This window comes from Malaclemys terrapin, chromosome 13, assembly GCF_027887155.1.
Source record: "Malaclemys terrapin pileata isolate rMalTer1 chromosome 13, rMalTer1.hap1, whole genome shotgun sequence".
Lineage (NCBI taxonomy): Eukaryota > Metazoa > Chordata > Testudines > Emydidae > Malaclemys > Malaclemys terrapin.
In genome coordinates, this window is record NC_071517.1 from 13,429,719 (window position 1) to 13,700,990 (window position 271,272).

A 271,272-nucleotide genomic window follows, 5' to 3' on the forward strand; every position below is an offset into this window, starting at 1 on the left:
GTTCATATGCAACAGCCTGTCTGGCATTACTGCCCCTTTCTGATTCAGTCACTCAGGCTCGCTCAGACTGAGAGGCTGCTCCTGCCTTCACTTTCCTCTAGCAAACTCCGTGAGCTGCTGGCACAGATCCCTTGAACTGTAGACCTGAGTTCCACTTTATGTAATTGGAGATGCTGGAAGCAGAGACATGGCAAACCATAAATACACCCTTTGATAAGGTAGGACAGAGCTATGTGAGGGCAAGTGGCAGAGACGCTGTCTATACCAGCCTGCCTACATTTCTGATAGCCTCAGCACACTTAGCAATAGTAGTGAACATGTAGCACTTATATAAATATTTCATCCTGGTGCCAGTGCTAGGAACTGAACATTTTACATCTTTAAAGTACCGTACAAACAGTAACTAAATAATGTTACCAGTGGGCACTGGACTGTGACTCAGGAGACCTGGGTTCTATTTCTGGCTCAATCACTGATCTCAGGCAAGTCATTTCACCTCACTGTGCTTCCGTTTCCTGCCCACCCTTTGTCCATCTTGTGCAGGCAGAATGCAAGCTCTTCAGGAGGGGGACTGTGTCTTATGATGCGTCTGTACAGCGCCTAGCACAATGGGGCCCCGATCTCAGCCTTGAGGCGAGCCGACCACCAGCTACCTCCTCCTTCCTTGCAGCACAGTGTGAGTAAAGGCTGGAAAATTAAAATGCAGAAACCAGATTTTACAACAGCGGCTGATGATTTTGGGTGCTCAACTAGCGGCAGCTTAACCAGGCCTGATTTTCAGAGGGTGAGTGCCCAGCACTTTCTGATATTCAGGCTCTTTGAGAGTGTCTCAAGTTGGGCATCCAAGAATGGAAGCACCCTAAGGCACAGTGGTCTGATTCTATTCTCACACTCATGGAATGCCACCGACATCAGGGTAGTTACTCCTGATTTACACCATTGTAAAAGAGCAGAGAATTCGGCCCATAGTGTAGTTTCATGTAGCAAATCCTGCCTCCACTCTCCTCACTGATATTCCTTCCATCCGCCTGCTCTTAGACTGTAGTCCTGCCCTGCTTGTCTCTCTTGTTTTGGTGCCAATCCAGCAAACACTAACTCATGTGTTACTTCACTCATGTGAGTTAAAATCAATACATAAAGACAGAAGTAAATTTATTTATGTGCATAAGTGTTTGTGGGATCGGAGCCTTTGACTGTAAAGTCACCTTGATTGATTGGTCCTTCAGCTTTCGTATAGATTGCACTGATCACAACACGTCTTCCATTCTTCTCGTGTCTTGGCCTTCCTTCTCCATGTGCGGCCATGTCTTTTCACGATAAAAACTTCCCATCTCTTTGGAAGGCAGCCGAGTGGCCATTTCAGTTCCCGTGGGTACCACTCGGCGACAGCTGCAGTCCATCGATTGTCAGTGAGCCTCGCTATATTTACTGTAAGGTATTCAGGGCAAAAATAATGCATTTTTATCTGAGTTGATAACGCACCACGGCAATTGTCAGTGCTATATATGGCAGCATCCCAAACGCACCATGTGCTTGTGCTTTACAACCACAGAGGAAAACACAGGCTCTGACCCCAAGAGCTTACAATAAGTGTAGTAAGATAATTAATAATAACAAATTTGGTGTCAGTCTAACCTCCCCACATTCAGATCATCAGCCTACAGGGGTGAATCCCAGTTACATATTAATCCAGGTAATATGCAGAAATCTTTGTGACTGACCCCTCTGGTGAAATGAGGGCACACGGTCAAGGCTGTCAAAACAGCGACAGTATGAATGAGTGAAATCTTGCCTAGGGTTGAGTAAGATTTTAACTGTCTCCAACTAACTGTTCATTCCAAACAGGGCAACTTGGCAGATCTGCTGTGCAGCTGTGACCTGTGCTCTCGTTTCCTGCTGATAAGAGCCAAGCGCTCCTGGCCTGGTTTAAACCCAGAACCCAAAGTCCATGGACACTTCCCTGGATGCCAAAGATTATTGGCAATCTGCAGCAAAGCAAATGTGACAAGCCCTGTCCTTACAGATACAGAACCTGCTCCTGATCTCACTAAAGTCAAGGAGAGGTCTGTCACCGGAAGCAGGATTGGACCCACAATATGGCCCATGGCGAGGTCAAACTCACAGATTCCATACTGTACTGTGCACTGCAGGTTTGGTTCTGAGTCATCCTAGGCCCAGGGCAATGCTACCGCCAGAGATGCAGGATCCTTGGAACTTGCAGCTGCTTCTAAAGTATTATGGGAGATTAGATACAGTTTTATTTCCCTTTAGGAGATTTATGCTAAATCACTTTGTTAACCGGCCCAGGCTAAATCTATCCTACATGCTGGAGTTTGGGCAGGGAGGTCAAGCGATTCTGTCCTTTGTTTTGCCCTGAGGGCCACAGGGAATCATTGGCTTCATCAGGGGATAAATGGTTGGGTAATCTGAACAGCTGTTTATCCACCATCCTGCCTGATTACCTCCTCTGGTCCTCTCCTGCCCCCAGTACCCTATTGTGTAGGGACATGGAGAATCCCTGAAAAATTGGACCTCACTGTTCCCAAGGAGCTCATAAGGACGGCTATACTGGGTCAGACCAAAGGTCCATCTAGCCCAGTATCCTGTCCTCCGACAGTGGCCAACGCCAGGTGCCCCTGAGGGAATGAACAGAACAGGTAATCATCCAGTGATCCATCCCCTGTTGCTCATTCCCAGCTTCTGGGAGAAGCATACCCCCTATATGGGCTCTAATTCTGGCCCACGCTTGTGAGGCAGAATTAAATTGTAAAAAAAAAAAAAAAAAAGGAGGGGGGGAACCAATTTGTTATTTGAGCGGATTAATGTCCCTTGCGTTGCTCTTAAATCGCCCCCTCCCCCACAACTCACCTGTACCCAGGTTCTATTTCTACTAGTATATTTTGAAGCAGTCAAGCCATATAGAAATCCCTATTTCCTTTTTAGTGATTTTGACTAAATCATTTATAGTTCAATCATTTAAATTAGATTGTTACTTTGCCTGCAATGGCCAGCACAAATTGATCACTGACAGACACATTCACTGGGAAAGGCCCATTTTCTTCAGAATGAATGACTGTAAAGGCTCCTCAGGAAAAAAAGCAGATAGTAGCACTAGCTGTCATCATCTGACCCCCCCTTTGTATAATTTGTTTTATTGCTAAGGTTTTCACCAGGTGTGACCGCCCAGAATAATACTGCCCTAACCAGGTTTATTATTAAACCAAGCATTCTCTTCTTTAACACGTAACATTCTTTTTAACTGTTCCACAACCCCCAGCTGTCGAATTCCCTTCAAATTTTGCAGTGTTTATTTGTGCAAAAGCTTCTAACGTCTTACTTTTATTTAAAAAAATCACATACTTTTTTCCCAAAGTGATATTTTTAGACAAATTGTTTTGGCAGCTTTAAGCTTTTTAAAAATTTATTTATTTTTACACTTATTTAACTTAGTACACTTGGCCTGCAAAGCTGTACTCACTAAATACAGTCCTTGAAGGACAGCTCCTTTTTATTTTAGACTTATGCAAATAGGTAACAGACACTGTTTTCTCCCTGACCTTTTAGGATTTTATTTCCACTTAGTTTTTCTTCTTTTCAACTTTCCTTTGCTCTTTATGCTTTTTACATTCATTCCTTAAGGTGGCATAGTTTGTTTGTGAAGTTTTAGCCACCAGAAACAATTCTTGTGAAACTGCTGCCTTCATCTGGATTTTCTTTGCCTTGGGGAAATAAACTAGATACTATTTTTCCACGGCTGGCAATGGGTCCTATTTTTTTATTAATTGTAGTGGCATTTAACGGACCTTTACTGTGCTTAGCCAATACTTTATTTATGGCATTCAATGGACCTCTACTATCTTCTGCCAAACATTCTTTTTTCCCTCCGAGACCACTCTCTGGAATTCCTTTTTACCCAATCCCAGTCTACCCCAATACTTCCCATAGGGTCCTCCTTTAGGCCTGGTCCCCACTAAGTCCCCACTTCGGACTAAGGTACGCAAATTCAGCTACGTTAATAACGTAGCTGAATTCGAAGTACCTTAGTCCGAACTTACCGCAGGTCCAGACGCGGCACGGAGGCTCCCCCGTCGATGCCGCGTACTCCTCTCGCCGAGCTGGAGTACCGGCGTCGATGGCGAGCACTTCCGGGATCGATCCCAGAACATCGATTGCGTGCCGCCGGACCCTCCGGTAAGTGAAGACGTACCCTTAGATTTAACCTATCTCTTCAGCTAACTTTGTTATATTTCCAGGTTTCAGAGTAGCAGCCGTGTAAGTCTGTATCCGCAAAAAGAACAGGAGTACTTGTGGCACCTTAGAGACTAACAAATTTATTAGAGCATAAGCTTTCGTGGACTACAGCCCACTTCTTCGGATGCATCTGAAGAAGTGGGCTGTAGTCCACGAAAGCTTATGCTCTAATAAATTTGTTAGTCTCTAAGGTGCCACAAGTACTCCTGTTCTTTTTGTTATATTTAAACCCTTAAATCCTTCCAGTGCCATTTCCCTTAATGCTTGGTTGTGACCCTCACCTAAGGGGTTTCTACGTTATCTGCTCTAGATCCAAGTCACAGTACTGATATGTTGGGGTAGCCTCTGAGACCGTATCCGCTTAGGAGTATGTTGGGGTAGCTTTTGAGACCTTATCCACTTGGTTCCCAAGAACTCAACTCACCTTTGAACTCATTACTTTGTTGGCATACTGTCAAACTACACTTGAGTTGATCAGGCTTAAGCATATGGGGTGGGTACAGGGCATACCACCCATCAAAATTACACTGCAAACCTCTTCCTTTATGTACACTGCATTACGCATTGTGGAATTTGCTTAGGCACTTCATAGGAACCAATCCCAGTACAGCATGTGCCGTCCACACGCTCTCCATGTATGACTTTCTCTTTCTCTTACCTTTACATTCCTGACTTATCTTATCCATTGTTATCTTGTCCACTGTAAGTGGCTCCTTGAGCATTCCCCCTTATCGGAGCAAGCACAGACATTCTGTTTACAGCCTGCCAATCCATTTACCTCCTTAATCTGTCACCCAAGAAGTGAGGCTTCACCTTACTCATGTCAAGCCAGGCCTACAACAATCAGGGTCCTGGCAGTCCCAGGGGAGAACAGCAGGTTTAAACCCTGCAAAATAAGCAGTTAACCCAACTGATTGCACACTGTGTTATTTTACTGTAAGAGAACGTCAAGTAAGATCATTTATGAAAGCTTGTAATGCACGGAACGGAATAGCCAAGGTCAGATGTATACAGGTTATGAAGGTGTGTGTGTCTGTACATATAGAAAATTGTAAGTGTGTTGTGACTTCAGCCTCAACTCACCAGGCAGGGAAGGGCTACCTCACCAGCCAGATGAGACCGGCTTCAAGCACCTAGGCTTGTCCATCCCAGGAAAAAATGATGAGGAACATCAATGCAAGTGGGAACAGCTTGAAACTGAAAACTGAACTGGTGTTCAGAAACCAAGAAAGGAAGGGGTTTCCCCCACTTTTAATATCTAGAGAGACTAAAGAAAACCCCCACAAACCCTTTTAAAGTGGAAGGGCTTTGAACTGGAGACCATCCAGAACTTGGGGGATAACCTTGAGGCAGGAGGCTGTCTGTGAACACTGTAGCTAAGGGGTACACTGGGAAATTGTTTTAAGATGGTAGGTAATTTCTTAAAAAGGGATTTGATGTAATATGAGAGTGTAAAGCCTGAGGTTGCATCTTTATGTACCATTTCATCTCTGAATCTCTGCTTTTTCTATTAAATAAACATTGTTTATTTTTATACCAAGCCGGTCTCTGGGGTGCAACCTGTGTGGCGTGTGTATGCCAAGGTGAGCTAGTACCTGGGGGGCTGGTTTCACACCTTCGGGGGTTGACGTACTAGAGGGGAACAGTCCGAATGTCTGGTCACTAAGAACTTGGGGAGACCTGTGACTGGAAGGGCTATTGGTGTCGCCCTCCAAAGAGTAACTAGGTTGGTGAAAGCCAGGGTGAGACCTTATGCCTGTGGTGCTTGAGAACTTAGTCATAATCCAGTGAATTATACTTGTTCCAAATGGACTAGCAAATGAATACGGTATGATTTGTTGATTTAAGGATATGACCTTTGCATAGTTTGACATGTGATGTTGACAGTTTGTGTTAATGGTTTATAAAGTATTACGTTTTTGAATCTCAATGTCTACTGTCATTAAATAATTGTCTGACCCCTCCCCCATCATTTCCTGCTATTGTGAACATTTAAAATCACTAAAAATCTAAAAAATGGCTTAAAAATAAACATGGCTATCAGCCATCAAAATTATTTAAAAAAAATATCAAATTCTGCCAAGTCTAAGAATAAGCAATGAAATGACTGGGTGTACGTCTACGAAGGACTGTCAACATGTGAATGGAGCAACCTTGGAAATACAATGTAAGACCAAAGACTGGACCATTAACTTGGCAGGACATGTTAAAACAGCATGATTGGAACTGGAGACAAAGGTGCTGGGGGACTGCAATGAGATCCTCCTCTGTGTGGGTTGGGGGGGCAATCCAGGACATTTAGATAAGGCAGAGAGGTGGTGCTACCAGCATGCAGTCTAGTTCCCAGGCCGGGGCAAAGCAGGGACCACCTAATTGAATACACAGAAGCTGACAAATTAGGGGAGAAACATGTGTTGGGTTTGCTCTTCTCTTCTAAGTAGTCTTCCAGTTGACTAATAAATGATGTCATTTTGAAAAGGCTGTCCTGTGTCTCTGGAAACATCCGTTGGTTGCAGGGCTCCTAGGAGGGTAAGTCTCCAACAGAGATGCAAGCTCATTTGGACCTGCTAAAGGAGCCATGCTGAGAAACAGAGGTGCTGAAGCCAGAGACACAGTCTTGGAATAGCAGAGCTCCGGGGCTTGCCCTTGTAAAAGGTAGAGGCCCAGAGCCTAGCACTAAGAAGGACACACTCCCAGAGAGACTGTACCAAGGTCAGAGGTATAGCATGCCCCGTTGATACGTGACAACTGGGGTTAGCAGTAGAATACTAACTGCAACAGTAGTGCTTTCCAAAAAGCACCTAAAAAGAGCTGTTAGAGGAACAGCAGGGGGAAAGTAGTTTACATTCTTTGGGGTAGAGAGAAGGAAAGGACAGACAAGGAAGACGAGATATTATCAGCTCCCTAAGAAACAGATTATACAGCTGTGCAGAGAAAGAGTTAAACTTTAAGAAGTTAACCAAAGCACAAGTGGTTGACCTGCTACATAAAGACAATCAGGCAAAGAACCTCGATCCTAGGGTGACCAGGTGTCCAGTTTTTGACCGGAACACCCAGTTGAAAAGGGACCCTGGCGGCTCCGGTCAGCACTATCGACCGGACCATTAAAAGTCCAGTCGGTGGTGATGCGGAGCTAAGGCAGGCTAGTCCCTACCTGTCCTGGCTCCGCGCTGTGCCCCAGAAGCGGCCAGCAGGTCTGGCTCCTAGCCGGGGGGCACATGGGTCTCCACACACTGCCCCTGCCCCAAGCCCTGGCTCCGCACTCCCATTGGCCAGGAACCACGGCCAATGGGACCTGTGAGGGCAGTGCCTGTGTAACCCACAGGCCTCCTGGGTATGGTGCTCTGTCCCATCTAATGGCATTGAGATCACGTAGAGATTAATGGGTCTGCTCTACAGCCTTAGCTAAGAGCCACATGGCTTTTAGCTCATGCAGCAGAGGCTCATGCATTTAGCTCCGAAGTTCCCAGGTTCAATCCTGCCCACTGACAATCAGGGTCTGTCGGTGTTACACCTGTGGGTGAGAGCAGCGTGCAGCGCCACCTGCCGTGCCTCTGACTGGGAGCCAGACCTGCTGGCTGCTTCCGGGGTGCAGTGCGGTGCCAGGACAGGCAGGCAGCCTGCCTCAGCCCCCCGCTGACTGGGAGCTGCCAGAGGGAAGCCTGTGCCCCAAACCCGGAGCCCCCTCCTACACTCCAAACCCCTCATTCCTGGCCCCACCCCAGAGCCTGCACCCCTAGGTAGAGCCCGCACCCCAACCCCCTGCCCCAGCCTGGAGCCCCCTCCTGCACCATGACCCCCCCATTTCTGGTCCCACTCTGGAGCCTGCACCCCCAGTTAGAGCCCTCACCCCTTCCCGCACCCCAACCCCCTGCCCCAGCCCAGTGAAAGTGAGTGAGTGTGAAGGAGAGCAAGCCACTGAGGGAGGGGGAATGTAGTGAACGAGGGACAGGGCCTCAGGGAAGGGAAGGGGCGGGAAAGGGGGTGGGGCCTCAGGGAAGGGCAGTGCCGGCTCTAGGATTTTTGCCGCCCAAAGCAAAAACAATTTTGGCCGCCCCCTCCCATTCTTTAATTACTCCACCCCCGGCCCCGCCTCAACTCCGCCCCTTCCCCAAATCCCCAGCCCTGCCTCCTCCCCCCAGGCTCACAAGCCTAGGAGGGAGGGAGGGAGGGGGAGAAGTGGCGCCCACGCCGCGGCTGCTCAGGATCTCCCCCTCCCTCCCAGGTTTGAGAGCCTGGGCGGGAGGGGGAGACTCCGAGTGGCCGCAGCGCGGGCGCCGCTTCTCCCCCTCCCTCCCAGGCTCTCAAGTCTGGGAGGGAGGGGGAGCAGCGGCGCACGAAACAGCTGTTTCGCGCGCCGCGGCCGCTCGGGATCTCCCCCTCCCTCCCAGGTTTGAGAGCCTGGGAGGGAGGGTGAGTAGCGGCGCGCGAATCAGCTGTTTCACGCACCGTGGCAGCAGCAGCGGAGGTGAGCTAGGGCGGCCGGGGCACATTTTTAGGGGCGGCATTCTGGCGCCGGCCATGCCGCCCCTAAAAATGTGCCGCCCCAAGCACCAGCTTGTTTTGCTGGTGCCTAGAGCCGGCCCTGGGGAAGGGGCAGGGCTAGGGTGTTTGGTTTTGTGTGATTAGAAAGTTGGCAACCCTACTTGATCCAGATCCTGACAAGGTTGTGAGATGACTGCCCAGTTCACCAACATCTGTTGGGGGAGACGGAGGCCTGCATGTCCCAGAGGTGCCAGGAGAATCCGAGGGGGACAACTGCAATGAAGGGGTCTCTCACTACAGGTGGCAACTCCTTGTGGCTGCTGTGGGGAATCAGCTCTTGTCCAGTCTAGCACTCTCTTCAGTCAGTTACTCAAGCTGTGACCCCTCGCTCTCATGTCACGACTGAGGGTGTTCTCTCTTCGTGACTCAGCCCTCTAGCCAGGTGACTATAGTCTCCTCCCCCGCCAGGGTAATAAAGTATCTCTGGACCAGCTGTCCGATGGGCATCGCCAACACTCCTGTGTCACTTCCCAGTGGCTGGTTGGGGAACCCAGGCCCACCCTCTACACTGGGTTCCAGCCCAGGGATCCTATAACAAGCAGCCAAGATCCACACAGTCCTACCCCTTGCTACGGTTTCCCTAGGCTTCTTCCTTCCTAGCTTTCTCAAGCTTCCTTTCGCCACAACTCCTCTGGGGTTGACCCTTCTTCCAGGGCTAGGACCCCAGGACTTATTCTCCCACTTTGGTTTTCTCCTCCCCTCCTCCATGCTCCTCCCAGACAGCAACTGCAGATTCTGTCCCTGCAGCCTCTTTCTGCTGCAAACTTCCTGTCTTTATACTCCTGGCCAACTGGGCTTCTTATTCAGTTAGCCATGACTCTTCCTCCAGATGCAGCCAGGTAACCTAACTGGCCCCTCAAACCCACATTAACCCCTTCACAGCCTGTGGGGTACACACCACATTATAGAGATCAGGAAACTGAGGCACAAGCAGCCCCGTGGCAAGATAAGCAGGGAGAGACCACAGAATACCAATTCCACAGGGAGCATAGATGCTAAATAATTGCCCCAGTTTAAGGAGACATAGCACTCCCTTGGATCCATGATACCTCAGTTACATCAGGGCCAAGGCTAGCCCCTGGGTTTATTTTAGCACCCAAGCTTGTCATGTAAACAGAGATCAACACATGTGTGCAGAGGGATTTAGCATCCAGTATTTCGTGGGCTCTCTGATTCACATGGGGAGCTCCCCAGAATAACGAGGCTTGACGTAGCCTGAAGAAAATGGATCTAATAAATTTAGTAGCTGGAGGATGAAGTTGTTGCTTTGGGGGAAGGACCAATTTCAGGGGGAATAAACACCTGGATTTGAGTGAGCATCTGAGGAAGATTAAAAGTGTCTCAAAAGTGACGTGTGGCAGAGATCACAATGGTGGCAACTGGAAAACTCTTAAAACTCTCTGTATGGGAGAAATCCCAAAGACTGAAACAGAAACTTGAGCAGAGTGTCAGATACGTTAAAGCACTGTAGCTCTGGCACAGGTTTAATAACGGGGCTTCCGAGCCCCTATCAGACACAGCTACTAAGGGGAAACAGTGTCACCCTCAACTGTGTTAAACAAAGCAGTGCTAGCAAGGGCCTTCTCCTCCTTGCCCCCTGCTCCCACCTTCACCCCTCCCGCCTGCCACCTCTTCCCCCTGCTCCCACCTTCATCCCTCCCCTCTCCACTTCTCCCCGCTCGCCCCCGGCTCCCACCTTCACCCCTCCCCCTTCTCCCCCTGCCACCTCTGCCCCCACTCTCACCTTAACTCCTCCCACTTCCCCTCACTCCCACCTTCACCTCTCCCCACTTGCCACCTGCTCCCACCTTCACCCCTCCCCTCTCCCTGCCACCTCTTCCCCCTGCTCCTGCCTTCACCCCTCCCCTCTCCACCTCTCCCCACTCGCCCCCTGCTCCCACCTTCACCCCCACCTCTTCCCCCTGCTCCCACCATTAGGGTGACCAGACAGCAAGTGTGAAAAATCGGGACAGAGGGTGGGGGGTAGTAGGAGCCTATATAAGAAAAAGCCCCAAATATCAGGACTGGGCCTATAAAATCGGGACATCTGGTCACCCTATCCCACCTTCACCCCTCCCGCTTCTCCCCCTGCCACCTACTCCCACCTTCACCCCTCCCCACCTCGCCCGCTGTTCCCACTTTCAGCCACTCCCCCACCCTCGCTCGCTCACTCGCTCAGCTGAGAGCCGCTGGCCCTGCAGAGGGCGCCGCTCTGCCCCTCCTCCTCCGGCCTGAGCGTGGGGCCCTCTTGGCCAGCGGGCCGGCTCGTTGGCGCTGGTGGGCTGAGACGGGGACGTGGATGCGGAAGTGGCTGGCAGCGGAGGAGTGGGGCGGTGCGGTGAGTGCGGGGCCCGAGGGGAGGGGTCGCTCCGCCGCCTCTGGTTGGCGCCCCTGTGCGGGGGGCCGGGGAGCCTTGGGGGGGCCCCTGTGCGGGGGCGGCCGGGGGTATTGGGATGGGGGGGATCCATGTGGGGGGGGCGGCCGGGGGTATTGGGGAGGGGGGGTCCCTGTGCGGGGGCGGCCGGGGGTATTGGGATGGGGGGGATCCATGTGGGGGGGGCGGCCGGGGGTATTGGGGAGGGGGGGTCCCTGTGCGGGGGCGGCCGGGGGTATTGGGATGGGGGGGATCCATGTGCGGGGGCGGCCGGGGGTATTGGGGAGGGGGGATCCCTGTGCGGGGGCGGCCGGGGGTATTGGGATGGGGGGGATCCATGTGGGGGGGGCGGCCGGGGGTATTGGGGAGGGGGGGTCCCTGTGCGGGGGCGGCCGGGGGTATTGGGGAGGGGGGGATCCATGTGGGGGGGCGGCCGGGGGTATTGGGGAGGGGGGGTCCCTGTGCGGGGGCGGCCGGGGGTATTGGGATGGGGGGGATCCATGTGGGGGGGGCGGCCGGGGGTATTGGGGAGGGGGGGGTCCCTGTGCGGGGGCGGCCGGGGGTATTGGGGAGGGGGGGTCCCTGTGCAGGGGGCGGCCGGGGGTATTGGGATGGGGGGATCCATGTGGGGGGGCGGTCGAGGGTATTGGGATGGGGGGGGTCCCTGTGCGGGGGTGGCAGGGGAGCACTGTGGAGGCCTTTTAGTCTGAGGTTCCCTCTTGGCCCCTTGGGGGGAAGCCCTGGCTGGGCTGGGGCACCCCCACAGGGGATGGGGTTGATGGGAACTGGGGTCATCGTCTCTCTATGCAGTGTCTGTAAAGCCCCCCGCCTTGAGGCGCCTGGGGATGCGCCTTGCTCCTGCCTTTGTGCTCCCCGCCCCCTTTATCAGAAGCAAGGGAATAAAAGCAGCAAAGTGGCAGCAGGATGTGCTGGGAAGGAGGGTCAGTGAGCCAGGCCAATGCACTGTTCAGTATTGCCTCCTCCCCCTCTAGCCAGTCACCCCCTCCACTCGGGATCATGTTACCCCTCTTGTACGGCTCCCCTTCAAACAGAGAGCTCTCTTCACAAACACCCACTCCCATCCCCCCAAAACCTCAACCCTCGGACAGTGGGACAAACAGAAACTTCACAATGTTCTCACTGTGCCTAGAGGCCCTGCTGCCATGAACACCTCCCTAGGCTGGCATTGGAGGAGGCTGGATTATTTCTGAGAAAATAAAATTCTTGCTCAGTCAGAAAAGCCTTGAAAGTGCACGCTGTGACCTACACTAAGGATCTCTATCAGGCGTCTCACGTTGAGGTTGCCAGTCCATATCCAGCTTGAACTGGTAAAGAGGAAGGACCAATAGTTTTCCCATGTGGTGGGCTGTTCAGTAGCCTGTGCTAAATGAGTTGGTGGGCTGTCAGTCCAGTTCCCAGTAGGCAGGTTGCAAAAGCCACATCCTCAGTTAGCCTGAACCGGTAAACACTGGCACCTGGACCAGCAAGATCTGAATGGCCCAGGGGGACCAAAATATCCCTGGCCTCTAAAGGAGGTCCTTAAAGGTTACAGTTGAGGCATACATGCAGGGCATGACAGCTGTCATTACTCCTGCTGTACTTGTTAGGTAGATACAGAGTAAAAGAAAATCTGGAGGCTTGTTAAAATGTATTGGTGCCCCCCCATCTCCATTCCTTGTCTTTTTCCCGTTCCAAGAATGAGCCACTTGAGACTCTGAATTTCTCTCTCAATAGGATCATGGCAAAAGCTGGAGGAAAAGGAGTAAACCTGAAAGACAAACTTGATGGCAATGAATTGGACTTGAGCCTGAGTGACCTGAATGAGGTACCAGTCAAAGAACTGGTCAGTATCAGTCTTTCCTGGGGGATGTAAGGTATTGCAGGGGAGCCTCTGAGATTACCCCTGGTCTTTGTGAATGTACTAATCCTGGGGGTGGGGAGGCGGGGTGATTCCTGGGAATGTCTTGGGCCCTGTGTAAATTTTGTGGTTTTTATCAGCTTGAGGTGTTGCCCGTTGTGTGTTTGGAAGGCACACACACTGTTTCTCCTGGTCTGAAGAGAAGGATACACAACCTTGAACTCTTCCTGTCGTCCTGACTTTTGGTGGTTGAAGTGACCTGAAGAAGAGAAGGTTCCCGACTGATTTAACAAATCTGGTGGATTGTGGGTTAAACTGATGCTTTGGGTGAAGAACCTGTTTCAGGGGGACCAGTGTTCATAAGCCCCTGAATTTGAGTGAGATGTAAGAGTCTCAAAGGTAACTCGAATGGTAGCAACTGGGGAGTTCTTAACTCCATGTATGGGAGAAATCCCAAAGACTGAAACAGAAACGTAAACAGCAGGGTATCAACTGCATTAAAGTACTGTAGCTTTGATATAGGTTTAATTTGATTCCTTGGCTCTTTTTCAGGCTGCCCTTCCAAAGGCTACCATATTGGATTTGTCCTGTAACAACCTCACTTCTCTACCGGTAAGATGAGAGAGAAGCTTTGTGGAGGAGGGAGGGGTCTGTTTGGAAATACCTTTGGAAAGGTACAATCCTCCTGCATGGGAGGACCAGGCGGGAGTGTGGTAACTAGCAGTTCTCTTAGCTTCTTGGGAGGATGAGTGACACTGCCACCATTACAGAGGGGTCAGTGTAGGTGATTGACTTTTACTGAGGTTGGCTGGCATAGAATATTAGCTGTGCTTTCTTGTAGAAAATGAGTGTGTACTCAGTGAAGATTATAGCAGTTTCCATTCCAAAGTGCTCTACCAGCTGGATACCAAAAGCACCACTGTATGTCTTATTTTCATTGTAATTATATTGCTATGAGTAGCCCTGTTTAGGAGAGTATTCACTGTTCCCTACTTCACCGTTCGAGAGTAGAGGGGGAAGAGAGTAACTTTCCTTCATCACACAAGCAGCTTTGTAATGAATCCAAGTCCATGTAGATCTTCCTCAGCTCCCTGCAGTGTGCAGCATACGCTAGCTGATATATCTGTTATTCCTTAGTAAAGATGATTGACAAGCTTGTAAACTTCTTCACTCCTGTTTGGGTTCCAGTCGGACTTCTGCAGTTTGACCCACCTGGTGAAACTTGATCTGAGTAAAAATCAGCTTCAGCAACTCCCCTCAGACTTTGGTCGCCTGGTTAACTTGCAGCACCTGGATCTCCTGAACAACCGATTAGCCATGCTACCAGTCAGTTTTGCACAGCTCAAGGTAAAACCCCTCTGCTAGGCAGTTTACGTAAGGCCTTGGAGTGTAGCCCAGAGCCTCATGATTCTTCTGAAGTTGATTTCTCTAGTAAAATGTCAGTCTCTCTGCCAGCAGACCACTATGAGCTCCAAAATGTAACTGAGATCTGCAGCACTGCCCTTGACAAAACTGCCACAGTTTTGTTGCAATTAAACTCCTGCCTGAAATCTGCACTTGTCTCCCATATCTCTTTCATTCACGTGACAACTAAATAGCTCTTTGTTTCTGCTTTGAACTCTCTAGAATAAAACACAGCCTTGTTTGTGCTCTTTCTTTAACATTGTACTGATGTGTGCCTACTCTAGCCTCGTCTCATTTGTGTTTCCTTCCTGCAGAATCTGAAGTGGTTGGATCTGAAGGACAACCCCTTGGATCCTAGCCTGGCCAAGGTGGCAGGCGACTGCCTGGATGAGAAGCAATGTAAACAGGCTGCTATCAGAGTAAGGAAACTGCTCTGTATTTTATTCTTGTTTTCCTACATGGCTTCCATGGCCGTTCTTTCTCCTCCTCTTGCTTGGAGGCTCTCAACATGGCAATTTTTAAGGTATCGGTCAGGAGGGAGAGGCTAATCCCATTCAAAGCCAATCCTGCAGTGATTTCACTAGTGCCCTGACCGTGGATCTAGGAAGTGAGCTAAGCTGGGTGCTCAGCTCGAGGTGGCATTAAGAGTGAACATTTAAATGTTGATCACTAGGAAAAAGATGGTACTGAGAAAAATAATCCATACCCAGCTTTGAGCTTCTGAAAAAGTGCCGGCAATCTGTAGGCTTGTGTGAAGAGTTACTGCTGGGAGCCACGGAGCAGGGCTAGAGCAGGTTGGAGCCTATGCTGCTGCAATTCTCTGCTACTCCTGAGGCAGGGATCACATCCCCTTTATCAGCCTTAGAAAAACCATGTGATCATGGAGCAGTGGATACACCTAGTACCAGCGCACAGGCTACAAGGAGGATTTCTTTATTTAATGGAGAGATTTTGCCTGAAGCAGCAGCTTTGGGACCAACGCTGAGACAGCGCTCCAAACACACAGCAAAGTCATGGAAGTCTCAGTGGAGCTGCACCAAATTGCACCAGCTGAAGATCTAGCCCAATGCAGATTTTATTAGACATTCCTTTGTCAGACGTGTATGTAGCCTGGTAGATGACATCAGCGGGGTGGGGTTCATCTCTTGTGTAGAAAAGTCAAATCAGTGTCTATTGTCACAGCTTTCTTCATCATTAATGTGTCTGTTACCTCACTTTCACGGTCAAAGCCCTGTGCACTGTGAGGCAAGTTGGACCTAAGCAAGGGCTCCTGGAGTCTGTGGCAGCCTCACTTAAATTAAGTGGTGGTTTGTATTATTCATTTTCATGTTTAAGTCATATAATCAGTATGGTGTCTCCTCTTGTTAAAATAAACTAAAATATTAGCTTGTCCCAGCACTGAATGACAGGGTTTTGGGGTTTTTTTGGTACTGACGGTGCACACCTTCAATGTGGAGGTTGTGGGGTAAACCTGGAGGTTTTGGCATCGCTGTAAGAGCCACTTGGGACTCACTTGTATTCTGCTACATAGAATTAGAAGTCAATCCCAGAGGAATGCATTCCTTCTCCCACTTATGGCTGCATTCTAATGCTGTTTCCGTGTTAAGAGGATAATGCAATGAATCTGCTGCATAGATCTCATGCTGTTGTCTTGGATCTTGAAGGTGCTGCAGCATATGAAAGCTATCCAGTCTGAGCAGGATCGAGAGAGGCAACGAAGGCTACAAGCAGAGCGAGGTAGGCACATGACACCTCTCACCCACATACCGCTCTAGGCTCTTTTCTGGGTCCATTGATTACATATCCAAACCAGCTGATTCTGCCCTTCCAGGGCAGCTAACACAGACTGTTCCAAATATCTTGGCAGCGAGGGCCTACAAAATATTTGTTTTGAATTGGAGGTGGAGGAAGAGATCCCTCGATAGCCAACTGCTTAACCCTGTGAAAGGGGAGAGGGGTCTGGTCCACTCTAGAGGAGAGGCATGGGCCTCTGGAGGATCAGATGGGTAACCACAAAAAGGCCTGATGGGTTGTGGGTTCCTGATATGTCTTGGGAGGCCACTAAAACCTAGAGACTGATTTTACTTCAGTATATCTTGGAAAATGATTTCCATGCTGATGCACTGTACTGGAGAATTGCCTCTCTTCTTAAAGGGGATCATTTTCCATAAGCACCTTCTTTTTCTTCCCCTCTTGAAAAGGTAGTGTGGCTTGGGTGCTGGAGCAAGAGAACGGGAGTCTTACTGTTATTCACTGTGAACGTGTCACATAGGTCTTGTCTACACTGACAAAGTTCAGAGCTTTAATTCACCACAAGTAGAAGTGCTAGGGTAGCGAATGTTCAGTTGTTTTACCTCAACAGTGCTAAAAAGGCATGAGGCCTTTCCACAAAGTGCTTGCACGAATGCTGTTACCATTGATGAATTATGGGTCCAAACTCTGAATGTAAATGAACCCTTAAAGGAACATTAACAAACTGAAAAATCACATTTGTTTGAAAACTCTAATACGGAAGATTACTATATTTCAAAAGTTAGTGACAAACATTTATTTCAATGTACTTTGTGCATTTGACAATACTCAGTGCAGGGTCAGTTTCTCGTTTGTGAAACAGACCCTTATATGAATGGGGGCAGAAGAACCCTTAGTTTTTTAATTCTTTTTAAAAAATTACTACTACTCAGGGAATACTATATAAAGAGCCCTCTATCAAACTAGAATTTCTTTAAAATGAATCACATTAATAAAATTTAAGTTGACAGTGTCCCTTTAACCTTTGTGCTTCCATTTTATGCATCTGTAACATGGGGACAATGCCTCGTGTGGTATTGTGGGGCTCAGTTAATGCTTGTAAAGTGCTGAGATCTCTGGATGAGAGATGCTATTGACCAAGTGTAAGGAATGAGGAGTGTGTAGATTTGTTTACTGACTCACATAAGACTGCTTCCAGAGAGAATAGATCTGAAGGAGGAAGACGGGGAGTGCATCCAACACTTCTGGACAATAAAATGGGGCAGTTATTTCATTGCTTTACCTTCCCAGTGGGGAAGAGCAGTCATGCAGCAAGGGGGAAGGTGGAGTGCTGTTATTACAGAAGAAAAAAATGTTTGTGTTGGTCCTCAGAAATGGAGAAGAAGCGTGAAGCAGAGCAGCGAGCAAGGGAGGCTCAGGAGAGGGAACTGCGGAGGCGAGAGAAGGCAGAAGAGAAGGAACGCAGGAGACGGGAGTACGATGCACTAAGAGCGGCAAGGCAAGAGATGGAAACACAAACAAAAAAAGAAAGCAGTGAGATCCCAAGTAAGTCAATTGTAGATTCAATTGAGAAATATCCACCAAGGAGCAGGTGTATTCTATAGAGTAGTGTAACTGTTCTCATCTATATTTTGGCACAGCATAGGAGAAATAGGTGGAAGAGAATGAGCAAGAACCTTACCATTGAAGTGTATCTACCTCCAGATCCACCATGCTTTTAATAGTGCCAGATTATGTAGCAAGATGTTAGGAAGTAGTCCCTCGTGTTGAATATGGTCAAGGGGTGGGGGAATCAGACCCCAGTGGTAGAGCTAGTTCAGAATCTTGCAACATATGAATAACTCTGGAAGAACAAGCAGAACTTCAACATATTTGCAATTGATGGAGCTCTTGATTACTTATCTCCATGATTCAAAGTTCTGCAATTGCTGCTAAGGAATATTTCCTCTGCCTCATAAAATTGAATGTATCTTAAAAATACCTGCAAAAAAGGCTTAACATGAGGTTAATGCATGTCGTCATCTTCATAGCTGTTTGCTCATCTGGGATGTGGGCATTATGGTTGTTTTTTGAGAGATCAAAAACATCTGCTTCTTGAAAAGAAATATGTATTGTTTCATCCTTTGTGGATGGGGCCTGTGCATATATTTAGAACAGAGGAAAGCTAGGGAAATCTGAAATGGTGTAGTAATTGTTTTCTTGTTATGAGAGAGCTAAACATGTGGCATAGCATTTTACCATAAGAGATTCAGATCTGCATGTTATAGGGATACAGATTTCTCTTGATAAGTGACTTGGTCTTCCCATTCTTTTTCCCCAATTTATATCATTACAGAGCTTTCATCAGTTTCTCATCCATCTCAGCTGCCCCGGCACAGGCGCTCCTGGTTCCAGGCATTGTTGAAGCTGCTGCTCTTGATATTTCTGTGTGCCCTTAGTACTGTGGCTGTTTGTCGGGTGACGGAGCTGCAGCGCCAGTCTCTGTGCATCAGCGTGAACGCTCTCTATGAGGATGTGGTAACTGCTCTGAAAAGCCACAAAATTGTGCAAAATGTATTACATCAGAACTCGCAGCAATGATGCTGCTACCTGGACATGTGCATTGTCAGCATCTCTTGCCACCATCGACACAGCCAGAATTCCTATGGAATTGTGTTCTGGTGAAACTGCCTTTAATCAGTCAGCACTGGATTTGCTGGTCCATTCAGAACAGAGCAGAACTACTGCTTAGGTCATTTTTGTTGTGCTTGTGTCTCAGCTGGTCTGCAACTCCTGTTGTTTGCTAACATTAAATTAGAACATGTTAAGACTCTCTCCCTCACTCATGGAGCAGGAGGTTGCCAGTCAACAGAGGAGTGAGGAAAGCCATAACCCACATGGGTAACTATGGCCCTGTAAGGAGGTGGAGTATATCCATCTTCTTGCTGACACTTGCAGGAAGGTTCATGCAAACCTTTGGTAAAATCAGTGGTGGTGTGGCTGTATGGTATAGAAATATACATAAGCCCATTCCAGGACCCATTAGAAGTATGTAGGATGGCTGTGTATTGATACATCAGGGTGGCGGAGTGATGAAATGCTGTTGAAATAAGAATTGTCAGCTTTGTCAATATAACAGTTTTCGCAGCAGTTTGGTGTCTGATTCTGAGCTGGATATTTACATTGTTTACACACATTTGTACAGTGCCTCGGTTTGGATTAGGAGCTTGTATGCTAACATATTTTACTATTACACCATAGTGCGATCACTAACCTGAGCAAGCTAGTGTCAAAACAGCTATTCTGAGGAAAGACTTGGCAGCCATGCAGACTGTTTTCCCTGAGAGCTGGAGCAGGCTCCAGAAGGACTGTTGAAAGATGACAGTGGTGCTACAGCTAGCCATCAAAATAGAATCTTTCACCTCCAATCTATGTTAGGGACAGTATTAGTTAGTGGGTGACACTAGGATACAGTATCATTAAGACACCTGGGCAGAACCCATCATATCGTAGAGGGCATTCTCCATAAAGTGTCTCAAACTGGCCAGTTTCACATTACCATCCTCTTGTTTCCGTAGGTCACCTTGTCTGCTAGGGCCTTGGCAGTATAAGATCTTGTACTGCCTTTGTGTTTAAAGTGTAACAGCCTACAAATTCTGGTGTTCTGTGCCCCTGTGATTCAGCACAGCTGTTCTGTTGCTGTACAGTAGTGTGCAGGATTATTGTACTCACACATTCCCAACAGTTCAGCACAGAAAGGAAGATAAGCCTTCACCTATGCTGTTTAATCAAACTGGACACAAGGTACTGGTACTGCTCCCTGGCTCCATTGTAACAGAGTGGTGAGGGGGTTTCAGCTAAAAGGAAGATACGCTGCAGGGTGTTCCAGTGGCACGCTACTTAACCCACCGAGGCAAGTTGAGACATGGAGTACCTGACAGTTGTACCGTACACTACCACCATAATGCTGACCCAAGTGCTTGCTTTTTATCTGAATAGTATGTTATTCTGAGGTGCTGCAACTACTGTTTATGAACCATCAGTACCCCCCTTATAGGCACAGGTTGTTGCTAGTAGAGGAGTGTGTTCTACCTGACAACTGTTCTAGTGAAGTTTGCCTCATGGGAGAAAGACCTGTAGCAGTCAGCAGATGCACTGGAAATAATATTAAAATTTATCACAGCCTAACAGTAGGACTATCCCAAAGGCCTTAACAGCAATGCAAAAAATCACTTACTAGCTGTAGTGATGATCTCAGCATGGATGTATTAGAGAAAAATGGATATTTTCCCCTCTCTAGTGCAATAAGTTATATACATTGCATAGCATTTGACTTTACTTAGTACTCATTTCAATAATTGCTTTGTTACATGAATCCTTAAAGACCTCAGCTGCCCTCACATATGCATTTGAGTACTGATGGCTTTAGGGGAAGTAAAGTGCACATATCGAAAGGCAGATGCTCCATAGCTTAAAGAACCTCTTGCTGCAAATAAAGCCCATTAGAGCTTCACTAATCCATAAATCACACTTCACGCCCCCATAGATCAAGCTGCACCTGGAGCCTTTGAGTCAGTGCAGTTCTAAACTTTGTACCTGAGTGGGGTACAAAACATCTTTCGGGGGGGGGGGGATTTTTTCTTTCTATACCAAAGATAAAATTCTCCCATTCTAATAGCACAACCTTGTAGTCTGTTTCCAAGCAAGTGTTATTAGACAGCTATGACTGAGCCAATGTCTCTGCAGTACTAGTGGTCGGTTTTGTTTTTTAAAACTCACTGGTGGGGGAAAGGACAAATCGTAGCAGCTGATTTCCTTAAAGGGTGATACTGGAAATAGCTTGGCTCATGTAGAGGAGAGCTGGCCCTATACAGCAGTCCTAATAGGTCCTAGAGCAAACCACCTACTTGGAAGAGTAGAGAAGATTTATTCCCAGGACAGAAAATGCGATTTATCACAGGCAGAAAGACACTCTCACAGCACCTTGGCCAAGGAAAACATTTCAGTGCTTTCTGAAAACAGCGCCTGTAGAGCATTTCAGGCATCCTCCATTGCAGGCTTCAGAAACAGGAGATGTTAAGTCTTTACAAGCAAGACCCAATACACTTTTCCTCCTAGAAGGGAGATGAATACGTTTAACCAGGCAACCAGTAAAATTCATGTTCTCTTGGGCTAGCCAGTGACATCCAGAGAGAGATCAGGATGGCGAGAGGTCATCTGCAGGTAAATCCGTTTGGAGAGTTCTGGTCCAATCCGCCGTGATGTGGCTGTTACACCATTGCCACGGCGCACAGGTATGTCAGCGAGCATGTTCTGTTGCTCCCACTCTGAAAGGCATCTACGATAGGCCTAAAAACAGGACAATGGAATGGTGATTTCATCCATTGTCACATTCCTTTGTGAACAAAGGACAGAGGGAAGCGTTCCTTCACTGCTCCAGCCTTTCATGTTTTACACTCCTTTTATCAGTTCTCCCACCAGACCTCACGTGGTAGCCAAGAGGCAGCACCCACTGTCAGCAGGAATTCAATACGGACAGACTATGTGCACTGTTAGGACTGTGCCCGGAACACAACTGCAACACAAAGAAATGTGCAACCTGGATACATCTAGAATAGCCAGTGCTGCTTTACTTATGCAGGACTGGAGATTCATTTTCCCTCTCTGCACGGGGAACACTTATTCAAGCAAGGGAGGGGATGAACTTTAAGACCGAGATCTCCTCTCAATAGCTTCATTCTGCTCTGAACGCCAGTCTGTGACTTTCTGCCAGAGTCAGTGGATGCAGAGAAGTCATGGCTTCCATCACTTGCATTTAAAGCCTTCGACTCAAACTGTATCAGTCACCACTGTTGAGGAGTTTCAACAAATCCTGTGAGCGGCCTGTCTACACTGGGAGTTAATCCAGAATAGTTACTCTTGATTAACTCAAGTGAAGTTAGTTTAAATTAGTTTTATCCACTTTAGAAGTGGATTAAGCCAAACTAAGTCTTGAATCAAAGCATCCACACATTCAATTCATCAGGAATAATCAGTCTGCTTTAAATTCACACCCTGCTTTATTCCAGATTAATTTTCGGATGCAGACGTGCCTCACATCTGAAAGATTCAGGCTCAAGGTACCTCCTGTCAGAAGCACAAGGGAAGGTTCCTTATGAACTACCACTAATTATTTCAAATATTTGTGGGGGGTGGAAGTGAACAGGAAAAGAGCCTAGCAGGCAGTCCCAGTTTTTCCATAGATTACTCTGGTGTCCTATAAAACCAGCTCTCCTTGTTAACATCTCCCTCACATGCAATCTAATGCTTAAAGCAGAGGAATTAGGAGACTGGAGTTTTATTCCTGGCTCTGTCACTAACTCATTGGAGTGCTGGGGCTGGGTTACAATCTGTGCCTCACTTTTCTCTTCTGTAAAGTGCGGATAAGGGCCACCTTTGGAAGTGTTTTGAGAGCCACCAATGAAAGGTGCTATGGAAGTACGAAGTGTTTGCCACAATTACCCTATGCACTGCTATGGGGGGACTGGATGTTTCAAACAAAGTATTCTAAGCTGACAAGGGATCAATATCTCAGACTTAATCTCTATGAAGTTATTTAACACAAGTAACATTCTTCCCCTCATTGCATTAGTAGCTGTGTGTGCACAATTGTATCAATAAACATCGGGCACCCTTACCTGATCCAGAAGCAGAGGAGAAGGGTATGCAGCCACAATGGCGCTGGCCATCTCCAGACTGACCCGGTTGAACTGTTGGATCTGCCTCTTCCAAACCTGCGAGAGTCCCTTCCCTGAGCGGTCCACCTTCACCCCCCTACACCATTCACTCTCCAGGTAGAAGGAGAAGCCGGTCTTCTCTCGCTCTTTCCTGCAGAGGGCACAGAAGGGAAGGAGAACAAGACAATCACACAACTTATCTTTTGTTTCTCTCTCCAGTTACCATCTGTTGAGAGATGCAATGGCTACAGAGCAGGGAAGCCTCACATCCAGCACAGAATTAGAGAGATCAATAATATCAAGACAGATGTGCAAAATCTGACTTACCTTCCCTACAAGTGTTAGCAAGATCCTTTTATAGGGGTGGAAAATAACCAGAGCGTGGCACATCAGAAGCAGGGCTGGCTATAACAAAAGGCACAGAGGCAGCTATGCTGGCTTTGTGCTCCCAAGGGATTCCTCTTAGCAAGAGCAGCCTCAGGCCCCCTTTTGGCCGCACAAAAGGAACTGGGTATAGGGCAGAAACTGGCCCAAATAATCTCCGCTATTTATTTTTGATACCAACGGCCCAGCACTATGAGCAACCCTGCAACAAACCAATGCACGTGCCATCTGGGGAAACAGAATTCAAGCTGTCAAACAGACATCATAAGCAGCATATAAAAGCATTTTAAAGGTTTGTGTGTTTTCATGGATGTTATTGTGAGACAGAGAGTGAAGCTGCTGTGATGGGTGTGCTAGTATGGGGTTCAACTTTACACTGCTGGGGAATGACCTGTGAGAACAATTACAACAGTGTCTTATTATGATCATCTGCTAAATGGGGATTCTGCCTCAGTGACATCTCTCAAATCACAAATATTTTCAGGGTGAAACATAAAAGCTGGTGCTGTAGCGATTGAATCCAGCTAGAGGGCAGAGCCCTCCTTATTTACATCTCCTTTCCCCTCCAAACACAGATTGAAAAGAAGATCTTTGCTTGACACCCTCTCTCAAGTCAGACTCCAGCACTGACTAGGAGAAACAAGCTGTAGGGGTTGTAGCCCAATGCACCACCTGTTTCAATGCAAGAGGCACTAACACTGTCTGCTCTAAGGCACCCCATCAATGGCTGCTCAGCACTGCCTGGTCTTTGAGGACGTGTCCTCACTGTGAAAAAAGTGTATTCTTAACTCAGGTTAAAGTAGCAATGAAGACACTGCAACTCAGCTTTCAACTCTGGTTCAACCCCAGGCTGCCCTATAAGCTTTAACTCATGCTGCTTACCCAAGTTAAAGCAGAGTCATTGTGTCTTCACTGCTATTTTAACCTGAGTTAGCTAACTTGAGTTAAGAACACACCCTCTCTTTTGCAGTGAAGAACGTACTACACTGTGTAGCACTGAAGTAAGGCTGTATGATTACTGTTCCCCTCCAAAACTCATGAAAATGAGGCCTCTCGTGAGGATATCTCCAAAAGCAAGCTGGCTTATAAAATAAACCCCATACGCTCACTCACTTGAATGGTGCTTCAGCTACAGCTTTGGTGAACATACTGGCAAAGTCTCCAAGTTCCTTCCAACTCTCGAGGAGTCTAACCTGGACTCCTGTGTGAAGCTGCAGATCCACCAATGCCTGTAGACATGATAGGGCCCAAGAGTGAGTGAGGTGACTCATCCCCCAGCACACACCAGCCTCAAGTCCAATCCCTCCCCTTTTTGCTTAGGTCAGACATTTAGGGGATGTTTTGGGAGGGGACACGAACCCAAGAAGCCTCCGAAAACAGCCACACTCGATCAAGAAACCAAACAACACATACAAGATTGTGGAGTGACAGGGGCCTTCATAGGACTTAGCATCAGAGGTGGCAAGGTGTTTTTGGGACGCTGCCCCAGTCCCTTATTGCAGCCTGCTGTAGAACAAGAAGGCTGCCTCAAGTCAGCTGGCTCCCCCACATTGGAATGGCTAGTTTGAAGCATTAAAAGATACAGTTTGGGATGTTCTAGCCATTGCCTCTTGAGTTGCTCTATAGAAAAATGTGCTGCATGCCAATTTAATGCAATTTCAGTTGTAGCAGATTAACATCTCCATAAAGAGGCCCGTTTTGCACCATTTACCCCATCCAGTGTTCATTGCCACCTACTGCACACACTCTGGTTAGGGTTATCCACTGGGCTGTGAAGAATGATGGGTGTTACATCAGAGATCTACATAAAGGGAATGACATCTGGAATTGACATGGAGGAGACACCCTGGTCTCCAGGGAGGTGGGATACATGTGCAGCATTAGAGTCCTCTAGCAGCTAATCACAGATGAAAATCTCCATCTCATTCAGGCTGCCTCCCTAGCAGCAAGGAGAGTGCGAGAGAATGCGCTTGGACACACAACACGGCAAAAAGAGAGAGACAAAACCAAGTACCTGATTCTCACTAACATCAGAATCCTTGGGCCTGTCCTGTTTCTATTAGATATGTTCAGGTCAGTTCCTCTTTGCCTATGGTAGAGAGCTGAGGCTGAAAGGCTCTCCCCTCAAACTCAGGTATTAAAGAGGGTTGAATTCCCCTCACCACAGAGTGGGTCTTCTCAGGTAAAATGCTAAATCATCGAGAAAGCCAGGAAAGGAGAATAATGCTCCAAGTTTACCCACTTCTTCCACTTCCACCCTGGACAGCTCTGGGCCAGAATCCCCCTTTCCCTTCCGTTTTTTCCGTTTCCCTTGTCCTTCTACTTGGCTTCCATTCAGCACTGCCTGCCGCAGCTTCTTCCGGGACTGAACTTTGTGAGATCTGAGAAGAGAAAGAATAGCCCAGGAGTCCACATCTGCTCCAGTGCGAGCAGAAGGCACTGTAGGAATGGTGCAGGCTTCTCGGGAGCTCACAGTTACCAGCTGTCCCCAGTAGGAGACGCTATATGAAACAGTGAAGGAACTCTGCTGCTGTTTTTCATGTTTCAGCCTTCGCCAGTAGGAAATACAAGTAATGATGCAGAACACTTATGGCATTCTAGCTGTGGCCACTGCCAGCACTTATTCTGCAAGAAACAGCATAGAAATCTCTGAAGGGAGAATTCTAACCTGAAATATTTCTCTAGTTCGACTACAGCCAGTGCTAGAGTTTTCCCAGGAGCTCTCTCCATGACACAAGCTACGAAGCTCCGTAAAGTCTCTTTCGGTCCTTCTGTGCCACCCTGGACTTCCTGCAAAAAGAGCCAGAAAATAGCATTTAAACCCCCTTTGAACCATATAGTTCAGGACAACACTAGCAAAGAGCAACCTCAGGCCCCAATCCTGCAGCTGAAACTGTGCAGATGTAAGGGTTTCCACAGGCAGATCCACTTGCAGAACTGGAGTCTCAGGTTTCAGTGCTGCAGTTAAGTCAAACCCCTCAGCATGCAGAGAAATTTCTGCACTCCCAAGGCCTCCTTCCAATACAGGAGCAATGGGGCGGGGAGGGCGAGTGGGAGGTTCCATCTCGCCAGTTCAGAAGGCTTGACAACATTGGGACATTCATATTGTTTTAAAACAGGAAAATTGTTATTCGCCCTAAGCCTCCAAAACAAACCTCCGTAAAAAGAGAAACGGGTAACCCAACTGTTTGAGCAAGGCACGTTCGGACAGCACATAGAAGCCACCAGCAACCTCACCTGCCTGTAGCTGTAGATCATGGATACAAAATCCTCCAGGCGAAGCAGAACCAGGATATTGGGTTCTTCTATCCAGCTGCCTTCTTCAACCTGCCCAGAGTTGAACACGTACTGAATTCAAGATATTTGTGAAAGCGATCCTATTCTGATCCTAGCTTCATGTATACCCAGGGTTTTAGCCACAGATGAAACATTTCAGTCAGAGCTTGTTAATGACCCATCTCCCTTACGTTGATGCTCCTGCTCATTGCTCACCAAAAGGAGGCAGAAGGGCAGAGTTACTCAGACTGCTGATGAGTTTTATAGTGCACATGTGGCATCAGTTTATTAGTAATCGGAGAGCGAGAGTGTGCAAAAGGCTGGGAACAGCAAAAGACCAGTGAAACGTGACACCAAAGTGAAGAACATTAAGAGAGCTCAGCAGAAAGAAGGGTCTGAGGACATGGATGATTCATTGTGTTTATATAGCATTAATAGATAGTATCAATCTGCTTTACAGAGAGTCACTAGTAGAAAAGATTCAACAAGGGGAAGTGGCACAGTGGCCTGGAGTGAGGGGAGCAAGTTCCAGATCAAAGTGAACAACAGCTACCCTTCTGAGCAGGGATGAGAACAAGAGAGAGGAGTGAGTGATTGGGGCAGTAGATGGGCACAAGGTCAGAAGTACTGTGGAGAGAAGATCTATTGATAAGTCTGAATACCAGCAAAGGAATTTGAAATTGGATTCAAAGATGGCTAAGAAGTCAGCAAAGGTAGCATGGAGGATGGGGATGTAACGGTTCCACTTCTGGGAGGAAAAGCAGTCTGGCCAGAACATAGCTAAGATTTAAGAAGACCATAAAAGGGGGATTTAGAATAGTCCAGAATGGGAATAAAGGTGCAGTTAAGCATTTCAGAGGAGTAAGGCCAAGACCAGGACTGGCACTATCTCAAGGGAGAGGCAAAACAGAAAGAGTTCAGATCAAGGAGAACATTCTAAGATTTCTGCCCTGGTAACCAAGGCTTATGGTCCAGGTTTATTCCATGTCTCTGAAATCACTAAAGGAGTTTTAACTCAGGAGAGAGACTAATTTCTGAAGCATTCAGCAGCAGGGTCAAGCAGGAGCTGACAGAGCCATTGCAAGCAGTTAGTGTCAAATTAGGTGTAGAAAAGGGTGTTATCTCACTAGAAATAATGCCAAAGGTTAAACAGGGGAGGGGGCATCACAGAAATAAGAAACAAAGACAGGTACATCTGGGAGCAGAATTCTGTGGCACTCCAAACAGAGAAAACAAAGGGGAAATCTAAATCTTCCTTCAGAAATGATAAAGGTGGCTCACAGGAAGCTTGAGAAGAAAGTAGCCAGAGTTACGGGGACTGGAAAAGAGATGAGATGGGAAAGGTAAGTCTTGGGAGTTTTTAGTTACATAGTATGGAGAAGAGCTGGTGAGAACAAGTGGGAAATGAAGTTTTGCATGCCAGGGAAAGACCAAAAAGAAGTCAGTCTCATTTTAAGATTCTCTGGGTAGCTCATAGACAGACACAAGGCTACCACCAGTAACTGCAGATCACCAGGCAACACAACCCCAGGTGCTAAGCACAGAGGAAGAAAAAGGTGTAAGCTTCAGACATTGTGGTCCCCTACCTGAGATGACCCAGCCCTCCTCCTCCTCCAGGTGATGCTACAGGGAACAGCCTGACTCTCAATCACACAGCCACAGTTCATGGACTGCAAAGCACTGAGGACTTGCCCACCTCCTTCTACCTGCAAGAGAACTGAGATGGGTGCAAAGGTCAGGGGTTCACAATGAGGGCTGTCACTTAATTCAAGGCTGAAAAAAAAAAGATCAGGAATGGTACCTGGATCCAGCACCACTGTTATGTGCTTCAGGCACTCTTCTGGTCGCTGGGCCTTCAGCATGTTGGCAAGTGCCTTTTTCCTCTCTCGGTCCTGCTCCCGCTGCCCCTTCTGCACTTCCCGCTCTCTCCTCCTCTGCAACGCAGCCTGGCGAGCCCTCTCTCTCTCCTCCTGGCTGTGTTTTGACTTCTTCTGAGGCGGGGACATTTCAGAACTTGCCTCTGCCACCAGAGACCTGCTACTCTGGGCTGGAGAGACTGACCGACAAACTGGAGGCTGGTGCAAAGGTACCCTCTTGGAATCCTCTGTGGCATCATCTTGGTCACTAGCTGAAATTTCCCAGGATGAGACAGGGGTTCTTGTCTGCGTGTCAGAAGCCTTTGGCAGCAACTGTTCTCTGCAGTCAGTAACCACTTGTTCATAGTTCTGACGGAGCACAGTACCCCTAGCTTTACACACTGCATCACAGCTACTCAGTTGCTGGTCCTCAGAAAGCAAAATACTAATTTTAGAGGACTTGCTGTTCACCAATTTCCCCCTTAGTCTTTCAGACAAGGGTATTATCTCCTCTTCCTCCTCACTCTCACTGCTCAGCCTTGCAATCGCATCCTTACAAGCGCTGACTCGGTCAGAATCCTGGTTACCAGGGAACTTTTCCAACCCTGGGGAAGGAGGAGAGGATTCCTCAGAGTCAGAGCTGCAGATCACCACAACCCTCTCCTTTGAAGGAGGCTGTTGTTTTAGAAAAGTGAACTTTGGCAGGTGCTCAACATCGCTCTCATCCGACTCCAGGGACATCGTGGTCAGTCAGTCCCTTCCAACGCGCAGCATCTAGGAACGGGAAGCAGAGCAATGAGGAGCCGGCTCCAGACAGTCCCCACGCTGGGGTGGGGATCCTGAAGGGGCTGGGTAACTTAATGACCTGTAACAACCTAAGTCTGCAGCGAGCGCCCCAGAGAGGTGACTAGATCTCGTGCTTCAAGACCCAGAGAAATAAGCCGATTTGCAGCCTCAGGGGCCTCCCCCTCCGCGAGCACGAGCCGCCAGGGCGGGTTCCCCGCGAGCGCAGGATACCCCCGAGGCGGCCGCGCGCGGGGGCTGGGGGCGCGCACAGCCTTGTCCGCGGAGAGGCGATGGCCGAGGCCGCCGTGGGGCGGAGGGGGCCTGGGGAGGGTCTGGGAGGGTCCGTGCCGCCCCCCCCAGGCCACGGAGAGAACCCAGGCGTCCGAGTCTGGCCCTTGCTCTGACCCCGCCCTCCTACCGCCCCCACATTGAAACCTGCCGCCGCCTCCTCTCAGTCCTGACCGGAAATCCTACGCCGGAGCCGGAAGTGGCCCCCACCGGAAGCGGAAGTGCAGGAAGATGGCGGCGCTGGGGCGACTGGCGGGTTTGGGGGCGAACAGGCTGCGTGAGTGTGCGGGGGGGGGGGTGTCTGGGGGCGATTAGCGGTTGGGGCCGGGCTCCGCCCTGGGAAGCGGAGAGTCCGTCAAGGGGAGGCAGGGGGACGCTGTCAGGGAAGAGCAGTGGTGGGACCCGGGGGCCGAGTGGGCCTCGCCCACCCTGAACTAAGTGCAGCCCGGGCGGGGGTAGGAAATCGCCCTTCCCGCAGTGCGGCCTCCCGGTGACTAGCCTATGGGCTGTTAGTACCGGTAGGGGCAGGGGGGCTGTTGTGGCGCCATCTGGTTGTGTCTCAGCTGTGTAGTGGTTACAGCCTAATGGGGGGGGGGGAGCTGCCTAGGCTTCCGAGGTGATGTTGGAGCCAATGGAAAGTCTAGAACATGCCAGGAAGGGTGGCACAAAGAGGTAGTTGTGGACTGGTTACCTGCTGTGATCTAGCTACAAGGTTGTATGTGTGTCCATAGGTGCCAGATACCTTTTAAACGCACTTTGAGCTCAATGGATAAAAAGCACTTTAGAAGCGCTAAGTATTATTAACCGCCAATGTCCCCCTTCTTCCCTCCCGCCTTAGCTACCCCTTTTTGCCCATTGGTCACCCTGTCTAGAGTTCTGTATCATGCCTGATCCATAGCGGAGTATCTGAAGTTCGAGTAGTTTGATGTGCTAATAGGACCAATAGAAATATATAGTTCTGCCAGGTCTGGGACATTAAAATCTATATGCCATGCACATCTGCCCATGCCAGTTCTTATAGGTTGGGCCAGTTCTGCTGTCAGTGACACCATTGTAACTATTAAAGTCACTGAAGTTACTCTGGTTCTTATATCTGTCCACCTGAGAGTGGAGCTGGCCCAACGTATATAAGATCTGACATGAGAGTAGGCAGGCATATATTACATATGCCTGGTTGTATATTGACTTAGTGGAGTTATTCTGGTTTTACACTTCTTGGCCTGTTCAACAGTATGTAGTAGGGAATCCTTCTGCACCAGGTCAGGTTTATCTTTTTACTCTTAACTGATTAATTGGAATGAGTTCAGGTGGGCCCTTTAACATAGCAGCCTTTGTGCCCAAAAAGGAAAATCCGAGTTCTCGTTTAAAAAAAAAAACAAAAAAAGTCTGTTGTTCCTTTCCCTTCCTGTCATCCAGCAGATGCCCACTTCCTAATCTCCATTTCTCTTTGAAACTGGTGGTGGGCTGGGAGGTCAGATGGGTGCTCAAACTTAAAGTCCTCTCCTAATAAAAAGCAGAGCTGCGGACAGGGCATTCTCCAGGAGAGGCTCAGAACTTCTGAATTCTGTCACCAGTTCATAGTGCGACTTTGAGTAAATCCCTTGAGCTTTGTGCCTTAGTTTACCCATCTATAAAATGTAAATACTTTCCTACTACATTTTATGTTATATAGTTTTAACTGACATTTGTAAAGTGCTTTGATGTCCTTACATGAGATATATACCAGTGCACAGTATGATATAAAATAATTACATTGAAGATCAAACAAAGGTAGTTAGTTTCTTAGATAAGGATTAAATTTAATCCCAAGGCAGAGCTCTATAAATCCCATTACTTCCTGTCCCCACTCCGCTGCTATTTCTCTTAAGTCACGGCCCCTGTCTTTTACTTAATGTATTCTAAACATATATAATAAATTGTTCTTTTTAAAGACATCCACCCCCCCCCCCCAATCTTTGTGACTTGCAAAGTATCTGTTATAATTTAATTAAGATAAAATTCATCTACTGCTTTTCTTTAAATAAGGAAATGAGACACTTGTGGTAACCACTGTTTAGTAAAACGCTACTTAGACCTCTGAATAGAAGGATTTAGAGTAAAGTGAAACTAGCTGCTGAGTGCATGAAAAAGAACTAATTATATGGAAGACACTTCTTATGAAGTGGAATTCACAAAAGGGTCAGACTTCCTTGATTTTAAACATTTGAATGTATTTACTGACAATGGATTTTGTGTATTTGGTTTTTAATGGAAGAACTTTGCGATGTGAAAAGGCGACATGTTCCAAGAAGGAGAAAGACGAATCACTTACTGTAACTTATTTTTTAAACCCAGGCCTTGGCTACTAGGGCATGTGCTTAAATTCATTCCTATTCAGGACAGCAATTAAATATGTGCTTCTATATTGTCCTGTATCGGGGCCTTGATAATGAAACTTTGTATTTTTATAGACACTTTTCTGGGGTTGTTAAAGCTTTTTACAGACACTAAACCTCACAATTTGAGATTAAGTATTAATACCCATTTCACAGATGGGGAAACTGAGACATACAATATTTGTGACTTGACTCAATTTCACTGAGTGAGTTAGTGGAAGATAAACTCCAAGTGTCCTGAATTCCAGCTGTGCTCGTATCATTTGGCTACACTGACTGTTTTCTGTAACTGTTTCTGTAGCTCAGGATTTAAAGTTCATGGCCACAACTAATAGCAGAATGTTTGCATTTAGATGCACTGCTTAGAGTTCTGCTACTCCATTTAGGTAGCAGGATGCTTTCTGAAGTGCGACTTGGTTGTGTGCAGGAGAGACGCAATGGGTTAAACATGAATTCTCTTTATAATACATTTATTCTAAGGGCTTTTTTCTGCCTTTGGCTTTAACATTTGTTTTGAAATGACACTACTGAGCTTTGAATCCCTTTTGGCCCTGATTTAAAAGACAATGTAAATATTTGCCCATTTTGAATTAATTGCTGTAGATAATATTTTTTTAAACTTTTTTTATTGTTCCTCCTTTGAATACAGTTTTGGCAGCTCCGCAGGTGACTGCGGTTGCGGTGCGATGCGCATCCAAGAAGAGTGGAGGCAGCTCAAAAAATCTCGGTGGCCACAGCCCCGGGAAACGCTATGGCTATAAGAAAACAGAGGGTAGGTCGGTCAGTCTGTCCTGCTGCTTTATATACTCTGGATTGTGCCCTCCCCAAGTTGCCTGGTTCTCAGGGACTGTTACATGTGAAACTGCTATGTGTTTCAGAGCTCAGATGAGAGGGGCTGTTTGTGACTCTTTGCACCTGAAGGTTTAACCATTGGCTACAACCACACTGCATACAGAACCACCATTGTGAGAGTAGCCAGCAGAAGGCTTGAGTGACACAAGCTCCCTTCCAGATCTGCCTACGTGCAGCAAACTGAAGTTACCAATAAGAACCTGTATTGGTTCTAACTTAACTTGTCTCTGGGGAATCTGGGAGGAGGAACACCCCAGGGGGCACCTGATAAGTTAAATGCCCTTTCCCCTCACACTGTGCTCAGAAGCTGGGCATTTCAAGTATTGATAAAGAGGAGAATTATGCGGCTTAGTAGAAGCCAAAGTACAGATGCCTGTCACTGAGTGCCTAACAATTAGGGTGAGTTTGCTGATGGAAAAAACTGATGTAAAAGGCAATTAAAAAAAAAATGCCTGCAGCAAACAGAAAATGCCTTGTGCCCTCAAACTAATCTTTTCAAAGGCTAAAACTGCTTTTTGTCATTGCATATCAACTGCCCTGTATTCCCTGGTAGGAGCATTCTTACTTTAAATGTTTTTAGAGTTTGGGATAATTCCTCTTTAGGAAACATCCCAACCAATGCTGGCTTTGTGAGCCCTTGAGCAGTTCTCATTCTGCCAGCACTCAGACTATAGAGATGCTTATTCTTTTGTAATCTGAATCCATCTCTCTCTGTTGCAGGCGCCTTTGTTCATGCAGGCAACACATTAGCCACCCAACGGATAATACGCTGGCATCCAGGGGCTCATGTGAGTTACTTTTTCATCTATTATAGCTCTCCACAGCAAAGTCCAGAATCCAGCCTTAGCTCTATCAAGGCTCTTCTCTGTTTCCTCAATTGCATTCCATAAAATCCTGAACTCCTTGTTTCACTACCAAACACTTTTTACAGTTCATTCAAAACCAGGTCAGTGCATGAGCCAGATTTAGTAAACAACTGGAGAATTTTGACTATTACTATTGAAAGTTTTGCACGTGAAGTTAAGGGAATTGGTTCTCATGCTTCAGGATTAGAATAATCTCTCCTCCCCACCTCCACAGCGTACAGAATTGTCTGCAGTTCCCTGAGTGCGTTGTGTGTATTGCCTTCCTTTGACACATCAGGTACTGGCCATGGCTGAAGCCAGGACATCAGACTAGTGGCTTGGTCCACTTTGTTAAATGATACATAGTGACCTAAACACCTCCTTCCCTTTCTAACAATATACTGTTCATCTCTTCCAGGTGGGGATGGGTTGTAACAAGACTCTCTTTGCTCTGGAGGATGGGATTGTGCGATTCACCAAGGAGGTCTATGTGCCACCACCCCGCAGCCCAGAGAGCAGGGAAGTGATCTGTCGTCTACCAAAAGGGGTGGTGCTTTACAAAACCTTCATCAACGTTATCCCCACCAAAGAAGTGGGGAGCTTCAAGCTAGTCACCATGCTCTGAGGCTCTGCTGCCCTGCGCAGTAATGACTGGTGGGGTGGGACTGATCACCGTGACAAACCTGGCACTCAATCAAAAAGATGCCTGGAGGACTCCTCTAGATCTGAAATGACTTGTTGGCAACTCCAGTTTCCTGCTCCTAGAACTCATTGGGTGTAAATTTGAGAGTTACAAGGTAATCCGGACCGCCCTGAAGTTTTTTTGGAGAAATACATATCAAATAGATGTTCTGGGGTTCTCTAACAGCGTGAGGATGTTTGTGGAATAAATGTAAAACAAAAAGGGCTCAGTAAAGCTGCCTTTCCCTTCTGGACAGCTGTGCTCCAATCCAGCTAGATATACTGCAATTTCTGCACAGGAATTCTCCAGTTCTAGGTACAGCCATTTTGATTCTCAGCATTCCTTGGAACGGCTCCTGTCCTAACTGCACCTGATGTACACTGGGAATTCTGAAATGGGGGAGGGGGGAAGAGGGAGTGTCAGTCCAAGAGTGGGAACCTGAGTTCTGATCCCAACTTTGGCACCAACTCCCTCTGTAGCATTGGGCCTCAACTTCTGCCTCAGTTTCCGCATTGGTAAAACCGGGATAATGATAATCACATCTTCAAACATGAACTCTCATAACCTGTGTGTGAAGTAGGAAAGCAGCTATTCTCATGGGGAAACCGAGGCACAAGATTGCTGAAGGCTGCAGCATCAGGATCGTTACTCAGGAGTTACTGAGTCAGCACACACCAAGAGGCATCAGCATTAGACTAACTATAATCATTGTTTCTAATAGGCGGGAGCTAACTGGGGTGGGGATCAGAGGCTGTATTGAATCCCTGTTGTCACTCCCCCTCCTCTTAATGAAAGAGTTTGCAGCATATTGGTAACAGTTATAAACCTTCATGCAGGGAGTTACTGCAGTTTATTGGCATGAACAAGTACCAGAAGGAGCTGTCTCCACTGTTTGTGCTTATCCGCTGAGGGGAAAGTCCAGGGAGACATAACCAATCAGCTCTGCTCACATGGTGAGCTCTGGTTGTACTGTGGAGCCTGCATCTTTGCCAGAAGTTTTGTTGTAAAACTCCTCTCTGCTTAGGTAGAAGAGGGAACTCCAGGATCTCTCTGTCCAAAAGACAGCTTCAGAGAATGAGAAGAAAATGTTCTTCTGAATTAATCCTGCAATAGCTTTAGAATGATGTCCAGTCCTGCCATGATGAGCATATTCAAAAATAAAACCCTACAGTCAATAGAAATATTTTCATGACTTTCTAAAGTTTCATTCCAGGGCAATTTGTCTGGATTTTGAGTCCCTCTGGTGTTTGTAACGCTCATATTACAGTATTGTGCAGGGCAGAGGAGCCAGTGAAAAAATAAGGCCAGATGACTTCTACAATGTTTGGTTTTAATAGTAAAAGGTGTTAAACTTCTGTTCCTCTAATTTCTAGAGTAGTGTGCCTTTAAAAACCCGCCTCCTGCCTCTCTTGATTAGTAAACTTCAAATCATTTTTTTTAGGGAGTCAGTTTCACTTTCTGGTTCTCAGTCACTGATGCTATACTGCTGTGTTTAGGTTCCACATACTGCAGAAGAGAATTTTCCCTTCCCCTCTTGTAAAAACACACACACACTCTCTCTCTCACACACACGATATTAAGAAATGAAAGCCTGATTAGGTTTTGTCTTTTTCAAACGCCAACAGAATAATGCCATGTCCCCTTGACTTAGAGGAGGTGATGTGCTCATGCTTTCAAAGCTAATTTGACTAAGTTTGGAACTCCCAGTTGGGCAAAGAAGTCAGAGCATCATATTCATCAGCTGAAGCGTGAAAGAGGCATAATCCAAACAACAAAACTTCAGTCTTGTCAGACTGCAGTCGTCACACAGCAGACATCTTGTGATCTGACTGGCCCTGTTTTATCTATAACATTGTAAACATTTTAAAAGTTCGTCCTGAAATACAAAAAAGTAGTTGAAAATCTGAGTTGCAGTTACATCAGCACTGGGGAAATTAGATTATCTGATCTCCAGAATTCAAATAGCCATTTGTTTATGAAGGGGAACTGAGTGTCTTAGGGTGTTATCAGCATGGTTCTACCCTTGCACCTTTCAGGGTGAAGTCCCCTGAAGTTACATTAGCTTTCCCAGTTGCACGGTTTGGCACACAGCTCATGCTGTTCTGAAATGTGGCTGTTCTCTGCCTTTGTTTACAGCATTGTGGAGCAACTTGCTGTACAATCCCAAGAGTCCTAGCCCTTGCTGAACCTTTATCTTGTCGGAACTTACAAGCCTTCCTCCACGTAGCATTTTTAAATCCCCGAGGAATGTGGAGCACGGAGCTCTGATTTGATGATAGCAGCTCTAGAACAAATACATTCATTGTCACTTGCGGGTCAGGATTCCCACTGGTACCTGATAAGGTAAATGTTTTTACAACATAAGAAGTAGATAAGATAAAGCATTTGAGGACGAGATTCCTAGCTTCCGAGGTTTAATACTTGGAGTGTGGGGCAGTAGCTGCTGCAGCCTCACAGAGGCTTACGTTACAGTGAAACAGCCCCATGCCTTTGCTCCAGAGTCCTTGGCTGAGTGGACCATCACCTTTGCTCTGCCCCCTCACGTACAACAGAAATGGCTGAGGATTATTCCATGGTCTTTGGTTAAGATAAGGTTACTGGAGTGAAAATAGTGGAGCAGAAATCCTCTCAGGTTTATTCCACTGTTTCTGGGAGAGAGATGGCTGTTAAATCGATCCTGGTCTTCACTCCACCTTCGTTCTTGGAGGGGAGTGAGTTGATGGAAATCAACACTGCTTTGCCTGTGATTGGCACAAGGGGTTCTCAGCTGTTTGTGTGACTGGCCGAAGGCATGAAGTTCCATTCCGCCCTGCCGGCAGGGAGAGACCTCACAGGCCCTGCTGTCCTTGCCACAGAAGGAAGGAGAGGTGTTCCAGGGTTGATTCCCATTCTACACAGCTGTGTTCCTTTGAGTTTGGTAGCTGACTGAGGCCTGGAATGCGTCCAGCAATCCGTGCCCATCTGGTAACTCTGACCCTGCTCCAGTCCCTGAGACAGCTGGAGGATGCCTTAGGGCTTGCTCATAGGGAGGTGGCATCTATCAGAGAGGAGAGAGGAATCCATTATACTGAGCAGAAACACAGTGGTGAAGATTAACCCATGTTATAGAACAGCTTTATGTGAGTCCTTTCACACCATTGCCACAGCTCTAAAATTAAATACCCTGGGCCATCCATTAAACGCTTCTTAGAACAGCAGCACTTTCCACATTGCCAACTAGATAAGTGTGCAGGAGGAGATTATAGGCCCACTGCAGTTTCTAAAGAGCGGCGGTGGAAATCCAATGCAGCTATTACAGCCCATCCCACCCACTCCTATGGCCCGTCTCCTCATCCCCAGCTATGGCGTTTGCTGGTAAGTTCAGGGATCTGTCAGCGTTTCCATTAAAAACCTTTTCTCAGGAAATCTTCCCTGTGAAATGATTAATTTCCTGTTAGAATAAGATTAGCCATTACATGTTCCCCTCCCCCACCTATAAATCTCCACTTCTGCACAGAAATCAGTCTGTGGCGAGGTGTGTGGTACAGAGCTAGGAGCCAGAACTCCCGCGTTCTAAACCTGGCTCTACCACCAGCGCCCTCTGAGGCAAGGCCCTTACCTTCTCGTACCGCACAAGATGCTAAGGGTTTAGTAAGTGCATGTAATGCACTCTGTGCATGCAAACTGCCCTTGGAAGGCAGGGCTAAGTGTTGTTATCGTGTCAACTGCCCGGATTCTATTTTGGAGACAGGCTTAACGGCTCAACCTTTAAAGGAAGGAAGTCAGTAGAGGAATCCCACTGCATTGAAAGAGTCACAGGATTTCCATTCTGCCCCAAGCAACCCTGGGTGTGGCAAGACCGAGAGGCTGCCATTTGGTACAGCAGACTTTTCCCGCCCCAGGACTGACCTCACCTGGATGTGGACGCTTCAGACAGAACACTGCTTTTCACTAGTCTACTGAGCGGGAGGCTTAAGGGTTGGATGGTGAGCACCAGGCAAAGCCTCACAATCCACTAACTTATGAACAAGCCCAGGCAGGGGAAAAAGACATTCAACTGTAGCAGCAGCGAGGAGGGCTGCCAGCATAAGGAGTGGGGGGAAAGAAGGACTTGGAATCCTGAAGTTCCATTCCAATCTTCAAACCGATGGGTCAGACCGGCAGCCCTGTCCCCTCTCCTCGCGCTCTGCAGATGCCCTGGGGAGGGATCAAGCATTAACGTGCAGAAATGTAACCACAGGGAATTTCCTGGAACCCGGGTGTGCCTTTCCCAGAGAGAAATGCTATCAGAGAAAGACAACTGCAGAGACAGAGTTCTCTGTTACTGCACTGCGGAGTGCTGGGGGATGGCCTAGAGGCAAACAGGATGGGACCCACTGCTGTGCTTCTAGACAGGTTTTTGGCAGCTGAAGCAGCCTTCCACTCACCTCCTGGGAGGGGTCCACCCACAGTCCAAACCTCTCGGCAATCAGCTGATGGATCTCCCGCTGCCGATCCTTCTTCCGCACGCTCTCGTAGCTTGGCAAGCGCAGCTGCTCCCAGGGAGGGAGCTGATAGCTGCTGGGGGGTCCAACGCAGAATAGTTCATCTCCCTAGAAATACCCAAGCCGCCCAGCATGGAAAAACGTCATACGACTGTCAGCGGCAGTCAGCGCACCTAGTCTGCTGGGAACTCCATGGCCCAACACTCCTCAGCCCAGGAATTCTGTTCAGGATGCCAACTCTCAGAGTACCCCCCCCGCCCCCCCAGAGACAGGTGTCTGTAGAGCCCTGTGTCTAATGCACCTACACCAGCACCCCATGATGATGGTGCCCTAGAGTTCTCACTGCAACCCCAGGCTTGCAGCACCCACACCAAGGAGATTCTGTCCAGAGCTTCATGCCCAAATCATTTCTGCTATAGGACCATTCTCTCTGGCATCCTGCACCCACATCTAAGGGGATTTGATTCACTACACCCAGGAATTGCCCCACACCCAAATACCCTCCCCAGGATTCCCCTGGTCTCCATACCCAAAGCATCTCCCACTACGTGACATGATCTCTTTGCAGCCCTGTTGTAATTACTGGGCCTATGAATTTACCTTAATTGTAAATTCAAGTGTAAGAAGTTAGTAAAGTGCATAAAATGCCACAATAACCCATAAGAGTTGCTGGGAAAAGGTGCAAAAGGGAAACAGGTTGAATTAGTACAAACAAAAAGGCCTACAAGGACTGTGTTAAGATCACGTCTGGCACACAAGAAGAGTGTGGGACTGGAAATCAATGAGCCAAAATTAGTGTGTTGGAAATTAGGCCTAATTGCTGAACCAAATAATGAGAGGATGGACTATTCTGCCCATCACTCCCTTTTGGGGTCCTTAAAAAGACAAAGACTTTGGGAGGGAAATCAGAAGCTGTTGGCTGGAAGATGGGTGGACAGGAAGAGAGCTTTATTATCACGCTGCAACCTCCACCTTCTCCTGGGACCGTTGGGCCTGCCTTGTCCTGACCCTGAGAACCATCCTGACGTGAGAGGGACCCAGATGACTGCCTTTTCTAGCTTTGTTGGGTTTCTCCTCCTCTCTCTGGTGTGTGTTTATCTTGTTTTGTCTTTCAGGAAAATGGGATCAGACTTTAATAGCTCCAGTTATGATCATCTTTCATACCACCTCAAAGGTTGTCATAAATAGGAGGGGGTCCTTCCAAAACCTGTCTGTGGCTAGTGGGAAAGGGAACAAGGGGCATTGTTAAAATGGAAGCCTCACTTAGTTCTTTACACTGCAAATGTTGTCACTGTTTTTCCTTTTCTGTATTTCAATAAAGGGTTAAAAAGATTTGTAATGGTGTGTTTGCTGTGGTACTAAGCAGATGGAGGTCTCTGTATACCAAACCCTGAACGCTGTTTAAAACTTTAATGTTGGGCAGCGACAGGGTCGCTTGACTTGGGCAGCGACAGGGTCGCAGGACGTTAAGACCCTTGACTCGCTGGGCCCATTTATTCCATCAAAATTAATACAACAGCCCTCTCCCCAAAGCACTCTTACCCACCCCATCAGGGAAGAAGCCGTACCCTCAGTACCCTCACCTGCACCCCAGGATTCTCGGCAGGGCTTTCCAATTGCTGTGCTCCCAATTGGGGTCCCACCAGCCGCTGGTTACTGCTGAAGTATGGAGGAGGACAATCCTATATGGCATGAGGGGAAGGGAAAGGAAGAGAAATGAATACAAGGTAAGAGCCCATCTCTGGCATTTGGTGTGCGTGCCGGGAGTTAGGGAGGCACACGGTGTGCTGAACGCAGTCAGCAGATTGCCAACAGGCAATAACATGTCCATCTCTACTATAATACCGAGACTTATGGCGTGTGGCTTAGGAGAGTGTTGAAGTTGCCATCAGTAGCAGTTGGAAACAGCCCTGCCTGGCCGCATTCCACGCTCCCAGCAAGAAATAATGCAGCTTTGTAAACAGTCCTGAGCTCTCCCCTCTGGGTCTTCCATTCTGTTTGGCTTTCCTCCCCAGTTACCCTTCACCCCATCCCTAGCTCCGTGCATGCTGTTGCTCCCTGTGTCCACCGTTCACAAGTGCGTTCTCTTTGGCAGCATTCGCACATCTAGTCAGGCCAGCAGAATTAAGGCTGACAACAGGCTTGTCCTTTCCTATGGACAACTAGATTCCTATTTCTTTTAAGCCTGATGATGTCTACACCATTAAGCCATCATCTCCTGGGTGGAAATATCTGGCCTCCCTGGAACCTCTGGTTCACACCTCAGCAAGGTGGACTCAACCTATTGTCCTTACAAGGGAGAGAGGTTGAGTTCCCTGTGTGAGCCTTTCAGATATGACTTGGAAAGCCTGGAGTCTGTTCTCTATGAATGTTAGAGACCTCATAGATTCTAGGACTGGAAGGGACCTCGAGAGGTCATCGAGTCCAGTCCCCTGCCCGCATGGCAGGACCAAATACTGCCTAGACCATCCCTAATAGACATTTATCTAACCTACTCTTAAATATCTTAAATACCTCAAGGCACTTAACAAAAAAATAGCAGTTTGCCCTGGGACCCTTGGCCAAAATTTTTCTGCCCATCAATGCTGCACAATATAATGGGCACTGCTACCCTTGGCTATAACGTAACCTACTAAAATGAAGTGAAAGGTGTTAATCTGTGGTCTTGTCTACATGGGGGAGAAGGGAATGACGGATGGGGGGGGAAATGAAAAGCTTTTTGCAGTGTGTCTGATAAAGTGTTGTATGCAAGCTGTGCCAGTAGTGTGCACATGAAACACTTGTTGGGTTTTTCAGTTTGCATCGCATATACCCACAGCAGCAGCTTGTTGTGAACTGAGGGTGTTGCATTCAAGATGCAATGGGCTTAAATTGCAGCAAGGAAGGTTTAGGTTGGACATTAGGAAAAGCTTCCTAAACCATCAGGGTAGTTAAGCACCGGAACTAATTGCCTAGGGAGGTTGTTGGATCTCCATCATTGGAGGATTTTAAGAACACCTGCCAGGAATGGTCTAGTTATTACTCAGTCCTGCCTTGAGTGCAGGGGACTAGATTAGATGAACTCTCAAGGTCCCTTCCCGTTTAACACTTCTATGATTCTTGAAGGGAATCCTGTGGTCTTCTGCTTTACTGCACAGCAGTGTGCATCCTGGGATTGTTTTCATGGTGAATTGTGGGATGCCAGGTGGCTTCAAACTTTTGAAAACTCCCATGTCTTCACCCCCTGTTTCCTTTGCAGGTAGGCTAGCACCATTTTCAGATTCCTGTTGGCTAGCATGGACCCAGCAATGCTCCGCTCACTGTGGTGACAGCCCCAAGTACATAGAGGCTGCTTGGGCTGTATTTCAGACCTCAAAGCCGGACACATTTGGCTGTGGAGACCGCTCACCGCCGAGTGCATGATGTGGCATCAGCAGCTCCTCCAGCAACAACAGGAGATTTGGCGGCCGTGTAAGTGGGCCAAAGGTGAGGAAGAAGAGGACACTGAGCAATTGGTACCAGAGGAGCAGTTCCTGGATCAGCCACACATTGGGCAGTGCCGTTTCCGGGCTTGGATCAGAGGAAGAGGGTCACTCTGCAGACCTGGGATGACCAGCAAGAGAATTTCAGGAGGGGAAGGGCTCCCTTTTTTGAGAGATGTGCTGAAATACATGGAGCTACAGCGTACCAACTTGCTGGGTCCCATACCTTGGGTTTTCATTATTTGACTCTGCTGTGGGCGGGGATGGTGTAGAGGCTATGGCTGAACAATGCTGCCAGCCGCCATTTTGAGATGAGGAACAGGTGTTTCGGGGAGAGTGGGGCAGGAATTTCCCAGGCCGGACAGCAGAGGGAAGCGGAAAGGAAAACAGGCAGATGGCTATGTGCCCTCCGCAGCACAGACCTGTGGACAGCAGATGGTCAGGGCTTTAGCACATAACAGAGGCCAAGTGCTTGCATGGAGCAGCCGCCATCTTGGGAATATAGAGGGGGGCTAGGGTGGGGGGAGCGGAGAGCAGGAGCAGAAAGGAGAAGAGGGGCAGGGGCTGGAGACTTGGAATGGTTCCTAACTCACATCCGTGTAACACGGCTGCAGCCATGGGGCCCCCGGAACAGACGCTAGCTCAGTTAACACAGTAACACCACCACTTTGGACAGGCAGGAACTTACACCCCAAAGTTTCCTCCACTCCAGAGGCTCTTCCCACTTTGGTCCCGGCCTGAGTTCCCGGCTGGGACTCAGCCGGAGCCCTGCCCTGCTGCAATGCGGCCTGGCTTTCAGTCACAATCCTGAGTCCCAACCAGATGCGTCATCCGGCTCATTCTCCAATGAGCCCTGCTGCTTGGCCTTAGGGCAGGGGGTGAGAGAGCTGCGAGCAGGAGCCACAAACTGTCTGTCTGGGTTGGGGGTTGTATAAAATTGGGTAAAATCCTGTCTAGATCTTCACAAAATGGACAGATCACATGGCCCCTGCCCAGTGTTTTCCTTGCATCCCTCGTTTTAATGTAGACCCTTCTGAGCTGCTTGCTCTTGCCCCAGCGCTGGCTGGCATCTTGGTCATGACCCCTCGTGGACATCTGCTTGGCAACCTCCACAAACAGCTTGTCATGATGGTGACCGGCCCCGAGAGCTTCCTGGCCTGAGGCGTCTTCCCAGGGGGCAATGAGATCCAGGGTCTTAGCAGGCCTCCAAGCAGCAACATGGACATGTGGTGGGGTTCGTGGAGTAGAATCGCTGTAGTCACAAGAGCGCTGATGCACTCGAATCTAGAAGCAAATGGGCACAATCTAGCCCTGTGCCAACTTTTAAACAAGGGAGGGGTCATCCTGGGAACTTGACACCAGGGCAGGGGAGGGCACACAGGGGTAAACAGACAGGTCAGTAATGGTTGACGGCAAAGCAGCCCAGGACAGCTTGAAGAACGCCAACAGCGATGCGCAGCTGTTGTGTGCACACGACCCACAGACCGAACTAATTCAATTTGCAGCAAACTTTGTCCATTTGCAAGAGGACTCCAGAGTTTCTGGTAAGTGTGGAGTTAATGCGCTGTGCTGCATTGCAGTGTGCGTATGCTAGTGTTTTAGAAGCAGATTAACTCAACTTGAACCGGTACAAGCCCTGTGTCTAGTACGTTAGTGTGAAATGGAGTTTTCAATCAAGTTAAGCTAGTTTGACTGAGCTACCCGGGGTGGGGAGAGGAGGGGAAGCACCTTTCTCCTAGCATAGATAAAACCAGTACGAGAAGTAAGTCATTTGCTTGTCCGCACAGGAAAAGTTATTTCAAAATAAGATACAGTGTGAATTTAAAGTGCAATTCTTACTCTGGAATAGTTCCAGGTGTAGACACACTTACTCCAGAACAAGAGTTCCTTTTCCTTAATCCACTTTGGAAATGGATTAAACAAAACATGAATGAGGCACTCTTATTCTGGCATAAGTGTCCACACATGTGGTACTATTCCATAATAGCAACTGCACTTTAAATTCACACCCTACCTTACTCTGACATAACTTTCAAGTGTAGACAAACCCTTACTGTGGACTAAGAACATTGGCATAGGAAGCCATTCTGCAATAGCTACTCTGGTCAATTTCCCCAATAAGACGTTGGTGTCAGGGCCAGAATTAGAGTTCTGGGCAGTTGACTGTTCCCAGATATGTGCTCCAACTATACCCATCTCTTCCAGCAAAGAATAACTTCTCCACACAATGTCCAGGTGAAGCGAGGAGGCAGACTATAATTGCCCTCACTGGAATTTGGCCAAGGCCAATCACTCACACTCTTGTGAAAAGTGTCATGTGATCTTTACCAATTACAAGTGGTTGGGGTTTTATGTTTCATCCACTCTTTGTTTCTCTTCCTGTTGGAATCAGCATATTTATGGCTCTTTCTCCAACGTAAGCCACTGCGCGGATCCCATTGTCTCTTAATGACTTCGGAGAAAATCTGATCGTTTACTAGTCAACATGTTTGTTTCTCCTAATTGCCAGCCCTGCAAGATCAGCCCTGGATCTGCAAAGCAAACCAAAGATTTACTTTTGCTCTTTATTGCTTATAAAGACTATCTCACCTGGTCTACACATACTTTTTGCACACTTTAACTATGTTGGTACAGGGTACAATTTTTTAAAAACTGAAATAGTTAAAGTGGTACAACCCCTAGTTGGTTGCACTTATAAAGGTGCATTATGCCCATATAGCTTATTCTCCTTTCCCATAAGGCAATAAGCTATATTGATATGAAAGTAACTGTGTCCACACTAGGGGAAGGGGGATGGACGGTATTGCTCACTAGGGGAAGGGGGATGGACGGTATTGCTCACTAGGGGAAGGGGGATGGACGGAGTGGTAGAGTTAAAGTGGTACCACTTGTGTGTGTGGACAAGGCCCCAGCCATTTCCCTGCTTGTGTGTTTACATGCAAATATCAGCGCCTCACTTCTGCTGTCTCTGCAGGAGGACCCTGACAAAACGCAAGGAGAGCTGAAGAGATACAAGCCTTGTCTTCACTACAAAAAAAGAGTGTGTGTGTGTGGGGGGGTGTCATTAACCGGATGTAGACTCCTAATGCACAGAAAGCAGCCTGCAGTTTTCACATGAGTTAGAAGAGCAAGATAAACCCTAATCACCAACTTGACCTGGTAACTGAAGTGCAGCCTTAGGTTTTTACCCTGAGATAAGGACACACCTTTCTTGTAGTGAAGATAAGGCCATATACAGACTAAAGGAATCCACGTCCCCTCTTAGTAGATGGGTAAGAAGAGGTGCAGCCTCGTATCTGGGGGTCCTCCAAATGTCCTCTTGCAAAAGATGTGACATTTCAAATGTAAACCACAAACAGCCCCACCCTTTCATCCTTAACTACCACAAAGGAGCCAGACGCAGGAGGGCCTTTTGCCTTTGTGGTTCACGTCCGGCTCTTTCTGGTTTGCATATCACCACTCTGCAGTCCCAACAGAAGAGGGAAGTAGAATTTAATTCTCTAGATTACGCACAAGCCAGAATAGTCTCCAGCTCACTCTCCCAAAGCCAAACTACAGGTCACCGGATCCCTATCCCCGCAGACACAGGGCTGTTCCTGCAATACACAATTCCCAAGCAGAGGGTTTCTCACCACTTCCCTTGGGAAACTATTACCCAGCCTAATCCATCGCAATGGTCACAAACCCAAGCAGCCAGGACTCTGAATCGCCACAAAGAGCAGATCTGTGGGGCGAGCTGGTGCCACGGTCACTTTTCTCACCACAACTGCACTGGCATCTGCTTGTCGTGCATGAGGGCAGCTGCTCACTACCTGTGGGGAGGAACCCATTCTGCTGGGGTCTCCCCTGCAGGGGAACGTGGAGACTCCACAAAGAACAGCTGTGACAGGTGTGTGTGCTGAAGCCTGCTGCCTATTCACATCTCACTGACAACAGGAGGCCAACCTCCAGGAGCAGGAGGAAAGACATTTGCTGGGAGCTTCCGGCTGTTCCCCTAAATATGTGAACATGGAGCGCGCCCCCTCGGAACAACAGAGAGGAAAGGGGTGAAGTAATCCAGCTGGGGTCTCCTGGCCTCATCTCATTGTGCCGGGAAAGTCGGCAAAGCAGCCCTTGTTTCCAGTATGATCTTCTAGTGGGAGTTCAGCCCGTGATGGCACTTACTTCAGTCAGATTCTGACATTTGCCTTTCATTGTCTGAAGAAGTTTCTCTCTCTCAGTCTAGTCTTCCCCTCCCCCCCCGCCCCCGAGCTGATATCCCTTTGGAGCTAGGACAGGGGAAAATTCCAATTACTTCTTGGCACATGGTACCCAGGTATGTATCTGCATCCTACCCTGTATGTATCGGCCTCGTACCCTTCCAAACTGCCCCTCCTCTGGAGTCCCAAGCCCTGCCAAGTCCTTCACAGGCAGGAATCAATCCCGCAGAGGCAGGGAGATGGGTTGGATGATCTAACTTCCATGACCTAAAGCTGTCCCCGGAAGCCAGGGATACGGTAGACATGAGCAATGGGGTTCCGGCTCCGGCTGGCTCCCTCAGCGCATAGAGCAAGTTGCTGACATACCCGTGGCAGAGAGTGGCCCTGTCTTCCAGATCCACCGTGCTTCACAGTAGCGTGTCCTGCTGTGGCCCTTTCCCTGTGAAGAGGAGTGCAGCAAAACCTGGCTCTGAACACGAAAGACGTAGGGGAGGGAACTCTCTGTTACTCTGTGAAATTCAACCACTGCAGATGTCAATTACTCAGAGCGTCCTCTGATACTCATCTCCTACCTCCATGATGTGGCCCCGATTGGCTGCTTTTGATCACTAACTGTACAGTCAGGCAGGTTTGGGTGCAAAGGCCTCTAGTTGGGCTTTGTTTGGAGAGAGAATGAACGATCAGCAGAGAGGCTGGGAGTCCTACGCTATCATTCAGCAAGAGAGGACTATGAACTGGGCCAAGCCACTGTCCGGCATTGCAGTGCAAAAAACGAGGCCGTTCCATGCTGGCTGGAAGACCAAGCCACACCAGGGTACTCTAGCCAGGTTTCCAAATTGCAGCTTGACTCCAAACCAGCACATCAAGGAGATTAGAGCGATCTGCCCATATTCAAGCAAGGATTAGGGCCCAGAGTATTAGATGGACAGCCAGACAGGTGGGCAGGATACTTACATATTGGCTGGGACTCTGAAAGAAACGGCAGGAGCAGAGGAACTGGCAGCACAGGGGGTCCCGGTGGTACAAGAGCAGTAGCAGCACCAAGATCGCCACTACGAACACAGATGAAGAAACTGCTGCCAAGATAAAAGAGAACAAGCAAGTTCACCACCCAGCCTGGAACGCCCAGCAGGTCACAACCAACCTGGATGCTCCTTAAACCTCCCCCTTTCTTTCTCTATCTGGCGCTCCAGGGAGGGAACCAGGTGGCCGACATATAACCATCTGCCAGCCAGTTTCCCAAGAGCAGCTGCCTCACTCCTTTCCAAGGACATTTAAAACTCTACTGGGCAGTGGTATCTCTGTCTGCAAACATCCCTTCTGTGCAGTTGGGGCGTAGAGCAGTTAGTTCTGTACTGAAACTGACTCCGTGCCCACTTACCCTTCATTTGGGCAGAATGGAACCAGCCCTAATACGGATCAGAACAAGCCAGTAAACCATTGCCTTTCAGCTGAGGCTCTCACACCACTTCAGCTACTGATGAAAAGCACGGAATAAGAGCTAGGTATTATCATCATTAACTCTCATTCATTCTCCCAGCTCTTGAGAGGTGGGTCTTATTTATAGTCTGTGGAACGGGGATGAGCAAGTTACTCAAAGTCAAGAAGTGCATCAGCAGAAGAGAGCCAGGATTAGAAGCCGGGAGCATGGACCCACAGTCCCCTGCTCTATCAGAACACATTCCTGTTCTAGCTTTCACACAAGTGCTCTCTTGCTCTCCCCTACTTCCAGGCCTGCAACCTGGAGAGGGCTGGAAGGTGAAATCTCGTGTTAATTACACAGGGGCAAAGGGGTTGAGGTCACAAGGCAGGCTGACTAGCACAGCACATTAGTAGAGAACTGACACACTGGCCAGGTTCAGCGCTCAGGGTTCTGCGTCTCCCTGGCTAGATCACTGACACGTAAAGCGCAGCACAAGAAGGAGCATTTCCTACAGTCCTCAAGAAAGGTAAACACCTAGAGCAGGACTCCTGGAGTTCTATTCCCAGCCCTGACACTGACAGGCTGCGTGGCCTCAAGTGAGTCACTTAGTCCCCTCCCCTATGCCAGCCTCACATTTCCTCTTCTGTGGATGCAGAGGGTAATATTTCCCTATGTCGGAAGGGTGCTGTGAAATTTACCATAATACAGTTGTGTTTGTATAGCCCTTGTGAGATCATCTGGCGAAAGGTGCCCTAGAAGCGCTTAGTATTGCTATTAAGTATTGCTATTAAGCAGTGTTTGCCAATGTAGTAGCAAAAACATGGGATTCAGGACTCGGGTCTTGGCAGGTACGTTAAAGAGGGATTTATTTCCACATACGATGTTTAGAAAGTGTAGCATCGCATCCAGTCTGTCTAGGGGATCTGCAACAGATTTCATTTGTGAAACATTTCAGGTGAGACCCCCCCTGACTCAGAGATCACACTCCCCCGTGGACAAAAGGATCCAATCTTCCTCCCTGATGGAGTCTTTATGGAACATGCCAGCTGGCAGGAGGGAATTATTTCCCGCTCCACCATATGGAGTCAATACAGGTTGACAGAACGGGCTGCCTGCCTTTTTTTTATGGGCTGGAATAGTGTGTCTCCATTTAATGGGTCACCTGGAAACCAGGCTCTTCAATGCTAGTTGTTCTGAACAGTATGTGATGGACACATGATAAAACCCAGGTAAGCAGATGGTCATTTCAAGGCAGACCAATTAATGCAAGATCAGCTGCCCCAAACTGGCACAGGGAAAGGCAAGTTCTCTCCCCCTAACTGGGGCCTCTCAAAAAGTCTATCAGGGAAAGGGGGAAAAAAATCCGAATGTTCCCAATAGAAAAGCACCTGGTGGAGCTCGCCCCTCACACACTCGCTCCATGCACATGACCGGATTTTCAGAGGTGCTGTGCACTTGTAGTTCTAATGAAGTCAATGGGAGTGAGGGGTGCTGGTCCCTCTGAAAATCCGGCTATGTACGGAGTGTGTGGGGGGGTGCTCTCCCTCTTCCCCCTCCCCCCAGCCCAAGTACCTTTCACAGCAACTCAAGAAAGTAGCATTCCTAACCCTGATTGCACAGACATGGCACAACAAGGTAAATGCAGCACTTGGGAGAAATGAGCCCTCCCCCCCTCCCAGTGCTGAAGAGATGACAATGGAGCCTGGAAAGCCCCGGAAGAGGGAAACAAAAGGGACTTTTACTCGGGGGAAGGGGGCACGTTTGAGAGTTTTGCTGTCCTCCGCAAGGGCCTGCAGTAAAAACAGCTTCTCACTTCCCACCCCAGTGAAGGGAACACAAAGAGACAGACCGGGTACTCACTTGCAGCTATGATGATGGCCACTACATTGCCGTCCATGGAAGTGCTGGCAGTGGGAGGAGGTGTTAGCACATCGCTGGGCTGGGTCATCTCTGGCATTGCCCGATGTGATCTCTCCTTCTGCTTCCTGGCTCCTCACACAAACCAGACGTGGTTACGTGTAGAAGCCCCAACCAGGCTTTGGAACAACAAACCCCTCTGGCCTTGGCTCAGCCACTTCCTAATTAGCCTCACTCACGTGGCTGAATCCAGTCTCTCAAAGCAAGCTGGTCTGGCCTTATTTTCTCCACAACAATCAACCCTGTCAACTGTTGCTGTCTTCCTCCATTCAGTCCATTCTGTTCTCATCTGTCCACTTGAGTCCTGTTTTCCTCTTCCTCTGATAGGCAGACCTAGGTCTGTGGTGGGCCCAAATTACATGTCTCCTTGATAAGGTGACTGGGTTCTGCTCTCTCCTTTCCTAGACCCCTGAACGTGGTTCGGCTGAGTTCTGGTGCCTTCTTCCCCTGTACGCTTGACCCGTCTCTGGTGGATTCCAGTTGCTTTTCCCTTCTGTATTTTGACCTGTTTCTAATGGCTCCTGGAGTCTCCTCCTCTTGGTGCACTGGTTCTGATCTCTCCTTCCCTGGATGCACTGGCCGAGGTCTGCTGGGTTCTGGTCTCCCCTTTCCCTTGAGAAAGTTATTTGCTGTCAGCAGGGTTTGAACTGGGCCTCATCTCCTTTCTCCAAATAATGTTATACGGCCCGGTTCGGCTCGGAACCGGGAGTCCGTCCTTGGGGAAGCCCTTCAAAGGTTCAATAACTTCTGGGCCGGGCCGATTTGTTCCGGCACCTCAGCTTGGACCGTGCAGCGCATCTCTCTCCCACAGGACCGAACTTCAGGCGTTGGGTCAGTCTCGGGATAGTCCGACTCACCGGCAGTTGATATCTCACGGACTGGACCCGACCGAACCAGCCTCCTGGGCTCCGGGCCAGGCTCGACCAGGTACCGCCAGGCTCACGCGTAGATCTTTGCACCTTCCACCTCCTACCCCCCCATCTCTCTTCTCATTGGCTGCTGAATCATCCCTCTGGGCTTTCATTGGTTCAAAGTGAAAATTGCTACAATCTCCCAATGGAACGTTGTGTCGGCGGTTGCCATGGAGACGCAGCACGTGGGGAGGAAGAGAGAAGCTGTTCCACGCCTCCAGCTCCCCATTATCAATGGATTTTATTGTGCATCTTGGTGCAGCGATCAGCCTGTAGGTTACAGCTGCACTGATCTCCCCTTAGGTGTATTGCAGCCGCAGCTAGCAGAACCTCTTCAGCCCATGCAGGGCTTCGAGAGGAAGATTCTGCTGCAACTATATTGGAAACCTCTAAATATATTATCCCCCTTGCCTCATATACTTTGGCTCCCCTTTCTATAATGGACTTCCCCAGTGCAAGCTCTGTTTAAATAACGGAGGGGAAAATACAACAAAACCATGTCTCACTGAAACCCACGACAAAACCCTCCCACATCGAGAGATGGTTTAAAAATACCCGTCTCTCTCGCTCCAGCTGAATAAGACCCGTCAGATGAGCCCTTAATTTATACCCGTATTAGAAAGGGAAGGAGGAAGTCTCCCCACGACTCTTAAGAGCTGTTTTTCGATATGTTAATCCACCCCACCCGCCCCCAGAAATCCTCATTGCCCTTGGAACGGAGGCTGCGCCTTTAAAGTGATTTTAGGGTTTGCAATGATGCAAGGCGCTCCCTCTGCTGGAGCTACGCCGTACGGGTAACAGAACAGACACAGAAATGGTCACTGGTTAATGTTGGAGCACAAGTGCCGTACAAACGTTAAGTAACGCGATCAGACCACGTGTACAGGTCATTGTTTCTGCAAATGGTCTTACATGCAGGATAAGACTGTCTACTATGTATATTATTATCAACCTCAAGCATTTAAAAATTGTGAGTCAAGCCCCACAAATCGTGAGGGTTGTTTTCTGTGTTTGTTTTTTAAATAGTGTGGCTTCTGCTTCAGGATTCGTATTCTCCAGCTTTTCTCCACCAACCCCGGGCTAGAAAACTTAGCTCTCTTTTTTTAAAAGTGAGAGGTTCACGAAATTGCATGACTTAAAAAAAGCCACCAGCTGCTACAAGTTGCCACCACTGTAAACTCAGCCCCTTCATTGTACATAAGAACCAGATTCTTTCCAAATGTCTGCAAGAGAGTTTGAGTTTCCCTCTTGCCCCTAGCAAGGGACCCCTCTCGCTTAGTCGGTGATGCTGGGAAAATGTCATAAGGATGGTGCCTGAGCTGTATCTACTCTATACCAGCACATTTCACAAAAACTAAATACCCTTATTATTTTCCTTGAGCTCACAGCAGCGTCTTGATGGTTGTAAGATGCTCCTGGGGAAGAGGAAAGAAAGGGAAGTAACAATGTTCTATTCCCCGTTCTCAGTATTATTTCATATTTCTATTGCAGTAGCACATAGAGACCCCAGCATGGAAAGAGGCTCTATTGTACTAGGTCCTTTACAAACACGTACAAAACCCAGATCCCCACACTGAAGCTCTTCCAGCCTAAAGCCAACAAGCAAAACACAAAGCGTGGGAGAAAGAAAGATACAATCAAAGTGATGCATTTGCAGTACAAAAACAAATTAAATGCCCATGTCCCCATCTGCCCCTATCACTAGCTGGCTGGTTTCTTAAAGATATCATGACAGCGCTGAGTGTGGAGGGCTTTAGAGAGGTAGGACCTGGCAGATCAGTTCAGGAAGAGCCTTCCACACAAGTGGCAGCATGGAAGAAGACTTTGAGTCCAGCACACAGGGAACAGGAGTAGGCCTCAGGAGACCTGGGATCTATTCCTGGCTTGCCACTGACCTGCTGTGTGACCTTGGGCAAGTCACTTCACCTCCCTGTGCTTCTGCTTCTCCTCTCACCCTGTGTCTGCCTAGTTAGACTGTAAGATCTTCAGGGCAGGGTCTGCTTATACAAACCCACACTAAAGCACTTGGCACACTGGGGCTCTGATCTCAGTTAAGGCCACTTGGTGCTGCTGTAACACAAATAATAAAAATGAAGTCACAGCACTGGCAGAGAAAATCCACCCCAGCCGGCTTTTAAATCCACCCAAGAAACTTCCTTCACATCTTAGCCAGAGTGAACGTGGGCAGCACATTTAAAGGACCACACTCTTGAACTAGTTCCCATTCAAAACCAGGAAGGAACACAAGGATATGCTGGGGCAAAGTAGGTTTGGCTGTAGCTACGCACCGAAGATCAAACAAATACGTGGGAAAAACACAGAAGCAGCTTTTGTTTAATGCATCTGGTGTTATTTACCCATTAAATGGGAATGGTCTCTGTGGTGCTGTTATACAGTCTGGTTCCTGAATGCTTTGAAACCATGGAGCATTTCCTCTATCAGCTCTCCTCAGACTCATTAAAAGACGGTTCTGGCACAGTTCAGGCAGGCAGGCAGCCAGCTCTATGCACCCTCGGGTGTAGCAACGCACAGGGTGGCTAAAAGGGGCTATGAATGTATTAATAGGAGTTAGCACTTCCCTTGGACAAGTTCCACCTGCTGACAAACATTCAGGAATCAAGCCTCACTCCACACTTGCAAGTGAAATATTGTCAGGAGCATTCTTGCCACTCTACGTTAGGGGAAACTGAGTCACAAACGTGTGAAATGACCTGTACAATGTCCCAAGGAGTCCGTGTATGGCGCAGAATAGAACCCAACGCTACCAAGATCCTGCCAAAGATCCTCAACTTTATGAATCTGTAGCTCCTGTCACCACCGCATCTTATTATTAGGGAGCAAATGGCGGTGGGGAAACACTGCATGGCATAAAATCTCCACTTCTGCCCCCAGAGGCATTCTGGGCCAGCAATTCTTATCCCACCGCTTCCAAAGCTCCCCACCCCACATGCAGCTTGCCTCTTGGGTTCAAGTCGGGCCTCAAGCAAGAGCCGGACGCAGAAGCAGCAGTTGCCCAGGGAACAAAACCATAATAAAAAAAAACCCCAAAAAAACAGAGAGGCAAACAGCACCAGGTGGGTAGCAGGGAGAGCTACAGAACGAGGCTTCCTGAAATGGGTGACTGATGGATGCTGAAACTCCCTAAATAACACTCAGTGAGTTTCCAGTCTTTGAGGAAGGCGTTAACAGAAGCTGCTGTGCAAAGCTGTTCCAGACTTTCATTTTCTTCTGTGGCCCCCTACAGCCCCCGTCAAGCAGATGTTTAAAGAAAGGGACTGAAACAGAGGAAGTGAGCGTCAGTCCCTCAAGGGCTTCCCCAGGACAGGCAGGATGGATGGGGCCAGCTGATCTGGCTCTGGACTGCATCTCCATAGGAACCCCGGCGGCATTTCCAGGCTGCGCGGGAAGAACTGACGCACAGTGCCATAGAGATACAGCTATATTTGTGGTGGTGTTGCATATTTAAGACAACTTTACATAATGCTTCTGACACAAAGCTTTCGGCGTTACCTCTTTGGAACAGGGGCCAAGCCCTGCATAGTTTCTCCCACTTATTTCCAACCACCAGGTTTACTTGTGAACACAGAACACGTTCCAGGCCAAGTCCCTTCCCAGCCCTAGTGCTACTGCCTCACGTGCCCAGCTAAAAGTGAGGGGACGGAGGCGGTGGGGCATAGGCACACGTGTCATCTGTCCTCACTGGGATCATCTGCCAGAGAGGTATGGAGGTCTCTAACCGCTGTGGGTCTGGCGAGGCCCATTGGGCTAGAGAAGGAACTTATCTTACAACATTTCCCTTCAGCACCTTCCCCCTACTTAAACCAGAGACGGGGAGATGATCAAGTTAAAACCAGAGATGAACCCAGATCAGCCCCTCTGATCCAGAACCGCCTGTGAGCTCTTGCCCTAGAATGGGTCACATTGACACTCCCCAGCAGAACATTCCTGAATGCTGGGTAAGTTCGTATCTGGGTCAGAACTTCGAAAAACGGGCTCATTCCCACTGAACAGCGTCCAGCTCCTTTGCAGGAGTCCTGACTCAAGAGTCAGTCTGTGCATTCCCTCTGCAGTATAATATGGCACACAGAGGCTCACCCCTAGGGCAGAGAATTCATCTTACCCCAGCTCCCGTCACCACCATTCAACGGGGCGAATTCAAGCGGGGGCTCAGCGTTTGGGACCCACCCGCTGAAATCAGCCCAGGGTTAGGAACCGAACAAAAGGGGGTCTTGAAAGTGGTGTGAACGTTGTGGGGGGGGGAGGATCCTACGAGCCCCACCCCCTAGGCCTTGGAGGATGTTGTCACGTAGGTAGCTTATGAGGCCCCCATCCCCATAGTGTCTGGGCAGCTTCTGAAGACTGGGCTCTAGACTCCATGGAAGAGGGGGAAGTAGCGCTCTGCTTTAGTCAGGCTCGAACGGGAGGGAGGGGGTTGGGCAAAGCTGGCCTAAGCCTTGGCTCTTCGCGGTGGAAGCCACGGCAGGTATGGGGAGAGGCTGTGAGGTTTCTGCCAACCCAGGGGAGGGAAATTCACACTGAGCCCAGTGAGTGGGCTAACTGGATACAGCACTGAACACCCGTCTGGGGCAGGGCAGACACTTTATAGGGGTGGGAGGGTTAATTCATCCACCCAAGCAGCCCCTGCTGGGCCTCCCTCTAAGACAGTGGAGTCAATGGGGACCTCTCAGACTTCAGTCACTAGAGGAGTGACCTGGGTGAGCCCGGGGGCTTCGCTTCCCCCTTCCCAAGCTCCAGCCATCCCACGAGAAACACCAGCAGGTGTGAACATTTGGCACAGTTGGCAGCCCCGCTCCAGGAAACCTTGGCACTCGGCTGCTACAGAGAACCCGCCTGACGAAGCGCCCCCTGGCGAGCAGGAGGGGAATCAACCTCACCCAGGGACAGCAAGGTTTGATTCCCAGCAGCCACCACAAGGAAATGAAATACTCAACCCCCCCCCCCCCACCACCACCACCACTACCCCCGAGCCACCAAGAGAACAAAGTACATTACAGCGAAGGGGAGAGGAGTCACAGATTCCCTGGCCAACGAGGGCCTGTGTCTCTATTGCACTTTGCTTCATATATATTTATCTATATATTTATAAAAATACAAACTAAGAGGATAGGGTGGAGGGGGATGAGATGCAGGCATCAAGCCAGCAGCAGCTTCTCCAAGGACACGGGCAGGACAGCCCCTGCCCCTGGTGCTCCCCATAGACCCTTGTCCCCAGAGTCCTCTGCCAGCAATCGCTCAGGAACGTGGAAGATCAGCAGCGTGAGTCCTGATCCCACAGAGAGTCAGCCACGGACGGGGAGGGGCAGGGCAGGGGGTATGCCGGGGTAACCCAGAACTGGCAGATCAGCCGGGTTCCCCCCCCCAACACCTGAGTCACACCTGCACGGATTCAATAAATACGCCGCTCCTCCATCTGCCAGCGCCCTCCTTGTGCCCTGGTGACGGGCGCTTCCGCATGCTCTCTCCAGCCACTCAGTGCCCATTCCTGGGAGAGGTGGGTGGGACTCCTGTTCCAGCACCTCCCCCCAAAATGAAACAGGAAAGTTTTTCCGCCGCCTGAAGGTTCCTCTCTCTCTTCCCCGAGTGAATAAGGTGCCATTTCACGGGATGACAGACAAGAGAATCCCCCCTGGGGGCACGTGCGCTTCCCCCCCTCACGTTCGCCGTGGGGGACGCTCCCTTGTTCCGTTTTCTCTGCCCCAGGTTGCCCCTGCTACCTCAGTCGCCCGTCAGGTTTGATGGCCCCCAGTTCTGCTTTGGGGTCTGGGGAAAGCGAACTCCAGGAGGTTTTGCTGCACGTGTCCAGGGAGGAGCAGCTGGAGGGGCTGCTCACGCAGAGATCCGCCACCGACCAGAAGCTGCCGATGCTGCTGTCCGTCCAGTCCTCCAGGGCCTTGCCCATCAGCTGCGCGTTCCGCAGGGCCTCCTTCTCCACCTCATCCGAGCGCGGCAGGTTCAAAATCCCACCCAGTCCCTGGAAGCTTTGTTCCATATACTCATTGCGGGGGGGACCCCCATGTAACCAGCTGCTGTCATCTGGGCAAAACACAGAGGGAGAGGTGATTGAGAGACAGGCGGACACAGTCCCCAAACCTCCCACCATGCCCCTTGAATACGGTGGAGAGGCGCTCACCAGACGATCCCTTAACATGCCACACCCAACTGGAGGAGAGACCACCCCCGCTGGACACACAAGGAGAGATCATGGGGGGTGGGGGAAGAATAGGGAGATAGGATAGGCCAGGATGCTCAGAACAAGATGGAGCATGGCATGCTGGGACCTGTAGTCTCCATGGGCTGATGCCCCACATTAACAGTGACAGGAAGCCACAGGTCACATGGCAGAGTTCTCTGGCCCTCATTTGCAGCTGGACATTTCCTCAACAACTGGCTGGGCCGTGGTTGTGTGGAGAGCTGGTCAGGACGGGGGAAGCAGGGGGAGGTTTGCCCCCCACGTAAACCAAAAGTTTCCCAGGTAAGAACATTTCACAAAAACGACATTTTCGGTTGGGATGGACAATTTCCAGGGCAGCCCTAGCTGCACATCTAAAGCTAGCTCATGCCAACGTGGATTCTCAGGGCCAAACCTGGCCTAAATGGATGCAGCTCTACTGACGTCAGGGAGGTCTCTCCCATTTGCAGCAGCCGAGAGTATGGCTCGAGATTTCCCCAGTGACAGGTGGCGAAGGCTCTGTCAGAAGGTCATGGGCTCAGATCATGTCTATACAGCGAGTTACTGCGCGGCAAGCCAGGGTGTGACTCTACACCATGCCAGTTTGCCGCGCAGTAACATCCCAGGTGGGCAGTGCAGTGACAGGTCCGGAGTACCCTGTAGCACCCTGACCCGCCCTCCGGGGCTTTCACTGCACTGTAGCAGCGTCCACATGGGACGTTCGTGTGTGGCGAGCTGGCGTGCTGAAGATTCACACCGTGGCTTGCCGTGCAGTGACTCGCCGTGTAGACCAAGCCCTAAGATCAGCCCACCAATGGCTGCTTGGTGGCCTGTGTGGAACAGGTTTGGTGGTTTTCAGTGGTCAAGGAAAAGCCACTTGGTACAACTGATCCTATTTTGTTGCTAGTCTCAGCAGAGTCCAAGGGTCCCACAGGCCACGGAGACTGAGTCTCCCTCCCTGCTGAAGGCGGAGCAGCCTGAGGAAATCTGGGCTAGGTTGGACTGACTAGGCGTAGGTGGAGTCCAGCAGGAGGCAGCCACTCCCCTTACCTTTCCCAACAGGTTGGTTGTGGTTGAAGGTCTGTGGCACCACCAGGAACTGGTTCTCTCCGAGGGGCTCCCAGAACTGGAGGAGGCGGACGGTCCAGACCCCGGGGCGCAGGGGCCGGTTGAGAGGGGGCTTGTACTGCGTGAACTCCGCTTCCGCGTCCACGGTGATGTCGTAGGACGTGGCGATGACGTAGGTGGGGTCGATCCAAACCACGGTGGCGGTGAGGTTAGGCCCCCGGGACCATCTCTGCATGGCCACTGGCTCGTCGAAAGGCCCAATCAGGCCCCCGAAATTCCGGAAGATCCTCTCCTTGGGATCCCACTCCGTGCCCACCTGCAAGGGGAGAAATTGAGAGTGAAGTCAGGATGGGGCGGCACCAGGCCACAGTCAGCCAATGCGTGAGGAGGCACCAGCCACCTCTGTTCTTACATCACACTCCAGAGGACATGTTCCATCGGCCTAGCAGGAGAAGGCAACACAGTCTCTCCCCCGCCAGCCTGGGCTGGGCCAGATGCTGGAAGGAGCTCGAATATTCAGAGAAAGAAGCCAAACTCCTAGCAGTTGCAGCTTATTAAATAGGGTGTTTTGCCTCAGCCACCCCACCCCAGGGCATTTCCCTTGCTGGAGAGCATGACCATGGGACAGCACTGCCAATGGGTTTCAGGTGCCACGTCCCATTCTCCTGCGCCCTCCCTTCTGCTCTGGTAGAGCCCCCAACAGGAAACCCACACCTACCCCTGCACCGTGCTGTCCCATCCACGCTCCCTGCCTGCCTTAGAGAAGCTGTGGCCATAGACAGAGAGGGGAGCGCATAACTGTCCTACCTCCAGGTTCTGTAGTCGGTTAGTTTGTCCTCCGTGACCTGCCAGCTTCAGGGCCCCTCGCGGCATCATCCACATCTCCAGAGACTCCACCTGCCCCGTCCCAGAGTTCTGCACCTCCTGCATCACCAAGTAACCCTGGAAACGGTCGTCGTAGAAATACAGATGCACACTGGATGGGAAGCCATGGGGCTCAAATCTACAGAGAAGAGACCATTGGCATGCTCACAGTCCCACAGTGCTGAGGCGGCCCTACTGCTCAGAACCCAGACCCGGGATCTCAGGGTCTCCTACCTGCAGAATTTCTCTGCCTTCTGCATCTGGGATGAGGTCACTTTCTGCAGCCCTAGCCTGGAGAAGGATGTGTACACAGTCAGGATGAGATCACTGAGCCCGCTCAGCCCATCCACACGGTCATAGACGTTCTCCCAATAGGCCTTGAGGGCTGGCGTGTTGGGCGGGTAGTTACCGTAGAGGTGAGAATCCAAGATCTCCAGAACTTCCTGGTTCACCGTCGACTCAAACTTCCTGGCAAAGAACGTGGGTCTGGAGAGTTGCTGAAAAGAGACAGGCGTTCCCGACACCATTGGCAATGACTAGAGCGGCAGAGAAATTGACTAGAGCAGCAAACGCAGCCAGTCTATTTCTACTGCGCAAGCCAAGAGAAAGGCAAAGGGCCAACGGCCTCAATCATGAATTAGATTGATTACAGTGGGAAGAATTGTCATCAGTGAAAATGCTGCTCATAAGGCAGATCAGTTTGTTTTCCAGAAATATTGCAACTTGAGGGTATCTCCCGGAGAAGCCTGTCACTGACAGGCCTCATTTCCATCACTTAGGAGTCCACAGGTGAACTCCCCTCGGAGCCCTAATGGGGCTCTGCCTGGGGGCACAATTCTGCGTGCATGGCTCAGATGGCCGGATCAGGACCTTCAATAGCACAGAGCCAATTAGCAGAGATTAACTGCATTTGGGACGACTGTGTGCATGGCCTCAGAAGATCTCTGACTTGCCTTGGTCAGCCTCACGTTTGCAAAGGAGACAGATCAGCACCACACTGAATACAATTTCTCCTAAGAGCAATTAAGGTTTTAAAAGAGGTTTTTTTTTGCTCAACCAAAGCCTGGGGGGGAAGGAAAGATGAGCTGCTGTCTGAGCATGAGATCTGTTGGAGAGCAGAGGGGAGGAAAGGGAAGGAGATCTGGGACTGGGAAGGGAACTGCTTGTAGGACTAAAGAAAGAGGGTGTGTTGGGGAGAGAAAGGAGAGAAGCAGACGGGAGGGACAGTGTCATTTTCACCTGTAGCCGCAGGAAGTCCTGGGGTTTGAAGTCATTTGGGGAGCACCCACACCAGTCGACTATGTGTTTATATTGGCACTTACAGCCCAGCTTGCGGTTCCAGTTTGTCACCCGGAGGTTGTTGTCGACGAGAGTCTCGCAGGCGTGGCTGTTCTCCAGGATGGTGTGGAAAAAGGACTGTGCACAGACAGAGAAAAGGGCAAAAACCACCAGAGATGCAGCAAGCCCGGATGATGGAGATCACTGCTAGTTTCCCCCCGACATGCACCTCCAGCCCACCCCATTGTGCCTCCTCCCAGCAGGAGGAGACTTCAGGCATCCGCTGTTTACACAGAGCTTTGCGGGTTTAAAAGCCCCTAATATTTCCTGTCTGCAAACCCCTGGGATTCCTAGCTGGCTCCCTCCCATAACGGATCCGGGGGGCGGGCGGTTCCACACTCACTCTACATACATTCCCAGCACGCTCCCCGGAACCAGACCATCACGCCCCTCCAGCGGCTCGTATCCGGGGGTCTCGTATCACGCAAGGTGGCTAGAGTTTAAAAAAGGGACTGGAAAAAACAAAGGCACTTTCTTATTCAGCACATCTGCTTGCTGTGGGTCCGACTCTCCCCTGCCCCACATGCCGTGCAGCCACGGGTAGCCGTGCAAAGGGGAGGGAAGTGCTACCAAGGCAGAAGGGCAGCACTTCACATGCTCTTTGCACAGGTCTTGACGGCTGCACAGGTGCGGGACCTGGGGAATCGGACCCAGTATGGTGCTTCACTGACGCACACAAGCCTTGGCTCCCACTCGCCCTGCGGAGCCAGCGACGCTCCAGAAGAACCAGCGGAGCTGAATTCCTGAAACCTCAAGAATTTAGTCCTGGAGCTTGTGGAACAGGGAAAGGCAGAGCTGGGGCCCAGGCTCTGCGCGTGGTGCAGGCAGGCAGGAAAACCAAAACACAAAGCAGCTGCGGCTCTGGGGGTAGCTTGTTGCTTCTGAGATGACGTTAGGAGAGAGAAACGTGAAACCTCCCAAAGGCAGCTACACGGTCTCTGGTCTGGCCGGGGCGGCTCCACATTCAAGCTTCTGTGCGAAAAGGCACTGAGCTCCTCAGCGCCAGGAGAGCCGCTGAGCAGGGGCTGGAGGCACCTAACACAGGTAACCGAGATGGGTCGGCTGTGGAGTCTGCCCTGCCTGCCGCCAGTAAGAGCCAGAGGGCTGGGGACCTATGTCACGTCTGCCAGGGCCCAGCGCACCGGGGGGGGCAGCTTAGCGACGGGGGAATGCAGGAGATTTCCAGCTGTACTTGGCTGGGTCTCTTCAACTTCCACCCCCCGTGCTCACCACACCCCCTGCTCCACGCCCCTCTTACAGACACAAACAGACAGAGTTTTGTCCACACTCGAATGATCTTCCAATGGCAGGATGTTAATGGGAAGCAATTAAAGGGCTTTATCCTGCTGCCATCAAAGCCGCTGGGAGCTTCGACGTCAATGAGAACAGGATCAGGCCCCAAGGCAGGATAAGGTCCCCAAGAGGAGGAACATGATTCAAAACGGGAGAGACTCCTGTGAAGCCAGCTCTGAGCCCCCCGCCCCAGGGAACCTCCCCGCCCACCCACCTCGGCTGGCAGAAGCGTGTAGGTGTAGAACTGCTGCAGCTGGGACACCAGCTGGTCCTCCGTGTAGACCACGTACTCCACAAAGCTCCGCGTCAGCGCGAACCAGTCTGAGCCGCCGTCCACCACGATGCCCTCCGGGATCTGCCGCTCGCCCAGCCGCCACATGTGGGAGTCGCACTCGTGGAAGAGGCGGTCCAGGCCCTGCTTCTTAATGAACCTGCGTAGGGACGGGGCGGGGTCAACAGCGTGTGGTCTCTAGAGGAACACACATTCCCGACTGCGGAGAGGTCACCTCGCTAACAGGAGCGGGGGCACTTCCCAGTGTGCGGTGACAAGGTCAAGGGCAGATCCTCGGCTGGCCTGACTCAGGGGAGCTCCATTACAGCCAACGCGGATTGACACGGTGGCTGACCCGGCACATTGTTTGTGTCGCTGTTACAGGGACGTATGGAGGCAGGACTTGTTCTTTCGGCTGCTTGGTATAATTGCCCTAGTGCCCGCTTCTTCTCAGAGTTCACCCCCCTGCTGATCTCTATCCCGACCCCGGTGCCAAGCGCCACTCTGCCCCCACACCCGGGTTACCTGGCGTTATCTCGGCCGTGAGACTTCAGGAAGTTCTTATCTCGGTATTTGGTCAGGAACATCACCAGTTCCTCATTGGTTCTGTAGGGAGCAGGGATACGAACAAGAGTGCGTTAGCAGCGCTGGAGCGGGAGCCGTAGCTGCCAGGGCTAAAGGCTTACACGGTGAGGCTGTAATTTGCATAGCCACAAAGCTGGCTGACGGGCACAGATGCAAAACCTTATCGCAGGGCTGGTGAGGTGCAAATCTGCCTGCTCCACTGCCTGGCGCCTAATGAGAGCGAGCAGGGGTGGGGTGGGGGTGTTTCACTCACAGGGCGAGGGACAGAGCAGGATAAACTGATTCACACTCCAGACTCCCAGCAAAGGTATCGCCCTCCCAGCCGGACCCTCTGCTCTCCTGCAGAGATGGGACCAGGCCTGGGGCTGGAGCAAAGCTGAACTGCCCCATTCCCCCGTCGCACGCTGCCCCCCTCCGACACCCCACACGGCTTCTCATTCATCAGCTGGCGGGGTCCGTGCAGACAGGGCTCCCCAATCCCCTTCTCGGGCACGTGGGTTCCATTTCCACCCCTCGTTGCCCCTTAGCTCTCTCCTCCTTTCCCCCTTCACCCCCATGCAGTGGGGATCTCCAGTGTCTTCCGGGGGGGGGGGGGGGGAAAGACCAGAGAGGGTGCTGAGATCCCAGCTCCTGCTCCATGGTGCTACGTCCGCAAGCGGCTCCTTCCCTCCTGGCTCTCTCCCCCCGAGCCCAGGAACCCTCCCTTCCCCCTGATGACCTGGTCGGGTAGTCAGTGGCGCTCAGGTTGATGAAATAGTCCCAGGGCCAGTCCGTGATCTCCAGCAGGTCCTTCATGCTGCGCAGGTACATCTTCAGCAAGCTGGCGCCGCCCCAGATGGTGACCATGCGCCAGGGCGTGACCCGGATGTTGGGGTAGTGCTGGGCCAGCTCCAGGGCCTCGCGGTGCAGGTAGTTGGAGCGCTGCAAGGGCAGAGGTTGCAGCTCAGGAACTGGGCTTTCTAGAGCACTGGCACCCAGCAACGGGAAACCAGTAACGCTGGGACACTGCACTGTACCGCTTAGCGATGCGGGGCCTGATTCGCGGAGGTGCTGAGCGCCTAAAGCTCCCGCTGACTTCCCCCAGAGCTGCTCAGAGCGTCTGAGAATCCGAGCGCCTCACCAAAACGGGTATTGCCATTGTACAGATGGGGAAACCGAGGCACACCGAGGCTAAGTGACTTGCCCGAGGTCTCACAGCAAACCAGCAGCAGAGGCAGGAATAGAACTCAGGAATCCTGACTCCTGCTCTAACCATTAGACCAATTTTGTCTGCTTGGTACTTCAGTCTCTTCTGGCTGGTACCATGGGCCCCCCAGCCTGCCTTCATGACGAGTCTCTGTGCTGGACCCTGCTGGGCCACTGAGCCCTGCCTCCTACTCCCCTGGGCACGGTCTAATCGGCAGCTCCAAACCTCAGCCCCACAATCAGAAGCAGGACCAGGGCTTGGAGAAGTCTCGTGGTGGAGCTTGGACTTAGGGCACAGACAACTGACTGGGAGGCTAGGACAGGTCTGACAGCCCGCTGGGGTCGCCCAGAAAGGATGGGAACAATGGGCAAGTCAGCCCCTCCATGCTCTCTGGGCGGGGGGGCAGCAATAACCCCCCCTGCAGCCCCAGGAGTTCTTGCCTCCCATCTCAGTGCTAAGAGCTGAGCCGCTCGGCTCATTTGTGGTTTATGAGGGATGGGAGGGTGGGGGAGGTGTTTCACCTCTGGCCCAGTGTTTTGCATGTTGATTGGACTTTGCCAGGGCTGGGGAGAGGAACCAGAGGGAGAAAATGCTCATTTCCTTTCCCGGATGGGGTGGGGGAGAGTCCCTCAGTCAGCTCCTTCTCCATGGAGCTCCATGAGCAGCGTGGGACTGGGGGATGGGGCAGTTCAGCTTTGCTCCAGCCCCAGGCCTGGTCCCATCTCTGCAGGAGAGCAGAGAGATATGGGGAGGGGAGCCTGTCGCAGGCTCACTGGGGAGGGCGGGGTGGAATGTTCCCTGTAGGAGCAGAAACCTCCAAGCTGATAGGGGAGTTTGGTGAGGACAGGTAGCCAGATCTGTGGGAGGGGAGCAGAGCATGGAGGGTCAGCTGTGAGAGAGGCAGGGAACAGATCACTGCCTTCCCAAGGCAGGTAGGAGGGACAGGGAAATGGATCCCAGCACCCCAGGGCAGATGGGGGGAAAACACAGGGGGATGGGGGAGAAATGGATCCAGCCCCCTGGCACAGATGGGGGGGGGGAAACACAGGGGGAGGAATGGATCCAGCCCCCAGTGCAAATGGGGGGAGAGGAATAGATTCCAGTGTCCGGGGCAGACGGGATAGGACAGATCAAGGAACATTTCCCATGAATTCATTTCCCAGGGGAGCTATCGTAGTCCCATGGGGTGTTAGGAGCGGAGGCGGGGCCTGCGTGGCACTCTCTCTGTTCAGACCTGCTCTGTGCTAGGAGTCTGAGAGCCCCCGTCCCAGGTGACACACTTCATTCCGATCTTCATTCGCGTCACGGGTTGTTCTTACGCTGCTGTTTTGCTGAGCTGGTTCCTCCAGCCAGCCAGGGGCCTGCCATGGATCTGCCCACGAGAGTCTGCTTTACAAGTGATCAGGAGCAAGAGAACGTGGCCAGGCCTCCCTCTCCTGTAAGGTCCAGGGCACCGTGCCCTGCAGACAAGGCTCTCGGGCCCCTTCCTTCCTCCCGTCCCCACTCAGCACAAATGCCTTCTGTGCCCACCCCAGGGCCCCGTCCTCCCCACCTCCTCCTGCCCCAATGTTCCCCTACAGCTATGGTTCTTTGCCCGGCCACCCATGTGCTACCCTCACTCACCCCTGCCGTGGTGCCCGCTCACCCACGGATGCCTCCGCAGCACGAGTGCTCCTGGGGGCGCCTTGTGTGACCCCTGCTAATTCAATGGGGCTCTTTGTCTATTGGCTAGACTATATACAGAGGCTTAGCCAAGTCTGTTCTGCCCCCTAGCTAGTGGGCCTGATCCTTAACTCCAGCAGTAGAGGCGGATGCTTTCAGAGCCCAAGGTTCAGTCCCTGCAGACAATCCAAGCAGGGGTGTCGTTACAATTGCCTCCTACCAACCTCTGGCACATCCTCCACCACCTGCACAGCTACTACACCCGAGCGCCTCCACCCCACACTGCAGTGTGACCTTCTGCGAACCACCTCTCCTCCCCCCCCCCCCACCTCCTACCTTGTCGACGTGGATGTAGAAGAAGTGCTGCTGGTGGTACACAGCCTTGATGAGCCGTTTCAGCTGGCGGATGGCCCTCCCATGAACAACCAGCATGTACGCAATCCGCACCGGCTTGCTCACGGAGGCCTGGTGCGTCTTGCTCTCGTCCCACTGGATCACGGGGCTGACTTTCCCTGGGGGGACAGAGAGCAGATGCTCACTGAGCCAACAGCTGGGCTCAGCTCACCCGCTCGCTCGGGGAGGGAAGCAGCCATCGCTCAAGACCCCTCTGCCAGCTGTTCTCTTACAGCAGAATACACAGTCCCCGTACTGCCCAGCCCCGCTGTTAGCGTCTTCCCAACCTAGGGCTGCACGTTCACCTTGCCACGGGCCCCAGGGACACACCTGATCTGCCAGGAGAGCAGACTGCAATCACCCCCATCTCCACTGGGCTGCAAGCACTCTCAGTGCTAACATCCAATGTGGCCAGGATGCTGAGTAAGTACAACACAGCCTGCTGGGATGTGTAATCTCCACGGGACAATCTTCTCCATTAACAGGGGGGTGGAGGGGTACAAGGCAGAAACACGGTGGGCTGCATTTGTGATTTTCCTTTGTAGGGAGTGAACCCACCCAGACAAAGTAGCCTCGTTTAGGAGGGAGATTCTTAGGCGACTAGGCTGGCGTGGCTTTGATTGGATTACCTGTGCAGGTATTAGTCCCAGTCAGGGGGTGCGGAGACAGGGTAATGGGGCAGGACATTTGCCCCACCCCAGATTAGGGTTGGACGACAGGCTGCAGCCCACTAACAGGGCATCTTTCCGATGCCAAGGGATTACCTTTGCCATTGAGCATCAGCAGAGCCCCCAATCTTGAAGAGACTCACCTGACAGCTGGCAGTGCCGGGGCACAGAGCGGGGCATCAGATTCCCTGCCTGGTGCAGACACACCACGTTGGCGATCTCCTGCTGGCACTGCTTGGTGCTGGCTCTCGCGAGCGCCGAGAGGGCGTCTTTGCCCGTGATCTCACACTTGGGGGTGAAGCTGTTCTCGGTGGGCTGGGGAGCCCCCTCCACGCTGCCTGTGTCGCCGTGCTGGAAGACGGCCAGCTGGGCATCCCCACGCAGCTCTGTCCGGTTCCTCCTGCTCGAGTCGTCCCGGGCTGCGGGGAGCCTTCGCCCAGGTTTGTGTTTTGCGGTAACAGCTCTCACTACCTTGGCCACCAGCACTCCAGGGCTTTCCGGGCGGCCCTTCCACCGCCCATGCTTCCGGCTCGCGCTCCCCCGGCGACCAGCTGAGCTGTCCGAATCTTTGGAGCCTTCACTGTTTTCGGGCAGCCTGGCCTTTTTTTGCCGTCCCTATTCCAAGTTTGATCGGACACAAAACAGAGGGAAAATGTTAACTTGGGTATCACCACATCTCTTGCAACAGCTTCCTTATTGTTAGCAGCAGCTCATCCAGCTACAGAACCTTCCACCCCAGCATATGCTGCAGATACATGCTTATCTCACCCCCCTGCAAGGGGGGACTAACACACAGGGAAACTGAGGCACTGCTACACTGACTTCTGCCATCAGCCCCACACAGCTGAGGGAAGTTTGTGTTGTTGGGGGGGGGAAGGGGGGGGGAGAGAGAGAGAGAGACAATCTTGACCTTGAGATAAAGGTCTAGTACAGCCAAGTCCAAAAAGGATAAGCGACTGGCCTGAGGTCACAAAGCAAGTCAGTGCAGAGCAGGGAACAGAACTCCAGGGCCCCAACACCCAATCTCCTGCTCTCGTTGTTATAATTATGAGGGAACACGAGGGTATGTCTACACTGAGTCTACTCAGATTCACATTTGAACCTGAATCCCCCTACTGTCCACATACAAATCAGTTTGACTCAGATCAGCAAGTCCTCAGGATCTGGTCCTAGGACTCACCCAGGGGAGTGGCACTGAGACCTGGGTCCAAGCCCTGTCATTTTGCAGCATGGACGCAGCTCCAACTGCACGCCCGAGTCAGAACGTCTGTGTAGTGCTGCGTGGACGCTTTAGCAAGGCTGTAAGGCCCGGGGTCCCACAACTGGAAGCCCAGGTGTACAACACCGTGTGGATGCTCAAGCGTGGGGTTGGAAGCACCAGCGTAACAGGGGCGGGTCCCATAGAGCTGGTTTACAGTGCTGTGTAGACATACCCCCTAGAGGACCCCATCGTGCAAGGTGCTGCACACACTCTCAGGGCAGGCCCACACCACAAATGTGCATTGGCACCGCTGCAGCACTTCTGGTGGAGACGCTCTAAGCTGACGAGAGATTGCTCTCCTGTCAGCTTAGTAACTCCACCACAGCTGTGTCGTCGGGAGAAGCTCTCCTGCTGACATGGGCGGTTAAGGTCGGTATAACTACGTCGCTCAGGGGTGTGGATTTTTCACACCCCCGAGCAATGCAGTTATACCGAAGTAAGTGTGTCGTGTAGACCTGGCCCCAGCAAGAGATGGTCCCGGCCCTCAAGAGCTTACAATCCAGCTAGCCAAAGAAAGTATTATCCTCCCCACTGCACAGGCAGGGAATGGAGGCTCGGCCAAATCACACAGGGAGCGTGTGGCAGAATCGGGAACACAACCCAGATCTCAGGTCCCAGTCGAGTGCAAAACCACAAGCCCACCCTTCCCCTCTGAGCACTACCACCACCACAGCTTTGCATATAAATAGCAATTGCATTTTCCGTGTGCTGTACAGACATTAACCATCCCCCACAATCCCGTCAGAAGGCAGACGGGACTAGGGAAGGCAGGCATTCAGGAACTGCTGTGGTGGACACACTATAAATACATTGTGGTCTCAGAGCTGGCGTGCAGAGCTCAGAGCCAGCAGGCATGGATTTTGTTCCTCACTAACACTGCCATGACTTCCAGGGGAGCCTCAGACAAGTCAACACTTACTGTGCCTCAGTTTCCTCATCTCTTACATGAAATTAGATGAAGGTTTCTAACCATCAGAAGAGAAGTTCTGGAACAGCCTGCCCAGCGGAGTAGAAGGGCAAAAAGCCGACCTTGTTTCAAGACTGAGATGGATACGTTTATGGAGGGGATGATATCACAAGACTGTTTACAATGGCACATGGCCCATCTGTGACTGCTAGCTCCAGCAGCCGGAGATGGGACACTGGATGGGGAGGGCTCTGAGCTACTATAGAGAATTCTTTCCCAGGTGTCCGAATGGTGGCTTTCGCCTACATGCTCAGAGTTTAACTGATCGCCATGGAAATCTTCCCCCAGGGCGGAAATCTCTCAGGGTCTCTGCCATTCTCTGCAGCATGGGGCATGGTCACTTGCTGGTTTGAACTGGAGTAAATGGTGGATTCTCTGTAACTTGAAGTCTTTAAATTATGATTTGGGGACTTTAGTAACTTCGCAAGAGGTTAGGGGTCTATTACAGAAGTGGGTGGGTGAGGTTCTGTGGCTTGTGATGTGCAGGTCACACTAGATGATCATGATGGTCCCTTCTGACCTTAAAGTCCGAGTCTCCATGTGGATAATACTAATGTGCAGCGTGGCCTTGGAGATGTCCAGGTACAAAGCCCTGTCAAAGGGTTATTTTACCAGTGGGCTAGAGGGCCAATTACTTGATCTCTGTGTCTAAGGTCACACAGCGTGTCCATGCTGGATTAGAACCCATGTGCTTTAACCTCAGTTCCTCGGTTGTAAGCTGGGATCTCCAGCTGCTTTGAAAATCCCCAGAGCAAACTCTCCCAAGGAGCCAAGCGGATGAGTGAAGGGCGATGTTAATTACGCAGAGTTATTTCTGCCACGCTGGCTGATTAGCAGACACGATTTAGCCTCGGGGAGAGGAGGGTCTCGCTCCTGGAGGCAGTGAAGTTTGATGGGAAGACCAGGGGATGAGGCGTCAGGGCTGGGAAGCCAGAACCACTGCAGCCTCTCTGCTTTACAGGATTAGCCACTGCCAGAGACAGGCCACCAGAGTAGACAGCCCACTGGGCTGATCTTCAGGGCCATTCCCAGGTAAATGCTAAAGCAGCAGGATCCTGCAGGAGCCGTCAGGTCTCAAGAGGCCGTACAGCATTTGAAGGCTGGGGGCCAGGCGTGGGGCAAGGTAAAGGGATGTCGGTGCAGGATGCGGACGGGGAAACGCGTCTGTTAGCAACACTTCCTGTGCCAGGGACATGATGCACTGCCGGTGTCACGGCGGGAGAGAGAGCAAGTGAAGCAGTGACCTCCTAAGGCTCCACCATCGAGCTCTGCTGTGACAGGGGAGTCACAACTGGACACACTTTCCTGGGCTCCCGTAGGCCAGTGAGCTTTGCTGAAGCCTTTTGGCTGGAACACGCTGAATCTGCAGTGCCTGGACAATGCTTCAGCTCCACCCACAACAGCAGCTGCCTCAGCATTTGACAAGTATTGATTACAACTCGGAGTAAGGTCATGCGCTCAGGCCTGGCCGATAAGGGCATGGACAGGCAGCCTGAAGTGCTGCAGCTACCCCAGTTCCGCCGGTCCCGGTGTGACCCCACAAGGCCCTGCTTTGTATTTGAAAATTACCCCAATGCTGCATCTCCCACCCACAGAACTAGGTGCTACAGGACAGGTGCTTCAGGAAACCCAGAATGCAGTGGGGCAGCTACAGTCATAGGGCGTGTTGCACACGGATATGCAGGAAGAGCATTGCCAAGCCAATGCATTGGTTCATCACCAGGGTTAGAGATCGAACAAATTACTTCATGCAAGCAGTGTCCTTCAACAGCTTCCTTACTCTGCATAGTCCGCTAGGAAGGGCCAGCCCAAGGCAGATCAGGGGGCACAAAGATGGGGACTTGGAAACCCAAGCAGCTTCCAAGACCTGGCTGTGCAAACGTCAGTTCCTATGTCAGCAGAAGTAAAGCCCCACGGTCTCACTTGTATCAACAAACCACTTTGTTTCACTAACCAGCTCTGTGAGCGAGACTGCTCCCCAGCCAGGCAGGGATCACACGGCTAGTGAAAGATCAGAGGCGCTGACCAACTGGTCAGTTCTAACATGCATCTGTCAGCAGTGCTCTTTCAGCAAGATGAGCGCGACAAGGTTTAAAACTTCCCCATCTCCCACTCCAAGCATGCATGGTGGAGAGCCCAGAACGGGCAGAGATAACAGTTCATTAGTCACCACGCAGGACCATCTGTTCGGAGAGTTAAAAACCTGTTTTCTCTGCACAAGAGTCACAGGAGCGGAGAGTCCGGGAGGTGACTGACAAGTGAAGAGCAAATGTGGTCCCCATTCTAGAGCTGGCGCTCAGGCAGGATTGCTTCGCAGAGGCCAGAGAAAGCGTTGGCACCCAGCAAGCAGGGAAGGAGACGCACCTGGAACCGGCTGGGATGAGGGTAAGGCAGAGGAATGTGTGCAAGGCAGGTTTCAGAACTTCTTGCCCAGACTGGCTCGAATTTTCCTTTTCCCCTTCAAGGCATCAGGAGCAAAGTCATTCTGTTTACTCTGAGATCTGAACTCCCAGCAGCATCTGTGGAAACATCTCTGTTCCCAGGCACACTCCCTTCACTCTCCCACACCCGGGCCCTGAGTATCACCTTCCGACTGATTATGTCCTTCAGGACGGAGCTGTTTTTCATACCATGCACACCGGAGCTCCAGTGACACAGCCGGGAGGGGAGATGTTGCTGAGGCCTTGGCTACACTGGTGCTGTACAGCGCTGCAACTTGCTGCGCTCAGGGGTGTGAAAACACCCCCCCCCCGAGCGCAGCGAGTACAGCGCTGTAACACGCCAGTGTAGTCAGCGCTGCACGCTCGCTCGCAGCACTGCAAGATATTCCCCTCAGAGAGGTGGAGCTCTCGCAGTGCTGACCGCGTGACTACACTCGTGCTTCACGGCAGCGCTGTGAATTCTTAAGTGTAGCCAAGGCCTGAGCCTATTTCTTCCTCTCCTCCACCTGTGCTGTCAGCACAGAGCTCATGAAATGCCACCACGTAGTTACAGTCGGATTCATCCCTCCCAGGCCCACGGCTGACAGTGTGTGTCCCGCTCTCCTTCCCAATAGCAGGAATAAGAAGAAATGCCCCTCTCCTTCCTTGAGGGGCCAGTTAATGAACCCAACAGTCCCTAAATACCACACCATACTGAAACGATCCTTCCACGCCAGCCAGGAAGTGAAAAGGAGATTACTCCAGTCATGTCACTCAACTGTATTTAAAACTTCTGCAGAACTTTTGCACAGTTCCCAGAATGAGCTCCTTGTCTATGGACCCCCTCCCCCCATCTCCACCAGGCACACAATTCCTGTACCCTGCCAGGAGGTCATTTCCCTATGATCTCCCCCATCTTCTGGATCTAGACTGTCTTCTCATCAACACACCCGCGAGCGCTTGGTGCTGTAGTACATCATGACACGCCAGACCAGCATGACGAAAGGCTGACAAAGGGACAGTCTCTCAGGCATGGTTCTAGCACATCCCTTGCCAAGGTATCTACATAACACCTACAAAATCCAGAGCGGCATGGAAACTGCCCACAAGGGACTCCCCTCCCCTCCTCCAGAGCGACAAAAAGATACTGCAGTGGCGAAATGACTAAGGAAATAAATATCTTGTTTCAACTAGGTACTTCAAAGGATTGATTTTTCCTTGTCCCATTCTCTTCTGATCATCCTCTGTTCCTGGGGGAACAGGAAAAGGGATAATCACTCTGTTCCCCTGTGTCTGTCTAGCCTATTTGCATTATAAGATCTTTGGGGCTGGGATTGTCTCTTACTGTGTGTGTACGTACAGCACCTGGCACAACGGGGCCCTGATCTCAGTTGAGGCCTCTAGACACTACTGGAATATAACAAGATCATTACAGCTCTTCAGAAGTCCTTATATCAGTAGCACAACTGACTTCTGCCCTCCTGCTTCTGAACCTGCCTGCTTTGAAATACGTTCCCCCCCCCCGGAGCCAAGCTAATATTGGATGAGGATTGGAGATCCATCACAGAAGACATTTACTAGCTGGGCACACCTGCTCTGATAACGCCCCAGATTCCAGAACCTGCACAAGACCCACGTTCCTCATCTATTCCACAGCTTGGGGGTTCTGGAAGCTGAACAATTTGCATATGGTCAGAGCAGGGGAGCAATTCAATTCTGCTCCGCATTTCTTCAGGTCATTCACAAATATGTCATGAGAACGGATGACAGCTGCTGACGCAGAAATATTCCTAGAAAAGGTTTTTTGCATTCTGAGACTGAGAGGAAAATGGTCAGCTTGGAAAACCATTTGTAAACACATCTCCTCCCCTGGATTACGAACATCACTATGGTTTAAAGCAACGTCTGCTTTCAAATTTAATTTACTTTTCACCACTGATGCCAACTGTTTGTTTTTATTTTATTTGGTGCGTTCCCTTCAGTTTGGGCAACGAAAACAGGACGGGTCCATTTTGCTTTCTAAGCCTCCTGTGATGTTGTTGCATTTGGGTTGCAGCCACTACGGGGAAAGAATTAAACACAAAGGCAGGAGGGAGAGTTTTTTTTCACTACAGAACTAAAATCCTACACTGACATTTTTCAAAGCTATCAAGGGCATCTGAAAATCCAATTCCCATTAATGTATGCAGCTCTGAACCCCTAAATCTTATGCCTAAAACGGGCTCAGCTGTGTCTCTTTAAAAGCAAGTTCTTTGGAGAAGATCGGTGCGATTGTTGTAGGTGCACTGACAGAGAAGGACATTTTAGAGGGAGTTTTTTCCTGATCTCACCGTGCTGGGTGTGAGACAAACACCTTGTTTAGTCAGAGCCTAGATCCGTTTGGATTGAGGATTATCAAGCCAAGAGGGAAGATTAAATAAATGAATCAGACATAATGGACCTTTCCCAAATCACATTTCCTCCTCCGCATTTACAAGGATAGTCTGTGGCTTACCCAAGCCTTCCACACATTCAAGCCTGAACTCTCCTAAAGGGGCCACGCTGCCGTCGACCTGTATGCACACAGTCCCATTAACTGTACGGGAAATGTGTATGTGCGTCCAAGGGCAGACTGTGACTTTAAGAGTGATACTTCAGCTGCCTCTGCACTGCAATTTGGAGGAATCCCAAGTAAATATAATAATCCAGAGAACTGCGTGATGCCCATAGAAGGATACATACTTGAGTGGGTTAGATACTCAGTGGAGCTTTCCAGGGAATGGGAACAGAGTACAGGGCTTTTCATCTCTAAACCTCTTGTTTGTAAGTAGCCCAGGCTGTTCAGTGGCCCATGTGAAAGGAGTTGGTCTTGGCCTAGTTCCTAGCAGACAGATACCCACATCACGACAGTCATCTCTGCAATCCCTTGTGGCTAGGCCCTGCATAGAAGCCAAGGACTGCATGTGCTATCTTTTCAATGTACAGTTGTTCCTACCCCGGGTTGAGAAATGCAGGCAAGGGGGCCTGGAGGAGGCTGTCACTGCTGCTTTCAGTGCTGTACAGTACCTGCTCTGTGCATAGAGCCCCTCAGTGCCCACAGCTGTCAACCCAGCACCTTCCATGAGCGCTGCAATTTCAGGGTGGGCAACAATGACAAAACCTTACTCTGGGTCTGATTGGAAAAGGTGAGCGAGACAGTAAATGCAGCTGTCATCTAGCCAGAGTGGGAATAAAGCCCTGGGAAGGGGGCTGCTGGCTCCCTGGGTGACGTGGGGCCTTCATACTAGGGGGCTGTGCTTTATCAGTTGCTTTGGACGTAGACAGGAACTGAACACGGAGTGATTATGCTGTAGCTCTTGGCTGACAGTGCATCCCTGGGATCAGCAACAAGAGCGGCCGCCCTCTTGTTCTCCCCAGCAGAAGCTAGCGGACAGCCACGGCCTTGGCTCATTTGGGCAAGTGACTTTGAGGTTAGGGCTATTTCTCTCCCTGGGCAAACGCTTTATGGGAATGCCTTGGCCGGGCTGCTCACCTTCCCTTTTCCCTACACAGCCACCCACACCTGCACCCGTCAGCGAGCCGTAAAGACGGCCGTACTGGAAAGCCAGCGATCTTGTTTGCGTATTGAGTCTCTGGCTGAGGCCTCCCCCATGTTCTGTATTTAGAGTCTCCTTGTTATCTGTGTGACACCTTCTCTGAAAAACAGAACAAAAAGCGCTGGGAAGAAAGGAGAGAGGAAACAGACATCAAGGGAAGCTTCCTGCCAGAACCACCACAGCTATAAGCAACTGCTTTGAGAGCAGCTAGATGGCACAGTGGGTAAACTCGGACTCATTTTGGGAGACATTGGTTCACATTCGGGCTTAGGCTGCAAACAGTCCGAGACTTGCGGCTGCAATAAACAGCAGCAGAACAGTCCTTGCCGCCTTCTGCAGAAGTCCCAGCTGAATGCAATGACCCCTGAGGGAAAGGACAAGGCTGACTTGAGTGACTAAAAGCTCCAGATGCTCCATGGCATTTTAAGGACTAGTGTCTGCCTTCGAGTCTCCAAAGCAAACTACAACTGGCAGATGTGGGTAGGGCCAGCAAAACTGGGACAGAACATGCATTAGTGACTGGGAGAATGAACAGGTTCTAATTGATTAAACAACTAGAAGGACCCATACTCTTCAAGCCCTTCAGGTCTGCAAAATTGGCTGGTAATCTGAGGAGCACGGGATCTCCTGGAAGATTTCTGTTGCTTCCAGCTTTGCCAGAAATACCCTGGTATCCTGGCTCCTCCAGCGCCAGCCACGGTCAGGAAGTGCAGAGGTGTGTGAAAACAAAAAGCTATTTTGTAAGAAAAGTGAACTGAACTTCCCTGGAACCTGCTTCAGGTTTTGAGCAAAGGTTCAGGATGGCTTCTGCTTCCTCTGAACTAGATCACCTGTCCCCTAATGTCCATAACACCAGACCAATGAGCCAACCACACCTCACATTTCCAGACAAGATGACCTGGAGCATCAGCAAAACCTGCCAATTTCCCAGTCTGAATTTTGGAAAGAATGTCCAGGAATCCGGCTTCTGGAAGGAATGGAGACTAAACAGTTCTTTCTGGAGGAAGGCACAGGATAGACAGACACTTGCTGTATTAACACTAGGGAGTTCTCAGAGTGCTTTACAAACATCAGCTAGTTGAGGAGAGAGAAAGGGGCAGAGCCAAATCTGCAGCTCAGGAATTCCTGGCTCCCAATTCTGTGCCAATCTCTCCACCGCCCCGCCTCGCAAGGCTCCCAGTGTCTTAGTATCATGGGAGATTCTTCTTTCACTAACATTTATTCCATAGCTTCAATTAAATCTTTCTGGGCCATAAGGCTCCAGAAGCCACTTGGTTTTCTGGCACATGGAGACAATAATGCATGGTAGGTGCAGCACATGAAGGGGTCTCACTTCCTGTCCACTCACCCATCAAATCAACCGGCATCACTCACAACAGGGCACACATGGCTGGAAGTTAGACTGCTGGGAGTGTGACAATTGTAAGCCCTGCCTACCGTCCAAAAACACTTTGCTCCATGCATCTCCCATGTACCATTCCAGATCCGGCAACTATTTCTGCATCTCTGCCCAGTGCCCAAGGACAGCTGACCACGTCTTTGCTAGTCCCATGAAAAACTGTGGAATCCCGGAATACGTCCCCTCCACAAAGCACCAGAAAAGGCACAAAATCCATTCCCTAAAGAAAAGGTGGAATCCTAGTGCCCCCCCAGATAACTCAACTTTTTAATTTCTGCTAACCCCGGAATGCTGTTTGCTGTAATACAACAGCAGTATACATCCATGTTCCCCAGCTCACACCCTTCATCCTTGGGGCAACTATACAGTTCTTCAGCCTGTTCTCCCTCAAATCTCCCCCATCCCAGATTTTACCACTAAATCACAGCAGATGGGTCCTCCCCACAGTGAATTTAGTATTTGTAAAAGGTGTTGGATGGACAGACAACTTCTAATCAGCTGTAAAATAGGAACACAACAGACAGCAAGTACAAGTACAAGCACTTTCTCACGTTGACCCAGATATGCTTCAGCCTTAGATCTAAAGGGGGAAGAGGCTGGTGACCCATACAGTTCTAGGCCTCTCAAATGAGACGGACCTTGAGGGGCTCAGTTGTCAGGCAGACACTTGTCTGTGAGAAACTACACTGTCTGTGAGACCATCAACTCAATCACAGGTGTCTGACAGAAATGGGATTTAGTCACAACTGGCCTGATCTGCGTTTGACCAGATATAACAGGCAGAGATACACTCCATACGCTTGTAATAAATAGACCCATCTGAATGAGTGACCCAGAGGTCAAAACCTTCATGTGAAGGATGAGACAATCTGGTCCAGAGAACTGGCTTCTATTCCCCGCCAGCTCAGCACGTGACCTTGGGCAAACCACTTCACCTGTCCTTGCCTCAGTGTCCCCATATGTAAAAAGGGGAGGAGGAAGCTTACTTGGCTTCATAAAGCACTTTGAACGTCTCAGATGAAAGGCAACATATAACTGCAAGGTATTATGATGCCATCATGATGCATACTAATATTCCTCCCCAGATGAGCCTCTCAGAACAAGATTCATGGTGAACGTCCCCATTGCTTGGAAAATGTAAGATTCCAACTAATGGTATATTAACAACCCTGGTCTTACATCAGAACTCTGAGTTCTGACAGTCGCACTACATCTGATCCTCTATATCATAATATATGGTAATATTTCTCTGGATCAGACCTGAGTCTTAACTTACTGTAATGTCCCCCAGATCCTATTGCACCCTAACACCCCCCCACACACACACGCCCGACTCCCAGTACTACCCACCCCAAGCCAGGTCCCCACCCACGTATCCTAATTCACTAGACAACCCCTCCCCCCATATCACACCATCAGATCCTAATACACAACAGCAGCACCCCATCTACCCCCCCCCCAGACCTAATGCACTAAAGCAAGTTTCCATATTAGTCACCCCAGATCCTAATGCATGGTCACCCCCCCCTCATCAGAGCTCCCAGACCCAGATGCACTGGGCTACAAAGTATTAGGATACGGGGGGTACTAGCCATTTCCAGCTCAGACACCCCCATATTCTAATGCACTGGAACGGCTAACCCACCTAGACCATCGGCACTGTAACACCCAACCTCCCGCAGCCTGATACAATCACCTCATGCCAGACAGCCCTAGATCCTAATGAACTGCAGCCCCCCACTCACCCACCCAGACCCTAGCGGACTCTCTTCCCCCAGCAGATAACGTAGGTCCCAATGCACCATCTCCCCCACATCAGCCACCCCTGTGCCCAATGCACGGTCACCCCCCACCCCCTGGCCCTGATGCACAGCAACACCCGCCCCCCAGCCCCGAATACACCCCCCACCCCATATCTGCCCCGATCCCCGCTCCTCCAGGCTTCGCCCCCTTCCCCTGCCCGAGCCGAGCCCCCCCGTTACCTCGCCGTGGTCGTCCTCCTCCAGGCTGCTGAAGCTCCACACCACCAGGCCCTGGATGAGCAGGATGGCCAGCGCGGTGGCGATCGCCAGCTTGTAGCGGCGGGCCAGCTTCTGCACCCGGGCGCTCGCCACCATCTTCCCTCCGAGCGGCGGGGGACGGGAGCGAGCCAGCCCGCGAGCCAGCCCGCCCTGCAGACGGCGGGCGCGAGCACGCAGCGCGGCGGCGGGCGCGAGCACGCTGGGGGACTTGGGGAAAGGGATGCGGGGGGGGATGCGTGGGATTCCGCCCCCAAGTCCCAAGGCCTCAAAGGGGCTGGCGAGTCCTGCCCGCGGTCAGGCACTGCCGGGGGGGAGGAGCAGCAGCGGAGTCACTCGCTGGCCTAGGAGACAGGGCGAGTCAGGGGCTAGCCCCGCGGGACTCTCCCGGCCCGCCCCGGGAGGGCCCCCGCAGCCTAGCTGGAGCCCTGGAGTAACACTCCCCCGGGGGGGCGGCAGCCACGTGGCGGTGCCATGGTTCAGTCACAGGGGGAAACAACCCCCAGAGCCCTGCAGCCCGGCCGTCACCCCGCCTGCCCCTTGCTGGGCTTCGGCGCTGCCGTGTGTCTTAGCCCCAGCGGGGCTGGGGGTGGTTTCCATCATATCCAGGGTCTGCAGTTTGGGTCGATGGGTCTCAGCACCCGCCCTATATACACTGTTCCTGCGCCCCTGCTTAGCCCTCCTTTGAGACACCTTTATTGCTTATTGGCTAGAGGTGCATTTCATTGCACCCGCAAAATAGGATCGCAAAAAGAACAGGAGTACTTGGCCCAAGTACTCCTGTTCTTTTTGCGGATACAGAATAACACGGCTTCTACTCTGAAAATAGGATCGGTGTGTGATGCTTTCTGTGTTTGCTCTTCCACCCTGGCCTGCTTTTAGTAGCGTCTGCGGGCTATGGCTTGTGTGGAAAGGTCACCGACCTGCATCCCCTCTACCTCCCTCCACTGGTTCGAGTGGCATCTACAGAATAGGGTTTACAGCCAAAGGTCTGTAGGATGTAAATTCAGCTCCCTTATGCCCCCTCTATGTGGCTTGTATTAGCGGTGTACACATGTGATTACAGACTGCTGCATGTGATTGTAGGGACTAACTCACCAGCATGGCACATGCTACACACGGTAACAAACTCTGGCTGCTGTTTCCACAGTCCCTGCAGTGCTTTTGGTGGCTCCTTAAGGTGGCATCATATTTGTAGTAGTACAAGTCCCTACGTACCATGTGTCCTATGACTTAACAAAAATGTCAGAACACAGCTTCCCCCGCCCCATCTCACATGCAAGTGCTTCTCTGATCTCTTTCCCATCCCTGCTTCCTCTTTATCTCTGTTAATATATTTTAACTGTAGCATCATAACTGACCTTGACTGGACACAAACTGGAGGTGGAAGGTTCCCTACCATAGCCTCCCCCCCCCCCCCCCAACTACCAAGCCAGCCACTCACTTTTCCTTCATGCATTTTGTGATGAGACAGCAAATTAAATATTTAGAATCTCACTTTTCTTAACGATTGCAAACCAAACTGGAGCATAGTTTTGACCTCACTGGAAGGGGTAAGTGGATTCAGGTTTGTCCAAAATCAGCCAGGTCTCAGCTTAGTGAGGAATTCCTTCTCAGGAGGGTGGCTCTTCCATTTTTAGATGGGAAACACGCTACACATCAACACATACAATTATCTGTGATTGGAATAAGAAGACCAGAGTAACATGGATTTTCACAGATCAGTAGAAATCTTAAAGCGGAATCATCCCCTCTACTTTGAGGCCCTGGGAGGATGAAACGGGTCCAGGTAACGGCCAAGATTGGCTGGTGATTATGTAATGGGGGAGAGAAGCCGGAGCAGCAGCATCTCCCCCATGAAGCAGAGGGAGCTCCTTTATAGGAGCAATGGGTTTGGAGGGGGATGGAGCTGCTGAATATGGTATCATCCCCCTCCCGGCCATCCAGGGCAGTACCTGTGCACTTCTTCACCCATTGCTGACATTGGCAGCCCTTACTTCCTTGCAAACCTACTCTATGCCTTCTACCCCCTCTGATATGTGTGCGCCCACACTCCTGGGTGAGGGGCAATGTGAATTTGGCTCCTAAGGGAGCTATGCTGCCAGGGGAGGAGGCAAATAAGAACTAACATAGAGGGATGGGTCCTCTGCATGGATTTTCCAACCCCAGATTGGTGGCTTGAGAGTTACGGGATTTTTCTGCAGATCTTGGGATACCTGTGGGGCTAGAGGGCCACTCTGTCCCTCCAAAGTAATAATGACCAATGAACAACAGTGTTGACTGCAGGGTAGATCAGGGGTCTGGGAGTCAAATTCCTGGTTCCATTGCAAATTCTGCTCCTTGCTGGAACAATCTGTCAGACACTCCTAAAGCGAACATTTCCAGTATGGTAGATCTCTCATGAGCTTTTACTTAGCAGGGCATGGATTGCTCCTCAACTGCTCTGAGGCCAAATGCTGCAAGAGGCTTTGTCAAAGTTGTTCCTTAACAGGAAAAATAAAGCACAGGAGTAATGAAGACTGTGTCAGAGGAGGTGTTGATGAACAGCAGGTAAGGGAATAATTGGAAAAATTGACTATCTACCAATCAGCACATCTGTCTAAGAAGCATACCAAGCCCTTTAGGGAATTAGCTAATGAACCGACTGAACTTTAGTTCAGCACGATGTCCAGCTAGTGGCAATTAATTTTGAAAAGTCACAAAACCCTATCACAACCTTTTGCAGAAAAATGTGCAAATGGCCAAAACCCACAGAAATATTCATGAGAAGCAGCTTGTACAACACAGAACAAATCACAGAGTTGAGATCCAGTGGGCTGGATTCTTCTCTCAGTCCCATCACCTTTACCCCAGCGTTACTTCACTGACTTCAGTGGCATTAACTCCCCGTTGACGGTGATGTAGACGCAAGCAGGCTTTGGCTCACAGCATCCACAGCAGGATGGCTTCAAGACAAAAGGGGCAGACATGATGTCAGGGAAGAGGCAGAGCACTACACCCTCCACAGGAGAAGAAGCCCAGAGCATAAAATGATGCAGTCTTCATGTCTCTAAGGAACCCAATACACCACTTGTTAAAGTGTGTAACAGCCGTCCTACAGCCATTGACCCTGTTTGCACTGTGCATTAGAGAAGCACGGAGTGTAGGGATCAGAAGTGAATGGAGCATCGACTTGGGACTGGATTCTTGCAACAATCCCCTTTGCATACCAGCACCCTCTGCTTGCTGCGTATTTAGTTCTCCTTGGTCTGGCCTTATTTGCCCATTGCAGCCTAGATGCTATGGTGATAAGCACATTAGATAGCAAGACATTCAAAAAAAGAAGAACAGGAGTACTTGTGGCACCTTAGAGACTAACAAATTTATTAGAGCATAAGCTTTCGTGGACTACAGCCCACTTCTTCGGATGCATATATCATCAGAAGTGGGCTGTAGTCCACGAAAGCTTATGCTCTAATAAATTTGTTAGTCTCTAAGGTGCCACAAGTACTCCTGTTCTTCTTTTTGCGGATACAGACTAACACGGCTGTTACTCTGAAACAAGACATTCAAGCATCTCCACCATGGTTTCTGACATTGGCATTCACTTTCCTCTGCTGTCTGCTCAAAATACAAGAGCACTTGGCCCATAAACAACTTACTGGGCGGGTACAAGATCACTGGGGGGAAAAATATACATGCACACTGGCTATTGAGAATGTGATAGATTTGGAGCTGGTTATACGTGATGAATCCTGCATCTGATTTGGGTGTTTGTTGTTTACTGTATGCATTGTGTTAATTCCCCTGTCAGGTTTTCCAGGAAATGGCTCCAGGAAGCGAGATGGTGCCTGATATTCACAGCTCTTAGCAAACAATGAAGAGATTCACCCCCTACACGGCCTGCCAGATAAACTTTCGCCAGGAGAGTTCAACCCTTGTGAGGCAGGGGGAAGAGGATGAAAAGCCTCACAAGGGTTTAAAGATACAGACCCTCTCTTGAGAAGGGCAGGCAATTAATGGGGAAACTGAGTCAGACCATTGGGGAGCAGCCCGCCCCCCAGACTTTAAATGCCAGAGGTAAAATAAGCCTACCTAAACCTTTAGGTAAGAGATGCAGATAGACTTATTGTTTTAAAAAGCCCTTTTCTCGTGTTATGCTGTGCTGCCACTGTTAAGATTAAACCCTACGTTATGTTAAGAAGGCTGGTTTGGGTCACAGCTCCCAAAGGGGAAGAACCACAGGTAGCCAAACCCATTCGGACCTGCTGAGCAATCACAGTCCCAACACAGGGCTGGGCCCAGTCTGAATGTGAGAATCACAGGATTCTGCCCCAGAAAGGCAGACTCAGGGCCCAAGACCTAGCAGGGCCCACTCAGAAGGGATGGGGCCCAACAACAGAAGCCAGGAGCTGTTGGAAAGCTAGTCCCAGTTGCGGGAGCGGAGCGCTGACAAGTCTGGCCCACATTAAACAAGAACCAAACCCTCCCTGGGGTTTCAGGTTTACTTACCAGATTTTCCTTTTCTATTATACCCAGTGTTACATAAAGCAGCAAAACCTCTCCTCACAAGCCCTTTGTACAATTTAACAGTCTGTAAACAGCAAACAAGGATATTCTGCACCAGTGCACAGCTCATGTTCCCAACACTCCCTCATCTCCATTCTGATGAGCAGACACCTGTTGCTTTGTTTCTGAAAAGAGCCCCCAGCACCTTAAAGGTTTTGATTCTCGGCTGCAGCTGATTTATTCAGGTGCACATGGACAGCTTGGATTTAACCCCCCTATCTTTCCACCATCAGTGGGTGGGTCTCTTTTCCCCATGAGAATTGCTGGGGTGGATCATTGCTCTAGGGGACTGCTTTCATTATGCTGACAGACCTGTCCTCCTGCTTACAAATACTTGCTGATTTATGGTTATGCTTCTCTGGTATCCTGCAGCAGCAGGCTGTCTCAGACAAGCCCAGACAAGCTTGGTTTGAGAATAATTATGTTGAACAAAAACCAGTCTCAAAGGTGATATGGGAGGGTTGTTAAGACCCTAGAAGCCAGGCAGGGAGGGGGGGAAAGGGAAACTGCCCACCCGTGGTGGGAGGAAGAGTGCCATTAAGAGAACCCCTTTGGAAGGAGCTATTTCCAGGGGAGAAGGGGAGGTAGAGGATGGTAAAGCACAGGTCAGACTGAGCTCCTCTGGGAGAAGTGATGTAATGTGTAACCAGTCACCTCAGGAGCCCAGCTGGGTTGCTGGGCAAACAAAGAACTCTCTTCCCTGGGACAGGGAGAGAACTTGGATGAATGCAGAGAGACGTCCAGGGGGTTTGCGACGCGGCCTGGGATGTGAGGCTCACGACCCCAGCTGGGAGCTCCAAAGAGGAGACGCTCTTATCTAAGGTGTTCAGGTTTCTTAAGCAATATTCTGTGACACAGGTTGGGGGCAGTCTTAAGGGTGTTTCCACTGCCCACGCCTGGGCCTATTGGAGTCACTTGTAGCTTCCCCCACCCCTGACTTCCACGGGAACTGGATCGGAGCCCATGTTAGGCCTGTTATCCAACTTCACCGTGTGCTTTCCTCTGTACTGTGCCAATACTCTGCTTTGCTTCAGAGTCAGAGCTGTAGGCTGGGGACTCACCGCCCTCAATTAGCCCCTTGGAGAGACACAGACTGGGCTCTGACCTGGGGGAAGCTGAGTCAGGAGAGGGCCAATGAGTATCCTGATTAGGGCAAGGGAGGCTGCTGGCTCCCACTGTGAGGGGGTGCAGTGATGGGGCTGGTGAAAGCATGCATGAGAAGCTGGCTTTGTTACAGACGGGGGCCTGATCCGCTGCTGCCCCGCCCCTAATGCAGTAATTTGCACCAGCGCAAAGCAAGTGCAAAGTGGGTAGAAAAGGCTACAAATCCTCCTTGTAAAGCTCCCTGATTTCTGTTAGAGTTCAAGCAACAGATAATCTCCCCATGCCGCAAGTTAAACTGCTGCCTCTGAATATGTAGGCAGCAGCAGGGGGCAGCAGAGATTCCTCTGCCTGCAGAACCAAGCTGTCTGGGGGCCCTGATTTGCCTGTGAATCCGCCTTTTCCAGCACTCTGATTTGCACTCAGATCAATAGGTTTGTCCCCACTGATGCCTACCACATCCCCTGACATTTGGGAATCGATCAGCTTTGGCATTCCAAAGTGGTTGCAATACAAACAGAGAAATGCTGTTAGAACTTGCTTGTCATGGCCCATTATTCCCCTCTTACACACAGAGAATCTGAGTCGCAGAGAGGTGCAGCGACTTGCCCAAGAGGTTAGAATTCAGGGGCTTACAGTCCCATGTGTAACTCCTAGAGAGTGATGCCTCTAAGTTTCTATATTCTATATTTCTATAGATACCATTGTATTAGACCCCCTTATACTGGCAAATGACAATGGGAGCTGGGAGAACACATCCCATATAATGAGTATCAAAATCCTAGTGGTACCATGCCTGCCTCCTCCTGCTTTGACTGCTCCTTGACCCCTAGTTATTTAGGATCTGTGCTCTCTCTCTCTCTCTCTCTCTCTCTCGTAGCTGCTATTACTTGCCTACATCTTTTGCCTGCCTGGTGCCTGGGAGCGACCCTGCTGGATGAGATTAAGGAGGTGGAGGAATGTGATGATGTCATCGTCACTACTTCTTATGACATCATCCTAAGGCCATCTCCAGGCAATCTTGCCCGGAAGTGAATCCCCAGCAGCATTATGGGGTCCCGTCACTGCATCTCTGTCCATCAGTTGCCTCTCCCGTAGCATAAGCCTATGGCTGACTAGATCAATGGCAGGGATTTCTCTGGAGCTGCTCTGAGGCACCCAGGGAGGATTAGAAATGGGGGGTAAAAAGATGCCCTTAAAGAGGCTTCAAGGTGCCGGTAGCTTAGGAATGCTGTCCTGGAGCCCCATGACTGAGCAAGAAGAGACAACAGGTGAATTACACTGTTGGGGAAAGAGCATGGATGAAACCCAGGGTTGTTCTGTGAAGAGGTGCTGGATTTCCCCTGTATAGATACTAAATAAAGATGAGGAGTAAATTCCCAGGGCTGGGCTCTGCCAGGTCTGGAGAGAACCAGTGTGGTCTTTCACGCGCTAGTCTTAGCACAAGTGTATTTGCTACTTCATGTAATGTGTACTTTTGTCACTTACTATGGGGATTAGCTACATTAGGCTGGAGCAGGTGAGGACTTGAGGACCAGGAAGTCATGTGATCAATCTTGATGGGGGGTGGGGGTGGGAAGAGCCCAACGTCCAGTCGCTATCCTGGTAATTTAATATTTTTCCTTTTCTCAGCTGACAAGAAGGAGCTGGAGTTCAGGGTATCAAAGCCCTCCTGCCACCAGGTATGGTCCTTGTTGCTGCTCTTGGTGCCCACTCAGATCTCATGGTTGCAGAGAAGGGAATTGGCCTCAGTCGTGGGTCTCTTCCTAAAGTTCCTTCCCTACCCACGGGAAGAGTTCTCAGGCTTCCCTCCTGGTGCGGGCTGGAGCAAAATACTGGAGAAAAGAATAGTGTGCCAGTGAGTCTCGTTTTCTCCCATGCAGTGGTAACACCATGGACACATACTTGTTCGATTAGAGGGACTGACGGGACTCCTGAGTTCCATTCCTGCCCTTGGCATTGACTTGCTGAGTGACTGTGAGCATGTTATTTAGCCGCTCTGTGCCTCAGTTTACCTGTACCTAAAACCTGGTGGTATTTCTAAAGCATCACAAGTGTCCAGTGCGTCACAGATGGAGAAAAGAGATATTTTTACCCCGAGAAGCTCACAATCTGGGTAGAGTTAACACAGCAAGGGAGGACAAACATAAGGAGCGTGCGGGGCGAGGCAAGTGAGAAGGACAGACTATGACGGTAAAAGATCACGAGGCAGGCTTTGGTATCTGTCTAGTGATTTACACTCGGCTCTTCACCATGGGAACGGAGCACCTGTTACGTTTACATCCGAGTAGTGTCTTTTAAAATATATATCCATGGTTGGTGTATAGGATTTGTAGATACACTAAAGCAAATCCTCGGCAGGTGGGAAGAGGTGTAGTCCCACTGGAAGTCAATGAAACTCAGCCCTCTGTATATCTATGTAAGCTTATAATTTTAAGGGGGCAAACTCTGGCCAGCAGGCAGGAGTGGCTGACCCCACGTTTGAGATCAGTGTGGAAAAGCTGACTCAGAAAGCGAGTCCTGATGAGGGATTTAAAGGAGGAGAATGAAGCTGAGAGGCCCAGAGGATCCCCAGATGGCATTCCGGGCAGGGGGCACCATGAAAATGAGCACAACATATTCCCTCCCGAGGGTATTGGGAGAGTTAGAGTTAGTTATTGTCTGTAAATTGCTCTTAGAGCCTCAGGCGGAAGGAGTTAATAAAAGCACTAAGTATTAAAAGCCCCAGTCCACAGTCACAGATGCAGAAATATTGCACCAGCCTGTGAAATACGTTTCAGACAACTGGGGCTGTTTGCTTTGTTCCTACGGCTCAACTGGGCATTTTCGTGCAACTCGTCATCCTGGTGCTGAGATTGATTGGGGGTTTATTAAACAACATTCTCTCCTACTGCAGACGCCTTGTGAAATTCTCCCACTTCCCCCATCCGTGTGGAGGAAAAGTCCCCTCAAGCATGGCTTTAACCAGCCTTCCATAGTGGAGCAGCCCGGGTTGGCTAGCCTGAGGCAGCGATCTGCCTACCAGATTATGGCCGAAAGGAAGAAGTCAATGATGGCGAAGAAAAAGTAAGAGACACAATGGCAGGTTTTAACTTTCCAGCAGAGCTCAGTCTATCTGCCCTGTGCTCTGGACCCATTCCAGCCTGAGCAGTTACATTCTGCCTGTCTAACTTCCCCTTGCGGTTCCAGTGTTCTTCACATTCTACCATGTGGTCACGCAAGCTGAGAAGAGTTAGGCTGGGTCTGTACTTAGAGAGGAGACCCCTAGGGCAGGGTTTCTCAATGCCCAGTCCAAGGCCAGTCCCTGAGCTCTCCCTCACCCAGCTTAGGAAGGCAGCAGGCCAGCCCCTGGTATCAAAAAGGTTGAGAAACAGTGCTCTAGGGAACTGCTGTGAACCACAGGATATGATGTTAGTGACTTAGCGTGTATCTACACTGCAGTGTGCGCCTACATCCTGACTGGCAGGGGTGTGTTAGCCAAGCCTGCCTCCCAAAATCCACGTTGCTGACTGAGCCACACACCCTCCAAACCCCATATACCCATGCCCTACACTGGTGCTACAGTGACACAAGTTTGCCACTAGCATTCCTGGGGTCGTATCCCAGGGTTCTTAGTGCCTCACCAGCTGGAGCCATCTGGGGACTGGTTTGTGGTGTGCTGTGGGAGAACTTGGTGGTAGCATTCTTCCTTCGGAGTCAATACTCCACCCTTGCTCCAGCCTGGCATTAAGCGGATCCAGAGGGCTGCGGCTGGATCTGATGTGAAGCCAACATCCCTGTGGGAGTTAAAGATCCCAGGCTCTTCTAGCAATGGAACAGATGTTAACGGGACACTTGTCTGGTCAAATGTGCCCCCTAATTTAGGCCATGTCTATACTCGAGAGCTTACAGAGGCACAGCTGTACCGATGTAGCTGTGCCGCTGTAAGAGCTCTCATGTAGCCGCTCTATGCCGACGGGAGAGAGCTCTCCCATCAACGTAATTAAACCACCCTCAACGAGCAGCAGTAGCTATGTCGGCGGGAGACGCTCTCCCATTCTACAGACAGGAGGGGGGAATAAGACTTCATTTTTTTGTCTCAGCTATTTACCTTTGGGCAGGGACTCTTTCATCATTATATGAATGTACAGCACCTAGCACAACGGAGGCTTGATCTTAGCCTCCAGTCACTGCTCTAATACAATTAATCCCATCCAAATATCATGGATTTGTCAGATGGGATGTAATTAGGAGCTCTGCACCCGCACCCAAGACAGGTATGGATTTCTGCTGCATGGATCCTCCAGATACCATGACTCCATAAGCCAGGTGTGAAACACAACAGGTGTTACATGTGCTTGAAATTCAGCAGAGAAATAACCTGTGATTTCTCCTCTTCTCTGTGGCCAGGCCCGATTTCCTCCTCTCAAAGTTGCTGAAGTCCATCCACAGTTTATACCCAGTGAAGATTAAATGGAAGGACACAGATCCTGGGATCAAGATGCTGCAGCTGGAAAGGATAAAGGTCAGGAGCTAAAAATCATGGTTTAAAAAAGGGGTGCCAGACAGGTCTCCCTATTCCAGTCCCATGACTTAGCCACCAGACCTTCCTTCCTCTCCTTACCAGTCCCCACTAGTACTTGGTGGTGCGAATGACCATGTTGCACCCGGGGTACAGATACTCCACAAAGAAGGGATGAGATGTTTTGCAACATGTAGCTAGCATTTGCAGGAAGGCTATGAATCCATCAACACATGAGAGCTCTCTTGCCTTTGTGTGCCCACAGGAGCTCATGGAGAGCTTGGCTTCTTCTGTGGAACAAGAGCAAATCTACGCTGCTCAGGTGACGTACAGGACTTTGTTCATCACTGTCTAGGATGTAACTAACCTCAGTCGTACTTCATAAACCGCTCCAGCTGAGTCCGATAGAAGCCATGGCTGGAGCAAATCACAAGTTTCCAGGCAGTGAGAGAGGGAGGGGGAATCATAGATGTGTAGGACTAGAAGATACCTCAAGAGATCTTCTAGGCCAATCCCCTGCACTCATGGCAGGACTAAGTATTATCTAGACCATCCCTGACAGGTGTTTGTCTGACCTGCTCTTAAAAATCACCAATGATGGAGATTCCACAACCTCCCTAGGCAATTTGTTCCAGTGCTTAACTACCCTGACAGGAAATTTTTCCTAATGTTCAACCTAAACCTCCCTTGCTGCAATTTAAGCCCATTGCTTCTTGTCGTATCCTAAGAGGCTAACGAGAACAATTTACCTCCCTCCTCCTTGTAACAACCTTTTATGTACTTGAAAACTGTTTTCATGTCCTCCCTCAGTTGTCTCTTCTCCGGACTAAACAAAACCAATTTTTTCAATCTTCCCTCATAGGCCATGTTTTCTAGACCTTTAATCATTGTTGTTGCTCTTCTCCGGACTTTCTCTGATTTGTCCACATCTTTCCTGAAATGTGGTGCCCAGAACTGGACACAATACTCCAGCTGCGGCCTTATCAGCGCGGAGCAGAGCCCTGGAACTCCCAGGATTCTTTCTTTGTGCCGTTAATATAGATCCGGTTGCATTGTAATGAAGTTAGCCAGTGCAGGTAGCCCTGAGACAGGGAGAATCCCTCTGGTGGCCCTACAAGTAGCACATAAGATCATTCACCCAGCAGGATCTGGCAATTGCTAGGTTCTCCCCAGCTAGCAGGAGAAATCCCAGGCACAAAGACAGGCTGGAGGACTCAAATTGAACAACATGTCAATCGTCAATTCGTAGAAGGCAGCCATTCATAAGCATTAAATAACCTCTCTTACCCCCCGCAAAGCCAGGAAGTATCGTTATCCCCACTAACAATAGTATTTCCATACTTAGAATCCCCCCTACACTCGTCTTATTGTGGCTTAGCTGCAGTAACTCCCAGCAGTTACCTGGGGAAAGTCCACGCTGCAATAAAACACCTGCCGTGCCGCACCCTCAGAGCCCAGGTCCGTCAGCTGGGGCTCGCAGGGCTCGGGCTGGAGCCAGGCTTTGAGACACCCCCCACCTTGTGAGGTCTCAGAGCCCAGGCTCCAGCCTGAGCCCAAATGTCTACATTGCAATTTTTAGCCCTACAACCTGGGCCCTGTGAGCTGCAGTCAGCAGACCTGGGCCAGCCGCAGCCACGCTGTGGGTCTTTTATTGCCATGTAGACGTACCCTTAGAAGCATTCTCCAAGGTCCTGGTAACTGATGAATGTTACCCCACTCCCAAGGCTTCTTTCTAGGCTGCCCACAATGACTGCCAGGAGACCCCTGACTCCCCATCCCCTGGGGCTCTTGAGAGACCTGCACTGCAGTCTGCTGTGTGCTCATCTCAAGGCCGCCGTCGTACTGTCTGTCCTCTCTGATTTTACACTGGGCTGGGCTGAGTGTCGCTGGGAGTTGGGTCAGACGTTGCTAAGGATTGTGCCCACCTGAAGATTTATGTCTCTGCTGTTTGTCTCTTTAGGCCCTGGGCTGCCTTAGGATCACTGATGAGTTTGTGCTGTCTGCACTTCGCAACACTGTAGGTATAACCCATAGGGACCTTCATTCTCTTTAGAATGTGTTTTTAATAATGAGTTTAATAATGAGCTTTAGTGCCTCCCGCTGTTGCTGCATTACCAAGAAGTGGGCCTGACCTTTTCCTCCTCCTGAGAACAGACTCATGGCTAAAGTGCCATTCACATGTGCTCTGCTGCTCGCTCCGTAATGGGGATCTGGGTCGGAGGAGCAGACTTGTGGCACTGCAAAGTCACGGGATTGACGCGGCTGGGGTGGGAAGGGGAGGCACGCTGCGCAGGAGATGATCAGAAAGTCAGGGCCGAGGGGAGGAAGATGGCTCAGCCAGCATCACTTATTCAACAGCATCCCTGAGCTGGCGCTGGATCTCCCAGGCTGGTGCGCGTGCAGCACTCTGGTGACTAGATTAGTCCAGGGATTGGGACGCGGGAGAGTGATTTATCAGGGAAAGGGAGACAGCAGACCCAAGGGCACGGAGACTAGATTTATTGGGGTGGGGAGAGATTCAGTTGTTGGGATATTGATGCCCAAATGAATATAGAAAACTTGTGTAAAAGGTTAGAACTGCAGGGGTAGGGAGTGTGGTGCTAAATGGCTTTTGTCCGGCCTGCTTAGGGGATCTGTTTTTTCTAGCTCCAGGTATGCAGGAGTCAGCCTGTGCGATATGAAGTAACCAGGACCCTGGTTTTATTTGGTGAGTGATTCTTCTAGTCACTTTTCCATGTCAATGCAGCAGCTCCCAACTCTCTGACCAATGGATCAGGGAAGATGATCAGATGCTGCGGTATTGGCCTGTTGGCACCTACTGGGCATAAATCCCTCAGCAGTGAGAGGAAGATCTGCCTGCTCTTTCATTCCCTCTGACAGCATCAGTCTTCACAGTCTCAGGCTTTCAGTGTAATACTCAATGGCTGTAATACATACATGTAACCATGCAAAGGAACACAGCCCTATTAACTTGCTGTGCATGCTAATGAAGCTGTGTGTGTGATGTCGGTGAAGTGTCTTGCAGAGCACAGCAACATCATTAGACAGTACAGGGCCAATGCACCCAGCCAAACAACATAGGTAACTTAAAATGAAGGTTGTTACAGTAAGTAATATGTCAGGAATCATTATCACCAAGAAATGTTTGCTTAAATCCAATCAGCAACACTTACCTATTGCAAAGGTCTGCAATTCCAAGATTAAAACAAACGACATTAAGATGGAGTTAAGGCTGAGAGTATGTGTCAGTAAATTAAAGATATAAAATATTATAGGCATGTAACTGGTACTTACTGTGCAACCAAGCACTACAAACGCAGGAAATTCAGTCGTGGTTACACGTAAAAGAAATGCACCATTAAGGCACCCAACCTTAACTCTGCCCTGGAGTGTTGCCATACTATAACCATATGTTTGAGCTCTGTTTTATTATGGTCCCTAAAGCCCATATAGTTCATACATGCACTGACATGTGAACATTCTAATTCCTACACCGACCCCGAAAATGTAGCCACTAAAAACACAGTCCAGTACTCCAGCGTCTGAGTTCCAGGGAGAAACTTTTTAACAAAGACGTGTTTCCATACACACGGCACTAATATCTCTATAGCAACTACAGCTGCCTGGCACCAAGCTCCAGAACAATACCCTTCAAGGTCTGTTGCACACACACCTCTTCTAACTGCAGAATGGTAACATTTTAATTATCAGATTAAGTAGACATCACATAAAGAACAGTCTGGTACCTAATACTGCTGTGTAACTAATATATCTTCCTGTTACTGCGTTGAGAATACAGGAGGTGGAAATCAGCCACTCTCTGGTGGAGCTGATTCAGACCAACTGCGGCTCCATCCCTGTATCCATAGAACAACACATAACACTTGTATTATTGATCCTTCTCACCCAGCCTTTCCTATGTCATACCACTGTTTTAGACAACATTTCTGAACAGCCCTTTTCACTAGGGAAAACGAGTGTGAACTGTTATTGGAATGAGATCTACAACTGCCGTGTAAACGTTTCTGTTAGGAAGTTACAGGGCTGAAGAAACATGAGATATTCATGCAATTTTGCAGAGACTAATTTTCATCTAGTTGTAACTTGAATATCATCTCATTAAATTACTTGGCCTTCATGGACAAAGTTTTACTCCACCCTATCTCCGATCATCCACGTTTTTCAGCCAACAGTGCTTTCCCTCTCAGAGTTTGGAGAAGTGGGGGTAAAAATTGGGTTTATAATTGAACTCTGATTTCACCCTTCACTCTGGAGAGACGAGTCTTTTTGTAATACGTGGGGTAGAATGGTGCAGTTGCCTAAACACAAGGGCAAGAGCCAGGAACCCTTTTTAATCCTATCATTGACTCCTTGTATGATTTTGTGCAAATCATTCCTGGACTCATTTTTCCCATCTGTAAAATGGGCATAACATTTCCCTCCCAGAGGTGTTGTGCCTGTTAATTAGTTATTGTCCATACAGTGCTTTGAAGATAACAACTATAAGTATTAAGAGGCATTTATTAAGCATAGGGGTATATACATGTGAATTTGGGACAAGGGTGTGTGTTTTGTTTTTGTGGATCTGCCACAAAATTCTCAAGAGGCAAAGAGAAGCTGGTTGTGACTAGCCATCACCAAAGAACATAATATGTCTTACACTTTCTCTCTACATATTCTCCATCCCGTTAGCCCTTATCTCTGAGACCAGGGAAGAGAGGTTTAGGTACCTCAGGAACATTTCTTAGGCTAAATAAATTACATGATATGCATGTAGAATCCTGGCTATTGTATCAGTCTGTGGCTCCCAGAGGTCTGTTCCAGGAGACATGAATAGGCAGGTGTAGTGATGGGGTGTGTGAATGCCGTGGTACCTGTTAGGGGGAGTGAGGAGAGCTGTGGACTAGGGTTTGGGAGGTCTGCAGTACAAAGGGTCATGGGGCAGGATCCATAGCAGAGTTTCTGCTAGTAACAGGGGGAAGCCGGAGAGCAGGATGTCAGCGGGTGAGGGAAGAGCCGGTGGAGTGGGTTAGGAGAACTTCTGCAGGGGGTTGGGAGGGGAGGCTGCAGATGCTCTTATTCGCTCCGGAATGTGAGTCCTGTCTGTCTGTGTTACAGCCCCTGGTGCTGTTGCACAGGGCGGGGTCCCTGCCCTCACACCCTCCTATGGCTGGAGCATTTGTAGCCCTGTGGGACTGAACGGGAGGATTTCTCCATTACGGTGTTACAGAGAGAGAGAGACTGTGCTGGCTGCAGAGACGCACGTCAGAGAAGGGCCCGGGAAGTGAGCTGATGCATCCTGACCACAGGATGGCTCTGTGGGATCAGATCTGGCTCGGAGACTATAACCTGGGAGCCAGTGGGGGGCTCAGAGCAGGGCTGCTCCCTTCCTGCCCTTAGAGAGCCAGGACAGGACAAGAGGTGCTGCTTTTAACTCCTTGCTTGCCAGGAGCAGGGAGGGGAATATGTGTGTGTAGAAACTGGCCAGGTGGTGACGGGGCACAGGAGATGGGTGGAGGGACCCAGGGAAGGATAGAATGGATGGGGGAAAGGAAGGCGGGCTGCAGGGAGAACACAGAAGGGGCGGCGGGAGTCTGTATGCGTGGAAGAAAGGTGCAGGATGGTGGCTCTTCTCCTCGAGGGGGTCATGCGGGGGACTCCTCTGACGAGAGTTCCCCCTGACGCAGACAGGGAATTGTGAAAGCAGCCAGCCTTGAGGAAGGCCTGTTCCCTCTGTCTGGTGGCTGCTGTTTAATTACAGAGAAAGGCCTGAGCCACCACGTTCGGATCCAGTCTGAAGGCGCTCTGCCGCTGGGCCCATCTCTGTAGAAAAGTGATACAAGGGAATGGGGTCCATGCTGCCAGGCAGGCTTGGACTGAGGATGAGAGAGGCCTGCATCCACCAAAATCTGGCAGGTTCCCTGGTCTACCTCTAGCCTTCAAGCCTAAGCCCCTTTCCACAGACAATGCACCCTCCCTCCCCCCATCCTGGAGAGGCACTTGTCTTTTTCCTGCTCCTGGGTCCTTTTAATATTCCTGCACAAGGAGCCATCCAGAGCCTACTGCGTCAGATGGCTCATGGGCAGCCATCAGCGGTGTGCCATCCCGCTGTTCTGCTGAGTTTACCCCTGGCACCCAATTCCCAGCGAGCTGCCAGCCGTCTGGGCTCTGGTGTTCAGAGTTGGTCATTGCCTTCTGCTTTTGTGCTGGGTTGGAGCAGGTTGCCTGGATGCTGCCGTGGTGAAGGAACTGATCAGACACCTGAAGAAGGGAAGCCCGACTCAGAGAAAGGATCTCCTCGCTGCTCTGGCGGTGGCTTTGCACGCGTGGGCTGCGGGGCCCGACTCCAAGGTCACGGCTCCTGCTGAAACTGGACCAAAGGGCTCAGGCTCTGCCTTTTCCAGGTGCCAGTACCGCCAGCCCCAGTATGAGATGAAACTCAATCAACAGCACTGCTCTTCCTTTCTGTCCCAGCGGAGTGTGGTGGGTGCCCAGTCCAGGCTCATTGGGACCCTGGAGCAGCTGGTAGCCTCACAGGATGGCACAGATGACTCGGTCCTGTTGGCAGCCACCTGCCTGGTGTATCTGGATGCATCCAATCCCGCCGCCCAGGCGGCGCTGCTGAGGTGCCTGACCCAGGAGAACATGAAAAAGAAAATGCAGGTGCGGATCCTGCCTGACCACAGATGACTCTGTCCTCCACCCTCTCCTCAGTCCACTCCAGGACCACCCATGAACCTTTCCCAGATGCTTTGCCCATTGGTTTCCATTACCTGGGGAAGATGAAAACAGAGGCAGGGTTGTCCCAGACTGTTCCCTCACCCACGACCTGGTTTAGGATGGTGATCCAGAGACACCACTGCCTTGAAGTCTCTTAGTCTGTCTAGACAGGAACATCTGCTCAGCTGCGCCCCTCTCTGCATTCTCTGCAGATGTGCAGCCGCTCCTCTCTCAACGGGTCTCCCTTTGCCAATGGTTGCCCCGGCTTCGGATGGGAGAATCTGTTACAGTGCAGAGTACAAAACGTGGGGGTGGGAAGTGGGTGTTATTGATACACGGGTTTAGACATGGGGCCCAAATTCTTCCTTGGAGTCTGTGACCCTTCTCTCCCGATCCCCTGCAGGCTTTGCTCATGCTAGTGAAGCACGTGAATGTAGTCAGCGCCGATATCATCCAGGCCCTTATAGATCAGCTTCACCATTCTCCAGTGTACAAGGTAAGGAGGGAAAGCTACCACCATCCGTATTCTGTGGGAGTGCGGACAGGAATGCCAACCCTCTGCCAGTCCTTCCCACTCCACCCATTTCCATGGCCCTGTATTCAGGAGCCCCACTGCCAGCCTCCAGGTGTCCATAGGAGCCTGGTTACTCTGGCCAGGTGTCCAGTGGCCAGTAGGTATTCCCCGTGTCTATGTATCTTTATCCACGTGCCCTAAGGGTCATGCCTAAACTCTGGTTGCTGTTGTCCTGGTGCCTAATTGCCCAGTGGAGCATTCACATCTCCTAGTCTTTTGTAGTCGGAGAGTACTCGTTTAGTGGGACACCTGGAGTGGGCCTCAATTCTTCCTAGGATGGCACCACCTCAGCCTCCCCTTCTGGGCTAAAGGCACAGCAATGCTCTCTCCAGCTGGTGGCACTGCCAGCAAGGGCACTTGCTTCCTGCAGCCTGGAGAGACGTGGAGTGACCTCACTTGTAACACAGAGCCCCTCTCGCTCCTCCCTCCTCCCCAACACGCGCACACAGACACTAGCTGCTTGTGTCGCACCGATGGCCTACGAGCGGCTGACCCAGCGCACTCTCTTCATGCTGCTTCCCCACAGCATCGCGTCGATGCCGCCAATTTGCTGAGCACCATTGGGCTGGAGCCGATCCGACGGGAAGGCTTGGAAGAGGAGGTGTTCCAGCTGCTGGTGGAAAAGCTGCACCAGGAGCCGTTTCTGGTGAGGCTCGGGGCATGGAGGATTTAATCGCAATGAAACAAAATAGCGGATTCCCTTTCCAAGAGAGCGCATCAGGGCCATGAATCCACCCCCTGGCCTTCCCTGCTCCAAAAAAGGGATATTAATGGAGCTTTTACCCCAACTACCACCCTCTCTGATGGGCCATCAGTACGGAAGATGTGCTAGTGAATTCACTTCCATTTAAACATGGGCCCAAGACACAGTCAGGATCCAAAATCCAGCAGTATTTGAATCTGGGGTTTAGCCAGAGACCAGCCAAGAGTTTTGGATCCAGATCACCCGAACCCAAAGCCAGGTTTTGGTTCAGGCTAATCTTAGTCTTGATCTTATTGTTCTTCGCTCTGGATTTGTGTGGGGTCAACAAAACACTGAGAAGATGTTGGGGCTGAGGCTGACCGATAAAGACCCCCCCATGCACACACACCCCACAGCCCCATCCTCACTATGCCGCCGGCTCTGAAATGTTCCCCCCGCAGCCTGCGCTGCATCTCTTTCCCGACCCGCATCTCTCTCCCGTTCACAGGTAGTGAGACAGACTGTGGCAATGACTGCGGCAGCTCTGCAGATGAAGGGGCGAATCTGGGATATTGTGGAGAAGTGAGTGGCCAGCAGAAGAGCCAGAGACCCAGTTCTCTACTGCTTCGGTCCCACCATGCGCGCTGAACAAAGCCCAGAGGCTGCTGGCGTGGTCTGGGTTTGATTCCAAGATATTTTCCCAGGGCCTACATCTTTAGGAACCTGCCCGCTGGGCTAATTTTCACTGGCTCGTTCACTTCTCTCCTGGTTCCCACCGTTCCAAGGCTTAGCCTTTCCTCCAGGCCAGATGGCGGCTAGTGGTGACTGGACTTCAAGGCAGAAGCCCAGGGAAGGCACAGACATGGTCGCTTGGGTGGGACAGCCTTGGCCCTCTACCCAGGATCTTCTTTCCCCAGTGGGTGTGTGGTGAAATTTAGCCACACCCAGAGTTACAGCACAAGCCCTCCGGTTTGGGGCTGGGGAAATCCCTGAATCACGGTGGGTATCACCAAACTGGGGATGATAGTTTCACTTTGGATGATCTGAGACCACATTAAAGACACGTCCCTCCCAAGCATCTCCTCCCAAAGGTCTTAATGTACAGAGCAGCTACCTCCTCACCTGCTCCTAATTACCTGGCTAACAACAGTGGGACGAAAGGCTACAGCTTCGGCAGAAGGGGGGTGGCTGCCAGAGAGACCAGGGGCTACCCCAAAGCAAGGAGCCACCTAAGGCCCAGATCCAGGAACCCCACAGAAAGTGGGCTGAGATTGCTGGAGACAGCTAAGTGGATTTCTTCCCCTCCATGCACAAGGCTGGGAAAAGGATCAGACTTTCTCAGGCCTTTAACTCTCCGCTATAATCTAGAGTAGCCAGCATAGGCTGGAAAACCAGGGTTTTAAAGGCCCACAGTGGTCCCTTATGTAGAGAGGATGGGACCTGCATCCCCTCACAGTGGAGGCAGAAGACAAAAGCGTAGTGGGAGAGCCTCCCTTTAAACCCTGCGGGAGGGGAGAAATAGCCTCATTTCTCTCGGGTAATGCTGTGTGCATCGTGGCAGGCAGCTGAAGGAGAAGAGCGAGGTGAACCGAAGACAGGCTGTGGTTTCCTTGGTAAGTCACGTTCTGTCCTGAACCACTAGATGTGTGAGACATGCACTACGCTAGAGGCAGCGTGTGGGTGATGGAGTGGGCTGTGCGATCTCTCTCTGGGCTGGATCCCCACCTGCCCTGTGTTTCCAGCTCCAATCTGTTCTCTACTTGCTGTCCAGTCTGTTCTGCCTCTCTCTGCCTTTCTCTTAGGTTCCTCAGACTAGGGCTCCACCCTCCCTACGTGACTTCCTTTAACTTGGGAGCTATGTATTGTGACAAAGTTCCTCCTCTATCTTGGTGGGTCCTGCACTTATTGGCAGATTTTCTTGCCTCAGAGATTCACCATGTGGGTTGGGGAATAGCCCAGAGACCTTCCCCTCTGGAAGAACCCACAGTCCAGGTCAATTGGGAGGTTTGGGGGGAATCCGGGCCCGCCCTCTACTCCGGGTTCCAGCCCAGGGCCCTGTGGACTGCAGCTGTCTATAGTGCCTCCTGTAACAGCTGCGTGACAGCTACAACTCCCTGGGCTACTTCCCCATGGCTTCCTTCCAATACCTTCCTTATTCTCACCACAGGACCTTCCTCCTGGTGTCTGATAACGCTTGTGCTCCTCAGTCCTCCAGCAGCACACCCTCCCTCTCAGTTCCTTGCGCCTCTTGCTCCCAGCTCCTCACACTCACACCACAAACTGAAGTGAGCTCCTTTTTAAAACCCAGGTGCCCTGATTAGCCTGCCTTAATTGATTCTAGCAGCTTCTTCTTAATTGGCTCCAGGTGTCCTAATTAGCCTGCCTGAACTGGTTCTAGCAGGTTCCTGATTCCTCTAGTGCAGCCCCTGCTCTGGTCACTCAGGGAACAGAAAACGACTCATCCAGTGACCAGTATATTTGCCCACTACCAGACTCCTGTACCCCACTGGTCTGGGTCTGTCACAGTATTCATCTCTTGGTACATCGCCGCCTCCTTCTCTTGGCCTGCAGCCTGTCTGCTTTCAGAGCAGCTCGGCCAGACCACAGCGAGGCTGAATGACTCCGGAAATGGCCAGTTGGGTTGTGGAGCTTCCTGAGGGTACAAAATACAGCCTAGACGACTGGCTAGTGAAAGCTGTTACCGTCCAATGGCCGGTTGGCTGGCTGTTCATTTGTCCACATCTTAGACTGCTTCCAGAACTGTCCCCCACATGGACAAAGTCCAAATATTGCCTGGATGTGGAGACAGGCTGACCCCCCTCAGCCCTGGAGGTGATTCCTGGTCAGGACTGAGGTGCATTGGTGGAGCGACATGGGGGATCTTGCACAGATGCAGCCCTTGCTGTAGTTGTTTTGGGAACAGACAGAAGACTTTGGTCCCCAGAGCGGGTCATCTCACGTCTCACGCCAGCATTACAGTCACCCATTAAAATAGCCCTGGTGTAATGTTACTGTGCACTATAGACTTGTGCCAGTTATAACCACAGGGTGGTGCCTAATCAGCTTTGGAAACAAATCATCATGTTGTTGGATTCTTTTTTCAAACCACTCTGGATTTTGATCTTTCAAAATGCTCCGTGACGCTCTGCTTCCACGTCTCCTGTCACTAGGGGGTCCTTGGTCTTCGCAAGAAGCAAGTGTTCTTTACCCTGCTGGAAATGCTGGAGGTGGACAGCAGTCTGGCTGTTCGCATTCAGGTTAGTGATGTTCTCCAGCGACGTGTGTGGTTCTTGGTGTCCAGGAGCAAAGGCCTCACCTGTGTGCGTGTCACTTCTCACTGCAGGTCATTAGGACGTTTTGCACCCTGGGAATGAACAACATGCATGTGCTGAAAACCCTGGTGCTCAAGGAACAGACGGATGGGGCTCTAGCCAGGTACAGTGCAGATTGAGGGATCAGAGGTAATGACCAAGGTGAGTTGAGATTTTGGGGGGTGAGGTGCCTCAGGGGTTGATTTGCTGGAGTTCTGCAGCAACGCTTCTCCGGGTCACCTCTGCCTGTTTTGGGGTGGGGAGGCAGGTCTGTGAAGCACCAGGATTGATGAGAATAAACTCAGCTGGATTGAGCTAGGTAAGAAATGGGCAAGGCAAATGCCAACCCAGAGGAAGTTCATGATGCTTCAAGGAACACATGAAGGACATGAAAAGAGTGGCCCAAAGGCAGGGTACACATCTCCGCAGTGTGGGTAGAGGGCTAATCGAGGTCCAAGGGAGGGACCTCCTTTCCATCCCAATCTCTCATCGTTCTGTTTTCTCTCTGGTTTTAGAGAATGTGTGAAAGCTTTGAAGATCCTCCAGAAGCTCCCCGGTACTAGACGAGGCTTGGAGCATCAGATCTCTCAGCTCTCCTGAGGCCCCTCTGTCTGGGAGTGGCCTGCCGCTGAGTGAGCTCAGAGGGAGTAGCTAACGTGGAGAGAACGCAGGGGATTTAAAACACCGGCTCTGTAGCCGGGGGTTCTTCTGTTTTGCATCTTGTCTCCTAAGAGTGCTGGGAGATTGGAATATTCAGGGGTGTGTGTGTAATAATATATTTTGTGTGTGCGTTCATTTGTAGAGTGTGTTTCTCTGTTCCTAGAGGCAGGGGGCCATCTTCTTGGTACCATGGTCAGCAGCCACGGTCTCTCACTTGGCAGGACATAGTTAGGACTAGAGTCTGCTACCCACACCCATGCTAGATAGTCCCTTGCTACTCCGATTGATTTCAATGGGACCATGCACTGAATGAGGAGCTACTCAAAGGGAGTGACTGCGGGGAATAGAATCAGCCCTTCATTTATCAATCTGCATGTGAACGGGACCCTCACATCCTGTGGTGAGGAGCTCTGCCTGAGAACCTCTATGGACCCATCCATCCACCAGCCTGGAAGCACATGTACAAATGCACCGCCTCCTGGGCTGGTGCCACCATTGGCCTGGCCCCAGTGCTGCTGGCCTGGTGGTGCTGGAAAGGCCCTGTTCCTACAGCCTGGGGGTGCTGCCTACAGGGACATGGCAGTGGTGGTACCAACCTGGTGCCTCTGCCTAGCAGCACTGCTGCCCCTGCTCTCCCAGGGGCTGAGGAGAGTAGCTTCCCAGAGTCTGCAGCAGCTCCCCTTCCAGGAGACGTGAGGGCAACTGATGAGCGTAAAGCTTCTCTGCACCTTTTTGAGGGCTACATGTTTCTGGGGCAGACTGTTGAAAAATGGGGCTGTCTTCAGAAAATCAGGACACCTGGTCACCTTACAATTCAGAGATGACATCCAGGCGAGGATCGTATTGACTGAGTCTATAGTGCGAGGGGTGGGGGGAGCCCTGAACACGGGGCATCTGCAGCATAAGAGAGAAGCTGTTCTGGGAGAGACCTCCCAGGGCTGCATATTAACGTCCAAAGAACCAGTCCAAGTGCTTTGCAAAGTATTCACTGCAGGGCTAATGGTGATCGCATCCCTCACTGCAATGGAGTGTCCCACCAGGAAGAAACCTCCATCTATACCCTCAGTAAGTGTTAGACTCCTCCAGCCCTGAGTGGGTGATATTAAATTAGCTGCAGCCCTGAACTCTTCACTGCAGCTGTTGCGTTTTCTTCTTACGCAACTGTGGGGCTGGATTTCCTTGCAGCAGCTGCCAGGGTTCACGGAACTAGGAAGGATGTGGGTTTGGTCAGTGACAGCAGGAGGATCTATAACCATATACTCTGGGCTGCCGTCTGTTGCGTTGTCCTCAACCGCCTGAGACAAAGAGGAGTTGAGTTCAGTACAAAGAGATAGACACACTACAGAGCTCACCTTAATCAGACTATAAGTGCTGCTGTTGGGAGGGATGCTGGGCTGGAAACAAGTGATCCTCATGGGACCCTGATACGGGCAGTTAAAACCTGCAAGAGATTTTAAAGGCAAGGAATTTCCTCATATCATAGTATAATAAAGACACGTGTTTGGAGGGCAGCTGGTCCTGGGTCATAAGGGGTTGATTCGCAGCAAAGGGCAAGTGCATCGGTTCTTACACACCTAGCTTAAATAAATATGGATCTGCCCATAGGACTCAGGTATTTCTATCCATCCCCCTGCATTGCCACATTCTGAGTGGATTGGCCTTCTGAGTGAAGATACAGCCATGTAGCAGTTCTCAGCAGGTTGGGCCTAGAATCTCACCATCCTCAAAGAACCCCTAAATCCCTGCCCCCTGTGGGTCTGATTGATGGTTAAATCCTCCAGGCAGCACACACATGAAAATGCAGGCACGATTTTGCACTTAAATTGTGCTTGCCGTACTACGCTTGCTTCCACAAAGCATCCAACTGTTGCCCATGCATGTACCTAATTTGTGTGCACAATTGCTGTATTGTTCAGGCAAACTCCACAGGAAGATTTGGAAAGTCCAGTCCATTGTGATTCATAGGTGGATAAAAATGCCAATGAGATGGGGGGAAACTGACATAAGAGCTTGTGATGGGGTGTAAAACCCCCACACTGGGCAACAAGGGGTTAAGGGATGATTTTGGGCTCAGTCAGCCCTGCCCTGCCACACCTGTAGCAAATGCTCCATCTGCTGGAGGAATTAAAAGACAGCAAATTAGTTTATTTAGGTGCCAAAACTAGAGGTAAGCAGATCTGCAGCTCACTGCTCCAGCAGGGCAAAGCCTAAAAGGCTCTGGCATAGCTGCCCATAGGGGTCCTTCAGTATAAGCTTGACATCATCTAACAATTCCCCTGGGCTGGGATGACCTTCCAATAGTGAGATCAGCTGACTTTGGGTCAGTTTTGCTCTGATGGAGGAGGACAAAGATCCCATACTGTTGAGGAGACTCTTGCCCATTGATCTTAATAGAGTCTCCCTGAATTTACACTGGGGTGAGTGGAGCATTGAGCCTACAGTGTTTAGTTCCTAGTGCATGCTTCTTACAATAGAAAGGTACGTTCCCTGTGGACTGGTAATAGCAATAAGCCTCAGTGGGGGCTACATCAGCGAGTTACTGGCAGCTGATAGTATGAAACCAGTTACATGCCCAACGTGTGCAGAAGTAGCCTCCACATGCACCCTGTTGTGGCTTGCTGTTCTGTTTTACACATACTGTTGCCAAGGAACCTAAGTAACCAAATTATTTCCCATGTGAATCTGAGCGTCTCCATTCTGCAATTTCTCTTGTTGGAAATGGGCCAGTGGGGTGCTCTGATGCAATTCAGTAAAGTTATGGGGAAATGTTCCCTGTTGAATTCTCCAGTATCCCTTACATGATGTGAGGTCCTGCGGGCTGCTGGGCTGAGAGCCGCTGGGACATGGTTTGTTTACAAGCGCAGATATCTGGCACGCTTCCTAGCGACTGGAGAGCTGACCTAGACCTCACCATGGTTTGGTGACCAGGTACTGTGTTGCCAAGGATCCAGCGTTGTGTATCCTGGTGGGTGCATGGTGCAAGTCTGGGAGTGCTCATTACCATCCCTGACATAGATCTGACACATTCTGCCTCCAGTCTCCACAGAGCAGAATCCTTTTCTATCTCACTGTCATTCTTTAGATGGCTGTCATTGCTGCAAGAACATGGGAAGCAAATGAACCTGGAATTGGGTGAACAATTCCTACTGAATGATTTGTTTAGTTACTTTAGCCTTTCTTCCATGACTAGATCGGTGGGTTTTTTAAAAAATTGTTCATCAAATATTTTCTAATAATAATTTTGGTGGATAACTCTTGGTCTGTAGCTTATGCATGAGCAATTTGTTGCAACGATTCAAAATTTTAGCTATTTTGATTGGACAGGTGGGTCACCTTGTACATTTCTACTCCTTGGCTGGACGAGTATGGCCTTTGCCGTGTTTTCTGAGGTGAGTGGTCATGATTGCAAATTCAAAATGTGCTTTCTGTGACTATTCTGCAACATTTGCTTAAAGTTCACTCTTTAGTCAAAGATTCCTGGTAGTAAACTTGATCCCTGGAAAATTTGCAGAAAGCAAATGCTAAAGAGACATGAATATAGAATCATAGAAGATTAGGGTTGGAAGAGATTTCAGGAGGGCATCTAGTCCAACCCCCTGCTCAAAGTGGGACCAACCCCAACTAAATCATCCCAGCCAGGGCTTTGTCAAGCCGGGCCTTAAAAACATCTAAGGATGGAGATTTCACCACCTCCCTAGGTAACCCATTCCATTGCTTCACCTGTCTGAAGCAAAATAATTTAAAAGTTTGAATGAGTATCTGCAGAACGTTGGTTACATTATTTGCCCAGTTCTACCTGTGACATTGCACCTTCCTAGGACAGAATTTAAGATGGGACAGTAACAGGACCTACTATGATCTTCCTTACCAACTTGGTAGGTTGATGTTCTTGTCCCCCTGCATAGATTCTCCTGCAAGAGCTGGATGAGACCGAAAATAGATCAGAACAAAGTTACAGCAACAGGTAAGGAGGCAATTGCTGATTTAACAGCTACCCAGATCTAAATTGTAGGACTCATCTGTAACTCTAGATACCAACCCAAACCCCATCTATTAATCTGGTAAGTGACAATTTTCCCTTGCGTCCCAGACACAGCCCTTTAAACTAATCTTGTTCTTCTCCTTAAACGTACTGAAGATGTAGCCTTCTGAATGGAACCTGACTTGGAACAGCAGCTAAATCCAACCACCTGGCACAACAGCCTAAGTCAAAATGACCCTTCATTGTCAGCAAAATCGCCCATAGGAAATGTACTGCCCGATTGCACAGGAGTGATCCAATGCACCACAGCTTACAGTTGCTGTGCTGGAATATTTGGGGAAATTACTGCACAGTACTCTAGAGCAGGGGTCTCAAAGTCCCAGCCCACAGGCCATCTGCAGCCTGAGAACCTCCCCACTGTGGCCCACAGAGGAGAGACACATGCAGACACGCTGCCAGCAATGTCTGCTGCAGGCGCTGCCCCTCGCAGCTCCCATTGGCTGGGGGAGAGGGACAGAGATACCATCACTAGTTGCTGGGCAGAGTCAGCCATGGAGGCAGCATCACTTTTTTCCACAATGAATATAAACAAGTCAAAATACCGAACACAACTATCTTGCTGCAATCCTGAAGGTTTCAACTGCTCAGTCACTGAGGCCAAACATCAGCAAACTGACAGAACTGAGTGAGCAACTTTATTTCCTGCCTAAACCATAAGGAGCGGTTCAGATGATACATGGCCCACCAGAGACGCAGGTACAAATTCCCAGTCTCCAGGAGCAGTGCACTGGGGCTCCTGCAGGTGTATTGGAAGCCTCAAGGACCATTCTTGGAATCCCTCTTCCATTCTCAGCAGCCGCTCTCCGATAACACACACGTGTGGGTGTGCGAGGGGCCTGAGGAGGAACAACGCTGGCTGGTTCTGCTGGTGCATATGGAGCGCATTGCTGCCTTACCTGGGAAAAGCATCCAACCCAGAATTTGGAAAATCCTCATTGTTCTGTCTCTTGCCGCAGGCTGGTGGGACGTCAACTCCAGGTGAGTCTCTCTCCAAGAAAATCTTCTTTATTTGTATTACTAGGAAGAACTGGGCCCCTCTTTCTTCAGTAGGAGTTTGCAATGAAACTCTGTGGTTGCCTAACCACTTCCTTCGTTGTAAGGGTTCTCAGTGTCTCAGCTGCCTCTCTTCTCTTGGGAAAGGCTGGGAGGGCAGTAACTCTGAGTGAGGGCTTATCTACACTACAAAATTAAGTCAACTTGAGCTAAGTTGACATACAGCCACTGCAGTAACTAAAGCGGGGGTTCATGTCCACACGTGCTCCTTCTGTTGGTGCAAGCACATAGTCACCAGGAGCACTTCCACTGACTGAAGTGGGGCATTGTGGGACACTGACAGCTGGAGCCCTGCAGCCCTGGGGCTGACCGCCTCAGTTGTAGGTACAGGGCTCACAGCTGCCTCCCCTGTCCCCTGCTGTCAGTGGCAGGGCAGGGGCTCACAGCTGTGAGCCTGGTGGACTGCTCAGGTTGTCAGCGCCGGGGGTGGGGGAAGGGCTCAAGTTATGAGCCCCATTCAGAGCTGACAGCCGATGTAAGTAACGCAGTGTCTACACAGATACGGCATCACCCTAACTACATCGACATAAGCACTACACCTCTTGTGGAGGAAAAAAACCACTTGGCAGGAAATAAATCAATGGGGACACAGCTCCTCCGTCTGATAAATGATTGGTACAAACAAGTGCTTTCATCCCCAAAGCCTTATTTTTATTGAGTCTACAGCACACACAAAATAGCAATAGTTGAGAGCACCCCAGCTAGTTACCCAAAGTCTGAGGTGGTGTCCAGCGGCAGTAGCAGGCAGGGCTGGCTCCAGGCACCAGCGCAGCAGCCAACGGAGAGGGCTGGCATGTCTGGCTCTTCGGCAGCAATTTGGCGGCGGGTCCCTCATTCCCTCTGGGAGCGAAGGACCTGCCGCCGAATTCCCGCCGAAGAATGAAGCAGCGGTAGAGCTGCCACCAATCACAATCGTGGGTTTTGTGATTTGTTTGTTTGTTTTTTTGCTGCTTGAGGTTGCAAAAACGTTAGAGCCGGCCCTGGTAGCAGGTCTCCAGTGGCCAGCCTTCCTCCTAGCCACTGGGAAGATTTTTTGTCAGTGACCAATCTTTTTATAGGTTACTTCAGGGGAATAACTCAGAAAATCTCGAATAGGCTGACCATTTCCCTAGCAACAGTTTATTTAAAAAACCCCTCGTTTCTTCTTATCAGTAAAGCAGCTCTCAGCAAAAAACAAAACTTATAATCACAGACACCTAGAGCCAAGATTAGGGTGACCAGATGTCCCGTTTTTGGGGACTTTTTCTTATATAGGTGCCTATTACTCCCGTCCTGTTTTTCCACAGTTGCTATCTGGTCACCCTAGCCAAGATCAGTTCTTCACACTCCCTTTCATTCCTATGAACCTGTCACTTTCTTATCCTCACTAACAAACACTGGTGCTGTGCAGCTGTTTTGTCTGCTCTACTTACAGCTAGGTCAAATTATTCCTGACTATGTGGTGTCCTCACTTCCAGCTTATAGTGGCTAAGGATACAAGATGGCTGCGGGTTCTGTTAACATCCTGTTTTGTAACAGGAAAATTCCAATGAAAGATTTTGGTTTCTTCAGTAAAATTCAAAATGAAATTTTTTACTTTGAATGGACATTTGAAAAGAAAAGAGAAATTTTAGTTTTGCTTTTACTTAAATGTCATTTTAATTAATTTAAAAAACAAAACAAAACAAAGAAATAACACTTTTAGTTGAACAAACTGAAAATGAAAATTCTTGTTTTGAATCAGTTTGAAGCTTTCTGTGGGAAATTTGGAGAAGTTCAAACAAAGTCTGTTTGAAATTTTTCATGGGGAAAAATGTCCTGTGACCAGCACTGCTTTGCCCTACATCCACCTATCACATCTTGCCCATAGTTGGATTGTAAGCACTTTGGAGAAGGGACAGGCTCATATTTTGTATTTGCACAACTTTCAGCACATCCGGGCCCTGATCTTGATTTGGGCTTCTGAGTGCTGCTGTACTAGAAATAATTAGCAAAGAAAAACTATATTTAGTGGCAGGTAATATTGCATCAGGACACCTCTCCTACCAAAACTTTTAAAGCGTGGAAATAAAAAGATGTCTTTTTGCATTCCTTTCCACCTTCACATTGCCTAGAACACTGTCAATAACGCACTTCAACACTCCATAAGGCTTTCACTTCCATCTCCAAGAGGTACCAAAGACGTGATATGTATCAAACTTGTATCTTAATGCAAAACCTTAAGAGACCTCATATGCTTTTCTTTTTTTAATAGGTTGTATCAAGAGATCAGCATTGCTGACTGTCACGTGATCCATGCACTTGAGAAGTTATTTTGCTTTAACACTGCTGAGGGGTTCTTAGTTTAAGAAACTAATTTAATCCCTCATGGCGTGCAAATTATCTATCTAGATACTTTTATTGACTCCTGTGATGGGGTGGACTAAGTCTGGAGGACCCCCGTTGAAGACCTCATAGCCCTGCCTCCTCCTGCTCCCCCTTCCCCTCCCCCCCCCCCCAAAAAAAGCAGAGAAGTCCTCCAGGTGGCCTAAAGTGGCTGCAGAGAAGTAGCCAATCAGAGGGCTGCTGGAGCAACCAACCAGGGACCAGAAGGGCCATTAAAAAAGGAAGCAACAGAGGCAGAGCAGTCTGTTGCCTGGAGCTTGAAGATGGAGGACTGGGTGCCTGGAAGAGCAGCAGGACCATGGACAGGTCATTGTGGGGGCTGAACTCAGGGGACTAGCCCAGAATTTAGCCCAGGCATCTCAAACTCAAATGACCATGAGGGCCACATGAGGACTAGTACATTGGCCCGAGGGCGGCATTACTGACACCTCCCCCCCTGCCGCCCTCGGCCCCGCCCCCATTCCACCCCTTCCGTGAGGTGATCGCCCTGTGTCCAGCCAGTTCAAAATTCAGTTCTGTGGGGTTTAAGTTCCTGTATGAAAGCAGGCTGGGATGTAGGTGCCTGACCTGATTTGATTCCAGAGCCTGATAGATTTAATCACAAGGACACCTGTGAGCATATAAATTATCTTTCCATCTTTCTCTCCGACGCCTGGTTCTGTTTCCAGTTTAACTTGCTGTTGGAGGTGGTGGCAGGGGGAACTACTCTCTCTCCTGATCTGGAGGAAAATCCTCCTGCAGGCAGGTTTGATTCGTGGTCCTGCTAAGCTCCCTTTTTGCACCACGTGTATGATGTTCAAACATAGACACAAGGTTTCTCTCTTGTCCTGCTGAACAGATCCTGGGGAGTTTCATTGTCTGTAAGTCCAGCCATTGGCTCTTTGAACTCACTCCTCACAAGAGAACAGCAACTGTTTAATTCCATCAGGCCACCTGGCCATCGGACAAACCAACAGATTCCAGTTCCAGCTGAGTGTGTCCGTAAGTCCTCTGCCTACAACAGCTGCCAGAGTTTGTACAGGTCAGATTTGCTTCTAAACCCGGTTACTTCAAGTTTTGCCAGATAGGGATCAAGTAAGTCACTTGGATAAGGACTATGCAGCCCCCCATCCCCACTCTGCCTCATATCCAGGGTTAGTGTTTGGGTGGGTGCTTCACAGCGCTGTACAGGGTTTCCACAGGGGGCTTGGCTGGGCGTGTTGTCTTGGGGCGCTGCTCCACGTTGGCATAGATGGGCTGCTGGTCGGGGGTGGAAATCGTCACAGTGGCATAATAAACTTCTTCTGACCCCTGAAATAAAAACCTCATTGATCAGAGGGAAGAAGCTAGAATAGGAGCCCAAGTATCTGCAGCTGAGCAGCCCCTGGCTTCATGAACTTCAGCGGGTCCCTTTAACCAAGTGACTTGTCTGGTCTGTGAATCTGTGGACGGGTGCATTACCCCTTTCAGCCAAAGCAGTCTGGGTGCAATCAGGAAGCCCTGTCCTGTGGCTGAGCTATATAAACAGGAAAAGGAAGCAAGGGGGAGAACAGGGAACTGAAACCCAACTGCACATTGGCTATCGCAGGCCCTAGGTCACTAGTCTGACTAAGCTTTATACAGAGTAAAATGGATTTATTTGGGGTTTGGAGCCCATTTGGAACTGGGTGTCTGGGTGCTGGAGACAGGAGCACTTCTTAAGTTGTTTTCTGTTAAGCCTGCAGCTTTTGGGGGATGTGGTTCAGACCCAGGTCTGTGTTTGCAGCAGGCTGGCGTGTCCGGCTCAACAAGACAGGGTGCTGGAGTCCCAAGCTGGCAGGGAAACGGACTCAGAGGTAGGCTCAGCACATCAGGTGGCAGTCCCAAGGGGGTCTCTGTGACCTAACCTGTCACACTCCCCTCCCCCACACCTGTGATATTACACCTCCCTAGGACAGCATTTAAGAGGTGATGTTACCAGGACATATGATTTGCTTTACCAAATTTGACAGGTTGATTTTCTTGTCCCTCTGCACAGATGCTCCTGAAAGCGATGGATGAGACAGAAAAGAGATCGAATTAGAGCCAAGTTACAGCAACAGGTAAGGGGGTAACTGCGGCTCTCACAGCTTTGCAGTTCTACGTTGCAGGGCTGACCTGTAACTATGTCTCAGGGGACACACACACACTGAGCTCAGAAGACCAGAAATGTATGAAAACTGCAGGGCCACAGTAAATCCAGCCCATTGAGTCTAGGTTAACTCCGTGCTGCCCTGCCACTGATCCAAAAGGAAATGGGTCTGTTCTCTAGGTGTTAACTGAGATCCGGCCAACTGCACCAGTCAGTAACTGCTTTCCATCACCTGCACAATACAGCCCTCTGACCCAAACTCCAGCTTCCCTTTCGACTCAGTGCAGACCTAGCCTACTGAACCAAACCAAACAGGGGCAAGTCAGCATAAATCCATCCAATCAATTCAACCAAACTTGAAAAGATCATTCGGTGCTAGCAAAAGCTCCGACATGAAAATGGTCTATTCTACAGGAATGGTCCAAAACGCCACAGCTGATAACAGCTACGCTCCATTGTCTGAGGCAATCCCCGGAGAGTGCGGTAATGTTTTTAGTAACAGCTGATCCTGTGGAACTGACTGACCCTGAAATGATCCATCGCTATCCACACACTGCCAGATCCTGGACTGATCAGAGCTCACCTGAGCTCTCAAGCCAGGCTCCCACATAGTGACACAGTGAGTGAAGAGCAAGGAGACCTTGGTGTTTAGGGTCAGATTTAGGGTAGCACCTTTACTCCACAGCGAGTCCCATTGATTTCAGTGATGGAGTAAGCAGCTACACAGCATGAAGGGTGTGTGTGTGTTTATGCAGTTTAGAGCTGGGCAAATAACTGAGGGGAACTGGCAACCTCAAAACCTTGAAATTACTTTTTTTTTTTTTCAGGTTAAATGAAACGTTTTGTTTAGATAAAATTGAAATGTTTTCTTCGGTTTTGACCGGTTTCAACATGATTGGTTTTTACACAATTTTTGAAAAAAGAATTTGTTTCAAATTGAGAAACCCAAATGTTTAGTTTTGACATTTTTAAATGAAATAGATCAATTTTTTTGGATGTGTAGGGTTGGCTTTTTTCCCCCTGAAACAATTGGCATGAGTTGGTAAAACGTTTTGGTGTTTCTGGGTTTGCATTTTTCACTGAAAAATAGTTTTGGTGGAAAAACTCTGCCCAGCTCCAACCTAGATGTAGAACAAACACCATAACCAGAATTCCTTTGCAGTTTTGGACAATGATGCCCGTGGGTCTCTGATGCATTTCAGACGTGCTCTGTCGAGCTCAGCAGGGTGCAATAAGCAGAGAAGTCACTTAGTGGCAGGGGCGCTGGAACAATGTGTATAGTGGGGGTGCTGAGAGCCATTGAACCAAACTGTAAACCCCATATTTGATGGAAACCACTTCAAGCCAGGGGTGTGGCAGCGCCTCTATTTCCAGCCCCTGTGCTTACTGGAGTTCTGGACTTTCCCGTTTGGGGAAGAGAGAGGGAAGCAAGGATCAGAAACACGACTCATTGGAGGACACATGCAGGATTTCACTTACCTTTCTTCCTCTTCTTGGACAGTCTCACCAACATCACAGCAGCGACCAGAAACAAAATGAGAACCAGCAGGACGCATGGTAGCAGGATGTAGAAGAGAATCTCTGAGTCTTGGGCCCTGTTGGAAAAAGAGAGAATGTCTGTTTCCCACTTTCTCCTTCTACTGCTAATTCAGTCAGGAGCAGTTGTTTGCACCAGGCACATGGGGTCCCGCAGGTTAATATCCTAGTCCGGGCTAAATCTAACCCAGGTCACCTATCAAATGAGTTTGGCACCTGTATCAGATACAAATGTGAGTATCCAGCAAGATGGTGCAGTCTGTAGGAAGAGTCTGATGCAGCAGGCATGGTCTGTGCCCTGTGCACGTGGGGGAACGAGACACAGGCCAGGGCTTGGTGCATTGGAGGAGATAATGTCACGTTTATTTTTAGCCTGCTCTAGCTATATCAGCACCTTTATTCGTAGATAATATTATCCCCCACCCCTTTGTTGTCTGCCCAGGTCATAGAAACTTTGAGGGAGAAGCTTTGTCTGGATCCCTACAGGTGAGTTGGTCACACCCAGCCACCCCCTCCTGCCCAGCTGACACGAAGGATTTCCAAAGCTGCGTTAGTCTGGTGATTTCCCCCATCTCATGGCTCATTTCTCATGCACAGTATTGTATCTGGACACTATCTCACACTGCATGGGAATGTTCATAGCCAGCTACTTAACTAACTTCATCTGTCCCTTTTTGTAATCTTGTCTTTGAAATAAGCAGCAGCCTCTCTGGTACAGCTGATAAATATGTGCTTTAACTAACTTGTGGTGACTTTTGTTAATTCTTTGGTATTTTCTGCTCTGATCCTATAGACATTTTAAGCAAATACTTAAGGTTATAAACATGCTTAAAGTTAAGCAAGTATGTGGAAGGGTTTGCAGGATAAAGGGCTTAGACATTTTGGTTTCCTTTAGGTTTTTTCCTGGTGCCAGGGATTCTGTAGTTTTAATCCACTTTTAATTTTACCTGATAGAAACATTATTTTGTTTAAAGGGACAGCGTCAGCTCAAATTTGGTCCCAAATTTAGATGTTGTAAAAATGTTTACAAAAACCTAAGACCAGCAGAGATGTTTCCATGAATTATTTTAAATTCCAATGTAAATAAGTAAGGATGTCACTTGCAGCGCTGGCATCTGGCAACTCAAACCTGCCAGTCAGTGCATGGGCTGGAGTGGAACTAATTAGAAGCAAAAGTGAAACTGACCAGTCGGCTTTCATTCTGGAAGATGCACAGAGCTCAAAAAGCGAACAAAATATACGGGGGGAAAAGATCATTCGATTTTTTAAATTCTTAGTTTGAAATAGTTTGGCTCTAGATCTTGCAGCTTGTCTACAGTTGGAGCTTGTTCAGTGCTGATTCGGCCGCACCCTTTGCTGACTCTCCTTGTCAGGAATAGATTGTATAGACCAGGATGTAGATGTCCATGGGACTAGTCATGTGACTCAAATGGCTCATGTGCTTACATGGTTGCAGGGACAGACTCTCAGACATGGTGCAGGAAGTGGGAGACACGAGCTGTGAGGCGGGAAATGAATGAGGAAGGGGGATGGTTACAGCAGTATGTCCCCATGGCTTTCCCAGCAGGCAGGGCACGTGCTTAGACTTTGTGGTCTGGGCTGTTATCACGCCTAGGGGTCAGGTGTGAGCTCGAGAGCCCAGGTCCCAGTGTCTGCACAGCTATTTTTAGCACATTATCACAAGCCCCACGATCACAAGTCTGTGTCCCAGGCTGGGAGCTCGCACCCAGCTGCAGTGTAGACACACCCATAAGTGACTCTGGCTGGAGCACTGATACTCACACAGAGGCAGTGTTGTCCTGGTTAGTGGAGAAGCTGGATTTCCCTTTCTCAGCAGTTGTCCAGAGGGAAGTAGATATTGAGGGGGAAGAAGAAGCTGGTTGCACTGTCGCTGATGATGTCGCTGATGATGACCTTTTTGTTGGGGTTGGGGAAGAATTAGCTGAGGATAAAAACACTCAGTAAATCAGATTCTCCAGGACGAAAGGCCGTTTTCTCAATGGCGTTAAACATTCTTGTTCCTAAAAACAAGGTTTAGGCTTCAAGAGACACAGGGGAGGGATTCTCCTCTCTGCCGAGGCCCCTGCAGGCTGCTCTGGTGGGCTAGAGGGGCCAGGAAAGCCCTGCAGTCACCAGGGCAGAATTGCCCCAGCATAAGACCTGCATCAGGCTGCAACAAGTGGCCCTATGCTGCTTCCCACCACTGAAAACTTTGGCCTGGGGTATGCCAGGCTGGGGGGGGGGGAGGGGGGCATGTCTCTGTCTGTCACTCAGGGCCATAGAAATTCTCTGCTTCTGGGGGATGCAGAGTAGGACATGGGCAGCCCGTGGGGGCAGGTTGTGGGAAATTAGAGTAGCCGCTTCTCTACCTAGTGCATGTGACAGTTCAGAACTGGAAAAACACCAGGGTGACTTAAAGCCATCTTTGGCCCCCTCCCCGTGGGGTGTGCCGCTTAGAGGCGGAACACAGAATTTTAGCCACAGATTCTTCACCTCTGGCCAGCACATGCTTTGCTGAACTAACACTCCAGAAACATAGTTAGTACATCCACCCTCGCTGTTCTCTTTCCGTCTGCACTGGGGGGTGCAACCTGGCAGGATCGAGGATCACAAGTCAATACATGTAGATTTCAGGGCTGGAATTGGACTCCACTAGTGCGAATTCTTATTGAATGTGAGATTTGTTTATGGTCCGGGGTGGGGGGGGGAGATAAAGGGCAGGGCCAATATTTATATTTCCCCTTAACCAGTGGGGTAGGGCATAGAGTGGGGGGGACTGGTCCCCACAAAACATCAGCCCTCTCCTAAGAACACAAGAATGACCATATGGGTCAGACCAATGGTCCATCTAGCCCAGTATCCTGTCTTCCAACAGTGGCCAGTGCTTGGTGCCTCAGAGGGAATGAACAGAACAGTTAATTATCAAGTGATCCATCCTCTGTCACACATTCCCGGCTTCTGGCAAACAGGCTAGGGACATCCAGAGCATGGGGTTGCATCCCTGCCTATGCTGGCTAATAGCCATTGATGGACCTGTCCTTGGTGAACTTATCTTGTTTTTTTTTAAACACTGGTACGGTGTTGACCTTCACAACATCCCCTGGCGAGGAGTTCCACAGGTTGACACTGCAAGTCTTTTATTCACTTAGAACTTCCCCATTCCTATCAGCAACAGTGATACCCAGACCCCACTGCTGCCAGCTCCTGTCCTCTTCCGGTTCTGGAGTCCCCCCACAGGGCATTAACAGCCCCACCCTCGGGAACCAAAGCGGTGTCACCAATCAAGGTTCCCCCTTAAACCCGAGCGAGTGACTGGGAGCTCAGTGAGTGACACGAGTCCGCAGGCTCCAGACGAGGGTGGGACACACACGATCTATGATGAGAAAAGCCCAGAGTGAAAGCAGAGCCCCTTCCCCCGCTGCAAACCCCCCTCCACACCCGAGATACGACCCAGTGCACGAGGAAACTGCCCTGCCCCGTTATATACAGGTGCTGCAGGTGTAAGCTACACCGGCCGGCCTGGGTGAGGGGCGCTCACCTTGTTCCCCGGGGCGAGCGCTGGGCGGGCCACTAGGAAACCGGCCTGGATCTAAAATTCACTCTCCAGGGCAGCGCCTTGATTGACAGCCCGGTGCCCCCCCCCCCCCCCCTCCGCACACACGTGTCCAGTGCTGCAGCCCCTGGTTTTGTGTGTCCAGCGCGCCGGACACCGGCCTGCCTGGCTGCGGGCCCCGCACTCCCGCGTTCCCTGGAAGAGCGGCGCCGGGATTTACCTGGGGAGACGGTGACTTCCACAGCGGCCCTGAGATCAAGAAGCCCAGTTCTCACTACCCCGCAGTGGTACGTGCCGGCGTCTGCCCGTGTCAGGTTGTCCAGGGTCACAGTGAACACGCGCTGGGTGTGATTGTCTCGGATGGAGACTCTGCCCCGCGTCACCTCCGCCTCCGACCCATCGGTCTCAACGATGTGAAGCCCGTTGGAACAGCTCCAATCTCCTCCTGCCCGGCACCAGAACTTGTGATAATCCTCATAGCCCGTCCGGTACCGGCACCGCACAGCCACCGACCCGCCCGGGGGGCCGCGCACTGCCCCGGGGCCCGTCACCGCCCAGCAGCCTGCGAGAGACAGAGCCAGTGAGACCCGGGCCCGTTTCCATCGGAACAAACACAAAATGCCCCCAGCGCCCCAGGGAACGTTGTGGCGCCACCTGAGCCTCTGACCCGTGAGCCGGGGAGAGGAGCCGGGCACTGCGGAGAGATGGAGGGACCCGCCTCATGGCCGGCCGGGCAATAACCCCACAACAATCACTCTCCCCCCCGCCACAGACAGGGGCAGGTTTCCGCTAACGCCCCCCTCCTCTCAGAGTCCATGACGTGAAACTGGGTCAGCGGGATCCCTGGTCCCCTTCCTTCGTGCTGGGTCCGTCATCACCAACTCCCGGGAAAGACCCCCCCCAGGGGAGTTTCCCCTCCCCCAATTCCTGAGCCGGGGCAGGGAGAAGGATCCGCTCTGCAGGAAGCGCAGAGGGCGGCTGGCGCTCAGAATAAACCACAGCAGAAAACGTGTTTGCAGGATCATAGGGGCTGCAAGTATGGACCCCCCATAAGCCCCCTGATTGAGCATCACGGGAAAATGTGGGGGCCAATGTACCTTACACAGACTCTTCATGGCCACAGAGAGACTCCGGGACACTCCCCTTGTCCCCTTCTGGGCTGGGAAGTTTTTGGTCACTTACAAATGTAAAGCACCAACCTGCAGTATCTTTAGCACCAGGGCAGCGCTGCAAACAAGCTCCTATTGACTGAGCAGCTACACGAACCGCGAGGAGCCGTTCAGATGATACAGGCCCCGAGCGAGAGGCAGGTACTTTACAAAGGCACAAAATCCCAGTCTCCGGGAGCGCTGCTCTGGGGTCCTGCAGGCTCTGGGGCCGTTCCTGGAATCCCTCCTCAGCAGCCGCTCGCCGATAACACACACGTGGGTGTGCGACGGGCCCGAGGAGAACAACGCTGGCTGGTTCTGCTGGGGCATACGCCGCTCACTGCTGCCTTACCTGGGAAAAGCATCCAACCCAGAATGGGGAAAATCCTCATTGTTCTGCCTCTGCCCGCAGCCGGGTGGGACGTGGATTCCAGGGGAGTCTCTCCAGGAAAATCCTTCCTTTGTGTTCCTAGGAAGCCCCGGGGCCGGGTTTCTCCTGTAGGCGTTTGCAATGAAACAGACTCTCTAACTAGTTCTTTCACTGCAAGGGTTATCTACACTACTTCACTTCCCTCGGGAAAGGCTAAGGGGGAAGTGCCTGATGTCTGACTCAGTGCATGGTGGTTTGCTTGCTATGGTTGGGGTGTTTCTGTTTTTGTTTGGTGACACTTGCGCCAGGACGTATTACAGGGCCTGGTGGAAAATGGAAGCCGCAGTAGCCAGGAGCTCCTGAAATGTGTGTGGATTTCCACCATCAAACCCTTCATTTTAAATATTCAAATATTCCCAGCTTCTCTCATTTGGCAGATCTGCCCTGGGCAGTGTGTAAACCAACTTCCTGCTGCCCAGTGACCCAGCCTAGCCTTACAGAAAATGGACTCCATCAGCAATAACAGCCGCAGAAAATGAACCCATCCAGTGGCACCACATGCCTCTTAATGTTTTAACTTTGTTCTTAGATCTGGTTGAAAGGTTTAGTGTGGAAAGCTTTCCTGCTGCTGAACAATGTGTAATTGAAACTGAAAGCTTTGTGGGAAAATTCCAGTGAAATGTGTGTGTTTTCCTGCAGGTAAATTTGAGATGAAATTTTTTTTTTTATTTTGAATCAATGTTTCAAAATGAAATGAAAATGTTAGTTTTGTTTGGACGTGGATTGCTTCCTTTAGGTTTTTTGGGGGAAAAAAGAAGTGAAACAATACTTTAAGTCAAATCAAAAAGTTGATTCACAATGAAAACTCTTGTTTTTTATAAGTTCAGAATTTCTGGAAAAACCTGAAAATTTTCAACTGAAATTTTGAACAAAGATTTTTTAATTTTTTTTTTTTTGGTAATTTCTCATAGGGAAAAATGTCTGTTTCTGACCAGCTCTGCTTTGTCCTATCCACAACTGTCATGTCTCTTATCCCTATTTAGATTGGAAACACTTCGCAGCAGGGACAGTCTCTTATTTTGGATTTGTTCGGCTCCCAGCACAACTGGGCCCTGATCTCTATTGAGTCTTCTTGGTACTACAGAGCTAGAAATAATTAGCAAGAACAATGGCAGCCAAGGTTTCACCCCAACACATGATTCATCCAAAACTGTTAACACGTGGAAATAAAAGGTTAAGAGGAAAGACTTTGGGATTCCTTTCCACGTCATATTGCCTGTAGGGCTGGGAGTTCCGCACTTCAGCCCTTAGGGCTTTCACTTCCATTTCTAACAACCAAACGCAACATGTACCCAACGTCAGCAAACTTGCACCCTAAAGCAAAACCTTAACAGTGACCACATATGCGTTTCTATCAAGAGCTCAGCACCTCTGACTGTCATGTGGCCCAGGCACTTGGCAAGTTCCTTTTGCCTTAACACAGCCAGGTGCTTGTTAAGGTTTTGTGGTTGGAGATAGTGACTGGGGGCTTGTCTACACTTGAAAGGCTGCAACGGCAACGCTGTAGCTGTGTCCCTGTAGCGCTTCAGTGTAGACACAACCTATCACCAACGGGCGGGGTTCTGTTGTCAATGGAGTTATGACTAGAAAGTTACAAAATACTATGTAGGCAAATACCCCTTCTGTATAACTGATCTTTGGGCAATTAGCATTTGAGAAGCATCGATATGGCCAAAGGACAGAGCCCAGAGTGTCTTAGATTTCTTGCGAAATGGGTACGTTTTTCATCAGACCAGGAACAAGTCAAATTATTCTCAAAGTTCATGATCTGGATTTTGGATTTTGCCACTTGAATGAGAATTTTATGAAGTAAAGGTTTAAAACTCCTGTGAAACTGAAAACATCCGACAACTCTGTAACCATCGAGCCACGTATCTCTCTTGTCCTGCTGAACAGATCCTGGGGAGTTTCACTGTCTGTAAGCCCAGCCATTGGCTCTTTGAACTCACTCCTCACAAGAGAACAGCAACTGTTTAATTCCATCAGGCCACCTGGCCATCGTACAGACCCACAGACTCCAGTTCCAGCTGAGTGTGTCTGTAAGTCCTCTGCCTACAACAGCTGCTGGAGTTTGTACAGGTCAGATTTGGTTCTAAACCCGGTTACTTCAAATTTTTCCAGGTAGGGATCAAGCAGCTTGGATAAGGACTATGCAGCCCCCCCATCCCCACTCTGCCTCATATCCAAGGTTAGTGTTTGGGTGGCTTCTTCACAGCACTGTACAGGGTTTCCTCAGGGGGCTTGGCTGGGCGTGTTGTCTTGGGGCGCTGCTCCACGTTGGCATAGATGGGCTGCTGGTCGGGGGTGGAAATCGTCACAGTGGCATAAGAAACCTCTTCTGACCCCTGAAATAAAAACCTCATTGATCAGAGGGAAGAAGCTAAAATAGGAGCCCAAGTATCTGCAGCTGAGCAGCCCCTGGCTTCATGAACTTCAGTGGGTCCCTTTAACCAAGTGACTTGTCTGGGCTGTGCATTGAGGACTTATCTCTGAGATCCCTAAAGTATCTGTGGACGGGTGCATTACCCCTTTCAGCCAAAGCAGTCTGGGTGCAATCAGGAAGCCCTGTCCTGTGGCTGAGCTATATAAACAGGAAAAGGAAGCAAGGGGGAGAACAGGGAACTGAAACCCAACTGCACATTGGCTATCTCAGGCCCTAGTTTGCTAGTGTGACTAAGCTTTATACAGAGTAAAATGGATTTATTTGGGGTTTGGAGCCCATTGGGAACTGGGTGTCTGGGTGCTGGAGACAGGAGCACTTCTTAAGTTGTTTTCTGTGAAGCCTGCAGCTTTTGGGGGATGTGGTTCAGACCCATGTCTGTGTTTGCAGCAGGCTGGCATATCCGGCTCAACAAGACAGGGTGCTGGAGTCCCAAGCTGGCAGGGAAACGGGCTCAGAGGTAGGCTCAGCACATCAGGTGGCAGTTCCAAGGGGGTCTCTGTGACCTAACCTGTCACACTCCCCTCCCCCGCACCTGTGATATTACACCTCCCTAGGACAGCATTTAAGAGGTGATGTTACCAGGACATATAATTTGCCTTACCAAATTTGACAGGTTGATGTTCTTGTCCCTCTGCACAGATGCTCCTGAAAGCTCTGGATGAGACAGAAAAGAGATCGAATTAGAGCCAAGTTACCGCAATGGGTAAGGGGGTAACTGCGGCTCTCACAGCTTTGCAGTTCTACGTTGCAGGGCTGACCTGTAACTGTTTTTCAGGGGACACACACACACTGAGCTCAGAAGACCTGAAATGTGTGAAAACTGCAGTGCCACAGTAAATCCAGCCCATTGAGTCTAGGTTAACTCCGTGCTGCCCTGCCACTGATCCAAAAGGAAATGGGTCTGTTTTCTAGGCGCTAACGGAGATCCGGCCAACTGCCCCAGTCAGTGACCGCTTTCCAACACCTGCACAATACAGCCCTCTGACCCAAACTCCAGCTTCTCTTTAGACTCAGTGCAGACCTAGTCTACTGAACCAAACCGAACAGGGGCATGTCAGCGTACATCCATCCAATCAATACAACCAAACTTGAAAAGATCCTTTGGTGCTAGCAAAAGCTCCCACATGAAAATGGTCTATTCTACAGGAATGGTCCCAAACGCCACAGCTGACAACAGCTGCGCTCCATTGTCTGAGGCAATCACCGGAGAGTGCGGTAATGTTTTTAGTAACAGCTGATCCTGTGGAACTGACTGACCCTGAAATGATCCATCGCTATCCACACACCGCCAGATCCTGGACTGATCAGAGCTCACCTGAGCTCTCAAGCCACGCTCCCACGCAGTGACACAGTGAGTGAAAAGGAAGGAGACCTTGGTGTTTAGGGTCAGACTTGGATTCCCTTACTTAGGGTAGCACCTTTACTCCACAGGGAGTCCCACTGATTTCAGTGATGGAGTAAGCAGCTACACAGCATTAGGGGTGTGTGTGAATATGCAGTTTAGAGCTGTACAAATAACGGATAGGGGAGCTGGCAACTTCAAAACCTTGAAATCACTTTTTGTTTAAGGTTAAATGAAATGTTTTGTTTAGATAAAATTGAAACGTTTCTCTTCAGTTTTGACTATTTTCAGCATTTGATTGGTTTTTACACAATTTTTGAAAGAAGAATTTGTTTCAAATTGAAAAACCCAAATGTTTAGTTTTGACATTTTTAAATGAAATAGATCAGTTTTTTTGGATGTGTAGGGTTGTTTTTTTCCCCCCTGAAACCATTCGACATGACTTGGCAAAACGTTTAGGTGTCACTGAGTCTACATTTTTTCTCTGAAAAATAGTTTGGGTGGTAAAATGTTGCCCAGCTCCAGCCGAGATGTAGAACAAACACCATAACCAGAGTTCTTCGCAGTTTTGGACAATGTTGCCCGTGGGTCTCTCATGCATTTCAGACGTGCTCTGTCGAGCTCAGCAGGGTGTAATAAGCAGAGAAGTCACTAAGGCCTGGTCTACACTGGGGGAGGCTCGATCTAAGTTACGCAAAAGCTACGTGAATAACGTAGCTGAAGTCGACGTAGTTAAATCTACTTACCGCGGTGTGTTCATTGCACTGGCTGACACTCCCCCGTCAACTCCGCCTGCGCCTCTCGCTTTGGTGGAGTACCGGAGTTGACGGGAGAGTGCTCAACAGTTGATTTATCGCATCTAGACTAGACGCGATAAATCGACCCCCGCTGGATTGATCCCTGCCTGTCGATCCAGCGGGTAATGTAGACAAGCCCTTAATGGCAGGGGCGCTGGAACAATGTGTATAGTGGGGTTGCTGAGAGCCATTGAAGCAAACTAAACCCCAGTATATAATGGAAACTACTTCAAGCCAGGGGGTGCGACAGCTCCCCTATTTCCAGCTCCTGTGCTTACTGGAGTTCTGGACTTTCCCATTTGGGAAGAGGGAGGGAAGCAAGGATCAGAAACACGACTCATTGGAGGACACATGGAGGATTTCACTTCCCTTTTTTCCTCTTCTTGGACAGTCTCACCAACATCACAGCAGCGAGCAGAAACAAAATGAGAAGCAGCAGGACACATGGTAGCAGGATGTGGAGGAGGATGTGTGAGTCTTGGGCCCTGTTGGAAAAAGAGAGAATGTCTGTTTCCCACTTTCTCCTTCAACTGCTAATTCAGCCTGGAGCAGCTGTTTGTTTGCACCAGGCCCACGGGGTCCAGCAGGTTAATATCCTAGTCCGGGCTAAATCTAACTCAGGTCACCTATCAAATGAGTTTGGCACCTGTATCAGATACAAATGTGAGTAGCCAGCAAGATGGTGCCGTCTGTAGGAAGAGTGTGATGCAGCAGGCATGGTCTGCGCCCTGTGCACGTGGGGGAACGAGACACAGGCCAGGGCTTGGTGCATTGGAGGAGATAATGTCACGTTTATTTTTAACCTGGTCTAGCTGTATCAGCACCTTTATTCGTAGATAATATTACCCCCTCCCTGCCCTTTTTTGTCTGCCCAGGTCATAGAAACTTTGAGGGTGAAGCTTTGTCTGGATCCCCTCGGGTGGGTTGGTCACACCCAGCCACCCCATCCTGCCCAGCTGACACTAATGTTGTAGCTGATGCTGGGTGGGGCAAGTTTAAGGATGTCCAAAGCTGCGTTAGTCTGGTGATTTCCCCCATCTCCTGGCTCATTTCTCAAGCACAGTGTTTTATCTGGACACTATCTCACGCTGCATGGGAATGTGCATAGCCAGCTACGTAACTAACTTCCTCTGTCCCTTTTTTGGGGCCTGGTCCACACTAACCCCCCACTTCGAACTAAGGTACGCAAATTCAGCTACGTTAATAACGTAGCTGAATTCGAAGTACCTTAGTTCGAACTTACCACGGGTCCAGACGCGGCAGGCAGGCTCCCCCATCGATGCCGCGTACTCCTCTCGCCGAGCTGGAGTACCAGCGTCAACGGCGAGCACTTCCGGGATCGATCCCAGAAGATCAATTGCTTAGGGCCGGACCAGGAAGTAAGTGTAGACCTGCCCTTAGTCTTGTCTTTGAGATGAGCAGAAATGAGCAGCAGCCTCTCTGGTATAGCTGATAAATATGAGCTTTAATCAACTTGTGGTGTCGTTTGTTAATTCTTTGGTATTTTCAGCTCCATTCCTAGAAACATTTTAAGCAAATATTTAACGTTATAAACATGCTTAAAGTTAAGCAATCATGTGGAAAGGTTTGTAGGATAAAGGCCTTAGACATTTTGGTTTCTTTTAGGTTTTTTCCTGGCGCCAGGGATTCTGTAGTTTTAATCCACTTTTATATATGGAGATATACCTATCTCATACATCTGGAAGGGACCTTGAAAGGTCATCGAGTCCAGCCCCCTGCCTTCACTAGCAGGACCAAGTACTGATTTTTGCCCAAGCTCCCTAAGTGGCCCCCTCAAGGATTGAACTCACAACCCTGGGTTTAGCAGCAAATTGGCCCCAAATTTAGATGTTGTAAAAATGTTTACAAAAACCTAAGACCACCAGAGATGTTTCCATGCATTCTTTTAAATTCCAATGTAAATAAATAAGGATGCCCCTTGCAGCGCTGGTATCTGGCAACCCAAACCTGGCAGGATTATGCTAGTCAGTGCATGGGCTGGAGTGGAACTAATTAGAAGCAAAAGTGAAACTGACCAGTCGGCTTTCATTCTGGAAGATGCACAGAGCTCAAAAAGTGAACAAAATATACGGGGAAAAGATCGTTCGATTTTTAAAATTCTTAGTTTGAAATAGTTTGGCTCTAGATCTTGCAGCTTGTCTACAGTTGGAGCTTGTTCAGTGCTGATTCGGCCGCACCCTTTGCTGACTCTCCTTGTCAGGAATAGATTGTATAGACCAGGATGTAGATGTCCATGGGACTAGTCATGTGACTCAAATGGCTCACGTGCCTACATGCTGGCTGGGGCAGACTCTCAGATCTGGTGCAGGAAGTGGGAGAAACAAGCTGTGAGGAGGGAAATGAATGAGGAAGGGGGATGGTTACAGCAGTCTGACCCCATGGCTTTCCCAGCAGGCAGGGCACACGCTTAGACTTTGTGGTCTGGGCTGTTATCACGCCTAGGGGTCAAGTGTGAGCTCGAGAGCCCAGGCCCCAGTGTCTGCACAGCTATTTTTAGCACATTATCGCAAGCCCCACGATCACAAGTGTGTGTCCCAGGCTGGGAGCTCGCACCCAGCTGCAGTGTAGACACACCCATAAGTGACTCTGGCTGGAGCTCTGGTACTCACACAGAGGGAGTGGTGTCCTGGTTAGTGGAGAAGCTGGATTTCCCTTTCTCAGTAGTTGTCCAGATGAAAGTAGGTTTCGAGGGGGAAGAAGAAGCTGGTGGCACTGTTGCTGATGATGACCTTTTTGTTGGGATTGGGGAAGAATTAGCTGTGGATAAAAACAGACTCAGTAAATCAGATTCCCCAGGACGAAATGACATTTTCTCAATGGGGCTAAACATTCTTGTTCCTAAAAACAAGGTTTAGGCTTCAAGAGACACAGGGGAGGGATTCTCCTCTCTGCCGAGGCCCCTGCAGGCTGCTCCCCTGGGCTAGAGGGGCCCTGAAAGCCCTGCAGTCACCAGGGCAGAATTGCCCCAGCATAAGACCTGCATCAGGCTGCAACAAGTGGCCCTATGCTGCTTCCCACCACTGAAAACATTGGCCTGGGGTATGCCAGGCTGGGGGGGCGGAGGGGGATGTCTCTTTCTGTCACTCAGGGTCATAGAAACTCTCTGCTTCTGGGGGATGCAGAGTAGTACATGGGCAGCCCATGGGGGCAGGTTGTGGGAAATTAGAGCAGCCACTCCTCTGCCTAGTGCATGTGACAGCTCAGAACTGGGAAGATGCCAGGGTGACTTAAAGCCAGCTTTGCCCCCCTCCCCCAGGGTGCGCCGCCCAGAGGCAGAGCAGAGAATTTTATCCACAGATTCTTCACCTCTGGCCAGCCCATGCTTTGCTGAACTAACACTCCAGCAACAGAGTTAGTACATCCACCCTCGCTGTCCTCTTTGCCCCTCTCTCTCTGGCTGGTACCCACAGCAGCAACTGCAAGATGAAAGCAGCCAGGGAACAGGGCGTCGGCTGGCAAAAGCTGTCGGAATCCACAGCTTTTTAGAAAATGTGTAAACTGTCTCTGGTTTTCACTCATGGAGTTCCACAGGTTGACACTGGCTGCGAGTCTTTTATTCACTTGGAACTTCCCCATTCCTATCAGCAACAGTGATACCTAGACCCCACTGCTGCCAGCTCCTGTCCTCTTCCGGTTCTGGAGTCCCCCCACAGGGCATTAACAGCCCCACCCTCGGGAACCAAAGCCGAGTCCCCAATCAAGGTTCCCCCTTAAACCCGAGCGAGTGACTGGGAGCTCAGTGAGTAACACGAGTCCGCAGGCTCCAGACGAGGGCGGGACACACACAATCTATGATGAGAACAGCGCAGGGTGAAAGCAGAGCCCCTTCCCCCGCTGCAAACCCCCCTCCACACGTGGAACACAGCCCAGTGCAGGAAGAAACTGCCCTGCTGTGTTATTTACAGGTGCTGCACCGGCCGGCCTGAGTGAGGGGCGGTCACCGTGTTCCCTGGGGCGAGCGCTGGGCGGGGCACTAGGAAGGAAACTGGGATGGATCTAAACCTGACTCTCCAGGGCAGCGACTTGATAGACACCCTGGTGTCCCTCCACCCCCTCCGCACACACGTGTCCAGTGCTGCAGCCCCGCAGAGCCCAGCGCGCCGGACACCGGCCTGCCTGGCTGCGGGCCCCGCACTCCCGCGTTCCCTCGAAGAGCGGCGCCGGGATTTACCTGGGGAGACGGTGACTTCCACAGCGGCCCTGAGATCAAGAAGCCCAGTTCTCACTACCCCGCAGCGGTACGTGCCGGCGTCTGCCCGTGTCAGGTTGTCCAGGGTCACAGTGAACACGCGCTGGGTGTGATTGTCTCGGATGGAGACTCTGCCCCGCGTCACCTCCGCCTCCGACCCATCGGTCTCAACGATGTGACCGTTGCACCAGAACCAACCTTCTACCAAACTTCCTCCTTCCCGGCACCAGAACTTGTGATAATCCTCATAGCCCGTCCGGTACCGGCACCGCACAGCCACTGACCCGCCCGGGGGGCCGCGCACTGCCCCGGGGCCCGTCACCGCCCAGCAGCCTGCGAGAGACAGAGCCAGTGAGACCCGGGCCCCGTTTCCATCGGAACAAACACAAAATGCCCCCAGCGCCCCGGGGCACGTTGTGGCGCCACCTGAGCCTCTGACCCGTGAGCCGAGGAGAGGAGCCGGGCACCGCTATACTTAACGTTATAAACATGCTTAAAGTTAAGCAAGTATGTGGAAGGGTTTGCAGGATAAAGGGCTGAGACATTTTGGTTTCCTTTAGGTTTTTTCCTGGTGCCAGGGATTCTGTAGTTTTAATCCACTTTTAATTTTAGCTGATAGAAACATTATTTTGTTTAAAGGGACAGCATCAGCTCTAATTTGGCCCCAAATTTAGATGATGTAAAAATGTTTACAAAAACCTAAGACCAATGGAGATCTTTCCATGCATTATTTTAAATTCCAATGTAAATAAGTAAGGATGCCCCTTGCAGCGCTGGCATCTGGCAACCCAAACCTGGCAGGATTATGCTAGTCAGTGCATGGGCTGGAGTGGAACTAATTAGAAGCAAAAGTGAAACTGCATTCGATTTTTAAAATTCTTTAGTTTGAAATATTTTGGCTCTAGATCTTGCAGTTTGTCTACAGTTGGAGCTTGTTCAGTGCTGATTCGGCCGCACCCTTTGCTGACTCTCCGTGTCAGGAATAGATCGTATAGACCAGGATGTAGATGTCCATGGGACTAGTCATGTGACTCAAATGGCCCATGTGCTTACATGGTTGCAGGGACAGACTCTCAGACGTGGTGCAGGAAGTGGGAGACACGAGCTGTGAGGTGGGAAATGAATGAGGAAGGGGGATGGTTACAGCAGTATGTCCCCATGGCTTTCCCAGCAGGCAGGGCACGTGCTTAGACTTTGTGGTCTGGGCTGTCATCACGCCTAGGGGTCAGGTGTGAGCTCGAGAGCCCAGGCCCCAGTGTCTGCACAGCTATTTTTAGCACATTATCGCAAGCCCCACGATCACAAGTCTGTGTCCCAGGCTGGGAACTCGCACCCAGCTGCAGTGTAGACGCACCCATAAGTGACTCTGGCTGGAGCACTGGTACTCACACAGAGGCAGTGGTGTCCTGGTTAGTGGAGAAGCTGGATTTCCCTTTCTCAGCAGTTGTCCAGAGGGAAGTAGATATTGAGGGGGAAGAAGAAGCTGGTTGCACTGTCACTGATGATGACCTTTTTGTTGGGGTTGGGGAAGAATTAGCTGAGGATAAAAACACTCAGTAAATCAGATTCCACGGGACGAAATGCCGTTTTCTCAGTGGACCTAACATTTTTGTTCCTAAAAACAAGGTTTAGGCTTCAAGAGACACAGGGGAGGGATTCTCCTCTCTGCCGAGGCCCCTGCAGGCTGCTCCCCTGGGCTAGAGGGGCCAGGAAAGCCCTGCAGTCACCAGGGCAGAATTGCCCCAGCATAAGACCTGCATCAGGCTGCAACAAGTGGCCCTATGCTGCCTCCCACCACTGAAAACATTGGCATGGGGTATGTCGGGCTGGGGGGGGGCAGCATGTCTCTCTCTGTCACTCAGGGTCATAGAAAATCTCTGCTTCTGGGGGATGCAGAGTAGCACATGGGCAGCCCCTGGGGACAAGCTGTGGGAAATTACAGCAGCCACTCCTCTACCTAGTGCATTTGACAGCTCAGAACTGGAAAGATGCCAGGGTGACTTAAAGCCAGCTTTGTCCCCCTCCTCCTGGAGTGCGGCGCCCAGAGGCAGAGCACAGAATTGTAGCCACAAATTTTTCACCTCTGGCCAGCCCATGCTTTGCTGAACTAACACTCCAGCAACAGAGTTAGTACATCCACCCTCGCTGTCCTCTTTGCCCCTCTCTCTCTGGCTGGTACCCACAGCAGCGACTGCAAGATGAAAGCAGCCAGGGAACAGGGCGTCGGCTGGTGAAAGCTGCCAGAATCGACAGCTTTTTAGAAATGTGTAAATTGTCTCTGGTTTTCGCTCACGCCCCTTTATCTGGTTTAAGTGCAGTGAGGAGTCTCTGCGTCCAGATGCTGAATCAGGGCAGAGCCTCCTGCCTGGAAGAGACACTGGTTACTGATTTCCCTGCCACAGTAAGTAAACAATGCACCTTGCTACGCTCCTTCCTGGGGGCACAGTCTGCACTGGGGGGGTGCAACCTGTCAGGATCAAGGATCACAAGTCAATCCATGTAGATTTCAGGGCTGGAATTGGACTCCACTAATGGGAATTCTTTATGAATGTGAGATTTGTGTATTGGGCTGGGAACTAAAGGGCAGGGCCAATATTTATATTTCCCCTTAACCAGTGGGGTAGGGCATAAAGCGGGGGAGGGGAAAGGAAACGGGAGGCTGGTCCCCACAAAACATCAGCCCTCTCCTAAGAACATAAGAACGGCCATTTCGGGTCAGACCAAAGGTCCATGTAGTCCAGTATCCTGTCTTCTGACAGTGGCCAATGCCATGTGCTTCAGAGGGAATGAACAGAACAGGTAATTATCGAGTGATCCATTCCCTGTCACCCATTCCCATCTTCTGGCAAACAGAAGCTAGGGACATCCAGAGCATGGGTTTGTATCCCTGCCCATGCTGCCTAATAGCCATTGATGGACCTATCATCCATGAACTTATCTAGTTCTTTTTTTAACCCTGTTATAGCCGTTGACCTTCACAACATCCCGTGGCGAGGAGTTCCACAGGTTGACACTGGGAGTCTTTTATTCACTTGGAACTTCCCCATTCCTGTCTGCAACAGTGATACCCAGACTCCACTGCTGCCAGCTCCTGTCCTCTCCCAATTCAGGAGGAGTCCCACAGGGTACTCACATCCCCGCCCTCAGGAACCAAAGCGGTGTCCCCCATCAAGGTTCCCCCTTAAACCGGAGCAAGTGGCTGGGAGTTCAGTGAGTAACACGAGTCCGCAGGCTCCAGACGAGGGCCGGACACACACAATCTATGATAAGAGCTGCCCAGGGTGAAAGCAGAGCCCCTTACCCGCTGCAAACCCCCCTCCACACCCGGGACACGACCCAGTGCAGGAAGAAGCTGTCCTGCCGCATTATATACAGGTGCCGGCCTGGGTGAGGGGCGCTCACCTTGTTCCCCGGGGCGAGCGCTGGGCGGGCCACTAGGAAACCGGCCTGGATCTAAAATTCACTCTCCAGGGCAGCGCCTTGATTGACAGCCCGGTGCCCCCCCACCCTCCTCCGCACACACGTGTCCAGTGGTGCAGCCCCGCAGAGCCCAGAGCGCCGGACACCGGCCTGCCTGGCTGCGGGCCCCGCACTCCCGCGTTCCCTCCAAGAGCGGCGCCGGGATTTACCTGGGGAGACGGTGACTTCCACAGCGGCCCTGAGATCAAGAAGCCCAGTTCTCACTACCCCGCAGTGGTACGTGCCGGCGTCTGCCCGTGTCAGGTTGTCCAGGGTCACAGTGAACACGCGCTGGGTGTGATTGTCTCGGATGGAGACTCTGCCCCGCGTCACCTCCGCCTCCGACCCATCGGTCTCAACGATGTGACCGTTGCACCAGAACCAACCTTCTACCAAACTTCCTCCTTCCCGGCACCAGAACTTGTGATAATCCTCATAGCCCGTCCGGTACTGGCACCGCACAGCCACTGACCCGCCCGGGGGGCCGCGCACTGCCCCGGGGCCCGTCACCGCCCAGCAGCCTGCGAGAGACAGAGCCAGTGAGACCCGGGCCCCGTTTCCATCGGAACAAACACAAAATGCCCCCAGCGCCCCGGGGCACGTTGTGGCGCCACCTGAGCCTCTGACCCGTGAGCCGAGGAGAGGAGCCGGGCACTGCGGAGAGATGGAGGGACCCGCCTCATGGCCGGCCGGGCAATAACCCCCCAACAATCACTTCCCCCCCCCGCCACAGACAGGGGCAGGTTTCCGCTAACGCCCCCCTCCTCTCAGAGTCCATGACGTGAAACTGGGTCAGCGGGATCCCTGGTCCCCTTCCTTCGTGCTGGGTCCGTCATCACCAACTCCCGGGAAAGACCCCCCCCAGGGGAGTTTCCCCTCCCCCAGTTCCTGAGCCGGGACAGGGAGAAGGATCCGCTCTGCAGGAAGCGCAGAGGGCGGCTGGCGCTCAGAATAAACCACAGCAGAAAACGTGTTTGCAGGATCATAGGGGCTGCAAGTCTGGACCCCCCCCTAAACCCTCTGATTGAGCATCACGGGAAAATGTGGGGGCCAATGTACCTTACACAGACTCTTCATGGCCACAGAGAGACTCCGGGACACTCCCGTTGTCCCCTTCTGGGCTGGGAAGTTTTTGGTCACTTACAAATGTAAAGCACCAACCTGCAGTATCTTTAGCACCAGGGGAGCTCTGCAAACAAGCTCCTATTGACTGAGCAGCTACATGAACCGCGAGGAGCCGTTCAGATGATACAGGCCCCGAGCGAGAGGCAGGTACTTTACAAAGGCACAAAATCCCAGTCTCCGGGAGCGGTGCTCTGGGGTCCTGCAGGCTCTGGGGCCGTTCCTGGAATCCCTCCTCAGCAGCCGCTCGCCGATAACACACACGTGGGTGTGCGACGGGCCCGAGGAGAACAACGCTGGCTGGTTCTGCTGGGGCATACGCCGCTCACTGCTGCCTTACCTGGGAAAAGCATCCAACCCAGAATGGGGAAAATCCTCATTGTTATGCCTCTGCCCGCAGCCGGGTGGTACGTCGATTCCGGGGAGTCTCTCCAGGAAAATCCTTCCTTTGTGTTCCTAGGAAGCCCCGGGTCCGGGTTTCTCCTGTAGGCGTTAGCAATGAAACAGACTGTCTAACAACTAGTTCTTTCACTTCAAGGGTTCCTCTTATCTGCGCTACCTCACTTCCCTCGGGAAACGCTAAGGGGGAAGTGGCTGGTGTCTGGCTCAGTCGATGGTGGTTTGATTGCTGTGGGTGTTGTGTTTTTGTTTGGTGATTTTGTTTGCAAGCACCATGGCCTATTACAGGGTCTGGTGGAAAATTGAATCTGCAGTAGCAAGGGGTTCCTGATATTTCTGTGGATTTCCACCATCAAACCCTTCATTTTAAACACGCAAATATTCTCAGTCTTCTCTTATTTGGCAGATCTGCCCTGGGCAGTGTGTAAACCAACTTCCTGCTGCCCAGTGACCCAGCCTAGCCTTGCAGAAAATGGACAATAGCAACCGCAAAAAAATGAACTCATCCAGTGGCACCACATGCCTCTTAACGTTTTAACTTTGTTCTTAGATCTGATTGAAAGGTTTAGTGTGGAAAGCTTTCCTGCTTCTGATCAATGTGTAATTGAAACTGAAATCTTTGTGGGAAAATTCCGTGAAATGTGTGAATTCTTTTTATTTTGAATCAACGTTTCAAAATGAAATGAAAATGTTAGTTTTGTTTGGACGTGGATTGCTTCCTTTAGTTTTTTTTTTGGGGGGGGGGGTAAATGAAGTGAAACAATACTTAATCAATTCAAAAAGTTGATTCAAAATGAAAATTCTTGTTTTAATAAGTTCAGAATTTGGTAATTTCTCATAGGGAAACATGTCTGTTTTCTGACCAGCTCTGCTTTGTTCTACCCCCAACTGTCATGTCTCTTATCCCTATTTAGATTGGAAACACTTCGCAGCAGGGACAGTCTCTTATTTTGGATTTGTTCGGCTCCCAGCACAACTGGGCCCTGATCTCTATTGAGTCTTCTTGGTACTACAGAGCTAGAAATAATTAGCAAGAACAATGGCAGCCAAGGTTTCACCCCAACACATGATTCATCCAAAACTGTTAACACGTGGAAATAAAAGGTTAAGAGGAAAGACTTTGGGATTCCTTTCCACGTCGTATTGCCTGTAGGGCTGGGAGTTCCGCACTTCAGCCCTTAGGGCTTTCACTTCCGTTTCTAACAACCAAACGCAACATGTACCCAACGTCAGCAAACTTGCACCCTAAAGCAAAACCTTAACAGTGACCACATATGCGTTTCTATCAAGAGCTCAGCACCTCTGACTGTCACGTGGCCCAGGCACTTGGCAAGTTCCTTTTGCCTTAACACATCCGTATTGCCTGTAGGGCTGGGAGTTCCGCACTTCAGCCCTCAAGGCTTCCACTTCCGTTTCGAAACAACCAAATACAACATGTACCCAATGTCAGCAAACTTGCACCCTTAACAGTGACCTCCTATGCATTTCTATCAAGAGCTCAGCACCTCTAACTGTCACATGGCCCCAGGGGTGAAAGTAACTTAAGGGACTTACTGGTATGCAGGGCAGCCGGGGTCCTGGGCAAGGTGGGGGGTGGGGTGGGGGCTCTGGGCCTCGGGCAGAAGGGGAGGGGCTGGGGACAGACTCCCCGAGCCAGCCCTTCAGTGCTGCCAGGCCCACACCGCCCGGGGCTCTGGCGGTGATTTAAAGGGCCTGGAGCCGCGAGCCCTTTAAATTGCCACCGGAGCCCTGGGGTAGCGGCGGTGACCGGGAGCCCCGGGGCTCTGGCAGCAATTTAAAGGGCCCGGGGCTCCAGCCGCTGCCAGGAGCCCCAGGCCCTTTTAAATCACCGGGTCTGAGGGCAGCTGCCCCTTTTGCCCGCGCCATCAGCAGCCCTGCTGTACCGGACCGGATCAGCTTACTTTCACCTCTGCATTGGAGCCACAGTGGCTTACGCCTGCAGTGACTTTGGCTTTTTGTTCTCCCCTCTCTCCCACGGGCAGCTCTTTCTCACTTGGTCTTCTCAGTTGGACTCTCCTGTCACACTCATGCAGCTTCCAGCAGGGATTTTTCTCTCTGACACCAGTAAGTGCTAAGGATTCAGATACCTGCCTGCCAGAGGGGCAGAGAGCCAGACAGATGTCTCCAGGAGAGCCGCTCTGCAGAACACGAGGAAAAAGCTTTATTGCAAAACACATTTCATTGGTGCCGTGTGTTACGGGTTAGCAGTAAGTGAGATGACCACTTTCGAGATACAATCTGAGGCTAACCTCTCTGTGTGCATGTCCGTGATTATGTTTGAGTCATTCCCAGGAGCTTGCTGTAGAAGAGACCGGAGGGGTGAAGATGAATGATGGAAAAGGAGCTGTAGAAAGTGCAATCCAGTTGCAAAGAGCCAAAATCAAACTGTGGGAAGGGGATGAGTCTCTTCTTCCAGCTCTCAGGCTCTGATAGCTTATATTTCCTCTATGTTCGTGATGGGGAACTGTGCCCCTTGGGGCTCATCCCCTCCCTTCTCCTCACTCTGGAATAGGCTCTGGATCCACTAAACCCTTCTGCAGGGCTGACTGTTACAGGATTTCATTTACACAGATCCATGTGGGCTCTAGGTGGGAGTAGCTGCTGTGCAGAGCTGGGAGCTCAATCTTTCTTCTGCTGGTTCTGATCCATTCCTAAACTAGGAAGGAGCTACAACAAAAAATCCAGAAAGCACCAGTTAGTGGAGGAGACATGCTTGGTACAATTATCTTTTTGTTCATACGCATCATGGAGCATGTTTGTTCCCCTGCATGTGTGAGTTCCTGATCAGGGTGATAGAACAGGAGGGAAGGGATGTCCACCATGTACACACTCACACACACACGCACAGTCAGAGAGAGCGGGCTGCTGATTGAAACAAGACTGAGCATAATTAGATGGAATGTGTCAGCCCAAGGTGTGAAATTTGGCGTCTCTCACCAGGTCTGTCTGGCATCTCCCTGGAGTTCTTCCTGTACCGGATGTTCACCCAGATGATGCACAGAAAGATGGGGACTTTCCAGATGACCAGGAGCAAGAAATGGACATTGCTGAGCTGGGATCTATGGAGGAGAGAGTAAGTAGAAGCTGTGAAACCCTGTAGATATGACCTGACTGCTCCCAACTGAGCGTTCCCTAGCTGCTCTGCCTGAGAGTGACAGTATGAACAAGGAGAAGAGAGGGACACAGGCCGCAGCACCCTCCCTTGCTAGGATATCTCCCAATTAATCACACTAACTGCCTCTGACCCACAGGGGACAGTCATCCAGACATGTAGATGTTGAAGTGATTGGACCAGGCAGGCCCTGTCCAGTGCTTCCCATAACAAGAGTTGCTAGCTTCCTGCCAAGGAATCTAACCCCGCAAGGTCCCTATGTTAGTTTGTTCTGTGGGATCCTATCACCAAGGATGTGAGTATTCTTTGCTTCTCTGCGTAAAGTGTGGGACCTTTTTTTCTCTAGACCAGCGGTTCTCAACCAGGGCTTTGCTTACCCCTGGGGGTACACAGAGGACTTCCAGAGGGTCCATCAACTCATCTAGATATTTGCCTAGTTTTACAACATAAAAAAGCACTAGCGAAATCAGTACAAACTAAAATTTCATACAGGCAATGACCTGTTTATACTGCTCTAGATACTATACACTGAACTGTAAGTATAGTATTTATATTCCAATTGATTTATTTAATAATTATATGGTAAAAATGAGAAAGTCAGCAATTTGTCAGGAATAGTGTGCTGAGACACTTTTGTATTTTTATGTCTGATTTTGTGAGCGAGTAGTTTTTAAGTGAGGGGAAACTTGGGGTACGCAAGACAAATCAGACTCCTGAAAGGGGTAAAGTAGTGTGAGAGTCACTGCTCTAGATGACCATAAATATCTCATAGCTCTCATCCAATGTGATGGATATTTGGGAGTTTCTAGATGCGGCAAAAAACAGATCTGGTTTCAATAAGATTGTGTTAAAGAGATTTGGATCCCAGCATCAGAGAGAAAATCAGCTTGCGTGTTGTTAGGGCAGAATGGAATAGGGACCGTCTGTAACATTGATGGGCAGGAAGGGCAGAGATGCAGCAGAAACCTCTGGGTGGGCTGGGGAGATAGGTAAGGGCCCTTGGGCATGGGCCACATGAGGGTAATAAGAGTGAGACTCAGTCCAGTGGATCCCTGAAACTCACAGTGCATGAGTGTCGTTGCTGCTTATAGATAGTGTAATGGATGTGGAAGCAGCCCCGCTGGGCTGCTCTGTTGTCACTGGGGGCCTTCCAGTGGAGGTGGAGGTGTGGATGGCTGCAGATAAAAACAGAGAGAGCCAGTGTTACTTGCAGAAACCCCAACCTGAATCTCTTCACTGTTACCAAGAGAGTAAAGTTGCTTGTTTCGGGAGTTCAGACCTCAGTGGGAAGGTACTCGCCTCACCGCCATCTCCAGCTCAGCAGAGCGACACTTGGTTTAACTCCTACAACGTACTTAGGGATTTTACTCCCTTTAGTATATCTGGGCCTCCTGTTCTCTGGCTTATATCGTCGTTTTAGTATTGAGAGTAGTAGTCAAAAGTGAATGGGGTTGGGGGGACAGAGTTTTGTCTGGTAAAACTATCAGAACCTGTAAATAATTAGAACAGTTTTTTAGCTCCTCCCAGGCAGTTCCTCTTACTTATTCATTCCAGCGTGGATGGCTGGCCTGGTGGATAAGGCACTGGACCAGGACTCCAGAGATCTGAGCTCAATTCCTAGCTCTGCCACAGACTTCCTGAGAGATCCTGGGCAAGTCATGAATCTTTCTGTTCCTCAGTTCCCCACCTTTTAAAATGAGGATAACACTGCTTACTTTGCCTGGCTTGACTCTAGGTTGTAAGCTCTTTGAGGCAGGGGCTGTGTGTGACGTTGCACTCCATATGATTTTATGAAAATATGTTAATGAGTGCGAATATAATGTAACTGGAATATGCTTCATGCAAAAGGTCTCTTGTAAGGTATCATTACAAAGTTTATAATCTACTGAGTGTGGTCATCCAATTTGTATAAATGTATTATTCTTGTATCTGAAACTAGAAATATAAAATATAACTCTGAGGTCCTATTGTAATTATGCAAAGTGTGGGCCATAAATGGTGGCTTGGAATCTTGATGGCTCCCATAAACCAGGACAACTGGTTGTAAATGGTTCTGTTTACTTGTAAGTCTTCCTGTATACGTGTGTGCTGGCAAGTGGGTAATGAAGTCTTACAGTGACATGTGATCATGTCACCTGAACTGGAATCCATCTTTAACCTGGTGCTGTTCCATTTAGAAGGAGGGGTGGGAACCCAGAGAGGGACAAAGGATTCCTGCCTTGTGCAAAAGTTATAAAAGGGGGGTGGAACAGAACAAAGGGGGCTGCAGTCACAAGAAATCCCCTAGCTACCACCTGAGCTGGAACAAGTCCTGTACCAGGGGAAAGGATTGGGCCCAGACTAGAAAGGAGTCTAGTCTGTGAAAGAAGCTTATTGGGACATTTCTGAGGGTGAGATTTCATCTGTATTTAGTTTCCTACTGTATTAGGCTTAGACTTGCATGTTTTATTTTATTTTGCTTGGTAACTTTCTTTGTTATGTCTGTTATTACTTGGAACCACTTAAATCCTGTTTTTTATACTTAATAAAATCACTTTTTGCTTATTGATTAACCCAGAGCAAGTAATTAATTCCTGGGTGAGCAAACAGCTGTGCATATCTCTCTCTCAGTGTTATAGAGGGCGGACAATTTATGAGTTTACTCTGTATAAGCTTTATGCAGAATAAAACAGACTTGTTTGGGGTTTGGATCCTATTGGGAACTGGGTGTCTGGGTGCTAGAGACAGGAACACTTTCTAAGCCGTTTTCAGTTAAGCCTGCAGCTTTTGGGGGACATGGTTCAAACATGGGTCTGTGTTGCAGCAGGCTGGCATGTCTGGCTCAACAAGACAGGGTGCTGGAGTCCCAAGCTGGCAGGGAAAACGGGCTCAGAGGTAGTCTCAGCACATCAGGTGGCAGTCCCAAGGGGGTTACTGTGACCCAACCCATCACACTGTGTAGACACTGTATGTATGTGCAGCACCTAGTACAAATGGGTTATGATTTTGGTTGGGACCTGTGGGATTTCCCATAACAATGATAATGGCATTGTTTTGCAATGGAGGCATTTTATAGACAGACACTCTCAGCATAAGGTGGCCTCTGCCAGGAAGAGTTCACAATCTAATTTACGGGAAGATGACAGAGCTGAGTGTGACAAACACAAGGAAGGTACCATAGGTATATACATAACTTTCCTACATGAGTGTGATGTGACTCTCCTCGCCCTGGGGGATGCGGACAAGCTGAGTGCCGTCCTTTCTAGGGATCACCCTCTGAAAGGGCTGTCCTGCTATTTATCTAATATACTCATAGACTTTAAGGTCAGAAGGGACCATTATCATCATCTAGTCTGACCTCCCGCATGATGCAGGCCACAAAAGCTGACCCACCCACTCCTGGAATAATTCTCTCCCTTGACTCAGCTGTTGATGTCCCCAAATCATGATTTAAAGACTTCAAGTCGGAGAGAATCCTCCAGCAAGCGACCCCTGCCCCATGCTGCGGAGGAAGGCGAAAAACCTCCAGGGCCTCTGCCAATCTACCCTGGAGGAAAATTCCTTCCCGACCCCAAATATGGCGATCAGCTGAACCCCGAGCATGCGAGCAAGATTCTCCAGCCAGACCCTCCGGAAAAAAGTTCTCTGTAGTAACTTTTAATATCCCATCATTGATCATTGTTACTAATTACCAGCGATGGCACGTTATTGACCTATTGACTAAAATCACGTTATCCCATCAAACCATCCCCTCCATAAACTTATCAAGCTTAATCTTAAAGCCAGAGAGGTCTTTCACCCCCACTGTTTCCCTTGGAAGGCTGTTCCAGAACTTCACCCCTCTGATGGTTAGAAACCTTCATCTAATTTCAAGCCTAAACTTCCCGACGGCCAGTTTATATCCATTCGTTCTCGTGTCCACATTAGTACTGAGCTGAAATAATTCCTCTCCCTCCCTGGTATTTATCCTTCTGATATATTTAAAGAGAACACTCATATCCCCCCTCACCCTTTTTTTGTTTAAGTTAAACAAACCGAGCTCCTCGAGTCTCCTTTCATTTGACATGTTTTCCATTCCTCGGATCATCCTAGTGGCCCTTCTCTGTACCCGGCCACTATTCAACTGGATGATCCCTGCAGAGAGATGCTGCCTGGTACCTATAAGACTGCTTGGCTGCCAGACCAGCCTCTGGAAGCTAAAGCAGAGATTGCTCTTGAATTACAGGAAGAAGAAAAAGATTTCTGGCTTTCACTTCAAGTTTAAGCTTCTTGTCCAGGCCTTCAAGGCTCTGCCTAGCTCCACCCCAGTCCACATCTCTGATCTTATCACATCTCCCTCCACCCATATAACAGGGTGGCCTGTCCCCTTTAAGGGAAGTCTGGGACCAGCCAACCCTGTCCCAAGGCCAAGACCCCTTTTTTATAATGTTTAGGAAGTTTTAAGAGGTTCACCAATGATTGCCATGTGAACATCAGAATTAAACATGAACCATTACAACTCTGATCTTAGCTTTTGGTTTAGCGTATGCAATGATCTAATAATCAGATCTCTCTGGGAATTCCCATCATAGAGAGTGAGGCTCAGCCCCGTAATAAGTAGCCACGCTGGGATATGTAGCTCCCTGAAGGATCTGGGAATTGTGGTCCTGTGGGTCAGGTAACCGAGCATGTGACCTGCTGCCGACCACAGTATATAAAGGTTGTCAGTGAATGATTCAGAGCTGTGGGAGGAGCTACGGGGAAAGAGGGAGCCGCCTTAACTGGGAGGCCCTGGAGGAAGGGGGAGGAGGATAGTGGAGCCTGATTCACACTGAAATGACAATTGAATGTGAAGTAAGAAGGCTGGAATATTTACCTTTGAGTGTTATTGTATGTGAATAAACCAGAGCACTGAAGGGCAGAGTTGATGCAATAGCACCAGTGATGTGGTGGTTTGAGTGAACTAAAGGAAGGTAAACTGAGGCAGCAGATGAGCCTAATGCTGGACCAGATGAGCCTTTCTATAGCCTCCCTGTTCTGCCATCATTCCCTTTGTCCCCTTGTCTCACTGCTGGCTTGGTGTCTATTTCCATGCCAGCCCTTATCCATGGAATACCCTCCAACCCCAACTTCCCAACCCATCCCCCGCTTCACATGCTGGTCTCTCTCCTAAAGAGGCATTTCTTCCAGGTCACTCCCAAGAAGTGAGCCAATAACTTTGGAAATGACAAGTTATTGGCTCTCCTCGTCGTCTCAGCTCGCCCTGTCTTAATTTTGGTGGTTGTTGCCCTGTACAGAACTAAGCCCAGTGTAAGTGGTTAACACACAAGGCGAACAAAGCTCTTTAGAACCCAGAAACTACTTCGTGCACCAAGAACCTTCCCTCCCCCTTCAGTGCTCTCTAGAATGATGGGATCACAGCAGATTTCTATCCTTATTTGCATGTTGTTTTCCTTCAGTCGACCATGTTTTAAGTCTTGTCTTCAGCTCCCTTAACGCAGGCGAATGTAGTTTCTGGACATACTGGCTTACAGTAAATAGTTGTGTCTAAGGAGCACCCCCACGTCCCTACCAGCCAATGCTCCCCAACCTCTACACTCCTGCCATTACCATGGGGGAGCAAAGCAGGGATTTACCTGGGGAGACGGACATTTCCACAGAGTCCCAGAGATGGGGAAGAAGAGTCCCCGCATCTCCCAGTGTGAGGTTCTCCACGGTCACGGGTGCTGCAGGGCTGGGCAGGGGCCCGGCGGCGTGGAGCAAAGGGCGCTGTGGGGAGCTGCGGAGGGGCTCGATGGCCAGTGTGCAGCCGGTGGCAGCTCCCGCCCTCTGGCCCCTCGCAGCTCCGGGCCGGGCCCCTGCGCAGAGCGGGCTGCGGCGTTTGGCCCCGCCTGGGTTACAGCAGATCTACCAGTCTAGACACCCGCCCCCTTCCCCCGCCCAGCACCCCCCTTACACCGCCCAGCACCCCCCGGCCCTACCCCGAGCCCAGCAGCCCTGACACTGCCGGGGGGCAGCGCAGGGATTTACCTGCGGAGACGGTGACTTCCACAGTGTCCCTGAGATCAAGAAGCCCAGTTCTCACTACCCCGCAGTGGTACGTGCCGGCGTCTGCCCGTGTCAGGTTCTCCAGGGTCACAGTGAACACGCGCTGGGTGTGATTGTCTCGGATGGAGACTCTGCCCCGCGTCACCTCCGCCTCCGACCCATCGGTCTCAACGATGTGACCGTTGGAACAGAACCAACCTCCTACCAAACCTTCTACCAAACCTCCTCCTGCCCGGCACCAGAATTTCAGATAATCCTCGTAGCCTCTCTCATACTGGCACCACACAGCCACCGACCCGCCTGGGAGCCCATGCACTGACCCAGGGCCCGTCACCGCCCAGCAGCCTGTGGGGCAACGAGGAGAATTAGAGCGTGCGCGAGAGAGAGAATCCTTCTTACTCCAAAAAACAATAAAATGCACCCCGTGCCCTGGTGGGGGAGGGGATTGGGGATGCTACCTGAGGCTTTGCAAGGCGGGTGCATGGAGTGGGGAGAACAGGAAGGTCAGAGCAGAGAAACAGGTCAAATTTAGCATCCTCTTGGCTTTGATTATTAAAACTCAAGCTAGAAACCAGCGTATCCCTGCAGGGAGCGGGACATTTCATTCGCCTCTTCCAGAATTGGTGCCGTAGAATGAAGCAAGCCGGATGCTGATCTCTCCCCACTTTGTGAGCACCAGGCCGGCTGGAGATTGTTCGCACTAAACTCGTCTAACGGGTACTGCAGGGACGAGATGAAAAGTGGTGGCTTTTGCCTGCAGTGTCAGCCATTGACTCCAGGGAAGGATTCACCGCTGCACAGAGACTGCGGAGTCCACAGTGTCTGGGTCGAAATAGGCCCGTGTCTATAACACTGATTTGTTCAGCGTCAGCTTGGGAGCAAGAGCGACTGCGGCTGGGAGAGATGAGGTGAAGAAGGCCAGGCTGCAGGGCGGGTGAGGGAGTTTGGGTGGCTTGTGCTTCTAAGCCTTGTCATTGCACGTTAGGTGGTACCGTGGTAGTGTCCCAAGGAGGATTTTGTGTTCAGTCCTCCTAGCTGAGGGGTGGGCAAACTATGGCCCACGGGCTGGATTCGGCCCGCCAGCCGTTTTAATCTGGGCCTTGAGCTCCTGCTAGGGAGTGGGGTCTGGGGCTTGCCCCGCTCCGGCGCTCCAGCTGGGGAGCAGGGTTGGGGGCTACTCCATGCTGCTCCCGAAAGAAGCAGCATGTCCCCCCTCCGGCTCCTACGTGTAGGGGCAGCCAGGCGGTTCCGCTCTGCACGCTGCCCCTGTCCCAAGTGCTACCCCCTCTGCTCCCATTGGCCAGGAACCGCAGGCAATGGGAGCTGTAGGGGTGGCGCCTGTGGACGGGTCAGCGCGCAGAGCCGCCTGGCTGCGCCTCCGCATAGGAGCCGGAGAAGGGACATGCTGCTGCTTTCGGGAGTCATTTGAGGTAAACGCCACTAGGAGCCTGCACCCCTGAGCCTCTCCCCATGTCCCAACCCCCTGCCCCAGCTCTGATCCCCCTCCCACCCTCTGAACCCCTTGATCCCAGCCCGGAGCATCCTCCTGCACCCCAAGCCCCACATCCCCAGCCCCACCACAGAGCCCTCACCCTCCCACCCCAGCCCAGAGCCCCCTCCCGCACCCTGAACTCCTCATCCCACAGCCCGCATCCCCAACTAGAGCTTTCACCCCCTCCCGCACCCCAACCCCAATTTTGTGAGCATTCATGGCCGCCATGCAATTTCTTCTTACTCCATGCGATGTGGCCCTCGGGCCAAAAAGTTTGCCCACCCCTGTCCTAGCTGGAGGGAAAGACAGATGAAGTGGGGATGGGGAGGGGGTGGTGTTAGAACAAACTATGCAGAAGATGAATACAATGTGTCCAGGTTTAGGTACCCAGCAGCTCTGATCAAACTGAGCAAATATACAATCAAGCTTCAGTAACTTCACCACCGAGTGCTGAATGCCCCCAGTAGCCGGGCAGGCAGCGTGCTGTTACCTACCCTCTGGCTTTGGTTTTCTTCTTTTTGGCCCTTATCACCAGGACAGCTGGCTGGTTCCTGCTCTGATGTGGTGCCTCTGCGCGCACCATGCTGTGATAACAGAGCTGCCAAGAAACTCATCTTGAGCACCACTCCAACCCTTTGAAAGTCGGGGAAGCCCAGCTTCTTACTTTCTAGGGATCTTTAGAAGTTTTTCATGTTGTTTAAGTAAACTTTGGAGGAGGAGGAGGAAGTATAGAACTTGGTATAGGAGGTGCCTGGTAGCAATTCTCCATAATCAGGGTTGCATCTGGGATTTTGTTCAAATGTCCTATTTTCAGTGTACACGTGAGTGTAAATTTCAATGCTTGGTTTCAGCCAGAGCTGAATATTTTGTGGAAAGTTTAAGCAAAATCAGTGAAGCTGTTTTGGAGATGTACAAAGTAAACATATCAATCACCTTTGACAACTGGATATTCTTAGGGCATGTGTTATTCACTGAGCACTGGTCCTCTTCATAATTTGCAACCATCCTGCCCCCTCCTCTCCTGCCCCCATCGCCCCCAAAAAAGCCAAAATCAAAAAATCAATGTCCCCTAACAACAACAAAAGGAAGAAGTGAATTGTTAGCATTCAAAACTGATTTCATGCATGGTAAATTCCCAGTCAGCTGCCATGGAATACAAACAGTGGTTCTTACTGAATATTGTAGCTCACATCTACTATAAATAGGAAGGTTACAACATAGAAAACTTGCTCTCTGGACTGTTGTCAATGGAGACACGGATTCTGTACTCAAATTTTTATTCTCCTGCAAATCTTGTAAGCGCTAGAGGTGGAAGCCCTTCTCTTGGGCAGTTTTTAATTACCACAAGAACATATTTGGGGCTTTCAAGCTCTGATGGAGAAGCCGCTGACCTGTAAACAGGGCGAGGCCGGTAATTTCAGTGTATTTCTGCTGTTTCACAAAAAGCCCATGTCATTGTCACCGGGGAAAAGAATCCAAAGAAAGACGGGGGAAATCCTCATTGTGCTGCCTTCTCCTCCTGGGTGAAGATCACTTGCTGTGAGTGGCTCTGGGAAATGAGGTTTCTCCAGAATATCACCAGGACTGTTTTTATTTTATTTTACTTTATTGATTTTACAGTTTTGTATGAAACCCTGTGGTTCAGTGACCTGATCTTTTCTTTGAAGTCTCTGAATCGTTTCACTGCTTCATTTCCTTTGTCAGAGGCTGCTATTAGCCTCCGTTTGCCTGTGATGAAAATAGTTTCTTTTAAGAAGAGTGACATTTCCTGTTATGTGCTGCATCATGCTACATCGGTCAGTGGAAAAGGAAAGTGACAAAATGCAGGGCCGCACCCACTTAGGGGTTCTTGGAAATGCTTTGCTGATTACCACAGAATCAAAACTTCTTCTAGTGCAAGGTTACTGAGTTCTTCTGCGGTGAGGAGCCTTCCCCATGGAACCCATGCATTGCTGGCTTGTCAACCCTATGGTGCAGAAAACTGCTTCCAGCCAGCCAATAGCAGCAGTAGTGGCAGTACTTTGCTAGGACGGGCAGAATAGCTTTGCCCTTCTCCTGAGCAGTTGTAGATGTCTGGGACCTCGCAGGCCAGGTCAGCTTCCCAATGGAGGAGAAATCAGTGGCACAGTATCCAGTATATTTCAAGTGTAACTTCGTTTATACCTGTACACCAGTCCTGGAGCAAACAGAGTGCAGGCAATCCCCTCTGTTGGCATTCTCAGCCCTGCTGCAGTGCCTGGCTTTCAGGGAGTGACTCAGAAGTGGACTGTAATTAGGCACCAAGGCAGAGAACAACTCTCCTGCCATTCACACAGCTCCCTCTGCATGTGTGTGTGGACAGAACTGGGGGTGAGCTTCTGGGTCTGGCTAGAGAGGCTTGGGGCTGTAAGCAAAGAGACGATCTTCTATTTGTTGGGTTCCTCCCGTGTACAGGGAACCGGAACTTTGTACATTGAAACGAGATCGCCTCAAAGGAAATACCTGATTCTCCCATCAATTTCTCCTCATCACTGAACAGCCTGAATGTGGCTATCCGCTGGGGTCCGAAGTGGTAGCAATACTTCCTCCACCTGTGGCTCAGCCAATCTAGACTTGGTTTAACCGCTACAATGTATTGAGCGATTTGACTCATCTGACTATACATGGACATCCTGTTCTTTGGCTTATTCCTTGTATATTAGTACCCCCAATGGCAGGCAGAGGTGGAGAGGGGTGGAGCAGAGCTTTGTCTCATAAAAGTTGCCTGAGCCCACAAATTAGGAGGACAATTTTTCAACACCTTCTATTCAGTTCCTTTGATTTATTTCTTACAGGGTTGTTAAGGCACTGGACTGGGATTCAGGCAATCGGGGTTTAGTTCCAGGTCCTCCACAGATTAACCTACAGGCTTGCTTTATAAATGTCGGCTGCAGGTCATGTGCTCTGACACCTGGCCACACAGAACGACAGTGCTCAGATCCCTCCAGGAACCACATATGCCTGCTCCTGAAGGGTATGTCTACACTGCATCTGGGAGTGCGCATCCCAGCCCGGGTCCACAGACACATTCTAGTGGGGCTTACACAAGTGTGCTAAAAATAGCTGTGTTGACAGTGCTTTGACATTGGGGCCTGGGTGGAGCTCAGTCTTTGAAGCTCAGACCCCTAGAGCTGAAAAAACTGGGAAAATCTGACGTCTTTCCCAGCCTCCATTTGGGATTTTGGTTCTTAAAGCCCAACTAGACAATAATATAACCCTACAGGAAGTGGGGCATTTCCGTTAATCTTTTTCTGAATTATGGCAGTAAAATGAAATCAATTGGGCACTGGATCTCTCTTCCCTGCCTCTCTCACACACCCCGTTCCTGGCAGGAGATTGGATCCTGGTGGCTTGTTTATTGGAAATTGTTCGTATCTAGCTTTGCCTTCACTAACTCCAGGGAAGAGACACAAGCTGGATTTTCCATGCAGTGTCAAGGAATGAATTATCTCTGCACGGAGACTGCAGAGTCCACAGGGTTGGGATTTAGACAGTCACATGTCTAGAAAAGTCACTTGTGTAGAGGCCCACTGGGGAGGAAGAGCAATGTGGACACTCCCCATGAGGGCTGGGAGATGTCAGGTGAAGAAGGCAGAGCTGCTGGTGGGGCATGGAATTGTGGGTGGCACGCTCCTCAAGACTGCCTCTTTGCAGAGACATAAGGGGTGGTATACAGGGGCCTCAGTGGACTCTGCTCTGTCATCCGAGTCTGAGGGAGAGACAGAATAGCAGGCTGGGGGCAAAGGCAGCAGTGCAAACTCTCTGCAGAAGAAGGACTTACAGAATGAGATGATGTGCCCAGGTTTGGATACCCAGGAGCGCTGATCAGAATGAGCAGGTAAGTGATCAAGCTCCAATAACTTTATGGCCAGGTGCTGAATGCCCCCAATAGCCAGGCAGAGAGGGACAGTACACTGTTACCTATGTCCTAGTGAGGATGAGAGGATGGAAAACGATAAAATACAGGCAAGGTCTGATCAGAAACAGTCAAATAAAAAAGAGTCCCATTCAATTACACCGTGTAATGGCAGACAGCTAAAAGGAGACAAGTTTTTAAAGTGCTTATATACCAATGCTAGAAGTCTAAATAATAAGATGGGTGAACTAGAGTGCCTCGTATTAAATGAGGATATTGATATAATAGGCATCACAGAAACTTGGTCGAATGGGGGTAATCAGTTGGATACAGTAATCATAGACTATTTTGGTTGGAAGGGACCTCAGGAGGTCATCTAGTCCAACCCCTGGCTCAAAGCAGGACCAAGCCCCAGACAGATTTTTGCCCTAGATCCCTGCATGGCCCCTTCAAGAATTGAACTCACAACCCTCGGTTTAGCAGGCCAATGCTCAAACCACTGAGCTATCCCTCCCCCTATACCAGGGTACAAAATATACCGGAAGGACAGAATAGGTCATGCTGGTAGGGGAGTGGCACTATATGTGAAAGAAAGCATAAAATCAAATGAAGTAAAAATCATAAATGAATCAAACTGCACCATAGAATCTCTATGGATAGAAATTCCTTGCTCTAATAATAAGAATATAGCGGTAGGGATATATTACCGACCACCTGACCAGGATGGTGATAGTGACTGTGAAATGCTCAGGGAGATTATCGAGGCTATTCAAATAAAAAAACTCAATAATAATAATGCGGGATTTCAATTATCCCCATATTGACTGGGTACATGTCACCTCAGGATAAATGACTGCTTCTTGGAGCAGCTAGTCCTGGAACCCACCAGAGGAGAGGCAATTCTTGATTTAGTCCTAAGTGGAGCACAGGATCTGGTCCAAGAGGTGAATATAGCTGGACCACTTGGTAATAGTGACCATAATATAATTACATTTAATTTAACATCCCTGTGGCGGGGAAAACACCACAGCAGCCAAACACTGTAGCATTTAATTTCAGAAAGGGGAACTACACAAAAATGAGGTGGTTAGTTAAACAGAAATTAAAGGGTACAGCGCCAAAAGTGAAATCTCTGCAAGCTGTGTGGAAACTTTTTAAAGACACCATAATAAAGGCTCAACTTAAATGTATACCCCAAATTAAAAAACATTGTAAGAAAACCAAAAAAGTGCCACCATGGCTAAACAAAGTAAAAGAAGCAGTGAGAGGCAAAAAGGCATCCTTTAAAAACTGGAAGTTAAATCCTAGTGAGGAAAATAGAAAGGAGCATAAACACTGGCAAATGAAGTGTAAAAATATAATTAGGAAGGCCAAAAAAGAATTTGAAGAACATCTAGCCAAAGACTCCAAAAGTAAAAGCAATTTTTTTTTGTAAGTACATCAGAAGCAGGAAGCCTGATAAACAACCAGTGGGGCCACTGGACGATCGAGATGCTAAAGGAGCACTCAGGGACGATAAGGCCATTGCGGAGAAACTAAATGAATTCTTTGCATTGGTTTTCATGGCTGAGGATCTGAGGGAGATTCCCAAACCTGAGCCATTCTTTTTAGGTGATGCCAATTTTTAAAAAGGGCTCCAGAGGTGATCCCGGCAATTACAGGCCTGTAAGCCTGACTTCAGTACCAGGCAAACTGGTTGAAACTATAAAAAGAACAATATTGTCAGACATATAGATGAACATAAATTTGTTGAGGAAGAGTCAACATGGTTTTAATAAAGGGAAATCATGCCTCACCAATCTACTATAATTCTTTGAGGGGGTCAACAAGCATGTGGACCAAGGGGATCCAGTGACTATAGTGTACTTAGATTTTCAGAAAGCCTTTGACAAGGTCCCTCATCAAAGGCTCTTATACAAAGTAAGCTGCCACTGGATAAGAGGGAAGGTGCTTTCATGGATTGGTAACTGGTAAAAAGATAGGAAACAAAGAGTAGGTATAAATGGTCAGTTTTCAGAATGGAGAGAGGTAAATAGTGGTGTCCCCCAAGGTTCTGTTCTGGGACCAGTCCTATTCAACATATTCATAAATGATCTGGAAAAAGGGGTAAACAGTGATGTGGCAAAATTTGCAGATGATACAAAATTACTAAAGATAGTTAAGACCCAGGCAGATTGCGAAGAACTACAAAAGGATCCCTCAAAACTGGGTGACTGGGCAACAAAATGGCAGATGAAATTTAATGTTGATAAATGCAAAGTAATGCACATTGGAAAGCATAATCCCAACTATACATATAAAATGATGGGGTCTAAATTAGCTGTTACCACTCAAGAAAGAGATCTTGGAGTCATTGTGGATAGTTCTCTGAAAATATCAACTCAATGTGCAGCAGCGGTCAAAAAAGCAAACAGAATGCTGGGAATAATTAAGAAAGGGATAGATAATAGGACAGAAAATATCATGTTGCCTCTATATAAATCCATGGTACACCCACATCTTGAATACTGTGTGCAGATGTGGTGACCCCCATCTCAAAAAAGATATATTGGAATTGGAAAAGGTTCAGAAAAGGGCAACAAAAATGATTAGGGGTATGGAACAGCTTCTGTATGAGGAGAGATTAAGAAGACTGGGACTTTTCAGCTTGGAAAAGAGACGGCTAAGGGGAGATATGATTGAGGTCTATAAAATCATGACTGGTATAGAGAAAGTAGGTAAAGAAATGTTGTTTACTACGTCTCATAATACAAGAACTAGGGGTCACCAAATGAAATTAATAGGCAGCAGGTTTAAAACAAATAAAAGGAAGTATTTCTCCACACAACACACAGTCAACCTGTGGAACTCCCTGCCAGAGGATGTTGTGAAGGCCAAGACCATAACAGGGTTCAAAAAAGAACTAGATAAATTCATGGAGGATAGGTCCATCAATGGCTATTAGCCAGGATGGGCAGGGATGATGTCCCTAGCCTCTGTTTGCCAGAAGCTGGGAATGAGCGACAGGGGATGGATCACTTGATGATTATCTGTTCTGTTCATTCCCTCTGGGGCACCTGGCACTGGCCACTGTCGGAAGACAGGATACTGGGCTAGATGGACCCTTGGTCTGACCCAGTAGGGCTGTTCTTATGCACTGACTTTGTTTTTCTCCTGATAGGCTCTTATCCCCAGTGCAGCTGGCTGGTTCCTGCTCAGATGTGATGCCTCAGCGTGCACCAGGCTCTGATATCAGAGCTATGAAGAAATTCACGTTGAGCACCATTCCAGCCCATTGAGAGTCGGGGAATTGCAACTTCTTACTTTCTACAGTTGTTGCAAACTTTTTCGTATTTAAAAAGCAGTATTGATGCTGTTCTAGCCACTGCCTGGTCGCAACTGCCATAGGCAAGCTCACATCAGGGCTTTCATTAAAACATCCTGTTCACATACCCCTGGCGTTCTGAAACAATTCCCTCGCTGCCTGAAAACTTCAGTGCTTGGTCTCGGCCCCCAGTTGAATTTCTTTGTGGAAAGTGTCAGCAGGCTTGAGATACACAAAGGAGAATCTGCTTCTAACTGTATTTATCCAATGTAAACTTGCCTATTTTAAGTAAACATAACAATGTTCATTTATATGTAAAAATCGGGCAGTGAGTTGTTCAGCTGGACACTCTTCAGGCAAGGTGTGACTCTTAAAGCACTGGCCTGCCATTGTTTGCACACGCTCCCCTCGCGCCCTCCCCCCCCAATAACCCTGAAGAAAATGAACTTGTTAACATTTAAAACCTTGATTTCGTTTAGGCCAGGGAAATACAGTCAGCAACGCAGCTAACAGTAGCACTTAATATTGTAGCTAATATTTGCTGTGGGTAGAAAGTTTGTACCATGGAAAACGTGCTCTCTAGACAGCTGTCAATGGAGAAGAAGATTCTGCGCTGCAACTTTTATTCTCCTATATAGCTCGTAAGCTCCAGAGGTGGAAACCTTCCTCCAGTGCAGTTTTTAATCATTACAGTAGCCTAGCTGGGGCTTTCAAACTCTGCTGGCTTCCCCATCAGAACGTGTAAATTGTGCAAGCCAAATAATTTCAGTGTATTTCCACTGATGCACCAAGAGCCCGTGTCACTCTTACCTGGGAAAAGAATCCAAACCAGGACCGGGGAAAGCCTCATTGTTGCAACTCCTTCTGGGTGAAAGTCACTTGCTGCGAGTGTCTCCAGGAAAATCACCTTTCTTCAAGCTAGCACCACCGCCGTGTGTATTTTTTGATGTTGACGTGGAACTTGGAGATTCACGTACCTGGTGTCTAGTTTGAGTTTTCCAAATCTGCTGGGTGCCGCACTTCCTTTGACAGAGGCTGCTCCTCCTCCCTTTTCTAAAACGATTTTTTTTTTTTAAAGTCACATTTCCTTGTCGGTCATTCTCCTGAGCAAGCAAGCAGAGGGACAGTGAGACACAGCATATATAGTATCCTGCTATTCCAGGGTTTCTCTGAAATGTCTTCCCAGCTACCAAAGAATCTAAGCTTCCTTTAGAATAATGTCCTGGCTCTTTTCAGTTGTGAGGAGCCTTCCCAATGGGAATGGATGCACAGCTGGCCTGTGACCCCTGCTTTGCAGAAAACTGCCCAATCGCACAATGGCAGCACTAGTGATGGTGCTTTGTTAGGGCTGGCGGAAGAGCATTGCCCCTCTACTGAGCAGTAACAGGTGTCCAGGGTCTTGTAGCTCAGTTTCCCAGAGAAGGAAAAATTACTGATGCAGACCCAGATCCACAAAGGTATGTAGGCTCCTACCATCTATTGATTGCAATGGAAGTCAGGACTCTGAACACCTTCATGGATCTGGGCCAGGCTGCTCACACAGGCCACTCTGTGCAGAACCTTGCACAACCAAAACTAACTCAACCCTTGCACGCATGTAGCGGGGAACAAAATCACTTGGCAAACTGTAACTGCACCAACTACCATGCCAGTAGAAAAGGAGCCAATTCAGATTAGTTTGCAAATAAGGGCAGGTCAGTAGGAAAGTACAAGATGATCCTTGTCCTTTATGGCTTCTCTTTTTGAGAGAGAGAGTCTTAGATCCTTGGTCTTGGCTTTGCTTCCAAGAATCTGGCCATGAGCTGGGGGCATACTTGTGTCATTGCCCTGGCATCTTGCTGCATTGTTGGTCTGGCTACAGCTTCTGTTGGTGACAAATTACAGGGTCTAACCGTGGCCATCACCTGGCTTAATGTCAGATCCCTGCTGTCCTAGGGACCTGTTCCAAGCTGATGTAGTCCCTAAACTAGAGGTTCCATCTCCTCAAAGACTGAGCAGCCTTTCCCAGTTTCTTCCTCTTTAGGGACCATCCTGTTGTCAAAAGCCTAGAAGCAGGAAATGTGTCTGCACCAGAGTATGGCAAATCCGGGGCTGATTTTTATTTAACCCAAACTTCCCTATTTTGGGAACAATGATGTGCTGCTAACAGTTTAACAAAGGGCACCCACAAAAAATGTCTCCTTATCCTATATAGAAAATAGTAGGTGACCTGTAACTAAAGGCTATCATAATGCATACACTCAAGAGCGCTGGGTTAAGGGTATATGGGCAACTTTAATTCTGGCATTGTCTAACTTTTGAGTACTTGGCTGTACAACCGTAACATTCTTCTAACATCATTTTCTTGTGTGTAATAATAAAGATTGAGATACCCTCCCCCATGGAGAGCAGAGAGACAGCCTGACTGACATCTCCAGGAGATTCCAACTCCTGGGAAAGAAGGGAAAAATCTTAAAGCATGAATTTTTCCTTTGCTACTAACAAGTGCTAAAGATTCAGACACTCCAGCGCATTAAGAGCAGAGAGATGCCCGGCTTCATCCCACAAGAACATGGGAAAAATAACTTTGGTGCAGAAGACTCTTGTATTGCCGTGTTTTCTTTGACAAGTTAAACTGTCGACTAGGAAAGAAAAGTCCTTTAAGAAGCTACACTTAGCAAGGAAGCTTGACTACCCCAAGGAATTAGAACTAGGGTGTGGTCCTGCAGCCTCCAATTAACTACTAACCCTCAGGAAAACCTGCAGGGAGTGGACAGAATTTGGGGTCCTATATAATGCAGGCCCAGCTCACTTCCACTGTGCAAGAGGAGCGGTATCATTAAGAGAGGGTGTGCCGCTGAAGGAGAGTTAGGGCAAAGCCTTAACGATGGCACCAGATTGGTATCGGAGGAGAAATTTCTGTGACCAGACCCGGCCTATGTGTATGGAAGGAAGAGGAGAGAGTTCCTTTTGTGGCGCATGGGTGGGCTGATTAGAACTGAAATGCTCCGTTAGAGCCCAGAAAAACCTGTGTTGCTACTGCAGAATCAAGGGGAATGCCTAAATCAACAGACAACAGGGTTGTGGGTACCATCTCTGTTAAAGCTGACATGGTTTCAGATGTATGCACGCCCTGGTGGAATGGGAGCTGATATGGCTTTTATCAAATCTGGATTTTACAGTTGAAAAAATGCACTGTCTCATGGCAAAGGTTGAATCAAACATGAAAACTGCTTAGTCCACTTGAATGCAGTGGCTGATTGGACTGCAGCAAGGAAAAGAGACGCAACAGGTAATTCCTGCTATTTCTACATTTCTGTGACCATCAGGGTCCAGACACCCCCAGGGGAGAGCAGAGGGATCTGAAACCCAAAGAATATGCACTTGAATCAACTGGTTGTAGACAATATTATTGTGTATAAATATGTCAGGTTAGGTCTCTCATGAAATGTAATGTTCTGAGCCTGCTGGCCATTATGAGAGAGGTTTACAAATTGTGGGTATGAATTTATATCTATAAAACTATGCTCATAATTTGTGCTGAAGCATTCAGCTCCACCTTACTACAGAGAGGAGATGCAGCGATCAGTCAGGGAGAAGCAGCCTCTCCAACCATGGAGCAGAGCTCCAAGTACCTAGCATTATGCACCCCAGGGAAAGGTGATGGTGGACCATTAAAGTTAATGGGAAAACACTGAAACAAGTTGCAATGGAAAAGGAAACTCTAGTGGTGGAAAACTAAGAAAGGAGGGATCTTCCCCACCCTCATTAACCATAAGTCATCAAGCTATGGGGGGCCGGGGGATATGCACCAGCTTAAAAACAGGCTCTTTGGCATAGAAAGCTCCAAAACGTGATGGGATAGATCCAGCATCCAAAAACATTTACTGGCTTTGTTAGTTCAGTTTATTCACTGCCTTGGATTATACTTTATCATGACTTCAACTTTAGTTTCAAGAAATCTTTACATTGCCCAGCGCTTCCATGTTAAGATCTTTGCTTTTATTTCTGAATCGCTGACTGCTTTGAATATTCAGTCTGAGAGATACTCAAGCAATCGCATAACTAGGTATCTTATTTCTTAATTAATAAAAATAAAGTTAAAAAAGGTACTTACAGACTTTTTTTATGAAGGACATGAACTTCTAAAGGCAAGCATAACTGTCCCCTCTTCTCGTGTATTCTGCCCTGCATGTCAATGACCAAGCTAGCGGTCAATGCTTTGCAATTGTTGCAATGGGTTGTATAACTTCTTCTTTATTCTGAGGAAGAAGAATATATTTACAGCATAAAACCTCAGACAGGCAGGCAGAGGTTCACTGGAAAACAGAGGCTACAGTACCACGGGTGCCCCTGGCACTTCTCATTTCTGCAGTCTAAGCCTTAATGCTATTCAACAACAACCTGTCTAGCCTTTCCTTGGGGAAGATCCGGCCTATGCAGCATAAACCCATGCCCCGTGGAACATTCCAGTCTTGCAGAAAACAGTCTTCCCAAATGATGCCAGCAGCAAAATAACAACCCTTCCCACTAGAACCTCATTCACCACCAGACAGTTCTCAGAGGGGCTGGGCTCGGAGCTGGGGGTCAGGACTGCGGGAGGATGGGATCAGGGGGTGCCCGGCTCAGAGGGGCTGGGCTTGGAGCTGGGGGTCAGGACTGCGGGAGGATGGGATCAGGGGGTGCCCGGCTCAGAGGGGCTGGGCTTGGAGCTGGGGGTCAGGGCTGTGGGGGGAATGGGGTCAGGGGGGTGCCCGGCTCAGAGGGGCTGGGCTTGGAGCTGGGGGTCAGGGCTGTGGGGGGAATGGGGTCAGGGGGGTGCCCGGCTCAGAGGGGCTGGGCTTGGAGCTGGGGGTCAGGACTGCGGGAGGATGGGATCAGGGGGTGCCCGGCTCAGAGGGGCTGGGCTTGGAGCTGGGGGTCAGGGCTGTGGGGGGAATGGGGTCAGGGGGGTGCCCGGCTCAGAGGGGCTGGGCTTGTAGGTGGGGGTCAGGGCTGAGGGGGCGGGTCGGGGGGTGTCCGGCTCAGAGGGGCTGGGCTCGGAACTAGGGGTCAGGGCTGGGGGGATGCCCAGCTCAGAGGGTTTTAGCTTACCCAGAGCCCCTGTGAGCCACGTCCAGGAGCTCCTGCCACGTGGCCCACCGGAGCTCGCAGCCCCGCCCCCTTACCATGCGGCTCCGAGCGGGAGGACCTCAGGCCCCACTTGAGCCACGCCGCTGCCTCGCTGTCCAGGGCCGCTCCTGGATGCGGCGCGCTGAGGCGCCGGGGGATGGGGAAAGGCGGAGCCTCCGACATTCTCGTGGAGGCCCCTGTTGGGCCCGGGGCTTGGGGCAAATTGCCCCACTTGTCGTCGTCCCCCCCGGGCGGCCCTGATATCATCTATTTAGAGAAGAGATGGGCCCAAGCCACAAAATACGGATCCAGATTTTGCACCCCACAGGGTTTGGGGTGTGTGTGTCCAGATCAAGGGTTTTGACTCCGCTCTTTACAGGCATGGGGCCAACTACAGAATTCAGATCCAGAATTTTCTCTCTCTCCCCGCCCACCCACACTCCAATGTTTGGGACAGGGAAGGGACTGGAGCTTGGGTTTAGTTTGAACCCACACCTAATTTGAAGGAAGACTGCATAGAAATGATTTTCCAATCACTACAGCTACATTTCAAAGAGCAAATGGCTATTTTTAAAGTCCCTTACACGTAATAAATATCAACCGTTAACAGCAAAGCTGCAATCTCAAGTGTCTGATAACCTGGTGTGAGACACAGGAAAGGCAGCTCAATATATAACACTTAGCACCTATATGGTGCTTCCTGTCTTCACAGCAGCGCTGTACAAATGTTAACGGGTTTATCTTCTTAGCACCACCGAGAGACAGGTAAGTACATTGTACCCCCATCCTACGGCTGAAGTGAATTGTCCCAGGTCACAGAATCAAGTCAGTGTCCGGATTTCCTAACTCCCATTCCTGTGCTCAGATCACTAGGGCCACAGAGTTGCTGGAAGGGAAGTTCTGCTATCGGTGCAGAAAACGTGCATGTTGTGTGTGTTAAACCACTGTAACCATGCAGCAATCAAAGCCACTGTCCTACAGGAGCTTCCATCACAAATCCAGTTGTAACCAATTCAATCATAGAATCATAGAATATCAGGGTTGGAAGGGACCTCAGGAGGCATCTAGTCCAACCCCCTGCTCAAAGCAGGACCAATTCCCAACTAAATCATCCCAGCCAGGGCTTTGTCAAGCTGGGCCTTAAAAACCTCCAAGGAAGGAGACTCCACCACCTCCCTAGGTAACGCATTCCAGTGCTTCACCACCCTCCTAGTGAAATAGTGTTTCCTAATATCCAACCTGGACCTCCCCCACTGCAACTTGAGACCATTGCTCCTTGTTCTGTCATCTGCCATCACTGAGAACAGCCGAGCTCCATCCTCTTTGGAACGCCCCTTCAGGTAGTTGAAGGCTGCTATCAAATCCCCCCTCATTCTTCTCTTCTGGAGACTAAACAATCCCAGTTCCCTCAGCATCTCCTCATAAGTCATGTGCTCCAGACCCCTAATCATTTTTGTTGCCCTCCGTTGGACTCTTTCCAATTTTTCCACATCCTTCTTGTAGTGTGGGGCCCAAAACTGGACACAGTATTCCAGATGAGGCCTCACCAATGTTGAATAAAGGGGAATGATCACATTCCTCGATCTGCTGGCAATGCCCCTACTTATACAGCCCAAAATGCCGTTAGCCTTCTTGGCAACAAGAGCACACTGTTGACTCATATCCAGCTTCTCGTCCACTGTGACCCCTAGGTCCTTTTCTGCAGAACTGCTACCTAGCCATTCGATCCCCAGTCTGTAGCAGTGCATGGGATTCTTCCGTCCTAAGTGCAGGACTCTGCACTTGTCCTTGTTGAACCTCATCAGGTTTTTTTTGGCCCAATCCTCTAATTTGTCTAGGTCCCTCTGTATCCGATCCCTACCCTCTAGTGTATCTACCATGCCTCCTAGTTTAGTGCCATCTGCAAACGTGCTGAGAGTGCAGTCCACACCATCCTCCAGATCATTAATGAAGATATTAAACAAAACCGGCCCCAGGACCGACCTTTGCGGCACTCCGCTTGAAACCGGCTGCCAACTAGACATGGAGCCATTGATCACTACCCGTTGAGCCCGATGATCTAGCCAGCTTTCTATCCACCTTACAGTTCATTCATCCAGACCATACTTCTTTAACTTGGCGGCAAGAATACTTGTGGGAGACTGTATCAAAAGCTTTGCTAAAGTCAAGGAATAACACATCCACTGCTTTCCCCTCATCCACAGAGCCAGTTATCTCCTCATAGAAGGCAATTAGATTAGTCAGGCACGACTTGCCCTTGGTGAATCCATGCTGACTGTTCCTGATCACTTTCCTCTCCTCTAAGTGTTTCATAATTGATTCCTTGAGGACCTGCTCCATGATTTTTCCAGAGACTGAGGTGAGGCTGACTGGCCTGTAGTTCCCCGGATCCTCCTTCTTCCCTTTTTTAAAGATGGGCACTACATTAGCCTTTTTCCAGTCATCCGGGACCTCCCCCGACCACCATGAGTTTTCAAAAATAATGGCTAACGGCTCTGCAATCTCATCCGCCAACTCCTTTAGCACCCTCGGATGCAGCGCATCCGGCCCCATGGACTTGTGCATGTCCAGTTTTTCTAAATAGTTCCGAATCACTTCTTTCTCCACAGAGGGCTGGTCAACTTCTCCCCATATTGTGCTGCCCAGTGCAGCAGTCTGGGAGCTGACCTTGTTCGTGAAGACAGAGGCAAAAAAAGCATTGAGTACATTAGCTTTTTCCACATCCTCGGTCACTAGGTTGCCTCCCTCATTCAGTAAAGGGCCCACACTTTCCTTGACTTTCTTCTTGTTGCTAACATACCTGAAGAAATCCTTCTTGTTACTCTTAACATCTCTTGCTAGCTGCAACTCCAAGTGTGATTTGGCCTTCCTGATTTCACTCCTGCACGCCTGAGCAATATTTTTATACTCCTCCCATGTCATTTGTCCAATCTTCCACTTCTTATAAGCTTCTTTTTTGCGTTTAAGATCAGCAAGGATTTCACTGTTTAGCCAAGCTGGTCGCCTGCCATATTTACTTTTCTTTCTACACATCGGGATGGTTTGTTCCTGCAACCGCAATAAGGATTCTTTAAAATACAGCCAGCTCTCCTGGACCCCTTTGCCCTTCATGTTATTCTCCCAGGGGATCCTGTCCATCTGTTCCCTGAGGGAGTCAAAGTCTACTTTTCTGAAGTCCAGGGTCCATATTCTGCTGCTCTCCTTTCTTCCTTGTGTCAGGATCCTGAACTCAACCATCTCATGGTCACTGCCTCCCAGGTTCCCATCCACTTTTGCTTCCCCTACTAATTCTTCCCTGTTTGTGAGCAGCAGGTCAAGAAAAGCTCTGCCCCTAGTTGGTTCCTCCAGCACTTGCACCAGGAAATTGTCCCCTACACTTTCCAAAAACTTCCTGGATTGTCTGTGCACTGCTGTATTGCTCTCCCAGCAGATATCAGGGTGATTAAAGTCTCCCATGAGAACCAGGGCCTGCGATCTAGCAACTTCTGCTAGTTGCCAGAAGAAAGCCTCGTCCACCTCATCCCCCTGGTCTGGTGGTCTATAGCAGACTCCAACCACAACATCACCCTTGTTGCGCACTCTTCTCAACTTTATCCAGAGACTCTCAGGTTTTTCTCCAGTTTCATACCGGAGCTCTGAGCAGTCATACTCCTCTCTTACATACAACGCAACTCCCCCACCTTTTCTGCCCTGCCTGTCCTTCCTGAACAGTTTATATCCATCCATGACAGAACTCCAGTCATGTGAGTTATCCCACCAAGTCTCTGTTATTCCAATCACATCATAGTTCCCTGACTGTGCCAGGACTTCCAGTTCTCCCTGCTTGTTTCCCAGGCTTCTTGCATTTGTGTATAGGCACTTAAGATAACTCATCGATCGTCCCTCTTTCTCAGTATGAGACAGGAGTCCTCCCCTCTTGCGTTCTCCTGCTTGTGCTTCCTCCCAGGATCCCATTTCCCCACTTACCTCAGGGCTTTGGTCTCCTTCCCCCGGTGAACCTAGTTCAAAGCCCTCCTCACTAGGTTAGCCAGCCTGCTGGCGAAGATGCTCTTCCCTCTCTTCGTTAGGTGGAGCCCGTCTCTGCCTAGCACTCCTCCTTCTTGGAACACCACCCCATGGTCGAAGAATCCAAAGTCTTCTCTCCGACACCACCTGTGTAGCCATTCGTTGACTTCCACGATTCGACGGTCTCTACCCAGGCCTTTTCCTTGCACAGGGAGGATGGACGAGAACACCACTTGCACCTCAAACTCCTTTATCCTTCTTCCCAGAGCCACGTAGTCTGCAGTGATCCGCTCAAGGTCATTCTTGGCAGTATCATTGGTGCCCACGTGGAGAAGCAGGAAGGGGTAGCGATCCGAGGGCTTGATAAGTCTCGGCAGTCTCTCCGTCACATTGTGTATCCTAGCTCCTGGCAAGCAGCAGACCTCTCGGTTTTCCCGGTCAGGGCGGCAGATAGATGACTCAGTCCCCCTGAGGAGGGAGTCCCCGACCACCACCACCCTCCTCCTCCTCTTGGGAGTGGTGGTCGTGGAACCCCCATCCCTAGGACAGTGCATCTTTTGCCTTCCAATCGGTGGAGTCTCCTTCTGCTCCCTTCCCTCAGATGGGTCATCTAGTCCACTCTCCACATTAGTACCTGTAGAGAGAACATGGAAACGATTGCTCACCTGTATCTCCATTGCTGGTGCATGGACGTTCCTCTTTCTCCTTCTGAAGGTCACATGCTGCCAAACTCTTCACAATCCTTCTGTCCCGGCTGCGCCTGCTCTGAATCTTCAGAACATTGTGGCCGTAGAAGCATCTCCTGACGTCTGTCCAGGAAATCTTCATTTTCCCTTATGCAATGCAGAGTCGATATTCGTTTCTTCAGCCCTCAAACTTTCTCTTCCAATATGGAGACCAGATTGCACTTTGCACAGACAAAGTCGCTTCTGTCCTGTGAAAGAAAGACAAACATGGCACAACCTGTGCAGGTTACAACAGCTGATCGCTCACCTTCCATATCACCGTCCTCTTAAGAGCTTCCTCAACTGTTGCAGGAACTACTCGGAGAAACCTGCAGATGAAAGCCTCAGTGAGCTCTCCCCAGGCAAACTCCCTCTGTTAGCCTCTGCTGTTTGCCACTCCACTTGCCACTGACACCCCTCCTTTCCTCTCTGCCTTCTTGCTTGTAAATGGGGAGGGGGGAACAGAGCAAAAGGAAATGAGGCATCAGATAAGAAAAAGGAAGCAGAAGTGTTTGGGTATCACTGACAAGGCAGCCTTCAGAGGGAAGGTTGTGGTCCCCGGGGGAAGCAGATTTTGCTTTTCGGTGCAGTTAGAGAAAAGACGTGAAACAGATTAAGGGCGAAAGGGGCAGTTATGGGGATGTTGCAGGTGCCCTTCACCAGGGTGATTCTTCTCCTTCCAGGTAAGAGGTTTTTATTCCTCCATTCACACCAGAACCACTTTGCCCGGAAGGTCAGTCACCCCACACTGGAGTTTCTCTCCCTCTCCTACTCTCTCTCAACTTCAGAGCAGAGAGAACCTAAGGGGGCATCTCCCACTCTCCAGCTGGGGATTTACGCTGTGTAACTCAGCAGTAATGCTGCTAGGCGTCATGTGCATAACCCCGCAGGAACCACATGAGACCTGAGAAATGCTTATTAGCAGGGCTAGGGGAGTACTTGCTTGGCATCCTGCCATCCAGTGCATTGCATGGAACGGCATGTATTCAGCATGACACAGGGAATGAGACCCTTGGGACCATACTGCTGATGGGGGCTGCTGTCCCATATCCCTCACTCCTGGGGGTGTGGAGCAGGGTGTTGAGATTTGCTTTGTTTTTCAGGCTATTTCTCTGCACTGGCTGCCCTGGCACTGACTGCCCCTAGGGAGGTGAGCGGGCCCCCGGGGGGCACGGTGTCCATACTGTGTCAGTACGGTAAAACAGCTCAGGGATCCCAGAAATACTGGTGCAGAGGAGCACAGTGGAACAGCTGCTCCAAAGTTGTTGAGACTGAAAAGTCAGAGGTCAAGGTGAAACAGGGCAGAGTCTCCATCATAGACAGTCACAGCACGAGCACATTCACTGTGACCATGGAGAACCTGACTCTGGAAGATGCTGGGATCTACTGGTGTGGAATAAATATGAAAGGTGGAGGTGATCCTTATTCCCTTGTTAACTTGACTGTTCTCCCAAGTGAGTCTCTGCTCTGATCTGCTGATGGCAACCTGGAGCCAGGGCCGGATTAACTCTCCTGTGGGCCCGGGGCTATGAGATTTTGTGGGGCCCCTGTATACAAGTCTTTTTCCTAATTTAAAATAAGATGATCACAATTATGGCATCGAGGGTATTAACACTATACTAAACTTGCCTTTTAGTTAACGTAAAGCCATTCTGTGGTTACATTTCAGTCTTCAAACATGTAAAATATAGTTAAGTTAATTCAAAATAGCCTACTTCTTACCTTAGAACAGCTGTTATATTAGTTTCTTTCAGGAGGGAGTTTTAGATAAGTAAATAAATACATAAAATATTTTACATTAAATTACTGGAACATTACAGGGACCAAAATTGTCACACATTGAACTGTCGTCCATGTCGGTCAGTTCTGAGCAAGAACATGAACCAATGAACAAAGTATGAATTGACAATAGCCTTGTAAATATGTAAAAGATGTAGCGAGTAGAAAAGAGAGAATAGGATAGTAAGCAACATGTGATTGCTTGCAGCATGTGAACAGCTCATGATCTAGACAGGGATTGGCTACAAAAATTAGTGGACCAGTCATAGAGTGTGTGATCTGATCTATTAACCAGTAGTATTAAGTGTATTAAGTAGTATTAAGTAGTATTAAGTGTAAGCATGTCTAGAAGCTGATTCATGATTATGTACATTGGATGTGTGGTATACCCTGTACCCACCCTCTACACTTGAGCGTGATCAACTCAAGTATAATTTATTGGCATACAATCAAAGGAACCTCAGTGATGCCTTCAGAGTCAAGCTGAGTTCTTGGGAACCAAGTGGATAAGGTCTCAAAGGCTACCCCAGCAGCTCATTGGTTACACGTACTCTCTTTCTTGTTCATTTCCACCTTCTGGTTTATAGACTGTGTAACAGGGGCAGGGGGAGAGAACAGAGAACAGGCAATGAGACACCAAATGAGAGAAATAAATGTTTCAAGTTTCAGAAAAGCTGAAGGCTTTGCAAAGTCCAGCAGGAAATGTGACTGTCCCAAAGGGAGGCAATTTTCTTTTGAGGCATTTTAAAGAAAAGATTGAAAAAAGCTTAGTGAGAAAGGGGCATTTGGGGAGACGACACAGCTGCCCTTCACTGGGGTGATTTCTGCTCCTTCCAGCTGAGAAGTTCATGGTTTTGCCTTCAAACCTGTGACTTTATCTGAGCCATTTCACTTGTCCAATTAGACTCCGTTACTTTAATCAATTCTCCCTCTCTCTCACACACACACACCTCTAGAAAAGAGACACAGTAAATGGGGGGTGAGTGAGGCACATGGTATATTCCAGTCTTCATGCTTAGAGACTTTCCCTCTTCTCCTTCTCCCTTGCAGTTTCCATATTTTCCCCTTATGCCCTCCAGCCTTTCCTTCCTAGCCTCATCTTCACCATGTGCTCCACTAGGGTTCCTAGTACCACACACCCCCAGCACCTCCAGTAACCCCACGTTGAGTAATGATGCTGGGGGGGGGGGGGGAGGGGAAATAGGGAATCTGCTCCTTCTCCCTATTTTGCCAACAGGAGCTCCACTCTTCTTTCAACCCTGCCCCCCACCACCTGCATGCTGACCCCCCCTCGCCTGCACAGCTCCCACCAGATCCACTCGGCTGCCCCAATGTTACCAACTCTCATGGTTTTAGTGCAAGTCTCACAACATTCGCTGCTTTGCTTAAAGCCCCAGTTCCTGGATTCTTGGGATGATGGGAGAATCTCAGCTTTCCTTAGAAAAAGAAATGATACGTTTCCAGCACACCCTGCAGCAGAGAAAAATTTGTATAGGTGACCCAAGTGCACCCTCAGATTTCAAAAAATGGAAGATAAAAAATGAACCCAAAAAGTCATTTTTAAATAAACAAACTCTTGAGGTTTTAAAGCCAATCTCATGGGTGCTGAGACCTATAGATGATTTTTGAATTCCCGGGGGAGGGGGGAAGGGGACGACCATATCCTTGCTGCCATATAGAAATAATAAGTGCTGTAGACACACAGGTAGCTGAAGCCTCAGTGGGTATGTCTACACCAGTGGTTCTCAACCTATTTACCATTGTGGGCCGCATATGCAGCTCTCTGTGTGTTATGTGGGCCACATCCACACAATATATACACTACCTGTATGGCCCTGAGGATGTCACATGGGCCACAGCTGTGTGTTGATTGGTCCACAAGCTGCCTGTGGGCCACAGGTTGAGACCCACTGGTCTCCACTGCAATGAAAACCTGTGGCTGGCCTGTGCCAGCTGACTTGGGCTCGCAGGGCTCAGGCTAAGGCTCTGTGTAACTGCAGTGGAGGCGTCAGGCTTGGGCTGGAGCCGGAGCCAGGGTTCTAGGACCCTGCAAGGTGGGAGGGTCCCAGAGCTCAGGCTGCAGCTTGAGCCCACGTGTCTATACTGCAATGACACAGCCCCGTAGCCGCGCTCCTTAGCCCGAGTCAGCTAGCACAGGCCAGCCGCAGCAGGGACGGCCGTCAGGAGAATGGCGCCCTGGACGAACTTGTATTTTGGCGCCCTTTGAGTGGAGGTATGTAGTAGTGTTAGTGGAAATTTCTGAAATAAAGCTGCGATCTCAAAAGTTTTTATAATTTACTAAGAAAAATACAAAAGAAATGACATAAAATTTGATTCAATTGCATTCAATTTTATTCAAATAATGAACTATGTAAGTCATAAAAATAACACTATAGCTAAGTGACACATAACTAAACATTAAATTAAACACTAAACTAATGAATAACAACTAAAAAATGTTGTTCACCAAGAGTCTAAGATTCAGAAGGCAAAACCCTGCGTGCCTTCACTGCTGCAAACTCTGATATTGCTTGGGACAGGTCTATATTTTGAGCCACAGTATTCTTGATACAAAGGATGGCCAGTGAAGATAGCCTGTCATCTCCCATGGTCGATCGCAAATATGTTTTTATGAGCTTCAACTTCGAGAAGCTCCGTTTACTGCTCGCCACAGATATGGACATAGTTAACAAGATCCTGAGCACTATCCAACTGTGTGGGAAGTTGCCATGGAGCTGATTGTTGTAAATAAATTGTAGAACTTCTTGAGGAGCGCTACAGTCCATTGGAAGCAGACTTTTGAGATAGCCAAGTTCTTTGCAGAGGTCGACGTCATTATTTGGGGGTGTGTGTGTGGAGGGGTTGGTGGCTGAGAAAAGCTTGGACTGTGATGTGGGCCAGGATTAAGTGTGAGATTCTGGGAGAGCAACAGATTCATTAATGAACAAACTTATGCCAAACATCTCAGGTTAGGTTGATTTGTGGAGTACACTGGATCTCTGGTTTTCTCTACAGCTGTTCCTTCCCCAAACCCGACTGCAAGGACACCACAAGCCAAAAAGCAGCCAGATTCACCTCCTCCAACAAAGACTGAATCAAGGTTCTCTCCTACTGCCTACATCGCTCCTCCACGGTGAGTGCCATTACTCCTGTCCCATGTCGCTCTGGTCACTTCTCCCGGTGCCCTAGCAAGAGCCATCTCCAGAGGCACAACGAATAGTGACCTCATTGGTGATAATGTCCCACATAAAAACGAATGTTGCTTTTATCAGCAAGAACCTGGAGGTCCCGTGAGGCTGGATTCATATACAGGAAAATGGCAATTCTAGATGCAGAGTCACACTGGACAGGGACTGTCTGGGTCCAGTCACATCAGCAGGGCCGGCTCTAGCTTTTTTGCTGCCCCAAGCAGCAAAAAAAAGCACCGCCCCCCCGAGCCCCCCTCCCGCCGAGCGTCGCCCCCCCCCCCCCCGCTGAGCGCCGCGCACCGGAGCTCGCCCCCCCCTGCGCCAAGCGCCGCCGGAACCCCCCCTCTTCCTGTGCATAGTCTGTGCTGTGATCTGGATGAGCGTACACGACAGGAGGAGCCACAGGGAGATGGTGCCAGACAGACAAGGTGAGAGCATCCAACATTCCCACTCCGGTGTGACACGCTCCATGGGAATGTTCTCAGTCTTCTCTTGAACACCAAGGGCTCAATTATAGCTTTCCTGTGAGCAGAGTAAGGGGCAGGGAGTTGTTGCATTGCCCCTGGAGCACCTTGGGAGGCAGATCATTACTGCCCAAGTTACAATGTCCCTTCCATTCTCCCCCTGCTTCAGGGATGGAGCAAACCACCAGATCTATAACCGATGTGGAGAACTTCCAGTGGTGAATCGGCTCAGCTACACTGCCAGGTTCATTGGGGAGGTGGAGCCGATGATCCACCCATTCCCCAACCTTTAGCTTCTACCTGTCCTGTGCTCTGCTGCATCTGCTTCCTCTCCTGCATGGATACCTAAGTTACACCCCCTTATGCCCCTCTGGTGTACTAGCAGGGCCGTGATTTGACCGAAACCTTTACATAGGACTGTGATGAGTCTGTGTGTGAATAGGGAGACATCCTCGCTGCTCTATAGCCCTGCTCAGGAATTCATAGAACCAGACTCACCCCACGATGGCTATGAACAAAAAGCTCCCAGCATGACGTGTGTCATGAACCGTCCCTGGTGGTGTCGTTGTTTTCGTTACAGCTCATGAACTGCCTCTTTGCTAGTTCTTAGCAATGGATCGGAACCAGCAGAAGGAGGATTCATTTTCCAGCTTTGCGCCAAGTATCCCACACCATGGGCCTGATTTTCTTCTCATGACAAGTGAAGTTATTTCCTCAATGTTCTCAGAGGATGAAGTCTGCTGGAGGTGTCTATTTCTGTTTCCCAGGCCAGGGTATGTAGGTTCTTATCAGGGGGTTGGAGAGCCCAGGGCCAAATTCATACCTGGTGTAAGCAAGTGTAACTCCACTGAACTTACCAAGAAGTTATGCTAAGAAATAATGGCATAAGTCAATGACCGAGAAATAACCCGAAAGATTCTGGGAAAAGAGGTACAAACTGGTAATATTGCAAAAGTCTAGCTGGAAAGATTCAATTTAAATTATAAAATGCTGTAACAATACATATTGTCTCCAATGTGTGCCTTAACCACAAGATAAAGGTGGTACCTACCCAGTCTGTAGAATTCAAGGTTCCTTGTGTTTCTAGGGGACACAGACCGATAAGAAAGAGAGGACTGACACTTTCATGTCCATGCACAGAATGTAGGAATAGACAGAATCATAGTATAAAAAAGGGTGCCCAGAGCAGGAAAATTGAGCTTCCGATGAGAAACTCCAGCAGAAACGACTCCCGTATGGATTATCAATCCACGAGAAGGCCAACAGGCTCTAACACCATCTAGGAGGAGGTGATTATGTCTGTAGTTATAACTAGTACATGGTACCTATCTTTATTTGGAATTGTATATGCTGCGACTTTTATGATTTTGTTGGTAACTTTAATAAAACTGCTAAAAGATAGATGTTCTTGCAATTATCTGTGGTTTCATGTGTTCCTATGGGCTCTAGGTCCAGAACAAACAGAGATAACTCTATTGAACTTGAGACTATAACCGCCAGAGCTGAACCCCCTGAAGCATAATTAACATTAAATAAAATAAAAGGCTACACGAGGTAACCTCGTCTCTGCTGACTCTGTCTCTATGATTTCAGTAGAGTTGCAGCTGTTTATGCCATCTGTGAATCTGGCTCTTTGTTCTCCTACTTCTGCAGCCCGTTTCACATGTTCATCCCAGTGGGACTCTCCTGTCTCACTGGCGTGAGCTGTTCATTGGGAAATTTTGCTAGTAATGAATGATCAGGATTCAGATACCCCTGAGCGTGGGCTGCAGAGAGACAAACACCTTTAAGAGATTCCAAATCCTGTGAGAGTGGAAATACAGCTTAGCGCAGACTACCTTTTATGGGCATGTCTACACCACCGAAGGAATTGAGCGGATCCCTTGTTACAGATACAATCTGACATCAGCCCCTTCCCATGTTGTCCTTGGCACCCTGTTATTGGGTCATTCCAAGGAACTCAGTCCGGAAGAGAGAAAAGAGCTTTTTATTAGCAATTGTCTAACTTTAAAGCACGGAAATTATGGTGGACAAAGGGGGAGTGTGCCAAACCTGCAGACCCATACAAAGTCTTTCTAGAAATGCTCCCAGTCATCCAGAAGGTGAAGCCCCCAGGAATACGTTCTGTTTCAAGTTGATGTGAAGAACGTGAAGCACTGAGTGGTAAGTAAATCTGTGAAAACAGTCTTGCTGGGAATGGGACACAATCAGCAGCAACACTAGCATGTCAGTACAGGGGAACCTGGCATAAGAAGAATAATGGAGGAACAGGAATCTGAAAGCTTCTATGTAACTGCAGGGAATTGAGAAGTGCTAAAAATTCCAACAGTAGGAGAGGAAACGTTCCAAGAGCATTGAGCTTCATCCAGTATTTTTTTTCCCACGCTTTCCTTGATGACGAGAGGGGGATGTCCTACTGCGTGTGTTTGGATTCATATTGGCATAGATGGTCTGCTGATGTGAGGTTGGAAATTTCACTGTGCCAGGAGCAACCTCTTCTGTCGATCTTGAAGCCTGAAACAAAAGCACCATGAATCAGAGGACGCAGATTAGTTTGGAGCGGCTCCGGGCACCAGCGAAAAATGACCTCAACTGATTCTGTTGCACTTTCTTGTAGAGTTCATTAGCTGTTGCCACTAGATGAGACTGGTGATCTTTAAGACAGAGGAAAAGGCTCTGTGCAGGAAGGGCCAGAGGGAAGAATTTGCCCACACATTCTCTTCATTACTTAATTACTCCATCAGCTAGTGGGAAAATGTCTCTTTTCCATGGAAAAGTAGGGCAAACCCAAATGTTTTTGGCATTTCCATGGAAAACTTGGACTTGTCATCAAAAAATCAAATAACCAAAAACCAATTTTCTTTTGTTTTCAGCAACAAAACCCAAAACCAATTCCAGTTGAAAACTGCCCCAAACTGCAAAATGTTCCAGTTTTTGGCTATTTGGTTTTCTGATGAAAAATCAAAACTTCATAGATGCTATCTAGCTATGAATTCTTTTATTGAAAATCCAAAATGTTGATGGAAAACATCTGACCAGCCTTATCCCCTGCTCTGGTCTCATGAAGAATTCCCATGCTGGTGACTGACGCTCTCCAGCAGCACTCGGCTAACCGTGGTAACCATTGGGATTTCTTCCTACCTGGGTCTCATGAATGACATTTTCATAGGCATCCTCATCAGCTGCTGAGTCCGGTGTCTCCTCCATGGGCATGCAGATGGCTGCCTTACAAGAGGCTGCAGGTTCACTGGTAACGAAGGGCGACGGGGTGTTTCCAGGTACCTGAAACAGGCATGTGAGGTGTTCAGAACAAAGAGAAAACTCCAAGTCCCTTCTTCCCAAGGTCCACACTGGGGAGCTATAGGGCTAGAGAAACGAGGAATCAGTTTCTCCTCTGCACCTTTGCTGAATGTGTTTGAATAATGACCCCTAAACAGAGTCATCAGTGGAGTTGAATTTGACACTTTCAGCATTAAAAGACTGAAAACGCCACCACTTACGCTACAGCAGTAACTCTGCTAAGTGGTAGTTGTAGTAAACTTTTTTATGTGGACCAGCCACTAGAGGGGGAGAAAGTCACACGTTGTGCTAGTGTGGGTCACATCTGCAGTTACTTCAGCACAGGGGAGACAGATGCCCCCTTTCGAGGGCTGATAATCAGCACTAGGTGACCGATCCTTGGAACATTGCCTTTTTCAGCTTTTGAGCAATGTGTGAAATATTCTAAACTCAGGCATCTGCCTCGGGTCTGCCTTACCAGCCGATAGGGATGGAAGTTCTTTTCCCTTTGTCCAGGCGCTCCCTCAAGGGCTGAAAGAACCAGAAAGAGGAAGTGCATCAAGGTGAAGTCAAGCTATTTTTAGGTGTGTCTAGGTGTTTCTAAGTCCCTCGGCACACCCATAGCTGAGCACCTCGATGCAGTGCCAGGTATATGAAGCTCTCCTCGGAAAAGGCGTAACACTTAGCAATTTTCATCATCTAAGGGCTTTTTGAGAATGAGTTTGGTAAACACTGGACTGTCTGGGTACCTATGTAACCCACTGAACTTGGGTGACCCAGTGGTGCTAACATGGACTCAGCCCAGTAGGCCTAAATCAGTGGTTCTCAACCTATTTACCATTGTGGGCCGCAGCCAATATTACCTGTATGACCCTGAGGATGTCACATGGGCCGCAGCTCTGTACTGATTGGGCTGCAAGTGGCCTGCGGGCCACAGGTTGAGAACCACTGGCCTAAATGAACCAGGTGAACCTCCCAGTACAGAAGTGGTTCTAGGTCTCTGGATCCCCAGATCCACTCTGCTTTTCACTGCATGTGGAAAGCAGTAACATTGGCTCTACAGTGTGTTTGCCCTTCCTCCACAGCTCAGCCCCTCTTTCCTGCTACCATGAGGTTAGGAGTCTACGGATATGTTTAGCAAGGAGAGGACAGAGCCCGGCAACACTACCCAGGGAGGACTTCCCATAGTTAAGCAGGGCAGAAACTTGCCAGAGAGTTTAACACTGGTCTGACTGGCCTCAGCTTCCCATGGTGGGATCATTATGCCTGGCTTTGGGAGCATTTCTTGGGAGCCAGCTACGTTGCCAAAGGAGAGTCGGCTGCCACCAGCAATGCAGAGAGACACTGGGACAAGGTGGCCTCAGGCTCTGTGTACTTGTAACTAGTTTGAGATGCAAATAGAAGATCTTGGGCATGTGCCAGCAGCATTTAAACCCAGCAAGCTCATGTGGTTAATGTGGCTCCAGGATAATGGAGTACAAACAGGGTAACCAGGTAAGTCACTTTGGGTGTGAATGACACACCATGGGATAGCAGTCGGAGGGCGAACGGAATGGCTGTGGGCACCATGGAATGGGGATGCCCTGATATAACCCCCACCAAAATAGTTAAGTTGCTTCCATGGAGGTTTAATTTTTTTGAAAGAAGGTGCAAGATAAACTGATGTAAGACCATTTGTGTGTGGACACAAGACATTTCCTGCCAGGAGAAAGCGAAGTTAAACCGGTGCAACTTTCTCATGTAGACAAGCCCTGGCTCTTCTGCTTTGTGTGTGTGTGATACAAGTGGGGTGGGGGAAATTATTAACTTTCCTTTTGCTTTCTAAACAGCTGCAGTGTTTTCTTACCGTGTGCCAGAGCTAGTAAAAGAGAACTGCAGGGTTTTACCCCCATGTATGAGGCTCATTAAAGCCCAGCTGCAGGTCATTGAAGCTAGGAGGAAAGATCAGTGTTAGCCAATAAAAGGAGGTCTTACAGAGGTTGTTCTAGGAGGGAGGGAATTGGTCTCTTTGCTTCTGGCCATTAGAACCTGCCCAGCCCAGCTGTGGCTAATAAAGTCAGAGGTTCAGCAATTCCCAGAGTGCAAAACCCAAGCCAGCCTGGGGCTTTGGAGGTACAGAAAGCCTTTATAGCAGTGGCTGCCAAAGAGCTGGTGATTCACCATCAGGTTAGTGAGAGACCCTCTACTGCTGGGTTTCTCAATTGTTTTCTTTTGATTTCTATTGGAACGTATGCACTTACAAAATTGCAGGCTTCTTAGAAATAAACAAGCCCACCCATCTAGTTGGCCTGTGTTAGATGCCTATGCTATGACTGGGATTGGGGTTTGATGCTGTGTAGACTGGCTGCCTTCCAATTTTCGCATGCCCTCTCTGTGTGAGGGGTTGCTGGGGTGGGAGTGGCTGTGACTAGATGCTTGTGATATATTTGGAGACAGTTTCTCTGCAGTTACGTTTGGTGGAAGGAGCACTGCGGGTCAGAGAAATGAAACTGAATATGCAGGCTGCACTGAGTGAAGAGTAAAGTGTCCCATTACTTGGGAAAGGGATCATTTTTACCTTTGTTTCTCCTCTGCGTCATCCTTCTAAACAGTACAACAGTGAGCAAAATCAAAAGCAGAACCAGCAGGATGCATGGGGTCAGGATATGGAGGACTGGGTCTGTTGTACTAAAAGCAAGAGGAAAAGAAAGTCTGTTTCTACCCTGCTTGATACTTGCACTTTGTTTAGGTAGCATTTTAATCAAAGAGCTCATTGCCTTTGACTGAGACGTGTGAGTATTACCCCCATTTTGCAGAGAGAGAAACTGAGGCATGGACGTTTAGTGACTATCTCCAATGTGCTACAGTGAGATAGTGGAAGAGCTGGGAACAGAATTTGGATCTCCTAACTCCCCGCCGTACAGTCTAAGTGCTAGTCCCTTGACTTCAGCAGCCAGTTAATTTTTTACATTTACATTCCTAATGCTCAGCGAGGCAGAGCTGGGTTCAGATGGGAACTGGCAGGCAGTGATGTGTGTGCTTTGTCTCGTGTCTAGAAAACCTCTGGGTGCAATTGCCTGTGGCCTCAGCCCCTGGAGTCCTGTGATGAGGGCAGAGTCTCCGCTTTCATTTTTTAAAAAGTCTCCAGCCCTCATGGTTGCCAATGTGGAAGCAGAGAAAGAAGAGGAGGGTTTAAGTGCAGCTATTTAACAGCAGAGACAGAGCAATTGTTGAGCTAAATTTTAGCCTAATATTGCGAGACCTGTAAAAGCAGGGCTTTCATTAGAAGAAAGTGAGAAACAGCAAAATAGTCCGTGTGACTTAGCCTTGAGATAACGATGTTTTGGGGGGGAAAAAAAAGTTAAAAAAAAATAGCCTAAATAAAATGCCGATGTTTTTAATTAATGCACGTCACAAGAGGTATAAATGTTTGTGTGATTTTGTTTGTACTTCGGAGACACTGAGGCAGAGATGCTCTCTGCCAGCAGTATTCTTCCCTTGCAATTGCTTGAATAAAGCTGTCTGATTTTGTTGCTTCCAACCTAAGAGTGGAGTTTGTTTCTACCACAATATTTGGTGCCGTGACTTGGATGGCTATGCCCAGCTGATGCAGTGACCACTACAGACCGTCCCCCTTCGAACCCCAGGCGCCAACTCAGAGGTAAGAGACCTCTTGAAATCTCTGTTGGGGTATCAGAGGAGGACTGACTGTGGGGCTGTCTGTCCCTTTGGGCTCACGCCATGCAAACTTTTGTTTATGCAACAAAATCAGACACAAAGTGGTGTTGGGGAACTGGTTGCCCCATGTAAGGTTAGTTGTGTGCGTACGCAGGGCTGGGAAATGTGGTGTTGCCCCAGGGTAAGCCAATGTGTGGTTTAAGTCAGACCTATTAAGCTGAGGGGTTGTAATAATGCATTCAAAAAAGAACACAGGTGTGTTCAGTCCAGACAAAGGGGTTGTGATGACGCCCTCTTTTAAAAACAAGAAACAAGTGAGAAACAGCAAAATAATCCGTGTGACCTAGCCTTGAGATAACTGTTTTGAAGAAAACAAAAAAAGTAATAGCCTAAATAAAATGCAAATGTTTTTAATGCACGTCACAAAAAATATAAATGTTTGTGTGATTTTGTTTGTACTTTAAAAAAAACAAGGCAAAAATGCTCTCTGCCAGCTGTATTCTTCCCTTGCAATTGCTTAAATAAAGCTGTCTCTGATTTTGTTGCTTCCAACCTAAAAGTAAAGTTTGTTTCTACCACGCCAAGAAAGGCTTGCTGGTGTGACCTGTGTGTGGCTGGAAAATAGATCTATCACGCATTGTGAAATCTGTCCGTAGGTATCATAATTCCTATGGCTGGACTGCAGCTGGGACTGGGACAGCCTCCTCTCCACACATGCTGCTGAGGTCCAACAGCTTGGCATTGCTCCAAGCGGGGGATCTCCTGGTGCATGGAGCAGCCGTGGTCACCTGGAAAGATGCACTGAGACCACTGCACGTGTCACCGAGCAAACAAGAAGGGGACTTGCAAAATTCCCAAGGAATTTAAGAGGTGGGACTCGTGGTTGGTCACCTGAAGGCAGGGCAGTAGAGTTCAAACCGATGACCAGAGAGGCGAGAACAGGCATTGTGGGTCACCTCCCGGAGGCCAATTGCAGCACTGGCACTGCGGAGCTGTAGCCCCGGTGTAGAAAGCTCTACGCCTCTTGTCGGGGTGGGTTTTTTTTTTAACAGTGCTGCAACTGCGCAGTTTCTGCGCACTAAGTGGCTTGGCAGTGTGTACACCTCAGGAGTTACACTGCAGTAAGCTGCTTTACTGCACAGAAACTTGCCAGTGTAGACAGATGCTCTCGGAGTTGAGCATGACTCTAAACCTCCAGCACTATGGGTGTCCTCTGCAGGGAGTGCCTGCCCTCCGAGAGCAGTGTAGAAACCCCGGCTGTGCCAGAATGTTCCATGAAATGGGCTCCCCCACAGTGCCCTTTTGTCAGGGGCTGGTGGTCTCGAGCCCTGGTCCACAGGACTCTTAACAGCCGGTATGTTCCAATGTGCCACCGGAACGCAAACCTGAACTTTGACCGAGGACTCCAGTCCTGGGATCTGAGTGAGAAAACTCAGAGGGTCCTGACTGGTTCCTGCTTCTATTTAAACTGAGCAGAGGTACAGGAAATGGTCTGTGCAACTGGGTTTTTCCATGCTTAGGCCCGCATCCCCTGGGCTACCAGCTCCTGTACCTGACATAGGCACCGACTCCATGGGTGCTCCAGGGCTGGAGCACCCATGGGGGGAAAATTAGTGGGTGCTCTGCACCTACCGGCAGCCAAGCTCCCCTCCTCCCCCTCCTTCCCTGAATGTGCCACGTCCCTGCTCCTCCACCTACCTCCCAGTGCTTCCTGCCCGGCCACTGCCAAACAGCTGTTAGGCTGCTCCGGGAGGGGGAGGGAGGAATGGGAATCTGGTGTACTTGGGGGAAGAGGCGGGGCCGGGGCAGAGATGTGGGGGGAAAAAAGTTGGAATAGGAGCAGGGAGGGGGTGGGCCCTCATGGAAGGAGTAGAGTCAGGGCGGGACTGGGGGGAGCAGAAGTCGGCGGCTATGGTACCTGATTCTGACATCTTGATCTGGCAAACCCTGTGAGCCTGGGCCTCTGGTCTGTCTTGGACTCTGATCTTCTGGTAACAGCTGACTCTTGGTCTGCCCTCTGGCCGATCTCAGATACAGGTCTCCTGGTATCCAGACCTGGCCTGGCTCCTGCTCTGACCACTAGGTCCCGGTCATGACCCCTCTAGAATGTGCCTGGACACTCACCCTGCAGGAGGGTCGCTGCTGTGAACCGTGGAGTTGGATTCAGCCACTTCAGGGGCAGTCCATCTGAAAGGAGACTCAGTGGAGGCAGCATGCACTGTTGTCTCTCTCATTGGTGCTGGGGGTGGTGAGGCAGGAACAGCTGTGAACAGGCAGACTTAGCTGTGTTAACAGTCTTCTGATTTTTGCTGAATATTTTGGCTTCATATTAATTGAGTATATACCTGCCTTTGTCTTCAGGGTATTGAACACCCTGTTTATGCATTTGCTGGATGACTCCTAGTAATAATACCTAGCTCTTACATAGCAGCGATGTGGGGTGCTTTGGTTTTAACGCTGTAGCTCTACTTAGATCTCCTGGTTTATTTCTTGTGGACTGAAACTGCAAATAGCCATTAAAGGTTTAGAAAGATGAAGCCTCATTTCCTGTGCAGTGATCGCTGCCCTGTCCCATCGCCTTACAAATATAGTAGTAACGGCCTGACTACGACGCACGCAAAGCTCCAATTAACTTGTAACGAGAGTTTGACTTTCAGCAAAAATATCCCAGCTCAGGGCGGACACAGCCAAGTTGCCGCTGCACATGTGTAACTTAAACATTCTGTTTTGTTACTAGGCTCTCTCTGTCGGCTGTTTCTGGCCTCCCCTCTTCTTCCCCACGCCATCCTAGCCCAAGTCAGCATTCTTTCTCCTACACTCGTCTCTGGCACTTATTTATACTGAAACATGGGAATTGTCGTACTTGATGAAACCAGTGGTCCATGTTGATGTGCCTCTGACAGTGGCCACTACTTTAGAGGAAGGGGCAAGAGTCCCATAATTAGGGAATAATCTGCTCATAGGGGACACTTCTTCCAGCTCCCCTCACTTGGTGGTTGGTTTTTGCCCTGAAGCAGGAGGGTTTATATCCCTTGTACATTTCTCTTCAGTTTAGGCCTGGTCTAAAAACACAGTTGCACTGATTTAACTACACCTGACTTTAAACCACTTTAGTTCAACTAGTACAACCTTGTGCTTGGACACTCCTAGACCCCAGGTTTAAAATTGTTTTTATCAGTTTAGCTTACATCTTCGGACTGGTCTACATACAAACGTGCACTGCAGTAATTACATCTGGTTACAATTCACACCCCTTGAGGCAGTAAAAATCAAAGAAGACTCATGCAGGAACTTACCTGGAAGAACATTCACTTTCACAGAGAACATGAGATCTAATCCCAGTTTGTCTATCCCACACCAGTAAGTCCCGGAGTCTTTCTCTGTGAGGTTTTTCATGGTCACTATGAACGTGCAGAAAGTTTGAATGTCTTTGATGGAGACTCTGTCGTGCTTCACAATTGCCTCTGACCCTGTCGTAACAACTATGAGGCAGGATGTCCAAGTTGTTCCTCTGCACCAGTATTTAATATAATTCTCGTAGCCTCTGCCATACCAACACTGTACAGTGAGCTCTCCACCCAGGGGACCGCTTGCCTCCTGAGGGCCAATCAAAGCCCAACATCCTACAAAAAAAAATCCAGAAGGAAATGGAGATAAGAACATAAGAACGGCAATACTGGGTCAGACCAAAGGTCCATCTAGCTCAGTATCCTGTCTTTGGACAGTGGCCAATGCCAAATGCTTCAGAGGGAGTGAACAGAATCGATGGATATAAACTGGCCATCAACAAGTTTAGGCTTGAAATTAGATGAAGGTTTTTAACCATCAGAGGAGTGAAGTTCTGAACAGCCTTCCACGGGGAGTAGAGGGGGCAAAAAACCTTACTGGCTTCACGACTGCGCTTGATAAGTTTATGGAGGGGATGACAAGACTGCCTATAATAGCATCTAGCCGATCTGCGACAGCTATTAGCAAATATCTCCAATGGCTGGAGATAGGACACTAGATGGGGAGGGCTCTGAGTAACTACAGCCAATTCTTTCCCAGGTGTCTGACTGATGGCTCTTGCCCACATGCTAGGGTTTAACTGATCACCATATTTGAGGTTGAGAAGGAATTTTCCCCTGGGTCAGATTGGTAGACACCCTGGAGGTTTTTTTTGTCTTCCTGTGCAGCATGGGGCATGAACTAGTGTGAATGGTGGATTCTGTGAAACTGGACGTCTTTAAACAATTATTTGAGAACTTAGTAACTCAGCCAGAGGTTATGGGTCTATTACAGGAGTGGGTGGCTGAGGTTCTGTGGCCTGCAATGTGCAGGTCAGACTATACAATCGTTATGGTCTCTTCTGGCAGTCAGAGATTTAGGGACACCTAAAGCATTGGGTTGCATCTCTGACCATCCTGGTTAATAGCCATTGATGGACCTACCCTCCATGAACTTCTCTAATTCTTATTTTGATCCCAGTTATATTTTTGGCCTTCACACATCCCCTGGCAACGAGCTCCACAGGTTGACCTGTGCATTGTGTGAAGAACTTCCTTATGTTTGTCTTAAAACTGCTATCTATTGATTTCATTAAGTGTCCCCAGGTTCTTGTGTTTATATAAAGGAGTAAATAAGACATCCCTAGTCACATCCACCCCCCTTAGACACCTCCTTTCTAAAATGAACAGCCACAATCTTAGGGAAGCTATTCCCTAATCATTTGTGTTGCCCTTCTTTGTCCTTTTTCCAAATCTAATATACGTTTTGAGATGGGGTGACCAGAGCTGCAAACAGTATTGAAGGTGTGAGAGTACCATGGATTCATATAGCAGCATTATGTTATTTTCTGTCTTATTATCTATCCCTTTCCTAACGGTTCCTAACATTTAGTTTTTTTTGACTGCTGCTGCACATTGAGCAGATGTTATCAGAGAACTATCCACAATAACTCCAAGATCTTTGAGTGGCAACAGCTATTTTAGACCCCATTGTTTTTGTGTGTGTGTGTGTAGTTGGGATTCTGTTTTCCAATGTGCATGACTTTGCATTTGTCAACATTGAATTTCATCTGCTATTTTGTTGCCCAGTCACCCAGTTTTGTGAGATCCCTTTATAGTTCTTCAGCATGCTTTGGACTTAACTATCCTGAATAATTTTATATCACCTGCAAACTTTGCCATCTCACTGTATACTCCTTTTTCCAGATCACTTCTGATTATGTTGAACAGCACTAGTTCCAGTACAGATCCTGTCTTCACTGTGAAAGATGTTTTGTTCCTATCCTTTTTCCTATCTTTTAACAGTTACTGATCCATAAGAGGACCTTCCCTCTTAACCCATGACTGCCTACTTTGCTTATGAGGCCTTGGTGAAGCACCTTGTCAAAGGCTTTCTGAAAGTCCAGTACATTATATCTGTTAGATCATCCTTATCTGCTTGTTGACTCAAGGAGGATGAGGTATGATTTTCCTCTACAAAAACTGTGGTGACTCTTCCCCCAACATATTGTGTTCATATGTGTCTAATTCTGTTCTTTACTGTAGTTTCAACCAATTTGCCTGGTACTGAAGTTAGGCTTATTGGCCTGTAATTCCCAGGATTGCTCTGGAGCCTGTTTTTAAAAAACCGGTGTCATATTGGCTATCTAGCTGTCATCTGTTACCGAGGCTGATTTAAGCTACAGGTTACATATCGCAGTTGGTAGCTGCAACTTCACATTTGAGTTCCTTCAGAACTCTTGGGTGAAGACCATCTGGTCCAAGGTGCAGATTACTGTTTAATTTTATCAATATTTTTCAAAACCTCCTCGATGACACCTCAATCTGGGACAGTTCCTCAGATTTGTCACCTAAAAAGAATGGCTCAGGTGTGGGACTCTCCCTCACATCCTCTGCAGTGAAGATTGATGCAGAGAAGCTGAATGAATTCTCTGCCATGGCCTGGTCTTCCCTGAGCGCTCCTTTAGCAACTCGATCATCCAGCAGCCCAATAATTAATCATTTTTGGTTTTGGTAGCGGGGAAGATTTATAAATAGCATCAGGATGAGGAACCAGTCTGACTGGCTGGTAGCACTGTCTGCATCTTTACAATCGGACAGTTCAGAACTAGTTGCCTGTATCTTCCTATCTTGTGTAGATTCCCTTGTATCAAAAGAAAACATTGGCTTGGCTGTCCAAAAACAGACTAAATGTTTTTCCCTTTTTTTTTTTTTTTTTTTTTTCTTCTCACTTGTGTGGAGAAGATGGGATCGTCTGCAGGGCCGGCTCTAGGCACCAGCCCTCCAAGCATGTGCTTGGGGCGGCACTTTCCAAGGGGCGGCACTCCGGCTCCTTTTTTTTTTTTTTTTTTTTTTTTTTTCTTCTCTGGGTGCAAAAAGCCGGGAGCTGACCCTGAGCGGAGGTGAGCTGCGGTGGTGGGGGGCGCAGGGAGGGCCGCAGGAAGTAACCCTGGGGGGGTGGGGGCAGAGGAACTGCTCCCCCTCCCCCAGCTCACCTCCGCTCCACTGCCACCTGCTCCCCCGAGCACGCTGCTGCTCCACTTCTCCCCCCTCCCTCCCAGGCTTGCCATGCGAATCAGCTGTTTTGCAGCAAGCCTGGGAGGGAGGGGGGAGAAGCGGAGTGATGGCGCGCTCAGGGGAGCAGGCGGAGCGGAGGTGAGCTGCGGTGGTGGGGGGCATGGGGAGGGCTGCAGGAAGTAACGGGGGCAGAGGAACCGTTCCCCCCCCTCCCCCAGCTCACCTCCACCTTCTCCCCTGAGCGCGCCGCCGCTCCGCTTCTGCCCCCTCCCTCCCAGCCTGGAGGGAGGGGTAGGAGAGGAAACGCGGCGTGCCCAGGGGAGGAGGCGGGGCTGGGGATTTGGGGAAGGGGTTGGAATGGGGCAGGGAAGGGGTGGAGTTGGGGCGGGGCTGGGGGGCGTGGGAAAATTTTTTTGCTTGGGGCGGCAAAAAACTTGGAGCTGGCCCTGATCATCTGCAATACCTTCCTCCTCCAGCCCTACCTAAATAACTTCTCTGAAATTAACTAATAACCTGCGCTTTTTAGTTCCAAAGTGCTGTTAAATCCCCCCCCACACACACACACACCCACACACACCCACACACACCCTCATCTAGGATAGTGACACAAACCTTCTGGCCTCTTTGGCTCCACTTTCCTGCACCTTTATTATTTAAAAAAAAAAATTGATCATTGGCCAGGAGTGGAAAAACACCAGTGCGTCTTTTAACCTAATATTTGCAAGATGCTCTGACATATCTAGCGTTTTATTTATTTAGATTTTTATGATATAAAGATGCCTCTTCGAGGCTATAGGCACCCTAACACATCATTATTAATAAGATTGCAACCAGCATTCAAGTAATCACCAGGAACTCGGCTAGCCACCTACCTACCATACTCCTTTCAATTCCTTCACTGTGCGGTATTAGAAACCTAGAGAGGGGAGGGGGATACTTCTTCCCTTCAGGATCATATTGCTGTGAGTCCGAAGTGTTTCTACTGCTGTGACAGGTCTGAATGTGGAAAGGAAATTCCATTACTACACAGCCACCAGGACAGGTGATAGGAGGAGGGGAACCAGGCTGTTCAGCAGGGCTTTGTTACATCCATGTTGCACAGAAGAAGATAAAATGAATAAGAAACAAATACAGACAATTTTTAAACATCTACTTGTATACTCCTAGTGTCTGTAGGACACCCAACCGTGAGCGTCAAGAAACCTGTGTCTTCTCACTAAAGTAAGGCCAAGAGTTCACAAAAGAGTCGTGATTTTTGAGTACCCCGTTTGCAACCCCTTTGAAGAGTTCTGAATTTTCAAAAAGTGCTGAGCACTCACGCCTCACAATTGCTGCAGAGGGGCATGGGGGCCTTCGAGGTACTCAACATCACTAGTGACTTTAGATAACCTTGGGCTGAATTCGCAAACATCCGCAGACCAATTTGGAAGGCGACTCGCTAACTACCCCCGAAGACTGTTACCCAAGCTAATCTCAAATCCAGTTCCTAGCCAATGCTGTACCCAAAAGCAATACTCCTCCACCAAAGTCCTTTCACATAAATGAACATGTTCATTTATAATCAAGGGAAATGCCTTTCTGTCCTCTGGAAAATTGTTAGTCTTTTTTATCATTGTGCTAGACTGCAGGCATGTTGCAGCAAACATTTCTTTTATGATCAAACAGATATATCAGCAGATGAGTAGACCTAATACCCCCAAAGTAATTTTTCTAACGGTATATCCCAAGGTGCATATGCACACTGGTTGTACGCATTAGGGACAGAACTGCCATCAGTCATATTGCTAACAATAGCTTATCAGCTCAGCAAAGTGCATGAAGCGTAGAGTAGGGGAGAGGTGTTAATGCCACAGTTCAAACCTCCTGACCTTTCAGCAGCAGGCACGCATGGAAATATTCGAAGATCGTTGGCAGGCAAGTATTAACATTCTATGGTACCTGAATGTTTCCAAACCACTTAGATCACTTTCAAAAATGCTACCCTATTTACAGCAGATCAAAGGGCAGATTTTCCAAAGCTTTTTCAGCAAGTAAAGCTAGTGGGGTTTACAAAAGTGCCTAATGTGACTCTAGGTGCTTAGGTTGCTTATGTGTTTTTTGTAAACCCCACTAGGTGCCTAAGTCCCGTTGACTTTCAGTGAGACTTTGGCACTTTGATTAAGTCACTTAGCAGCCAGAGTCTCATTTGCAAAGTTACTGTAGCAGTATTGAAAACTTTCCCTTAATGCTTCAGCTCTTAGATTAAAAACCGTTTCCCGGTGGAGTTCTCCAGTTTGGGTTCCTACCTGGAGACTGCTTCTGGGAATTTATTCTTTAGCCAAAATGTTCAAACTTGTGTGTCTAAAATTAGGCATCTAAATGCAGGTTTAAATTTGGGTACGCAGGTTTGAAACCGTTGCCTTTGTTCCAACAGTCCCTTCCTAGTAATATCCTCCTCCCACCGCTATTGATGACAAAAATCCCGTAGCAGGATTCTTAGGCCTCTGCCCTCATTCCACTGACCTCTAAAGAACTCCTTCTCACCTGGGAAAACAATCCAGCCCCAGCCAGGGAAAATTCTCATTGTCCTGGTTCCTTCTCGGAGCAGCAGAAGGCTAAATGGAAAGTAACGGGCTCTGCAATAAGTTGAGTTTTCTGTGTGGTACTAGGCCAGCCAGGACCACCTTTCTCCTCTAATAGGCTACAGTAAAAGCATGACCCCTTATGGACAATTATTTAATTTTAGTTTATGAGTTCCTGTTTTTGACCGCTTCGCTTCCTTCTGAGAGGAGTAGATGCTGCTCACTCTGCTCTTTGTGGTTGGGTTATTTTGGGAGGGAGTGTCACGTCACCCATTTTTAAACTTCTGTTTATATTTTCTTCATAATCAGGCCTGTTTTTTGAACTCCTGCATCCTGTTTTCTTAATGGAATGTCTAATCATGCCCCAAAAGCATGAACAGTAACTGAGTATGGTACTTACATCATGAGGCCTAAAACAAGCTCATAGTGGATCACAAGCTAAATATGAGTCAGCAGTGTAACACTGTTGCAAAAAAAAGCAAATATCCTTCTGGGATGTATCAGCAGGAGTATTGTAAGCAAGACATGAGCAGTAATTCTTCCACTCTACTCCATGCTGATTAGGTCTCAACTGGACTATTGTGTCCTGTTTTGGTTGCCACATTTCAGGAAAGATGTGGATGAATTGGATTAAGTCCAGAGAAGAGCAACACAAATGATTAAAGGTCTAGAAAACATGACCTGTGAGGGAAGAGTGAAAAAAGTGGGTTTGTTTCTTCTGGAAAACAGAAGACTGAGAGGGGACATAACAGTTTTCAAGTATGTAAAAAGTTCTTAAAAGGAGGAGGTAGGTAAATTGCTCTCCTTAACCTCTGAGGATAGGTCAAGAAGCAATGGGCTTAAATTGCAGCAAGGGCAGTTTAGGTTGGATGTTAGGAAAAATTTCCTGTCAGGGTGGTTACACACTGAAAGAAATTGCCTAGGGAGGTTGTGGCATCTCTATCATTGGTGATTTTTAAGAGCAGGTCAGACAAACACCTGTCAGGGATGGTCTAGATCAGTGGTCTCCAAACTTTTTTGATCGCGCACCCCTATCAGTAAAAATTTTTTGAGCATGCACCCCCTGCCGCGCCAGCTCTACCATTTTTGTTGAAGCCCAAAAAAAAAAAAAAAAAAAGCGCTCCTCCTGCAGTGCACCCCCAAGGATCCTCTTGTGCACCCCCTGGGGTGCATGCACCCCACTTTGGAGACCACTGGTCTAGATAATACTAAGTCCTGCCATGAGTGCAGAGGACAGGACTAGATGACCTCTCAAGGTCCTTCCCAGTCCTATGATTCTAAGATAAGAAGATCCTGGAGTAAATTGGTATAACTCCATTGAATTTGATGGAGTTGATCTGATTCCCACTAGCTGAGGATCTAGCCCAATAAACATAAAACCATCCACCTGCCTCCTGGGGGAAAAAAAAACCTGAGTAGATCTAGAAAGATGGAAACCTCTTGTTGTGATCCTTCAAGGTGCTGAAGTCCACCTGAGAGAGGTATGCAGCATTAAAGTCAATAGGAACAGAGGATACCTGGTGGTGGAGGAGGGGCTCGGCACTTCACAGGATCACATCACTAGGGGTGTGTGTGTATGTGTGGGTATATATTTCAGAATATATTAAATCACTGCCACTGTGACACTCTGTACCTCTGGGGGGACACCCTGCACCCCCATGTTTTCATCCTTATAAAATGATTGTGTGGGATCCAATACAAAGTTTGTCACGTCGGGTGTCTTTGGAAGGCTCCTGATGCATTGAGCATGGTTGTTATAGTGATGTTATAGGTTGTAATTTCATGTATATAGTTATGAGGCTGAAAATGTGTCCTCAAGCCCAGGCAAAACTCTCCAGGAGCAGAGGGGCAGTTCATACCTCATCAGGGCATGTATGGGACAAACCTAGCCCAGCCTCACAGGAACAAAGGACACTGGCCTAGACAGCAACAAAGGATCTGCCCCCCTTCCCTTGGTCAGTTTGGGACTACGATGAAGTAATGTTCACCTGACTCTGAAGGGGGGGGGGGTGGCGGCAAAGCCACGAAGGAAGAAAGTACATGAGAAAAGGGAGAGACGTTGGCCATGCACTTGCTCTTCCACCTCCATCCACAGACACCGCCACCAAGCAACTGATGCGCTGATCAAAGGGGAGAACCTGGCTGAAGGGCAACCAGCCAGACTGTGGTAAGAAGCATCTAAGTTTGTAAGGGCACTGAAAGTGTTAAGATCAGCTTAGAATGCATTTTGCTTTCATTTCATTGACCAAATCTAACTTCTTGTGCTTAGATTTTAAGTGATTATAAGTCAATCTTTTGTAATTAATAAGTGTGTGTGTGTTCTACCTGAAGCAGTGTGTTTGGTTTGAAGTGTGTCAGAGGCTCCCGTTGGGATAACAATCCTGGTTCATATCAATTTCTTTGTTAAACTGATGCACTCATATAAGCTTGCAGCATCCAGCGGGCATAACTGGACACTGCAAGATGGAGGTTCCTAGGGTTGTGTCTGGGACTGGAGATATTGGCTAGTGTCATTCAGTTGCACAAGCCAAGCAGTTTACACACTAGAGGCTGTGCGTGAACAGTCCAGGAATGGGGGTTCTCACAGCAGAGCAGGGTAAGCCTGGCTCCAGAGTCGAGGATTGGAGTGACCTAGCAGATCACTCGTCCAGATAATACCAGGAGAATGTCACAGCCACCTCTAAAATAAACTAAACAGGTCCCTCACTATAGATTTAACAGGCTGATTTTTTCTCTCAAACGCTTACACTTAGTCAATGGGTTGCATGTCTAATGGGTGGCAGGCAGGCAGATCTGCCACTGGCAGCTGGTTTTGGATCAATTGCTGGGTGTCCGTCCATCTGAGTCTTGGATTGTAAGAATTTTTGCTGGCTGTAGTTAGCCGGCTCAGGTCTCCTGTTACAGTATAAGAAACAAAGCGCTGCATAAAACTGTTTTTATTTTTTAAACCCACCTCAGACAAGACACACTGAGCCAGGACTGCAGAATTGTAATCAGTGAAGCTCCGCCAGAGTCAATTTAACCAGCCCAGGCCCATAATCTCTGATGGGATTATCTTCATGTGCATGTGAAATTAAATTGCTTATTACTTTGTTTACCTTCACGGGATATCTTCTAGATAAACACGATTGCAGCATAAGCCCCTTGGAACTCTAGTAGGTGGTTGGTTGGGCATCTCTTCTTCGTTCCTGTTTAAGTGTTCAGACTCATTCTAAAATGCACCATTTTAATACACAACTACTCGAGAGCTTTCTCTTCGGCTGCCCCAAAGTGGAGAACACTCATCTCCTAGGGAAGGGATAGGCAACCTATGGCACGCGTGCTGAAGGTGGCATGCAAGCTGATTTTCAGTGGCACTCACACGGCCCAGGTCCTGGCCACTGGTCGGGGGGCTCTGCATTTTAATTTAATTTTAAATGAAGTTTCTTAAACATTTTTAAAACCTTATTTACTTTACATACAACAATAGTTTAGTTCTATATTATAGACTTATAGAAAGAGATCTTCTAAAAATGTTAAAATGTATTACTGGCACGCGAGACCTTAAATCAGAGTGAATAAATGAAGACTCGGCACACCACTTCTGAAAGGTTACCAACGCCTGTCCTAGGGACTGATTCTGTTTAAACCATTGTGGAAGCTGTAGAGGCCAAGACTTTCCAAAGTGACTAGTGTGTTTGGATGCTCCCCTTGAGTCACTTTCTTCTAAAGAGCGTGAATGCTCAGCGCATTCTGAAAACGGGCTCCACAGAAACCAAGGCGCACACAATCCCTACGGGTATTTTTTTAACTTGGTCTGAAAGCCTTCCAAACCCTCATTTCTAGGTCAGTGTTCCATCATTCCTTCATGGCCCGCTGCAAGTGGTGGGGATAGAATTCTGGGCATCATCTGTCAAGATGACAATTCTTGCTGCACATTCATCCTTCCCTCCTGCCTGAGGCCTAGCCTGGTAGTGAAGTAACAACAGGAATTGAATATGAGCCCTCGTCTAGCCTGCAATAAGGGAAAGGAGGAACTCAAATACCGCAAGCCTTCTACAAATAGAGAACTACGTCTGTTATAACGGAAGTGTTATAGAACAATGAAATCAAGGTCGGGATGGGCCAAGCTATATGGTTTTTTGTTTTTGAGAACGCTAAGCAAATAAACCAAAAAACACCAAGAGCTTTTCTTTCACTTCTAACTAGTTGAAAGTGCAGTGGTGAACATATCATTGGGGATCTATCCTGAGATTTTTGTCTGGTTAAAGGTACAATGGTCAGTTTGCATTTGTGTGTATATCTAACTATAGAATACATTTTTCTCATGGTCTGGTTTCATTGTAACTCCGTTTCACTAAACTGTCCCTAATTTATTTAATCTTCACACCAGCCTCCCATCTTAGTGCTGTATTTCTTCTCTCCATGTACACCACTTACTGTTGAAAGCAGCAAGTGTAATCAATTAAACTTGGACTCATTGATTTCCCCTCCCCGCCCCCAGCCTTACAGATTCTTCTGCATTTCAGCTGTCACTGATTGACCCCCAGACCAAATTCAGCCCACCCAGACATCCATATTCTCACTTAAAAGGTTTTATTGGTTTGGGTTTTAGCCCATGACCTAATGTGACTGCTCACATCCTGCAGCATCAATGGCACTCCAGTGCTTCCGCTTCTTTTCTTATCTGATGCCTTTCTGGTGCTAACCTCATGTGCCTCTTACACACTTCATAACAAGAGGGTGAAGTGAAAGGAGAGAGCGAATGGGCAGTTTGTTATAGAAGCTCTAGGAGCGATGGCAGTTTTGGTTACTGCGAGGTATTGGTGATTTGAATATTTTATCTATTTAGATGTACAGAGAATATCAAAAAATCCTCTCCAGAGTTCTAGGTGCCTTTGCCATATATTCAAAATATACTCAACTAGTACAAACAAGAGTTAGGGCACTAGACTCCTCAAAAGTAGGGCAGAAATGCCCCCTCCCCACCATGCCGACTCTAGTTCTCATTCTTGTCTCACTGACCCTGGATTTACACCCGTGTAGCTCGATAGACTTCACTGGAGCTGTTCCACATTCTCACTTGTGTGAGAGGAAAATCGCGCTCACTAGGTGGCTGGGTAGATGCACAGGGCTGTGGTCTGCTAACCTCTGCTGGTTCTGATCCGTTCCTAACCTCAGAATGAGGCAGGTCATGAGCTGAAATGAAAAACAGAAGCCACCAGTTACTGGATATAAAGCACTCGATGTCAGTTGCTTTTTCCATACCCATCATTGTATGAGTCTACTCCTGTGTGTCTCTCTGAACTGCTGAGCAGGGCTATGCAGTAGTGTATGGTGGGGGATTTCCTCATTCATACGCTGGGGAATAAAACTAGACTAAAAGTAATCCGATGCAGTGTATAACCCCCATGGGGGAGACTCTCACCATGTCCATCTGGCACCAGCTTCCTGGAGTTTCTCTTGTTCTGTACGCTCACCCAGATTGCAGCACAGACTAGGCACAGGAAAATGGAGGTCTTCAAGAAGCCCAGGAGTAGCAAAGGGATGAAATGGTTGCTGAGTTGGTATCTAGGTAGGAGAAAGAAAATGACACCTGGTCTGCAAGGCTGTGTGTGAGAGATCACACCTGTCTGAATAAAACAGGCCTGGCTACTCTGTCTGAACGTTTGAGTGAGATTTCCCAGTGAAGTGGAGGCCTCAGCAAACTCCATCCATTGGGATCATCCATTTGCTCACAATATTTACCTGAAAGCAGCAATCAAAATCATCTGGAATGTTAGTGTTGGCCCAGACAAGACCTGACAGATGCTTCAACATTTCAACTGTTCCCCATTGACCTACAAATTAATCCTACCCTCTCAGAATCCATGCTGTCCTGAGAATAGACTTTCTTGTGGCATACGATATATGTGAGAATTCTTTGCTCTTGTTAGGGAATTGGTAGAAAGCAGAGGAATAGAAGGTGATGATGGAGTCTCCTCTGTCTAGAAGGACCACAACAAACTTCAGCCTCATCACAAGAAATGCTGATTCTGGGTTTCTATGGTGCGACGTGATGACAAACTGGTTTCATTGAGATAACTTTGGTTGGGATGGGGTGATAAATCTCAGCAAAAGATACAATTATGTGGAGTGTTGTTTCCAGCATAGGAGCACATTGGAGAAACCTCTCATTTTCACTGAACGATATTGGCAAGGATGCCCTAGAACCTTCCCAGAAGAAAGAGAGGCTAGAAGCTACCTGTGCCATGGATTGCACTGAGATTGATGCAAACAGACCTTCTGGAGTCCAGCTCTGGTCCTGAGGAGAAGTTACTACTTGGCTGTGCGGGATGTGACATCTCTGTTTTCGGTGCACCTGGTGATGGAGGAAAGGCTAAAGATGTATAGGGAGTAGAATAGAAAAACTCTGTTTGATAGAAACCAAAATCTCATTATGTGATTTATGCTATGTTAACGCTCACTCCGCACTTCTACCATGGCTTCATGTGCTGAACGGGAAGCTCTTCACAAACGTTAATTAACTCACTCCCAACCCATGTGTAGTAGGTTAAAAAGGAATGAGCGAGAACATTCCGAGAATCCCACCACATACCGGCAGCCACCGCTGGCGTACTAGCCGTTATCATGTAGGGGATTAAATGTAGAGCAAAGCATCCACTCTGATTAGAAAAGCATTCACTAGGAGCTACCAAACTTAACCACTCCTGTTGAGTTAACTGCTGTCCTGGGTTGAGGATGGTGCAAGATCCCAAAGCTTCCTGGTAGGTGCCCCTCCAAGCCATTGTAATGAGGACACCAGCTCCTAGCAGGCAAGTTTGGAGTAGAGTGGAGGAGCTATCTTTTCCCCACAACCTCCCTCTCGCCTGTCTGTTGTGGGAGCTGATGGACTGAAGTAGAGCAGCAGCTACACCTCTTATTTTGCTGGGAAAGAAGATATTGAAGCTGCTACCCCCACACCAGGGCTAGGGGTCAGGCTAGAGACAACCTTGGAGCCTCTGTCTCTGACTGGCTCCTTGCTGATCTACCACATGGTTCTGCCTCGTGGCTGGCAGCAATAAAGGCAGCTGAGCGAAGCAGGACTCAGCATCTCCTAGCTGCAGCCAGCCTGGGAGCTGGTGCAGACCAGGACAGGTTTGGAGAGGAGAATGACCTCTATCTTCCTTCCAGGGTGGTTCCTATGTGATGTGATGAATCATTACATGTAGATCGCAGGCCCCACTCTGCTTTTCTCAAATCCATCCTTCCCCCACCCCATTATTATCTTGTTGACCAAGAAAGAGAGGGGCCAGGCATAGCAAAGATTGGCCTCTACCCTGCCCTCCCTCACCTTGAGCTACATGTGGGCTCTGCTTTGCCACAAAGAGATCAGAGCAAGGACTCACCTTGGAGAACAGTCACGCTAACAGGGGAATTAAAATCACTTTTGCTTCTTAGATTTATCCCACACCAGTAAATCCCAGTGTCTCCCAGTGTCAGGTTCTCCATGGTCACTGTGAACACGCGCAGGGTGTGATTGTCTCGGATGGAGACTCTGCCCCGCGTCACCTTGGCCTCCGACCCCGTGGTCTCAACCACTTTAGAGCAGCTCTGCCAAGTTATTCCGCTGCACCAATATTTTGGAGTTTCCTGATATCCTTCATGGTACTGACATGGCACAGACACTGACCTGCCCCATAGCCCACTCACTGCCTCTGGGCCAGTCAGTTCAAGGGCAGCCAGCCCATGGAAATAACCTGAAAAACAAAATAAAGCAAAACTTGTCATCTCTGTCCTACAGAGAAGGGTCGAGGATACAAGGCAGCAACTCAAGTGACTCCTCTCCCTTAGCCCGGGCTGGTCACTGTGTTCTTCATCTTACTATCCCTTGCACTGGATGGCACGATACCATGCAAAGAACCAGGGGAAACCTTATAAGAAATATATTGGTGGGAGGGGGGAAGAGTCTCTGACACCCAGGGGAGTATAACCACAAAAACCAATAGTGTTCGTGCTAAGGATGCACAGCATGAACCACCATACAGAGATCAGAATATCCACCAGCCCTGCACGTGTGGGTGTCTCTTGTCTGAAGCAGAGGGAAAAGGGAAGAGAATGAATCCGAGCCCACTGGTTAAATTAACCTCTCGGGCATGAATAGATGAATGTGAACCTCACACCTGGAAGTAAGAGACTCACCCCAGCAAAGGGCAGCTCAGCTGCTCCTTTCTCACTTACTTTCTTCCAAATGCCCCAAAACGTGAGTCGTGCTTCTGAGGTGGTGACATTTCCCTCTGGAGTTTGCAAAGCCTCCAGTGTTCATACCACCCAAACACTTCTGCTTCTTTTACTCTTAGCTGATAACATGTTTCCTTTTGCTTTGTTTTAATTTCACCTCCTGGTTGTACACTTTATAAATAAGAAGATAAAATAAAGAGGGAGACAATGGGCAGTTTGGGACAGGAGATCTTGAAGGATATGAGTTTTGGGTACTGGAACAGTGGTTCTCAAACTGTGGGGCTGGACCCCAAAGTGGGTTGTGACCCTGTTTTAATGGGGTCTCCAAGGCTGGCTAACACTTGCTGGGCCCCTTGAGCTTCGGCTGTGTCCCCACCCTCCTAAGGTGGTGGGACTCGGGCTTTGGCCTCCCTGCCCAGCGCAGTGGGGCTTGGGCAGGCTCAGGCTTTGGTCCCCGCTCCAGGGGTCATGTAGTAATTTTTGTTGTCAGAAGGAGGTTGCAGTGCAATGAAGTTTAAGAACCCCTGTACTAGAGTGTATCAATGATGTAATATATCAGAACATAAAAATCCCCTATGCAGGGTTCTAGGTGCCTTTGCCATATATTAAAAATACAAACTAGTACAAACAAAAATAAATGTACTAGCCTCCTCAAAATTAGGAAGGGGAGCCCCCTGCTCTTGAATTATGTGTCCTTGTAGTCATGCTATTCAGCCACCAACTGCTGTGTGCTGTATAGATCCTTAGGGTCTGATTGTCTCTTTTGTTTACTACCAAAGCCAAACTCAAGCTGTGTGGAAATCTGTTTGTTTTCTTTAATAAACATTTTCTCTTTAAGAGCGGTGATAACACACTCCAGCCTTGATACACAAACATCAACTCTCAATGCTCCCCTTCCTCTCCAGAAACCTGTACCAGAGGTGAAAGTTGAACTGGTGACACGGTTCCCTATTTTAGACTAAGAGTGAGAGTGAATTCCATGAAGCAGGTTCCCTGTCCTGGCAGCTCCCTCTATACATTGCAATCACTGTGAGTATGTGGACAGGGTGATTGTCCTCAATGCAGACTCTTTTCTGAGGCAGATCCTGTGTTTGACCCCATGATTTCAGTAGAATTGTACTTCCTTACACCATATGTTAACTTGGCTCTTTGCCCTGTCACCCCTACATCTCAAGACAAGTTTCTCCTCTCCCACATATGTTCTTCACATTCAGATTGTCCTGTCTCACTGGAACAAACTATTCATTGGGGAATTTTGAAAAGGATTCAGACCCCCCCCACACACACACCCCTGCATAGGATGCAGAGAGAGAGAGAGAGACTCCTGCAGGAGACTACGAATGTGAGAAAAATCCTACAGTGCAAACCATTTTCCCCCCACAACCATGAAGGCTACAAATGCACTTTTTAAAAGATGAAAACTGAGATTCTCACAAATCACATGACTCCAGGCCCCAGGGCTTTAAGAAAACTACCAAAACATCATATTTGGGGCTTCCAAGCTCCCACAGTGAAGCCAGCAGAGCTTGTGAACTGTGTAAACCCAGTAACTTCAGTGTATTTCCAGTGATCCACAAAGAGCCTGTGAAGGGACTCACCCTCACCCTGTTATGGAGGAGGTTAACCAGCTCCTCCGGGCCTGCTCCATGCTAATGAGATGCACCTGCAAGGTTTGTTCCTCCTGGAGGAGGAGGACCCTAAAAGGCAGGAACTCCTCACAGGAAGGGGGGTGAGCAGGAGGAACGTAGCTCTGCCCAGAGACTGCTGGAGACAGAGGGAGTCCAGCTGAGGAGGAGACAGCTGTGAGGTGCTACTCCCAAAGTTGCACTGACCGATGGTAAAGCAATATGCCCTGGGAAGAGGGTTAGGAGGCAAACCCTGCAAAGGGGCAATAGACTCTGAGAGACACAACCCTTAGAGATGACTCTCTAGGGGCTGCCTGAGAGCCTGGTCCTTGGTCCAGCCAGACCTTCCCCACTTTGCAAAGGGAAGGAAAGAACAGGAGCCAACCCCGGCTTGTTGGCTGAGCCTGCAGAGAGCCTCCCCAAAGGCTGTCCACTGGGGGAGAAGAGGGGGCAAATGATGGACAATGGGACCTGTGGGGGGCCAGGGAGCCTGTCTCCCCCTTCCCCACAGAGCCCATGTCATTCTCACCTTTGAGGAGAATCCAAAACAAAACAGGGAAGATCCTCATTGTCCACCTGGTTCCCTCAGCAGGTGAATCTCTTGCCACAAGGGTCTGGTTTCTCTGAGATAGCGCAGGGACCTTCTTTCTGTTGCCACCTGTAAAAATGAAACCCTCAGGCTCTCTGCCCAGTTCTTCATTTGGAGTTTCCAGATTTCTCAGCTGCCTCACTTCTCTAAAATGGCTCTGTGATTGTACAGGTCTCTCTGAAAAGTTGGGTCTACGCTGAGGTTTATGGCAACTGGGGTAACAATAGTGATGTAACTGCACAGGTGCAAACCCTGTATTGCCAACCTCAAGCATTCAAAAATTAGTGAGTGAGGCCCCAGAAAGTCATGAGGCTGGCTTAAAAGTCATGAATACTTGTGATCTGGATGCCCCATGTTGGCAACTGATGGAGGTACATAGTTACAAGTCTATTCTCAGGGACTTGTCTAACCAGGCATGTTTCCCCTGTGATCACCATCTTCAAGGTTTCACCCAAGGGGGCCACATTTGGCCTGTGCCAAAATCTAAGAATTCTCCGATCATTGTGATTATTGCAGGTTATTGCAGCTAACTCGGTCAAGTGAGAACAAGTGACATCTTTTGGCCTAGCCAGGTGTTCACGCTCTAGACAAGGTGCAGACTTGGGCCTTTCCCAAGCACAAAGAACTCAAGAAAATGACCTTGAATAGGGGGACCATTGTGGGCAAAATGAAGTTGTAAAAACCACCCGGGTTATGAAAAGAGACTCTCTGGAACTGTATAAAAGGAAAACGAAGGACACAAGTTGGTAGCCATTAGAGGCGACGCTCGGCCAGCAGGAGTGTCTCGTGAAAGGTGGATCCCAGCTTTATCAACTGTACAAGCACTGCATGGAATGACCATTGGGTGACAAATACCTTCTTAGATGGGAAAGGAACTGATGAATAACCATAAGCTCTAGATTGCATTTTATATTTTTCTTTTGTCTTTAGCCATGTGTTTCCAGTCCCTATATTTGCTTCTATCTGAATCTTTATATTAAGTGTTGCCAATTAAACTGTTTGGTTTTACTCTAGACGTGATTAGATGCTAAGGAGAGTGCAGAATGGAGGGGAAGCTAGTGAACTGGGGGGCACTCCTTCCATGGAGGTAACGAATCTGTGTGCATTGCGAGTGTCTGGAGGTCGAGGGACTGCATACTCGAGTGTAATGAAGTGGGGTGAGCAGACAGGCTGCAGGGACCTGTGCCCTGGGGGCAGAGCAGAACTCTGGGGGTTACTATCTGCACCGGTTCTCTCTGCTCCACCCAAGGGTTCACTTAGGGAGCCTCAGGGCTGGGGTGTGCAAATCGCTACCCTGTAGAGGGAAAAAGCAGGGCTCACGGAGCCCAGAGTGGGGCACTTGTTTTGGCAGCAGCTAGTACTTGTGAGCGAGTTCCCCTCAGCGGGCACAGACGACAAAGCTCCCTCCTGCTGTAAGCAAGCAGTAGTGAGTCACCCTGTACCCCATGGCTAGCCCCAAATGTGTCACTGAGCAAAAATGAAACCTCCTGGGTTCTTTTTATTTCCCTTCTGGTGTTCGAACATTTAAAGTGTGCTTGGGTCACACTTTCAATATTTGTCTCCACAACCGTGAGGGGTAGAAACCTGTTTTTGTTTTGGTGAATGAAAGCGGAAAGCCTCCCATAATCACAGAAATCCAGGAGCTGGGGCTCAAAGAAAAACATCAAATATCATGAGAATTGTGATGAAATCATGACAGTTGGCAGCCTGGCAACCCCCTCCCGCCCCCGTGTAGACCAGGTGTCCCAGTGGACATCCCCATCCCCTTAAGCTTGTCCCTTGTGGTGCTCACCCCGGAGCAAGTCTGATCTTCACTGGATGCTGTGGTGCAATCTGTTCCCAAAGCAGAGGACTTGTCTCTTCAAGAGCGTATCATTTTCCCCAGCTGCTATATCATTAGGGAAGCTCCTGGCTAGGGGCCTTCTCAAGGGCCTGGGAGACTGTTCCTGGCCTAGCACCCTGGCTTTTGCCCTTTGCTTGAGGACGCCTCTTCTTCCCCAGCTTCTGCTGCCCGATCCCCTGTGGCTTCGGGGCTGTCTGTCTCCTGTGCCATCCACCCCCTTTCAGTCACTGGGCTGATGTCCCCCATCACTAACTGGTTACAGCAATGGTCCCCAGCAATTGCCAGGGGCCTTCCCCAGTACAATCACAGGGCTGATTAGAATTTGTCCATCTGTGTTTTCTGTACAGCCCTGTCATCACTCTGGCCTCTCTAAATACGTGCTAATAAGGACGTGTGATTATCTCTGATTAGGAAATAATCTTATGAGCCCTTAAAACATTCTAGCAACAGGTACTGTACCCCCGAGCCTGGAGAGAGCAAGAGAACAGCCAGCCTCCTCTGGGCTTTCCTTCTCCAGACAGTGAGAACCCCGTTCACGGCAAGGTGATTCTTATTGAAACATCTGCGGTTTAAAAACAACTGAGTTTTCCCACAGGACCTGACAGCTTTTTTAATAACCTCTCTCAGGAAAATGTAAACGTTTGCAGTAATAAGCCACCAGTCTCAAGTCCTCCATGTTCTTGTGTCACTACTGCCTCCAAACAATAAGCACTAGCATCTCTGGCCAGTGTGAAAGGGGTTTTTAACATAGGCCAAGACAGGAACAATCAGAGTCTTTTTCAACTCTGAAAATGCTCAATCATGCTCTTCCGCCCACTTGTCATGAGCAGATGGTCAGAACAGGAGGCAGTTCAGATCGCGGATACCAGGAGACCAGAGGGCAGCCTGAGAGCCAGACATCAGGCAGCGGGAGCAGGTAGCCCTGGGGAAACCTAATTGCATGGGTGACTTCCTTTTCCTCTGCTCGGTTTAAATAGAAGCAGGGACCCAATCAGGACACCTGGAGCTCTACCAGTCAGAGACCAGGACTGAAGTCCTCTGTCAGAGTTGAGCTTCAAGTTCTGGTGCCTGTTAACAGGTCATTGGGTAGTGCGGTAGCACATTATGCTTCCCCAGAGCCCCGTGGCCCTTGGTGGTTTTTGCAATATTGGCGAACCCATAAATAAACCTTCTGTAATGGGAGCAGAGTCCTATAAAACACTGCACGTGTGTGAGTATCTGGGGACTTGGCCAGTTCTGCACAGCTTGTTTATTGGCAGTGGTAATTCCCTCCTGTGGTTTCCTTCTGCACCAACACTTACCAGATCCACTGATTCACATTTTGCAACTGTGGTTCCTTTTTCACTATTTGCTGTTCTCCAGAAATATTCAGCTACTGATGAGGTATGTGTTCCACATTCAGATCCCAAGAGCTTTGGCAGCTGAGATTCCCCTGGTGCTCAAAACAGGTTTCAATCACTTCTCATTTTCTCCTTTGGTCAAAAGCTATTACAGCACATAGCTGTGATGATGGTTTCCACGTTGGAGGTACGACAGCTTGTTCGCTGCAAACCAGTTGCCTGCAAACCATTTCTCTCACCTGGGCCACCATGTCTTTAAAGGGAATTTCCACAGAGTGAATTTCTAAGACCCCCTTCCTGGCATTGATTACACAGTTATTAGCCATAATGAAATCCAAATAGATTATCAGCTCATCCAATGTCTCCATTCCCTCTTGCTCAAATTGAATCTTCAAATCCAATTTCCAGATGGTTGCCTGTGTCCCAATCACTGTTCCAGTTAGTTGGTTCAGGTTTGGATCCCCCTATTCCCTAGCCTTTTTTAGCACATCTAGGCTAATAATTACGTTTGAATTGGTATCAACTATTCCTGTATGTTTCACAGATCCACAATCAATAGCCAAACTCCCATTATGGTTGTGCTTTAAGTGCCCAGATCTAAACAAAACTATGTGGTTGCTCCTTGTGTAACCCACACACCTTGTGGGTGTGGTGCTCTGTCCCATCTAGTGGCACCGAGACCACTTGGAGCGAGTGAGAGAGCCAATTGGCTTTTAGCTCATGCAGTAGAGGCTCATGCACTGAGCTCCAGATGCCCCAGGTTTAATCCTGCCCACCCACAACCAGGGTCTGTCAGTGTTACACTTGTATCTCCAACCTTTGTCTATTCAGCTCGGCGTTCCCCTGGTTTCCAACCTGAGACGGGGCTTTCATTAGACACTTATGACACTCTGTCTTGGCCTGCTTTGTATTTATAATAGTCCTTCTTTTAATGGCTAATTTCCCCACAGTGGCAGCATTTAACTTAATGGCTTCCCATAATATTTGCATTATTGACCAATTTCCTTTGTTTAACTTAAATTTATTATTTTTTTCCCCAATTGTTCAAGCAGGTTAGAATCCCCTTCTCCATCGTACATGTTAAACACAGAGCTGCACCTATAGGGCGCATGGCAATTGCCTTCCTCATTAGCAGCTGCTTCCTCTTCTGGTGCAGTGCTCCAAGAAAAGATTCACACTCTGTGGCTAAGCCCAGAGCCTGTTGGAGTGTCTTTGGCCTCCTTTTGTTCATCTTGATCTTCAAGTCCAAGTCCAGTTGAGCATCTATAAATGGTCCATTGCCGATTGATCCTGGAAGGCCACAGTACTAGCTGAGTATGTCAGGACTGCCAGTCTCCACAGGTCCTCCACCACTTCTGGTGGGGTTGCCTCTTTCCCTCTCCTAGCTCTTAGCTGTGTCCAAGCCCACTCAGATTGATGGCTAGTTCCAAACCACGTGTCAAGGGCTTGTGCCAGGTTTGGAAAACTCCATCTTTTTTCTGGGGGTAAATTCTGTAGCACCATCAGTGCTGGGCCACCCAAGTTGGCTGCAAGAACACCCACCTCCCCCTTTTTTCTTGCCAGCCATTCATTGTGTTTATGATGTTGAACTGAGCCTAGACATGGGAACCACAGAGACGGACACCTGCAGGAGACTGTCCCCTAAGAACGTGGAGAAAATAGTTTGTTTACATGAGAGGAAAGTCAGGCCCACTCTGTGGATTTATGCGGTAGGCAGAGCTGAGGGATGCATCCTTCTTCTGTGGATTCTGACCCATTCCTTAGTTAGGAGAGGGGCAATTCCTCAGCTGTAACAAAACACACAGACATCACCGGTTACAGGATGGCACATTTGATGCTGGATTCTTTCTGTTCATACCTGTCAGGGTACAAAGCTGTTCTGCTGTGTATGTTCCTGATCAGGGATACAGAGCAGTGAGGATGTCTCCGTATTCACATCTATACTCACCACAGTCCTATACGGAGGTTTTGGGTCAAAGGGCCCTGCTAGTGCAGCAGGGACGTGTTAGGGGTTGTGTTCTGGGTAGCCATGCAGGCGAGGAAGCAGACTAAGCAGAATTGCTACCTGACCCCAGTCACAGATAGATGCCACGGTTGGGGAATGGGTGGACCATTGGCTCTCCCTCCCACAATGCACTGGGCAGCAAAGCTGTGGTGATGCGCCAAGGAAAGTATGCTGGACCAGGTACAGACCCAGTACAGTTTACCCCATCTCCAGAAGAATGGGGAGACTAGAAGGGACCATGTAACTTGACCAGTTGCAATCTCCCTCCCAGGCTGTGTGGGGCAAGTCAACAATTCACTGCCCCTTACTCTGTGCTCACGGTAAAGCTATGACCGCCCCTGGTGATCAAGACAGGACTGGGAGCCACCCAATGGAGTGTGTCATGGTGTGAAGGTCAGAGGCTCTCACCATGTCTGTTTGGCACCATCTCCCTGGAGTTCCTCCTGTACTGTATGCTCACCCAGGTCACAGTACAGACTATGCACAGGCAGATGGGGACGATCAGGAACAAGGGATAGAGGATGTTGGGTTGGGATCTATGCAGGAGAAATACAATAGAGACTCTAAAGCTCTGTAGATTTGACGCGACTCCTCCCATTAAAACGTTCCCTGGGGGCTCTCTGGGCAAAGGTGCAAACAAAGCTTCATTGGGAAGAAGAGGTAGCACCCATCGCCTCAGCACCCTGTCCTTACACTGAACCCCAGCCAGCACCCACCTCTAGTTATTCATTTATCCAGTCAACAACAATCTGATGTGACTGGACTCGGACAGTCCCTGTCCAGGGCGTCTCTGCAGCTGGAATTGCCATTGTCCTTCATGTGATCCCAGCCCTATTGGACCTCCAGGTTCTTGCTGATAAAAGCAATGTTAGTTTTTCTGTGGGATGTTAGCACCAGTCACGTCATTATTCTTTGTTCCTCCGCGCACGGGGAGGTGATGCAATGGTCACATTTTGTGATCTCTTAGCTGGCCATAGAGGTTTTAAAACTCATTGATAGGTCCGTGAGTTGATTATTTGGGGGGTTGGGGAGGGGACAATAAACAAAGTGGGTTTCAATAGGATCATGTAAGGGAAGTTGGATCCCAGCACCAATAGAATACTCCGGAAAGTTACTAGCATCCAATGGAAAACCTCACTAGCATTCACTGGCTGGAACTGCTGAGATGCTGCAGAAATCTTGGGGGGTCTGGAGGGGAAGAGAGCTGAAGGACCCCTACACACAACAGTGACTGCACCGGGGGGAAGCCTACAGACCCATGGAAGTATGAGCTCTAGAACGTACTGTGCTTGGATGTCACTGCTGTCCAAGGAGCTGTTACTTGAGGATGTAAATGAGCTAGATACATGGCTTCCAGTGGAAATCCATGTGAAGGCAGGAGCAGCTGGCTGGTCTGTTGCCTGTGGTGCCTTTTCCATTGGGATTGAAGAAGGAAGAGCTGCAGCTAAAACCAGAAATTCAGCACAATTAAAAACACACGCAACCACAAACAATGTCTTCTCCTCCTTCCCCCTACTTCCCAAACAGAGCCTTCAACGTAGATCATCATGTTAGTCTTTAAGGTGCCACCAGACTCCTTGTTGTTGTTGTTGTTGTCATCATGGAGTATGTTTGTCATGGAAACAACAGGCCATCCTGACCCACATCAGAATCCCAACTGTAGCATTTTGTCAGGGCTCCTGAGATCTAAGGCCTTTGTACCAACACTTGGAGCGAAGGGAGGCTGAGCTGTGTATGCCTGTGTGGCTAACTTAGCTAACCTGGGAACGTATATCTGAGTCTTTCAGGACAGGAGTGCTTTCAGTGAGACAGGGATCCGCAGGACCCCCGGTGAGTTTGGCCAGCACCACTCACTCCTTACATTTAATAATCTCTGCAGTGGTGGTGTAGCCATGTCGGTGCTAGGATATTAGAGAGACAAGGGGGGTGGGAGGAATGTCTTTTATTGGACCAACTTCTGTTGGTGAGAGAGACAAGCTTTTGAACTACACAGAGCTCATTCTCGGGTCTGGGACAGGTACTGCCTGTCAGAACTTGGATTTAGCTGTGCCACTCGGAGTACCTTTCCCAGAGCTGAGGACAAGATCTGTGTAGCTCGGATGCTTCTCTCTCCCCAACCGAAGTTTGATCCAATAAAAAAAAATTAATAATCTAGTGATCCCTCCCACCTCATTTACGTGCTCCGTGTCTCTCTCTCTCTCTTCCCCCATTTGGGGAATTGTCCCTACCCCCAACACACCCACCCCCTTGGGGAATGACTCCTCCCCCTTTGAAGAATTTCCTCCCCATCCCCTTTTTCTCCTGCCCCCCCCTCTCTCTGGCTAAGGCAGGACTGCGGGTGGGGACTTGGCAGGAAAGAGGAGCTCGGTTCTGAGTGGCTTTAGGGCCTAGGTCAGGAGTAGCGCTGCATGAAGGGTGCTGCAGGGCTGGAGTTCCTTCACCACTGTCCTCAACTGCAGCTGGACCCCTTTGAAGGAGGCAGCAGCAGTGTCTGACTCCCCTGGGTCTTCAGAGCTACAGACAACCCTTCCCCACCCCGTCCATCCCACCTCCAGCTCCTCCTCTCCCGTCACTGCCATGGGGGTGCAGAGGAAGGCTTTACCTGGGGAGACGATGACTTCGACGGAGTCCCTGGGATTAGGGAGGCCAATCCTGGCTACCCCACAGAGGTAAGTCCCCGCATCTGCCAGTGTCAGGTTGTCCAGGGTTACTGTGATAACGCGCTGGGTGTGATTGTCACGGATGGAGACTCTGCCCCACGTCTCCTCAGCCTCCGACCCCGTGGTCTCAACGATGAGGTGACTGAAACACAGCACAACTTTGCGTCTGCACCAGAATTTCGGATAAGCCTCATAGCCTGCCCCGTACTGGCACCGCACCGACACCGAGCCACCCAGCTGGCCACGCGCTGTGCCAGGGCCTGTCACTGCCCAGCAACCTGTGAGAGACAGAGCCAAAGAGAGAAACTGAGACTCCTTCGAGCTGTGAACAGCAATGCAATGCAGCCAGTGCTGGAGGTCACTCCTTCCATACAGGTTGCTCATAACTAGCTTTACCTTCTCTATTCTCCGGGGAGAGACACAAACCAGTGGCTTGTCCCACCAGCATCAGTTACTGAATCAAGGGGAAGAGGCGTCTCTGCACAGGGACTGCAGATTCCACAGGGTCTGGCTTCTGAAGTTCACGTCTCTAACCTTTTCAAAAGCTGACTTGGGAACAAGAGCAACTCACGTGCTGCACGGCACGGGCATTTACACCAATGCAAACTACCGTAAACTACTGTCATGCTGACATTGTAGCCTTTTACACCCACTTTCATTGACGTAAATGCCTATGCAAGGTGCAGGGCTATGGTGAAGTGGGCCCATCATTCCATGCAGGGGTGGTGCCCACATTAGCTAACAGTAGGAGCTAGGATGCTTAACTGCAGCCATCGGTTAATATCTCAGTGTTGCCGAATCCAAGCATTCCAAAATCAGGTCAGTCACCCCCCCACACACACACACACACCCCCCCTCCCAAGCATAACAAGAGTTTAGGAATCAGCAGATTTTAAACATAATACACCAGTGGTTCTTTTTTCTTGGCTTTCTGGATTTGAGCCTTTAGGCTGCATTCGTGGCACGTTTTCAAGTTTTTCTCTGCAACCACAAGGGCTAGAAACATTCTCAGTTTTTTCTTAAAGGAGTGCTGAGATTCTCACACATTCACCTGACTGTCTGGGCTGAGTCTTAAAGAAAGCAAACAGATACCAAAAGACTAGACCCCATTGTATCTCCTCCACAGAAAGCTTTCTTAGGATACAGATTTCAAATCTTTACTTCCCTGCACAGTTTGCAAGCTCCATCTCCAGTAGGCTGTAACCACTGCAGGAACCTATCTGGGGCTTTCCAGCTCTGATAGTTTACAAGCTCTGTCAGCTTCACCGTGCAAACCCAATCACTTCAGTGTATTTTCATAGATTCATAGATTCTAGGACTGGAAGGGACCTCGAGAGGTCATCGAGTCCAGTCCCCTGCCCGCATGGCAGGACCAAATACTGCCTAGACCATCCCTAATAGACATTTATCTAACCTACTCTTAAATATCTCCAGAGACGGAGATTCCACAACCTCCCTAGGCAATTTGTTCCAGTGTTTAACCACCCTGACAGTTAGGAACTTTTTCCTAATGTCCAATCTAGACCTCCCTTGCTGCAGTTTAAACCCATTGTTTCTGGTTCTATCCTTAGAGGCTAAGGTGAACAAGTTCTCTCCCTCCTCCTTATGACACCCTTTTATATACCTGAAAACTGCTATCATGTCCCCTCTCAGTCTTCTCTTTTCCAAACTAAACAAACCCAATTCTTTCAGCCTTCCTTCATAGGTCATGTTCTCAAGACCTTTAATCATTCTTGTTGCTCTTCTTTGGACCCTTTCCAGTTTCTCCACATCTTTTTTAAAATGCGGCGCCCAGAACTGGACACAATACTCCAGCTGAGGCCTAACCAGAGCAGAGTAGAGCGGAAGAATGACTTCTCGTGTCTTGCTCACAACACACCTGTTAATGCATCCCAGAATCATGTTTGCTTTTTTTGCAACAGCATCACACTGTTGACTCATATTTAGCTTGTGGTCCACTATAACCCCTAGATCCCTTTCTGCCGTACTCCTTCCTAGACAGTCTTTTCCCATTCTGTATGTGTGAAATTGATTTTTCCTTCCTAAGTGGAGCACTTTGCATTTGTCTTTGTTAAACTTCATCCTGTTTAACTCAGACCATTTCTCCAATTTGTCCAGATCATTTTGAATTATGACCCTGTCCTCCAAAGTAGTTGCAAGCCCCACAGAGCCCACATCATTCTCACCTGGGAAGAGAATCCAAACCAAAACGGGGACAATCCTCATGGTCCTGGTTTCTTCTGCACAGGACTCACTCCCTGGGAAAATCACGTTGCTCCGAGACCTCTGGGCCCCTTCTTCTTTTAGGCCAGTTGATGATGAAACCTGGAGGCTCACTTACCAGTTCTATAATCTGAAGTTTCTAGATCTCTCAGCAGCCCCACTTCCCATTGAAGAGGCTGGTGTTTCACTATGGAAGGAAGTTGCCCTACAATAGTGTTTGCTATTTGCATTGAGGAGGGGGCGCGGGGATGACAACACAGCTGAAATGTGGCTTATACCAGAGGCTGATGGGAAAACTTTAGGCACAAAATACACAGATCCTATGATGGTAGATCTCTGGAAAAAAATGTTGCTAATTGCTACACAACCAATGGTTTGGGTCACAACCTGCAATTAGACACCTCCCGCTTCCTCCCAGGAGAACCTGGTTGGCTCCGCTGCAGAGACCCCCAGAGAGAGACAGCCTGCTGCGGCTGGACTGTGCTAGCCGACTCGGGCCAAGGAGCGTGGCTACGGGGCTGCGTCATTGCGGGATAGACATGTGGACTCAAGCTGCAGCCTGAGCTCTGGGACCCTCCCACCTTGCAGCATTCAAAAATCATGTGTAGTCCTCAGCCACCATGAGATTGGCTTTAAAGTCTCAAGAGTTTTTGTTTATTTAAAGCTGCCTTTTGGGGTTCTTTTTTTTTATCTTCCATTTTTTGAAACCTTTGGTGAAGCTGGCGAACCTTGTAACCTGTGCAAACCCAATACTTGCATTGTATTTCTAGTGATCCACAAAAAGATCATGTCATTCTCACCTGTGAAAAGAATCCAAAGCAAAACAGAGAAAATCCTCATGGTCCTGGTTCCCTCAGCCGGTGAATCTCTCCTCTGGTAGATCTGGGTTCTCCAGGAGATCGCAGGGACCCTCTTTCTTTTGTGAGAGTTGGAAATGAAACCCAAAGTCTCACTGACCAGTTCTATGGTGTCAAGTTCCTAGACGTGTCAGCTGCCCCACTTCCCTTTGAAAAGGCTGCTGTTTGACTGCAGAAAGAAGTTGCTCAACTTACATTCTCCGGTGATTGGTGTTTGCTTCTTTTTTTTAAAAAGGAGAAGCATGATTAAAGGAAATGTCACTATCACTGAGAGAAAAGCTGGGCCACAGTTCCCATCATTTGAAGGTTTCTGAAAAGTTTTACTGATTGCGATGCTAAGACTTTGTCTACACAGCGGTTTAGCGGCAGACATAGCTACAGTGATTAGAGCTGAACTGGTGCAAACCCAGGACTGCCAACTTCAAGTATTCAAGTTTTTAGATCTATCAGCTGCCCACCCCACTTCCCTTTGAAAAGGCTTCTTTCTGTGGTCAAACAGCAGTTACTGAACCTACATTCTCTGGTGATTGGTGTTTGCTTCTTTTTTTTCCCAAAGAGAAGCATGATTAAAGGCAATGTCACAATCACTGAGAGAAAAACTGGGCCACAGTTTTACTGACTGTGATGCTAAGACATTGTCTACACTACAGTTTAGCGGTGGACATAACTACAGCGATTAGAGCTGAACTGGTGCAAACCCAGGACTGCCAACTTCAAGTATTCAAAAATCACATGATCAAAGAGTTCAAGCTTGTGGCTCTCGTATCCAGGTACCAGCATGACTACAACAAAACAGCCAAACCCACTATGTGTCAATATCCCATGTCAAGATCTACAAAACAAATATCCGAAAACCAGAAAGGATTTGTTGATTTAACTATTCATTCACTAGTCCATTTGTAACAGGCCCAATTCAGAAGTTTATATCACTGAATTTTGACTCTAACAGGTTCTCAAGCAGCATCTTTCTTGCTTTCCCTAGCTGTAAATAATGTAATTATTACTGATGGAAATATTTGTGGATTTGTGTGTGTATAGTAAAGTGCCTAAGTATCCCCTGGAACCACAGTGAAAGTTGCTTCCCCCATCCCCACCAAAATCTGAACTGGGTCAGGAGTGACCAGAGGGCTGCAGAAGGGCCAAGGGCTCGGGTAGGGTGACCAGATCACCCAAGACAAATATTGGGACGCGTGTGGCGGGGGGCGGGGCCAAAAAAAAAAAAACCCTTCCTCCGCAAGTGCTGGAGGGAGGCCCGGGAGACTCAGGGGAAGCGCGGGGCCGGGGTGAGTAACAGTCCGGCCTGGTCCCTTGCAGGCAGGACTCAGTTGGGTGGTAGGGCGAGGAGGGGGGCGGCCCGCGGGGCCAGGCGGCGGCTGTTCTCCCCCCCCGGGCAGCGGGAGCAGCCGCTGCTGCAGCTCCCACTGCCACGGGGCAGGAAGCGGCCATGGCGCTCCGCGGCTGCAGCTCTGGCGCCCCCGAGCCCCCCGAGCCGGGGCCTGCTGCGGGGACCCAGCAGCACGCACGCTGCGCCCAGCCCCTGGCCAGTTGCGTCTGGGCTGCTGCCCAGCTGGTGCAATCCCGCGGCGGCCCCGGAGTGGGGGCAGCAGGCCCCAGCCCCCCCCGTCCCGCTCGGGTCCCGCAGGGGAACGAACGGGGCTGGGCTGCCGATGCCTCCGCCCCGGGGCCTCCGCGGGATTGCACCAGCTGGGCAGTAGCCCAGACGCGACCGGCCAGGGGCTGGGCCCAGCGTGCGCGCTGCTGGGTCCCTGCAGCAGGCCCAGGCTCGGGGAGTTCGGAGGCGCCAGAGCCGCGGAGCGCCATGGCCGCTTCCTCCCCCGCGGCAGTGGGAGCTGCAGCAGCGGCTGCTCCCGAGTCCCGCTGCCCGGGGGGGGGACAACAACAGCCGCCGCCTGGCCCCGCGGGCCGCCCCCTCCTCGCCCTACCACCTGACTGAGTCCTGCCTGCAAGGGACCAGGCCGGACTCTCACTCACCCCGGCCCCGCGCTTCCCCTGCGTCTCCCGGGCCTCCCTCCAGCGCTTATGGAGGGAGGGGGAATGGTGAGCCCGGGGAAGAGGCGGGGATTCGGGGAGGGAGCCAATCGGGGGAGGAGGGGGCGGAGTCGGGGCGGGGGGGGGGGGGGCGCGAGCACTTCCGGGCTCTAGGCTCCGGGGCATTTCCTTGTTTGTCCAGTGTCCCGACCGCATGTCGGTCGGGACGCGGGACAAACAAGGAAATATCGGGACGGTCCCGATAAAATCGGGACGGTCCCGATAAAATCGGGACGTCTGGTCACCCTAGGCTCGGGCAAGATGCAGGCCCCGTCTGACAGCACGGAGCCCGCCTTGAGCAGCAGGCCAAGCACCAGGCATAAGAGACAAGTGCAGCTGTGGGAGAAGCTAAGGGAGCTGCCAGTGGTGTTATACCAATAGAATAAAAACCAGCAGGATCTTATTAAGAGGGATAAGGCAAAGATGCCACATTTATTGTAAATATGATAAAGCAAAAGATAAAAGTAAACAACGTTGTTTGACTACCTATTTCTATCACTACTTATTCCTTACACACATATATTCATTCACACAGTCATTCATTCAAGTTCTGTATAGATGTTATAGTTACCAGCCTAGAAGTTGCTCATGCCAAGTTACTGGCCAGGTGTCTTGGTCATGAGGATGCAGCCAAGTCCGTGTCAGGTGCACCTGATGCTCCTGGAGGCTGGCAGCAGAACCAGAGACTCAAAGTCCTCAATCTTTAAAGTCCATTCTTATAGGAATTAATTCCTATGTTAGTCTATGGGAGCTGTTTCATCCTGCTGTTGCTGACTCAATCAGCAGATGGCACATTCCTGTCCAAAGTGGCACATTCCTGGTGGCTCCACACTGTCCAAAGTTTGTGTTTCTCATCCTTCCAGGTGATGGGGTGGATCCCAGTTTACCCTTCGGGGGTTGTCTGATGGTCCTACTTGACACATTCTTCGGCCGATGGATACTCCCTTTCTAGGCTGGCACCTCCCTAACCATTCATGTACATCAAGCATTCATCAACATGCATTTCATATCTTAACCATATTTTAATTTACTGTCTCCACCACTTTCGGGGTGTGTGCTAATTCATTTGAGACTCCCAGCCCTTTAATCGCAGAGGGTGGGAGTCTGTTTCTAGGAGCGGTTGCTGTTACAATGAAGTGAAAGTCACTTAAGGGCTTATAGCTTTTGTTTACAATGTATCAATTACTTCAAGAACAAAGTCAATTAACTTGTTTGTAAGTTTTACATAGTGATAAAGTATCTTTCACAGGACAGATACAATCAATGGTTTCTATAGACAGTAGCTTACAAGTTTTAACAAGTTTCAGAATAGCAGCCCTGTTAGTCTGTATCCGCAAAAAGAACAGGAGTACTTTGTGGCACCTTAGAGACTAACAAATTTATTAGAGCATAAGCTTTCGTGGGCTACAGCCCAAAGTTTTAACAGAAGACCCAAGAGATTTTTGTACTTGGTGAAATTGTTGGATTTTAAAGTGTGGGGGACAAAGTGGGGGGGGGGTCACTGTCACTTGGGGGAATCACTGTTAGTACCTTCTTTAATATCCCTACAGTGGTTCTGCAGAGCAGCTCAGATTGGGGGGGAAGAACCCCACTGACGGGTGAGTGACCCACTCAATTTTTTTACCCGGTGTTTCATTTCACAATCTGATGCCATTCAAAAATAGTGTCTTCCTTCTGTGCATCATCTCTTAGGATAAATGTTTAATCTAAAATAATCCAGTCCCCAGGTAGCTCTTAAAGGAAGTGCTGTGCCAAGAAGGACTGATAATGACAGTTCCCTTTGCAAGGGGCAGAGACAAGAGCCGACCCTGCACTCAGGGGAGCAAAGGATTGAGCAGCTTCCTTCATGTGCCCCAAAGATGCGCCTTGTCCCCTAATCTCTCGAGACTCCAATTCCACAGCTATGGAGAGTGGCAATCCCTGTAGTAGATGATGCAGAATGCGGGAAGCAGTGCACTTCTGCTTTAGATCACTTACCTCCTTTAAAAACAAAATTACAAATCCAAAAACAAAACGAGTAAAATAAGTCTTTATCCGGTTTGTTAACTCTGCAATACAGCCCAGCAAGAAGGAAAAGCTATCCATAAATGATCCTTTCTCATAGCATTTTATTAAACCAGCTGGCTAGAGCAGATAAGAGACAAGTTATATCCAGAAAGATCTGTTGTTCTATGCAGCATATTGAAGTTGCAATTGTTTTTGCCCAAATCATGTGATGTGACATAGTGTGAGAAACGAATTTTTGTTTGTTTGGGGTTTTTTTTAATGTATTTCAGGAAATTTGAAAGGAAACAATGTGGCCAGTACCTAAAAAAAAAAAGATGTCAGGTGCACAGACCAGGAAACGAAAAGCTGAGAGAATGACTGCAATGAAGAAAGATGCAGACACAATGAAAAGATACTTGAAATCTGTTAACAGCAACCCGTGCTGTTAGTAGTAGCGAGACAGTCACAGCAAACCAACTAGTACAAACAAAAATAAACACAGCAGCCTCCCCAAATCTAGGAAAGGGTTAAAAAGAATATAATACAATAATATGTGTGCTTGCAGTTACATCATTCTCCCAGTAGGTGTCTGTGTGAACTGTACATTGTCCCAGAGAGGGTGTGGGGCTGGGTAAGCAACCCGGCAAGCTGGGACTCAAGCTGTGTGGAAGTCTGTCTCCCTGTGCAGTTGTGTCTGTTTTCTTTCATAAATGTCTTTGCTGTAGGAAAAAATGTGATTCCATTAGCGTGATCCCAAGCCTTGATGCATAAATCCCAGTTCTACACCCCACCTCCCTGGAAGCCTGGAAAATGAAATGGCCTTTGCAGTGTCAACAGGTCTGGGACAATCCAGATCAAGGGAGAGAGGGAATTCCAGCTACAGGATCTCTTCTGGAGAACACCTGCTAGCAGCTCCTGCATTTCACCTGAGGTCACTGTGACGATGTAGAGCCCAGCTGATACAGGGGCAGCCTCTGTCACTGCTGGCTCTGACACTGTGTTTGGCTCTGGGACTTCAGTGGAGTTACACTTGCTTACACCAGGCATGAATTTGGCCTTCGGCTTTCCAACACTCTGCTAAGAACCTAGATACCATAGCCTGGGAAACATCGAGTCAGACACCTCCAGCAGACTTCATCCTCTGAGAACAGGGGTGAGAAATAGCTTCACTTGACATGAGAAGAAAATCAGGCCCATGGTGTGGGATACTTGCACAAAGCTGGAAAATGAATCCTCCTTCTGCTCGTTCCAATCCGTTGCTAAGAACTAGCAAAGAGGCAGTTCCTGAGCTGCAAGGAAAACAACGACACCACCAGTGACTGGAGGAGAAACACTTCATGCTGGGAGCTTTTTGTTCATAGCCATCGTGGGGTGAGTCTGGTTCTAGGAATTCCTGATCAGGGCTATAGAGCAGCGAGGATTTCTCCCTATTCACACACAGACTCATCACAGTCCTATGTAAAGGTTTCCATCAAATCACGGCCCTGCTAGTACACCAGAGGGGCATAAGGGGGTGTAACTTAGGTATCCATGCAAGAGAGGAAGCAGACGCAGCAGAGCACAGGACAGGAAGAAGGTAAAGGTTGGGGAATGGGTGGATCATTGGCTCCACCTCCACAATGAACCTGGCAGTGTAGCTGAGCCGATTCACCACTGGAAGTTCTCCGCATCAGTTATAGATCTGGCGGTTTGCTCCATCCCTGAAGCAGGGGGGAGAATGGAAGGGACATTGTAACTTGGGCAGTAATGATCCGCCTCCCAGGGTGCTCCAGGGGCAATGCAACAACTCACTGTCCCTTACTCTGCTCACAGGAAAGCTATAATTGAGCCCTTGGTGTTCAAGAGAAGACTGAGAACATTCCATGGAGCGTGTCACACCAGAGTGGGAATGTTGGACGCTCTCACCTTGTCTGTCTGGCACCATCTCCCTGTGGCGCCTCCTGTCGCGTATGCTCATCCAGATCACAGCACAGACTATGCACAGGAAGAGGAGAACCTTCAATAACATCAGGAGCAGGAAATAGATGATGATGGGTTGGAATCTATGCAGTGGAAATACAATAGAAACTGTAAAGCTCTGTAAATTTGACCAAGCTCCTCCCACTAAAACATTCCGGTGCTGCTCTGAGGCTGAAGATGTGCAGAGCTTCATTGTAGAAGATGCAACACACAAAGCCTCAGCACCCTGCCTTTATAGGGAACCACAGCACCTACTTGGGGATTCAGTCATCCTGTTGTACAGTCTGATGTGACTGGACCCAGACAGTCTCTGTGCAGTGCTACTCTGCATCTAGAATTGCCATTTTCCTGTATATGAATCCAGCCTCACGGGACCTCCAGGTTCTTGCTGATAAAAGCAACATGTTTTTCTGTGGGACATTATCACCAATGGGGTCGCTATTCTTTGTGCCTCTGGAGATGAATCTTGCTAGGGCACTGGGAGAAGTGACCAGAGTGACATGGGACGGGGTAATGGCACTCACCGTGAAGGTGAATCTGGCTGCTTTTTGGCTTGTGGTGTCCTTCCAGTCAGGTTTGGGGAAGGAACAGCTGTAGAGAAAACCAGAGATCCAGTGTACTCTACAAATCAACCCAACCTGAGATGTTTGGTGTAAGTCTGATCATTAATGAATCTGTTGCTGTCCCAGAACCTTCACCCTTAATCCTGGCCCACATCCCAGTCCAAGCTTTTGTTTGCTGCCAGCTGTAACGTTGTGTAGGATGGATTGTACACAATCAGTGTAGTCCTGAGGACTGAGCACGTTATCTTCCCTCTAATTCTGGCTAATTTCTGTGGATAACTTTGCCAAATCATGAATGTACATACTTGTTAGGTGTCCTTTAAATGGGGCAGGTCCGTCTGCAGACTCCATTGTTAGCTGGGCCAGCATCACTCTCTCCATTAATTTAATAGTCTAGTGCAGAGGTGGGCAAACTATGGCGTGTGGGCCACATCCGGCCCACGGGACCCTCCTGCCCGGCCCTTAAGCTCCCGCAGGGGCGGCTCTAGGCACCAGCAAAGCAAGCATGTGCTTGGGGCAGCCCATTTGCAGGGGCGGCGGGGATCCAGCCTGGGAGCTGAGAACCAACAGGGGGCCCTGGGAGCTGTAGTTCCTTGGTTAGCTCCCTGCCTATAGAGCCAGCCCTGGAGCAGGGAAAGAACTACATTTCCCAGCAGTCCCTTGGCTACTACCAACAGGAAAGAGGGGGAGGGAGTGAGGTAGCTGAGACCTCATGCTGCTGTGAATGGAGAGCTGCACTGTGAGTAGGGATACCATATTTTAACATTCAAAAAATAGGACACTCCATGGGGAGGGAGGGTAGCCCCACTCCACGGGGAGGGAGGGTAGCCCCACCCTGCCCCCATCCACTCCCTCCGACTGCCCCCCACAGAAACCCCAACCCATCCAACCCCTCCTGCTCCCTGTCCCCTGATCACCCCCTCCCAGGACCACTGCCCCTAACTGCCCCCCAGGATCACACCCCCTATCTAAGCCTCCCTTCTCCTTGTCCCCAACTGCCCCCTCCTGAGACCCTCCCCAACTTCTCCCCTAGGACCCCACTCCCTACCTGTCCCCTGACAAACCCCCGGGACTCCCATGCCTATCCAACTGCTGCCTGTCCCCTGACTGCCCCCCCAAACCCCTGACCCATCTAACCCCCCCTTCTCCCTGCCTCTGACTGCCCCCCAAACCTCCACCCCATCCAACCCCCCAACCCCCTTACCGTGCCACTCAGACCAGCATGTCTGGCTCCGCGCAGCGCCAGACACACTGCTGCATACATGCTGCTGTGCTCCCCCACAGAGCCACAGCCCCCCCCACCCCCGCACCTGCCGTCCAGATTTGAACACCTCAAAATTCAGGAGTGCTCAAGCTCAGTTTGAGCAGCTGTTACTTCATTTCTCCCAAATCAAATATACTGATCCACTGTAACTTGCTGTAGAAAAAGTAGAATAAATTGAGCAAGAAATGCTTCCCAGTGGTTATTAGGATTGGAATTGCTATTTTCAACAGTCATTGACTTGTTTGTTTGTTTGTTTGTTTGTTTGTTTAAAAGGAAGACAGTGATATTGCATTGGCAAATTCCCCATAGAAAGAAAGAGAGGAACAAAAGAATAATAAAGGCACCTCAACTTTTCTTCATTTATGTAGGACAGTCTTATAATATGCATCCAGATATCCTCCAATCACACAAGCTGAAAATTGTTCCGCTTTACTGCAGTTCTGTAACCATATGGGAACCAATCCTGTCTGTGTTCTGTGCACATCTAAAATTCCTGCTGAATGACCTGCCATGGGAGCGAGTTACCAGTGACCCAGGACTGCGGCAGAAGGAGGGTGCAGGTGTGTGGGGGAGAGAGAGAGCCCAGGGCTGGGGCGGCAGAAGGTGTGTGTGTGGGGCAATGGTGAGGTGGAATGAGGGAGCCCAGAGCTGGGGCGGCAGGGGGAGTGGGTGGGGGGGAAGAGCCCAGGGCTGGGGCAGCAGGGGGTCCGGCGAGGAGCCCAGGGCTGGGACGGGGGGCAGCCAACATTTTTTTTGCTTGGGGTGGCAAAAAACCTAGAGCCGGCCCTGACCTCCCGGCTGGGGATGCAAGCCCCCGACCCCTCCCCTGCTGTCCACGCTTCCCCGCAGCCTCAGCTCCCAACGCTGCCAGCACTCTGGGTGGGGTGGCTGGCTCCCATGGGGCTCTGAGTGGCATGGTAAGGGGGCGGGGAGCTGGGGGTTAGATAAGGGGCAGAGGGTCCCAGGGAACAGGGAGCAGGGGTGGTTTGATAGAGGGGTGGGGTCCCGGGGGGTGGTTGGATAGGCGTGGGAGTCCCGGGGGCCAGTCAGAGGGTGGGGTGGGCAGGGATGGGGCAGTCAGTGAACAGGGAGCGGGGGGGGTTTCAATGGGGCAGTTCTGGGGGGGTGGTTGGGGGAGGGGGTCCCGGGCAGACAGGGGAAAGGAGCAGGGGGGGTTAGATGGGGGTTGGATGAGGGGGGCAGTCAGGGGGCGGGAAGTGGGAGGGGGCGGATGGGGGGGCAGGCTCTTTGGGAAGGTACAGTCTTCCCTACCCAGCCCTCCATACAGTTTTGGAACCCCAATGTGGCCCTTGGGCCAAAAAGTTTGCCTACCCCTGGTCTAGTGATACATCCCACCTCAGTTATTTAAACAAAAGAACACACGACTCTGTCTTCATCTAATTACGTGAGAAAAAATAAACATGTAAAACCTTCCTTTCAGAAACCAGTTAGAATCACCAAGAGACAGAGAATGACTGACCTGTCACCGCAAGCAGTTAAAACTCAAGGAACGGGATATTTCAGGACATCATCGACCTCACACTGCCCACATAGTAAAGGAAGGAATCTTCTCCAGTATATTTCAGCCCGACTCAACAACCCCAACTCTGAGCCCCAATGAAAACTATTCGTGCACCAAAATCTCGCCCTTTGCCCCCAGCACTTTCATTTTAATGAGAGTTAAAAAATGAGCCAGCTGCACTTGAAGGCCTCAGTGTCTTGATCTACATCCCAGTTACTGGGGCAGGTTTCTGGTTTATCTGTCAAGAAGTGGCAAAAAAAAATGTCCAGCATGAAACTGAACTGAGGTCCCCACTGCTGTTTACTGCACCCATCCCCATCCTCCTTCCACCGCCCAGCGCCCCCTGGCTCTGCCCCGAGCTTGGGAGCCCCGACACTGCTGGGGGGCAGCACCGGGATTTACCTGAGGAGACGGTGACTTCCACAGTGGCCCTGAGCTCAAACCCAGACCTCTGTACCCCGCAGAGGTACGTGCCGGCATCTGCCCGTGTCAGGTTCTCCAGGGTCACAGTGAACACGCGCTGGGTGTGATTGTCTCGGATGGAGACTCTGCCCCGCTTCACCTCGGCCTCCGACCCCTGGGTCTCAACGACGTGAAACCAGTTGGAACAGAACCAACCTCCTTCCTGGCACCAGAACTTTGGATAATCTTCATAGCCTGTCCGGTACCGGCACCGCACAGCCACTGACCCGCCCGGGGGGCCGCGCACTGCCCCGGGGCCCGTCACCGCCCAGCAGCCTGCGAGAGACAGACAGTGAGACCCGGGGCACCCTTCTGCCTGCCACTAGCAATGACCTGCCCCCACGTGCCCGGGGGTGGGGGGAGTTGTGGGTGATGCTTCAGCATTTTTGGGGGGAGGACAGGGTGTCAGAACCTGCAGTTTCCAGGTTCACCTATCCAAAAACCTGACTTTTTAAAACTGTGCAAAGGGACCAAGAGCAATTGCCCCTCCCCCCGGGGCTGCGTGGGAGCAGGTGAATGGGGCAGGGGAGCGGGCAGGGGGTGGTCTGGGCTGCTCTCAGCTGGTTAAATAACTATAAAAGGGGCTCAACATTAGGCTTGATTCTTATTTACACGCAAGCCCCTTTGCACCACTCCGGCAGCGCACAGAGGCTTGGAATGAATGCAGGTGTCAATTGTATTTTCGACTAATATATTTGCCAGTAGGAAGATTTGCTGTTTCAAAACAATATTTGGATTTTCCATGTGAGAAAACTTGAACATTGAAAGACAAGTTCAATTTCAAGCTGACTTTTCAAAACGAAACTTTCTTTTTTCATTTTCACCTAATGTCATTTTGTTTTGGTTTTCCATTTCAGGTTCATATTCTGGGGGTTCTCTCCCCCTCTACCCACCATGCTCCACTGTGATGCTCCAACATGCACCATGCTGGGATATTTCAGCAATAGAAACCTGACTAGTTTAGCACTTTCTAACATACAGTTTGGGAGGTGTTGGTTAAGTAGAGCGAGCTAGCTTGATCTCACGTAGTATCTATCAATGCTAGTGCAGCCAAGGGGTCAGAGAAGTGCCAGCCCTCTATCCTGCAAATATTTACCCATGTGTTTCCTTTTAAGTCCAGGAGAACTCCTGTTGGTTTCATTGGCACTCATGCTTAGAGTACATCAGTGGGATTAATCATGTTCTTAACATTAAGCATGTGGAAGTGTTTCTAGGATTAGGACCTACATTGGTATTGTTTGGTTCACTTTTGTTACAGTTGTTATTTATTTATTTAATCTTAAAAAGCAGCCTTTGAAAGATTCTTTGATAAGGGCCATATTAGAAACTAGGTAGACAAAACACAACCTAGAAAACGAATTGCATCAAATACTTAATGGTGTCCCTTATATCCAGGTTTCAGTAGGGCTTACCTTATCCCATCCTATTTTCACATGCTCGTCACCAGAGCTGGTCAAACAGTTTGTTGTGAATAATATTTGTCACAAATTCTGGCTACCTTTTCGTCAAGTAGTTATTAGTGAATAAGGTTTTCCATTATTTAACTGTCTCTGCTGATAATGTTCTGAATAATTCTCCTCTTCAGCCAAAATTATCCTGGCTTTGTCTGAGACCAGAGATGATTTTTTTGTGCAAAATCTCATCAACGATTTTTAGTTTAGTCATTTAAAAAATACATTTGCCCCCCATTTTAAAAAGTATTTTGGGGCTATTTGAGGGCTTGTATCTAATTCAGAAAGAGTACATTGAACATTTGAAACTTTCAGGAGGCGTAAACCTGACTGTCTGATGCTCTATAGTCTGAAGTCCCTTTCGTTGTAGGGAGACACACAAAAGAACCTCCTAACCCATGAAGAATGGGGACTCGATTCACCATTGTCCTGCCCCTCCTGTAGTCATTTCCACCAGTGCAAAGTGAGTGTAAAATGCTGCCATTCTGAGATTGTCACATTTGACAGCCACTTTGCATTGATGTAAATGACTACACAAGGTGTGAGATATGGTGAGTCAGGTCTTCCATTCCATGCACGTGTGGTGGGAAGTTTTGGAGTAAAAGCTGCAATATTTAACTGTTGCAACTGATTAATATCTTCAATATTTCCAATCCTTAAGATTAGTCTACACTGGGAACATACATCGGCGTAGCTACACCGCTCAGGAGTATGAAAAATCCACACCCTGAGAGAAGTAGCTATGCCAGCTTAACCCCTTGTGTAGACAGTTCTAGACAGGGGTGAAAGTAACTTAAAGGACTTACCGGTACGCCGGAGTCCTGAGCGGGGGCATGGCCTCAACCAGAAGAGGCGTGGCCTTTCAAGATTTAAAGGCCCTGGGGCTCATCTGTGGCTGGGAGCCCGGGCCCTTTAAATCACCGCTGCGGAAGCCAGTCCAGTCCGGCACGGCGAACTGGCTCTTGCGTAGCAGTGACACAGTAACAGTTTAAGTATAGACATACCCAAGTGTAATCAAAAGTCATGAGTCAACATCCCCCCTCCACCCTTAATCATGAGATTGGCTTAAAAGTCATGAGATTTTTTTTCTTTTTTTGAAAAAAGTAATTAATTTTTGTTTGTTTTTCTTTGCCTTTTGGATGCTGAGTCTTTAGGTTGCACTTGGATCATGTTTTCAAGCTTTTTCTCCACAACTATGACAGCTAGAAACATTTTTTAAATGAAAGCTGAAACTCTCCCCAAATCACAGGTATCTAGGAGCTGGAGTGTTAAGAAAAAACACCAACTACTGAGAGAATTGCAATAAAACCACAAGAACTAGCAACACTGCAATTACCTACACACTGATTCGGCTAGTTCCTGCCAGGGGTGAAAATAACTTAAAGGACTTACCGCTACGCCGGAATCCTGAGCGGGGGCGTGACCTCAGCCAGAAGAGGCGTGGCCTTTCAATATTTAAAGGCCCTGGGGCTCCAGCTGTGGCTGGGAGCCCCAGGGCCGTTAAATCACCCTGGAGTTACCAGCTGCAGAGGCAGCTGGGAGCCCCGGGGCTCAGGGGCGAATTAAAGGGCCCAGGGCTCTGCGGGACTCCTGCTGCTTCTACCCCGGGACGGCAGGGCTCGGGCGGGGATTTAAATGGCTAGAGGCTCTGGCCACTGTGGGGAGCCCTGGGCCCTTTAAAGCGCCGCCCAAGCCCCGCTGCCGGAGCTCTGGGGTGCTTTAAAGGGCCCAGGGCTCCCCGCAGTGGCCGGAGCTCTAGCCCCTTTAAATCCCTGCCTGAGCCCGGTGGCCGGAGCTCCGGTGGTGATTTAAAGGGCCTGGGGCTTCCCGCAGCAAACATTCTTTGAAAGATGCTCAGACTCTACAGTGATGAAAGCCATTTTCTATAGCTAGAAATAATCACACCCTATAGAATTAGTTATAACTAACACATGGCGAGTGCCCCATATGGTCAAGGTTACAAGATGACTTTTATGATAACTTCCTGTTTTCAATGGTTCATGGCTAGAATTCATCTTGTAAGAACATTGGAATAACCAGACTGGATGAGACCCAATGTCCAGTATTCTGTCTCCCACAGTGGCCAGAGCCCCGTGCTTTAGAGAAAAGTGTGAGAACCCTGCAGTATGCAGATGTGGGACAATCTGTCCCCGCCGGTCTCTTCCTGATCTCAAATAGCTAGACATCGCCTTAAGCCCAGAAGTGTGTGCTTTCAATTCTCATCCAAAATTTTGGTTGATGCTAATTATGATAACTCTGGATATGCTCAATATCCCTGTAAATCTCCAATCCCTTTTAGAATCTGGCTACGTTCTTAGCCTCAGTATATGTTGCAAATAATATTGGTTGCAAATGCTGGCAATGTTTTCATCAAATAATTGTAATGAATATTGTTTTCTGTTCTTTGTCCAGCTGTGCTGAGAACGTTCTGAAAAACTCTCCTTTTCAGCTGAAATTTTCCTTGCTTTGTCTTCATAGAAAACTGTCTCCGCAGACACAGATTCTGTGCTGAAATCTTTACTGTCCTGCCCACTTTGTAAGCCACATCTCCCCTGTGAGTTAGAACCACAGCAAGAGCAGAGCTGAGACTTTCAAGCTCTGTTGGTGAAGCTGGCAAACCCTGTGCAAACCCAATACTTGCATTGTATTTCTAGTGATCCACAAAAAGACCATGTCATTCTCACCTGGGAAAAGAATCCAAAGCAAAACAGAGAAAATCCTCATGGTCCTGGTTCCCTCGGCGGGTGAATCTCTCCTCTGGTAGATCTGGGTTCTCCAGGAGATCGCAGGGACCCTCTTCCTTTTGTTAGAGTTGAAAATGAAACCCCAAGACTCACTGACCAGTTCTATAGCATGAAGTGTCCAGGTCTGGCAGCTGCCCCACTTCCCTTTGAAAAGACTGTTGTTTGACCATAGAAAGAAGTTGCTCAACCTACATTCTAAGATGATTGGTGTTTGCTTCTTTTTTTAAAAAGGAGAAGCATGATTAGAGGAAATGTCACAATCACTGAGAGAAAAGCTGGGCCACAGTTCCCCTCCTCTGAAGGTTTCTGAAAAGTTTTACTGATTGCGATGCTAAGACTTTGTCTAGACTGCAGTTTAGCGGCGGACATAGCTACAGTGATTAGAGCTGAACCGGTGCAAACCCAGGACTGCCAACTTCAAGCATTCAAAAATCACACGATCAAAGAGTTCAAGCTTGTGGCTCTCGTATCCAGGTACCAACATGATCACAACAGAATAGCAAAACCCACTATGTGTCAATATCCCATGTCAAGATCTACAAAACAAATATCCGAAAACCAGAAAGATCTGTTGTTCCGTATAGCGTATTGAAGTTGAATTTTTTTGGCCCAAATCATGTGATGTGACATAGTGTAACAAACATGTGGGGGGGTGTGTGTTGTATTTCAGGAAACTTGGAAGGAAACAAAATGTCGCCAGTACCTAAAAGGAAGATGTCAGGTGCACAGAACAGGAACCAAAAGCTGAGAGAATGACTGCAATGAAGAAAGATGCAGACACAATGAAAAAATACTTGAAATCTGTTAACAACAACCTGTGCGGTAGTAGCCAGATGGTCACAGTGGAGGCATCAGAGGAGAAGTGCATAGGTCATCCACAATTCAACGTTCAAGAATCATTGCAAGAGAAACAAAGAGACTCAAACAAAATGGAAATCCTTTATCTAGACCAGAATAATACTGATCCAACTAGTGATAGAGGTGAAACAATTCCCACTATAGGCGCTGGTGATGCCATTTCTGATCCTGCTTTATGGCCCAATCTAACACCTAGAATTCGAGATCTGCTAGCGACCAACGGTCCACCAAAAGTGAAGGATGTGGATTTTCCTCTGGATAAGTAGAATCGCCATTTTTCTATGAAGTTTTTATGCAGAAAGCTTGAAAATGGTGAAGTTGTGAAGCAGCGCTGGCTGCTTTACCCAGAATCCACTAACAAGGCTTTCTGTTTCTGCTGCAAGATCTTTGACTTGAATCCAAAATCATCCCTAGCATTTGAGGAGTCAAATGATTGGACGCACACGTCTCAGATTCTCATGTGTCATGAAAAGTCCATAGTCATTTCAATTCCTTCCAAACGTGGGTCAAAGCAGAGCAAAGGTTAAAACAGGATAATTGCATTGACATGGAGCTTCAACGTGTGATTAAACCAGAGACAAAACAGTGGGAGAACGTTATAAAGAGACTCATGATTATAATACTTTATCTTTCTAAAAATAACATGGCTTTCTGAGGTTCATCTGACAGGCTCTTCACGGGAACAATAGGAACTTCCTGGGTTTGGTGGAGTTACTAGGAAAGTACAACGAAGTAATGACGGGACGTTTCCAATGCATACTTTCCAGGGAGGTGATGGATCACTGCTGCAGAAAAAGAATCCAGAATGAGATCATTGAATTGTTGGTGAAGAAAGGGCTGCAAGACATTATTAAAAGGTTAAGGAGTGCCAAGTACTACTCCGCGATATTGGACTGCACTTCAGATGTGAGTCATTCCGAAAAGATGTCTTGCACTGTTAGGTTCCTTGACACTTCAGATGGCAAAGTGACAATTCAGGAGCACTTTATTGGTTTTAAAACAGTGGACGAGTCCACCCAGAAAGGACTAACTGATACTCATGTCTTGCTTCCAATACTCCCGCTGATACATCCCAGAATGATGTTTGGTTATTTTTCAACAGCGTTACACTGTTGACTCTTTTTTAGCTTGTGATCCACTATGATCCCCACTCTGATCCTGTTAACCATGCCCGTATCAGTGGCGAGCAGTGAACGGAGCTTCTCGAAGTTGAAGCTCATAAAAACATATTTGCGATAGACCATGGGAGATGACAGGCTATCTTCACTGGCCACCTGTCTATGGAGAATGCTGTGGCTCAAAATATAGACCTGTCCCAAGCAATATCAAAGTCTGCAGCAGCGAAAGCACGCAGGGTTTTGCCTGAACAACATTTTTTATTTGTGGTTATTCATTAGTTTAGTGTTTAATTTAATATTTAGTTTATTTCTCACATAGCTATAGTGTTATTTTTATGACTTACATAGTTCATTATTTGAATAAAATTGAATGCAATTGAATCAATTTTTGTGTCATTTCCTCTTTTGTATTTTTCTTAGTAAATTATAAAAACTTTTGAGATTACAGCTTTATTTCTGAAATTTCCACTAACACTACTACATACCTCCACTCAAAGGGCACCAAAATACAAGTTCACTCAGGGCGCCATTCTGCTGACGGCCGGCCCTGCTGCGGCTGGCCTGTGCTAGCTGACTCGGGCTAAGGAGCGCGGCTACGGGGCTGTGTCATTGCAGTATAGACATGCGGGCCAAGCTGCAGCCTGAGCTCTGGGACCCTCCCACCTTGCAGGGTCCTAGAACCCTGGCTCCGGCTCCAGCTCAAGCCTGAACGCCTCCACAGTCCACTGCAGTTACACAGACCCTTAGCCTGAGCCCTGCGAGCCCAAGTCAGCTGGCACAGGCCAGCCACAAGTTTTTCATTGCAGTGGAGACCAGTGGGTCTCAACCTGTGGCCCAATCAGCACACAGCTGTGGCCCGTGACATCCTCAGGGCCATACAGGTAGTATGTATATTGTGTGGATGTGGCCCACATAACACACAGAGAGCTGCATATGCGGCCCACAATGGTAAATAGGTTGAGAACCACTGGTCTAGACATACCCACTGAGGCTTCAGCTGTGTGTCTACATCACTTATTATTATTATATGGTAGCACTGATATTATCCCCCCTCCCCAGCATTCAAAAATCATGTGTAGGTCCTCAGCAACCATAAGATTGGCTTTAAAATCCCAAGAGTTTTTGTTTATTTAAAGATGCCTTTTGGGTTCTTCTTTTTTATCTTCCATTTTTTGAAACCTGAGGGTGCACTTGGGTCACCTTTTCAAATTGTTTCTTTTTCTAAGGAAAGCTGAGATTCTCCCATCATCCCAGGAATCCAGGAGCTGGGGGCTTTAAACAAACCACCCTATGTTGTGAGTCTTGCACTAAAATCACGAGAGTTGGTAACAGCTGAATGGATCTGATGGGAGTTGGGGCAGCCGAATGGATCTGGTGGGAGCTGTGCAGGCGGGGGAAGAGGGGGGGGGGTGCAGCATGGAGGTGTGGGGGGGCAGAATTTAAAAAAGAATGGAGCTCCTGTGGGCAAAATAGGGAGAAGGAGCAGATTCCCCACTCCTCACCCCCAGCATCATTACTCAACGTGGGGTTACTGGAGGTGCTGGGGGTGGGTGGTACTAGGAACCCTAGTGGAGCACATGGTGGAGATGAGGCTAGGAAGGAAAGGCTGGAGGGCATAAGGGGAAAATATGGAAACTGCAAGGGAGAAGAAGAGGGAAAGTCTCCAAGTCTGAAGACTGGAATATACCATGCTCCTCACTCACCCTCCATTTACTGTCTCTCTTTTCTAGAGGTGTGTGTGTGAGAGAGAGAAAGGATGAAATAACTCTGAGTCTAATTGATCAGTGAAATGGCTCAGATAAAGTCACAGGTTTGAAGGGAAAACCATGAACTTCTCAGCTGGAAGGAACAGAAATCACCCCAGCGAAGCTTTTTTCCTATCTTTTCTTTACAATGCCTCAAAAGAAAATTGCCTTCCTCTGGGACAGTCACATTTGCTGCTGGACTTTACAGAGCCTTCAGCTTTTCTGAAACCTGAAACATTTATTTCTCTCATTTGGTGTCTCATTGCCTGTTCTCTGTTCTCTCCCCCTGCCCCTGTTACACAGTCTATAAACCAGAAGGTGGAAATGAACAAGAAAGAGAGTACGTGTAACCAGTGAGCTGCTGGGGTAGCCTTTGAGACTTTATCCATCTGGTTCCCAAGGACTCAGCTTGACCCCGAATGGATCACTAAGGTTTCTTTCTTGGCATACAATCAAAGTATACTTTGATTGTATGTAGGCAAATTCCCCCTTTCCCCTCCTCCCCCCTCCGCCACAGCATCATGACTGAACGTGGGGTTACAGGAGGTGCTAGGGGATGGGTGGTACTAGGGCCCCTAGTGGTGCAGAAGCTGAAGATGAGGCTAGGAAGGAAAGTCTGGAGAACATAAGGGGAAAATATGGAAACTGCAAGGGAGAAGGAGAAGAGGGAAAGTCTCCAAGTATGAATCCTCACTCACCCCCCATTTACTGTCTCTCTTTTCTAGAGCTGTGTGTGAGAGAGAGAGTGGATGGAAGAAACTCTGCATCCAATTGACAAGTGAAATGGCTCAGATAAAGTCACAGGTTTGAAGGCAAAACCATGAACTTCTCAGCTGGAAGGAGCAGAAATCACCCCAGCGAAGAGCAGCTGCGTCGTCTCCCCAAATGCCCCTGTCTCACTAAGCTTTTTTTCTAGCTTTTCTTTAAAATGCCTCCACTCAGCTTGACTCCGAAGGCATCACTGGGTTTTCTTTATTGGCATACAATCAAAGTATACTTGAGTTGATCACGCTCAAGTGTAGAGGGTGGGTACAGGGTATGCCACACATCCAATGTACATAATCATGAATCAGCTTCTAGACATGCTTACACTTAATACTACTGGTTAATAGATCAGATCACACACTCTATGATTGGTCCATTATTTTTTGTAGCCAATCCATGTCTAGATCATGAGCTGTTCACATGCTGCAAGCAATCACATGTTGCTTACTATCCTACGATCTCCTAGCTACATCTTTTACATATTTACAAGGCTACTGTCAAGCCATGCTTTGTTCATTGGTTCATGTTCTTGCTCAGAACAGATCGACATGGACTACAATTCAATGTGTGACAATTTTGGTCCCTGTAACGTTCCAGTAATTTAATGTAAAATATTTTATGTATTTACTTACTTATTTAAAACATAAGAAATTGTATCCAGGGCTCCAGGTGCATTTGCCATAAACTAAAAATACAAACCAACTAGTACAAACAAAACTAAACACAGCAGCCTTCCCAAGTCTAGGAAGGGGTTAAAAAGAATATTCATCAGTAATATGTGTGCTTGCAGTTACATCATTCACCCAGTAGGTGTCTGTGTGAACTGTACATTGTCCCAGAGAGGGTGTGGGGCTGGGTAAGCAACCCGGCAAGCTGGGACTCAAGCTTTGTGGAAGTCTGTCTCCCTGTGCAGCAGTTGTGTCTGTTTTCTTTCATAAATGTCTTTGCTTTAGGAAAAAATGTGATTCCATTAGCGTGATCCTGAGCCTCAATGTACAAATCCCAGTTCTCAGTACACCCCACTTCCCCAGAAGCCTGGAAAATGAGATGGCCTTTGCAGTGTCAACGTGTCTGGGATAGTCCAGATGAAGGGAGAGAGGGAATTCCATGCACACAATCCCTTCTGGAGAACACCTGGTGACAGCTCCTGCATTTCACCTGAGGTCACTGTGACTATGTAGAGCCCAGCTAACTTGGGGCAGCCTCTGTCACTGCTGGGTCTGACCCTGTATTTGGTTCTGGGACTTCAGTGGAGTTACACTTCCTTACATATCCTGGCCTGGGAAACATCGAGTCAGACATCTCCAGCAGACTTCATCCTCCGAGAACAGGAGGGAAATAGCTTCACTTGTCATGAGAAGAAAATCAGGCCCATGGTGTGGGATACTTGGTGCAAAGCTGGAAAATGAATCCTCCTTCTGCTCGTTCCAATCCGTTGCTAAGAACTAGCAGAGAGGCAGTTCCTGAGCTGAAAGGAAAACAACGACACCACCAGTGACTGGAGGAGAAACACTTCATGCTGGGAGCTTTTTGTTCATAGCCATCGTGGGGTGAGTCTGGTTCTATTAATTCCTGAGCAGGGCTATAGAGCAGCGAGGATGTCTCCCTATTCACACACAGACTCATCACAGTCCTATGTAAAGGTTTCGGTCAAATCATGGCCCTGCTAGTACACCAGAGGGGCATAAGGGGGTGTAACTAAGGCTGGGTCTACACTACCCGCCTGAATCGGCGGGTAGAAATCGACCTCTCGGGGATCGATTTATCGCGTCCCGTCGGGATGCGACAATCGATCCCCGAATCGACGCTCTTACTCCACCAGCAGAGGTGGGAGTAAGCGCCGTTGACGGGAAGCCGCAGAGGTCGATTTTGCCGCCGTCCTTACAGCGGGGTAAGTCGGCTGCGATACATCGAATTCAGCTACGCTATTCGCGTAGCTGAATTCGCGTATCTTAAATCGACCCCCCCGTAGTGTAGATGTAGCCTTAGGTATCTGTGCAGGAGAGGAAGCAGACGCAGCCGAGCACAGGACAGGTAGAAGCTAAAGGTTGGGGAATGGGTGGATCATCGGCTCCACCTCCCCAATTAACCTGGCAGTGTAGCTGAGCCGATTCACCACTGGAAGTTCTCCGCCTCAGTTATAGATCTGGTGGTTTGCTCCATCCCTGAAGCGGGGGGGAGAATGGAAGGGACATTGTAACTTGGGCAGTAATGATCTGCCTCCCAGGGTGCTCCAGGGGCAATGCAACAACTCCCTGCCCCTTACTCTGCTCACAGGAAAGCTATAATTGAGCCCTTGGTGTTCAAGAGAAGACAGAGAACATTCCATGGAGCGTGTCACACCGGAGTGGGAATGTTGGATGCTCTCACCTTGTCTGTCTGGCACCATCTCCCTGTGGCTCCTCCTGTCACGTATGCTCATCCAGATCACAGCACAGACTATGCACAGGAAGAGGAGAACCTTCAATAACATCAGGAGCAGGAAACAGATGATGCTGGGTTGGAATCTATGCAGTGGAAATACAATAGAAACTCTAAAGCTCCGTAAATTTGAGCAGCCCCCCCATCAGCTCCCCCACCCTGCTCCCAGAGCCTCTCACCCACCGTCAGCCCTGCCGATCAGCGCCTTCCCCTCCCTCCCCGCACTTCCCAATCAGCTGTTTTGTGGCGTGCAGGAGGCTCAGAGGGGGAGGAGTGGAGAGGGGGAGGAGCAAGGGTACGGCAGGCTCAGGGGTGGAGTGGGGGCAGGCTCTGTGGCAGAGCCAGGGATTGAGCAGGGAGCACCCCCTGGCACATTGGAAAGTTGGCGCCTGTAGCTCCAGCCCCGGAGTCGGTGCCCATACAAGGAGTCGCATATCAACTTCTGAAGAGCCGCATGCGGCTCCGGAGTCACAGGTTGGCCACTACTCTTGTAGAAGATAGTGTCAAGTGTCAGGGGGTAGCCATGTTAGTCTGTATCCAGAAAAACAATGAGTTCGGTGGCACCTTAAAGACTAACAAATTATTTGGGCATAAGCTTTTGTGGCTAAAAAAAACTCACTTGCATCTGAAGAAGTAGTGTTTTTACCCAAGAAAGTTTATCCCCAAATAAATTTGTTAGTCTTTAAGGTGCCACCAGACTCCTCATTGTTATTGTAGAAGATGCAACACACAGAGCCTCAGGACCCTGCCCTTATAGGGAACCACAGCACCTACTTGGGGATTCATTCATCCTGTTGTACAGTCTGATGTGACTGGACCCAGACAGTCCCTGTCCAGTGCTACTCTGCATCTAGAATTAGCATTTTCCTATATATGAATCCAGCCTCACAGGACCTCCAGGTTCTTGCTGATAAAAGAAACATTCGTTTTTCTGTGGGAGGTTATCCCCATTGGGAGAAGTGACCAGAGCGACGTGGGACAAGAGTAATGGTACCCACCGTGCAGGAGTGGTGTGTGCCGTAGGGGAGAAACTGGATTCAGCCTTTGTTGGAGGAGGCGAATCTGACTGCTTTGTTGCATGTGGTGTCCTTGCAGTCGGGCTTGGGGAAGGAACAGCTGTAGAGAAAGCCAGAGATCCAGTGTACTCCTCAAATCAACCCAACCTGAGATGTTTGGTGTAAGTCTGATCATTAATGAATCTGTTGCTGTCCCAGAACCTTCACCCTTAATCCTGGCCCACATCCCAGTCCAAGCTTTTGTTTGCTGCCAGCTGTAACGTTGTGTAGGATGGATTGCTCCTGAGGACTGAGCACGTTATCTTCCCTCTAATTCTGGCTAACTTCTGTGGGTAACTTTACCAAATCATGAATGTACATACTCGTTAGATGTGCCTATAATGAGTCAGGTATCTGCAGACTCCATTGTTCGCTGGGCCAGCATCACTCTCTCCATTAATTGAATAGTCTAGTGCAGGGGTCGGCAACCTTTCAGAAGTGGTGTGCTGAGTCTTCATTTAGTCACTCTAATTTAAGGTTTTGTGTGCCAGTAATACATTTTAACGTTTTTAGAAGGTCTCTTTCTATAAGTCTATAATATATAACTAAACTAGTGTTGTATGTAAAGTAAATAAGGTTTTTAAAATGTTTAAGAAACTTCATTTAAAATTAAATTAAAATGCAGGGCCCCCCGGACCAGTGGCCAGGACCCGGGCAATGAGAGTGCCACTGAAAATCAGCTCGCATGCCACAGGTTGCCTACCCCTGGTCTAGTGATACATCCCACCTCAGTTATTTAAACAAAAGAACACATGACTCGGTCTTCATCTAATCACATGAGAAAAAATAAACGTATAAAAAAATTGAAAATGTTTCCCATAAAACCCTTCCTTTCAGAAACCAGTTGGAATCACCAAGGGACAGAAAATGACTTTCCTGTCACTGCCCTTACAAACCGCAAGCAGTTAAACTCAAGGAACGGGATATTTCAGGACATCATCGACCTCACACTGCCCACATAGTAAAGGAAGGAATCTTCTCCAGTATATTTCAGCCCGACTCAACAACCCCAACTCTGAGCCCCAATGAAAACTATTCGTGCACCAAAATCTCGCCCTTTGCCTGCAGCACTTTCATTTGAATGTGAGTTAAAAAATGAGCCAGCTGCACTTGAAGGCCTCAGTGTCTTGATCTACATCCCAGTTACTGGGGCAGGTTTCTGGTTTATCTGTCAGGAAGTGGCCGGGCCCTGCGCAGAGCGGGCTGCGGCGTTTGGCACCGCCCGGGTTACTGCAGATCTGCCAGTCTAAACACCCGCCCCTTCCCCCGCCCAGCGCGCCCCGGCCCTGCCCCGAGCCCGGCAGCCCCGACACGGCTGGGGGCAGCGCAGGGATTTACCTGCGGAGACGGTGACTTCCACAGCGTCCCTGAGATTAGTGTAAGGGGACTGTTGCCCCCTTACTAACACTCAGTGGGGGTGTTTTGGTTGGCTAGCTCCCAGCACTAAAAGGGGAAGGGTCGATGGCAAATCAGGAGCCTGAGACTGACTGTCCCCAGGAACAATGGGGAGAGGCCAATGCTCCAGATCAGCCTGATTGACAGGGCGGGCAGGCTAATCAGAGAGTCAGGAGGCCGGGGGGGTCCCGTCCTCCGTGTGAACTGGAATGGCCTGAGTCAGACAGAGTGGGGCCGAGCTAAGGAGAGAGCAGGGGCCTGAGCTGAGCTGCTGGGAGCACAGCCCAGAGAGAGCAGAGCTGCAGCAACCAGAGCCAGAGGGGCCAGACAAGCAGCCAGGAAGCAGGTCGGAGCTGGGAGCAGAGTCACAGAAGCAGCCTGCAGAGCAGAGCTGTGCTGGGGGCAGAGCTGCAGCAACCAGAGCCAGAGAGGCCAGAGAAGCAGCCCAGGGAGCTGAAGGCAGAGCAGCAGCAGCAGCCGTGCTGAGGCAGAGTGGAGCTGGAGCAGTCCGGAGCTGGGGCTGGGGCAGTCCAGAGCTGTGTGCAGTCCGAGTGTGGTGAGCAGCTGGGGAGAGGAGGGGGACCCTGGGCAGTGGGCCCAGCACAGGGAGACGCCTCAGCCAAGAGGCCTTGCAGGCCAGACTTGCAGGGGGATCATAAACCCGACCGGGCGGGGGCGACGCTGGGAAGAAGGGTCCTGCCACCTAGAGCCTGAGAGCGTGTGGCCACCACCAGAGCAAGTGTCCAACCCACAGCGTCCCTGCAGCACAGACAGGGCCTGAGAAGCAGGCCTGGGACCTACAAGGAACAGACTGAACTGCCCTGACGTTCCAGAGACACTGTTTGTAATGTTCCCTGCCACAGAGCGGGGTGATGTGTTTTCCTTTAACCTTTCCCATTTTTCCTCATTCTTTTTTAAAATTAATTGTTAATTAAACAACTTGTATTTGCTTTAAATTGTATGGAATAATCAGTGGGTCAGGGAGGTGCCCAGTGCAGAGAGAGTACCCCGGAGTGGGGACACCCTAGCCCCTGTCCTAGGTGACCACAGCAGGGTTGGGGGTCGAGCCCCCCAGGAATCCTGGGCCCAGCCTTGTTGGGGTTACGAGGACTCAGCCAGACAGGAGAGTGGAAGGGGAGCCCTCAAGGGCAGGGAGGCCTCTGGGTAAAGGAAGTGGGAGCGGGGACTCAGATCCTTTCGCTAGTCCACTTCACCGGGGTAGTGCAGAAGCCAGGAAAGTTCCCCACAATAGCGGGACCATTCCCCCGCTTACATAATGGAGAAGAAGAGGGAAAGTCTCCAAGTATGAATCCTCACTCACCCCCCATTTACTGTCTCTCTTTTCTAGAGCTGTGTGTGAGAGAGAGAATGGATGGAAGAAACTCTGCATCCAATTGACAAGTGAAATGGCTCAGATAAAGTCACAGGTTTGAAGGCAAAACCATAAACTTCTCAGCTGGAAGGAGCAGAAATCACCCCAGCGAAGAGCAGCTGCGTCGTCTCCCCAAATGCCCCTTTCTCACGAAGCTTTTTTTCTAGCTTTTCTTTAAAATGCCTCCACTCAGCTTGACCCCGAATGCATCACTGAGGTTTCTTTCTTGGCATACAATCAAAGTATACTTGAGTTGATCAGGCTCAAGTGTAGAGGGTGGGTACAGGATATGCCACACATCCAATGTACATAATGAATGTATCATGAATCAGCTTCTAGACATGCTTACACTTAATACTACTGATTAATATATCAGATCACACACTCCATGATTGGTCCATTATTTTTTGTAGCCAATCCATGTCTAGATCATGAGCTGTTCACATGCTGCAAGCAATCACATGTTGCTTACTATCCTATGATCTCTTTTCTACTAGCTCCATCTCTTACATATTTACAAGGCTACTGTCAGTCCATGCGTTGTTCATTGGTTCATGTTCTTGCTCGGAACAGACCGACATGGGCTACAATTCAATGTGTGACAATTTTGTCACTGTTCTGTTCCAGTAATTTAATGTAAAATATTTTAGGTATTTATTTACTTATCTAAAACATAAAAAATTGTATCCAGGGCTCCAGGTACATTTGCCATAAACTAAAAATACAAACAAACTAATACAAACAAAAGTAAACACAGCAGCCTCCCCAAATCTAGGAAGGAGTTGAAAAGAATATTTGACAATAATATGTGCAGTTGCAGTTACATCATTCACCCAGTAGGTGTCTGTGTGAACTGTACATTGTCCCAGAGAGGGTGTGGGGCTGGGTAAGAAGCAGGCAAGCTGGGACTCAAGCTGTGTAGAAGTCTGTCTCCCTGTGCAGTTGTGTCTGTTTTCTTTCATAAATGTCTTTGCTTTAGGAAAAAATGTGATTCCATTAGCGTGATCCTGAGCCTCGATGCACAAATCCCAGTTCTACACCCCACCTCCCCAGAAGCCTGGAAAATGAGATGGCCTTTGCAGTGTCAACAGATCTGGGACAATCCAGATGAAGGGAGAGAGGGAATTCCACATACAGAGTCCCTTCTGGAGAACACCTGGTGGCAGCTCCTGCATTTGAGGTGAGGTCACTGTGACTATGTACAGCCCAGCTCACTCAGGGGCAGCCTCTGTCACTGCTGGTTCTGACCCTGTGTTTTGCTTTGGGACTTCAGTGGAGTTACACTTGCTTACACCAGGCATGAATTTGGCCCTTGGCTTTCCAACCCCCTGATAAGAACCTAAATACCTTGGCCTGGAAAACATACAGACAGGCACCTCCAGCAGACTTCATCCTCTGAGAACGGGGGGGATGACAGCTTCACTTGACATGAGAAGAAAATCAGGGCCATGGTGTGGGAAATTAGTGCAGAGCTGGAAAATGAATCCTCCTTCTCCTGGTTCCAATCCGTTGCTAAGAACTAGCAAAGAGGCAGTTCCTGAGCTGCAAGGAAAACAACGACACCACCAGTGACTGGAGGAGAAACACTTCATGCTGGGAGCTTTTTGTTCATAGCCATCGTGGGGTGAGTCTGGTTCTATTAATTCCTGAGCAGGGCTATAGAGCAGCGAGGATGTCTCCCTATTCACACACAGACTCATCACAGTCCTATGTAAAGGTTTCGGTCAAATCATGGCCCTGCTAGTACACCAGAGGGGCATAAGGGGGTGCAACTTAGGTAGGGTTACCATACGTCCGGATTTTCCCGGACATGTCTGGCTGTTTGGGCCTCAAATCCCCGTCCGGGAGGAAATCCCAAAAAGCCGGACATGTCCGGGAAAATACGGAGGGCCCGGCAGTGCTCGGCCGGGGTCCTGGGCCGCTGGGGCCGGGGCCAGTGGTGCAGGGCCACTATGGCCATCGGTGCGGGGCCGGGGGTGCTGGGCCGGGGGCCAGGCCGGGAGCCGGGGGCTGGGCCAGGGGTGCTCGGCCAGGGCCGGTGGTACGGGACCGGGGGCCGGGCTGGGGCCGGTGGTGCTCGGCCGGGGGCCAGTGGCCAGCAGTGCTCGGCCGGGGGCTGGGTTGCTCGCCCGGGGCCGGCAGTGCTCGGCTGGCAGCTGGCCCGGGGCTGGTGGTGCTCGGCTGGGGCCCAGGCCGGGACCAGCGGTGCTCGGCTGGTGGCCGGCAGTGCTCGGCCAGGGGCCGGGCTGGGGCCGGCAGTGCTCGGCCCGGGACTGGGTTGCTCGGCCGGGGCCGGCGGTGCTCAGCCGGCAGCTGGCCCTGGGCTGGTGGTGCTCGGCTGGGGCCCGGGCTGGGGCCAGCGGTGCTCGGCCGGGGGCCGGCGCCCCAGATCCCAAGCTGAGCCGGGCGGGAGATGCTGGGGCCAGAGCCTCTTGGCCTGGGCCAGCCGGCTGCCGGAGGGAGCCACTTGGCTGGACTGAGGCACCCTGCCCCAGCCCCAGCTTACCTGCTGCCTCCCTGTTTCAGGCTTCCTGCGAACATTTGATTCGCGGGAAGCAGGGGAGGGGGAGGAGCAGGGGGCGGAGCATTCAGGGGAGGGAGCAGAGTTGGGGCAGGGACTTTGGGGAAGGGGTGGAGGCGGGGCGGGGTGGGGAAGGGCCGGAGTTGGGGCGGGGCTGGGGAAGGGGCAGAGTTGGGGCGGAGCCGGGTCCCCGTGGAGTGTCCTCCTTTTTTAAAATTAAAATATGGTAACCCTAACTTAGGTATCTGTGCAGGAGAGGAAGCAGACGCAGCAGAGCACAGGACAGGTAGAAGCTAACGGTTGGGGAATGGGTGGATCATCGGCTCCACCTCCACAATGACCCTGGCAGTGTAGCTGAGCCGATTCACCACTGGAAGTTCTCCGCATCAGTTATAGATCTGGTGGTTTGCTCCATCCCTGAAGCGGGGGGTGGAGGGGAGAATGGAAGGGACATTGTAACTTGGGCAGTAATGATCCGCCTCCCAGGGTGCTCCAGGGGCAATGCAACAACTCACTGTCCCTTACTCTGCTCACAGGAAAGCTATAATTGAGCCCTTGGTGTTCAAGAGAATACTGAGAACATTCCCATGGAGCGTGTCACCCTGTAGTGGGAATGTTAGATTTTGGATTAAAAGTAATAATTAATACATTTATATTCTGGAAAATGTAAGAAAAGAATGATTTCAGAACAGATCCCAGATTTGGCTTGACCATTAGAAAGAAATATGTCTCTGAGCCTGCTCTCTCAACCTGCTGAGTTTGTGCTAATTGAAACAGGTCTGCCAGTTTGCAAGGTCTGTGCTAATTGCAGAAAAATATCCAGAGACAAAGGTAGAGCCCCCCGTCTACCTCCTGGGGTAGCAGCCCCCTTGCTAGCCCCCCTTGCCCGCCCAGTGCCCCTACTCACCAGCTCCAGGAACTGGAAGCCGGCCACCACACTCTCCCTCCAGGTTTGCCCCGCCATTACAGCAGCAAGCCTGGAAAGGAGGAGGAATGCCACATGCATGGGGAAGAGGCGGGGCCAGGGCGGGGATTTGGGGAGAGAGCCAATGGGGGATGGAGGAGGCAGAGTGGGGTGGGGGGGGAAGAGACCTTCCGAGAGGGCAAAATTGCTTGTTTGTCCAGTGTCCCGACCGCACGTTGGTTGGGACGCGGGACAAACAAGCAAATATCGGGACAGTCCCAATAAAATCGGGACGTCTGGTCACCCTAGCTGCAACGGGCTGCTCTTCCTGCAAGCAGTGGACAAAACAGGCGGATGAAGGGAGCATTTCACAACTTTAAATGAGCATGTTCCCTAATTGATCAGCAACTTAACATCGAAACAATGTTAACCGGAACGACTTTAAGTGAGGAGTTACTGTAGTTCATTATCGTCACTTACAAATCTGTATCTTATTTCCAAGTTCAATTTGTCTACATTCAACTTCCAGTTATTGGATCTCATCAAGCCTTTGACAGCTAGATTAAAGACCTCCCCAGCATCAGACATCTTATCCTTTTGTAGGTACTGAGGGCTCGTCTACACTACGAGGGGGGAGGATCGATCTAAGTTCGCAACTTCAGCTACGTGAATAACGTACTTAGATCTACTTACTGCAGTGTCTTCAGTGCGGTGTGTTGACGGGAGATGCTCTCCCGTAGATTCCCCTTGCGCTTCTCGTTGAGATGGAGTACCGGAGTTGACGCTAGAGCAATCGGCGGTCAATTTATTGTGTCTATACTAGACATGATAAATCGACCCCCGCTGGATCGATCGGTGGCCGTCGATCTGGCCAGTAATGTAGACAAGCCCTTAGACTGTGATCAAGTCACTTCTTGAACTTCTCTTCAATAAGCTCAACGAACTGAGCCCCTTAACGCTTGCAGCGTGAAGCAGGTTTTCTAGACCCTGCATCATTGTGGCTCTTTCTCGGAACCGTCTCTAATTTTTCAGCTTCCTTTTTAAAGTGTGGACACCAAAGCTGGACACCGTATTCCAGTAAGGCCTCACCAATGGCATATACAGAATTAATATCTCCTCCCTGCTTCTCCTCAGTAGTCCCCGGCTCATACATCCAAGGCTCTCATCAGCCCTTTTGCCATAACATCACTCTGGGAGCCCATGTTCAGCTGGTTATTCACCATCACTTCCAAGTCCTTTCCAGAGTCACTGCTTTCCATGGTACAGTCTACTATGGTCTAAGCATGACCTATAGTCTTTGTGCCCAGGTGTACGACCTTGTATTTGGCTGCATTAAAATGCCTGATTTTTGAATTTATCCAGTTTACCAAGCAATCCAGGTTGCTCTGTGTAGGTAACCTGTCCTCATCATTATTTAACACTCTGCCAAGATTTGTGTCATCTGCAGACTTTAACTAGCAGTGATTTTTTGTTTCCTTCCAGATTGTTAATAAGAGATTGAATAGCACTGGGCCAAGAACCAATCCCTGAAGATCCCGCTAGAAACTCATAAACAGATAATGAGTGTGAAACGATGCCCCGTATTCTACATAGAGATATTATTGTGATATGATTATGGCATAGCTGTGATGTACTTTATGCAAGATAGGTCATGTGAAAAGGTAATGATTGACTGAATATTAATATCCTCTTTGTATGCGTGTATCATTTTGGTATCTGACGTTAGGAATCTTGTCTATGCATCTATTACAAATGTATTTACACCTGAGGAACGCCCACTAGAAAGAACGCAATGGGTCTGGATGGCTGGCTGGGAAGGGCCATTAGGGAGAACAATAGGTCTTAGAAGATGCTAATCTCCCACCAGGAAGCCTTCCTGAGGACACTACAAATGGCCTCCGAATCATGGCTGCTGTGGTCCTACAGAGACATGTGACCAAGTCACCTGGTACTGGACTCCATCATAGAATAGTAGTGGTTTTCCACTGAAAGGTGTGGGAACTAAAAGTTGGAAACAAAGGGTTCCCACCATATGCAAAAGTTATAAGGCAGGGGAGTGACATCATTGTGGTTCTTCTTCACTGACTCCCCACCCAAGAAGATTGCTGGAAACACCTGAGAAACGAGGACTGAACTGGGGGAGATGGGCTGAACCCAGGCTAGAGGGATTTCTAGCCTGTGAAAGGTATAACTGGGGTTTTAAGCTGCAAGCAAGTGCAGCTTGCCCTCAAGAATCTCTGTAAACTGCCCAAACCAACAAACATGGGGAGGATTTGACACTCATATCTGATTTCTTTAGTATAGTAATCTTAGATTGCGTTTCTGTTTTATTTTCTGGGTAATCTGCTTTCATCTGTTTGCTATCCCTTATAATCACTTAAAATCTATCTTTTGTAGTTAAAAATTTTGCTTTTGCTCTGTCAAAAACTGGTGTGTGTGGAAATCATAACTTGGGGCAGAAAGCTGTGTATATTCCTCTCCACATTGAGGGAGGGGATGAATTTCATGAGCTTACGCTGTACAGTTCCCTGTGCAGTGCAAGTTGGTATAAGTTTGGGTTTACCTTTCCAAGGGGGTGTGAACCTGAGTAACTGGGCAGTTCCTTAGCTGAGCCTTCCCGTGTACAGCTGATCTCAGCATCTGTGTGAAGCTGCAGCTGGGTGTGACCCTACCTGTGTGCTGGTGAAAGTGTGAGATTGGGAGCCTGTCTGCAGCTTGTCACAGCATTACAGGATGAGTGGGAGCCCAGGCTGGTGGGTTGGAGGGCTCAGTGGTACCCCAGATCCACATGGCACCCCGAGGGGGGGGGAACACATCACAATGAGTCTTTGTCAATAATTATGCTTTGAGATCTATCATTTAGCCAGTTTTAAAATCTATTAATGGATCCACGAAGTCTCCTTCCTAATAATACCCACCAATCCTAGAAGCAAGAAGAACCTGAAGAGAGAACTTAATTCCTTGCATTTCCACTCACACCCAGTGTCCATTTCAGGCTCACCTGGAAACAGCAGCTCACTCATTATCGGGATCCTCCTTATTGCTCTGGTTCTCAGTAGGACACACTGCAAGTGACTCTCCAAACAATCCTGCTTCTGGGCATTAGAAGGCGCAGGCACATCCTTGCAGCCACGCTTGCATTCTACACTGATAACCTGAGTCATGTTGGCCAGTATTGAAAGGAAGAAATAGCTGAGAGATAAGGACTCTGTTTCCTTCCAAGAAGGCGTGTACAGTATGTGCAGAAGGGTGTGAGGTGGCTGCTATTTTAGTTGTTGTGGTTGTGTTGTCAGTTTCAGCAAAATTCAGCTGCTTTTTATAAAGTACTAACTAACTACACTGGCATGACAGCACCAGGGCTATGGGAAGTCCTGGGACTGGAAACAAAATAACCCCATGATGCACTTAGCGAACTTCTGAATGTTGCTATTTTTGCTGGTTTCTCTTCAACTCAAACTTGCACATTCAGGAAATGGTGACGGGCAGCTGCTGTTTGAACACTGTATCCCAGGGCTGTGTGTGCTGGGGACCGGCTGTGGGGTAGAGTAGCCGCCCTAGCTATTTCCTGACAAGAGTCATGTGCTTCTCCATACTGCACTTGCCCGGCTTGGCCTGTTCTCACGGGGTGTTTGCTGTATGATGCCAGAAGGCAGGGATGGCTGGTAGTAAAATTTAAGAAATGAAGGCCCTGATCCTGAAGACACTTATGCACGTGCTTAACTTTACTCATGTTACATGTGAATGTCGTGTTTTGTCATGAACTGCAGCCCAAGTTTTCTGGTTTGCAACGTGCCTTGAATCTGCTTCCTTTCAGTAAACAAAACAGTCAGCTCAGCCTTTTTTCCTGGGGAAGCAAAGGAATAGATTCCCCGTTCCTCACCCCCCACCGTCTCTAGCACCCACATCCCAGGGATACACAGGGGTTTGCAGGCTAAAGGGGAAAATGGTTTAAAACAGCAGCAGCATATCCCCTCTGCAGGCTGTGAAATGCTTCCAGCAGGAGAATCTCACTAGTTCTGTGTTATGGTGCTGGGTTCTTCATTCTGCTCTAAGGGTCCAAAGTGAAATCCAGAGAACTCGGTGTCCAGTTCCTTATCTCTCAGCTGCCGCCCTTCCCTGCTTTTAATCTGTTCTTTGTGATCAGGTGAGTGGTTTTGGTTCATTGCACCTGCCTTTGCACTAGGCCGGGGGCTGAATTTACTTAGCTTTAGTCTACAAGTTGTGTTGCTGTAGGGACCCAGCAGCAGTGCAAGCTCTGCATCTGCCTGGGGCCTGCTCCCATCATAGGCATCGACAAAACTCCCGTTTGACAGCAGTGGGTGCAGGATGGGGGTCTCACTTCTCACTGAATGGAGCCTAGAGGTGAGAGGAGGCTATGGACCTCCACCCCCAACCACCCAGAAGAAGCACGAGGTTCATTCCTTTGAGCAAATAGGAGCAGGTGGGAGCTCCTGCCCAAGTGTGGGAGCCTGGAGTTGTCACCATTTCATCTTTCAAAACCTTCACCTTCCAGCTTAGTGAGAGCAGTACTGTGCTGTCTTCTCCTCCAAGCAGCTTCTGAGGATCTCACTGCTCTTCACAAACCTGATGGAATTTAGCCTACCACCACCCCTGTGAGGTAGGGAAGTGTTCTCTCTATTTTTCATGGTGGGAAATGAAGCCCAGAAAGGTCACTTTTGGCTGTCTTGGTCACCTTGGGCATAGCACCCGATCTCTTGACTCCCAGTGCTGGGCTTTACCCCCATGAGCATCCTTCGCTGCACTCCCATGGCCTGAAGGAATGTCTAGATCGCCAGTGCAACACCAGGATGACACTGATTCCTAGTGATTTCAAATTAGCTTCAGATGGACCCCGCTCCAGGCATTTCCCAAAGTCTGGCCATTGACATGTACCCACAGAAATGATTAGCCATGCCACTCAAGTGTGTTGACAACTGGCTGTGCGGTTCGTGTTTATTTAAAGATTAATAAAAAAAAGAAAAGACACCTCTGCAAAGGCTCTAGACACTTATAAATGTTACCACATAACATCTCCAGCTGCATTTAAAAGCAAACATTCAAAGAGGAACAAAACAGTCAGCTCAGCAAACCCAACCTGGCTGTCCAGCTCGCCAACTGCAAACATTCCTTTGCACCCCTTTATCGTTCTGGAACCAGACCCTCAATCCTCTCCACGAACCTTATCCAACAGGTGGCGTTTGCTGCATGCCCAGCAAGTCAAATTATAGCTCTTGTAACATAGAGGCATAGAAATGTAATGCTGGAAGAGACCTTGAGAAGTCATCAAGCCCAGTCCCCTGCCCCGAGACAGGAGCAAGTAAACCTAGACCATCCCTGACAGGTTTTTGTCCAACCTGTTGTTAAAAACTTCCAATGCTGGGGATTCCACAGCCTCCCTTGGTAACCTATTCCACTAATTAATTATCCGTACAGTTTCCTACTATCTAAGGTTATGTCTTCACTACCAGCCGGATCAGTGGGCAGTGATCGATCCAGCGGGGATTAATTTATCATGTCTAGTCTAGACGTGATAAATCGATCCCCAAGCACTCTCCCATTGACTCCTGTACTCCAGCTCAGTGAGAGGCACAGGCAGAGTCGACGGGGGAGCAGTGAAGACAGCACGGTAAGTCGATCTAAGTATGTCGACTTCAGCTACGTTATTCATGTAGCTGAAGTTGTGTAACTTAGATCAATTCCTCTCCCTCTCTCCCTCCCCCCCACCAGTGTAGACAGGCCTAACTTAAATTTCCCTTGCTCCAGATTAAGCCCATTTACTTCTTGTGCTGCCTTCAGTGGACACGGAGAACAATTGATTTCTGTCCTTTTAGAATAGCCCTTAACATATTTGAAGTTTGGTTCCCCATCTGCTTTTTTTTCTCGCATCTAACCACACCTAGTGGTTTTAACCTTTCCTCAGAGGTGAGATTTTTCTAAACCTTTTATCATTTTTGTAGCTCTTTGGACTCTCTCTAGCTTGTCCACCTCTTTCCTAAAGTGTGGCCCCCAGAACTGGACACAATGTCCGGCTCGGAGCTAACCAGTGCCAGGTAGAGTGGGACCATTATCTCTCGTGTCTTTCATACAACACTCCTGTTCCTACACTCCAGAATGATATTGGTCTTGTGTCCAAATTCTTTAGATGTGTCCCACGCGATATTTAGGATCAAAGACGAAGATGTCTAACAAGAATGTGTGGGAATGGGCTCTCAATCTTTTCACTTAACCTATATAAAATGGGGGAATCCATGTTCCCTTCTTGTTCTAAACCACTGTTCTAACATGGGATTGGGGGTAAAAAGATTCCAGCACAATTAACTCCACGCTGACTGGGGAAATGAAGGACAAAGCTGTTTCGTTCTGCCTCATATTCCCATTGTTATTTCCACACCCTCATCTCCCCAAGCTTCTGTTCCTCAGCCTCCCTGAGGCCCTATTCCCCACATTACCTCCAGCCAAAGAGTTGTCTCATCATCCTGAGGTTCTGACCCCAGAACCAAGCTCCTTTGCACCAAGTGAGTTTTATGAGCAATTATGTGGTGCTGGAACAGAGAGATGCCACAACGAGCACCAGAGGAATACCTCCAGCCCTTGAGGAACCGGAGACACCAAGCCTTTGTGCTGTTTCAAGCTGATGTCCAGGAAAGGAGAAGCACTTTGTAGTAGCTGTTGGCCCCCAGTACATTTCTGAAGACAAAATTATGCTGAAAGTGGGACCTCCCCACCACATCTTGCTGCTGGCAGATTGCTCAGCAGAAGCAGGGCAGAGGGAATGCCAGTCTGGAAGCTTTCATGGGACAGTAGGGAAATAAGGACGAGCTGCTAAATATCCCGTGAGTAGGAAGGGCTTCAGGCTGCAGCTTTTCTCCCACACTTTGCTTGATGACAAATCATGGGGGGACGGGGTGTGATTGCGCACATATTGATGTAGGTGTCCTGCTGATCTGTGGCTGAGCAGTCCTGTGGGCCAAAAGAAACTGCTTTTCTCTGTCCTGAAACCTGAAAGAAGGACACCAGGAATCAGAGAGAAGAAATGACAAGAAGAGGAGATGGAGTTACTTGGAGCAGGTCCAGGCAGGAGACGAGAACCTTGCAAACCACAGCTGATTCCTCCAAGTGACCCTTGGCTTTAATTAGGTTGTGCCTTGCTGAATGGTTCACGAATTGCTGCTACTGAACAGGGCTGGTTATTGGTGAGGAAGAGGAAGAAGGAAGGTTTTGCCCCTGAACTGGAGCAGATTCCCTTTTGGGACTGTGTCCTCCAGGCCTGGAAGTGCAGGAGTCTCAGAGCGGGGGAGTACACCCTCCAGCAGCAGTGTACTGGCACTGTGTTTTCTTCCTACCTGACTCCTATGCAGAATCATGTTTTCATAGTCGGACGCTGGATCGGCTGAGCTGGGCAGGTGCTGCTCATTCATATAGATTGCCATCTGGTCAGTGGCAGCAGGATCTGATGCACTGAAGGGAAGGTTGTGCCCAGGATTCTGAAACAGACATGGAAGGTGCTCAGAGCAAACAGGAAACTCTAAGGGACACCTCTTACCAAAATGCCACACTGAGGAGCTAGAGGGGTGGAGTTGGCAGGAAGTGACTCCTTCCCTGTACTGCCCTAAGCTGCAGCCATGTTAAAAATGGCACCCTTTCTGTCTGAGTCTAAATAATGATCCCTCCCCCTTCACACCGATTAATCCGCAGGGCTGGGAATTTCCTGCTAAAAGCACAAGTCTCTCTAAGGTGAGTGTGACCCAAGGAACTCTGGTGTCAACTTCCAGAGGGCACCAGGGGTGCAGAGGGTTTTCAAGGATCTGCTGGGTCAGATGTATGCAAGATAGTTCACTGACAGATGGCATATGCCGTCTCTGCCGAGCACCAGTTGCCCATTGGTCCTCAATCTTACCGTGTTACAGAGATAGACGTTCTTATCCTTTTGTCCTGGTGTGTCCTCAAGGGCTGAAAGAATCAGAAACAGGAAATGTATCGAGCTGATGTAAAGCTATTTTTATTTATGACTAGGCCTTTCTAAGGCACGTGTTGCGGTAGTATCCTGCACCCTAGATGCAATGTCAGGGAAGCAAAGCCATCCTAGGACCGCGTATTACTACAGTCTCCATTTGGGAGCTTTTGAAAAGGAATTTGTCAATCATTGGACTGTGTATGTAACTCACTGGGAGAACGTCCTGTGTCATGTGGACCAGCTTTGTAGATCTAAATGAACCAGGTCAGCTTTTGGGGACAAACACAGACCCAGCCCTCTGCATCAGCTCTGCAAATGTTGCACTGACCCATAGTGCTTTGCAGCGCCCAGGGAAAGTGGTAGCGTCGGCTCCTTGGTGGGCTACACTCCTGCTCCCCTGGCTCAGGAAGCTTCTCGTCACCAGCACCATGAGGTTAGGGCTCTGTGGATGTGTCTGGCAAGGAGAGACATCCCCAGTGTCTTTTAGAGATCTCCAAGTCTCTGGGGACTGTTTCCCTTTAAGGATTAGCAGTTTGGCCCAAAGTCTTGAAGTTATTTAGGCTCCTAATTTGTTAGAAACCTAAATCCCTTTGAGGATCCGGACCTTTCTGCTTTGAGAATTCCTCTTTCATGCAGCATGCAAATGAGAGAGAGAGAGACAGAGAGCTACAGAGGGGGGGTGAAAGGTCAGTAACATTTCTCTGCCTCTACCTGGCTGCTGCAAACATTTTCCTGCTGATCTCGTCCCAGAATTAGGAAAAAAGCTTAACTTCTGTACCCAGAAAGATAATGGAGCAAATAATTAAGCAATCAATTTGCAAACATCTAGAAGATAACGAGGTGAAAAGTAACAGTCAGCATGGATTTGTCAAGAACAAATCATGTCAAACCAACCTGATAGCTTCCTTTGACAGGGAAACAAGCCTTGTGTATGGGGGGAAACGGTAGATGTGGTATAGTTTGACTGTAGTAAAGCTTTTGATACTGTCTTGCATGACCTTCTCATAAACAAACTAGGGAAATACAACCAAGATGGAGCTACTATAAGGTGGGTGCAAAAGTGGTTGGAAAACTGTTCCCAGAGAGTAGTTATCAGTGGTTCACAGTCAAGGTGGAAGGGCATAATGAGTGGGGTCCCGCAGGGATCGGTTCTGAAGGCAGGGGGCTGGACTCAATGACCTTTCAGTTCTATGATTGTGTTATTTGTACTATCATAGGGTCTAGAAGCACCGGTCATGGATGAGGACCCCTGCTGTGCTAGGTGCTGTACAAACACAGAACAAGGAGACCCTAAGTAGAAGACAAGGGACAACAGATGGGTTCTGATAGACAGGGGAGGACCAGGAAACTCTGTGACAATAGTTGCCAGCATGATAGGCCACGGTCTCCACACACCAGCAGCCTTATAAATAAATAATGAAATAAATGTCTACAGAGACTTTGCTCCAGTTTAGCTAAATCATTTCTTGACCCAATTTAAGTTAAGCTGGTGCAGCTTTGGTTCGGTTCTTTTTGCTGAGGCAGCGATGGCACGCCCTCTGGCTGAGGGGATGGAGGAAAAGACTTTGTCAGCTATTTCCCTGTTATTAGAACCCATCAGAACCTGGCAAGCCCAGCTGCAGCCGATTGAAAGTCACAGGATTCCCAGACCTGAGGCAGTGTGGGGCTTGTGGGCAGGGCCGGTTCTAGGCACCAGCAAAGCAAGCACGTGCTTGGGGGGGCAAATTTGCAGGGGCGCAGGAATCCAGCCTGGGAGCTGAGAACCAACAGGGGGCCCTGGGAGCTGTAGTTCCTTGGTTAGCTCCCTGCCTATAGAGCCTGCCCTGGAGCAGGGAAAGAACTACATTTCCCAGCATTCCCTTGGCCACAATTAACAGGAAAGGGAGGGGGTAGGCGTGTGGAACTGAAACCCCATGCTGTAGCTTGCTGTGAATGGTAGGGACAGAGCCAGCTCTAGGTTTTTTGCCACCCCCTACCCCAGCCCTGGGCTCTCCCCCACATCCCTGTATTGCCCCAGCCCTGGACTCTCTCCCGCCCACACCCCCTGCTGCCCCAGCTCTGGCCCCCACCTGCACCTCCTGCAACCCCAGCCCTGGTCTCTCTTTCCCCTCCCCCTGCACCTCCTGCCGCTCCAACCCTGGGCTCTCCCCCAAAGAAAGAATTGGGCGGACTAAATGGACAGTGCACCTCTCTATCTGAAGCCTAGCAAGGGAGATCCCACTAGAATTTAAAACGAAAAGTAAGGGAGGGGAGGCTCTACTAGGACCTGGGCAGCTTTAGATACAGTACCAGGCACATAGGAGGATTTATATTTCTGAGCCATGGAAGCAGAAATTGATTTTTCTTTTCCAGATTTAGCTAATATTCAGAAAGGGAATCCAGCACCTGCCGTCCAGATTTGAACACCCTCAACATTCAGGAGTGCTCAAGCTCAGTTTGGGCAGCTGTTACTTCATTTCTCCCAAATCAAATATACTGATCCACTGTAACTTGCTGTAGAAAAAGTAGAATAAATTGAGCAAGAAATGCTTCCCAGTGGTTATTAGGATTGGAATTGCTATTTTCAACAGCCATTGCTTTTTTTTTTTTTTTAAAGTTTTAGTTTTATTTGTTTAAAAGGAAGACAGTGATATTGCATTGGCAAATTCCCCATAGAAACAAAGAATGGAACAAAAGAATAATAAAGGCACCTCAACTTTTCTTCATTTATGTAGGACAGTCTTATAATATGCATCCAGATATCCTCCAATCACACAAGCTGAAAATTGTTCCACTTTACTGCAGTTCTGTAACCATATGGGAACCAATCCTGTCTGTGTTCTGTGCACATCCAAAATTCCTGCTGAATGACCCGCTCTGGGAGCGAGTTACTAGTGACTCAGGGCTGGGGCAGCAGGAGGGTGAAGTTGTGGGGGCAGGGAGGGGAGAGATGGGGAGATCCCAGGGCTGGGGGGGAGGGCAGCCAAAAATATTTTTGCTTGGGGCAGCAAAAAACCTAGAGCCAGCTCTGCTTGTGGGGTAGATAGCTTTGCAGGAAAAGCTGGGAATCACTACAGGCTGGAGGAGCAGTTCTTAGGAGCAGCTGATGAAATCAGGTAATCAAGGGGAATTTATTTCTCTGTTTCTTTTGCTGAGTGTTAATGAATCTTATTTAAACAACTGATTTCTACTTGGTCAAAAACAACTGGCTTGTTTGCTTTTTAACTAGCCAGCTTCTGTATCTAGCCTGAGCCAAGTACCTGCTCCATCACTGGGGCTGGGCGTGCTGTGGGGTTCTACCAGTTTGTACGGCCATGTGACCTGCTGCATGGAGTAACTGACTAAGTACATGGGGTGAATTTAGAGAGTGTCTGTCTTGTGCTGTTATTTTGGTGACAGGGACAGTAGGGTCCTTAGAAAGGAAGCAAAATAATTGGGCTGCACCATCTGGAGAATTAAATGACACTTACTAGCAAAATTGATCAGATAATTTTTACCTTTGCTCCTCCTCCGTGATGCTCTTCTAAACTTTACAGCAATGAACAAAATCAAAAGTAGAACCAGCAGGACGGATGGGATCAGGATGTAGAGGACGAGGTTTGGTATACTAGGCGAAGGAGAAGAGAATGTTTGTTTCTACTCTTAACGGTTACGGTTTGTTATATAAAGATTAGACGTAGCTCTTGCTCCCCTCTCAAGTTGTTGGAAAGGGTGGGGAAGTATTAGCCAACCCCTGTCTGTTTTTTACAACTGGGAAACTGAGGCACAAGTACAGTGACTTGCGTCAAAGAAGCACATGGAGTCAGTTGCAGAGCTGAGGCTAACACCTTGCTACGCTGGATTTCAGCATCAAACTGAATAAACAGAAACCATTCTGCAAGGAAAATTTGGCAATCTAAGGCAGTCCTAGCTTTCCTCTCTGCACAGCTGGGTTTAAGTGTGTACTAGGGCCTAGGTCTTTAAACACATTTAGAAGTCTAACTCCCCCTGACCTCAATGAGTGTTGTTAAGCACCTAAATACTCTGAGGTGACTGGAGACATGAGTTTTCTGGGCTCAGCACAATGCCTAGCAAAGGTCTGATCTCAACAAAAACCTACAGAGTGCAACAGCAGTGGGGGCGATTGTAGTGACCCTAACAGGGCCACTGTGGTTGGCATTTTAAAAACAAACTCTTAATTAAATGATCAGGTTAAAACTGTCAGATTATTTTCAGCTGAGCAAGGGTAAAACCCCTGTTCTGTTTAGGGATGGCAGTGTTACCTAGTGGTGAGAACCCTGGCCCCAGCATCAGGAGACCTGGGTTCTATTCCTGGCTCTGCCACTGGCCTGCTGGGTGACCCTGAGCAGGTCATGTCACCTCTCGTGCCTCAGTTTCCCCATCTATAAAATGGTGTTAATGATAATGACCTCCTTTGCGAAATGCTTGGAGATCTGTGGAGGAAAAGTGTTAGATGTTGTTCAATTAGAGACTTGCACTGCATCTTTTGCCATGAATTTTTGGCTTTTCTGAATAAAAAAATTAAAGACACAATCATAAAGAATTTAATGTCCCAAACCCCTTCTAGAGCTGGGGTTTGTAAACCGCTTCTGCTGCAGTGTGAAGGAATCAATGGACAATATCAGGTATTCTGTCATGTGATTGACATATACTTTATATCTCCCTGCCTGACTGGCAGGGCCAGTGCAAGGAAGTTTCACGCCCGAGGTGAAACTTCCACCTTGCGCCCCCCAGCCCTGCGGCAGCTCCCCGCCTCCCCTCCACCCTGAGGCGCCCCCCTCCGGGGGAGCCGTGCGGCAGCTCCCCACCCCAGCTCACCTCTGCTCCGTCTCCTCCCCGAGCACGCCGCCCCCGCTCTAATTCTCCTCCCCTCCCAGGCTTGCGGCGCCAAACAGCTGATTGGCGCTGCAAGCGTGGGAGGTGGGAGGAGTGGAGCGGCGACCGCGCGCTCGGGGAGAGGGCGTAGGAACGCTGTAAAAAAAAAATTGGGGGCGCTGCTTTTTGGCGCCCCCAAATCTTGGTGACCTAGGCAACCGCCTAGTTTGCCTAAATGGTAGCACCGGCCCTGCTGACTGGAAAGCCCAATAGAATAGCAAGAGTCGTGCAGGTCAGATGTGAGGGGAAATGCAGTGCTAGCACTTTAAAATTGGACCATGTCAGGCTGGCAGAGTGGTGAGTGTGGGGGGGTGTTTTTTGCTTTCTTTTTGTTTGCAAGTGTGGGTTTAATACAGTATAATGCAATGGAATTCATCTTCCAGGGCAGAAAATAGTTTGCAGGACAGGAAGGACTGTATAACAGCAGGAGTGTCTGGCTCTGACTTAGATGATAAATGCCCCATCTCAACTTGTAAACTCAGCTACAAATCCTTTTCTTCAGTGCCTCTGGTGTGCAGAGACCTGAGAGTTCTGGAATACTCCGTGCTGCGTGAGTTTGACTTAAAGCCTTGGCCTCTGTAGGGATTGTAGCTTGGACTTCGAGCACAGTGTAGAAACTCCAAACCTGCCCTAGAGTTGGTGAAAGGAGACCTCACAGTGCCTCCAGCATGAATTTGGGCACTCACCCGGCAAGAACAGTCCATGGGGAGGTGGCAACGGTCAGGTCCTTTTCTGGTGTCGTCGGTGGTGAGGTAGGAACAGCTGCAAATGAAAGCAGACAGAGCTGTAATACCAAGCCCTTGTTTATTGATTTCCTGTTCATGCCGGCACCTGCCTTCCTGGTGGCTGGGCTATTAAAGCTCCATGACGTGAGTACTAGCTAGGCCACTGCAAGCGGAGAAAGGTGGGGTGGTGTTGTGTTGTTTTAACACAGTAGCTGTAATTCTGTATCCTACTCAGGGCCGGCTCCAGGCACCAGCCCACCAAGCATGTGCTTGGGGCGGCGCCTGGAGGGGGGCGGCGGGGCGGGGCGCTCCGGCCCGAGAGCGGGGCCGCGACTGGGCTCGCTGCCCTCCCCGCAGCGCTCCAGCCGCTGGGGAGAGCGGAGCCGCAGAGGGCTTGCCGCCCTCCCCCCGGCGCTCTGGCCCCCAGGGGCTCTCCGCCCTCGCTCCGGCCAGTCAGGGATTGCGGGCCCGCACCTGGACTCGGCGCCTTCCCCTGCCGCGCTGGGAGGGGGGGTGGCGGGTGGCTTTTTTGCCTAGGGCGGCAAAAAAAACCAGAGCCGGCCCTGATCCTACTTCAACTGCTGACAGCCCCCAGTGAGATAAGGTAGATTTGCTATATATCAAATAAAGGAACCAGACGGATGACATAGGAGTCGGACTGAGTTCTTGGGGGAACTAAATGGAAGAGGTTTTGGGGGAACTCCAACAATATTGAGGGATTGGGGAAAATGAGCAAGACTTGGCTTCCTCTGCAGGGATCAATGATGGCAGCAGAGGTAGGAAATGAGACACAACTATTCTGACATGAACACATGGTGTTTAAATGCCTCATCCTGCATTATTGGCCCACAAGTGAGCAGATAGCCCCTGACTTCTCCTCCCCTTCCCTCTGTATCTCCATCTCCATCCATATTCTTCCCCACTCCATTGAGACCTCCATCTAGATAGGAACATGGGAATCAGCATACTGAGTCAAATAAACTGTCCATCTAGCCAGGGAGCCTGTGTGACAGTGGCCAATACCAGATGCTTCAGAAAAAGGTGCAAGAAACCCCATTATGGACAATTTTGAAATAGCATAACCATATGGGCAGCTTACTCCTAACTCTCATCACTTCGTGGCTGATTCTATCTTTGAAGCCCTTGGACATAATTCTGTCCTTACCCAGGGTGACGGGATAGCTTAATTATTCATAAGAAGGTTGAATCCTGCTAGACTCTCGACCTCAATATTTTGTGGCAGTGAGTTCCACAGGTTAATTATGTATTATGGAGACTACATTCCCCTCTTATCAGACATAGATTTGTTGCCTTTAAAATGCACTGGCTATCCCCCTGTTCTGCTGATGATGTTGCTGTATCTTTTTTCCTCTTTGCTGTATCTTGGAGCTCTGGAGTATTTTATTATGGTCCATTTCTCAGTCACTGCTCACGGAATAGGGTTAGCAATGGAAAACCAGCGAAGCTTTTATTGAAGGAAAAGATACTATGGTGAAAGGAAATTCGTGCAGACAGGCCCTGCCTTCTCCTCCCTTTCCCTCTGCACCTACATGTCAGTCCATGTTCTTCTCCGCTTCATTCTGACACCCACTGGTGGAGATTGCACTGATCGCTGTAGGACTGAATGGACGCCTTTATTTATTTTATAACCTACCTAACACAGACCTCAGGAATATCTTGGCCCCTACCTTCTCAGTGGATGACTTTAACAATTTTCAGTGTGAGAGTAGCTAATAACAAATAGTGAAGAATTCCTGTAAAATGTGACTAACAAGCATCTCTGCTAAAAGTCATGAAACTTGTTTAGGATTGATAACTTTTGTTGTAAATATCCAGGTGGCAGCCAAATATTCATGAATAATTCATTCATAGCAAAGTCTCTTTTTCCGTCCCCTTACTTTGCACAAATATTTGCAAATCAGTGGCATTTAAAACTACTCGCTTATCTCCCCTCCGTCCCACCTCCCTGGGCCTGTCTTGATCCTGGGTCTAACTGTTCATCTGATCCCGCAGTCCTCACTCAGGCAGACTCTGCATGAATTTCAATGGGAGTTTTGCCCGAGTAAGAACTGGCAGATGTAATGTGAGGCTGCATCCTCCAGCACTAATTCCGTCTCCTGCATGAGGGATGGGGGGGTGCGGGGGGGCAGGGAATCAGATAGTTGCGTCGGAAAACCTAGGAAACAAGTGTGAGTTTCTCAACGTTGTGAAAGGGGTGACAGAAGATTAGCAGAGTTGGATAGTTCATGTCTGGATAAGACCCCTCTATTCACCAAATACGTGTCCTCGGTCAAGACAAGAGCCACTTGTGACCCAGGGAGCCCCTCAGTCCCATCTGGCACAGGGAACCTCAGGCCATAATTCATGTCAGGCACGACACACTCATTGCCCCGACACACTGTTGTCAGAATCTGTCTCTGGACTCTGTCATATATGGTATCCTATGCAAACTGGTAACACACTGCTCGTTAATATTATTGGGTGCTGGAGGTATAGGCAGTGTATAAAGAACTATGGACGTGCTGAAAAATATGTTCTTAAAAGGTGGTTTGCAACCTGTGCATAAGCCCAGCCTGTCCCAGAGAAAGGAATGTTGTTTGTGTCTCCAATCTGAACTAAGCTAGGTGGTACCGCAGACGACAATGGAAAGTACATCTACATATAAGGTAAACAATGCACCATCAAGCTTAACAAGGGACTGGCGGGGGGTGGGGGGGTGGTGGAGACAGCTTAACAATCATGAGTGTGGATGGAGCCTGCACCCCTGGGACACCTTCCTGCCACTTGAAACAGAGACTATAGACTTTGGGAAATATAAGCAGAAAGGCATTTTGGCATCCATCACTCATGGGACACAAGAGGCCAGAGCTTTGGTAATCGGACAAAGGTGGATCCTTCACCCAAGAGGGTTGATGTCTTTGGGAACTGACTATAGGTGAGAAACCTTCTTAGACAAAGATTGTAACTTGCTGAATTAAGTTTCAGTCACTAGAAAGCGTGTTTTTGTTTTGCTTGACTTGTGTCTTCTGTTCTTCCTTATATCACCTACATATCTGTTCTTTGTTAACAAAGCTACTCTCGTTTTATTACAAAACCTGCACAGGGCTGTGTATTAAACTGAGGGGTGAAGTCCTCAGCTAAACTAACAGGCTGGTGTGTGTTCTGTCTCTTTGGAGCCAGCAAACGCAATAACTTTTCTGTGAGTGTCCAGTGAGAGGACCTGGCGGCTGCAAAGAGCCATCTCTGGGAACTCGGGAATTGAGGTTCACTGATTGCTACCTGCCAGGCAAGGTTTGGACTGGCAGAGTCCTCAGGAGTGTGCTGGCCAGGTAGACAAGCTGGTGTTGCAGGGTGCTGACTCCTACCTTAGCAGCAGTCACGCTGCTCACGGTGCTGGGTGACTGACACAACACGTCCCACACTTAAAGGACTTACCTGGGAAAACAGACACGTTGACAGCAAACATCTTGTCAAAGCCGCTCTTCTCTATCCCACACCAGTAAATATCCTGGTCGCCCAGTGCCAGGCTCCGCATGGTCACAGTGAAAGTGAACTGCGTGTGATTGTCTTGGATGGAGACTCTGTCCCCTACTACCTCGGCCTCTGAACTGTTGGTCTGAACAGCTATGTAGCAAGATGACCGGTCTTCTCCTCTGCACCAGTATTTCTTATAGTTCTGGTACCACCCATCGTACTGACACTGCACAGACACCGACCCTCCCAAGGGACCGCTCACCTCCCTAGGGCCGGTCAGAGCCCAACAGCCTGCAAAAGACAAAATTGCTTTCATTGCTTTCCTGCTGAGCAAAAACCAATGACAAAGAGACACAGTTCAGAACTAGTTAGCCATACCAAGCTTTTGTGCATGGATATTCCTGTGTGGAAGGAGACGGCTGCTTTGTGGTGGATGTAAGGTGGTGAAAGCTGATAGCCTAGGCCTTAGGTAATGGGGCTTTCCTGCCTCACAGGGGTGTTGAGAGGATAGGTCTCACAAGAAATGTTTTGGTGGCCTCTGAATGCAGCCACCAATTTCCTGGTGGCCGTCCTGACACTTTTTCCTAAAGTACTTAATTAACTTTAGGAAAAAGAAATAAATATTCACATATTTATGTCCAAATCATTGTAATACATTTAGGGGGGGGGTTTTATTGCAGACTCAATAATAAAAATAATGTACAGTTGTCTCTATTCTTTACTGGATCTAAATAGAATAGAAACAAAACAGGTGCTTTGCATGTTCTTGTCTTTTGTTGTTGTTTCTTTTGCTTGTTTCATTGCATTTTTTAGGACTTGCCAGCTAGTAAGTCTGTTTCTGTGAAAAGTGATATCTGTATGTTTGTTAACACTGCTTTTGCCCCCCTCCTTCCCACCCGGTCACTGCCCAGGAGGCCGTGGCTGCATGAAAAGCCCCTTGTGGCCACATGCGACCGTGGTGGCCACATTTGAGAACCACCTGCTACAGTAATGCAGGAGGTGGGGCTTAAGACTATGATGAATAGCCAATAGATGTAAGGCGATTTGTTCCCAGTGTTGGGTAGTGGAGAGATGGGACTTCACCTCCTCTCCCCACCCCCATATAAAGCCAAAGCCAAAGAGAAACATAAAAAATCCCCCTTCTGCTTTCTCTGTTAGTGTCCTTCTAAAATACAGCGCCTGCTCATCTAGCACCGTGAACCTGAGAATGCCACAAACGATTCCCTGACTTAGCTTTCCCACAACTTTATTATATGAGCGGGGGGAATGACTAACCAATTTAGGAGAGTCTGAAAATCTTCTACATGCTTTATCTCCTTTCACGTGCTCAGACACTCCTGTGGGCAGGGTATTGGAGAGCCTCCTTGACATTGCTGAGATCAGCTAAACTATGGCATTAGCATCACTTCTCATCATGGAGGGGAACCCACTGCTGCCCTAGTTAACCTTTGGGACGGGTGGAGGGAGCAGGCAAGGTCACAAGGACCTATGTTACATAGAAAGTAGAAGACTAAACTGACTATGAAACAAACTCTGTTGGGCACCTGATGCTTGGCAATGGGCATCACACTTGTTAGTCATCTCTGTGATCAAATGAATCCTTTACACATTAGTATGCAATGGTGTTCAGTTACCACCACCAAACTGCAGGTCACCGCTCCCCAGTATGGTACCCAAAGCCAACCTCTAAGAGATTTCCAGGGAGACTAAAGTGTTTGCTTGTGAGAGTGCCCTGGTCCATCTGAATGATGGCTGCAGTAGTTTTACACATGGTGAGTATGTCTTGGCTCTTTTCTAATCTCCCCCCTGTCCTCCCACCTCCCGCCCCCCCAAATCATGGTATTGTTCTCCTTTTGTGACTTTTCAGATAGAAATACTCACTGCGTTGGTCAGGTTTGTCAGGTGTCTAAGTGACATAGGAGCCCAGGTCCCAGTGCCTTTCAATGCCACTTGTTCTCCTGTGTCACATATGTGACATTGAAAACCCAACCTTACAATGCTATTTAAAAAGCAAACAAACAAAAAATAGGTGCATAACCAGTCTGCATCCCCCTTGGAAGTGACTGCACTGGGGATGTTACTACCATCTGCAGAGCACTTGACTGCAGTGAAATTCCTTCTCAAAACAACTTTCCGAATGCGGTTTGAGGGACGAGAGGAAAATGTGTTAAGAGAAGTTAGAGAACAATCCTCCGGAGCCATCGGTGGCAGGGAAGGATACAATTATTAGGTGGTAATTCCTCCCCCTATCTTAATGGAGAAACTATGGTACTAAAAGGGCCCTGGTTTGTGAGATCTTCCAGACCACTTCAACCCACTGCAGCATTGAACTGTTTTGGCTTTTAGGTAGGACATTTTCTCCAGGTCCATGGGGATTCCTGCAGGTTGGCTTTAAACTGGGACATTCTCTGCTGTCATCTGTTCAAACCTGTGCCTAACGTCAGGCACTTGGGTAGGGGACCTGACTGCAGAAATGCGTAGCAGCCACAGCTCCTATTGCCCCAATGGGAGCAGGTCTGCCTCCTGGGTCTATATCTATTGACATAAAGAATCCCGTCTCACCTGGGAAAAGAATCCAAGCCCAGACAAGGAAACTCCTCATGGTCCCGGTTCTTTCTTCAGACAGCAGAATGTGGACTGTAGGTAGCTATCTGCATTTCCGGTGCAGTCTCAATGAAGGCAGGGCTCTGTGTTTTCTCGAATCTAAAACATACTGACAAATGGATTTTGTTTCAGACTTCCTTTCTCTTGACTGTTTCACTTCCTCCTGAGCTCGTGGCAGCTGAGTGGTCTCATTCTGAGGGGGTGGCATTTTTAGAATGTGTCATTTCAACCGCCTTTATTCAGAGGAAACCAGATCCATCTGACGTTTCTGTTTCACAGTCCACTCAAAGTCTAATTCGTAACTCCTGCACCCCTCCCAGCATGGAACATCTCAACGTGCCCCCAAAGCACAAGTTACCAGGGCTACCCAATGCCTAAAACGAGATACAAAGCAGGTGGATGCTTTTAGATTTAATAACCCCCCCAAGAACCTAGAAATATGGGCCTGATCCTGTGGGGTGCTCAGCTCAGCACCTTCAATTCCTGTTAGTCTGTGGGAGTTGAAGGCACCCAGTGCAGAGGCTGCTTAGACCTATTAGGTTCAGACTCAATATAGGGAGAAGGCAAATGTATTATCAGTCAACAGAGCCACTACAAATAAGCCGTCTTCACTATATTCTTAATGGGCTGGACTCGGCTTTCACTTCTACTCCAGCAGACCAGTCATCACATTTGCCTAGTGATTAGAATGTGAGAAGTGAATGGAGGTGAATGCCTGGCTGCGCACATGGGGTCACCAGGGGGGCTTCAGCTTTCTCAACTGTGGGATGCTGCTCTGAGAAGCAGGAGAGCTGAGCAGAGATGGGGCCCACCTAGCAAGGCAGGGAGGAGTATCTGCAGAGACAGAAGGGTCATAAATCTTCTATCGAAAAGCTTCGTTGATGGAAAATGGCTTTTTGAGCGGATAGAATTTTTTCAATACATTTCCGTTTTCATCACAATTGTTTGGGTTTTCATAAAAATATAGAACTTTTCCATGGTCAGGAGCTGAGTGTTTGGGGGGCTTTATTTTGGTGAAAAAATCAAACATTTCAACAAAAAATGAGAATTTCTGTTTTTGCAACATTGTTTGTGCAGGGGGGATAATTTCCTGGCCCTCTCTAGTGGTGTATCTCTCCCTGTAGCTTAAGTGTTCAGAACTTCATTGTAACGATATCGTACAGGAACATCTCTGTCTCCTGCTCGGTAACCAAAGGTAGAGGACACAGTCGAGGAACTGACTCTACTTAAACCACATTAACCACCATAGTATTAGTGCCTCACTGTTGTCTTTGCTCTCAACACAACATTAAAAATAAGAGGAAACCACATGAACACAGTTGGGTCCCAAACAACCATGTGTTTACTAGCTATATACAACATCTAGCTACATGTATACACTTCTGTTAGAGAAGACAGGGAGGCCCATGTGAGGTCTCCCCATTATTTAAAGGGATACTGCCTAATGCCTGTACACCTACATGCACTAGAACTCCAGCTGTTGCCCAATGCTGGGCTGATAATCTGGTTGCAGCCCCACACATCAACTGTGCTTATGAAAATTCTCCCTTACTGTGACATTCCCCAGGTACAGCCTGAACTGCTGTGTTCCCTCAATTCTCCAACCTGGGCCGCCTTTTAAACTGCTTCACTGTGAGAGCAACCGCTCCTGGTTTGCTCACACCCGGCCTCCAGCATGCAACTCACTCCCAGTTATATTATATGAGTGCTATGCCAGCCACTCATGAATTACATTGCAGGGCAACACCAGCAAACTCCCAGTCCCAGACTCTCCCCCAGAAATGTGTCTTGAACTTTCCAGCACCCACCTGGACAATACAAGGTCATATAAAGTCCATCATTCATCAATAGAAAATGCTATGCACAAATCCTGTCACCCCAAATGGAGTTTCCCAAACACTTCAGTCCAAACACGCTGGTTTAGATAGAACACGTTTATTCACTACAGAAGGAAAGAGCGTAAGTGATCACAAGTAATGAGACATAAATGTCAGAATTGGTTACAAAGAAATAAAAGGCAAAACGCAACTAATACCTAACTGACTAGGCTAAATGAATTCAAAGCAAAGCTTTCTCTCATCACATGCTTTTTAAGTCTTACTGGCTGGATACCTTTCAGCCAGGACTTCTCCTCCCACCCAGTGCTCCTTCCCTTGTCCTTCAGGTATAGCAGAGAGAACAGGAGGAAGAAAACCTTTGGGGCATTTGCCTTCTCCTCTTATAGCCATTTCTCTTTTGCAAGAATTCATCTTCAGCTGAGATTCAGGAAACAAAGTCCGAGGAGACAGGAAACCCCGGCTGTTTGTTTATCAAAATGTAGATTTCTTACTCACATCCTTCTTCCTGCCAAAGAAGAAGAGGTCATATGATTTTGTTGACAATTGGCTGAGGCATCAATTTGTCTTTTGTCTGTGAGGAACTGGCTTGTGCCTGCTTTTCTCAACTTGGAACATGTCTCAGGAATGTTATGCAGTAGAATCTTGTAACTTTATATACAATGTTGCCACCCAAATTTTATTTGATGATCAGCAGATTATGAGCTTGCAAACGATACCTTGCAAAGCATACTTTGTACAAAAATGATCATCGTCTTGCAAAAAATGGTGAACATAAGGGTACAGACTGTCACACTTACCTACTCCACTGGAGACTTAGGTTAGTATAGTGCAGAAATTACAGGTTGAGTTCATTCTGGTGCACCAAAGAAGGAACTCAAATTCCACCAGAAAAGTGTCGAGTTCTAGAAATCTAGGGCTGTATTTGTTAGCGGGAAGTAGTGTGGTTGTGTGAAATGCAAGGTCAGTACTTTCTGAATTAGATGCATTAGCCACAAAATTCCTTTTTCAAAACCAGAACAACAACCCCAAAACAAAACCAAACACAAAGGAGTTTTCCCTTCTAATTGGAGAAGCGCTGAACATGTCACCTAGGTAGGCCAGTCTAGCCTACCTATATCACATTTCATTCCTATAAGCAGGGCCCACTATTATTCTGCACCTGCTGTTCCTTCTCACCAACCCATATTCTAGAATCTAAACTTTCATTTAAAATAGAAAACCCTTCCTATTTCCAGCCTTTATGGTTGTAGAGAACCTTTGAAAACATGAGCCAAAGTATAAACTGACGCAGCAGTGTGAGACGGCAGCCTGAAAGAAAAGCTCACAGGTGAGCTGCCACATTGATTGCAATCAGATGTTAATTCTGAAACCTAATGGTGGCATAATGTCAGTGTTTCTGCTCTTCTTTACTGCGCTGAATGTTGGCGCTCTCAGAGGTCTAGGGCCTGTGACTGAGCTTTTTAATTGCATACCTTCAGGTAGAAGAATGAAAAGCAGATGAACAAATCCTCCGTTCCAGATGTTGCTGATGCTAAAATGCCCTTGTTTTCTAGATGTACCTCAGATCTCCCCCATTCAGCCGGGCACACTTGCTGAAAAGATCTACTTGCAGTAACTGAGCTTCCATTTTATTAACTTAAACATTTCCCCCCCCCCCCGAGAAGAGACCTGTGGCTAGTGGTGAGTGTCTGCTACAGCCATTTTGACCAGCTTGGCGTCTCCTCTCACCTGTGAAGCAACAGATCTAGAGTGCTATGCTGTGCATAAGCCCAGCCTGTCCCAGACAAAGGAATATTGTTTGTGTCTCCAATCTGAACTAAGGTAGGTGACACCTCAGAGGACAATGGAGGGTACATCTACAAATAAGGTAAACAATGCACCATCAAGCTTAATGAGGGACTGGAGGGTCAGAGGGTGGAGACATCTTAACAATTATGAGTGTGGATGGAGCCTGCACCCCTGGGACACCTTCCTACCACTTGAAACAGAGACTATAGACTTTGGGAAATATAAGCAGAAAGGCATTTTGGCATCCATCACTCATGGGACACAAGAGACCAGAGCTCTGGTAATCGGACAAAGGTGAATCCTTCACCCAAGGGGGTTGATGTCTCTGGGAACTGACTATAGGTGAGAAACCTGCTTAGACAAAGATTGTAACTTGCTGAATTAAGTTTGTCACTAGAAAGAGTGTTTTGTTTTGTTTTTGTTTTACTTGTAACCATCTCTGCATCTTCTGTTCTTCCTTATATCACCTACATATCTGTTCTTTGTTAACAAAGCTACTCTCGTTTTATTACAAAACCAGTTCAGGGCTGTGTATTAAACTGAGAGGTGAAGTCCTCAGCTAAACTAACAGGCTGGTGTGTGTTCTGTCTCTTTGGAGCCAGCAAACGCAATAACTTTTCTGTGAGTGTCCAGTGAGAGGACCTGGCGGCTGCAAAGAGCCATCTCTGGGAACTCGGGAATTGCGGTTCACTGATTGCTACCTGCCAGGCAAGGTTTGGACTGGCAGAGTCCTCAGGAGTGTGCTGGCCAGGTAGACAAGCTGGTGTTGCAGGGTGCTGACTCCTAGCTTAGCAGCAGTCACGCTGCTCACGGTGCGGGGTGACTGGCACAACACGTCCCACACTTAAAGGACTTACCTGGGAAAACAGACACGTTGACAGCAAACATCTTGTCAAAGCCGCTCTTCTCTATCCCACACCAGTAAATATCCTGGTCGCCCAGTGTCAGGCTCTCCATGGTCACAGTGAACGTGAACTGCGTGTGATTGTCTTGGATGGAGACTCTGTCCCCTACCACCTCGGCCTCTGAACTGATGGTCTGAACAGCTATGGAGCAGGATAACCAATCTTTTCCTCTGCACCAGTATTTCTTATAGTTCTGGTACTGCTCATTGTACTGACACTGCACAGACACCGACCCTCCCAAGGGACCGCTCGCCTCCCTAGGGCCGGTCAGAGCCCAACAGCCTGCAAAAGACAAAATTGCTTTCATTGCTTTCCTGCTGAGCAAAAACCAGTGACAAAGAGACACAGTTCAGAACTCGTTAGCCATACCAAGCTTTTGGGCATGGATATTCCTGTGGGGAAGGACACAGCTGCTTTGTGGTGGATGTAAGGTGGTGAGAGCTGATAGCCTGGGCCTTAGGAGATCTGGGTCCAAGTTCCCAGTCCGCCACAGACTCTTTGTGTGACCCTGGGCAAGTTTCTTCACCTCTCTCTGCTTCAGTTCCCTTGGGGATAATGGGGCTTTCCTGCCTCACAGGGGTGTTGGGAGGATAGGTCTCACAAGAAATGTTTTGGTGGCCTCTGAGTGCAGCCACCAATTCACTGGTGGCCGTCCTGACACTTTTTCCTAAGGTACTTAATAAACTTTAGGAAAAAGAAATAAATATTCACATATTTATGTTCAAATCATTGTAATTCATTTGGGTAGATTTTTATTGCAGACTCAATAATAAAAATAATGTACAGTTGTCTCTATTCTTTACTGGACATAAAATAGAATAGAAACAAAACAGGTGCTTTGCATGTTCTTGTCTTTTGTTGTTTGGTTTCTTGCTTTTTTTAGGACTTGCCAACTAGTAAGTCTGTTTCCGTGGAAAGTGATATCTGTATGTTTTTTAACACTGCTTTCGTCCCCCTCCCTCCCACCCGGCCACCGCCCAGGAGGCTGTGGCTGCATGAAAAGCCCCTGGCGACCACATGCAGTCATGGTGGTTGCATTTGAGAAACTCATGCTCTGGTAATGCAGGAGGTGGGGCTTAAGACTATGATGAATAGCCAATAGATGTAAGGCAATTTGTTCCCAGTGTGGGGTAGTGGGGAGATGGAATCATTTGGGACTTCATCTCCTCTCCCCACCCCCACACAAAGCCAAAGAGAAACATTAAAAATCCCAGTTCTGCTTTCTGTGTTAGTGTCCTTCTAAAACACAGCACTTTCTCGTCTGGGACAGTGAACCTGAGAATGCCACAGAGGATTCCCTGACTTAGCTTTCCCACAACTTTATTATATTGGGGGAGGGGGATATGACTAACCAGTTTAGGAGAGTCTGAAAATCTTCTAAATGCTTAATCTCCTATCATATGCTCAGACACTCCAGTGCTGGGCAGGGTATTGGAGAGCCTCCTTGACATTGTTGAGATCACCTAAACTATGACATTAGCATCACTTCTCATCATGGAGGGGAACCCACTGCAGCTCTAGTTAACTTTTGGGACAGGTGGAGGGAGCAGGCAAGCTCACAAGGACCTATGTTACATAGGAAGTAGAAAACTAAACTGAGTATGAAACAAACTCTGTCAGGCACCTGATGTTTGGCAATGGACATCACACTTGTCAGTCATCTCTGTGATCAAATGAATCCTTTACACATTAGTATGCAATGGTGTTCAGTTACCATCACCAACCTGCAGGTCACCACTCCCCAGAATGGTACCCAAAGCCAACCTCTAACAGAGATTTCCATGGAGACTAAAGTGCCCTGGTCCATCTGAATGATGGCTGCAGTGGGTTTACACACAGTGAGTGTGTCTTGGCTCTTTTCTAATCTCCCCCCTGTCCTCCCCCTCCCCAAAAATCATGGTATTGTTCTCCTTTTGTGCCTTTTCATATAGAAATACTCACTGCATTGGTCAGGTTTGTCAGGTGTCTAAGTGACTTAGGAGCCCAAGTCCCAGTGCCTTTCAGTGCCACTTGTTCTCCTGTGTCACGTGTGTGACATTGAAAACCCAACCTTACAATGCTATTTAAAAAGCAAGCAAACAAAAAATAGGTGCATAACCAGTCTGCATCCCCCTTGGAAGTGACTGCACTGGGGATGTTACTACCATCTGCAGAGCACTTGACTGCAGTGAAATTCCTTCTCAAACCAACTTGCCGCATGGGGTTTGAGGGAGGAGAGGAAAATGTGTTAAGAGAAGTTAGAGGACAATCCTCCAGAGCCATCGGTGGCAGGCTAGGGTACAATTATTAGGGGGTAATTCCTCCCCCTATCTTAATGGAGAAACTATGGTACTAAAAGGGCCCTGGTTTGTGAGATCTTCCAGACCACTTCAACCCACTGCAGCATTGAACTGTTTTGGCTTTTAGGTAGGACATTTTCTCCAGGTTCGTGGGGATTCCTGCAGGTTGGCTTTAAACTAGGACATTCTCTGCTGTCATCTGTTCAAACCTGTGCCTAACATCAGGCACTTGGGTAAGGGACCTGATTGCAGGAATGTGTAGCAGCCACAGCTCCTATTGCCCCAGTGGGAGCAGGTCTGCCTCCTGGGTCTATTTCTATTGACATAAAGAATCTCATCTCACCTGGGAAAAGAATCCAAGCCCAGACAAGGAAACTCCTCATGGTCTTGCCTGGTTCTTTCTTCAGACATCAGAATGTGGACTGGAGGTAGCTATCTGCATTTCCGGTGCAGTCTCAATGAAGGCAGGGCTCTGTGTTTTCTCGAATCTAAAACATACTGACAAATGGATTTTGTTTCAGACTTCCTTTCTCTTGACTGTTTCACTTCCTCCTGAGCTCGTGGCAGCTGAGTGGTCTCATTCTGAGGGGGTGGCATTTTTAGAATGTGTCATTTCAACCGCCTTTATTCAGAGGAAACCAGATCCATCTGACGTTTCTGTTTCACAGTCCAGTCAAAGTCTAATTCTTAACTCCTGCACCCCTCCCAGCATGGAACATCTCAACGTGCCCCCAAAGCACAAGTTACCAGGGCTACCCAATGCCTAAAACGAGATACAAAGCGGGTGGATGGTTTTAGATTTAATAACCCCCCCAAGAAACCTAGAAATATGGGCCTGATCCTGTGAGGTTCTCAGCATCAGCACCTTCAATTCCTGTTAGTCTGTGGGAGTTGAAGGCACCCAGTGCAGAGGCTGCTTAGACCTATTAGGATCAGACTCAATAGAGGGAGAAGGCAAATGTACTAACAGTCAACAGAGCCACTACAAATAAGTCGTCTTTGCTATATTCTTAATGGGCTGGACTCGGCTTTCACTTCTACTCCAGCAGACCAGTCATCACATTTGCCTAGTGATTAGAATGTGAGAAGTGAATGGAGGTGAATGCCTGGCTGCGCACATGGGGTCACCAGGGGGGCTTCAGCTTTCTCAACTGTGGGATGCTGCTCTGAGAAGCAGGAGAGCTGAGCAGAGATGGGGCCCACCTAGCAAGGCAGGGAGGAGTATCTGCAGAGACAGAAGGGTCATAAATCTTCTATCGAAAAGCTTCGTTGATGGAAAATGGCTTTTTGAGCGGATAGAATTTTTTCAATACATTTCCGTTTTCATCACAATTGTTTGGGTTTTCATAAAAATATAGAACTTTTCCATGGTCAGGAGCTGAGTGTTTGGGGGGCTTTATTTTGGTGAAAAAATCAAACATTTCAACAAAAAATGAGAATTTCTGTTTTTGCAACATTGTTTGTGCAGGGGGGATAATTTCCTGGCCCTCTCTAGTGGTGTATCTCTCCCTGTAGCTTAAGTGTTCAGAACTTCATTGTAACGATATCGTACAGGAACATCTCTGTCTCCTGCTCGGTAACCAAAGGTAGAGGACACAGTCGAGGAACTGACTCTACTTAAACCACATTAACCACCATAGTATTAGTGCCTCACTGTTGTCTTTGCTCTCAACACAACATTAAAAATAAGAGGAAACCACATGAACACAGTTGGGTCCCAAACAACCATGTGTTTACTAGCTATATACAACATCTAGCTACATGTATACACTTCTGTTAGAGAAGACAGGGAGGCCCATGTGAGGTCTCCCCATTATTTAAAGGGATACTGCCTAATGCCTGTACACCTACATGCACTAGAACTCCAGCTTTTGCCCAATGCTGGGCTGATAATCTGGTTGCAGCCCCACACATCAACTGTGCTTATGAAAATTCTCCCTTACTGTGACATTCCCCAGGTACAGCCTGAACTGCTGTGTTCCCTCAATTCTCCAACCTGGGCCGCCTTTTAAACTGCTTCACTGTGAGAGCAACCGCTCCTGGTTTGCTCACACCCGGCCTCCAGCATGCAACTCACTCCCAGTTATATTATATGAGTGCTATGCCAGCCACTCATGAATTACACTGCAGGGCAACACCAGCAAACTCCCAGTCCCAGACTCTCCCCCAGAAATGTGTCTTGCACTTCCCAGCACCCACCTGGACAATACAAGCTCATATAAAGTCCATCATTCATCAATAGAAAATGCTATGCACAAATCCTGTCACCCCAAATGGAGTTTCCCAAACACTTCAGTCCAAACACGCTGGTTTAGATAGAACACGTTTATTGACTACAGAAGGAAAGAGCATAAGTGATCACAAGTAATGAGACATAAAAGTCAGAATTGATTACAAAGAAATAGAAGGTAAAAGGCAACTAATACCTAACTGACCAGGCTAAATGGTCCGTTCCAGATGCTGCTGATGTTAAAATTCCCTTATTTTCTAGATGTACCTCAGATCTCCCCCTTTCAGCCGGGCACACTTGCTGAAAAGATCTACTTGCGGTAAATGAGTTTTCCAAATCTCTTCCATTTTATTAGCTTAATTCCCCCCCCCAACCCCCGAGAAGAGAACTGTGCCTAGTGGTGAGTGTCTGCTACAACCATTTTGACCAGCTTGGCGTCTCCTCTCACCTGTGAAGCAACAGATCTAGAGTGCTATGTAAAGGCAGAGTTATTAGAAACCAGATCTTGTAATGGGGAAGTGTCAGGCATCCTTCTGTATAGGTGGTGCTACCCCCGCTGCCTACAGTGAGATATGTGACAAAATTCCCAACATGCACCTACAATGAAATGAAAGTGCTGACTGCTCCTTTCATCACTGGTGCACCTCTGCGTGGGCGATGGTCCAGAGCAGGGATAGCGCTGGGATTCACTAGGGGGTGAATAAGTTAGGCAGGGCCTCAGGAGATGGAAAGTGAGATGGTCCAAATGATTTCATCGGCTAGACGGAAAGGAAGGGGACTTAGCAGTTAGAAAGGGTTAAAGGGTTTTGTCACTGGGAGGAAAACTGAGCCCTATATGATAGAAGGGTGTGGGAGGGTGTCTTATGGCTTGGAAACTGGAATGGGTGGAAGTTGGGACTTCTATTACCTAAGGAATGAGAGATGTGCAGCAGGGAGAGGACTGAGTAGTTTGGAGGGAGGAGGGAAGTGCATGATCTCCTGTCCATATATGACCTTGCTCAGGCTCCTAGATGGGCTTGTAGGGCACAGGGCTTCCCTTCTTTCTAACCTACGTTCTAATGGATGGGTGGACATAGGAAACTTAGTTCACAGGTTGTACATTAAACAGGCTGTCTGTCTTCTCTCCATGCTTTGGGCCTGAAGTCTCCAAAGGCATAGGTCATGCACAGCTCCACTCCTGGCATGTGTTTAATATTATACACTAAAATGCCAGATCACCAGGTTGCTTCATGTACTTAATTTCAATCTGGCATGGTGCCATGAAGGAGATTAAATTAGACTCCATGCAGAAAGGGGATTCAAACAACAAAAAAGGCACTTTCTGGCTGTGCTGCAAATGAGCTCTCAAAAGGGGTTAGAAGGGAGCTAAGAGATGATAGAGCTGAACAGAGAAGCCCTTGAGTTCAGAAATAAGGAGTCATATTCCACTAAGAGCTGTGATTTTTATACCATTTAATGCAAATATACCTCACGTCAGTTCAGAAATGTATGAAAAATAGATCAGAGCAAAATAATTCAAATGGAAACAAATGCAGCAGAAATCAGGACTGCAATCGCATCGCTTGTTCACATTTCAGCACGTTCTGAAAAACTATATATGAAACCTCTATTACCTCATCCACGCACAGCTACCCTTCTACCTTCCTCTCTGTGTCTTAGTGTCACTTAGCTTGCAAGCATCTAGGGTTTGAGAGTGTCCATCAATATTTATTTGCCTTGTGTCGCACGCAGCACACTGCTGCTTCCTGGGAAATTAAAAATTTTTTATCAAAGTTCAATTAGAACTGTGTTGTGATGAAGAATGACATTCAGGCTAATTAGTCACTAGGGGGCAGCACTGTACTTTGCAGATTTCACTGAACTCCTCACTCTGAGGCTGTGAAAGGGATCTCTTTGTGCTTGATGCCCCTCTGTGGGGAGGAGAGGCATTCATAGGCGACTCCTGCCTCGTGATACTGGGGGGAAGGAAGGGGGAACACAATGTAAATGAGAACACCCCACATGCCTCCTTTGGGAGGAACTTCCAGCCCCACCTCCCTGGGCCAGGGCAGCCCATCCCGACGGTTCCCTCCCTGGGGGCCACAGGAATGGGGAGCATGTGCCTCTGGGCCTGGCCCAGCCTGGGCTGAGCAAAGGCCAGGGAACCTGCTCCTGGTGTCTTCCCCAGTGACCCCCATCCTGCGCCTAGCTGCCCGGGGTTGGCCACACTCCACCAGGTACCTTCAGGGTGGGGGCTCTGTCCTCCTGCTGCACCTCCCCCCGGCACAATCATCCCCTGTCCCTGACAGCTGGGCCAGACGGGGAGCAGGACAGAGCACTTTTCATGGGGCTGAAGGTGGCTGCTCAGTTCCCCAGCTTCTGGGACAGGGGCTGAGCAAGCAGAAAATCATAGAATATCAGGGTTGGAGGGGACCTCAGGAGGTCATCTAGTCCAACCCCCTGCTCAAAGCAGGACCAATCCCCAGACAGAATTTTATCCCAGTTACCAAAATGGCCCCCCCAAGGATTGAACTCACAACCCTGGGTTTAGCAGGCCAATGCTCAAACCACTGAACTATCCCTCCCTCTGGCTTGAGTGGGCCCCTGTCCTTGGCAGCTGGGCCCAGGTGGGGAGTGGAAGCCACCACTTCCCCAGCCAGGCTCTCACAGGCAGCCACTGCACTGCACAGAGCAGCTACCTAGTGCAGCCAGCTTGAGAAGCAGCTGGGCCCACCCCTTCCACTCCCTGCCTGGGCCTGGATGTCCGGGAGCCTTATGTGCCGAGGAGCAGGCATGGTGGAAGAAGGATAGAGCCCCTCTCCCTCCCACCACCCCTGGCAGGTCAAGCAGAAATCTGAGGGGGCACTTGCCCCGGAATGCCACCCCCCCCCCGTGTTCCCTGAGCTTCTTAGCATATGCACAATGTGCCTCCCTCCAGGAACACGTTACAAGGATTCATCACTGAATTAGGTCCGCTGGTTGGATCATTAGCTTCCCTAGCCCAGGCCTGGACTGATGGGGAGCAGGACATGAACACTGATTCATGCCCCCTGGAGAGGCATCAAGAAGCTAGTATAAAATCTCTGTGTGTGTCTCCGGAAATAATTCTCCTCCACTTAACCTTTAGTCCTGCCACTCTGGGCTTGAGGAGAGGCCCCATTTGGATTGGCCTTCCTGGCCGTAGCCTGGCTCTGCTTTGCTCTAGCACTTAGGGGTTGTCCATAAATGACACAACACATTTGTGGTGTCTTTTTTAAGGCCAACCCAGGCCTTCTAACACTGAAATAAACATGCAAAATTAAGGTTCCTCCCCCTTCCCATGCCCTAAGTCATTTATAGACAGCCCCTTACTGCTAAAAGCCTTCCCTGCCATTTGGACAGCTCCAGCCTCACAGGAGGCCATCCCAGCCTCCACTAGGACTGGTGGGATTTTCTTTTCATCGAAATATTTCAACTCAAGCTTTGAAAACTTCCATCCGGGTCAAACTTCTCTGGGCTGCCAAAAATAAATAAATCAGAAACTTGAACCCAAATATTCTGTGGTGAACTCTCTTGGGGGGATTCAGTTTTCAGCCATTTCCCCCCAAAGTGTTTATTATTGTTTTTTATTTTATTTTAGTTGTTATTTTTTTCTATTGGATGGGGAGGAAGTTTTCTTTGTGTGTGTGTGGGGGGGGGGGACAAGCCCTTTTGTATTTAGTTATTGTTTTAATTTCCCGAAAATAATAATTGTCTCTGTTGGAGCCGCGCTCCCCCGCGAAGCTGCCCACCCCAGGGAACGAGCCCTGCAAGGAGCGGGTGCCCCTGCGCTGGGATCTGTCCTTGGTCCTGGACCGGTCCCGCTTCCGCTAGAACGCGCGGCTGGGTGGGAGCTGTCTGTGGTTCTGAACTCCGGGGAATGAGGGAGCAACTCTTCGCTGTCTCATATTTAACGCATCTCCGTCCAGCCCCTTCAGGATCTCCCAGCAATCGGCCTTTCCGTCTCCCAAGGGACTCAGATGCTCCGGGGAGGAGGCATTTTAATGCTCTGATTGCCCCAGGTCTCCCCCTCTCCTGCAGCCCTCACCTCCAGGGGTGGGCGGGGAGGGGGGAAAGCGTTTTCTTTCCCTACCCCTCACTCTTCCATTGTCACGCTGCTCTCGAGCGATCCGGCGCTCTCCACGCACGCCTGTGTGTACAGGGTGTGAGACGGGAATGAATGAGGGCATTGGTTCGGGTGCTGTATCTAGGTACTAGCCCTTGGAGTAACTCCTCACTTCACCTCTAGGAATTTACAGCTTTTCTGCCCAAACTACTTGCTATAAAATCAGTATTTCTTGGGGACACCTCATATGCCCTTTTTATGGTGTGTCTTTTATTTGTGGGCGTTTCTATTGCACCCAGCCCTATAGTATCTGCGCACAGTAATGGATTTATCCTTGCAACTCCCCCATCAGGTAGGCGCATATTAGCGGCCCCATTTCTTGAGCTATCTCTTCAGCAATGCTTATGAAATCTTTATTTGTAATATAGTCGTGCCTAGAGGCACCAGAGGTGTACAGACCCTCAGTGTGCTAAGCATTGGACATACACGGACTATAAATTACTCAGGGCAGGTACTGTCTCTTCCTAAATAGACTAAGGTTGGGAGAAAGGAAGTAATATTCTCTCCATTTTACAGTTTCACAGAAATATTAAGTGACTTTCCCAAAGTCCAGCAGAAGCCAGCTCTCCTATGTCCTAGTCTAGTGAGAACCTTAGCTACAAGACCATCCCATCCTTCCTTGTAACCTTGGTTAGTGCTTCTTACAATTCCATATCCCATGTTCTAGAGCTCTGAACACTGGCATTGCTGGAAAGGATGATTCCACTCCTATTCTGAATCTTTGGGTGAAGGAACAAAGTCAACCTTTGTCCCTTTTGTAGTGTTTGTTCCCAACTTGCTGGAGGCTCTGTGTTCCCTGCCCTCCCTCTTGAAAACCAAACTCACTGAAGGTGGGGATGACAAATGCAACCAGGCATGGTCAGAGATGTTTTTCATCACCTGCAGAGTTTGCTCAGTTGCAGAATTTAACAACCTGGGCCTTACAGAGGAGCTATAGAGTAAAGAAAGCTGCTTTGCTGTTAAATGTGTGACAGAGGAAAGGGAAGGCTGAGAAGTTGTTTCTTATTTTAGTGCCTTGCACTGAAGTAAGCCCTGATTTTTTTTTTATTATTGAACAAGCATCCGGTGTCTCTTGCTGTTTGCTAAAACCACTAAAATAATAAGCAATCCTGGCTCCAGAGATTTAGAGTCCCAAGAGAGATCTTTATAAACGTCCTGTCAAATCCTGCAGTCTTTAAGCAGTGCTGCGGGACAGACACTGCAACAATGAGTGGTGAATATTCATTTCAGCACAAGAATCGGAATCCCAGGCAGTGAGCAATGGATTGAGAACTGGAGACTGCTCCTAACGGTGAGAACAGCCATCTTTAACGTTGTCACTAAGGGTATGTCTACCGTGGAGCTGGAAGGTGTGACCTCCAGCTTGAGAAGTCATACCCACACTAGTGCTGATGGAGGGGGGATGTAAATAGTCTGTAGCCACAGTGGTGTGAATGGTGGGACCGGCTAACTGCCATACTACAATCCCATCCAAGACCCCAGGCATGTACTTGGGTGCCGAGCCCCACCCACTGCTTGTGCCACTGTGGCTACACTTCTGTTTTTAGTGTGCTAGCTTGATCAGCACTAGTGTGGGGATGTCCCCTTAGCTGGAAATTACCCCTCCCATGCCAGTATAGACATACCCAAAGTCTCCTGACCCATCCTTGCAAGCTTTAGCAATGGGCCCGTTAGGTGAGCATGCTTTTCTCTGGTTTTTGTCTATCTTCTAGCTAAATTTTTCCAAGTGGGGGTGAAGTGCAGCTAGAATTAGGATTTCATTTTAATGTTGCAACATAGGTCTAACTGAATACCCCAGGAATGAGGCGATTTCTATCCTTGGGCAAGAGGTTCCCAAGGTCATAAACAGGGGCACCGCCTCCGCTATAGCCATATATCACGGGCAGTTGACTGGTGGTCCTGATCCAAAGACCAACAAAGTCAACGTGACTCCCTTCCACTGACTTCACTGGGCCCCTATTTAAAGGAACTGTGGTAACCACTTGCCCGCTTTTTCTCTGAGCCAGACACTGTACGTTGTTCAAGTTCTCATGCCAGAATGAGCTGGCTGCTCTTTAAAATTGACAATTAACATAATTGCATAACATGCAGTACTTGACCTGGATTTGTACTAGCGCTTGATATAGGCTCAGAAGCTCTGTGCTAGTGCAGCGAACAAGTACACAGGGACTTGCTAGCAGTTCCGTAGCCATATGTAGGCACAGAACTCTGCTATGAATTGTTGTTAAGATGCACATGTATTTCCGTGCACTAATTAACACAGTTAATTACTCTCCAGGGGCCGTAAAGCAGCAAGTGCTTCCTTTTTCTTGTGGAGATTTCAAAAAAAAAAGTATTTAAAATGGTTCAGGTTAAAGTCTATTATAGCTGCCTGCTTAATTATGCAAATATTATTTCCTTTTGAAAGAAAACACGGCTCTTTAATCAGTAGCCATTCAAAACGCTACTGGAAAATAATGGCATCAAATCCCAGTTTAGGCCTTGATCCTGCAAATACACACCCAGGCTTAACTTTACCAACAGGAGGAGCCCTATTAAAGTCTGTGGAACTACTTCCATGCTTCAAGCTAAGCGTTTGCAGGTTCGGGGCCTTCGTGCTTCACTTGAGAACTCGGGACAGCAAATGGGTGACCAGGACAAATAGCACTGAGATTAACCAGACCCGGATCCTGTTCCTGTCACACCCTGAGTGAGATTGAAATCAGTGGGAGTTGAGCTCACCTTAACTGATCACTCTCGTTATAGTGTGAATGGTAACACCCATTGTTTCATGTTCTCTGTGTATATATATATATCTTCGTACTGTATTTTCCACTGCATGCATCCGATGAAGTGGGTTTTAGCCCACGAAAGTTTATGTTCAAATAAATGTGTTAGTCTCTACGGTGCCACAAGTACTCCTGTTCTTTTAGCTCTATTAGAGCTTCCCAGTCCTGAGCTGCATCAGCCCCCGTCATCTCCCCTCTGCAGAGACTGTCAATCATGTGGAACTGCCTAGTAGTCTTGTCAGTATCACAAGTGCCTGTGGAGATGACCAAAGTCACTATCACTTGGAGCCTGTATTGGATTTGGGCTCCTGTTTCCAGAGGTAAAAGGCCTTTGCTTTAATATTCTGGTAAGCCAGTGATGTGCCTCTATTAATAGGGAGAGAGGGGAGGCTGTCTGCCAGAGCAAGCAGGTAATACCATTAAACTGGTGATGTAAAGACATACGATAGGAGAAATAGCTCTTCTGAAATTCTAAGTGGAATTAGTGCCTGTGGATCCAGTTCGCTGTAATTTGCTCATCTTTCCACTGAAGAGCTCCTAGTCTGAGTCAGGACAGAATTGTCTTCTTTCTTGACAAAAATATATGGGCTGAATGTTCACACTATCCAAAGTGAAACCGCTTTATTTTCCACCAGGAGCGTGAACAGAAGCACATTCTGTTATTGGTGACAAATGAGAACGCTGCATGTGGAAGATCAGCTAACACCTGCTCATATCCAGCAGCACCTCTGCTGCCACGATTTCCGGCCAATGGGAATGACTGTTATCTGAGCATTTTACAATAACAGTGATAAAGAAAAGTGAAAGGGTAGAACCACTACCTGAATCTGCCCCCTTAGCTGTGAAATGCCAGATCCATGGTCCATCTAGCCCAGTAACCTGGCTCTGACACTGGTCAGAATCTGATATTTCACAGGAAGGTTCAAGAAACCCCATTGTAGACAATTACTGAATAACCTATGCAAGAAAAAAATGTCTTTAAATGTGCAAGAAAAAAATGTCTTTAAATGCCAAAGGATGTAGGTAAGTTTTGGATTTCCAAAAACACCTAGGCACCCAATTCCTTTTGATTTCTGTAACAGGTGCTTTTGGAAGTCCTGGTTCCTATCTGCATCTTTTTGGCACTGCCTTTTCAAAATCTGTCCTTTAGGGTTTATGTTTCCTCAGTTTTATTTACCCCATCTAATGTAATTATCATAGTCTCATCATTTTCCATGGAAATTCCCAGCCTTTTTTGAATTCTCCTATGCTCTTGGCTTCCATGATCTCTTTGAGGCAGTGAATTCCATAGGTTAACTATGGGGCTTTTGCAAAATAGTATTTTTTCAGGTTTTTTTCTATTGTGTTGCTTTTCATCTTCAGTTAAATTATTCTTGTATTGTTCATCTAAGAATGGGGGTAGACAGAAATTTCCAGTTTACCTTTCTAGTGCAAACACATATTCTCTGATTTCTATCTTCAGACCCCACCGCTAATAACCAGAATAAACTGGAATGATTTGCCAGAGCCCACAAGATCTTAATTTTATTAATAAAATTAATAAGGCATCCAGAACAGTGCAGGTTTTAATTTGTTTTATATTGTTTGTAAATTGAACTCGCTAGCCAGCAAAGGGTTAAGGGTTATGGATTATGTTGAGAGCAGTACTTAAATACAAAGGAGAGGGCACTTAAATACAAAGGAGAGGGCACTTAAATACACAGGATCAACCCTGGCCCTATTGTAGTCAATAGGAATATTGCCTTTGACTTCAAATGAGCCAGAATGTCACATATAGACTAGACAGCATTGGTACTAGAACTCCATTTAGAGATTACAGCCCTCTTCCCTTCTGTTTTCTATGGAGAGTGATCAAAACAGGAACAGTGAAGAAAACAGACCATAAACTACTGTCTTAAATGTAGCTTTTCCTCCTGTACTTGCGCTGCACTGGGTAACCTGAAAGTAATTAAACTGATCAGTTTACATTTTGTCAGGCCAATAAAACAAATCTTAATGTAGAGCAAAATGGCAAAATAAATGAACCATGCACTTTCTGCTTTGAGAGAAGACAGGGCAAGGATGTATCCTGTCTTCATCGATTTCAGCTGTCTAGTAATTAATTAGGAACATGAGCTGTTCAGTGGGCTACATGGATTCTCTGCTTAGGCCAATGGTTAGCAGGGAGAGGTTTGCTGTGTCAGGCAGGGCGTGGGGTACGGGGGGGGGCTCATTGGTCCCTAATTGGAGGAATATGCTTTGTAGTCCTTGTCAGGCAGCCTTGAGACTGCCCAGCTCCGGTAAAATCAGCTTTGTGATGCCATATAGATCTCATGGGCCAGATCCTCATCTGCTGTCAGTCCATTTAACTTAATGGGACTAGGCCTGTTTACACTGCTCAAGATATGAGCCTGTATTTGCTTCTCATTACTAGGGTCTGTCTTTTGCTAGCAATATATTGTATCTTGAAACTGAATTACAGTTGACAATTTCATGAAGGCTGTCTTACTCCAGAGTGCTATGAAACATACCCAGGGTGGAGCTGGCCTTCGACAACTCCACTGAATTCTGAGGGTAACACCATCCTCCCTGTTAGACCCTCAGAGCTTCAAACTGGAGAAAAGTCCTCGGAAAAGCTGTTCCTTTCTCCTTAAGATTTTTTTAAAAGGGAAAACACATCTTTTTGCAGGCCTGAGGAGACAGCAGGGGGAGACTTTTACACTGAATAAAACCTCTCTGCTGTGATTGAGACAGGAAGGCACAAACCCAGGAGAAGACCCTCTCCAGGTGAGCTATCTTACATTATCGGTTACCCCCTGAGAATGAATAACATAGAGGAGCTTGATAGCGTCACTTACCCTTCGGTACTGCAAGGAAGTGAGGGTAGCTGGAGTTCTTGGGGGTGAAGTTCATGCTTGTGCTAATACAAGGCCTATGCACCACTTAAGTTCACAGAACTAGGCTTAAGTGCTGCCTAGTGCTTGTGTTAGCCCTCCACATGGGGATGACTTTCACCCTAGGTGAGCTTGAGCATGTGTAAGGGCAGAATTTGGACACATGGACGTGAATCCCATTGACTTGATTGGGAAATGTAGGTACATATCTGAGGACAACATTTAGCCACAGGTAAATAATATTGTATATAAAATGTTAAAATTGTGCTCTCTTAAATCCAGATCAGTGCTATTGACTACAGTGGATGTCTCTACATTCACACTGACGGAGCAGACAGCAGATTTTGGCCCACATGTTTTGTTTAAGCTTGTCGGCTTCTATAAATAACTGTAACTGTCCCAGTTCGGTATCACAGTATGTTTGCCTCAGGACTGACCCAAACCTAACGGTGTCCGTGGAAAGACTCACCGTGACTTCAGTGGGCTTTGGATCAGATCCTTAAAACGTTAAATGGAAAAGGCAAAAGACCTGTGTGTACGGAGAATGATCCTGTTCCCACTGAAGTCAATTACAATCTTGCCTTGGGATCGGTCCCAGGCTCGAAACCGGATATTTTCTTTGAAATAGCTCGGCATGAGGCAAACGGAGATGTCAGTTCTGTAACTTTTCAATGCTCGTGTCCTGACACCATATTGTAAGGTATTGCGCTCTGTCAGTGCTCTTTAATAGGGCTCAGATTTTTGGATCAATGTTGTGTGTCAGTTCAATATATCCTAAGCTAGAGGAGTAATGTTTTTATGTCTGACTTCAGTGTTGCGTCTTGGTGATGGAAAACATAAAGGCCTCTCCCTGTTTTTTTCCTGCTGCTACTGAGGCTGATCATCTGACCTGGCAGAAACATTTATGCTGTCAGAGGAATTAATAGAGATGTAATTAGCATGGTCAGGAACAGGCAGTGAAACAGCAGATCATATGGGTGCAGATGGTTTTGGAATCAGTTTCTGTTTTTCTTGCTTGGGGTCCTTTTGTTGACCTGGAAGGAGAGAGATTTGTGGTCTGAAGCCTAATTAAGCTATGACTTGATTTTTAAATAAACTTCTCATTACAGATGTATTTGTTGCAATTAAGCTTAAAGCATCAGCTCTTCCCAAAGGGTTTCAGAAAGGAAGAAAGGGATCTAAACAAGGTATTGACTAATTAAAATAAATACTTAAAACAAATTCATCTCTTTCCAAATAAATATAGTTTTTATGTTTCACTTCAAGATTTTTCACTTTAATATTCCTCTAATCCTGGTATTAAATATAGTGGATTTTAAATGAAATATGACCCAGTAGATTAGCTGTCCAACTAGTCTTCTAAGATACATCAGCCAAACATCCGGCTCCCACTCGGTTGCTTTGTGCCACTCTCGCACTGCAAAGCAGACGGAGAACTGGCTTGACTGGCTACCATAAGGGAAACCTCCAAGTGTCCTACCACTTTCCCCCAATCAAATGGCCATTCCCAGGAATATGAATGTGCCAATATTTCATAAACTCAAGGTTGGATCTGTGGGAAGTCTGTTTTCCCTTCAAGAGAAACACAATCGGAACAGGGATCCTTTGTTCAATTTGAAACATTGGATGAAACATAATTATTCAGTTATTGCCTCAACATCTGGCATTTCTACTGACCAAGCATATCTTAGCAAAGGCAATGTTATCTTGTTTATTCTGCTTTCTCTTAGCTAATCACTATTAGCTAGGCCTCTGGTCTCTTAACCAAACTCTGGACTTTGGGTCTGGAAAAGAGCTGGCACAATCCATATACCAGGTTGTTATATAACATGCACATGGATTTTAACCCTTCACATCCATGAAAAGGCAGGTGGCCTTGGAGTACACCTTCGCTTCAAGGAGGAGGTCTCAAATGCAGCCAGGCCCTGGGCAGATAGGATCTGAAAAGCTAACAGTGTCCACTTAAAATCTCTGTGCCATTCTCTAAAGGCAAGTGGAGTAAATAACACAGGGCAGGTGCAATATGATTGTTATAACCCAACTCAATGGACAAACATGCTGCTGTTTTCTGAACAAGCTGCAAGTGATGGAGGTGCACTGCTGTGAGCCCTATGAAGAGGCAATCCAGCCTGCTGGTCAAAAGGGTGGTACCGCTAAATTGTTATGGGATAAAGGCAGGTGTCTGTACAACACTCAGCACAATGTGATCCTGCACATTGTGTGGGACCTTTGTGTGATATTATAATACACCTACCTACTCCTGCTAATAATCCTATGCAATCTGCACATGTATAATAGCCCAATATAGCATTTCCCTCAAAACTGCCCATGGTCCATGTGGTACAGTAGCCACTATCCTATGCTTCAGGGGAAAACACAAGAAACTTCAGAGTGAATAACTTGATCATAGGAGAAATTTCTTCTGAGCCCCCATCAAATAGTAGCTAGTTTGTGCCCCGAAGCATGAGAGTTTATACATTTCATATTATTTTTAGCTTCTTTAACGTAACTTTGGAAATTCTCATTATCCCTGTAAATGTCTAACATTTAGACATACAGACACTATCCCTATAAATGCAGTCATTCTGAGCTCTTAGCCTCAGTGCTGCCTTGTGGCAGTGAGTTCTGCAGGTTAATTATCTATCGTGGAAACAAATGACAACAAAACAGAACAAGAACAACCCTTTAGCAGCTTTTAAATTGCTACCTTTCACTTTCATCAAATTGTTCCTGTATTTTGAGAGCAGTTATATAGGGATTCCTGGTATATCTTCTCTGTACGAGTCATTTATTTTTGTATGACTCCAAATCATCTCCTTTCTTGTCTTCTCTCTAAACAGTTCTCGTCTTCTTTATTGAAGGCCCTCCAATCACATTGTTTGCCCATCTGTGAACCTCTTTCTTTACTGAGAAAATAGGTGGGTGGAGAAATAGCATATTAAGCAAGTGAAGGAAGAAAAGCTTCAGAGAATATATTTAAAATGACATGAAGGAATAGAAAATTATCTTCAAAAGAATAAGGGGTGTGCGAGAAGGGGGGAACCCTAAGGAAGTCAAGGAACAGACACATTTTCCAGAGTAAAAATAAAGAATGAAGACATCTTGCACCATCAGCAAGATACACCGAGATCCTGGAGAGAGACAAAATCACCAGAGATGTTGAGAGAATACCACCAATGATCAAAGAATTAGTCTGAAGACTGGCTAAACTTCAGGGACTAGCTGGGATCCTGCCCAAGAATTCTGAAGCATATGGTAAGGATAAAAAGATCTCTTTAAAAATAGGACAGCTCTTTTCCTAAAGGGGACCAGCAGAGAAGCAAAATAGACTTTTTAAATGTGGAAGTGGATATGTTCTTATTCTGTAAAAACCACTGGGCCAGATGTGCATAGGTCCATTAATCTGAGCCCTCTTAGAAAGGCATTATGCCAATCTAGCAATGATGTTCATGGCACTGCTTTGGTTTACACAGGTGAAGCTCTGTCCCAGTTGTGGAGAATGTGGAAAATCTTTTACTTTTTATCAACAATATGCATGACCCAGTTTACCCACACTTTGTATTATTAACCATTGGCTGTGAAGGAGTTAATTTCCTCCCCTGGGACAGGGTAGTAAGAGATGGGTGGATGTCACATGCCAGTGTGGCTTGACCCAAATGCACCATCACGAACTGAATGGCATGGACACATATGAATGAAGCACTCTGGTGAGATAATGGAAGACCTGATGATTCAACATTGACTCAACAGCGGGTGGCCAAGAAGATGTGGAACACAGCAGGGCTGCAGGGGGGACGAAGACACAGGAGGCGTCCGGTGGCTGGGTTAAGGACTGGGCTCCAGACTCACAGAATCAGAGAGAGACTAGGATGGACTCCAGAAAACCATAGACAAATAGGGGCAGTTGCTTCTGCCAATATTAGACTCAGTCCTAGGTTTGACTTTTCCATGCCAACTTAAGGGTCCTCAAGGGCTGTACTACAGTCGACTACCAACTGCTGGCTTGCCTAGAAAAGGCTGCCCTGTGTCTCTGCAGATACTTAGTGGCTGCATTGCTCCCTGAAGGGGTAAAACTCTAACAGGAGTCTGAACTCCTCTGGACTCGGTGGACAGCCTGTGATGAGATCCAGGGGGTGCTGGAGCCTGAAGGTTCAGTCTTGGAGAAGCCGAGCTGCAGGACTGGCCCTTGTGAAAACCTAAGCTGAGGGCTTGGCCAGTAATAGGGGTACTCCAAAGAGCCTGGGCTGTGCAGAGACTGGGCTAACCACTCCCTCTGTCGCTCTGTGACGCACCAGTCTGAATGTAAAGCCTTAGTCCTGTTTTGCAAGTGTTCTGAACAATGTCAGTTATGACAACACCCTCTCCTAGAGCCTGGCTGTCAGAATATTCAGCCTCCATAACAATAAGAGGCCTTATTTCTCTAGTCAAAAGGCCTCTCCATATTCAATCACTCCGGGGGACT

At 48.9% G+C, this 271,272-nt stretch overlaps 13 protein-coding genes and 1 long non-coding RNA gene across 18 annotated transcripts; 4 read left to right on the forward strand and 10 right to left on the reverse strand.

Annotated features, from left to right (window-relative positions):
- The first annotated feature begins 11,035 nt into the window (after positions 1 to 11,035).
- Positions 11,036 to 19,313, forward strand: LRRC59 (leucine rich repeat containing 59). Of its 2 annotated transcripts, none has more exons than XM_054046579.1 (8): positions 11,036 to 11,134; positions 12,905 to 13,013; positions 13,581 to 13,640; positions 14,217 to 14,375; positions 14,747 to 14,851; positions 16,097 to 16,169; positions 17,556 to 17,729; positions 18,520 to 19,313. In XM_054046579.1, exons 2-8 carry the CDS (start codon positions 12,909 to 12,911, stop codon positions 18,762 to 18,764), a joined length of 921 nt encoding a protein of 306 aa, XP_053902554.1. In that variant the 5' UTR covers positions 11,036 to 11,134; positions 12,905 to 12,908; the 3' UTR covers positions 18,765 to 19,313. The 2 variants fall into 2 exon arrangements, with proteins under 2 accessions (XP_053902554.1, XP_053902553.1); XM_054046578.1 differs by lacking the exon at positions 11,036 to 11,134 and adding an exon at positions 11,864 to 12,111.
- Positions 19,314 to 20,406: 1,093 nt separating this feature from the next.
- EME1 (essential meiotic structure-specific endonuclease 1) lies at positions 20,407 to 29,585 on the reverse strand. The gene is made up of 9 exons (XM_054046576.1): positions 29,271 to 29,585; positions 28,341 to 29,169; positions 28,126 to 28,256; positions 26,501 to 26,590; positions 25,932 to 26,053; positions 25,506 to 25,644; positions 24,377 to 24,492; positions 22,841 to 23,030; positions 20,407 to 21,512 (listed from the first exon to the last, which is right to left on the reverse strand). The coding sequence occupies exons 2-9, from the start codon at positions 29,134 to 29,136 to the stop codon at positions 21,336 to 21,338; spliced, it is 1,761 nt and encodes a 586-aa protein (XP_053902551.1). The 5' UTR covers positions 29,137 to 29,169; positions 29,271 to 29,585; the 3' UTR covers positions 20,407 to 21,335.
- A 58-nt stretch (positions 29,586 to 29,643) lies between these two features.
- On the forward strand, positions 29,644 to 35,406 carry MRPL27 (mitochondrial ribosomal protein L27). The gene is made up of 4 exons (XM_054046582.1): positions 29,644 to 29,746; positions 32,494 to 32,616; positions 33,417 to 33,484; positions 33,960 to 35,406. Exons 1-4 carry the CDS (start codon positions 29,701 to 29,703, stop codon positions 34,164 to 34,166), a joined length of 444 nt encoding a protein of 147 aa, XP_053902557.1. The 5' UTR covers positions 29,644 to 29,700; the 3' UTR covers positions 34,167 to 35,406.
- Positions 35,407 to 35,513: 107 nt separating this feature from the next.
- LOC128847213 (uncharacterized) lies at positions 35,514 to 50,614 on the reverse strand. 2 transcript variants are annotated; one of them, XM_054046581.1, is made up of 5 exons: positions 49,630 to 50,614; positions 47,301 to 47,419; positions 40,270 to 40,368; positions 38,630 to 38,794; positions 35,514 to 37,260 (listed from the first exon to the last, which is right to left on the reverse strand). In XM_054046581.1, the coding sequence occupies exons 1-5, from the start codon at positions 49,724 to 49,726 to the stop codon at positions 37,114 to 37,116; spliced, it is 627 nt and encodes a 208-aa protein (XP_053902556.1). In that variant the 5' UTR covers positions 49,727 to 50,614; the 3' UTR covers positions 35,514 to 37,113. The 2 variants fall into 2 exon arrangements, with proteins under 2 accessions (XP_053902556.1, XP_053902555.1); XM_054046580.1 differs by having other exon boundaries at positions 47,301 to 47,422.
- A 3,404-nt stretch (positions 50,615 to 54,018) lies between these two features.
- XYLT2 (xylosyltransferase 2) lies at positions 54,019 to 77,907 on the reverse strand. The gene is made up of 11 exons (XM_054047589.1): positions 77,720 to 77,907; positions 66,259 to 66,730; positions 65,391 to 65,566; positions 62,925 to 63,127; positions 62,147 to 62,227; positions 61,565 to 61,781; positions 59,959 to 60,135; positions 58,954 to 59,216; positions 58,663 to 58,858; positions 57,838 to 58,171; positions 54,019 to 56,651 (listed from the first exon to the last, which is right to left on the reverse strand). Exons 1-11 carry the CDS (start codon positions 77,852 to 77,854, stop codon positions 56,329 to 56,331), a joined length of 2,577 nt encoding a protein of 858 aa, XP_053903564.1. The 5' UTR covers positions 77,855 to 77,907; the 3' UTR covers positions 54,019 to 56,328.
- Positions 77,908 to 81,753: 3,846 nt separating this feature from the next.
- Positions 81,754 to 99,936, forward strand: HEATR9 (HEAT repeat containing 9). Its single transcript, XM_054047601.1, has 16 exons — positions 81,754 to 81,814; positions 84,285 to 84,419; positions 85,037 to 85,086; positions 86,301 to 86,470; positions 87,794 to 87,908; positions 88,171 to 88,227; positions 89,866 to 89,922; positions 90,552 to 90,612; positions 94,126 to 94,568; positions 95,029 to 95,121; positions 95,726 to 95,845; positions 96,390 to 96,463; positions 97,443 to 97,494; positions 99,052 to 99,138; positions 99,225 to 99,316; positions 99,708 to 99,936. The coding sequence occupies exons 1-16, from the start codon at positions 81,754 to 81,756 to the stop codon at positions 99,790 to 99,792; spliced, it is 1,752 nt and encodes a 583-aa protein (XP_053903576.1). The 3' UTR covers positions 99,793 to 99,936.
- A 6,163-nt stretch (positions 99,937 to 106,099) lies between these two features.
- LOC128847842 (CMRF35-like molecule 5) lies at positions 106,100 to 116,132 on the reverse strand. Its single transcript, XM_054047568.1, has 6 exons — positions 115,990 to 116,132; positions 114,710 to 115,051; positions 112,719 to 112,878; positions 110,880 to 110,995; positions 109,270 to 109,313; positions 106,100 to 108,601 (listed from the first exon to the last, which is right to left on the reverse strand). The coding sequence occupies exons 1-6, from the start codon at positions 116,027 to 116,029 to the stop codon at positions 108,446 to 108,448; spliced, it is 858 nt and encodes a 285-aa protein (XP_053903543.1). The 5' UTR covers positions 116,030 to 116,132; the 3' UTR covers positions 106,100 to 108,445.
- A 1,887-nt stretch (positions 116,133 to 118,019) lies between these two features.
- On the reverse strand, positions 118,020 to 129,793 carry LOC128847870 (CMRF35-like molecule 3). Its single transcript, XM_054047602.1, has 8 exons — positions 129,781 to 129,793; positions 128,544 to 128,839; positions 126,249 to 126,351; positions 124,842 to 125,192; positions 123,280 to 123,427; positions 121,047 to 121,134; positions 119,112 to 119,164; positions 118,020 to 118,412 (listed from the first exon to the last, which is right to left on the reverse strand). The coding sequence occupies exons 1-8, from the start codon at positions 129,791 to 129,793 to the stop codon at positions 118,382 to 118,384; spliced, it is 1,083 nt and encodes a 360-aa protein (XP_053903577.1). The 3' UTR covers positions 118,020 to 118,381.
- A 2,601-nt stretch (positions 129,794 to 132,394) lies between these two features.
- On the reverse strand, positions 132,395 to 148,515 carry LOC128847191 (CMRF35-like molecule 5). The gene is made up of 5 exons (XM_054046553.1): positions 148,459 to 148,515; positions 138,961 to 139,323; positions 134,036 to 134,147; positions 132,798 to 132,919; positions 132,395 to 132,527 (listed from the first exon to the last, which is right to left on the reverse strand). Exons 1-5 carry the CDS (start codon positions 148,496 to 148,498, stop codon positions 132,517 to 132,519), a joined length of 648 nt encoding a protein of 215 aa, XP_053902528.1. The 5' UTR covers positions 148,499 to 148,515; the 3' UTR covers positions 132,395 to 132,516.
- A 16,365-nt stretch (positions 148,516 to 164,880) lies between these two features.
- Positions 164,881 to 178,902, reverse strand: LOC128848390 (CMRF35-like molecule 7). Its single transcript, XM_054048351.1, has 7 exons — positions 178,863 to 178,902; positions 173,133 to 173,459; positions 171,961 to 172,099; positions 168,737 to 168,846; positions 166,658 to 166,710; positions 166,042 to 166,182; positions 164,881 to 165,414 (listed from the first exon to the last, which is right to left on the reverse strand). Exons 1-7 carry the CDS (start codon positions 178,900 to 178,902, stop codon positions 165,262 to 165,264), a joined length of 963 nt encoding a protein of 320 aa, XP_053904326.1. The 3' UTR covers positions 164,881 to 165,261.
- Positions 178,903 to 193,516: 14,614 nt separating this feature from the next.
- LOC128848031 (CMRF35-like molecule 2) lies at positions 193,517 to 200,359 on the reverse strand. Of its 2 annotated transcripts, none has more exons than XM_054047753.1 (5): positions 200,185 to 200,359; positions 197,104 to 197,439; positions 195,786 to 195,945; positions 194,910 to 195,037; positions 193,517 to 194,283 (listed from the first exon to the last, which is right to left on the reverse strand). In XM_054047753.1, exons 1-5 carry the CDS (start codon positions 200,222 to 200,224, stop codon positions 194,261 to 194,263), a joined length of 687 nt encoding a protein of 228 aa, XP_053903728.1. In that variant the 5' UTR covers positions 200,225 to 200,359; the 3' UTR covers positions 193,517 to 194,260. The 2 variants fall into 2 exon arrangements, with proteins under 2 accessions (XP_053903728.1, XP_053903727.1); XM_054047752.1 differs by lacking the exon at positions 200,185 to 200,359 and adding an exon at positions 199,348 to 199,426.
- A 4,122-nt stretch (positions 200,360 to 204,481) lies between these two features.
- LOC128848032 (CMRF35-like molecule 5) lies at positions 204,482 to 214,221 on the reverse strand. The gene is made up of 5 exons (XM_054047754.1): positions 214,182 to 214,221; positions 209,987 to 210,322; positions 206,760 to 206,826; positions 206,182 to 206,318; positions 204,482 to 205,565 (listed from the first exon to the last, which is right to left on the reverse strand). The coding sequence occupies exons 1-5, from the start codon at positions 214,219 to 214,221 to the stop codon at positions 205,543 to 205,545; spliced, it is 603 nt and encodes a 200-aa protein (XP_053903729.1). The 3' UTR covers positions 204,482 to 205,542.
- A 10,745-nt stretch (positions 214,222 to 224,966) lies between these two features.
- On the forward strand, positions 224,967 to 230,822 carry LOC128847320 (uncharacterized). 2 transcript variants are annotated; one of them, XR_008446895.1, is made up of 3 exons: positions 224,967 to 225,246; positions 225,950 to 226,150; positions 229,878 to 230,822. It is a non-coding gene; the product is annotated as an uncharacterized LOC128847320 (long non-coding RNA). The 2 variants fall into 2 exon arrangements; XR_008446896.1 differs by having other exon boundaries at positions 224,982 to 225,025.
- A 2,496-nt stretch (positions 230,823 to 233,318) lies between these two features.
- LOC128847319 (CMRF35-like molecule 7) lies at positions 233,319 to 248,044 on the reverse strand. Its single transcript, XM_054046716.1, has 7 exons — positions 247,965 to 248,044; positions 245,364 to 245,693; positions 241,890 to 241,965; positions 239,826 to 239,935; positions 236,293 to 236,345; positions 235,739 to 235,879; positions 233,319 to 235,394 (listed from the first exon to the last, which is right to left on the reverse strand). The coding sequence occupies exons 1-7, from the start codon at positions 248,002 to 248,004 to the stop codon at positions 235,245 to 235,247; spliced, it is 900 nt and encodes a 299-aa protein (XP_053902691.1). The 5' UTR covers positions 248,005 to 248,044; the 3' UTR covers positions 233,319 to 235,244.
- Positions 248,045 to 271,272: the final 23,228 nt, after the last annotated feature.

Coding starts and splice junctions, on each gene's coding strand:
- LOC128848390 (XM_054048351.1), bottom strand. CDS start 178,902: ATGAGAATTTTCCCTGGCTGGGGCTGGATTGTTTTCCCAG. Junction 172,100..173,132: donor GAAAGTGAATGTTCTTCCAG/GTAAGTTCCTGC, acceptor GCCTGTTCACAG/CTGTTCCTGCCTCACCACCC. Junction 166,183..166,657: donor ACTTCCATCCCTATCGGCTG/GTAAGGCAGACC, acceptor TGCCTGTTTCAG/GTACCTGGAAACACCCCGTC.
- LOC128847842 (XM_054047568.1), bottom strand. CDS start 116,029: ATGAGGATTTTCCCCATTCTGGGTTGGATGCTTTTCCCAG. Junction 110,996..112,718: donor CAGGACAACACTGCCTCTGT/GTGAGTATCAGT, acceptor TTTTTCCAACAG/GGCCCAAGACTCAGAGATTC. Junction 109,314..110,879: donor GTCCAAGAAGAGGAAGAAAG/GTAAGTGAAATC, acceptor CATCGCTTTCAG/GAGCATCTGTGCAGAGGGAC.
- LOC128847191 (XM_054046553.1), bottom strand. CDS start 148,498: ATGAGGCTTTCCCCGGTCCTGGTTTGGATTCTTTTCCCAG. Junction 139,324..148,458: donor GGTTTGGATTCTTTTCCCAG/GTAAGAGTGACA, acceptor GTTGCCCCACAG/GCTGCTGGGCGGTGACGGGC. Junction 134,148..138,960: donor GGAAGTCACCGTCTCCGCAG/GTAAATCCCTGC, acceptor TTTTATCTGCAG/CCATCCACACCTCCACCTCC.
- MRPL27 (XM_054046582.1), top strand. CDS start 29,701: ATGGCGGCGCTGGGGCGACTGGCGGGTTTGGGGGCGAACAGGCTGC. Junction 29,747..32,493: donor TTTGGGGGCGAACAGGCTGC/GTGAGTGTGCGG, acceptor CTTTGAATACAG/TTTTGGCAGCTCCGCAGGTG. Junction 32,617..33,416: donor TGGCTATAAGAAAACAGAGG/GTAGGTCGGTCA, acceptor TCTCTGTTGCAG/GCGCCTTTGTTCATGCAGGC.
- LOC128847213 (XM_054046580.1), bottom strand. CDS start 49,726: ATGCCAGAGATGACCCAGCCCAGCGATGTGCTAACACCTCCTCCCACT. Junction 47,423..49,629: donor GGCCATCATCATAGCTGCAA/GTGAGTACCCGG, acceptor TTATCTTGGCAG/CAGTTTCTTCATCTGTGTTC. Junction 38,795..40,269: donor CCGAGAATCCTGGGGTGCAG/GTGAGGGTACTG, acceptor GGGTATTTCTAG/GGAGATGAACTATTCTGCGT.
- EME1 (XM_054046576.1), bottom strand. CDS start 29,136: ATGTCCCTGGAGTCGGATGAGAGCGATGTTGAGCACCTGCCAAAGTTC. Junction 24,493..25,505: donor CCAGGGTGGAAGTGGAAGAA/GTGGGTAAACTT, acceptor TCATGTCTACAG/GCATTGGTGGATCTGCAGCT. Junction 23,031..24,376: donor GTAGCTGAAGCACCATTCAA/GTGAGTGAGCGT, acceptor TGCCCTCTGCAG/GAAAGAGCGAGAGAAGACCG.
- LOC128847870 (XM_054047602.1), bottom strand. Junction 123,428..124,841: donor GGAAGTCACCGTCTCCCCAG/GTAAATCCCGGC, acceptor TTTTATCCACAG/CTAATTCTTCCCCAATCCCA. Junction 118,413..119,111: donor ACATCAACCTGTCAAATTTG/GTAAGGCAAATT, acceptor TTTTTATTTCAG/GGGTCAGAAGAGGTTTCTTA.
- LOC128848032 (XM_054047754.1), bottom strand. CDS start 214,221: ATGAGGATTTTCTCTGTTTTGCTTTGGATTCTTTTCCCAG. Junction 206,319..206,759: donor CAGCCAGATTCACCTTCACG/GTGAGTGCCATT, acceptor TCCACTGCATAG/ATTCCAACCCATCATCATCT. Junction 205,566..206,181: donor GATGGTGCCAGACAGACAAG/GTGAGAGCGTCC, acceptor TTTTCCTTGCAG/CTCAGGAACTGCCTCTTTGC.
- LOC128847319 (XM_054046716.1), bottom strand. CDS start 248,004: ATGAGGAGTTTCCTTGTCTGGGCTTGGATTCTTTTCCCAG. Junction 245,694..247,964: donor GGCTTGGATTCTTTTCCCAG/GTGAGACGGGAT, acceptor TGTCTTTTGCAG/GCTGTTGGGCTCTGACCGGC. Junction 235,880..236,292: donor ACGTCTATCTCTGTAACACG/GTAAGATTGAGG, acceptor TGTCTGTTTCAG/AATCCTGGGCACAACCTTCC.
- XYLT2 (XM_054047589.1), bottom strand. CDS start 77,854: ATGGTGGCGAGCGCCCGGGTGCAGAAGCTGGCCCGCCGCTACAAGCTG. Junction 66,731..77,719: donor AGGAGGACGACCACGGCGAG/GTAACGGGGGGG, acceptor AACTTGGAATAG/GGACGGCAAAAAAAGGCCAG. Junction 58,172..58,662: donor ACCGACTACAGAACCTGGAG/GTAGGACAGTTA, acceptor CTCCCCTTGCAG/GTGGGCACGGAGTGGGATCC.
- LOC128848031 (XM_054047753.1), bottom strand. CDS start 200,224: ATGAGGATTTTCTCTGTTTTGCTTTGGATTCTTTTCACAG. Junction 197,440..200,184: donor GCTTTGGATTCTTTTCACAG/GTGAGAATGACA, acceptor TGTCTCTCACAG/GTTGCTGGGCAGTGACAGGC. Junction 195,038..195,785: donor AGCAGTGACATCCAAGCACA/GTACGTTCTAGA, acceptor TCTCCTGCATAG/ATCCCAACCCAACATCCTCT.
- HEATR9 (XM_054047601.1), top strand. CDS start 81,754: ATGGGGAAACTGAGTCAGACCATTGGGGAGCAGCCCGCCCCCCAGACT. Junction 95,846..96,389: donor TGCACCAGGAGCCGTTTCTG/GTGAGGCTCGGG, acceptor TCCCGTTCACAG/GTAGTGAGACAGACTGTGGC. Junction 97,495..99,051: donor GACAGGCTGTGGTTTCCTTG/GTAAGTCACGTT, acceptor TCCTGTCACTAG/GGGGTCCTTGGTCTTCGCAA.
- LRRC59 (XM_054046578.1), top strand. Junction 13,014..13,580: donor AGGTACCAGTCAAAGAACTG/GTCAGTATCAGT, acceptor GCTCTTTTTCAG/GCTGCCCTTCCAAAGGCTAC. Junction 16,170..17,555: donor AAGGCTACAAGCAGAGCGAG/GTAGGCACATGA, acceptor GTTGGTCCTCAG/AAATGGAGAAGAAGCGTGAA.